The sequence below is a fragment of the Dermacentor andersoni genome, chromosome 1 (assembly GCF_023375885.2).
Source record: "Dermacentor andersoni chromosome 1, qqDerAnde1_hic_scaffold, whole genome shotgun sequence".
In the NCBI taxonomy this organism is placed as follows: Eukaryota; Metazoa; Arthropoda; class Arachnida; order Ixodida; family Ixodidae; genus Dermacentor; species Dermacentor andersoni.
In genome coordinates, this window is record NC_092814.1 from 138710446 (window position 1) to 138998803 (window position 288358).

Sequence of the window (288358 nt, forward strand, 5' to 3'; positions counted from 1 at the left end):
ATCTCATCCGCCCACCTAACTTTCTGCCGCCCTCTGCTACGCTTTCCTTCCCTTGGAATCCATTTCGTAACTCTTAATGACCATCGGTTATCTTCCCTCCTCATTACGTGTCCTGCCCTTGCCCATTTCTTTTTCTTGCTTTCAACTAAGATATCATTAACTCGCGTTTGTTCCCTCACCCAATCTGCTCTTTTCTTATCCCTTAACGTTACACCCATCATTCTTCTTTCCATAGCTCGTTGCGTCGTCCTCAATTTTAGTAGAACCCTTTTCGTAAGCCTCCAGGTTTCTGCCCCGTAGGTGAGTACTGGTACTGGTACCTTGCACTGGTACTGGTATGCAAAAGTACCTTCAGAGTAACACCATGATATTCTCTATAGAACCAGGGTCGATGAAGTTCGTGTAATGTGTCTGTGACGTTACTTTAACTTTCTGAACTTGCTTTGGCATACCAAACACCTGGTGTTATTGTTGTCAGATATGACAAGGAAACACTGATAAAATGTAAACTCACCTTCAATTTGCCCTGCTTCTGTCAAAGTCAAAGCTGAATACCTGTTCTGTAGCTTGATCTGTAATTCCTCTATTTTCCCTCTTACCGCTAACTCATTGATCGACTTCTTATGTACCAGTTGCTTCCGTTCCCTCCTCAGGTCTAGGTTAATTCGAGTTCTTCCCATCCTATGGTCACTGCAGCGCACCTTGCTGAGCACGTCCACATATTGTATGATGCCAGGGTTAGCGCAGAGTATGAAGTCTATTTCATTTCTAGTCTCGCCGTTCGGGCTCCTCCACGTCCACTTTCGGCTATCTCGCTTGCGGAAGAAGGTATTCATTATCCGCATATTATTCTGTTCCGCAAACTCTACTAATAACTCTCCCATGCTATTCCTAGTGCCTATGCCATATTCCCCCACTGCCATGTCTCCAGCCTGCTTCTTGCCTACCTTGGCATTGAAGTCGCCCATCAGTATACTGTATTTTGTTTTGACTTTACCCATCGCCGATTCCACGTCTTCATAGAAGCTTTCGACTTCCTGGTCATCATGACTGGATGTAGGGGCGTAGACCTGTATAACCTTCATTTTGTACCTCTTATTAAGTTTCACAACAAGACCTGCCACCCTCTCGTTAATGCTATAGAGTTCATGTATGTTACCAGCTATGTTCTTATTAAGAAGGAATCCGACTCCTAGTTCTCGTCTCTCAGCTAAGCCCCGGTAGCACAGGAAGTGCCCGCTTTTTAGCACTGTATATGCTTCCTTTGGCCTCCTAACTTCACTGAGCCCTATTATATCCCATTTACTGCCCTCTAATTCCTCCAATAGCACTGCTAGACTCGCCTCACTAGATAACGTTCTAGCGTTAACGTTGCCAGGTTCATATTCCAATGGCGGCCTCTCCGGAGCCAGGGATTCTTAGCACCCTCTGCAGCGTCGCAGGTCTGACCGCCGCCGTGGTCAGTTGCTTCGCAGCTGCTGGGGACTGAGGGCCGGGGTTTGATTCTTGTGTTCATATAGGAGGTTGTGGCCAAGTACTGCACCAGGGTGGCCAATCCTGCTCTGGTGAGGGAGTGCGTTACCGGTTCTGGCCACCGGCATCAGGCCGGTGGCCAGGTCTGTTTATGCAATGTTATCAACACGCGGATTTTCTTTTCTTCTTTTTAATCCGGTGGAAAATTGCGCGGCACCGGGATTCGAACCACGGACCTCTTGCACGCGAGGCGGGTGTTCTACCTCTACGCCACCGCTGCAGCTATATATATATATATATATATATATATATATATATATGTGTGTGTGTATCATGAGAAGCCAACAGATATGCCGCCAAGGACAGCATAGGGGGAATTATCTGCAATTCTTAATTGAACTACAGAAATGACAAATAAATGGAAATTGAAGTGGATGAAAAAGAAATGATATATATATATATATATATATATATATATTATAGTGCGATTTCACTAATTAACTTCTTAAATATATAACTTACGGCGCATGTTGCAATTTAAGAATTGTAGGCGGTGGGTCTGCAAGGCGTATCTACTTGGGAAGAATTACCAGAATGACACCAGTTTCGAGACATATGCGCCACGAAACTCCCCTTAAAAATGCAGTGTTCCATTTACTTTTTTAATAAAACAATATTTCACGTATTGAAGCACAAAAGTAACTGGAACGCCAATCTATTTCGTCCCACAAGTTGGGAAACAGTAGCTCGAAAGCCTGGAGTGCATACGGCAGGCATTACTAAATCCTGGCTGGAGGCTTACCACTGTCGTTGAAAAGAAAAATGTACAGTCATAGCAAACTACCGGCGTTATACATACGGGGCAGAAACTTGGGAGGTTAACAAAGAAGCTCAAGGACAAGTTAAGGACCGCGCAAAGAGCGATGGAACGAAAAAAATGTTAGCCGTAACGTTAAGAGACAGAAAGAGAGCGGCGTGGATCAGAGAGCAAGCAGGGGTAGCCGATATTCTAGTTGACATTAAGAGCAAAAGAATGGAGATGGGCAGGCCATGTAATGCGTAAGGTAGATTGCCGGTGGACAATTAGAGTTACAGTATGGGTGCCAAGGGAAGGGATGTACAGTTGAGGACGGCAGAAAATTGGGTGGCGTGATGAAATTAGGAAATTTGCAGGCGCAAGTTGGAATCAGCCAGCGCAAGACAGGGGCAATTGGAGATCCCAGGGAGAGGCCTTTGTCCTGCGGTGGACATAAAAATAGGCTGCTGCTGCTGATGATGATCTCTAAACTGGCGTTATCCTGGACATTCAATTCAAGTGGATATGTCTTCCAATCTCACCGGCTGCAATTCGTAAGTTGCAACATGTGCCGTAACGTAATTAATTAAAATGTTAATTAGTTGAATATGTGTTTCGATTTCTCGTGCTAGTAATGTCCGCCTCTTCGAATAATCCAGCTCAGGTACAAGAATGATCCTATCTGCCACAGGCAATTTTCAAAACTTTATGAAAACTTAAAAACGACCACCCCATATATATCAGATGAGTCTAATCTCGACCAACAAGGCTTCTTCCTCGGCCGCCCTTTCTTTGCGCATCTCATCGGCTTTAATGGCCGCCGTGTGTACGCTGCCTGAGTCATGAAAGTTCAGTATAGCGATACGCGTAGCGCGCCGACTGACGCGCCACTGGTGGCGGCCTTGCTAAGTGCATTCGGGAATGCAGGCAGGCGTCCACCGTAGTTTTCTGCATCGTTGCTCGCGCTTCTTTGTTTGATTCACGTTTTCGGAGCGAAATAAGCAACACCCGTTGTATGTGTGTAGTAACCAAAGCTTGAATTCCTGTCAAAGAACAATTGCTAGGCGGTGGGGTGCTCTGATACCTGCAAAAAACTTGCCGGCGGCACGAATCCAATCATCCTCGCGAGGCCCCATGAGCGGGAGCAACGGCAGCAATGGATCGTCGCCGTTCAGCGGAATATTTCTTGTTCTCCCGCTGTCTTTTGTCATCACTGTGTTTGTTGCACTCGATCGTGCTGACACAAGCGCTGAAGTTGATCACTGCCTACTCTTGCTTTAGTTGCATTCGTTCGCAGTGCAGCATGCAAGTTAAATTCATCTCGTTTAGGTTCTGAATGCCACTTGCCGCTGCTGCCATTTAGCGCTTCTTTTTCTTGTTGCTCTTACTAGGCTGCACGACTGTACGAGTTCATCGTGTTGTGTTAAAGCTGCAGACGCTTTCAAGGACTGATTTTGTTGGTTTTATGCGGCCCGTTAGATCGTCGCACCGGGTGACACGCAGTTTGTGTTTTTAGATGGCTTCGCTTGTGCATGGCTTCGCGCATGTTGAACTGTTGCTAATTGATTCATGTAGAACTGTGTTGATTTTTTAATGCGTAAGCATTCTTTGGCTAGTACCCCGAAGAAATTTTGTCTGTCCCGTAGCGCCTTGTAACTTGGAAATAAAGAGTTTGTCCCAAAAGTGATATCAGTGATTAAATTGTGAAGCGGCTATACGTCACAGCGCGCTAGTACCGTTTGGGATTCGTGGGAGGGGGAAGTTAGCTTACGCACACGGCGGTCGCTCAGCCGTCTGCTACCATCTGGAGAGTACCGACATTCTTTTCCGCGAAACTCGTTTTCATTTTCCGTGTAAGCTGTATAATGCAGCGCTCGTTGGAACAAAGGATTGCCATCAAGTTTTGTGTGAAACTCGGCAAGTCCGTAGTGGAAACTTTTTCTATGATAAAGGTGGCCTTTCGTAATAATTGTTTGTCGGAACGTCAAGTCTACTGGTGGAACAAGACCTTTTTAAAAGGTCGTGAAGAGGTCAGTGATGAAGCCCGCGCTGGACGGCCATCAGCGACCATCACCAATTAATATGTGACGGGCGTGCGAGATCTTTTGAACTGAGACCGTCATTTGAGTGTCCATTTTGTGACACAGAACTTAAACATTCCAAAAAGTACCATTCGTGGGATATTTACGAACATTTTGCAGATGCGATAAGTGTGCCGCAGGATTTTGCCCAGAGTCTTAATGGACGGCCAAAAATCGAGCCGAGTTGAAACATGCTAAGAACTTTGGGATTTGTGTGAAAGTGACCTCCACTTTTTTAGACAATGTCATCACAGGGGACTAGTTTTGGGGTGTTTGAATACGACCCCGAAACAGAAAGGCAAAGGGCCGAGTGGCACACCTCAGCGTCTCCTCGTCCCGAAAAGGTCAGAATCAGCAAGTCAAATCTCAAGACCATGCTCATTGTGTTCTTTGACATCAAGGAGCTCGTCCACCACTAGTTTGTACCACATGGTACAACCGTCAATGCCAAATTCTAATTGTAAGTGCTCGAGAGACTCAAGCGAAGGGTTCGTCGCATCCGACCTGACATCTCAGACGATTGGAAACTTCTCCATGCATGACAACGCTCGAACCCTAACCGCCTTCCTTGTCACCCGCTTCCTTGCCGATTCAAAGGTGCAAATGGTTCCCCAGCCGCCCTACAGTCCTTACGTAGCTCCCGGAAACTTTTTTTTTGTTTCCGCGCTTGAAAATTCTCATGAAAGGACATCATTTCGGAATAGTTGACAAAGTCAAAGAGGCTTGCACCAAGGCTCTAAAGGACATACCGGAGGAGCCCTTCCGTTACGCCTTCGATGCCTCGAAATATTGCTGGCAGCAACGTATCGACGCGGGAGGAGCCTATTGGAAACCTTGTGATGTGTAGTACTGATCTGATGAATAAATTTATTTTAATCTACTCATTGACATCAATTTTGGGGACATACTCTGTAAGTGCGTAATTGATCAAGTTAACACATTTATTCATTATAATAGGGCAACTGTATATGATTGGTAGCTTTCGAATCGATAAAAAGAACTGGTCATGCCACCGTAGCCTCGACATAGTCATTTGATGCAATAAATAAAGTATAAAATGTCAAGGAAAACTGATTGGTAGATGGAGCTTGGCAAAAACGCGTTTTGGTATAGCGGGTAGGCTCAGTTTATACGATCGTCTTGAAGGGGTCGGATGTGCCAAGAATAGTTCTTGCAATGGCACCAAAGGAACGTAAGCGTGGTGAAATGGTGAAGCGGCGTAAGAACGCTAAACGACAGCGGTAATATCGTAGTTGGCAGATGGAACAACGAGAAGAGTGGCACAAACTAGGAGATAATCAACAGGAAGGAAAGGAAAGGATAAGTTCAAAAGTGGACCGGAAACTACATTATAGGGCGACACTCGATAAAGAAATGCTCCACAAATCCTGAAAATTGTCTAATAATGCATAAGCATTCTTTGACTCCGGAAAACGCGGTGAGTAGCTATGCATAAGCTAGCAACATAAGTCAGCAAAAGCGAAGCAACAGCCGAGTCAAAGAATGCTTACGCATTAGTAGACAATTCTTAGAATTTCTGTAGCATTTTATTAAGTACGAGGGGCGGAATTCACTAAGTTGCGCTGTAATTACGCAATTTCCTAACCAAATGTTCTTACGCTTAGATAAGGATGCAACCGAAGTGGCACGACAAAAAATGAAAAAGTGCGGTCAACTGATGGCCTGATCGCACATCATGCATATGTAGTTGAGGCTATATTTTTACGGCAAATCACTGCACACCCCCTATTCGACAGCTTCCTTTTCCGGGCGTCTGCTTTAGCGCCCACAAGCGCAACCGCGCGCGCCCGTTCACTCACCGCCGTCAAAAGAATTGCAATGGAAGCGTTACGCATTCTTCTCACATTTCCGCGAGAAACAGGATTGATGAACACATGGTGGCACATTTGGCGGATGAAGAGCCGCTAAGTTGTAGCAGTTGTCGACCAGGTCTGCCAGGCTAACCCCGCATGTACACATCACACCACCACCGTATTCACGCCCCCCTTCCCGAAATTAGGCGCCAAACCCCCCCCCCCCCCCCCCTCTCCGTCCAGGCCACCACTCTTCGCACACATTCCTAAAGCGCCGCCAAATCAATATTGAGACTTGACAGCTATTCGGCGTCAGAAGAACTCCAGTTTGGCCTAGTTGGTGCTTACTGCACATCACATTACAGAGTTTAGAATAGGGGGCCCCTTAGGTTGGCGCCCCAAAGAGCTTTGCGGGTCTTACTGTTGGGGCACGCAGGAGTGAAGAGCTTTAGAGTAAGGCTTTGTGTTTGCGGATAGTGTCTTTCGCTGACAGAGCCACTACGGCGTCAAAGAAAATATATTAGAAACAATTAAATAAAATATACCATTTCATGATAAAAATAGTAATTTTGACTTTCGTGTTTTTCGCGTTTAATTACAATTTAGAGGTTATTCTATTAGCAGCAAACAATTAGTTGCACTTAGTTTTGAGCAAACAACTTTACGTGCCTTCACCTGACAAGCTAAGCCGTGTTAGGCCTACGAGCCGTGAAATCCACAATCGAATTCGGAATCAGCGGCGTCTAATGAATCAATCTTCACAACACATGCTAGTTGAGAGAAAGCAATAACCGCACTCATTTCTCCTAGATTGCGAACTTCACGCGTTACCACGAATCGAGCCCAGTTTGGTGCCCAGTTTGGTGCTAGGTTAGAGCCGTCGCTTCTGTGGGTGCCGCCATGTTTGTTTACGCAAATCTTTTGGGGCAGCTTTTGTGGCTCCCGCTAAATCACTGAAATAGCGTGCCCGACGCAAAACCCAAACGCAGTTTGCGTCTCGCGCATGCGCAGTGGCTTCGATGCTATTTCATTGGGGCCACAAACGTTTGGGGCCCCTATTTTAAAACCCTCTATCGGCCGCTGATAAATACGAGGACAGGGCAAGAGAACACAAAACCAAAATGTACACACACTTTCCGCTCCTCGGTGATAGCATACAAGGAACAGACGAGTGTTTGAGCTTGGATCGAAGCACTACCGCGGTCCTGTTACTGAGAAGCGTCACGCGCAGATGCGCACCGGTCGCCTCACGAAAGCGGATCGTGATAGGATATCGCCTATCACACCACGCGAAAGCGTTATATGATGATTGCAAGTGTCCGCGAAATGACTGCTGATATAACAACAGCTGATAGAACGCCGACCAGCTGTCGCAAAAGTGCGCGAAAGAGAACGTTCCGTGACAGCTGGCCTAACATTACAATAACTCAGCCCTATGCTTGAAGTCGCTCATAGATAGCATATACGAACAGGATGCGGAGGTGTTGTTTCCGTCCTCTGTGTTCGCTGTGAAGGACGCACCATCGACATTATCGACACTGACCTATTTAGTGTCGTGCTTTGCCATGCAATGTCAGTTAATAATGATCCAGATATAGGCAAGTTGTTTTTGTTCTAGCCCGGAAATAACAGTGGTTTCTGCAGTTAGTTGTGTCATCTGTTAGCTTAAGCTGAAATCCGAATAACACATAATAAATTAGAAAGTAAAGAGGTGTGGAGAAAGAAGGAAATCAAAAAGAAAGAGGACAGCTTTCTCAGGCTCCCCGTCACACAGAGCTCAATTGTAAAACATCTGTGTGCATGAACTGTGAAAGGCAGTAGCAGATAAGCTAACGACAACCATTTTATGTTTTAAACCAGTTGACTGCCTGCACAATTAGAGTGATATATGACTGTCGCATGAACACCGTACTGAACAATATGTGGAGGGCCCGTCGCGGTTTTCCGGGAACGCACACCGCAGGTAGAACAACACAGATGCATGCAGCTCAATGACATCCATGGATTTCTGACACTCTCAGGCTCAACGCGGCGACAGCGGCTGGAGAACGCTCCGTAAGCGAAGTAACTGCAGAGTTTTAGACAGGAACAACGTAATCTTACCGCGTCCTGCTTGCTATGATACCACCTCGAGATTTCTGAGTCGCAGATTTGAAGTAGGTTCCGCAGCCCCATGGCCCCCTTATGCAGATAGACACCTTCGCTACGCACACATCAGGTACGTACCGGTTCAATTAACAGAGGGAACTGATTTACACACTAGTAGTGCCCTATGAACCGGCGTTGAAAATACTTTAAGCCAAGCACTCTAACCACTGCTCCAAGATGCATGCTTGTGCAATGATCCGTCATATAAGTGTAAATCATCGTCGTCAGAGTAGACACCTTAACCGTTTGTGCGCGTGTGAAAACTTTTATTGAAATGAGGTCCGGAGGCTCGACATTTTAAGCCAAGGCGGGCCGCTCCCACGTTGGCACTGTCAGGCCAAGCCCTTCAGCGACATCATGGGCCCTCTGGACGGCCCTTAGTTGGTTTTGAAACAATGGGCTTTGAATCCTTTTTTCCCACTGTGTCCATTCTTCAACGAGGTTGGAGAGAGTCGCAGGACACCCCGCCGGCATATGTCTGATTCCAATGATGCCATTACAATCGTTGCAGTCCATCTTAATCTCCTTCTCGGGATATATTTTATATTTGTGCCCAGATATTCCTTCAGAATCAGAATCAGAATCAGTTTATTCATGGCAAAAAATGGGGATAATTACATGATAAGTACATACAGAAGGAGGTCCCATAGTTAGAAACTGAAATGGGATCTCCTTTGCATGATGACTAGAATTAATTATACAAACTGTATTGTAACTGAATAAATTGTAACTGAAACACTGAACTATGCTAATACATTACTGTCAGTGGCATGCATCTCTCTATGTATCTGCACATCTTTGTTAATCAGTAGAGCACACTTGCTCGCATAGTTATAATAGAAGTATATTAGAAGCAGTGGCGTAACCAGGGGGTGGCACACCGGACACATGCCCCCCCCCACTGAAATTTCTCGGTTAATATGCGGCCTTCCCAGCGCTCTTCCACCCTTCCTACCCCTCGCCGTCCCCAGTTATGTGACTGCACCCCCCCCCCCCCCCCCCCAGCAGAATTTCTGGCTATGCCACGGATTGCAAAAAAGTATATATGCCCACCAGATGTACCAAGCTTTGCAATATAACGTCTGAGCCATGCAGTGTAAATAGAGTATGAGCCCAATATAAACGGCATGTCACCTATTTTCTTGCACATCAGGTAAGCGATGCCGTGAAGAAATTGCTTGTTTCTCACGGCCACTAAAGAGAACAAACTCAGCATGGCATCGAATGCCCGAGCACAATAACCACCAGTCCCACATTACACCGCCTATCTACTGGTCATCACAAATAATGGGGACCACGGTGTAAGATCCACGTATACTCTTTAGGTGGAGACACTTCTCGGCTTGCTTGCAAGGCGTGATCGACCAGATAAAGTAGCAACGGCTCGTGTCCATCGGTCTGGTGACGGCAGCGGCTACCTATCGGTGGTACAACGCAACTTTAAGACAGAAAAGGATTTATCTCCCGTTGGTTTAGCAGCTGGCACTTCGCGAGAAATCCTACGTGATTGAGTGACGTGCGAAAGTAGGTCACCGCAGTGAGGGGAGATCGTGGGGGAGAGGGCATCGGCTCGACAACGGGGCACATGTGGCGACGCGGCGACCCCGCGCGCAGACGCCGTTCTCTGGTGGCTCGCGTCAGCCGCTCGTTCCTTGTCCGCGCAGAGCTCTCGCCTGCGTTCTACCTGAAGTTGCGTCGTCCCGCCGATAGGTATCCGCTGCCGTCACGGGACCGATGGACGCACGCCGTTGCTACTTTATCTGGTCGATAACGGATCGCGGGTGTCCTCACTTAAAGAGTATATATCGTGATGTGGCCAAAGATTTTTACCGCGAACAGCAGTTATACGCTTAGGTAATGGGGATGAACGCCTCCATTCCCGACTGAGCAGATTCCCGGCTACACAGAACGATGCGCAGTAGGAATGCCAGGGTTTTATCGCGGAGTGTGTCTGACAATAGAAGAGTATATAATAATAATAATAATAATAATAATAATAATAATAATAATAATAATAATAATAATAATAATAGTGCAGTCTACAGACAAGGACACTCAACAACGGGCCGTCCAGCAGGCCCGGGGTGCGCTCGAAAAGCACAAGCCTCATGACCCACCACGAACGGGCCGAACTGGGGTAGTGCAGAGTAGGGCATAACCCCGGGTCGACGCCTGGCCAACGTCACGACGTGTTAAACCGTCGGTTGCCGGCGTTTTAGTAAAGTTATTTATACCTACCTAATAATAATAATAACCAGCAGCGTTAGCAACTAGCGATGTCTGACTCTTATACAAGTAGCACCGTTTCGATTTTTTTATTCAGGAAGCCCTGCGCGATTTTCAGCCGCTACATATCATATGCAATGAACAGTTACCAGCGAGAGCAGAGCGTCGGTTTCGTCGTTCCGGACGGCTTGAAGATTATCAAGAAAGTCAAGCTGCACACAGAAAATCTAGCGGGGACCTGCAAAAACTGGGACAGCAACGGTGGCGTGATTTCTGTACATCACTTGCCCACCCTTCACTCCCTTGCCGAAAATTTGGAGATTAATAAACGCCCTTGGCCATCCGGTATCACCGTGTAGTCCCTTCAATAGCCTTGCTACAGCTCTTGGCGTATCTGAACGCGAAATTGCAAACACGTTCTGCGCAACACTAGTAAATTTCGCAAATCCTGTATCAATTCAAGATCAATCTACCTTTTCGGTGCAGCAACAGATTGAAAATTCTTGCAATTTACCTCATACCCAGTTCGATATTCTGTTCTCTCTAAAAGAACTGCAGTACGCTCTCTCGAAGACACGCCAAAGAACTGCGACTGGTCCTGCCAACATCTCTTATCGTACCTTGAAAAACCTTGACCCAACAGGCACGTCCACTCTCCTACACGTCTTCAACAAAATGTGGGACGAAGCACATGTTCCTATGAGTAGGAGGATCGCTGACGTAGTCCCATTGCTAAAACCTGGCAAAACGCCACTGTCTCTTGACTCCTTCCATCCTATTAGTTTAACGAGCTGTGTTTCAAATGTGATGGAAAAGATTATCTATATTAGACTGCAATTTTCGATAGAATCCAGAAGTTGTCTACAAGATCAAATGGCTGGCTTCAGAAAACGTAGATGTACAATGGACTGCATATTTCACTTGGTAACGTTTGTTGACCACGAGATTAGCTGTGGGAACATTGATGTTGCTGTGTTTATTGATATTAAGAAGGCCTTTGACTCGGTCAGTCGCCTTCACGTTCTGCTTGGACTCTCAACTCTCGGAGTGCATGGCCGAGTTCTCAAATGGATCGTTAACTTCTTGAAAGACAGAAAGATATATATAAATACAAATGACGGCCAAAGCGATGCATACACCATAAACAAAGGAGTTCCGCAAGGAAGTGTATTAAGTCCACTTCTCTTCAATGCAGCAATAGCAGTTTTACCAGCAGTACTTCCAGCAGACATAAACATATCTATGTATGCTGATGACATTTGCATATGGACATCGAACAAGTTTCTAGAAGTTGTCAAGCATCGGCTGCAGGAATCTTTGAACGCAATAGGTGATTATTTAGAGAACGGGGCATGAAGATATCTTATGCCAAATCAGCGGTTCTGCCTTTCACAAGAAAAAAGGTTAGAAATTTTGGTCTTTCAACAGACGGCCATGAGATAGAGCTGTTTCGGGAACATCGTTTTCTCGGCGTCACCACCAGCTTCGGTGGACCACCAGCTTCGGTGGACTCATCATTTGACCACCCTGGAGGACCAAATTAGTTGTGTTATAAATGTTCTTCGCAAAATCGCGGGCACGAAGTGGGGTGGAACAACTGCATCCCTGTTTCACGTCCACTCAGTACTTGTACGTCAGATAATTGCTTACTCCGCCCCTATATTACACAAATTATCTGCGACGTCCCTCCATCGGCTACAGTTATTGCAGGCTCGGAGTTTACGAGTGTGCCTAGGAGTCCCGCAAGCTACGTCCAGTCACCTCACTATTGCAGAAGCGCGGGAACCGCATTTCACGGTGATTCGCAGCCTGGAAACATGCCAACATCTCTTCAGAATTTCTACTCAGCATTCTGCACACCCCCTTCTCTCTCTGATAGAGAACTGCCCGCGTGCACAGATACGCGCCTTGTCTCAAGAGCATAGATCACGACTCCCACGATCACTTTTTTGGCACTGAGACCTCTGCTACCCATCATGGCTTCTGCAAGCGCCGAAAATAGAAACGTCAATCTAAGGGCTCAAAAATAAAAGCGACGTAAAAGCAAAACAATTAGCGTTACATCACTCAATTGACAAGTACCAGGAATCTATTCGCGTCTACACGGACGGTTCTGTAATCAAAGAAAGTGCGACTGCAGCTTATGTTATACCATCCTTAGAGGTAGAGTACGCTTGTCGACTAGGACACACGTCGTCACCAAGAATAGCGGAATTAGTGGCAATTCTCCAAGCCACTCATTTTATCAAAAGATATGACACCACCAAAGTGGGTAATTTGCACGGACTCTTTATCGGCTTTAGCATGTATTGAATATATTGATGACAGCCAACCACACGCATGAATAACATACGCAGTACTGAACAGTTTAATTTACGCTAATGAAAGGAAATATGAAGGGATATTGCAGTGGGTCCCGGGCCATGCTGGTATAATAGCAGGCAACGAACTAGCGGACTCATTGGCAAAATCGGCCAATAAAGATGCAGAAATTCAATTCATCTGTTTATCACCAATGGACACAAAACGGATATTGAGAGTACTAAAGAAAGACCTGTGTATGTCAACATGGTTTAATGAAAACACTAAGGAATCGCTTCTTTACGAAGTGGACGCTCAACTCAAATACCAGCTGAACGTACAACTTTCTAGAAGTACCGAGACACTAATTCATCGACTGCGCCTTGGGACAGCATACACCAAATATTTCCTATATCGCATCAAACGTGCTCCTTCCCCGGCTTGCTCCTGTGGCCTCGACGATGAGGATGTTCGCCATCTACTCCTAGAATGTCCCATATACGAGATGCAAAGATGGCAGCTATAACAAGAGCTACACTCCACTGATCCTCACCGGCCTTTCTCACTCGCAAAATTGCAGGGCCCATGGCCATCGAAAATAGCACAGCGAAAAGCATTGAACGCACTTGAACATTTTTATCAAGAAACAGGCATCCTTAACAAATACTAGGTATTGCACTGAATGATCACATGATGTTACTATGACGTTCTTCTTTTATTTGTAATTATTAGTGCTTGTATATTACGTGTTATAATTTTTTTGTTCGTGAAATATTTTAACACTGTGTAATTCCTCATCTGTTTATGCGCTCATCGAAGTCTACATCACGGCCGTTTGTGTGTGTGTTTGTGACTTTGTTTACGAACTCGTTGTGGTGCAACTTGCATTTGACTTTTATACTGTTATGTTCATGGGCGTACAGGACTGTGCTGTGGATTTCTGACCGTATGAAGTGATTTCTTTTCATTTTCCTACATATTTTTGTATTGTTGCTCCCGCTATGAGAAAAGGAGTAGCCGTCACCATTATAAGGTGACTATACGTCTCCTTTTATTTTCGTTTTTTTAAAAAGTTACCAGCTATGCCTAAATTTTCACCTTGCTGCTGGTTTACAACTGTCTTTTGCACCGCCGCACACCGCCGCGAAGGTCATATGCTGTACTGCACATCCTCTTTACCATCAGTACAGAAGCTATAAGATCGGAGCAAAGGTTTTGGGGGAACGAACCGAAACCGTACAGGATCGGCTCCGAGAGCGGCAGAAAGAGCTTTCAATGTAAAGATTAAAAAAAAAAAAGCGTGCGTTTTAGCCTCACAGTATTCATCCACAAGCACCAAATGTTTAATAGGTGTTCGGAAAAAAAAAATTTCTGCGAAACTCGCTGTATTAGTTGCATTGTAAGCAAAGTTAGAGAAATACACAACCTGTGTTTTTTTTTCGTATTAAACTGCTCATTTTTTATGACCTGTAGCAGATAATTCACTTGTGTGTAAATTGCGCAGCAGATCAGGATGCTCAATTAGCTAGTTCTCTAGTCATTTCGGTTACGTGATACGCCGTGCACTCGTTCATATGTCACGTTTTGTCTCGTGCACTTGGCCATGTCGGCACTTTAGTGCCGAAAAGAAGACTTTCAAGATGTGTAGAAATACGTGGTGTGACGAGAATTCTAAGAGCTCGGATTTGTATCATATTGATCCGTTTATTGAATTCAAATTTTCATTGTCTTTAGACAGAAATACGGAAACCCTTATTCATCGATTAAGGCCCGGTCTACACTGCCTACACAAAACATTTCTTACATAGAATTGGCCATGCGGAAACCCCCGAATGTGATTGTGGATTTGTAGATGAAGATGTACATCACCTCCTTCTAGATTGCCCACATCATGACACACCAAGACGCCGACTTAAATCAACCCTAATTACATTAGACCGCAGACCTTTCAGTTTAAAGAAACTTTTGGGTCCTTGGCCAACAATGGCCTTGCAGAAGAGCGCTTTAAAAGCATTAAACACTTTTCTCGAAGACAGCGGCATTGTTCGCCGTTATGAACGCTTTTAATGTTCCTTTCATTTCAATGTCGCTGTATATATGTATGTGTTTGTGGATTATTTTATGTTGACTATTTTGTTGTGACTATATGTGACAATGAATTTAAACGATATATGTCCCACCCGCTGACTAGAGACTGTATTATTAGGCGACAGTATCATTTGTATTTTTTAGACTTTCTTCTACAGAACTGTGGAGTCATGTAACTTATATATTGTATGTATACCATGTATTTCTTACGTCATAGTGTTACTGTGAAAACGTTGCTTGACAATGTTTGGTGCTTGTATGAAAAGGTTATCTGATACGTAATCTTGAACCCTGTATGTTGTAGGCTAGACTCATTCAAGAGCTAAGGAGTAGCCGGCGCCTTAAGTTGTGCGTCGACATCTCCTTATATCACATAAAGAAAAAAAAACTTCTTGATTCCTGACAACTTGACAAACGAGAGGTTTTCCAAACGCGTGTGTGCAAAAGATAATGTTCCCCGAATGGGTGAGGATAGTGCGTAAGAAGGCCTCACGCCTTTTACTCACATATCTACGTGATACTGAACTCAATGGCATGTGGTAGCAGACTCCTGAAGAGCGAGAAAGCTAGAATTGTCCGACCATACTGTCAGGCGAACCTTGCCTACAGCAAACAGCTTAACCAACCAACCAGCCGACCAATATCATGCTATTTGCAGAGTTCACGCCGTACACTGTACCAAACGAACACTGATTGAGTAGACTTTTTAAATATGAAGGTGTCTTTTTTGTTCTAACCATTAGCTAGTAGTTTGGTGGCTACTTACCGCGCGCGCTCCTCTATACAGCGACGGGTTTCGCAAAGAGCACCCGATTTTTTTAATTTTTCTTCAGTCCGTTACATCCAACGAACCATCCTGCTGAGGCTGCGCGTAATCCCCCTCAGGCAGCCATGTGCACATGATCAGTGACGCCGAGCCGCCCACTAGTATTGCCCTTTTGCAGAGCGACAATAGCGTAATGAACAACACACTGGGCTAGATGCCACATGTTTTGTTGACTAAGACCTTTCTATTTTTATTCATGCTTTATTTTGCAAACGCAAAGGCATTTTTCTTGGTGCATCTGCTCACATCTGCACGTTGCCTATCTGCTCACACAACAGAATTTCAGAAGACGATGCGGCTGTTCCCGGTCCCTTTCAGCCTGGCCCCAGTCGGAGGGCCCCTCTACTCCTTGCAGAAGGGCGGCTCTGGATTGGTCTCCAGGTAGTGGACTCCACGAGCCTTAGTCGACGGGCTAAAGTAGCCCATGCGGCCAAATTCGAGCCCCGTCGTTGGACCGCGGCCGCAGCGCTTGCCGCTAAAGAAACGGCATCCTTCGGTCCACGCAATGGACTTGAAGCGGCAGCGTGTCCACTGACTCAGCGACTCCACAAAGTAGAGGTAGGCACGCTTGTGCGAACATGCCAGGCCTGCGCAGGGACGCGCTGGTTAGTGAGCGCAATTTCTTTTGGAAGGTAGCTCCGTCCACCTCGAGCGACAGAGTCCATCACCACCTCCTCGCGCAGACTAGCTATATATAGATTCTCCCTTCCCAGTGAAGCTCGTTCTGCGCTCACTATCTTTTTTAATTATATTTATGATGTAAAAAAAAAGTTTGCGTCTGGGTAGATGCCACCTAGGTCTCAGTTTTAGAGAGATGAAATTATACGCACTACGTTAACACAATAAAAAACAAAATGAAAATATTTGGCAAACTGATAATAAGTAGCATAAGTTGGGCAGCATTAAACACGACTGTAAGGCACAGTTCAAACGCAAGCCTTGCACGACACAGCAGACGCACGTAAACGTCGCTTTGGGGATGTACACAATTCTGCATGTGTTAATGTAGAACTCGCGCATGTAAAGTTCGAACATGCAGATTCCTAACACATACACATCACATTTTCGCGTGAAATTCTCACGTGCGCATCACGCATACACCTGAATTCACGTGAAGTAACGTTAAAAAGTGGAGCGATACTAGTTTTGTGCTTGGCTATTGTACGTTCTTCATTGAATATGTTGAAATTCCTTTCATCAAGGAGGCGAAGCAAGCGTTGTACTTGAAAAATTAAATATGGTATCGAAAAAGATTCACCGATTTCTTATTTATGTTCTGTTTGTCCTATGAATGAAAGTAATTTTTACAGCGAAGCTGTATATGGCTAAGTTCTGAAAAAAATTGCGTGCGTCTATCGAGCCGTGTAGATCGAGAATTTTATCTCCATGCGTGGGCGATACCGAAGATAGCGCAATACTGGGCCGACCCGCGGCAGAGATGAAGCAGGCTTGAAGCACTCCGCCAACTTGCAAAAATAAGTTTAAGATCTTAGGTCCAAATACAACCCGTGTCAGATATTAAGCTCATAAGAACAGACACTACACTTTGACTCGCGCCAGCCATGTCTTTACCATGTCTACGTTCGCACCGCCCTCTCCTTGTCGGCGCTGCAAGCGCTTGCGTATCTCCTTTCCTTCCGCTCTCCCGTGGTGGCGGTCCCGTAAGCGTCCTGCCCGCCAGGATCGCGAGGCGGAAAGAAATGCGATGTAGACGTTAGACTCTGGAGTTTTGCAAGACGCGTAGCGCTACCTGCCGGTGCAAAGAGGCAGTAATTGAGTAGTGCCAGAGTCCTTCCACATAGGACTCTGGTAGTGCGAAGCCCGACTCCCTTGCTAAGTTGCCTATGCAGCTAGCGACTGTGAAACAACGATTTAAAGGGCCCCTGAAACGGTTCGGACAAATTTTGTAGACGCGTAGGGTACAGCTTAAGTAGAACATTCGCACCACAATTTAAGTGAAGCGTTACGTATTAATGGAGCTACAAGCGATTAGAAGTTACCCTCCTCTCCAGCCATGCTTTTCCTCCTCAACTCGTTCGCCGAGCGAGCGGGGCTAAGCTCCGCCTTCACTGGTCCTGCGTCACGATGCGACGTCACATCGTCCACTTCCGGTTGTTTTGAAGCCCGCCCCCGCCCGCGCGAAACCTCTCCGCTAGCCGCTTGGCTGTCGACCCCAAGCGAGAGCTATCGAAGCAGCGTGCGTTGCGAGCATTCTGTCGTAGCGCCGAACGTGTCTGGTATTCCGTTAGCCACAGGCAAGCTGGTCATATCGGCAAATGACTGGAGGCATAAACTCAAGCTGATGAAGGAACTTTGGCGCAGACGTACGTGAGCGGCCTGATCGGTCTGCACGGTCCAGACACTTGTTGGCGCAGCGCTTAACCAGCCAAACACAGCGCTAATATTGCTCTAACCAAGTGTAAAACATTTTAAACATTTATAAAAACAATGTGTTGATGATTACACTCCTGCGAAAAATACGCACCAGCAGCAAAAAAGAATACGCTTCGTTGCTGCTACTGTGTATGGTTGAGCTCTATGCCACCAGGTGGCTGCACCGTGCAGACCATTCACATTTGCCCTTCTGCTCATCTCGGCTCATCCCGTTACGGCACAGTCAAGCGGCCAGACCCTGTCCCCTTGCGCTATATACCTTGCGCTTACGTTTGCCCTAATATGGGACTCGCGAAACGCTAGTGCGTTAGTAATCTTCCGGTGTAAAGTGACGGCCACAAACGCGCAAATCCTGGCGCCGATCGGATAGCGGCAGTCCGATGCGCAGCAGCCAGTTCGCTCGTACGCTGCCCTGCAGAGGGACACGATGTCGCAGCTTGACATATTGCCAGTCACTACGTTTGCAGTCCACAAGGCAACAAAGTCGAATCATAGTGCTCTGACCGCGGAGCTCTCGTCAAAATGGAGTACGTTGTAACACAAGCAGACGACACTTGCTGTGTGCCGGAAGTGCTTAAGTGTACTGAAAAATTGTTCTTGTGCATTCTCTTTCTGCTACTTTCTCTTTATAAAAACAAATTAACTAACATTCCAACTATTACAAAGATCATTTGTTTACTATAAAGTTGGAGAAATTATCGATCACGCGCCCTGGTCAGCCAATCAGATAGCTCGCCCACGTGACGTCATATGGGTTATTTGCATCATATGGGTAGGGGCGGCTTAAAATTCCGCCGAGCAGTGCGCTGCGATCGACAGCGATGTGCATTTTTAAAACCTTATGATAAATTACACGCTTTACGCAGAGCACTTAGATGTGTCAATTAATGATCAGAAGGACCTACTCTAACGACTCAGTACGTTTGTAGAAAATCGCCAAAATCGTTTCAGGGTCCCTTTAACTAGATTTTGGTCCATGTTGCGAGTGTTTTGCGCATTTAGCACGCAGACAGAGAGCTATGAATTTCTCTGCTAGTCGGACGCGCTGCCGGACTGCCATAAAGCCATGCATAAAGCGCTTGCTGGCTCACATGGGCTCACTCGTCAGACTGATGGCGGAAACAACGGCAACCTCGATAGCTCCGCGCACTACGGAGAAACGCCGCAATCGATGCTACTGTTGTGTTGTAAATTGCCATGAATGTGAAGGACTGAATAACAACGTTCAGTTTTACCGATTTCCATCGCGATCGTATGAAGGGGAAAGGCGAGAGCGCTGGGATACGGGCCGTTCAACCTGTTGGGTAATCGAATTACTTGCATTCCCCACAACACAGCGGCTTGCTTGAGAAAGTGCGACAATTTTGTTCTGCTGTAATTGTGTTGCGTAGCCCTGACGGAGGACCGTGGTAACCAAGCGAAAACTCAAGAATATGCAGCCGCCACTTCGTTAATAACAAACAAAAAACAGCGTTGCGAACCATCCTGCGTATGTGCCATCGATATTTCCAACCTTTAACAGACGTCCGCCTCCGCTTGACTCAACAGGTGGAACGGAGAGATTTGGCAGGTCAGTTTAACCAAACATTTTCGTTCGTTTATGAATTAAAATCCTGTTCTAGAGCATCGTTGTATCGCGAGCTCATTTCTAGTTTCGGTATTTTGTATGTCCTGCGCCGATACAACAAGCACGTTTCGCAATGTGCTGAGCCTGCTCGACTGCGTGTTTCCAATGTTAGCAATAAGGTTGCTATAGGAGCACTGGATGAGTAATTGCGAAGTAACGCACGTGTGTAAAGGAAAAAATGTCGTGTTTTCTTTATTTATTTATTTGTGCGCATTTATTTGTGCAATTTATTTGTGCGCGCTTGTTGCTCGAAGCGTCTGCGAAAAGTTCAAAGGTACTGAGCGATGCTGTAGCTCCTGCGAAAGAGAAACATGCGGCGCGTAGGCACTGTAGGAAGCTTACTTTCGTCTTGTTCGCACGCTGTTTGCTGCCTTGGAAAACGTTTTCTGTTTGCTGCCCTGAAAAAGGCTATGGAAGGATTTACTCTCTGTAAATAATTGCGAGAAAAAACATTACGATAAAATGCACAAAAATATAGGAGCTACTTAAGTAATGTGTTCAGGACATTTTCAATATGAACCAATTTGAAATGCTTAGATTTTAATGCTGATATGCCTATAAACAAGCCTGATGCTCTCTGTACTTGCGAGTTGCAGCACGCCGAAATAACACCTGGGCCTTCTTTTATATTGTACACGTACTTCGCCCTGCTGAGCTTCCTCCCTTTCCGAAGCGTGGATGGGTGGAAGAAGCTTTCCAGGTCCTTGATTATTAGGAAACCGTGCCTCAACACAACCGAAAGCGGAGAGTCTATTGTGGCCTATGCACCTTCGCTTGCGGGCAGCTCCTTTTGCACTACTCAGTTCGCGCCAAGTCTGCGATGGGGGCGCTGGTGGCGGGTTTTTCCGCAGCGTCGCCGGGGCAGAGTCTGAGGTCTACGTCCACCGGAACAACGGCTGGGTTTCAGAAGGAGTTTGTGGCGAACCAATTTTGTGTGGCCTGTGTTGTGTGTGACCGCTTGAGGTTTTCTGGTGACCTCAAAACCTTAATGCACTGCGGAAAGTCTACCAACGCACGATTGCCTTGGCTACGGTGAAACATTGTGTGCCCTCGGAGTGCGGTAAGGTGCGTGTTTGTTCTACGTGCCGGGATTCGTTAGTAAAAGGTGTCGTGCCATATTTTGCAACAATACATGGGTGTGTATAGCCCCCGGTGCCTCATCATCTTCCGAGGCTCAACATCGTGGAGGAGCGAGTAGTCGCGCTTCGCCTTCCATTTACGTGCATACGGCGTTTGACGCACGGCAATGGACAGTTAGCCATTAAGGGGCCGACACATACAGCTTCGCTGGTCATCCACCTTCACAGAGTGGAATGGCAATGAATTTTTATTTTACAGGTTATACTATTCTCTTCATCACTGAAATAAACTATATATATATATATATATATATATATATATATATATATATATATATATATAGCCAGAATTACTTCCGTCCTCTCTATATGTGCTCGAATGTTGTCTCACACGACGGACAAAATGTCCAATTCAGTCCGCGGTCCAATCGTTGCTTGATTAATAAGCAGCACTGCATCGCGTCGTGAGTTACGCCACAGCTGGTACCGCCGTTCTACGCGTAAATTTTCGGTGCCGGTGGGCTACGTCATGATGCAGACGCGGTCTGGATTGGCTATTTGGTCCGTTGCCTAAGTCCCTCTTAAGAGCTCCTATCTAAATACATGGTAACGGATAAATAGCTTCTCTCGGCAACTACTGCATGCGCCAAATTTGATGAGGTTCGTCGCATTTAAGCGAAATGTTAAAATCTAGTAACTGTAGGAAGTGGATTTCCAATTTATTCTATAACCTTTTCTTTATTTCTTCAAATTTGCAAAATATTAGAAAACTAGTATGAAGTTCTGTACCTCAGCAATAAAAAACGATAACACGATTCTGTAAACTGCACATAGTAATACATCCAAAACGAGCAAAATTGATGTACTTAACGTGTACTGCTTTGAAATACAGCACTAATTTGTGAGTAGGACTTTTGCAAAACCCTAACAGATGCAGTTTGCCGAACTGTGAGATCTGTTTTTGGCGCAAAATATCGAATTTGTAAACTTCATGCTTTTTTTTTTTTTGTTATTGTTAACTTTCCAATTTCCAGCAACCCGCCGCGGTAGCTTAGCGGGGCTATGGGGTTGCGCTGCTACGGTCGAAATCGTGTGCCCCTTCCCCCCCCCCCTCCCTTCGAAATTTTGGCATAGCACAATACACGGCATAAAACGACATGCGACAACACCAGGCTAACCATGTTACCCGGCTTCCCAGAAAAGGCTTTTTTTACACCACGTATATCGCATATTGCGCACATAGTGAAAACAGAGCGGTGATCACTGACGTGTGGGTGTATATATACCATTCCCTTCGCAGCCCTTCTGCTGGATGCCCCCGTTGGGATAGAAGTCTACGTGGCCGAATGGTCTGCGCAGCCCTACGTGGCCCAGGAGCAAGTTTGTGCCGGCGCTCGTGTGCAGAGCGTCCAGGTACAGCACGTCCTGCTTGCGAGGATGCAGCCCGCGGAACTCGAACAACGGCGCAGCGCAGTCCAGGGCTGCGAGATGACGGTCAAACACACTGTAGCACCACCACGTTCTGAACAAAAAAAAAAAAAAAACAACTCTGCACACAGTGCAGGATAAATCGTATTACTGGTGGCAAGTATTAACGATGATGTTACGTATTACTGTCAGCAATAGTGACGTTACATCTGGACATCGGAACAGCGGCTCAGGTGACGACATTTTCTTATTTCAGTCCTCGTCAGACATTATTCAGCCGATATGCGTGAGGAATGTTTCCATGCTGCATGACCCCCTCGACGCAGAAAAAAAGTGAACATTTGACTTACGAAGGTGAAGTGGCAACCGAAATGTTTACGCCAGCAGATGCAGAGTGCAGTCTCACAGTACGATTAAAAACTGCGTAATCAGCTGTCGCTGGCAACTGTTTGAGTGTGGCTGTCTCGGAATCATGGAATACAGAGCTTACTTAGCTGTCACGCATTCACTGCACGTTTCGTCTGCCATGGGGCAAGTTGTACTGCACATATTGCATTTCTGTCCTTGGAAAAGATAGTATAGGAGGCTCGAGAACGCAAATGTAACCTTGTGATTGACTTCATTTGCAACTGCCATTTTTTTTTTCTTTGGCCCACCACTCAGTTTGGTTCACCAAGTGCCTCGTTGAAGCCTTCAAGCTTTCAGGTTATTTGGCCACGCTGTTCTGCACTAGCTACTGTTACGTTTCGCCTACAACGCGCGGTAATGCCGGCGCGGATGCAACGGACGCCGGGGCTTTGTTCAAAGCGGCGGACATTTTGGCCCGTTCAACGACGCCGCAACGCCTACCCGCCAAGCGTGTCCAGGCGTGTTTCAGTGCCACGTGTCTTCGTGTGTGCGTGTGTGTGTGTGTGCCCTCGCTTGTCAAAGCGCGGCAGCCGGGGAGCGGAGTTCCCCGAATGAGGGGCCTGGGGGTCTCTCGGCTCAACCGCTCGCGCCGTCGTGGGCCCCTGCTGCGCCGTCCCGTGACCTTCATCCCGTGACCTTCCCTCCTTCCCTTTTGGACCGCGACGCCGAGAGTATAAGAGCAGCTGCCCCCGGACGCCAGGGGAGAGGCTCCGATTTGTACTGTTGAGTTACGTGCTCTCCCGTCTCTCCACTCCGGTCGACCTGACCGGCCGCTCTTTTGCTATGTTAGAATAAACCAGTTGTTCTGTTACCAGTCTTCTCATGCTTTGCCGGGACCTTCGGATGCTTCCAGTGCCCCAGGCCGCCAGGCCAACGCTACCCTTGGGGCTTGCGACCCATTGGCAATAACGGGCGTCAGCACCGAGACCCCAACAACTCGGGCCAGCGGTGCGATTACAACATCTGGTTGCCAGCGGTGAGATCGCGACAACGGAGGCCAGCAGCGAAGAGATGCGGTTGACTGTATGCTGAGCAGCTCAACGACCATCCGGGAGCAGTGCAACGAGCCCTGTGTGACGACTGGTTGCCTGCAGCGGAACGACTGCGCTGAAGTCTTGGCTGCGAGGTTTGGTGAGTGCGGGACTTTCTTCTTCTGAGTTTTGCCAGGCTTTTGTTAGTGTTAGAAACAGAGCTGGTAATTGTGGTTGTCGTTGCTACCGGGTTAGTTTGCGGCAAGACAATAGTAGGCAGTAGAGAAAGCAGCATTCAGAGCAGCCATGGATTTGAAGTCGTTGCGCAAACCGATATTACTGGAGCTTGCAAAAGAGTTGGGTCTGGATGTCTCAGACAAACTCAGAAAACCAGAACTGCTAAGGGCTATTCTTGAGTTAGAAGCTGAAGATGACGAGCTGTCGGATTGCCTTGAGACCATTGAGGAGCGGGCAAAAAGACATGAGCGCGAACTTATAGAACAGAAAGAAAAAGAAGAGCGTGAACACGCTTTGGAAATGAAGCGTCTCGAGTTAGAGATGGAACGCGCTCGTAATGGAAGTCAGGCACACGGTGCAGGAGAACGAGTATATTTCAAAATGACTGACCTGATGCGGCCGTTTAAGCTTGGAGAGGACATTGGTTTGTTCCTGGTTAACTTTGAGCGAACGTGCGAGAAGCAGGGGTTCTCTCGGGAAACGTGGCCACAGCGCTTGCTCACTTTGCTACCCGGCGAGGCGGCCGACGTAGTCGCTCGCTTGGAGAGAGAGGAGGCAGAGGATTTCGACAAAGTGAAATCGAGTCTGCTAAAAAAGTACCGGCTGTCAGCGGAGGCGTTCCGTCGGAAGTTCCGGGAAAATGAGAAAGGCAGAAGTGAGTCATATACAGAGTTTGCGTACAGGCTTATGTCAAACATGCAGGAGTGGCTCAAAGAAGAGAAAGCGTTTGGTGACCACGAGAAAGTTCTGCAGTGTTTCGGGCTAGAACAGTTTTATAGTCGGTTACCTGAGAACGTGCGGTATTGGGTCTTGGATAGGCCAGACGTTAGTACGGTGGCTAGAGCCGCTGAGTTAGCCGAGGAGTTTGTGACGCGTCGGGCTCGTGGAGCTAAGGACGGTCAAAAGGGTGAATTTGGCTCCAAGTTTGAGAGGCCAAAGTTCACGCCCTTGAGAGCAAAGGGGGACACACGTAGTTCGGATGCGAGTGAAAGCAGTCCGACCGAACGTAAGGAGACGGCGGCAGCCGAAGCCGAACGCAGAAAGCGGTTCGAGGCGAGGCAAGCGCGCCTGTGTTATACGTGCCAGAAGCCGGGTCACTTTTCGGCGCAGTGCCCAGAAACAAAACCAAAAGTCGTGTTTTTTTCATTAGGCAGCACTGACGAGAACATCAAGCTTCTCGAGCCTTACATGCGAGACCTCCTCGTGAACGGGAAAGAGTGCCGAGTGCTTCGCGATACCGCAGCTACAATGGATGTAGTTCACCCCTCTTACGTAGAACCCGATATGTTCACGGGCGAGTGCGCATGGATCAAGCAAGCAGTGGAAGCTCATAGCGTGTGTCTGCCGGTAGCAAAAGTGCTTATTGAAGGACCTTTCGGAGCACTTGAGACGGAGGCCGCAGTGTCATCTATGCTGCCCCCCCAGTACCCGTACCTATTTTCGAACAGGTCCGATCACCTCCTGCGCGAGAAGGGGCTTTTGTTTGGTGAGGCTAGCGTTCAGGCCTTAACCAGATCGAAGGTTCGGGAGCTCGCTGCAAAGGCGGTAGTTGCGGGGCCGACGTTGTTGAACGATGAGAAAGGGTCAGAGGCGCAGCAAGCTGGTATTCAGAGCACGCCCGAACAGAATAAAATTGAGCCTGTAGCGTTAAAGGCAGCAGATACTGGAGAGGAAATTCCCGACACGGGAAAGTTAGAAGAGCTGTCTCCAGATTTGCTCATCGCGCCTACGTCAGACGGACTTAACAGGTTGCTAAAAGTCAGCCGCTCGGCTTTGATAGCCGAGCAAAAGAAGGATGGCAGCCTAGAAAACATACGCTGCATTATCAAGGAAGGTATCGCCAAGAAAAATGCTCGCTTTGTGGAAAGAGGTGGGGTCCTGTACCGGAAGTATCTAGACCGCAGAGGAGTGGAGTTCGATCAGCTGATCGTGCCTCAATGCTATCGTCAGGATCTGTTGCGCTTGTCGCATGGGGGTTCGTGGTCCGGACACCTAGGAGTTAAGAAAACTAAGGACCGTCTCTTGCAGGAGTACTATTGGCCAGGGTGTTTTCGGGACGCAGACCACTTTGTGAAGACATGCGACACCTGTCAGCGGGTGGGCAAGCCAGGGGACAAATCGAGGGCGCCGTTGAAGTTGGTACCTATCATTACGGAGCCTTTTAGACGGCTCGTTATTGATACAGTGGGACCTCTGCCGGTAACAGCCACGGGGTACCGACACATTTTGACTGTGATCTGCCCAGCGACAAAGTTCCCTGAAGCAGTGCCGCTTAAAGAACTCAGCTCAGTTGAGATAGTCAATGCACTACTGTCCATATTTGCGCGAGTTGGTTTTCCTGCAGAAATCCAGTCAGATCAGGGTACAGTGTTTACTAGCGCTTTGACGACAGCCTTTCTCGAAAGGTGCGGGGTAAGGCTGTTACACAGCTCAGTGCACCACCCCCAGTCGAATTCCGTTGAGAAGCTCCACTCCGTCATGAAGCGCGTGTTGAGAGCATTGTGTTTTGAACATCAAACTGACTGGGAGCTGTGTCTGCCTGGAGTGATGTTTGCATTAAGGACCGCGCCGCATGCGGCTACGGGGTTTTCGCCAGCTGAGCTGGTGTACGGTCGCTCGCTGCGATCTCCGCTTCGCATGCTTCGAGAGTCATGGGAAGGCAGGGGCGACGACCCAGTCGTGGTAGAGTACGTGCTTAAGCTCCTCGAACGCTTAAGAAGGGCACAGGAGTTGTCAGGTGAAGCAATGGCAGAGGCCCAGCAGAGGGCCAAGGTTTATTATGATCGGACAGCCAGGGCCCGTCGTTTTGAGGTGGGCGATGAGGTCATGATATTGCGCACATCGCTAAAGAACAAACTCGACGTGCAGTGGGAGGGCCCAGCACGGATTGTTCAAAAACTGTCGGACGTTAACTACGTGGTGAGTCTGCCAGGAAAGCGGAAAGCACAGCAAGTTTACCACTGTAATCTGCTCAAACCCTATAAGCAACGGGAAGCAGTGGTGTGCATGATGGTAAACGTGCCCGAAGAGCTTCCGGTCGAGCTTCCGGGACTAGGCTCAGTGACGAACAGGAAAGACACCGATCAAGTCATTAGTGACTTAATAAGGAAAGCATCGCTGTCGCCTGAGCAGAAAACAGAACTACACCAGCTCTTACAAGAGTTTCAAGGTCTGTTCTCTGAGAGGCCTGGTAGGACTTCTGTCCTTACTCATGACATAGAACTTACCTCCCCAGAGCCAGTACGATCCAAGGCGTACCGGGTGTCACCCCGCCAGAGCGATATTATGGAGGCTGAGGTAAAGAAAATGCTACAGCTCGGTGTTATTGAAGCGGGTGAGAGTGATTATACCTCCCCTTTGATTTTAGTTGAGGTACCGGGCAAGGAACCTCGTCCTTGCGTCGACTACCGCAGGCTTAATTCCATCACTAAGGATCAAATTTATCCGATCCCTAACATCGAGGAGCGCCTTGAGAGAGTGAGTAGCGCTCAGTTTATTTCCACCCTAGATCTTGTCAGGGGTTATTGGCAGGTTCCACTTACAGAAGAGGCTAGTAGGTATGCGGCGTTCATTTCACCAATGGGGACATTCCGTCCTAAAGTTTTGAGTTTTGGTTTGAAGAACGCGCCATACTGCTTTTCAAGCCTCATGGATAAAGTGTTGCGGGGACAGCAAGAATTCGCTTTACCGTATCTAGACGACGTAGCGATATTCTCCGCATCCTGGCCTGAACATATGGCGCACTTGCGGGCAGTGCTAACCCGCCTGCGCGATGCGGGCTTGACAGTCAAGGCTCCCAAGTGCCAGTTAGCACAGGCCGAGGTTGTCTACCTCGGACACGTGATTGGTCGGGGTCGTCGCCGCCCCTCTGAAATAAAGGTGGCCGCTGTGCGAGACTTCCCGCAACCGCGCACGAAGACCGATATTCGGTCGTTCTTAGGTGTCGCCGGCTACTATCAGAGGTACATCCCCAGGTACTCTGATATCGCGGCTCCCTTGACGGATGCTCTAAGAAAGACAGAGCCGCAAACAGTCGTCTGGGATGAGACGAAGGAAAGAGCTTTTAGCGCCCTAAAGAGCGCCCTAACAAGCCAGCCTGTGCTACGATCGCCCGACTACACAAAAGGGTTCGTTGTTCAGTGTGATGCTAGTGAGCGAGGCATGGGCGTTGTACTGTGCCAACGGGAAAATGGAGAAGTAGAACACCCCGTCCTGTATGCTAGTCGTAAGCTGACCAGTCGTGAGCAGGCGTATAGCGCCACCGAGAAAGAGTGTGCGTGTATCGTGTGGGCCGTTCAGAAATTGTCATGTTACCTAGCCGGCTCGAGGTTTATCATTGAAACGGATCACTGCCCTCTCCAATGGCTGCAGACCATCTCTCCCAAAAATGGCCGCCTCCTGCGCTGGAGCCTCGCTTTGCAACAATATTCCTTTGAGGTGCGTTACAAAAAGGGGAGTCTCAACGGTAACGCCGATGGCTTAAGTCGAAGCCCCTAACGTGAGAATCAGCCTCAAAATTGCTTGTTACTGATGTTTTTCTTCCTGAGGCAGGATTTTTAACTTATTGCTTTTGTATAGTGTTTCAAAGTGATGATGTGCTTTCTAGTGCAATTTTCCGATTTGTGGACGCGTTCTGAGTGCTGCTAAACTACTGTAAGGAACTAGGCAGCAGTATAAAAGGGGAAAGAGCCTGGCAGGGCTTAGTGAGGGTTGTGCCGTGCTTGCTGACTGAGCGGTTGACTTTCGGCGTAGTTCTAACGCTTGCCGGAAACGAGAACAAAATGTCAACTCTCCCGAAGTCACTTTGCAGTGTCCTGTGTGCACCTGAACGTGAGAACGAGGCCTTCTCTGTGCACTGCGCTCAAGAAACGCCAAAGGACGCCCGACTTCGGTTATGGGCATCATCGAGCGACATCCCTCCGGACAGCGGATGCAGTCCCCTGACCATCGGGATCTCCTTCCCCCGGCGGGGCGGTCTGTTACGTTTCGCCTACAACGCGCGGTAATGCCGGCGCGGATGCAACGGACGCCGGGGCTTTGTTCAAAGCGGCGGACATTTTGGCCCGTTCAACGACGCCGCAACGCCTACCCGCCAAGCGTGTCCAGGCGTGTTTCAGTGCCACGTGTCTTCGTGTGTGCGTGTGTGTGTGTGTGCCCTCGCTTGTCAAAGCGCGGCAGCCGGGGAGCGGAGTTCCCCGAATGAGGGGCCTGGGGGTCTCTCGGCTCAACCGCTCGCGCCGTCGTGGGCCCCTGCTGCGCCGTCCCGTGACCTTCATCCCGTGACCTTCCCTCCTTCCCTTTTGGACCGCGACGCCGAGAGTATAAGAGCAGCTGCCCCCGGACGCCAGGGGAGAGGCTCCGATTTGTACTGTTGAGTTACGTGCTCTCCCGTCTCTCCACTCCGGTCGACCTGACCGGCCGCTCTTTTGCTATGTTAGAATAAACCAGTTGTTCTGTTACCAGTCTTCTCATGCTTTGCCGGGACCTTCGGATGCTTCCAGTGCCCCAGGCCGCCAGGCCAACGCTACCCTTGGGGCTTGCGACCCATTGGCAATAACGGGCGTCAGCACCGAGACCCCAACAACTCGGGCCAGCGGTGCGATTACAACACTACAGCCGAGAACGCTTTCCAGCTCAAGGCAAAGAATGTCTTTTTGGGACTCCACGCAAGCAGAATCGAAAAGATGGCATCTAGTGTACCATAGAAAAGCCTCACACGGCTCCCAGGCCTCCCCCTCCCCTTTGTATCCTCCAATCCACGTACTTCTAAGACTACGGCCTTCTATCGCTTGGCGCACGTCGGTGCCGCGAGGGTAGTCGCATACCGGTGAGTCTGCCGGCCTTGAGTCCGTAGGTGCGCGCCATCCTCCTGGCAGCGAAACCCAGCAGCTGGGCCCCTAGGCTGAAGCCGATCAGGTGCACGTTCCAGGGCAGCACGAGGCCGTTGTGTGTCAGCGAGGAGACCAGAAAGGCAACCTCGCGACCCACGAGCTCCGCGTTGACGCACGCCTGGGCGTAGTCGCGCACAGAGGCGCCGCGCGCCCAGTCCACCACAACCACGTTGCCGTCTTCCTGCGCAAAACCCGGCACACGCGCACTCAAGCAAGCTATCGCTCGGAGGCCAGTAACAGGCCTTCACAAGTAATAGAAAAAAAATAACTTTTTTGTCAGCTACTTGGGTATTTAAAGTGTACAGACTCCCGTGATAGAATATCTTCACCCATAGTAGACAGGTGTTGCACAATTCCCATAAGAATTTACATCATGTTATTCTGCTGCTTTCAGCTGCATTTATGAATGCCTGTATTTCAGGTTTTAAAGCTCAACACTTAAAATAACTACAGCAAACACACCTAAGATGCTGAGACCTTACAGCCATTTGAACAAGGATCTAGAAGCTCATCATTCGAAACAGAAATACATGCCAATATTTTTGAAGACGTAAAAGAAACAACGAAGCAACAAAACACGAACTTAATATTCCAGGTATCAAGGAGTAACCTATATATTTCCGTATCTTGCTGTCACATAAGAAACATGTCAACCAAATATGAAGAAGACAAACTCAAGAAAAACTGGGAAATAACCCCAAGGAGGGGGAGAAAAGCTTAAGGAAGTATTGGAAAGTATGTTGGGTATTTTCGTGAGGACTGCTCAGAATTCTTACGCCCAGTGAATTGGAACTACGAAGTTGACTTCTTTGCGATCGGATTCGTAAATCAATTTAACGCCAAATAAATGGCTGTACGTACTAATTTGCAACCAATTTAATGAAAAGTGCTCATTTATATTGACACTTCTATAGGACAATCATTATTCACAATAAGTCTCTTATAGCTTTCTATACAAGTTGATTTTAGCGATTGAAACGCTTCAAAAGTTCTCGTCTAGTAGAGTACGTCACCGTAAAGAAAAAATTAATTTTTTTGCGCAGGAAACCAAAACGGGGTCTTGAGGAACACATGAAACCATGAGGAAATGAAGCGTAAGGAGTTATATGCTGTGGTGTTTTTCCGTCTGTGCTATACACAAGCATAAACGACTCCTTTATTTAGCCGTGATCCGCCCCACTTGCAGCGTGCGCTTTCGACGCTCCAAACATAGCTTATCACCAGCTTCTTCGGTGTCATGCGGGATGGTCCGGTTTTATAGCCCCGTTACTCGCGATGATCACAGGCTAGACAACAAAAGCCCACAGCTTTGACCTAAACCGGAAGCCTGCTTCTTTAGTCACGTTTTGATAGTCGAGCGCTGCTGTGCAGTCATTTATTTTAATTTGCTGGGTGCACGGCAAGTTCAGCCCAGCACATTAGCCTGAATGACGCTCTCCTTTTATGTACTAGCGGTACAGCGCCATCTCAAGCATAGCGAGCACATCGGCGCACTTTCAGGCAGGTAAAATTGCTGCTTTCACCCCTTCGCTTGGGTAGTGATCTAAATGATAGCCTTCTCATGAGTAAAATGATCGTACGGGCACGACGTCAGTTTTCGGTAGCCAAAAAGGAGGACATCGTCGTCGCCTACGTGAGTGCTCAAGGAGACGCAGACGTTGCTATGTACAAGGCTAAACATCTAGATCACCGTGTGCTTGCGTGTCCTGGTCGTATTCAACCGTTTCCGTTCCGCCGGGTCTGTCCTGGTACAGAAAAGAAAATGTTCTGCCAACAATGGTGAGGACTACTGACACCGCTATGCAAGCGTACGTCAGCAGTAATTCACAGTAAGCCTGCGCGAAATCGCAAGGACCACTGGAAACGCGCAACTTTCATTTGAAAAGCTCCTCTCCAGGCATATTATTATCCATGTCATATATAATGTCTTGAAGCATGCCATATATAATTTCTTGATGCACACCATATGTACGAGTACCATGCCTGCATCAAGAACTCATAGCCAATTACTTTCACTAAAGCCCAAATTTTTCTTGTAGGTGCCTAATTCAGTGTGACCAGGACTCAGTCTGAATAATATTCGTTGGACGGCGAAAGCGTAGTTCTTTATAGAAACTGCAATGTTACGTATCAAAATGCGCACTACTGGTACTAGCGCGATACCAATCCCCATTGGCTACACCAACAAATCGCTAAATGAGTATCGAGGGCTGCAGCATTTCTCAAGGTCGCAGTCCCGCTAATTTATTGCAGGAACAGCGAGAAATACAATCAGTGTGTTTTGAAGGGTATGTTGTCCGAGCTTGCGTTGACGCTCCCTTTGAGCACTTTAAATAGAATGTGGTTCCACATTTCCCCCCCTCAAGCTCAAGAGTCCTTCGATGAACTCATTTACACATTTACGAGAACACATATATAAGAACTTCAGTTGCAGAGCTCTTAAAAGGGGCTAATCTTTCTTCTAAAGAAATCGTTGTTCGCGATTTAAATTCTTATATCAACTAGTAAAGGAGAATTAAATGGTTGGCATAACGGAGGTCATTCATATTCTTCTCGTACGGATACGCTACTCGGCAAAGACACAATTTCACTATAACTCCCTTTTCCTCACGTAGCAACTCTTTCAAGTATTCATTCTTTCCGCGCACAATAGTGGTCTGGAGCCAGCTAAAAATAACGTCGTCTCTGCGCCAACAATAAATTCTTTCTTATCATGTTTACAGCGACATTATTTAGTTTTTATCATGTTTCCAGTGATAGTGTTTTAGTTCTTTGTTGTAACCTCGTGTGTGCCCAACGTGTATGCTTTGTATTTATTTATATAATAGTTTTTAAAATTATTATTAACCTGTGCACTTTTCTGTACATACCGTTGTATTAATTAGGTTTGTACGACCCTGCTAAAAACACTGCATGGTGATTGCAGTATTCATAAAATAAATAAAATAAAAAATAATACTTTCCGGACTACAAGATAGGAACAAGCGGATCCGATGCCTGGCCACTAATGCCGCCAGATCTGTCGCACCTTGATTTTTCTTTTTTCTTGGGGGGGGGGGGGGGGGGGGGGAGGCAGGGTTATGCAAAAAAAAGAAGTTTTTGCGTCAAAATCCACTTTTCTCGACGTTCTGAAGTAGTGTGTGCAGAACTTCTTCGAAAACGTTGCACGAGACATGCTTCTGCGTTCTGTCGACAAATAAAAAATTCCTTATTTATATTGCGATAAAGGGAAAACACCTTTAGCACATATGGGGGCATGAAGTGTTAATGCCCGAATTCTCATTGCTTTTGTCCTGTCGTAGCGGCGACGAATAAACGAATAGTATTCTGAAAGAAATTGTGTGCCAATCTGGCACATGGTTCAGTGTAGCACCTCGATACAGCTACCAAGCATCACTTATTTTGAAGTCCTCTCTAAGCTCTCCGGCGTCTAGTGACATCCCCATCTCCCGTGATTGCTGCATACATCTTCCTTTTACATTCGAAGAGCTTGAGGCACCTCTCGCTCATTTGCAGGCGTTCATCATCTCCGGGACCAAACGGAATATCATGCCGTGCTTTGTGCAACCTGGGTGAGTGGGCACGGAGACAACCGTTATAAATCCTGGCAAGATGGCCTGGAGAATGCAAGAGAAGCCGCTTGGTCCCGCTCCTGAAGCACGACAAGTCTCACTTGCCTTGTGCCGATCAATAGTGCTGACGAGCTGTGTGGGGAGAGTGATGATCCTCGGCTATTAGTACTGGTTTCTAGAACACCACAGCGTTTACCCAGACTCCCATGGCTATTTTCCTACTGGAACGTGCATCGAACAATAATGTTGTTCATATGTCGTTACGTACGTCCAGCATCAAAAATAATGTAACGACTATTTGCCGCTTTGTCCTTAGGCGTCACAAGAGTATATATATATATACGCAGGGAAGAGACGACGAACTTTTTGGAAGGCTTCTCTTACTTAACGTTTTCGGCTGGTGGACCAGCCTTCGTCAGAGTACAGTAACGCATGTACAACACATACACAGCTTTAAAGGCACCGTATCACGAGCAGAGGGCGCGCTATCTGCACTGACTAGACCATACACTGCGCATCATAAATCATTATCATTGCGCATTATAAATGATTATCATTGACACGCATTTTGGAATATACAAAAAAATTAAATGCAGATGTGTTCACGATACAATACATACAAACATGACTCTCAGGTAAGTGCCAGCGGTTACCATGATTATGTGTAGTGAAAGCAAAATGACTTATACATGCAGATACAAAGGCGTGATGTTTAGCACATGGCATCGTAAGTGCAACCTCGAATTATCTAAAAATTGAGATGTTAAGCGTACAACTTTGAACAACAGCGAAATATGTCAAAAAAGCCACATGTAAAGAAAGACAGAAAAAAAGCGCTGAGATCATGTGTGTACACTGTGTGGGAGGTGTATATTTGTGCTCAGTCTAAAGCGGCACCAGTTGCTAAAACATTGCCGGAGACAACCAACCCGGGCACTACCATAGTTAACCTTTCCCATGTTGTGCTTCTGCCTGCGGAAGAAAGGGTTCTTTCAAAAGGTCTCAATTTCTGTCCAGCCACCGGGGGCTTCGACGAATTCCAGTTAATGAAAGACATTGAAAACTTCTCCCGAAACTTAAGACTCAAAGAATATTTTCATGGCCGCGCTAGCAGCAAACAGGACCACCCAGCTATACCGTCCGCGACACACTAGACGCCTGCCTCGCAACGGGACAAATGCCTAGACCTATATATCAAAGCTGTTTCTCGCGACGTGCTCGACACCTACAAGACACGCGCCCCATTCCAGAGAAATCTTTCCACTAGCGAATCCGATGCTCTTAGAAGCCTAAGCACACGCGATGATATTGTTATTAAACCGGCGGACAAGGGTGGCTCGGTCGTGATAATGACAAAAGAAAATTACAAAACAGAAGTCGTAAGACAGTTATCTGACGGTACATTTTATAAAGAACTTCCCTGTGATCCTACCGACGAATTCCTTTCCATCATTAAGGAGAACATAAAAGCATTGGTGAAGAAGCAGAAGATCGACGATAAAACAGCACGCTCCTTGATCCCACTTAGTCCAATAGCCGGACGCTTTTACCTGCTGCCCAAGATACATAAACCAGGTAATCCAGGCCGTCCCATTGTATCCGGCATCAGAACAGTCACAGAATACATCTCTCGTTACGTCGACAGTCTAATCAAATTTATTCCAGCCACATTTTCTTCTTTCATTAAGGATACTAATGCTTTTCTTAATGACATAATAGATCTAACCGTTCCTGAAGGCTCGCTTCTGGTGACAATGGATGTCACTTCCCTTTACACGAATATTCCCCATAGGGATGGCATTCAGGCTGTCTTGAAATCCTATGAACACCTCCAGTGTAATAGCCCGATTGATAGCTCAACCCTTGAGGTTCTGCTTAAATTAGTTCTCGAGCTTAACAACTTCGAATTTAATAATTCTCATTATGTACAAATTAGTGGAACATCGATGGGAACTAAAATAGGCCCTAACTATGCAAACGTCTTCATGGGAGTGCTCGAAGACGCGTTCCTTAATAGTGTACGACTAAAACCTATCTACTTTAAACGCTACATCGACGATATATTTTGTATTTGGACGCATAGCGAAACAGAACTCTTAAACTTCATTGCGGCATTCAACCAGGCACACCCCGCTATCAAATTCACACATCATTACTCACCGTCATCTGTAGACTTCCTTGACGATGGACGCCTAATCACAAAACTCTACAAGAAGCCAACTGATAATCATCAATTTCTTCATTTTGAAAGCAGCCACGTGCGTCATTGCAAGACTGCGATTCCATATAGCCAGGCACAGCGCTTTAAACGCATATGTTCCGAAGAAGACGATTTTAATTCTTGTTGCCAGGAACTCAAAAAGAAACTTCTCAACCGTAAATATCCAGAGAAGATGATCGATGACGCGATACACCGAGCGGCAGGATATGACCGGATGGACTTTCTTAAAGGCAGAAACAAACCCAGTGGCTCCCTGTCGGCTAATTTGATACACATTCCGCATCTAACCCTAAGGTCTCAGGCATACTCCGCAAACACTATAACATTCTCACCCAAAGCGACAGGTTAAAAGCCATTTTTCCTGAGCCACCTCGTGTCGTGTATAGACGTTCGAAAAACATAGGTGACATACCAACGTCTTCAAAGATCGCCACTTCTAACCCGACCGGTTGCAGCCGCTGCAATAAACCACGTTGCAAAGTCTGCGCTCATATAACGCCTACATTGATTGCCACCAGCACAGCCAGCCAATTCATGTTCACTATTAAAGGCAGTTTCAACTGTGATTCATATAACGTAGCGTACTTGCTCGAGTGCGGCACTTGCCACATGCAATACATAGGCCAGACTGAAACATCTTTCAGGATCCGTTTTAACAACCACAAGTCGCATGCCAAATCCCAACCAAATCTACCACTCTCGAAACATGTAAACATGCCGGGCCACTCATTTAATAATCTCAAAGTAACAATACTCGAATCTGGATTCCGCACCAACCATGACCGCGAGCTTCGCGAATCTTACCTGATTCACAAATTTAACACTGTCTCGTCCGGAATAAATGAAAACAAAGGAAAACTAACCTGTCTAACTTTAGACTGAGCACAAATATACACCTCCCACACAGTGTACACACATGATCTCAGCGCTTTTTTTCTGTCTTTCTTTACATGTGGCTTTTTTGACATATTTCGCTGTTGTTCAAAGTTGTACGCTTAACATCTCAATTTTTAGATAATTCGAGGTTGCACTTACGATGCCATGTGCTAAACATCACGCCTTTGTATCTCCATGTATAAGTCATTTTGCTTTCACTACACATAATCATGGTAACCGTTGGCACTTACTTGAGAGTCATGTTTGTATGTATTGTACCGTGAACACATCTGCATTTCATTTTTTTGTATATTCCAAAATGCGTGTCAATGATAATCATTTATAATGCGCAATGATAATGATTTATGATGCGCAGTGTATGGTCTAGTCAGTGCAGATAGCGCGTCCTTTGCTCGTGATACGGTGCCTTTAAAGCTGTGTATGTGTTGTACATGCGTTACTGTACTCTGACGAAGGCTGGTCCACCAGCCGAAAACGTTAAGTAAGAGAAGTCTTCCAAAAAGTTCGTCGTCTCTTTCCTGCGTATGTTACGTCGGGTCCTGCGTGCTGAACTTTGAAGAAAACCCCTATATATATATATATATATATATATATATATATATATATATATATATATATATATATATATATATATATATATATATATATATTTAGGGTGGTTCCTTTTTTTTTAAGATGCACCAATTTTTTTTAGTTGACTGTGGCAGATAGCACTATTATAACCCTTGGGCTGAATGATTTCATTGGGCGACCCGTTGCTCCTACGAGAAATCAAAATGCATAATTGAATTATTAACATAATTACACTAATTAGCATTTGGATTCACGGCCCATGTTTCAATCTATGAATTGTAGCTAGTGAGTTTGCACGGCATATCGACTTGTAACGAATTCTGAGGATCGTACCGGTTCCTAGATATGAGGCGCTATAACGTAAAGCTATTCCAAACTTTTCCAATTCTGCTATCAACCCTCCGCGATTGGTCAAAAACTTTTTTGTGCCACCCCCACTTCGCCTGTCAGTCCCGCGACGTCATGCAAACCGCGATAGCTCCCCTCCTGATATGACGTGCACACTCTGATTATGCACGATTGGACTGAACAAAAGAAAAATGGTTATTTCTGATTCGACGCCTTTTCGCCATTAGCCCTCGGCTATTGGTAAAAAATTTTCGGGCTGCACCCACTTCACCTGCCTGTCACGCGACGTCACAAAACCGCGAAAACTCACAGCATCAAAGTGACATGTGCGCGATAAAGATGTATTAATATGCCGAACAAAACTGAATTTTTCTCTGAATAGCCGCAGGCTGCCCTGTTCCGAAAGGAATAAAAATGGCTGCTGCCGATTGCTCAGGCACTGGCTACTAGCACCTGCCGGAAAGGATGGGTTTATTTGCGCACAATAAAACTTTTTACGTGGTATGTAACGTTTTCGAGCACTTTCGGCACGCTTACGACCTCGCTCAGCCAACTTTTCTTTGCTGAGTATCCTCTTTAGCGGCATTCTTAACCTTCCGTTGCATGCCGCCGCGATTTTCGACCAGCCACCGAAAGCTAAGTAAGAGAAAACGGGCCAATCGCAGGCACCAGCACCACCCTCTTCATCCGGTTATGAATTTTCAGTGCACTGGATCGGCCCCATCGAATCCCTCTCCACTTGAGCGTGCTCCTCGCCTCTTATCAGCCAATTAGATAAGACAAGCCGCTCAGTATAGGCAATGTTATTCGTTTTTGAAGCAAACAAAAGTGACCTCTAATAACCGAGGAGTTCGTTTGATTGGTCTGTTTATATAGACAACCCTGCGGGTCACCGTCTGATGCTTGCGTCGGCGGTTGCGCAAATTTGACGTCAGGAGATTGGAATAAAACATATTGGAATAGTTTTACGATATAGGGCCCATGCTCCGTCAAACTTGCAGTAAAAATGCACTGTTGTTTCACTTACCTTTTTAGAAAAACCTCTTTTACGCATTGAAGAACAAAAGTAACTGGAACGTATGCCAATGCATTTCGTCGGACAATTTGAAAGTTTATCTCCTGAAATTTATCTCCTGAAATTTATCTCCTGAAAATATCTCCTGAGAATTCGTTCCAAGTGCATATGCCCTGAGAACTCACCGACTACGATTCGTAAATTGAAATATGTGCCGCAAATTAATTAAATAAAAGGTTAATTAGTGTAATTATGTTTATTATTCAATTAATCCTTTTAGTTTCTCGTAGAAGTGATGGTCACTTCATCGATTAATTTAGCTGAAGGGTTAGAATTGTGCTATGTGTCACAGGCAATTTTTTTTTAATTTGGTACAGCTACATAAAACACCCGGTATATGCTAACGTAACTCACAAGGCCATTCTCAGTGATCTTGGGACGACAGTCCTTGGAGGTAGGATCTTTCAAATGAAGTCTAGTTGCTTCCTTATTAGGTCGTTCTTTGTGTCATCGATCATGGCGCAACCAAACAACACTACAACCGTTCACTACACCAACGCACCCTGTTCGACTTCACGCCCATTGACCTTGTTGATCATCTACCAACTGCAACTACGGTATACCAACGTGTGCAGACGGCATATGTGACTGCACTTCGGTAGTGACACGCCCCCAGATATGTGCAACACTTCAAAAGTCTGCTACTCTAAAAACGGTGAACGTTCGCTGCCGAGGCCTCAAAATATCATCATACCGTACTCTGGTGGGTCACTTACTAACCAATGGCACCTTACGTCCTCTCTATCAACGGACGGATCATTTACTACACAAAGACTCATTGATTTCTTGATGTATTCATTAGTGGTGACCTCACATTAACCGTTTACATGACCTACGTGAAACAGTACCTGACAGAAATTTTCCAGCTGTTCAAATTTCTGTTTTTACTGCGAAAAAAGTTGGAGGATGTCAGTACAGGCAATGTTGAAACTGTACAGGGCACTCTACCTTAGTTTAGTGAGATACAACTTGCCCGTACCTACCAAATGCTTGCAGAAGAAGTCTTCGTGCAGTGCAGCTTATTCACGCTCGAGTTATCAGAGTTTGTCTTGGTTTGCCAAGATGCGTATCAACAGCGGCCACTATTTGAATTTTCCCGGACAATCTAATGCAAACACATTTTGGCGTGGTAAAAGTGATAGTGAACTTTAGAGGCCTTGCCCGAGTTCGTTCCCATCATCTTGCAGTACTGCCTTCAGAAATGCCGCAGACACCATTTCGTGCTACGACCTCTGATTATCGCACCAACCTTCCATCAGGCCTCACTCCCGCCACTAAACTATCGATTCCTCTTTGGTTGTCTGAGCTTCTAGCTCCTGCTTTTAAAACAACTATATCTGCTCCTTTGGCACGGGATGTAGTATACTGACCATGTCCATATTTATACTGATGGGTCAGCTACCCTCCAGGTTTCGGCCGGCGCCGTCACTTTTACTACCACCGTAACTTTTAATTCTGACCACCTGACGACATTGACGGCTGCGGAACTTGCAGCTCTTCGCGCTGAACTTCGTCTCGTCAGCCAAGGACAACCTCAGAGATGGTCCATACTAAGCGAGTCGATAGCAGCACTACAGTCTGCTATCAGCCCTCCGGCGCAATTTTAACTTTATTGCTCGTCTCACGAATTTTCGGCAGCCTCGGTGAAACCGCCTAGTTAAATTTATTCATATTGATGTACTTAGGAGCATTTGCAAAGTTTAATTATCATAACCAACGGAGGGAAGATATGAACGGACTAAATCAACAAAAAGGAAGGGTTCGGGGATTTAAATTTGCTGGTAGATGAATTAAGCCACTAGACATGTGGATAAAGAGCACACATTGACAGGACTGGCGCTCGTCCTGTCGGTGTGTGCTTTTTGTTCTCGTTTTTTCGAGCCTTAGTCTTCGTACCAGTATGTCTGACTTACTAGCTCAACCAAAAGCTCGCGCTACATGTTTAAATTTACGACTTATCTGTACAATGGTTTGGGTCCTGATACAACACTAGGATCGTGTGCGCCTTGGGGGAAGCTTTTCGTCCAGCCTAAATTCCATTTTTCACTGGCGTCACCCGAGGGCGAATTCACTGCATGATTAAACTGCTGTATTGGCCTATAGGTACTATAACTAACTAAGAAAACAAAACTGTTACTTTTCAAAAATACCTTTAATACCTTGATGGCATGAGTCAAAGTTCATTTTGCCTCTATGATTTTCTCTTAAGTTGAAAATGCATTGAAAATACAGCAAGCTTATTTAGCGTTTTAGAACAGCGATATACGTTCCTATAACCTTTAGAGTTGCCAAACTCAGTGTAAGGTAGCATCTCGAGTGAAAGGCTCACGTGTGTATCCCTGCCATGCAGTATGGCGAACCACTTCATGCTAAGATTAAACTAGGATCTCATTTGTTTGTGTCTCTCTTCTTCCGTCCTCGTGCCTAGCAGCAGTTCATTCTTCGATCATAAACCAACTGGTATGAGAGAAAATTGGCGCCACACGAAACAGAGCCCTTGGCGCATTGCATTTGCCTCACCAGTCTGAGAAAGGCGTCCTTCATCTGGTTCAGGTAGGTAAGGTTGCCACTGCCGCCCAGGCCGTGTGCCAGGATCTTAAGCGGGGCGCCCGGCCGGTAGGCCCTGGACAGGGTCATTCCGTCGGTGGCGTAGATGTCGAGCAGGTCGCTGCCGCTGCGCGAGTGCAGCCGAAACCTGGTGGCAAGCTCGGCAGGTGGCTTTGGCAGCAGTCGGATGTGCGCCAGCAGTCCTTTCTGGTCGAAACAGCCTACGACGTCGTAGCAGACCTGTGTGGGCAAGTTTCGCAACAAAGCAGCTTCAGGCGCGCTGGAACACATATAATACACGTCGGTGCCTTGAGGTGTCCTTCCGTTTATAAGGGAAAGCTAAGGGTTAGCTATCTACTGACGTCCATAACTGTCCCTAATTGTAATACCCCAGAAAGGGGATGGGAGAACTGCGCCGCAGTAGCTCAATTGGCAAGAGCATCGCATGCGTATTGCGAAAAGGTGAGATCGTGCCCCACCTGCGGCCAGTTGTGTTTTTCATCCATTTTCATTTCCATTATTTCATCATTTCATTAATTCGATTAGTAAGTACAAGTAATTCCCCTATGTTGTCCTTGGTGTCCTTGTTTGTTGGCTTCTCATGATACGATACATATATATAAAGTGAAGTCGCCCTTGTTGTAATTCCTGCAATCATCGCGGCTGAACTGCAGATTGCTACCAGCGATGTCACATCCTCCTGGGACCCGATGACAGCTCCGGGGTAGAGTTATTGGTTGATTAGGGAATTAGTTTAACGTCCCAATGTAACACAGGGGCTATGAGTGACGCCCTAGTGGAGGTGTCCGGATTAATTTTGACCAACTGAGTTTCTTTAGCGTGCACTTAAATGTAAGTACACGGGTGTTCTGGCATTTCGCCTCAAATTTAAATGCGGCGGCCGCGGCTGGGGATCAAGCCCTCGAACTCGTGATCCGGAGAAGAACGCCACAGCTGCTATACGCGTCACCGCGGCTGGTGGGTCAAAATCGCTCCTCCAGCCGGCTCTTATTCCGACTGATACATGCCACGAGCGTGAAAAGCCAATTTTGTGGGCTTTTCACACCGCCCTAAGGAGCGATAGAAGATTGTCATCAGGGAGCAAGCTGTGACCATGCTGTTGCAGAATTGCAGCTGCTGAAGGCCGCAAGAACGCTGCTTTTTGTGTAATCAACAGGGCTGGAAGACCGCATGTGACGTAGCACTGAACATTCGAGTTTTTAATGCGAAGAATTCTTGTCGAATTGAGATCGGTTTTTCCTGCCGTGTATCTGGCCGTTTTGGTGGGCCCGTCTGAAAGGCAGTGCAGTCTAACACAGCGTCTCCAACAGTGACCTAGGATTGAATTTGGAGCGCATAGTTTTTTTCAAACGCCCAGATAACGCTCAATGTGACCTTCAGGCCCGGTAGAACACCGGTAAAACAATATGCAAGCCCTTGTCGCTTGACACATCCGCTCTCGGATTCTAGGCATAGCGCACCTGGGTTCTTCCACAAGCGCACATTGGTGTCAGAAAGGACGCAAATTGGTGGATCGACCAATACACTAGTGATGTCACTGGTGAATACACGGTCAGAACCACAATCACTGAACCGATGGATATTCAGTAATTATTTAAATTGATGTACATACATGTGTAATTGTACACACATTAGCAGTGAAAAATTGTAAAAGTGTACGTAATCATAATCTCTAACAATGCAATGTGATATGAATATTTCATCTTCACAACCTCTGGTGTGCTCTTCGTTTTATAAAACTATTACGGTTCGTAAGTGCCCCTACACTACCAAACAACAATGTTTCCCATTACGTAGCGTTCAACTAGAGTTACGGCTGCCGATTTTGTTTTAAACTACACAGTGGAATAACCCCCATTGTCCTCTCTCTTCACGTTAATAATTTTCTCCCTTCCCCAGTGGGGAAATCCAACCGGGATCAGCTCCGATTAGCCTACTTGCATCTCCTTTATATCTTTATTTTCTTAACGACAACAACATAATTTGGGCAAGAACCGCCTACGATGATGGTCAATGTAAGCGAATAACCGAGCTCTTCTAGAAAGCTATTCGTTTTAATAAAAGGAGCAATGATACTATATTTTCGGATATTCATTTTTTCCGTTATATGAAGGACTGGGACGTCTAAACCGTAGAACAGATACTGGCAAGCCTCAGAGCGCCTTAAGTAATTTCATATAATAGCTTTCTACAGCCAATTTTGATTTCGTTTCTCAGGGGTTACTGCGTCGTGAAGTCATGGAGCAGAAGGTGGTCACGTGGCAGAGGTCATTGCGACGTTTTGACTCTCGCTCCGGCTCGCGTTTACTTATATGGCAAGGCAACGAGATTTTGTTTTATTCAAAGGTATAAATGTTTTCCTTCTGAATCAGTTATGCAAGGCAACAAAAAAAAAAAAGGAGAGACAGAAAGAGGATACAGCGAAAGAAAAGTATTTGTTGTTTTATTGCGTCATTCCTTGGAGAACAGAGCCGTTAACCAGCCCATCTGTAGCGGTATATAGGTGGCTATGCACACATGGTATGAGCCAGCCAGCCATGCGTGTGTTGTCTCCAGCGGCGTGATCGCCAGGACGGCTGCTGTCCTCTCCCCATCCAGCCACCGGAGTCTTCTCCCGCAGCCGCCATAGGGGGAGAAGGCGACGGGAAAACAGGAGGGCCGTTTTTACCGAGCACTTTGGCATAGCATCTAAACCTTAACACTCAGTTAACACTTCACACTTAACATGCAGCAACACTCAGTTGCTGACAGGTAGTCAGAGATGTCTCGTGGTCGCTCCCCTTGTCGCGGACACGTCCCAAAGCTCTCGTGCGACAGCACGTGCGTCTCAAAGAGCTACAATGTACAGTTGGCGTTCGGCAACGAACGTGCCCCGCTACTCAGTTGTGCGAAAGCACGTGCCTTTTGCACTGACGCCTTTGTATCGGCGGCGAAAATCCGACCATCGTCGACACTGCCACCGATCATCAAGAAAACGGGCGAAAGGGCGAAAGAAGGCTATATTCGCTTTAAAAAAACATAGGCAACATGTTGCTTAGCGCCGACCCTCCGTAGCGCGTACCGTCTGGCAAATTGCGCATAAAGAATCACGTGGTCTTCCTGGAACGCAGACTTCGACGCGACCTATCTGTGGAATTTGCGCCATTTTAACAGAAGTGCCTGTCTTCGGCTTATCGGGCTTGGTCGGATCAAGCTACCTCCGCACTTGCCATTCAATCAGTTATCGCAAAGGCCGTGAAGTCTGATGCAGCGCGTTTCCGTCGCTGGCATAATGAGAGAGAAATACCTGCTTCTTGGAAGCGACGTTGAACCGAGGCCGCCATCACGTAGTTAATTAAGACAGACAGACAGACAGAGAGAGAGAGAGAAAGAGAGAGAGAGAGAGATGCCAAGCGTAAGCAACTGAAGCATGCTGAGCCATATGTGGAAAGCGCAACCGGCGTAATTTTACCAGATACCGTGTGAAAAGACCTATAGTATAGGCCTACTTTTTTTTTTTTTGCCTGCTCCTACAGCCCAATGGCTTGGCGTTGTGCTGCTAAGCTCGAAATTGCGGGATCGAATCCTGGACACGGCGGCCGCATTTCGATGGGGTCGAAATTCAAAAACGCTCGTGGTGAAAATTAATCCGGAGTTCTAATCTACAGGCTGCTTAAGAATCACATCTTGGTCACGATGTGATTATGAGGCACGCCGCATATATAGTGGAGAACTACAGATCAGTTTTGACCACCTGCGATTCGTTAATGTGCACATTAATGTAAGTAAACAAGCGTTTTTAGTTTTGGCCCGTAAAACCCCAGAATTTTTTAAAGCCTTCCCCATCCCCCCTTCGTGTGCGTGTGTGTTTAATGCTATAGTGCAAAAGGACTATTTCCTATGCAAAAGTTGAGCGAATTGTCCAAAAACGACATGAGCGTTATAAGGTGTCCCACATAACTTGAGCCAAGAATTTAAAAGTGAAAGGCGCGTCGGAAGCGAATTTAACCGAACGCATACTATTCGCAATAGCCTATAGTAACTCAGACAATTTTTTGTTTTCCCCATAACGTACTAATTAATTAAGCTTAATTACCCAACGTTTTAATTATTGGCTGAGTACCCCAAGTATGATACGCAGCTTTGTAGAGCACCTTCAAAAACCACCGATCGAGTTGTTTCCTTTGCGATACGTCTCACGTAGTCCTTTTTTCCAGGTTGCAAAGAAAGCTCGCGAAATATGGGGGAAAAAAAAAACACGTGACGGAGCGTTTGCGCAGGGGTATCGTGCGGCTATCAAGCGTGCGTTCGGTGAACAAGGTCGGCTGCATCGTGACTGGCGACGAGGAAGCGGCGGGGCGTTCTTTACCTCATCGGCAGCGCTCGGCCAGAAGCATGCATTTTCGCCGTCATCCGACGGCAGCCGACCTTGTTCACCAAACGCACGCTTGAGAACAGCACGATACCACTGCGCAAGCGCTCCATCACGTAGCGTTTTTCATATTGCGCATGCTTTCTTTGCAACCCAGAAAAAAGGACTACGTAAGACGCATCGTAAAGGAAACAACTCGATCGATGGTTTCTGAAGGTGCTCTACAAAACTGCGTATCATACTTCGGGTCCTTAGCCAATAATTAAAAAGTTGGGTAATTATATTTATATATATAGAGAGAGATAATTTATTTGAAAGAAGGCAGAGAGGTCGGCCTGAGCTAACGCGCTCTAGCCTGCTATACTCTGCACAGGGGGACGGGGAATGGGGACATGAAGGCGTGATGAGGGATTATGATGACATAGAAAGAGGGATGCGCAACGGTGAAAGCAAATTCAACATTCTCATGGTAAACATTCAGCAATCTCATCCATGAAGCCACCATTAGCTTCCGTATCAAGTCTGTAGTCACCAATTCAAGTGAACTTAAAGATAAATGCGCTAGGATGAAGCTGGTGTGTGGGCCTCCCCAGCGTGATTAGCACAAGCGCCAAACAAAAGCTTTATAGCATGTAAAGAGCTGCGAAAAGCGGCTCCAGCACGGCGAGCACCTGCAGGGCATTTTTAGCGGCCGGATTCTCGAGACCACCGAGAATCGCGCGCATTGACTCTACCAGGTGCTTCAGCATTTTCTGTACGCTCTCCTTCTCATTGTGTCCATCTCCTAGCTTGCCCGTAGTGTCACCGCTTTCATTCGCCCCATAATTCTTGGCTTCATGGAGAACAGGACCACTAGGGCCCACTGGCATGGCCGTGGGCCTAGAGGGCAGCAAAGACCATTATCAGCCGGTGGAGACCTTTATCAGACCTTTATCAGCCGGTGGAGGTTAATGTTTGCCGCGTGCTGTCATCGACCTTGAATGAGCAGTAGGCGCCGTTACCGTCCTCGATGCACGCACAGGCAGAGGTGGTCGTGGCGCCTGTGCCCCGCTATGTACTTCTTCTGTAATGGCTTTGTGACGCTTCTTTCGCGAGCGTTGGTCACTTTGGCGAACAGATTGAGCAGCCTCTTTACGTGAAGATTGGTCTCTTGCCATTTTTCGAAGAACACGAACTCCTTGTTTCATCTTCGGGCATTCCTTCGAAGTCGCTTCGGGAGAGCCAGTACAGTTGGGTCATTTAAATGAAGACGCGTCACAGTGGGTGGTATTATAAGCTCTCCGCCGCAACGCGAGCAGGTGGCTTTACTTGTACAAACAGCGCTCACTTGTCCTATCTTCAGACAATTCCGGCACTGAACAGGCCTCGGAACGAATGGTCGTACACGGTGTATCACGTAGCCCACTTTGACAGACACTGGTATTGTCGAAGATGCAAATATTAACTTGATACATCGGGAGTGTGCCAAGCGGTGAATCTCAAGAATGCGTACCGATGACTTCAAAAGACTCTTGAGGTCCGTAAGCTTGATTTCAAGCTCCACGTCGGAAATCACATCAGTCGTTGTCTCCTTCCCGTAAGTAATAAAGAAGCGGACGGGGATTGCGCTTAACTGTGGAATGGTGTTTAACTTCTCCAGTATTGCGGAATTTTTCACATATATTGTCAGGATGTTCTTGCGAGCGTTGATCCTGATCTCGTTGATTTGCCCAGGGGGCACACTTTCAAAATATTCGGTTAGAAACTGCACGCTGAGGGAGTTCATGCTGTGTGACGGCGAGAGCGGCACGTAAGAAACCATGAAGGATTCCTGCTCACTCTGATTCGGTGGAGTCGTCTCAGTCGACATACGGCGCATCTTCTTCATACGGCGGCCCATGGCTACGGTGTACTCGCTGTCAAAGTCCATGGCTTCTGGTGTTGAGCTCTTCCAGGAATCGAGCTGGTCCGAGCTTCCAAAGGCACGTCGTCCAAAAATGAGCGATGAAGTAGACGACTCACCTTGTTCAGGTGGCCGTGGGAACATCTTGCTCATCCTTGATGAAATGACTCACGAAAATGGCAAAAAGGTAAGAAATTGCATAACAGTGAGATGCCTAGAGCACCAGTGAGCTCTGGGCACTTCTTACTTATTAATTAATTAATTAATTGGCTTAATTAACTAGTGGGTTATGGGGCAAATAAAAAATTGTCTGAGTTACTATAGGCTATTGCGAATAGTACGCGTTCGGTTAAATTCGCTTCCGACGCGCCTTTCATTTTTAAATTCTTGGCTCAAGTTATGTGTGACACCCTGTATATGCTTGAATCTGTTACATTCCGATACAGGTTGTAATGATAACTGGTATTATTGCAATCATTATAATGCGGTTCTGTATTTGAATACGCATGTTTGTGGTTGGTACATGTACAGGTGCGTTCAGTGTACACACATCACGCAATTAAAATTGCTTCCTGGGTTATTGGTACGTTCTTGTTTCCTCTTTTTTATTAAGCAGCGAATTCGCTATAATTTATTACCTAGCGTAAGTAAACTACGAAGAAGTACCCAATTTACGATAGAATACTACATCCAAAAAAACAATAAAACATATCTGTTCAATTTCCTTGAAGAACAACCACCAAGGAATTCACACGGGGAGCCGGACCGCTGATTCGGCCCGCCGACGGATGTGACGTGGCTTGTTTTTCCGAGCGTTAAAGATGCTCGCGAATAAACGCGAAATTGCCGCGCGACTGGCCGCTCGAGGCACTTTGCGTGTATTCGCGGGCTCCTTTCACGGGCGGAAAAACTTTTATGTGGCACGTATTGAGCAACGGAAAGTTGTATCGGGAGTTTTTTATGTCGCTCTACAATTTTCTCATTGACACTTTTCATCTAATTATAATACTTCAGAAATTGATTAATTAATTAAGAATAATTATCTCATTAAGCGGAATGAAAAAAAAAAATCGTTTGAGTATCTCCAAGCGACGGCAAACAACATTACCTTTGTTCTGTCCAGCTACGTGACATTTGCATATTTTTAAACTCTGGCTAACTTTAGCTGGGACACCCTGTATAGCCATGACGATGGCAGCTAAGATGAACCTTGAATATCGCTGCCCATGTGATGGGTGAAAATGTATATTCAAAGGCATTGTGCGAAGTGATGTGATGTGCGGCAACATTTTCTGGCAGTGTCGTAACACGGGCACCTCAACGCTAATACATGCAATGTAATCTTTTATCTGCTGTGTTTTCGCTCGTTTCGGGTTTTAGCCGGTTATTACGCTTTTTTTTTTCTTTCTATATCTTTTTTCCTTTAGAACAGAAAGCGTACGAATTAAGTCGAAACTATCCCATACGTTTACTGTAGGCGGAGTTTTGCTACATATGCAGTCGATAAATAGCAAAATTGTACTGCACAAATGCGCAAGCAACTACTAATTAAATCTGTGAATATTTAGGCATAATTAACTTATTAAGGAATACTCTGTCGGACCTGCCTTGATTTTTTCCCCACCTCTTACCTTGTCTTTATGAGGCATCTGCTGACTCATGACATATTCGATGTTTTCGTGAATCACTTCGAAGTCCATCACCGTTCCCTCCGCAACGCTGCTCTCTTCAGCAAGCGCTCCTTGTCTAAACCGCAGGCACATAGTTGAAGACAGAATAAGAACTACATTAACGTACGATTGCCTAAAGAGCTGCATTTTCTATTTCGAAATACGTGACACAAGCTTGCTTCACAACGAAGCGACTTCCCTACACAAGGTACTGGAAGTGACTGAGCGCGTTCTGCGTCTTGCAAGCCGAAGAAAACTCCGGGGGTTAGGATTTGTCGAAAGCATTCGATTCTTGAAACTGATTTCAGCTTTGGTCTTTCTCTCTCTCTCGTGTATGCGCGTTGCGGAGGTGCACAGAGCTCAGTTCTTTCAAAACATGTCTTGAAGCATAAAAGGAGAAAAGCAAATGAAGTTTGAGGTGGTCCCTTCCGTCTTGTTAGCGTTTCTCCCTTTTTCTACCGAGAAAGCCAACGGGTGGGCTAACCCGAGCTAACCATTAAGGCAGGAACGGTGGGGGCTGTGTTTAGATGGGCGATAACGGCTTTGTCGAATTCCAGGAATGCCTGCTGTACGGTACCTGCGGTCAACGAGAAAGAGCCACGGCTGCTGCTACCAGGCCATCAGGCTTCCATCCTCTGTGCTTTCAGGTCACGTATTGGCAGGGTAGAAGAAATCGCTAACTTTTCTAAGCATTTCCAGGCACCACTTCGTAAACACACGAAGAAAGACAATTAGCAAATGTTGCGATCTTGTTTATTGCTTTGGAAGTTTTGGTTTTCGTTTATAACAATCATTTTGACATCGAAACAAAGCTAGCCGAGCCAAATCAATCCACAACTGTCATGGCGGCTTCTACAGTGACTAGCTTTGTTGATACTGGTGAAAAAACTAATGTTGTGAAAGGTGACAGATCTACCAGCACCATTCCCGTAATCAGTACCGGTGGTCATGCGTCTGCTAGCGAAAGACATCCAATTTTTCTGTTGTCAGCGGATTACAGCCGCCGCGAAAAGTACTATCGACCAAGTAAGTCCGTCACCCATGTATCGGAACGGAACTTCGATTTCAGCCTGCGTTATTTGCGAAAATATTTGAGAGGGGAAAAGTTCTGTTTTTTAAACGAAAAGTTTCATTGCACTTGTTACCATGTGAGGATCACATATATACATAATGAATCGCGGCTAACATAGTGAGTCTATTAGCCACGGTTCTGACGAGCTGCAAACTTGTTGGTGGGTGTTTTCTCTGAAGTACTGTGCATGTGCATAGTTCCGTGCGAAGCGTGTTACGCTATCATCGCTTAACCCTTAACCGTTTGTTCATTTTCGTGATTCAAAACGGTTTTTCACTATCTTGTTCTCACGAAATGATGTTCGAACAATCAAGGGACGCATGATGTGCTATCTTGCGGTGTCTGAATACTTCTGTTTGCGTTGGCAGTGATGCATATGGCATTAACTCATATCTCATATACACATTCGTTTAAGTGAGAGAAAAAATGCCAAGTTGGTTTAGCTCGCTACTTAATGCCGCCGTCGTTTAGTGTTTCAGCGTAAAGGCTACAGGATAAACAAAACCATTGCGAAAGCGCATTATGCAACTGCTTGGACTATAAACCTCTGCCTTCCGCACTTAATGAACCGCGGACAATGTTTCTTCCTTCTACAAATGACGCTTTGACTCGTGCTGGGGTGTGAGTTCATTAACTGTTTTTGTCAAATTGCCTCTTGTTTCGAAATTTGTTCCCATAATATTTTGTAAACGGACATTGCATGTCACTATGTGTCCTGTGTTTTGCTCCTTCACGTTATCTTTATCATGCGTTCACTAAGTGGTTTGAAGTTACGTGGTATTGAATTTCAGATTTTTCAGCGGCCCTTTGTCATCTTTAATACTTTCTTGCCACGATATCTGTCCATCGTGATATCACAGAGCACTGACCGGTGCTCTGTGACATCACATATCTGAACTAATTGCTCATAATTTCTTGCCATAGTTTATTGATGTTTCCTGCTTTCCCTTAACTGTGTTTTAACGACCTAATTTGTGTACAAGCGTCACTTTTGATGTAGCATTTGTCGGATACTCTGGTTTCTCGCTGACCTTGCCAACATTTCAGCTGACCTACATGTTAACTGTATCGTTTCAGTGACCTATGTGCAAATGTTAGATTGGTCCTGCATGAGAACTATGTCGTCATTTCTTTTTCTCTCTCTTCATTTAACCAAAAGTGTTAATGCAGTGCCTGGTTAAAGCTGGTTTTGCTACTCATATTGTCTTCAAGACTGCGGTACAGAATTACTGTGCAGGCACCATTCGCGCTGTCATGAGTTCCTTTCCTCTCTGTTATCCAGAGAGCAGTGTGCTATGAAAAGTTTTGCTTGTTACCTGTAAATGGCTTGCACGCTGTGCTGTGTATGTGTATTCCAGTGCTGACTGTGGTGTTGGTATCATGTTGGCCTTGTCATCTATCAGGCCAGCGTTGCTTTGCTCTCGATATTTATTTATTATACATACTTTCAAGGCCCGAAGGCACTACACAAAGGTGTGGTACGTAACAAGGCCAAGTGATTGCAGACAATGGTATAAGGAAAAAAAAAACGGTAAGCGATAGCGTGGTAGACTGCTGTTTTGAATGAAGGTGTATCTGCGATCTGAATGATGGAAGCAGGAAGGTGGTTCCAGTCGACACTTCTGCGCGGTAAAAAAGAATCATGATACTTGTTCGTTCGGCAGGATGGGACAGCAACTTTATATCTGTGGTCAGAACGGGACGAAACGTAGAAAGGTGGGGTGATAAGTTGATTCTTGAGCGCGTGGTTAGAGTGATAAACCTTGTGGAATAGGCAAACGCGAGCACATTTGCTACATAATGATATGACACTTCCACGTGTGGCCTCGCTAGACGCAGCCGTGCTCGCGGTTCACTTGTTTACCGCAGTGACTGATCTGTCGACGTACTGAAGAAATACGAAAGAGAGACACATGCGGTCTCGTGGTCGTAATCGCTTTATTCTGATCGACACTCTGGCCGCTCAGCTGTTTGGCGCGCAGACTGGCCGCGCCTACGTAGCAGCGCGACCCGATCGATTCTTTCTCCCGCTTCTTCCCTTCCCTCCCGTTTCGACGGCCTTGTTTTCTTTTTCTCCGTCGGACGTTTCCATACTAGGGTGTCAGAAAGGAGGAGCCATGTTGGTAGTTCTGAGAACCGCCGCTCACCCGTACGCTCCTTGAACGAGGGCTGCGATTGTTGCGTATATGCCGACTTCGCAAAGCGCCGCTGACACTCGTAGCCCGCTCGGCGAAGACCATCCCGAGAGCGCCGAGCTATCGTATCCTTGTTTCCTAAGCGCTTGTCGGAAATTCAAAATGGCAGGTAGGGAAGTCGATCGCCCACAGTTGCGGCTTTTGTTGCGGTGCTGTATCTAATTTGCCGGCATCGTTCGTTTCACTTACCTGCATTAATCGTTGTATTTACCGCCAGTGATTGTTTCATTTACAAGCGTTAATTATGTCATGCGGCAACACCATCCGATGTGATCAGTCTTTGCGCGCGTGTGACGATTCGTGCAAGCAACTTGCGCTAGGGTGTTTCCCAACAACACACAGCTAAGGTTCTTGTTTATACAAAGTAAGTTGCGTTTTACTGAAGCCTGATGCTACATTCTCTGTATGATGTGAATGTTTTCGACTGGTGTAGCTGAATTATTTGTAATCCAATCCCCATTTGTAACGAGTTAAAAAAGAGCAACGAACTTAAAAAAAAAATCTTGACCTGGGAGTAGGAAAGTAAGTGACGTCACTTGTTCAGTCAGTTATTTTAACCTCAGATATCATTGTATTTGATCAGGCATGTTGTCATTAGTGAACATGACCACAATGTCTAGTACATTTCCATATGTTTGTATATGCTTCACAACTACTGCTTCACGAGTCATTATACATGAGATCAGCATGTTGTAAATGGGGAGGGGGTCTTCATCTGTGCGCTAAATGTGGCCTATCTACTAGAGCTGAGGTCACAGCCATTGTCTTTGGAAAATGTTCACATCAGTTGGCATTGACTTTTGTATCATTCTGCATAAGCAAAGGAAACCCATTTCGATAAACACATCGCTTCTCTCATGGCTCCACTGCATTGGTTACTTCTGGAAAAGTTTTGCACAAAGTGTAATTTAACTGCACAGAATAGTATTTTTCTATAATTTGTTTGCTTGCTAATCATGCTGATTACAGGTACAATCGCAAGGAAAACTCTGGAGATCATAAATGTAGAAAAAAAAATGCAGCCTAGATATAGAGCAGGGAATAAAATGGTACAGCCCTGGCTTCACGTTTGATCACTGCAGTGCACTGACAAAATTTTGAATTTTTTGTTGATGCTGCAGTCTCCAAACTTTTGTTCCTGAGGGTACATTTTGATGACTATGCATTACACACATGCTGTGCATATAAGCTACTATACTTTGTTGATTTTGTCCATATTTCATTAGAATGATAAACAGTTTGATGATGCAATCTGAAAGTTCATTAACAGCACTTAACAAAATCTTTTGGTATGGTTGATGTGATGTCTGATATATTTAAGCCCACTGGTTGACTCATTATTAGACATAAGACAATTTGTGTGAAGTATGCAGTGCTAAATTTATAAAATCCTACGTACAGAATAATTTTTAATCACTTCTTTTTTAACATGCACATTTGTGTCCTTGAGTATCATCATTATGCTAAGAAAAGCAGCTGATTGTGTAGACATGTACAAGTGGTGACTGATCTTTCTGCAGGTTTGTTGCTTGTTGTCATTCAGTTCTCCATGTAATTTCTTGCTCACTTGAGTTTATGTACCACATACCTGGCAAATTTGCTTGATCAATTAAAGGGTCACTAAAGAGAAAATTCAGTTGAGCTGTGGTGGTAAGTTACACTTCTATAATGCAATAAAAGTCACTCTAACCATGATAGGAGGCATGGTAAGTCAGAAGAATTTAAAAAAATATGAAAGACAGGTGGCGATGACGCCTTGAAGTTTCCGCAGCAGCATGGCGAGACATCATGGATTTTGATGGTGTCTACTTGGCTGCAGCTAATTTTTATTGGTGAAGATAAACTACATTGTTCTCTAAAGGACCCAAAAAGTCCACTTAGAAAGTTTTGCATACTTTTGCTTAACCACAATGACCCAAATATGTTAAAATACTCAGAAATCTGTGGCATCCCACGGACGTACTGGTGCTGGGACTTCGGTGCAAAATTCAAAAGGGGAATTTCGGCCTTCATTTTCTAGCTATTAACCTTTTATGAAGAAACTAACAAAAATGGAATTTTGAATGAATACATTATCAATCTAAACTGATGTAGTGTTTCTCTTTGGTGTCCCTTTAAAGCTGTGTGACTGAACTATTTCCACCTTGCACTTGAATTAAGTGGTGACCTCAGGAAACATGTTTCAGGCATATTTGTTGGAATGGGATCACCCAACATCTCTGTCTATTGAACACTCTATGGCACCTTTGCTGTTGTCGTAGTGAAAACATTTATGCTTTGGGTTATCCCTTTAATTGATGAGCACATAGAGAGTTTTTGGCTGTGATTGTGAAGCATACTCATAATATGGCTTATTATGCACCTCTGACACAAGACAATGTTCATGCCGAAAATACATTAAAAATACATTGCCAGTGGTTGCTTTAATGGCTGCCATGCCATCAGTGTTGCCACCTGCACTTTGTGATAGTCTTAATTTCTGCTAATTGCTTATATCCAATATATCATCTGTTTTAAAAATTTGGCTGAACTGTCTGGCTAGAAGCATCAATCTTGTAGGGTTGGCTTCCGGCTGCCATGTCCACGTCTGAATGTAGAAGTATGCAAAAGTCATCATCATCATCATCAGCCTGGTTACGCCCATTGCAGGCAAAGGCTTCTCCCATACTTCTCCAACAACCCCGGTCATGTACTAATTGTGGCCATGTCGTCCCTGCAAACTTCTTAATCTCATCCGCCCACCTAACTTTCTGCCGCCCCCTGCTACGCTTCCCTTCCTTTGGAATCCAGTCCGTAACCCTTAATGACCATCGGTTATCTTCCCTCCTCATTACATGTCCTGCCCATGCCCATTTCTTTTTCTTGATTTCAACTAAGATGTCATTAACTCGCGTTTGTTCCCTCACCCAATCTGCTCTTTTCTTATCCCTTAACGTTACACCCATCATTCTTCTTTCCATAGCTTGTTGCGTCGTCCTCAATTTAAGTAGAACCCTTTTCGTAAGCCTCCAGGTTTCTGCCCCGTAGGTGAGTACTGGTACCTTGCACTGGTACTGGTATGCAAAAGTACCTTCAGAGTAACACCATGATATTCTCTATAGAACCAGGGTCGATGAAGTTTGTGTAATGTGTCTGTGACGTTACTTTAACCTTCTGAACTTGCTTTGGCATACCAAACACCTGGTGTTATTGTTGTGTCAGATATGACAAGGAAACACTGATAAAATGTAAACTCACCTTCAATTTGCCCTGCTTGCCACGTCTTGTATTTCTGCAACATTTCTGCTTGCTCTGTGCATTTAAGATCCTTGACATGCTCCCTTAGCCGGCCAATGGCCAAGGACACGATCTACCTCTGCAACTTTCGAGTCTCAGTTGACGGGGAGTGGCTGTGCCTCAAGGAGCTTGCCGACGTCCAGTTTGACACCCAGAAACCCCTCGCAGTCACAACTCCTTATGCCTTCGAGGGTGTGTGCTTCATTTGGACCCTGCCTTTGTGCTGTACTCTTCTGTGGCACTGCAGCAATGTAGTTGCTGTTAGAGTGTCTTTATTTGATCGGAGTTATCCTGGGTCTGCTATTGCTGTTTTCATGATTAGCTTAATCCTGCTGTCTTACCACTTTCATGTGTGAGGTTTTAACAATACTGCATTCTGATAGTGAGAGTTCAGATAAAGGGAATACTTCTTTTACCTCATGTTGTGAATTGTATTTTTTATAGTATGCCTTTTCTATAACATTATTTTCTAGCTTATTTTTTCTACTAGTTGACTTATGTCTGTATATTAGGGGTGTGCGAATATTCAAAATTTTGAATATGAATCGAATAATTTCTTTTTGTTTGATTAATATTTTATTTGAGAATTCACTATTTGAAATTGGCAAATATTAGTTTCTGTTCAGATATTGAGTAATGTATACCAACCGTTGGTGCAGTACAATAACAAAGATCTACGTTAAATGAGACTCGCAGATGATTCTGCTGCAAGAGAACCATGGTTGTTGTGCAGATGCACCAGTTCCAGAACAAACGCATAATGTGAATTACTTCTGTACCATAGTATCCAGTCGATACATAAGCATGCTCGATTTAGGCAGCGTACGAATGTGTTGTCTCAATTCAGGCAACATACTTCATTATTTTGCCAATTTCACGATTTTTTGAGGGGAACACTAAGTGAGTTTAGACTAATAATATATTTTTAAAAAACTATTTTCATTAATTTCATGATAATAGGTTGGTTGTTAGAAAAGAAAATGAAGGCCAATGTGCTATTTTTTTATTTTACACCAAAGCCCTAGTGCCGATATGTCTGTGTGGGGTCATTAATTTCCAAGTATTTTTTCATATTTGGGCCATGTTGGCTCCATAGAAGTACCTGTAACTTTACTAGTTGTATTTTTACTTCCTTTAGAATACAGTGTACTCTACTTTTACAGATACAAAATTAACTAGGACCTAGCAGGTACCATCAAAATCCACAATATCACGGCAAAGTGGTGTGGGATCCTCAAAGTGGCGCCACCACCCATCTTTCGTTATTGCGTCTTTTCTGGTTAGCCCTTTCTGTTGGTAAGAATGCCTTTTTTTGGTATTGTAAAAAAGTAGTGAAATCATTTTTTTCTTTAGTGTCATTTAAAATTATATGCAGTACTGTAGTACTTATACTTATATCCTTCAAACACACCATGTGCACGTGGTGACGTGCTGTTTATTTGTTACATTGTCTGCCATGGTGCATCTGATACAACCACCTTTCAGTTGTTTCTTGCATACAAGCTTTTCTAGTGGTTTAACATCCAGTTAACAGCCATTACATGTAGTGAACACTAACATAAGTAAGCTTTTTTTTTTTTTTTTGTCGAACGGAGAGTCCATGTAACCTGTATGTTTCAGCTTGTTTAGAAATTTGAAATATTTTATATTCGGGTTGATATTCAGGTGTAGTTTTTCTCTTATATTCATATTTGTTCAAAAATTTCACTATTCGGACACCCCTACTGCATGTGCTCTCTTTTAATATCTGAGCTAATGGGCATATTTCTCTACACATCTTCATGTATCTTGTCATTTATGTAGGTACGTTCGGTGTTATGGTGCACCCACAGTAATAAAGACAGAACATGGAGACAGTGAATGCTTATCGGCTGACGAGGAAATGATTCCATTTTTTGTTGGAAGATATGTGTGTATAAAAATTTGAACTCTCTATGGTGTCTTTATGACTTACCTGATTACCTCACTCATTCAGTCATTAAGTTGGCCTATTACTGCTCATGTTATGCCTTCTTGGTCTGCATTTTTGTCATTTTGCCTTCATACCAACTTGTACTAGTTCTCATGCTGCTAATGTTTACTCGTTATGTGTGTTGCTTATTGGCTTCTGCTTTCTGCAGAGGTTCATCTCTCTTCTAATAATTTAATTCATGGGTATCAACTATGCAGACAGGCTTTTCTCTCATTCAAGTAATGTTATTCATTCAGTGTGTGGGATTTCCCTGAACATCGAAAGGTACAAAATCTTCTGAGTACTGTTGCGAGGTTATTGTAAAAACTCTCTCAAAGACTAGTAGCTAGTCTTTACTACCAAGCACAGCATTGCTGTGTTCAAAGTTTTGGAAGGAAATGGGAGGCTGCTAAATGAATGATGAACACAGTGTTGTGAAAAAAATTTGTTGCAACAATACCTTGGTTTGGGCGAGTTGATTAATCTTGACAAATCTTCATAAAAACGTGCTAAAGACAAAGATAAAAGGAACACATATGACATGTAGGCTGTGCGACAGTAGGCTGTGTTCCTTAGAAAATCATAATTTATAATGATTCTAAATGCACAGCAGTTCTTGTTAAACAACAACATTTGGCACCTATATATACCATAAGTGACAGCTTTAGTGCCTGTTATGGGCACCTAAGAAAGCATTTTTAATGCCTGGGTATCTGGGCTCTAGTTACAAGGTCTTAGGAAACCTAATTTTTATCCAACAAAAAGACAAATATGTAGGGACATTGCATTCATGTGTAGTGCTGCTCCAGCTTCCAACTGCATTTCCTTGTAACAAAGTGGCAAGAAAGCTTTTGTGTAAAGGTGTCCATTTTTCGGTCGCAGGTTGCGTAGATTGACATTCGGAGAAATAAATGCAACAAGAATGGCAACGATAGGGGGTACGCAGTCCAATGTTGTTCATCCAAGACTTTTGAAAATACAAGAAAGTAAATGCATGCCCTCAAATCAGATTTTTCACCGTCTCCTGTCCCCATTTCTCTCACCCACTGACGTAACCAATCCGTGAACATGTTCTATGTTCACGGATTTTGTTCTCTATCATTGATGGTGCATTTAACCATGGTAGCAATCTACCTTTGCACATTCTAGTATATCTCATGGCTCCCACTGGTTGAGCATCCTGGGACTGCGCAATGTCTTTTTTCTTTCATAGCCTGCGCAGGCAGTTCAGCACAGCACAGTGAACAAAAAAAGAAAAGGGTTGTGGCAACACCTTGCACCACGTGAACAAATCACGAGTGTATTGCACGTGCAAAATGAGGCAACGAGGCGACAAGGCTACTCTCGAGTGAAAAGAGAAAATTTTGTGTTAACTTCTCGTGCTCGCACTTGTCCCTAACATAGAGCGATACTTAGAGGCCAGAGGCTACCAGAGCCAAAGCCAGGACCCCTACCGTGTTTTGTAGATGGAATGCCTTTTTATTTTTATTTTTAATGATCGTGTCTATTTGTGGTAATATAAGAAGTACAGCGCAAAAGAAAAATAAAGCCAAATCGTAATATGTCATTTTTGACATCAGTGCAAAGGTTATCTGCAAACTTGTTTTTAATCAATCATGGACGAGCAAGTGGTGACGTCGATTATGCTGCTGGTGAGCGCCACTGGGCAGTGATGGGGTTGGCATTGATGTAATGATTTGTTTATGTGATTCAAACATTAGATATTTTGATACCTGTGCTTTGACCTTCACTAGAAGCATCTCCAACTAATAAAAAGACAGTTGCTTGAAACAAGTTTGAGAGCCCCTTGGAAAACTGAGCTGTTTGCATAACCTTATTTTGCAAATCATCATACATTGCCACTGTTTGTCAAATTCAGTTTTCGTTGAAAAGACATTTTAAAATTTGCAGTTATTTGGTCGTGTACATATTAAGAAAATGTGCTTTAATGAACATGGGTTAAAACCAATTTGTCAACTTGATTTTTTTAGCCTTTTTGTCACTTCAAACGAGCAGTTTGTCATGCTTCTTTCACATGGTTGATCTCTTCGCCCACTGTTGTTATTTGAGAGTTTGATACGACGCAAGTCTCCACCTGGTTAACCGTTGATTTTATTGCATTTAAGTGTACCTTCGAAGTGCAATATAGTCGTTATTTGATGATGTCTTCATGAGCTCTATGTAATGATAACAAGCAGAAAACTTACACAAATTAGGTAAAGTATATGAGGAGTGGTTTGCTCAAACCTTTTTTTGTTACCCCTTAACTGCCATGACAAATTTTGAATTTTTAAGAGTGTGGAATTTTTTTTAGGCCTGCATATCTTGTGCCAATTTCTTTAAAAAAATATGATACCAAGAATGCCTATTGAATTTGTACAGGTCTTGTTGAAAAAAAAAAGTGAAAGTCGTTATGTGCTATTTATTTGTCAGAATTACAAGAAGCTACACATATACACATGAGCAAAAATAATGGAAAGTCCACGACGAGCTATCTCATCATTGGCACCAGAGGAAACTTGGGATGATGAGTTGCTTCATCATTGGCAGTTAAGGGGTTAAGGAATATTTCTTGAATTGTTTTTTGTTGTCATGTGCTTTGTCATGTGTTCATGTGTTCTTGCATTCCAAGAAAGAGTGTTTATTTTGGTTTATGGGTTTGGTGACTGCATTTTATTTTTATGACTTGATGATATGGAGTTACTATTTCATGGTGGTTGTCAAGCATGGGAATTGAGAATTGCTGAATTTTCGAGAAACTTCAGGAAATACTGAAAATTTCAAAAGTTCAGGAAATTTCAAATAGCTTGATCATGAAAGCACCACTGTAAGATGCAGCCTAGTCACAGAAGCTGTAATGTTTGTTGGGCATTGGTGAGTGCTTTTATGTGTAATTTAGGTTTAACAGCACTTCTTTATTAGTGTAGTGAAAAGTGAACAGGGGATGATTGCTGCTGGGTAACATGTGACAGAGTAGTTCCTAGGAGCAGAACATACATAACTGAAATAGAGTCATAGTTAGTTCATATTGTGAACACTTCTGTCAGTGACCTTTGCATGGTGTCTGAGAGTGTTTTTTGACCTTATAGAAGGGGATGGTTGTTAGACAGTTTGGATGTGACCCGCTGCTTTGTTTTTCAGGTACCGACTATTCTTTCAGCATTTGGTGGTGGTGCTTAGTACATCACAGTTATATTTTGAACACTACCTTCATTGTTTCTTTTTCCATTTCAATGTTGCTGATCCCTGCTTGAACTCCAGATCGAGATCCTGTGGCTATAGAGCGCTCCAACCTGCTGAACTTGACAAAGTTGGTTGTGAAAGAGCTCATAGAATCATCGCTGAAGTTTGGGCGTATGCTCGACTCGGACCATCCTCCATTGCAGCATTTTTTTATTCTGCTTGAGCATGTCCTGAGACATGGCCTGAAGCGTAAGTGCAACTTTTAGCTTTAAATAATGTTAAAATTACTCACTAGTAAGTTTTCTCAGTTTGGTGATGCAGTCACACAGGCATTTTTGTCGTAACGAGGTACGGTACATTACTAATTTGACTCAATGAAGAGACTTTTCCCCCTGCACATGACATATATAGCTGCAGTTATACACCTCAATGCGTTAACGAGCTCTAAGTTGCAATCACATTATCCTACTGCAATATGACATACTAGTTTTCTGCTGCTAACTTAATTTCAGTGTATTTAGTCTGTACAGTATATTGATGTGTTCATCAACAGCATTGAACAACTGCCCTTTCTTGTTGTGTATAGCATAAAGTGCATAAAACACGAATGTAATTTGGTTTGTTGCACTTTGTGGTAAAGCGAGCTTTTATTCAGAGAACATTAAATTTAACATCGACACATGCACAGCTTATGTAATGATGCGAACATGGTGTAACATTATGTCATTGCAAGTCATTTGGAAGTTCTTTTCTGCTTGAACTTGCATTTCTTAAAGACATTCGATTTGTCATAGCTTCATTTGGAATATTAGCTGAATGCAAATATTTCCTTTTCTTGCCGTGTGCTTGTAGTTCAACAACTTTTCTACCCACGTGGTACACATAAATATGCTGTATACTGCAAAAATACTACTGCAGAAAGGAGATGTTGATTTGAAGGTTACTGCACAAACAGGATTTAGGAAATACTTTTTAATGACCAGCTGCATATTTCTGTTAGAATACGCTTGTGTTGAATGTAATTAACCATGGTTATACATGTGTACGTGAGGTAATAAAAATTGTGGCCACAAGGATTCTATGAAAAAGTTCATAAACCTGCGGTCGTTCCAAGTAGTTAGTATTTCTTATGTTCATTTTTTAAATATATGTTGCTCTGGCATGAATAATGTCAGTTTGACAAGTATGTGCACGCATACATTGTCTTGTGTTACTCAGGATATGTGCTTTTTTAATTATAGCTGATTACTTACTTAGCTAGCAGTGATCATATTCTTAAATATTGAATACTTTAGTTATGTTTATATGAGAAAAGTTTAGAGTGTAATCGCAAACATCAAATTCAGTTCTTTATACTGCACTTCCTTTTGTGTACTCTTTTATGTTTATTTTTCGTACATTGAATAGAAAGCGTTAGTAGCTGGACAGTGGCACTGCGATGGCCACCTTGTGCATAGAGATGACAATGCACTCGAATGATCTGTGAATGAATGAATTCAACTTTTTTCCTTGTGCAACATTTTTATCGAAACAATAGGGCACCAGTAACTTTTGATACTTGGTATCAAGAGTTACTGATACCAGTAAGTCTTGATACTTGGTAAACAGCATAGGCTGTTCCGACTCACAATGTCACGCTGGAAGAGTAACTGACAAGAATTTTCTGACTGGTCAACATCGAGGCCTCACATTGTTGGGGCCAACATATAAGACACAAAATGACCCAATGGGTAAGATGCATAATAAAGTTTGTCCATGGCAAAACCAAGCGCAGCATGGAATGCAAGAACACAGAAGAAGATATGCACACAGCACCAAGTTTCAACTGTGCGTGTGTCTTTCTTTCTGTATCATCGTCTCCCATGCTGTGCTGAGTTTTGCCATGAATTACGAACTCGCTCAAGCTTCCATTCTGGAAATATGTTTGTTCACTGAGTGCTTGAGAGCAGTGTGTTAGCTGTATGCAAGCCAGCTGGCACAGCGATACATTTGTGCTTATGACCACATTCATTTTAATGTAGAGAAAAAATATACAGAGAAAAGGGGCATGGCACAAACAATTTAATTTGAAGTTATAGATGGCAGTTCAAAACGTGTTTATTAATCATAGCTGAAAAGGTTTGTACTTATTAACATGACAATTTTTGGTAATAATTTAATAAAGTAAAAAATAGGGCTGAATTGTGCAGTGTGACTGCAAACATTATTTTATTAGTTTGTCCACATAGACCGAACTCATATTTTGACAATTCTGGCTAATGTTAGCACTGTTAGATGAGACACCCTCTGTGTATGCACGTGCGTGCACAATAAATATTTATAAAATTGCGTCTTGTAATAGGCACGCCTTTCCATTGTTTTCTTTGTATTAGTATATTTGGCCTCCGATTAATTCTTTCGTGAGTAAATAAGCCTCTCTGGTTACGGCAACTGGGCATCAGCAGGAAAAAGCAACTGATTTCCAAATGGTATTAATGCTCTTTTTTTATTGGGATGCAAAGTGTATGGGATGAGGATTTGCTTGCTAAAGTGTCTCTATCTTACTTCCAGCTAAAAAAGGCATTCTTGGACCAAAGAAAGAACTCTGGAATGTTCTTGAGGCAGTTGAAAAGTTTGTACCTGAAGCAGCTGACATTACAACAAGTGTGCGAGACCTCCCAACTGTCAAGTTAGTTGATGGAATTTGTTTTCATTTTGTTCATGCATGTCACAGGGCATGTCAAACTACATTGTGGCCATTATGGGTCTATATGGCCTTCTGTCTTTAAATTGCCCCCTGCAGAAATGAAAGGCTATTGATGAAGGCATTGATTGTATTGCGAGACATCAGAATTTCAACTCTGTCGCTTTTAAGGTCCTGTTAATAGGACAACCATTGCTAATCATGAAACATGATGTGGAAGTTTTTTAGCACATGCTTTATTCTTAAAGGGTCCTTGAAGCGGTTTGGACGAATTTTGTAGGCGCGTAGGGTAAACAGGGCATAGGGCAAACAAACATAGGACATACAGTAAAATATTCGCATGACAATTTAAGTGAAGCGCCTCATCTTAAGAGAGCTATGAATGATTACAAGTTACCCTCCTCCCTAGCCATGCTTTTTCTTCTCACCTCGTTCACCGAGTGATTGGGGATAAGCTCCGCCTTCACTGGCTCTAAGTTCTGATGTGACGTCGTGTTGTCTGCTTCTGGTTATTTTGGAGCCACCACGTAAACCTCTCCACTAGCCGCCTGGCTGTCAATCCCCCGTGAGAGCTATCCAAGCAGCATGCATTGTGAGCATTGTCGCAGTGCTGAGCGTGTCTGTCTGGTATTCCGATAAACCGCAGGCAAGCTGGACGTTTTGACAAATGGGCAGAGTCGTAAACTAAAACCCCTTCATACTACTTCTGCTGTGATGAAGGGGCTTTAGCTTAAACGTGAACGGCCTGCACGGTGCAGCCACATGGTGATGCAGAGCTTAACCAGCCAAACACAGAGCTGTAACACATTGCTGTAACCAAGTGTAGAACAGTTTAAGAACAGTTTAAACATTTAAAATGACAGCATGTTCACGATTATGCTCCTACAGAAAATTTACACCAGCAGCAAAGCAGAATAAGCTTGCTTACTGCTATATTAGCTGTGTGTTTGTCTAGTTGAGCTTTGTGCCACCAGGTGGCTGCACCATGCAGGCAGGCCGTTCATGTTTGCCTCAGCCTATCCAGTAAAATGCCCAGTCAGCTTGCGCTTGCGTGTACCTGAATACTGGACATGCTAAACCTCTTTATTGTTGTAGAAATCCTCCGGTGTGAAGTGACAGCGACAAATGCATAGATGTTGGTGCTGATCGGGTTCCGACAGCCTGATGCAATGCACTCACTCCGCTCGCATGTCACCTTGCAGAGGGACACTATGTAGGAGCTTGACATGTTGCCAATCGCTAGATTTGCAGCCCACAACATAACAAGGGTGATCTATGGTGCTCGTGAAAAGAAAACTCAAGACCAACACTGACTGCGCAGCTCACGTCAACACGGAGAACGTTGTGACACAAGCAGACAACACTTGTTGTGGGCCGGAAGTGCTTGAGTGTAATGATAAATTGTCATTGTGTATTCTCTTTCTGTTACTTATACAAAGAAATTAGCCCATATTCCAACTATTACGAACTATATTTGTTCACCATAAAGTTGGAAAAATGACCAATGATGCAACCTAGATAGTGTTACGGATTCGACGTCTAGACGCTGAGGGCTTCAATAAAACTTGGTGCTGGGCTAGTTGGTGATGCATTCTTTAAAACTGAACGTAGCGCTAAAAAGGACGAACACACGGTGAAAGCGTTTCTTCGTCGTTGTGTCGTCTTTTCACCGTGTGTTTGTCCTTTTAGCGCTACCTTCAGTTTTAAAGAACGCTGAGGGCGGCAGGACGATTGGCCCAAAGAACAGACAACCCACGCAGCACCAGGAAGACAATCATGTTTATTCCTTCAGCGACGCGCTTTTTGTGCGCTAAGTAGCTAATCAGGGGGTGGCAAAAAAAAATAAAAATACCGTGGCAAGCGGGGCAATCTTATCTGCAGGCCCCACATAGCACGAGACCAGCACCGCGAATGTTACAGCTTGGCCAAAGCTACCCATTTCGAAAGGCATTCAAGAGGATGACGCTTCATGAGCAACTAGAGGTGGGAACGGGTAGCCAATGATGGAAACAAGATTGTCCAAGCATAGCACTGACATGTTTTGCACAATCACATTGTCCTCGCGCTTGGAATGGGGGAAGACGCCGAGGTGCATGGTGGCACAGGCGGGCAGGTTGAGCTAGACATCGCAGAAAGGGTGAAGAAGGCACTGTGCATCTTCAGGCTCGAACAACAAGCCCATGGAGAGGGGGTGAGATGCCCAGGAGGTGGCGACGCTTATAATTAGCACTGCTCGCCGAGTGCTGAAAGGGTGCCGAGCACGTAGCGACAGGGAGCCAGCCGCAGATCTCTGGCACAGGGTTCATCCCATCAGCCGACACGACAGGATCTGAAGTGGCTTAGTGAATGAGCGGAAGAAACATAGTAACTACGTCAGAAGCAACCTTGCACGCAAGCTTAGGAAAGCCCGGCAGTCGAACTCACTGGGAGCAGAACACATGAAAACCTAACACGAGAATGAAAAGGCTTGCGTAAACTTGCATGCACACAAGCAAAAAAAAAAAAAGACTAGGGAATGTGGCTAAGGCAGTCAGCATTTGCATGGCGTTTGCCTTTCTTGTGCTGCACTAGGAAATCAAACTGTTGAAGTGCTAGACTCCACCTCATCAAGCGACCATTTTTGTTTGACATTTGGTTCAACCACACTAAGGGGGAGTGATCAGTTTCAAAAACAAAGGAAGAGCCTTTAAGATAACACGAGAGCTTTTCAAGAGCCCAAACCAAGCAAGCATGTTCTTTTACTGTTGTGCTGTAGGCTTGCTTGTGTGACTTTAGCTTTCGACTCGCATAGACAACAGGGTGCCCCTCGCCTTTTTCATTCACCTGACTTAAAGCAACGCCCATTCCACGGTCACTGGTGTCACACCGAACCAAGAAAGGCAGAGAGTAATCTGGTGCCACGAGAACCAGTTCGCCGACAAGAATCTTTTTAATCGCAGCAAATGTGTCCTTACGCACCGTATCCCAACGCACAATACGTAGTAGGCTTGGCCTTGCACAGAGCATCTGTAAGAGCACTAACGATATGTGCGAAGTTTGGAATGTAACTTCTGTAGTAGTCAGCTAAACCCAAAAAGGAACGCAAGTTAGTCTTTGTTTTTGGCAAAGGAAAGCTAGTGATTGCCTCAACTTTTAGTTAGAAAGGACGTCGCTTCCCTTGGCCAACAACATGCCCCAAGTAGTGGACTTCAATGCTTGCAAGACAACATTTGCCCAGTTTGAAAGTCAACCCTGCTTCACGGATTCGAAGGAATACCTGCTGCAGATGTTCCAAATGCTGTTGCCAAGTGCTCTAGAAAACAGCGATGTCATCGAAATAGCTCTGCAGGCCTGCGAGTACACTCATTAGGCATATCAGTGCTTGTACTGTGACAGGAGAGGGCGTGTGCACGCGTGTGTAATTAAGGAATACATACTGTGTCCCGTGACAATCGCATCTGGCCATGCTTTGTATGCTTCACCATACTATGCGTATGCTTCACCGTACTACACGTATGCTTCACCGCGTAAAACTGATGTATTGAGGCGAAGCTGACGGGGAACCGGCATTATGGAATGTGTCGTGCTTTCCGAGCTTCTAAGCCATTGGCGAGGATTACAAAGGCAAAGTCGGCGCCATTGTTAACAGCGGCGAATTGTTTTAAGGAAAAACATGGCACCGAACAGCAAGAAGCTTGGTAACGAATGTCAAAGTAGCTAGGCCTAGCATTGCCATGGTGGTGGCTACGGCTGCCAGCGGATCTGTGTGCGATAGTGCCTTGGCTATAGGTGGCAATAGAATGTGATAGGTGCGAGATAATCGAAATGACAGTGGTGATGGCTTCGATCAATGCCGTTTCGGACCTGCAGTCATGACAAAAGTCAGGAAAATTGGATGGCGAAGGGTTTTTTCATCTGAAATTTCAGACGGTCCTGTACACTGACTCTATGGGGTAACGTGGTGGTGCCTCGACGTAGTCCGAATTATCAGGCATGTCCGAAAAAGTCGGTGTCCAGGAAATCCGTCGTTGACTGTATTGCTTTCGAAAGTAACCAGTAAGCTTGCTTTGCTTCTTCAATGCCAACCCAGTAATTGCATTTCCAGACTGTTGAAAGCTCCTATGTGCTGATCACTGAGAGCTTTGGTGCAGTGGAGCTGTTTCAGCGATGCAATGTATGACACAATGTAAATCCACAGGCGAGTTGTCATTGCTTTCGAGCTCCACAGTTTTAGACTCTCCTGCTCCATACAAGAATCCAGCCTTTCGAAAACAGTTTTTGATGCAATGCATGCTAACCTCCATCCAAGTACCATCACCCATAGCAGGATGTTAGCAGCTGAGTGCTCAGTTTGAAACTGCATGGGTTTGATCACTTGTTGCCAGCTGAGAGGTACTGTTGCAGTCACACCCAGGTGTGCACAGCTGCGAGCCACACTAGAAAGCGGGAATGCAAGGAGAGTGACGCCTTCTAGGGAGACTGAGAGGTAGCTCCAACGTTCACATTAAAGGAACTTGGAGGCGCGACATGTTCGTTTTATCCAAGATTTGCTGCCATAAACTGCATGAAAATTGTTATCATCATGCTATGTTTGTTCGTCATAACTGAGCATTCATATTAAATGTGATCGTTATAAGTGGGCTCGACTGCAACACGAACCATTGAAAGCGAACACCTGAACTATAACAATTTCAAAACGTTAGCTTATGTGTTTGAGGCACCATAGAAGAAAGGTTGACCTGTCACAGTGAGTTCAAAAGCTCCTGCAATAGCCAAGGCACAGGTAGTTGAAGCAGTAAGAGTTCTTCAGTCACAAATATGCCTTCTCATCATTGCTCACCTTAACCCTAGTTAATACACCTAGACGTGGCCATTATGTGAATTGTACCTGTACTCGCATTGCGAGCTCCACTACTTTCTTGTAAACAGTGGCGCAGTGCTCCTTATATAACATCACAATATGTGTAATAAATTCGCTCTGAAACTTCCTGTGCCATCATAAGCATCACAGTACACAGACTAATGAGTGAAAGAAAGTAGGTTTCAGGACTACCATACTGCAGTTTCACAATGCTATCTTCAGCATTGACCTAGAGGCAGAAGTTTCTGGCTTCTCCTGCAAATGCAACCATGTATAATCAACATGGCTGTACAATGATGCTGTTGAACAGAGGGCATGCACTGCATGGCTCAAGCTGGCCATCAACTGGCTGTGGCTGTACACATCGAGCTATTCAGGTGATAATACAAACATGCATTTTTTTTTTTTTGCAGTTAAAATGCTGTCTCGTTTTCGTGGAAGTCTGAGCAGCCGGTATTGTCACTGTGACACTGAAACACTTGTAGCACTGCCTAGCTAGGGCTGGTTCCTCATACCGAAGTAACTGGCAACAAAAGAAATGGTGCCATCACCAAAGAGGAAGTGTAGTACTATAATTGGTTTGCATTTATGAGCCTCTGTACTGTGTTGAGCTGTAATGTTTGGCCAAGCTAGTCAGGATTATGCCCTGCATGCACTGTGTTTCATTATTCATAATGTCCAGATTTGTTAAGAGGTAATGTAAGGGGGTTTCAGCTTTTTAAAATAATAATTCCATTAAGGACAACAAAATAAAAGCATGAAATGCAATGCAAAATGGGGTGGAAAAGTGCAAGGTACAGAAGATGGTAATAAAAAAACCTATGGATGCCAGAAATCCTCTGTTATTCACGTGTAGTTATATAGATTTATAACCTTAGAGTTTCCATACAGAACTGTGTTGCCTTGATTATAAAAATTTTTTGTTTTCTGTTAATTAATGGATTATTTTCAATCATTGAGGAGCATATTTTTGCATCTTCTATGTCGTTTTTTGTGACCTAGTATTCATGCTGCTTTGTTGTGCATTAAACAGGAGTCAGTTGGGCCGAGCCCGAGCATGGTTGAGGCTTGCGTTGATGCAGAAGAAGCTTGCCGACTACTTTCGCCTGGTTGTTGACAAGAAAGATGAACTTCTTAGGTGAGTGATGGCTTACTTGCCAGCTTCATTTTTTCACCCGGTTACAGATATGCAGACAATCTTCAAATGCAGTCCTAACATGTGGCACCTAATGTTCTAGTGCTGAACGAAAATTTCCTTCAATGTTGAAGGAAAATGGTAGATCAGGATTTATTTTAATATAAATATACTTCTTTGAGCCACTTTCTGTCAGCAGTTCTGATTTATTCCTTTAATAACTCCACCCAACCACTGATTGACAGGTCTCTACCAAAATTGCTTATGGCAGTGACGAAAAGATTGAGAGTACACAGCTACTCACGACACGGTTGTTTTGAGGGCAGCATTATGCTTGCTGCTTGTCAGCAGGCACTGCTATATGCTACCAACGATAGCTGTGGAAAAGCAGCAAATGCTAGTTGCTTGTACTTTAGGGTAAATTGCACCATACCTGTTTAGCATTTCACAGGCTAACTGCAACAAAATTTTACTTAGGCTAAATTGCTTATACATGAGTAGTCTATTTGCAACTTTCACATACCCTGACTCCGCCGAGCGGTGGCTACCAGAATCTTGATAGAGATGATTGAAATGTTGGACCTGCTTGATAAAGCAGATGTGGTTGCTTGTTCGATCTTGTTTGCGGTCATTTAGCTGACATTGTGTGCTGTCTTCATATTTCTTTGACACTTTGAGTTGCTGAAGGTGAATTAAAAGTATAAAATCAATCTGATTTGTTGCGTGCCTCAGTGCACACACGCCGTGCAGTGAGAGGCGAAGGAAGCTTTTGAAGGAGCACCTTAAAAAGGCATGGGGGACCAAACTTCTGATGGGCAAACCAGTAGCCAAGCCCATGAAAGTATACTGCGGCCATTTTGTGCCTGGGGACTTTTTTTGCAATAGTGACTATTTCGCCCTTGTCACGGGTCATTCCTCCACTCAACACCATCGCCCTCCAGAACAGTATTCCTGTCGGGAGGGTCACAAATGGTCCACTTTCAAAACCTCTGTTACATTATTCCGAGTTTCAAGCACCTGGAAGGTACCTTTTTTATCATTCCTGACCTTCACATCTCCCACAGTTGACCATCTTTCTGTCTGGTTTGCTTTGCTGATGGAAATGTCTCTGTCGTCTCTGTATATTATCTTGTATTCCTTGCATTCCTCAAATGCAAAAATGTAGAATCGATAAGAGAGGTAATATTTCTTTCAAGAATGCGTACTTTGACCTTCCGTTGGTTTTGTTCACTGCTGGTCGACTTCTTGTCTGAGTCATCCGCTGTTTCTTGGTGAAGCGAATGCAATTAAAGCACATCGCTGGTACTAATCAGATGTGCCTCCAGAGTCACTCTTTGGTCGCCAAGTGCAAAATATGATTCTTTGACTTTGCTTGCTTACAGAAGCGTAAACTCCACTTCATCCCTTTTCAGCTTCACTCCGTAGCTCCTAATAGTACACTGCCGCAAAACATGCCGAACTTGACAGCCCTCGACCAACACTGAAAGGAACCAAACGAGTATACTAACCAGCAAGAACACGATAAAGCGTGTCTCAGAATTTGTCTCACTTTACTGAGTCGTATGCATGATCATTTCATCCTTTGTGACGAACTCTCATCAATGATTTCGTACTAATGACACAACAGGCTACTGTGTTTGCAGTATTTGCAGTTTTCTGCATTTATGTGCTTAATATGGCTGCATTCATGAGGCTGAGATTTCTTCAGTTATGGCAGGATCTTATTGTTTCCCCCATTCCTACAAAATAATAGAATTGGGAAGAGAACGCAGCACAAAGAACTCGGCTCTTCTCCAAATGTACACATTCCGGCACCATCACGATCATCTCAACGCCTGCTATGTTGGATGTACAGCTGCGCCCCCTATAGGTTGTAAAAGTTGGGAATACTATTGAAGCAATCTTGATAAAGCTGTATGTCTGGTTATTATATAATTTTCTTATTAACTACCTTTAAAACAGCATTAAAGCTGGCGAAGTGTGTACCTAGTGGTTAGTGGACATAACGTAAATCTAGCATATCGCCTCTGGGATTTTTAAGCACACTGTGGGCATTGCCTAGTCTTGGGTATCATGGCACAAAACCACATGTTCTCAGTCATGCATCATTTCCGGCGAGCAGTAATGGCGGTGTTTGTTTATTCAATATTGGTATCAAAAATGTAATTTTCCTAGCTTTTTGTAAGGCATCCACTTGTATTACAAATGTAAAGTTTCACATGGAGGCTGCTGTTTAACTGCTACCTGAAGCTAGGCTTTTTACAAGATAAGAAATTTTGTTGCAGCTGGCCAACAATCAATTTTTGCCGTACCAGTTTTTTGTTTTTAGTGCAACGAAAAACTTACCGGTCAGTGCTGTTCATTCCTATAGTGGTTAGGTGGAAAACATGGAAAATGTTTTGTCAGATTTTTAAATCTGTAGTCTCAATCGTATTTATGAAGTCATATGCTGGAAATATTCTAAAAACAGTGTTAGGCAAGTGCGATGATGATTCTATGCGAGCATTGGTAGGAACTGGTAGGATATGCTAGTGCCATTCATTTAGTGCTGGCACCAATTTATGGCACAATTAGTCGGTGGCATTGTGTATCCCACAGGTAGGCCACGTAACTCGGGGGGACTCACTCACAAACTCGTATGTGTACAAAAGCACTTGTGTGTGGCACCATGCAATGCACCATGCAAGCTCACCTTGGTTCTGCCGTTCCACTCGTTGCTGCAAAGGCAGTGCTACTTGTTAACATGAAATTGTTTTAGAGAATAACATGTATAAAGTAAAGGGCAAACTGCTGTATAACATAAATACTGCGATTTTAAAGAATACATATGGTACACCTAATTACAGTTGACTTACGTACAGTAATCTGTAGTTACGTGGTCAGCATCCAGCTCTAGTACCAAGGTTTCACCACAAAGTGACGCGGTGTACTGTTTTTCCAAACGTACCCATCCCTCCGAACATTTGCGGTCAGCTAGTTATCTCGCCCATACCTTGCAATATGCACCCTGAATGCAATCAAGAGTGCCGTGCAGACAGAGCTAAAGAAATTTGGAGGATGCTTAAGCTTTGCCTTTAAGAGTGGAACGCGATAGCATTCAAAGGTCTCTGTCTGCTTCTCATGCTTCCTGGCAGCTGCAGCATATGTAACTGTAATGTTTACCAAGAAATGCTTGTGGCGAACGCTATGCACAAAGGCGGGCTTTCTGGTTGAAACGTGGCCTCTTGCATGAGCCGCGATGCGGCAGAGGCGAGTGCCACCTGGAAGTGTTCCAACGAAGCGGGTGCACCGCTCCGTGGACTCTGAGATATTTACACGCTGGCATGCGCAAACGGCAGACGCTGTCTCCGGTCTGTGCATTGTAGAAATGCTTGAAAAGGGGTTTGTTTGAGTTTTCGCATAACAGAATTATGTTTTCTCTTATATTAAAATTACAATCTGAGAGCTATCAGGTTGTGTGTAAGTCGTAGTTTACGATTTTTCCACGTATTTTAGCTTGAGCAATTCAATTAGTTCAGTGAATTTTTTGCGTCACATGAATGGCCTGGGTATGTGCGGTACGAAAATCTTTTTGCCAAAATGACATCTGATGCCGGACGCTGGACATCAACGCTGGACGCTTTCGCCAACGCCAGATTTTCTGTGACACTGGCTCCTCAATGCTATCGCGTTAAAAACTACGAAAGCTCTACGACCAAGCTGCAGACATAGCCTACGTGGACACATCAGAATACCCCCACCAGAACGCCATGGCGGTCACCGTAGTCATGGGCTTGCAGTACCACCTCACCACGACCGTATCAATACTCACCACTCAACCCAAAGGAGAGGAAATAGCCACGGCTTTGGCCTACGCCTCTACCAATGCACACTGCATCATCAGCGATTCCAAAACGACCATGTGCAACTACACAAGAGGTCTGATAGCACTCCAAGCACAGAAGATACTCTCCAGCACTCCCAACTCAAGGCATCGCTGCATCCACATCATCTGGGCCTGTGGTCACTAGGGTATATGTTTGGAAATGAAGCCGCCCACGATGCCACCCGAGCTCTCGCACGCTAGGCGCATCATCCTTGTCCTGCGTCTTCCGATTCTGACGAGCCCTCTGTTCTGCATCACGGTCACGCGCGGGATCGAATGGTGATGTCCAGAGCAATCCTCCTCCACTACCACAGAGAGTGGTTATGCTAACCCCAAGCACACAGAACACTGAATAAATCTCAATCCATCACTTGGTGACTAGTTCAGATTCGAACTTTCCCAAACCCCATGCTATACTCTCTCCCACACAACTTTCTGTGTCAATTTAAACTTATAATTTCTACTTAAATTACGAACAACGTGCTCAATCATCTAGTCATTTTACATTGTTTTGTAGTTTGGTGATTTGTATTGATTTGATTTGTTAATTATGGTATTGTATTTGTATTGGTACATTATAGAACTCAATGTACAAGTGTATCTTTTCACAGAAATGTTTTTTTGCCACTCCCCTCTGTAATGCTTTGGCCCTCAGGGTACAATAAATAAATAAATAAATTCTATCACTTTAAATTGTGGTGTTATCATTTCCATGAAAATCTCATGACAGAGTCTTGGCAGTCGTGGGTTTCTTCAAAGCAAAGATGAGGCATGTATGTCTTTATCTTAAGTTGTACTGTGCAATGCTAAACATGCTATGCAGCAAGCCCAAATCTGTGCTCTCATGCATCATACCTGTGACACCCACAATCAACAGGTTGATGGTTTTCATTGCATTGCAAACAAGTTTCATTTAAATTGCTGAAGATGTATAGTAACAAGTGATGCCCAATGCAAATTCAAACTTAGTTCACGTGCCTAATTGTAATGTGCACCCCTTTTACAGTGAAATAGGCCAGAAAATTGCATGCACTTGAGAATTAGACATGGAATGGATTTTGTGCTAGTGACACTGGCAAAACCTCATCAAGAACATGGCTACAAAGCAGGGGTTTGAACAATAACCTCCGTGCATGGCTTAGCTCTACAAAATAAGAAAAGCAGAAATGGCTCTGATTGTTTTCAGTAAAAAAAGCTCCCTAAGAAGGCAGTCAGGCTAAAAGCTGACACGAAGTGCCATGAGAGTCACATAGTGTTTGGCATCCCAGAGCCCTATACCTACATCTACTGTAAACAGAAAATGAAAAATGTTGTTCAAATCGAACTAGCAAAGTAACAGATGCATTGGATGGCAAAGAGGCCATCGCGCTGTGGTCTAATGATGCTGTAAAGACTCTTTTGAAAGGTAGTGTGAGTGAAAATTGGTCGTGAAAAATAGTAGTGTGCCTGTCGTGCTGCCATAGTGGCTATGGCTCCGCACTACTAGGTAAGCCCAAGGGTGCGGGATCGAATCCAAGCCATGGTGGGTGCATTTCAATGGGAGTGAAATGCAGAAATGCCTGTGTACCGTGTATTGGGTGGTCAAAATTAACTCGAAGTCTCCTACTACAGCATGCCTCATAATCAAATCGTGGTTTGACTCGTAAAGCCTCAGAGTTCTTAAAGTTAGTGTTAACATTTCACTGATTGCAAAAATTGTGTGTATGCTAGGACTAATTATACAGTGGACTTCTGTTAATGTGACTTCATTTAATTTGATGTTCTTTTTAATTTGATCGCGACCAAAGGTCCCGGCTGCCGCCCATGCATTTCAATGGGCCCAAACTTTCGTTGTTTCGATCCTAAAAGTGGCCTCCGCCGAATAATTTGAACTTGACCAGTCAGCACGCACATGCCTGACCTCTATGGTGGCCTCAAGAGCCAGCCCTTTGTGGCAGCGTATGTTTTGGCAGAGCTTGGGGACAGTGAGTGTGTTGTACACATGTCACCTCCCATCGAGAATACTTATTTTCAGCCTGCGCTAGGAAGAATTTCAAGCTATAACCGCAGCTCATAATGTGTGATTCCTATATTTACCCTATTCTCACACATGCCTGAGGAAATTGGACCAAAGATTGCCTGCGTGCTGCAATCATATACGAAACCAAAACCGCCTTTGCATTGTTTGTATGCTGTACCGTATAACACGGATGTATTGCGGCGAAGCTGACTTTAGGAAACCAGGAGCCATGGTGCAACATATATTGAATCCTTAGATCCATTTTCCTTGCTAAAAAATCGGGCACGCGTTAAATTACTACTATAGGTTTCTACTTTGAACACCTAGAAAGTGAGCATGTTAGAAACGGGCAAATATTGCCAAATAAATCAGGCGGTGTGCTTTGGCTTTTTTTTTTCTGTGTCTTGTTTAGTTACAGAAATTCAGATACAGATAATTCGATCAATTTCGTTGGTCCTGTCAGGGTCGCATTAACCGAAGTCGACTGTAAAACTATATGGTAAGTCTTATAAGCAGGGTCTACAATGACCCAAAACATACACCTTATACAGGGACCATTTCATGCTTGTTAAAAAACCCCACCAGGTTATGGTGAAAGGGGTATTTATTTTGTGTGCGCATGCACGCTCCTTGCCCCATTTTACCACTCAGTACCATATTATAGTGTAGGTTAGTAACCAGCTGGCTAACATTTGTTTGGTGTTACTTAAACATGGGGAAACTGCTGCTGAAATTCTATGGAGTTTCTTAGCATGCCATAGACTTATGGGAATAGTCTCATGTATACTACTGCTGTCTTCGGTCTGAAATGAAAACTGGACCTTCAAATCAATCTATTGTTTCCCTATTAAAGGAACACTAAAGATAGTTTTCTCTGATTGCTTCAGAAAGTTTTTAATCTAAAGCCTCTACTCCACGAAACTTCTGCCGGGTTTCTTTCCACAGTCCAGTTCTCTTTCTCATTATCAATCTATACTAAATATATCATTGCCAGTTACTACGACACAAGTGGCCCCAAGATCTTATATTTATATACTCTTGGAAAAGTTCCTGTTGAAAAAAAGGTTGTTTGTGCTTTCTATTCTCCCATTGACAAGCATTACGTAGTAAGCGAGTACCAGTTGTGAACAAGGTACTGGTAATATTTATTAGAGTAGATGCCACAGGAGCCTTCTGCTTGGCTCAGCTATGTTGTTTAGCCTAGCTGACTAGCATCACCCAGGATAGAGGCGGATAAAGAGGTGCTTATGTGCCAATGAAGGCTCATATTTTCTTATTTGAGTCACATTGAATACAAATAGCTGAGAAGATTGATTGTCCTTGGTACGAATACTCTCCTGAGCTAATACAGGAAGCCAGCAACGAAGACTCCACTGCAAATAAGTACACTGCACGAGAGATGCCAGTGAAGGTGGCCCATGCCAAGTTTTGCATGTGCGAAGCTGCTGGTCAAAGGGTTACTTGAGAGAACTGGTGCCTCAACTTGCTTCTTTTCTAGCATTTTTTAAAACCGTCATGCATACAAATAGTATTGACATTTTTATCCTTTTGTCGACCTCTTCGCTCATGCTGTTGAAGCAGAACTCACACCTGCACAGCACACAGAAATTATCAAGCTCCTCCAGCGTTTTCGTGCCTCATTTGACATTGACCAACCATTTTTGGGCCAAGCATCCGCAGTCGTTCACCGTATCAACACTGGCCAACAAACACCATTGCGCCAGCGTCCGTATCATGTGCCGGCCGCTGAACGCTTGATCATCGACCAGCAGGTTGACGACATGCTGGAACGTGGCATCATCCAGCCCTCTAACAGTCCCTGGGGATCTCCGGTTGTTCTGGCTAAAAAAAAAAAAAAAATGGCTCTATATGGTTCTGCGTCGACTATCGCCGCCTTAACCGAATAACGTGCAAAGGCGTCTGTCCTCTGCCGCGCATCGACGATGCCTTGGACAGTCTACAGGGAGCGGAATTCTTTTCCTCGCTGGATCTGTGCTCCGGGTACTGGCAAGGGCCGATGGCAGAGGCGGATCGCTAAAAGACAGCCTTTGTAACGTCCGATGGGCTATATTAATTTACCGTCATGCCGTTCAGCCTCTGTAATGCACCTGCCACTTTCGAACAAATGATGGACACCATTCTTCGAGGGCTGAAGTGGAAAACATGCCTCTGTTATTTAGATGACATTGTGGTTTTTTCCACCGACTTTGTATCGCACCTCAGCCACCTCGAGCAAGTCCTTGCGTGCCTCTCCACTGCTGGACTGCAACTAAATTTGAAGAAATGACACTTCGGCGCTTGCATTCTTACTATTCTCGGCCATGTAGTTTCAAAAGACGGTATCCTCCCGGACCCCATGAAACTTAGCGCCATATCCGAGTTCCCTGAACCAACCACCATGAAAGAGCTTCGCAGCTTCATCGGCCTATGCTGATATTTGCAACGCTTTGTCCGTAACTTTGCCACTATCATCGCCCCCTTGACACAGCTTCTCACCGGCAGTTCTGACCTATCGGCCTGGCCCCCAGTGTGTGACGACACATTCCAAGAACTGCGACGCGTTCTCGCCTCGCCTCCAGTACTGCAACACTTCGATCCCTCTGCTCCAACTGAAATCTATATGGATGCTAGTGGTGTCGGGTTCGGTACTGTTCTTGCACAACGCAAGGATGGCTTCGAAGAGTACGTCGTCGTGTATGCCAGCCACATCCTTACCAAAGCCGAGGCAAACTACTAAATTACTGAGAAGGAATGTCTGGCCATCATTTGGCCTATCGGAAAATTTCTTTCTTTTGTGTATGGCCGTCCATTTGACATTGTGACCGACCATCATGCCCGATGCTGGTTATCTTCACTAAAAGATCCAACGGGTCAGCTCACCCGTTGGGCATTGCGCCTACAAGAGTACAACATCCACATTGTTTATCATGCAGGCTGAAAGCATTCCGACGCAGACGCTCCATCCCGGTCACCCCTGCCTTCTGGTCCTGTCCACTCATCTATTTCCAGCTGCGGTGCCTTCGCCCTCAACATTTCCAACATGCCATCAGAGCAGCGCAAAGACCCATGGATCTCTTCACTTATTGACTTGTTTACCAGATGCCAGCGCCGATCCCTCGGACGCTCCGTCACCAAGCTGCACACTTCATCATTCGGGATAACCTGCTGTACCGCCGCAATTACAATTCGAGTGGCTGCAAGTAGTTGCTTGTTATACCCCAACACCTCCACTTCGACATCTATGCCACGTTCCACAATGACCCACAGTGCAGCCACGCTGGTGTATTAAAGACATACTCTCGCCTCCAGCTTTCGTACTGCTGGTGCGGTATGTACCGTTTCGTTCGCCAGTATGTCCGGTCATGCCACATATGCCAACGATGCAAAATGCCCCCTCAATATGCCGTTGGCCCCTTGCAACCTTTACCATGACTTGTGCAAGCGTTCGACGGTGTCGGCATTGACCTATACGGTCCGCTTCCCAACACTCTTAAGTGGCAACTGCTGGGTTATTGTTGCTATCAGCCACCTCATGCAGTACGCTGAAACTTCAGCCCTAGCATCTGCCACAGCAAAAGACGTCGCCTGTTTTATCCTTCAAAACCTGATTTTACGACATGGAGCACCTCGAGAAATACTGAGCGACAGCGGTTGTGTTTTCTTGTCCGATGTCATTTCAGCATTGCTAAAGGAGTGTCGCATCATTCACCACGCACTGCCACAGCATATCATCCTCAAACTAATGGGATGACAGAGCGTTTTAACTGCACCCTTGGCGACGTGTTGGCCATGTATGTTTCATCTGACCACTCGAATTGGGATCGCATTCTGCCTTTTGTCACCTACGCCTACAATACTTCCATGCAAAGCACCACTGGGTTCTCCCCTTTTTTTCTCCTTTACGGACACAAACCTTCATGCACTATGGACATGACTCTGCCTTACCGGCCAGATGCTTAGGATTGGACGACTGTTTCTAGAGTGGCTGCATACACTGAAGAATGTTGGCAGCTCGCTCATTCATTGAGATCCCAGGACCAGTGGCGCCAAAAGCATCACCACGATTCATCCACTACGGCTACGTGCTTTGCTCCAGGCTCGCTGGTCTGCTTGTGGGTGCTCTATACTCCTACAGGCCTTTCCTCCAAGCTGCTCTCCAAGTACCATGGTCCTTATCGGGTACTGAAACAAACACCCGCGGTAAACTACCTCATTGAGCCAATGGAAGCATCTTCCGACCAGCATCGTCACGGCCAGGAAATCCACCTCTTTCACGTTCCTGTGCTGCCCTCTGACGCACGCAGCTGGAAACGTTTTGGAAGGGTGTCGGAGATTTCGCCTGTTGATTTGTGTACTTGCGCCCATCTTGAGTGTGCGTCGGTTGTGCGGTTTTTAAATCGCGATTAATTATTAATGGTTTCTCCGGGGCAGCATGTCGTTCACCCATCGAGTATAGTGGGTGAACATGCCCAAGTGCGCTGTTGTGGTAACAGCGCGGCCGATAAAGGCATGCTGAGTTCCATCTGCCGACACGGCTGCCTTTAGTTCGTTGTAGCTGATGTCTGCGATTTCACATCACTTTTTGTATTCCTTTTACCCATTCACTAAACATTTCGCATATTCAAGAAGCCTTCGAGCGCAGCCTTACACGTGGGATTTGCCAAAGCGGTGAATTTGTTTACATCTACAGCTTCACATCGCTGTTAGCTTCGGTTATTGTAGAAACGGCGCATCGCTGATGTGAAATAATCTCGAAGCGTAGCAACACATACAGATGAGTCAGTATGAGCGGCTGAGTCCCTTAAACAACTGCAACTTTGATGAATACGCATATATATTACATATATATTATTATTAATGTGTAGACGCTAACAAAGCCTACAACATTCTCATTTCTATCCTTACTGAAGCCTACAGAACCTGCTTTAGATTCAAAATGGTAAAGAAATCCAGGAAGATACGTAAGCCCTGGCTCACAGATGAATGTCTCAATATGATAAGATAAAAATATGCGTTGTATTCCGTATTTCTGCAAACAAAAAATCGTGCAGACTTTCTTGTTTATAAAAAACACAGAAACCTTGTGACAAAGTTTTTACGGAATGCTAAAAACAGCTATTTTGAAAACCTCTTGGGGAAACCGGGCACTCGTGGTAATGAAATCTGGCGCGAAATGAACAAACTATTACAAAGGGGAAGCCGCCAAAATGAAGGACTTGAAATAATAATTAATAATGAAGCATGTAAAGGGCAAAATTTGGCGAACAAGTTTAATGAATATTTCATAAATCTGGTTGATAGCGTCCATGATGACACTGCCACGAGCTTCCTGGACATGCAGATTACGAACAGTGCTTTTTTTGAGCCGGCATCTCCGGAGGAAATATTCTTAGTATTTTCATCACTAAAAAACAGTAAAGCGTGTGATATAGATGGACTTCAAATAGGACCTATTAAGTTTGTACTCGATCTCCTAGTACCAGTTTTCACGCATCTGTTTAATACTTGTTTGTCTACAGGTGTTTTTCCAGACAAAATGAAGCTCGCAAAGGTTTCGGTGATGTATAAGTCTGGAGACAGAAACGATTTATCCAATTACCGGCCAGTGGCAGTATTACCTGTTATTTCGAAAGGTCTGGAAAAAGTTATTTGTAATAGAGTGACCACGTTTTGTAATAGGTTTTCGATTATAACGTCTCAGCAATACGGTTTTCGAAAGCAGGTGTCAACCGAACTGGCTCTATTGTCGCAAAAAGAGTACATACTTAATGGATTTGAAGAAAGGAAGTTAACCCTTGGCATATTTGTAGATTTTTCGAAGGCGTTCGACAGGATTAATCATACCACTTTATTATGCAAATTAGCACATTATGGGTTTCGTGGAATACCTTTAGAATTACTAAAATCATATCTCGAACAAAGAAAACAGTGCATCGCTATTTCAGGCGAATATTCATCTTTGCTTCCTGTGAAGGCTGGGGTTCCGCAGGGCAGTATACTGGGACCGATCTTATTCAATCTTTATGTTAATGATTTAATAAGCATTAGTGATCAAGCATATGTTGTTATCTATGCAGATGATACCAGCATTTTCTTTCAGTCCAAGGATATTAAGAAACTCGCAAGGTTAGCAAATACTACCCTTGATAGATTGTTTCTATGGAGCACAGTAAATTCCTTAAAAATAAACGCAGCGAAAACCAAATGTATTTTGTTTGCGCAGGTGCAAAATCAAATAAATTGTTGCTTGGATATCTATTTTGACAATTCTAAAATCGAGCTTGCGAAACAGGTTAAAACACTAGGAGTCGTTTTTAACGAAAATTTAACTTGGGACGCTCATGTTGACCTTGTAGCTAAAAAGTTGGCGAGGGCATGTGGAATGATTTGCAGATTGCGATAGGTGATTCCACCGAAACTCAAGCTTCTTCTATATAATGCCTTATTCCTTCCGCATATAAACTACTGTAACCTTGTTTGGGGGACAACATCTCGAACAAACATTCACAAATTACTTGTAATACAGAAAAAAGTTATTCGCCATATCGCAAATGCCCCATACGATTCCCATATGCGGGATTTGTTTCAGTCACTTAATGTCCTTTCTGTCAGGCATGCATACATATTTAACCTGCTCTTAAAATACAAGAGCAGCTTAAAACACACAAATGAGCATTTTCTTCGAATGAGCTGCCTCAAAAAATCTTTGCAGCTGCCGTACAGCGTAAGGCAAAGAGAAATATGGGATTTGCCATTTTCCCGAACCAATAATGGTTTTAACAGGTTACAATATCGTGTACCATTCCTGCTAAATAGCCTTGAAAAGAGGCATATAGACCCGAGGACCATCACTAAAAAACAATGGAAAGAATTTTTAATGGCAAACGACGGTCTTCAACTTTAAAAAAGAAATGAAAAAAGAAAAAGAAAGGGGAAAAGGCGAAGGGAAAAAATGTAATGTAAATGTTTTCTATTATATTGCAGGTCACTTGTTTTCGTATTACCTTTGTATGATTCTTTTATTGTCTGTACGACCTGAGTGAAAATGGTCTAAATTGGACCAGAAATGCGTTTTTTTATTTCCTTCGTTTTCCTGTATATGTTTTCAGACATGTTGGCCTGTACGTGGGATGCTATTGTACGTGAATACATTTGTCATACATTCCTTTTCCTGTATATGTTTTCCAGACATGTTGGCCTGTACGTGGGATGCTATTGTACGCGAATACATTTGTCTTGCTTTTTTCTGTGAGATGCAACACATATACTGTATGTAAACAATATGTATTTACAATGAGTGTAAAACCTTCACGCTGCCAGTCAAACAGGGGCAAGGGCCTCGTCAAGCTGCTTGTAGCAGCTTTCTTGCTCTTGTCCCAGCATTCTTTTTTTTTTCATACGCGGAAGAATGCTGAATAAAGATTTTGATTTTGATTTTTGATTTTGGCTGTTACTAATAATTCTCGGTTTTGTTTAACTTCACCATACTTACAGTTTGCGCGTGCTATAAAGTATTATTAGAGACAACTGTGCTTGCCATAAGTCCCCACTTATATGCCGTGCAGTTCTCTCGCGAAAAGGCGGATGCCATCGCTGACACCGTTGGCAACTGAGCGAGTTTATGCTGCTGTATTGAATGCACTGTCTCTTCTTTCCTGTTTGACGCAGAGGTCTTTCCTGTTTGACGCAGAGGTAAACAATGCTTCTTTGGAATTAAGAAATGTCAGCATAACAACACACACAGACCCACCATTTACGGGAATGCAACCGGCAGCGTTCGGGAACGGTGACCAAAGTACAAGATGTTGGTACAACGCTGTGTCGCCGCTTGCCGCTTACTGTGTATGTGCCGTGCGAAATGAAGAGTAGATATCAAATCGCTATAAGGCCGCAACCTAACTATAAGGGCGGTTTCCTTACGAAAGGAACTGCTTATTTTTTAAGTCCAGCTCCATCGGTAGCGGGTGCACGAACTCGACGGGGTCAGGCCTAACCCAAACTTCGCTAAACAGGATCAACATTGACTCAAACTTCACGCGCATAGCTTGAGAGGACTGAAGCTTGTGCATTTCAATTTCGAAGGCATGTCGACGAATTTTGAGCGTGAATAATTATAGGTACAAGTGAATGAGCTGCAGCTATCGCGTTGTCGGTTCGACGGCTGATCACGTAGGGTTCAATCAAGCGCTATCACGGTCGGCACGCTGATTTTGTCGGTGCTTTCGACACGAAAGCCCGTCGCGCTATATGACGACTCGCACCCATCGGTTGCGTCGTTGTCGGCCTATTACGATAAAATGGTCTCAGTGACACAGTGCTGAATAGTCGGCCAATCGTCGGCATCAGCGTCTTGTCGATCTCGTATCGACCCAATGTTACCACGCCTTAAAACAGTACATGAAGTCAGGCACGCGCTGTCACCACCTGCAACAGTAGGCCGACGCTGCAAGAAGACTGCGTCAGCAATGTGTTTTTGAAGTGTCGCCCAACTGTAACGCAGTGGTTTATCGATAAATTTGACAGCTGTCAATGCAAGGCGGCAACTACGTGGTCCACGGTGCAGTTCGGACCAAGCCCTGGCCCTTTTCTGTTTCAAAGTGGAGTTGCAGTCTTACGCACGTTTTCGGCACCGCACCGATGTCGAGCTACCAGTAGAGTTTCAATGCTGTACATGGCACGAGCGTTTGCAACAGCGCGCCTCCAAGTGCTTTTTTTTTTTCCGAGGTACTTTCCCCCCCGATATCTGGCTGCGTGGCCGTGCGCGCGTCCCTTCCAAAACGTTTTGCGACTAATCCGCTAGGGCAGGGCGCATGCGCCGTCGCGCCGTGAAAGAGGCGGATTGTCCATGTCTCCCGGCCCAAGCAGTGCCATGACCCGCCTATGTTCTCCTGTCCTTAGGTCGCCAGGATGGATGCTCTTTCGGTGAGGAGTGATTGCACTGAAGGCACTGGGCAGTGGGCATGGCGCTGGGGAAAAGAAGATGATGACGAGAAGCGCTTGCTTGCCCATTTCGCTATAGCACCGACTTGTTTCAGCCTACCGCTATAAAACTAGAACTAGTGCTGCTAGGCGAACACCCCCGTTGTACTTTTTATAAAGATGCAGTGAATTATGATTGCAGTGAATTTGATGCAATGAATAAAAATGATAGGGCATCATTTATTACACACGCTCGTTATTCACTCATGGCAGACAGCACTTATTCATTGAGGCACCACGATCATCACATATTCTATTTATTTGTTTTATTAACAATTAATTTTGAGCTCAGGAGGAGGAGGAGATTTTAATCAAGAGAAAGGAGGAGAGGCCAGCCTGGAGAGTGTCTCTAGCCTGTTACTCCTCACTGGGATAATCCGAAGTGGGAGATACAGAGAAAAATAGGTGGCAGGTGATTATGATAAGGTACAATGAGCAACTATATATACATGTCCAATATGCAGAAGTGCACTTTTTTTTTAATGTGAACGTTTATTCAATAAAACATGAATTATGTACAAAACATTGTTTGGACCAATAGTTGCAAAGGCTAGTGGTCGGTCCAATACAAAAATTACAAGCAATTCAGCCGCAGAGCATGAAGGGCTGAAGAACAATTGAGATGTATACAACACTATAATGTACAACTGTAATAGAACATGTTTATGAAATACACACAACGAATCCAAGAGAAAAATATGACACAAAAAGAAAATTCGCATAACAAGAGTTTCAGACAGAGTTTCATTACACTTGTAATGCAGTTTAGTGGTCATTTTAAAATTTCTCGTTGCTTTAATCTCCATTGGTAGTTCATTCCATATTTTGACACCACTGAACTTGATCAGGCGTTCACCATATACATTGTTACATTTGGGCAGGTTAAAATTGCAATTGGATGCTTGCCTTGTACTACGAGAAGGTAAAACGAAGAGCCTTAACGGAAGGGGAGAATTAGTGTTTATGATAGTGTTGATAAAGAGCGAAATTTTATAGTTGTGCAAGGACCAAAACGATAGTACCTGATTACCATGAAAATTGTTGCTCCTGGAACGACCCGAATTAGTAGTTATCGCAGTCAATTCTCATTTTTGCACACTCACACACTACACGCAGGAGTAATCTGGTCCACACAAAATGTTTTCGCACAAGCGCATTTCACACTGTCTTTACGTCTAACAAGTCCTAGAGATGACTGTCTAAGCTGGTCTAACATAGAAAATTCAAGAGTAATATTATGGTGCATTTGGCATAGTCAACTCTTTTCCACGTGCCTAAAATCTTTTCTTCTGAAAAGGGGTGGGAGTTGAAGCAGTCAACACTAAACTGAAGTGTCCTTCGCTCAGCCGCATACTAAGGGCTCACGCAAAGTATGTGATCTATTGTGTCGGGAGTGTGACAGACGCTGCAGTCAGGGCCCTGTTCATGTCCAATCTTGTGACAGTATCGGCAAGTGTACGCCATACCAAGCCATAAATGATGGACAAGTGTTTCTTGGCCTCTCTGCAACTGAAGTGGACGCCAGAATCACAAACCAGCGTCAAGTCCATGGAGGCACTGTTGCTTATGTTTGGTGTTGTCCCATTGTTAAGCCATAGAGGTTATGGAGCAAGGCACGTATGTCATACTGGGAAAAGTGAAGTTCAGGAATGTGGCAAATGGTGGTGCACTGATCCATGTAATGTGCTCTCAGAATTAAAATTCAATTCAGTGTCCTTTTAAATTATCCTCTCCATGTCATTTGCCCAGTGGCATAAGTGGGCGAAAGAGCTAAGGGTGCGATTTCCACCATTGATGTCTGGATGGCTTCTGTACAGATACTCAGCCAGGTTTAGTTGCTGGCAAGTGACCCCCCACCACTTAGCTTCCGATGCCTCCGCACTTATCTTTTTTGTTGTTCTTCTTCTTCATCTGCATTATCTTTAAACGTTTGTTTTTTATTAGCTTTTGTTCAGGAAAACCCTCTGGAAACATGCAGAAATGGTAGGAGCATGTTTTGTGTACCACTGCTGCAGTGGAATCAAAACTTCTGCCATGTTTCCTGCCACAGCTTAGCCTTCTTTCGCATTCCCCATCTACTATGTTGCCATAGGTGTTTATTTTTATATATTTTACTGTATATTGTTCTGCATTGTCCGCTAAAAGAGTAAACTTTTTTCAGGGACTTCTATGAGGATGATGCCTTGATTCTGTCTGAAGAAGCTATTGTTATTGGTGGCCTTCTTGTTGGGCTAAATGTCATTGATTGCAACCTTTGTGTGAAAGAAGAAGACCTCGATTCACAGGTGTGTAGTTTGTTGATGCTATCTTTCATCTTGTTCATTTGGGTTTAGACTGAGCTTTCATTGTTGTCTACGTTCTGGCGTTGCATTCTGGTGGCAGCAGCATATGACGCAGCTGAAGCACGACTGTGCGGGCCCTATCTTGAAAGTGGTGTGCAGTGGGTACAGAGTCTAAACATGCTGAGGGCTGATAGCTTCATGTGCGCTGTGTTTTCGCAGCTTAGTTCTCATTGAAATGAGTGGCAGCACGAAAGACAAACTGCTCACTGCTGCTGCCACTCTTCCTCATGTAAATTTTTTGACAGTGAGTGTCTGCAGTGATCGAATGACATGTGTTCATGTTTGCCTATGGGCGTGTGACACCATGCTTGTTCATTTCTTGAACTTTCCGAGTCTCTTGGAAGACTTGCTTGTCGTCCTTGTGTGTATGCTAAATCTGTCAACCCTGTACACTTGTCATGTTAAAAATTCACATCCTTACACAATTTCTGTTGTTACCAGCATCATAGTAAAGTAGCCTATGATTGTCTGCTGAAAGTGCACTGCCACTTTACGTGCGGTGGCTGACCAAAAAGAAAAAAGACTAGTACATTTGCACATGCCATTTACAGCATGGAAATGTAATTTTCTTTCGAAAGATAACAAAGACTTATATGTATTTGCATTTTTTTTTTCCTGGTGTTCATCTAGTAAATTCATGTCCATCGATTTGACTCAGGATTGTCAATTCAGTTCATTGTTTAATTTGATCTTGTCAGGAGATTTTACTGGCAGGAATACATTTTTCCAAGATTAATAAGCAGCATCTCATTGTTTTGATCCTAAAAGTGGCAGGTGTAGAACACATCAGGTGACACACAACTGTGCACCCAAGCTACTGCTGGCAGCCAAAAGTTTGTGTCATAGCAGCTTATGTGCGTAGTTTTCCTAGTCGAGACAATGAGTATGACACTAGGGGGAAAAGATGCGCTTAATGTAAATTGATTTTGCACTTAGGCCTTGGTGATGAGCGAACATAAAAAAAGAAACAGAGAGGTGCTGGCTTTGTGCTGCTTTCTGAAAAGATAGATTAGAAGATTTGTTACTGTCAACAAGGGAGTATTTGGTCTGTAGCCCTTTGACAAGCAGTGCAATTGTGCACACATGAGCAGCAAGCACGATCAGCTGTGATGACAAAATCCACAGGATTATTTTGAAGATACGTGTGTGTTATGGGTGTCTTCAAGTTGTAGTGGAAGCTGGGCCTGATGTTGGTGCATAAAGCCAATGCTAGTTAAGAAACCCAAGGATGTCAAAATTAATCTCAAGCCCTCGATCATTGTTCCAGCACGTAGTAATAATTAGAACAATTCTTAGTGGCATTTAAATACCGTTTACTGTATGGCTGGTGACCATGGGTTACTTGGCAAATAAATATAGGAGTAGAAAGTTCAAACAGATTTTGCCCTCCTACTTGTCCACAAGATCATGATCCCATCAACAGGTTGCATTAATGAAAGTTGGCTGTACTTGCCGATCAATTTTGGGTTGCTGGTATGTTTAACTTACATGTCCATAAGTTGTATGGTTGAAGTGAATATAGTGCACATTAAAGAGGCCCTGAACCACTTATTGAATTCGAGAAATGCATATGAAGTTAAAATTGACTATTTCAGACATGCTCTCCTGCAGAAAGTACTTCAATGCAATCAGAAGAAGTGGAGTTATTGGCAGTCAAAGGTCGCGTATGGTTCCATTAGCTGTGCTCCCATTCCTTCTTCAATGCCTTGCCCTGCAAAGGCTGCGGCGGAGCAGGACATGCTTATGACGCTCCGCTTACTAAAGGTCACTGGGGCACACAGTTCAAATTTGATTTTGGATGTTCGTGTAGATGCCACTACTTCCAATTTTAGCCAAACATAGCCAAACACGGTTGTCCTGAGTGAGCCGCAGTGCGCTCAGCCAGCAGACTCGTCGCGGCACCCTGCGGTGGCCGCAGTATCTACGCTACGTAGCAGACCACAGCTACATCCAACTGTAGCATGTACGCACAGCATTTGTTTTGTGCACGACAGGACTTGAGTGCACACTCACACGCTGCAGTCTGGCTGTGCTGCATGGTACGAACCGGCTTTGTCCTGCACCAGCTTGACCGATGGATAGTAGCTGTATCCAACTTGCACATTTTGAAGCGCTATCACACTCAATACGAAGTGAAGTCTGCCAAAGTGTTTAACCAGGAGCGGCTAGGAGTGAGTGCATGCTGGAAAGCGTGCGTGCGGTCTGACTTTAAGAGGCCCTTCACCAGGCCACTCAGTAAACTTCTGTTATACCCTGGAAGTTGATACTGGGGAACGTTCTGCCACAAAAAGTTTTCAAATCGGCTCATCAATAGCCGAGATAGAAATATTTGAGTGCCGCAAACCCATGATTTCAGGAAGCGAGCTCCATTACCAAGCGAGACACTCCTGTTGCCCCGTCTAGCCTCCGCAAGCAAAATTCCTTCCCTGCGTTCTCCCATACCGGACCTCGACGATCGCGTGACGCATACGTCACGAGCCCTTCCTTCATTTTTTTTTCCTTGCTTTTTTGCGGCGCAGCACACTTCACTGACGGTGTTGCGCGTGAGCGGTTGCGACTGTCTCATTTAGCGCAACGCGCGATTTTGCACGCTGTGCACGAGGACACCTGACTAGCAGTATAAGTCTGTGCTACACGAATACTGAGGCAGACACAAGCGGATCACAGAGCATGATCCTGTGCTGAAACATGGTAGAAAATGACATAGTTTCAGTGTCTGTGCAGACGACTGCACGATGTGGGAACAAGCAGACGAAATGGAAGTACATCTCTCTTTCTGCGGTGCGAAGTAAAACAAAAACATGCAGACATTTGGTTGGTGTGTTTTATTATTTCTCCAAGCTTTAATTCGTCAATTCTAGCAACATATTACATAGATAACAGATGTTGCCTTGAATAATTCTCGAAGTCACCTGTAACCACGAGCAATGTCACAGCTTGAACACGTCTACGTAGGAGCACTAGCACGTGTACGTCATCATCCAGCTAGGAGCGCAGCGGCCACGAGGAGAAGGGAAAATGTCATTCGGTTTGAAATTCCAGATCTTTCCGCGGCCTGTAGCGATGTAATACTTTGCAGACACAATCGCTATCACGCATTGTATGCTGTGCACCGGTCAGCTCAAAATGGCCAAACCTAGTGAGGGGCCCTTTAAGTTTTGCTTGGTTTGAGGCTAGTTGAGTGTTCAAAATGACTCGAAACTAGCGAGACCTGATGGCTATGACACCAATAAGAAGGGTGGCCAAAGTTTAATTCCTACATGGGCAGCCGCAGCTGAGCATGAGCAGACGATAGTAGGCTTATTCTGGAAGTACGTAAGTAATTCTTGTCAAAATTAAAAAGCACATTTTTGCTTACTTCAGCCTGTTTGTCAAACTGCATCAATAAATACACTCAGTAACAGTAGGAAGAAGCACACTGATTCAGACACCCTTCTTGATTGATGTCAGCTATTGGCCAATAGTAGCTGCAAATTGTAATCTGCTATAGTACAAAATAAAGCGTCCAGAATAGAGTGAAGAGCAGGCTTCTCATGAGAAGAGAGCATCTGAGAAAAAGGTGACTTCACGCTCCTGTTGTGTGTGCTATGCCCCGTGCACGACTGCAAAATTTGGCTGGTATGTTCACAGCAGCGTATGCTACCCGCGGACTGTGTTTTTTCATCAAGCCCGAGGGGTGGTTCAGAACCCCTCTAAAGGAACACTAAAGACGATTTCTGACTTTGTCTAATTTCTTCTGAGAATTTTAATTTTGTATGTCTGCACCATGTTTCACCCTGAATTTTAATATATTAAAGCTGTATTTTTTGAAGGACCGTATTAATGGAAAATGAGGTTTTACGAGTCATAATTGGAGGTACTGATGTTTATTACAACCAAAGACATGCAGTGCCTTTGGTTAGCTATCATTGGCCAGCATATATAGATGGATTAGGAGGCACTTGCGCATGAATCCAACACTCAAATTTTCTCATCTGATTTGCACTGAACACAAGATAGTGTTACTCATTTGATACATGGGTCAGGCATTGTATGAATGCTTTCTAGAGTGAACACAAAAGTTCGACATTGAATGTTTGAGCATGTATGAATACAGATTACTGTGCACGTCCCTACGCGCTGCAGTTCCCAGGTTCTTGTTACAGAGTTCCCGATTCACTTCCTAGTAGGCAGATTTGTTGTTCCACCTCTGGCACAGATATTATAAACCATGGGAGAAAGTACTGAAAGAGGCCCAGGCTGAGTTTGGTGCGACATTGCTGACTGGAGCTGAACTTGAGAAAAACCTGTCCTTTGATGTGTTTACTTTTGCATATTTTAAAGCCACCTTACATGCAGGCCAGGATGTGTTCAATCAAGATGCAGTGAAATATGATTGCAGGGAATTTTTGCTTAGTAAAAATATTAGGATATGAACCAACCACATGTTATTCACTCACAATGTTCTTGTGTACTATAATGGGTACTGCGAGTTCAGGGCGCACACTTTGCCTAAGGTTACAAAATGTTAGTGATAAGGCAAAACTTCAAGGAATTCTTGCTTTTAAAAAGATCAGTTTTTTTTTCTTTCTCGTTTCTCGGGCACATCCTGCAATAGGCTGAGTGTTCTATTGCAGATTTTTAGTCAACTTCCAACGAAACTTCTTTTATAAAGAAAGAAAAAAAATTACATTTTTAGAAGAAATAAGTGAAAATTTTCCAAGCATACAACTTTAAGATATACTAGTTTACTTGCAAGCTAATCAACTGCAATATTTTTGTCACTGCATAAATTAAGCCTCCCTTCATAAAAAATAAATGAAATATGTATTCAGTTCTGACCCCACATTGCTGTGCCATTATTGTTTTTTTTTGGGGGGGGGGGGGGGGGGGAAGGGGAACCTTAATATTCTAAGCAAACCAATTCAAACAGTCTGAGCAAACTCACACGCTTGCAAAAAGACAGCATCAGCATACATTAGTTATCTACCACATGATTGAAAGAAAATGTCGCACTGTACCACCCTCACATGATTTCACAAAAAGGGAGGCCTCACAATTTGATGTGAAAACTTTAATGGCAAAGAGCAAGTGGGAAATCCACATTCATGCAGACGCTAACATTTAAAAATTAACTCATGGAGTTTAACATCCCGAGGCTGCACAGTGGGTTATGGGGCATTGGGCATTAGAAACCCCAGATTAGTTTTGGCCACCTGAGGTTCCTTAATTTGGACCTAAATCGAAGTACACAAGCATTTTTTTGTTGTGCCCTCATCAAAATGCAGCTGCCGCAGCCAGGATCGAACATGCATGCTCGAGCTCAGCAGCACTCAACAGCACCCATAGCCGCTCAGCTACTCCAGGGGTCATTTAAAAATTACTTGGCATGGGAACGACCCTATGAGAACTTATTGAAGGCTTTAGTTTAATTACTCGTATACATGAAATGCACTAATGAGATGCAGTTGTGTTGTTTTAAGGTGTTCCTAGCTTCAAGCTGTCAGTGAGTGATTTTTATATGGAGATGTGTATGTATTTGGTGTAGAACTCCTGGCTTACTTGGTGCACATTTACTCTGCTTTTTTGTTTCTCTCTCTCTCTCTCTTTCAACTATAGCAAGGGGTCATTGACTTTGGCCTTTACCTTCGAGAAAATTCTCACAGTGATGTATCCACAGAAGGGTAAGTTTAATTTCTCTACATCTTTATTCATCCTAACACTTAGGGTAAATGCGTATGCTTTCAACTGTGACTCAGCTTGCTGAAAGTATCTGTCCGAGACCCTTGTTATCTTTAGTATACACTTCATCATTGTTTTATCAACCAATTGTAGATTGTGGCAGTTAGTTGTAAATTGCAAAAAAATTCCAATATGTCTGCTTCTGCCATGCTGTTTGACAGCATTGTCTTCTACCATATGTTGACTCCACTTTTCTAATCACCACAGTGTTAGTGCAGTTGAGTTCCTGTAATTCGACCCTAACAGCACTGCAAAAATTGATCGGATTATCTGGTGGGTCGAATTAAAGAAGAAGCAGAAAAAAATGCCAAAGCACACTGCTGATTGATTTGGCAGTATGTATTTGCGCAATTCTAACATTCCCCCTAATCAAACGTGTGCCCATTTTCTATGTGTCCAAAGTAGGTCCAACTGCTTTTGATTATGCTGCATGACGACGTTGCAGAAGCGAGCGCAAGTGATTTTTTTTTCTGTTTTTGACTTAAAATTCACTGCTGCGTGCAGTGCAATAATATTTGGCTCACATGTCCACAAGAATCTCATTAACAGATCAGCAATGTTTTCCTACTATGTTCAACAAATTTTTCAGGTCCCCTTTAAGCTCCGCCAAGACAAATGCTGCCACTAAGGGGAGTCGCTATTGAGGTTATCGTAGGGGTCAGGTGCATGTGTGCTGACTGCTCAGGTTTGAATTATCTGGTGGAGCCCAAGTTTAGGAACAAAATAATGAAAGTTTGGGCCCATAGAAAGGCATGGGCACCAGCCGGGATGTTTGGTCAGGATTGAATTAACCAAAAAAATCGAATTAACCAGAGTTTAATTAACATGAGCTGTCTATATTCACTCTTTCCGAGTCTGCTTGCAAGTTCTGTGTGCATAAGGGCAGCCTTGTTGCGCATACAGTGTTTGTTGCCTGATTGCTTTTTGCGCACTAGGGTTGAACCTGCAAGCATGACTGCTGTGTTGGACCAAAAAAATTATATTGAGGAGCTGAACCGTCACCTGAAGTAAGTATTGTTCATTTTGTCATCAATTTTTGCCCTAGCTCACCTGAATGCAGCAAAATGAGCTGATTTTCAGACATATTGCTCTAGATATGTATTGTTTCTTTTGATAGCTTCTGCCTGTATGCATAGGGGGATATTTAAAAATGTAACTTATTCTATAGAATCGTTTATGGAATAAAATGAATGTGGAAGTAGCAGGTCAAGAAATTTTTGAACATTAGTTTGTATTCTTAACACATACTAACAAGAAAAGAAGCTACATGGAAGGACCTTTGCCTCTGCCAACGTTTTCTGAAATATTGAAAGCTTAATAATTCTGGGCTTTTATTGCCAATATCACGGTATGATCATGAGGCACGCCGCAATGGCGGACTCAGCATTAATTTCGACCTCCTAAGGTTCTTTAACATGCACCCAATGCACGGTACACAAACGCTTTTAAGCATGTTGTTCCCATCGAAATGCCATCTCTGCAACGAAGATTGAACCCACACCCTAAAGCTTAGTAGTGCAATGCCATAGCCACTAAGCTACTGCGGTGGGTAATGTTGAAAGCCGTGAAATATGTATTCAGCTGTGTAAGATGGGGCACATAGCATGCATTTTTTTGGCAGGTTATTAGTTTTGGAGCCACTACTATGCAGAAAACCAGTCACCACTCTGCCGAGGGGACCTGTGGCAATTGCAAGAGTACAACAGTTTCTTTCATTCTAAATTTTTAGGAGCTTGTGGATGAAGGAATGTAGAATTAAAAATGTTTCGAACAAGACACTGTGAGCTAATTCAGGACCCTTCATGTGGTCTTTCCAGCATGCATAATGAAAAATAAGTCTATGCCCACATGTGAAAGGAAGATAACATTAAGCCCACACACATTCTGTAATCCACATGTTGATGCATTAAGCTGATAGGAAGATATGCTTCTCACAAAAAAAATGCCCATGGCAGATATGTGCTGAATTCAGAATTGATTGAGACTTCATTAATGGGCTAGCATTGTTCCGCAAAATTAGGAAACTTCACTTAGGCTGAACCTTTGCATATGACTGAATAGGTTATGTTATGCACAAAAGGTTTCTAGTTTATTACATGCCATCACCTGGAAGGTCATGACATCATATGTGGACATTAAAATTTACGCTTGTGTTCGTGCAAAGGTATCAGTATGTAGCACCACATACTGGAAAACATGTAGAAGCAACAAGCAGGGGGAAAGGGTGGGGGGGAAGAAGCTCACTGTAGGGGTTATGGTGGTTGCATGGCCATGTAGCTATCCCATTGTGTACCAAGATGGCTCCGCTAAAGGGGAAAACATGTCATCCACTCAACAGTAGTCAAAGCTACAAAGGAAACAAACCCATACGGTGGTAATCCATGCCAGTGGTAATGGTGGGAGCATAATGAAAGGCAAGAGTCATGAAATCAAGATTGTGAAAGCTCTTTTCCCGGCCAGTTTCAGTCATATCAAGTCTGTTAAGTGAAATACAGTAGAATCTCGAAGGTACGATCAACCCTAACGCGAATTTCGGTATGGTAAGAATTTTTCAAAAATTCTGGCCCAAGTCCATTACCGTGCAATCCCCGACAGAGCCAGCGAGAAGATACCAATTGGCTCAAACTGGCTTGGCAAACCATGAGGTGCCGGCAAGCTGGTTTAGCCTGGTGCTGGCTGTTGTCAGGCTGATGTAGCTGTCGCACCGATGCATTAGTCGCATTCCTGTTGCCAGGGTGACCTACGTTACTCTGCCGTGACTTCGTCCCCGCGTGTCCCCTCAAAAAGTACAAATAGCTTTTGCTTTCTGCGTGTGTGCATGCATGGATGTGCGCACTCTCTCTCCCCATCTCCTCTCACACTCTGGCTGATCACCTGGCTTGTGGCGGTGCAGTGTTGAGTTTGCATGCGCTTGTGCGCATGCTATTGCTCATTGCAACTCATTGCTTCAGCTGCTTCGACACGTGTGGTGATATTATTGCAAGTTGTACTCGACAAAGGTGTCTTCTCGGGAGTGGAAAGCCCTTTCCTTCAAAGGGAAGCTCGAAATTCTGAGAAAGGTGGATCAAGACCCAAAGAGGAAGCACTTGCAACGAAAACATTGCAAAGAAAAACATGTCAAACATGAAAACATGCTACGCCTTGCTACACCGACACTGAGCACGATTGTCAGGCAACGCTACCAAATTCTGAAAAATGTGCAGTGCTTTAGTGTTAACACGAAGAAAGCAAAAACAGCACAGCATGTCCAGCTTGAAGACATTTCTCTGGCATGTTAAATAGAGGCGGTGAAGTTATGCATAAGACAGCTGACGAGATCATGCTTCTTATAAGCGTTGAAGGTGTTCAGGCCTCGGGTGGGTGACTCCACTGCTTTAAAGCAAGACACGGCTTGGCCTGGCGTAAGCATTGAGGCACAGCAGGCTGACCAATCCGTCATCAGTGATTGGACGACAAGTACGCTGCCTTTACCTATAGCTGTATACGAGCCTCGATATTTTTTTTTTACGTTGATGAGGTGGGTGTTCAACATGCAGCCTGAGAAGAACTGTTTTAAAGTGCATGCAAGCCAGTGTAGACAAAAAAAACAAGGAAAGGCTAGTAGTTCTATTCTGGTGCAGTGCTGACGGATTGAAAAAAACTTCAGCTACACTCATCGGGGAGTATGGGAAGCCCCCAGTGCTTTAAATGAGAACGCCGTTTGCCTTGTGTTTATAGGGCAAACAAAAAGGCATAGATGGCAGCAGTCCTGTTCCAGGAACTCCTTTCCCTCTTTGACAGAAGGATATCTGGTCAGAATAGGAAGATCATCCTGATTCCTGCCAGTGCGCCACCCACCAGAAGTAGGTGACTCAGCAGAATGTCAAGCACCATTTCCAACACCCTTCTGGTCCACCGTCTTCTCGCAAAAATTTGCTGCAGAGACGGCAACCTATGGATAAGTTTGTTGGCAATCATACACTTTGTAGCCATGGCTTGGGACTATGTCACATCGGTGACTGTAGCCAATTGTTTCCAGAAGTGTGGCTTTTTCAGTCCTGTGGTAGCCTCTCCAGCACCAGCCGAACCAACAATCGCGGAATGGGACCAGCTGAATTCCGAGTGCTGCTTGGAAGACTTCGTAACTGCTAATGACGACCTTGTCACTTGCGGTGTGCACATAGTTGAAGGCATCATGGTTGAAGTTGTGTCGGAGCTTGCAGTCTCCAGTGATGATGGAGACAACAATGAAAACATGTGCAACGACTAGCAATCACCACTAACAGCTAAGACACTATGTACTCGCGCTTGACATTCTAAGGCATGCTACGGGTGCGGACGAGGTCAGCGACAACACCCGCGACTATTTTTATGGTTTCGAAAGGTGCCTTCTGGAGGATCTTGCAAAGAAGAAAATGTAAAAAGACATTCGAGCTTTCTTTTGTCCCAAATAAAGAATTTTCAGGTGTGCTTGCATTTCGTTACTTTAAATTCCAAGTTTTTTGTCTTTGGGTGATTCAATTTTTTTTCACCATCCCCAGAGATTGATTCCTATCATCGAGATTCTACTGTAAGACCTCATTGCTCATATAGCTTTCTAGATAGTTCTGTTCCTTAAACTCTCATCGTATGCTTAAATAATGTCAGGGACAGGCTTGAATTTGTCAAACTCATTGCACCTCTAGAATCAGTAATTAAGACGTTTAATGAAGCAATTGCTTTACTATGTAGATAATTGCATAAGTCACCCTTTATTTCTACCTCACTGCAAAAACAATAAACGTCAGGTCACCATATTTTAATTGCCCTCTATTAGAAAGATCAGAAAGATTTGGAACCAGAAAGCCCGCGTTTGTGCATAGCATTCGCTGCGAGCATTTCCCGGTAAACTTTACATACGCTGCAGTTGCCGGGAAGTGTGAGAAGCAGTCAGAGATTTTTAAATGCTATCGCATTCCTCTGTTAAAGGGGAAGTTTAAGCCTCCCTCAAATTTCTCAGAGTGCTAGTTTTCGGACGCCAAGGGACATGCAGATGTGATGAGCAGATGATACACGACTCTGGGCCTCTCAGTAAGCGCTGAAAACTTGTATTTTTTTTTTTATTTTGCACACAAGTGTTAAGTGGTGTTCAAATTCAGCGAAAAGATATTGTGTACCTAGGCGCGCTCAAGACTGCGTGCACGTGTGAGATTTGAGAAACAAGAGGTTAGGGCCACCGAGAATTGACACTATATCGTGCAACACGAAATCTCTGTGTAAAGGGCTTCGCAAATACACTACTGACATACCTTTCACATGCTTTCTCGTGACAACACTAGAAAATATAATGTAGACAAATTCCGAACGTCTGCACCTGCCGCGATTCCCTCTTTATAAGCCTACAATACATAGAAGCTAGCTTATACAGATCCTGAAAACATATTCAGGGAACCTAATATGTGAATAAATGTTCGCACTACACACTCAATAACACCACAAATGTTCAAGAACTTATCTGCAGCAACTTACGAGGTGCGCTGCCAAAACGGGCTTTCTTTGAGGACGCGAAATTTCCGTACAAAAGGTACAGAGAAAAATGACGCGAAGGTTTTTGTTTACAGTATTCACACAAAGAATAAGGGAAAGCAAGTAGCAACAACACCTAGCTGTAAAGTTTACACACAGATTTTCAGCACTTCAGAACGATCGTATATGTGTCCATTCCTTTCGTCTACATCTGCAGTTATTCTTTCTTGCTTATTTTCGTTTGTATTCCCAAGAATTGTATTGCGACCGCGGCGGTAGCAGAGCCGTCAATTTCTTACAAGCGCGGAATGTTCGAACCATGTCTGACTGATCAAAGAAGGCACCAGTGTAGGTTAAATGAGGCATACAGTTCTCAACTCCCTAGTGCTGGGCCCGCAGCGTTACCAGAAAAACTACGGGGTCAGTCACCCCCCTCCTTATTTCCCCCTTCTCGTTCGCTCTAGTATAACCACTGTCCAAAGCTGTAGAAAGGCTGAAGACACCACTGGAAGCTGTCAAGGTCGCCTGCTTTATGCGAGGCTCAGAGCGGTATTGATATGGCGGTGCGACTGACCATTCTGAATAGCTACCCGGGCACGCTAGTTTTCGAATGCCAAGGGACAAGCAGACGCGACGAGCAGATGATACGCGACTCGGGGCCTCTCGGTAAGCGCTGAAAACTTCTCCCTTTTTTATTTTTACACACAAGTGTTAAGTGGTGTTCAAATTCAGCAAAAATATATTGTGTACTTAGGTGCACTAAAGATCTCGTGCACGCGTGAGATTCGGGAAGCAAGAGGTTAGGGCCATCGAGAATTGACACTGTACCGTGCAACCTATGATGATAAAACCCGCGAAGGGCAGACAAATCAGCAGATCTCTTTGGCATGTTGGGCCCTCTGGGCCGTACTTATCGGTGACAAAGTAGCCTTGCTGCCTGCGGGATTATCTTACTGAGCTATGCCGAATGCTCAGTTGCGGTAGTCGGTAGTTCAAATCCCCCCCCCCCCCCCCCCCCCTCCTTGGTTCTTACTTTTTTTTTTTAATTTGACATTCTCCAGTGTACTACATCTGCAGGCTTGGAGTGATGTCTCACACCGGCAAAAGATGGCGAGAGCGAGTGGGGCTATACTAATCCAGGTACAACCAAATTAGGAAGGCCCACTAAGCTTGAACAAAGCCACTCCCTCACCAGAACAGGAATTGGCCTCCCTGGTGCAGTATTTGGCCACAACCTCCCTGATGATATCTACAATTAACCAATGGCCCTCAGTCCCCAGCAGCTGTGGAGCACCTGACCAAGGTGGCGGTCAGACCTGTAATGCAGCAGAGGGTGCTAAGAATCTCTGGGTCCGGACAGGCCGCCAACGGAAACTGACCCTTGCAACGTTTAACACCCGAACCCTCTTGAGTGAGGCTAACTTAACAGGACTCTTTGAGGAATTATCAGACATTGTTTGGGATATTATCAGCCTTAGTGAGATTAGAAGAACTGGTGAGGCTTACACATTGCCAAAGAACAGCCTTGTCCTCTGCTATAGAGGTCTCCCTCATAAGAAGCAATACGTGGTAGGATTCCTAATCTGTAAGGACATAGCAGACAACATTGACGAATTCTACAGCATTAATGAGAGGGTAGCAGTAGTCATAATCAAACTTAATAAGAGGTGTAGATTAAAGGTAGTACAAGCCTACGCTCCAACATCCAGTCACGATGATGATAAAGTAGATCAGTTTTATGAAGATGCTGAATTAGCGATGAGAAAAGTGCAAACTCGGTATGCAGTAGTGAAGGGTGACTTGAATGCAAAAGTGGGGAAGAAGCAGGCGGGTGAACAGGCTTTGGCAGCTACGGTGTTGATTCTACAAACGCTAAAGGATAGATGCTGGTTGAATTCGCTGGAAAATAATGAACACCTTTTTCATGAAGCGTAGCATCACAAAGTGTACCTGGAAAAGCCCTAATGGTGAAACAAGAACCGAAATTGACTTCATACTTTCTGCTGATTCTAGCATAGTGCAGGATGTAGAAGTGATAGGTAGGGTAAAGTGTAGTGATCATTGGTTAGTGAGGGCTAGGATTCACCTCAATTTGAAAAGAGAAAGAGTAAAATTGGTCAAGAAGAAAAAGGTCAAGCTAGAGGCAGTAAGGGTAAAAGCATACAAATTTAGGCTGGTAGTTGTAAAGAAATATGCAGCCTTAGAACAAAGAGATGATGATGATGACTTAGAGGTAATGAATTAAACCGTAACGAGGCTGGCTTCCGAGGCAGCAATAGAAGATAGAAGTGGGAGGCAAGGCACCAAGGCAACCAGTAGACAAGCTCTCCCAAGTAACAAAGGACCTAATAAAGAAACAACAAAGAATGAAAGTGTCCAACTCAAGAGAGAAGATAGAATTTGCAGAACTGTAAAAACTGATCAACAAAGCGAAAATAAGTGATATAAGAAATTATAACATGAGAAAGACTGAAGAAGCCGTAAAAAATGGACGCAGCCTGAAATCAGTGAGAAGGAAACTTGTCATAGGACAAACCAAGATGTATGCTCTAAAAGATAAGCAGGGTAATATCATCAGCAGTCTCGAAGGTATAGCAAAAGCAGCGGAGTAATTCTATACTGACCTGTACAATACCCAGACGACTCAGGAGTGCTCTATTCAAAACAATAATGAACAGTGTACTGAAACTCCTCCTATAACTAGAGATGAGGTCAGAAGGGCCTTGCAAGACATGAAACAGGGAAAAGCGGTAGGAGAAGATGGAATAACATTCGATTTAATCAAAGATGGAGGAGACATAATGCTAGAAAAACTGGCGGCTCTCTATACGAAGTGTCTATCGACTGCAAGGGTCCCAGAAAACTGGAAGAAAGCAAACATTATACTAATCCACAAAAAGGGAGACACTAAAGAACTGAAAAATTATAGGCCCATTAGCTTACTTACTCCCAGTATTATATAAAATATTTACCAAAATAATCTCCAATAGAATAAGGGCAACACTGGACTTTAGTCAACCAAGGGAACCGGCTGGCTTCAGGAAAGTATACTCTACAAAGGATCACATCCATGGCATTAATCAGGTTATCGAGAAATCCGCAGAGTACAATAAGCCTCTCTATATGGCTTTCATAGATTACAAGAAAGAATTTTATTCAGTAAAGATACCAGCAGCCATAGAGGCATAGCGTAATCAAGGTGTACAGACCGCTTACGTAAATACCCTGGAGAATATCTACAGAGATTCCACACCCACCTTAATTCTATACTAGAAAAGTAGGAAGATACCTAAAGAAAGGGGTCAGACAAGGAGACACAATCTCTCCAATGCTATTCACTGCGTGCTTGGAAGAAGTATTCAAGCTGTTAAACTGGGAAGGTTTAGGAGTAAGGAAGGATGGTGAATACCTCAGCAACTTTCGGTTTGCCGATGACATTGTTCTATTCAGCAACACTGCGGACGAGTTACAACAAATGATTGAGAACCTTAACAGGGAGAGTGTAAGAGTGGGGTTGAAGATTAGTATGCAGAAGACAAAAATAATTATAAATAACCGAGCAAGGGAACAAGAGTTCAAGATTGCAAGTCAGCCTCTAGAGTCTGTGAAGGAATACGTTTACCTAGGTCAACTAAACACAGGGAACCCTGATCATGAGAAGGAAATTCACAGAAGAATAAAAATGGGTTGGATCGCATACGGCAGACATCGCGAGCTCCTGACTGGAAGCTTGCCGTTATCATTGAAAAGGAAAGTATACAATGAGTGTATTTTACCGGTGCTGACATATGGGGCAGAGACTTGGAGACTGACAAAGAAGCTTGAGAACAAGTGAAGGACCGCGCAAAGAGCAATGGAATGAAGAATGCTAGGCATAACTTTAAGAGACAGAAAGAGAGCGGTTTGGATCAGAGAGCAAACGGGTATAGACGATATTCTAATAGATATTAATAGAAAAAAATGGCGCTGGGCAGGTCATGTAATGCGCAAATTAGATAACCGTTGGACCATTAGGTTGACAGAATGGGTACCAAGAGGAGGGGAAGCGCAGTAGAGGATGGCAGAAGACTGGGTGGTGCGACAAAATTAGGAAATTTGCGGGTGCTAGTTGGAACCGGTTGGCGCAGGACAGAGGTAATTGGAGATCGCAGGGAGAGGCCTTCGTCCTGCACGGGACATAAATAGGCTCATGATGATGATGATGATGATGATGATGGTGATGATGAGAAAGATTTGTTGCTGTTGTTGAAAAACACTGTGTATGTGGGTGTGTACCAATGTACTTCAAATACCTTTTTGCAATTCCTACTCATGTTCAGTTTTTGGGAGCAAGGAGCCACAGTTGACATCGTACACACGTCAAAGTATGCTGCGTCCTCTCTGAGGGAAGACGTAAAACTGCAGCTGTTACAGTAGTGATGACAACAAGTAGCTTCAGGTTTTGCTTAGCTGCACATGCCATACACAGAAACCACTCTTTGTCATAAGGTTTTGCATCGGAGAGCACTGGAGTGCTGACGATTTTGACATGTTCAGCAGTTTGAGCAGCTCTGATTTGAGCACTTCATGATCAAAATACTTACATATCTGCTGGCCATTTCCAGTCAGACATACTTAGTGGAAGCAATCCCATTAAGCGATAACTAACTTTTCTGTAGCTTCTGCTGTGACAGAAGCTTAGTGTTCTGGTCCTTTATATTGCATTGTTCTAAAGACAACATCATCTCCCATATGTACAAGTGTGCTACTGAAAAAAACGGAATTTCACCAAAGCTTAGGCATGGTATTAAGAAGTGCAGTTGCATATTACAAAATGCACCTCTCTGAATTGCACGTTGCAAGCCTTAGCTGTGGGGAGGTTCTGCTTTCTCTCAGCTCCCATGTCCTATGGAACTCCTGTGGGCTGCTAAATCAGAAGCAATATAAATTTTACGAACATGCAGGATGATATACTTTCAACACACAATTGCACATCTTCTTTTATTTGTAGCTCGGTGCTCAAGAAGTGTGAATAGTTATTTTACTTGCACATGTTTTGCCACAGAAGTAAATTTTAGGTCAATGCTTATGTCGCTTAAAAAAGAAATGCAGAAATGAAATTTCAAATGCAAGCAGAACTTTTTTATGTAATGAATTTTGTGTTCACAGAGCGCATGCATTGCTGGTTTTGGATCATTGATGGATTTTGCTGCTGGTTATCTTTAGCAGTTTTGCTACAATTCTAGTGTTGCTTATGGTTTTGCTTGTCTGTGTCGTTTCAGTGCTACGGTAACAAACCTCCAGCAAAAAGTGGAGCAGCTACAGACAACCAATGCACTGATGAAAGAAGACTTGGCCATAAGCAAAAATCAAATACTCACTTTGGAGGAAGAGAATCGTGTCCTCAGAGAGCACCAGGACTCAATTGTCGAAGACCATCAGCGCAAGCTTCAGGTTGGTTGCATCTTTTCCATGCTTAGGGTCTTTCCCCCATCAGGAGAAGGTATAGATCCTAGTTCAGGGGTTGGGATATTATTAAAAAATTTTGAATACCAGCCGAATATAATGTACTAAATATTTGTATTCGATTGGAAAATAAGTATTCAGAATTTTTCAGATATTCAGTGATAAGCCAAATATATTGTTGGAAGTGTGGAAGCAGACAGGATTCTTTGCATTTGTTTCTGTCTAACCTGTGAATGTGTGTATTGCCATTGTATTGTGCTTTACATGCTCCGACCGTGGCAGAATTTAGTACAAAAGGTAGGCTCAGTTACTGGATGACCAAGGTATGCAAAAAAGGCAACCTCTCAGTGGCAAGGGGCACAGGTCTGCGATTAGCGAGGGTACAAATTAGCACAACGAGGCGGATTGAGGCTGATTATACAAAAAGAGTCCATGTGCAATAATAATGTTTTTCTAGGGAGCATAAGTCCACTGGGTGGATCCACTACAGCAATGCCCATACACACTATGCGAACATGCCAGCTGCCTGCTGGGTGCTCATATGGCATTTCAGTGCAGCAGTGTAGTCCCACAACTGCCACATTATAGGTAGTCCATGATGGTGGCAGCCACCCACTTCTCTTAAAACTGTCTACATTATTTCACAATTATTATTTCACAATAACCCCAGAGGTCCTCTAGAGAGGGTATTGCATAGGGTGAAGGTTACATCATTGAGGCAAAGAACAGGGCATAAATGTAAACACAACACAAAATCAAAATTGGGATAATATTAATTACAGTGCACAAACGTAAAAACACAGAAGAAACCAAATAAAATAGTTATCGGTACAGCAACTTTAAATAATTTGCACAAACTATGACAATGTCACGGAGACTTTGGTTATCGGCACTTGAAAAAGATTTGTTTACAAATCAGAGAGTGAAACGCTCTATATTAGGTGTGCATGTTAGTGTGCAGAGCATCTATGAATTTCGAGGCATTTGTTTCCGTGACAATGTGCGATGGCAGATTATTCCACTCTATCGTGGTGCAAGGTATAAATGACTGACCAAATGCGAGGGAACGACACATGATGCATTTGACTTTGCAAGAATGGTTGCGACACGGAAAAAGGGCTAAGGGTTCACACATGAACTCGTTATGAAGTGATAAGTGATAGTAAAGCTTATGGAAGAGTGTTAAACGAGATATATTACGATGAAGGGATAAGGCTTCAAGCTCGGCGCGATTTTTTAATGCTCTTACACTGGTTTGTTGTGAATAATCTGAAAAGATGAAGCCAACATAGCCTTCGTTCGTTCCTCTTATTTTTGAATCCAAGGCTTGGAAAAAACCTTTTTGTGGTTGCATTCCTTTTTTTTGAGGGTTATTTCAATATATTGTAACATTGTCTAATTCATACTTGTCCGTGGTTCCATCATCTTCCCATGACACACCTTCTAGCTTATTTTGCCCATCCATCTTCGGGTTTGTGACATAATGAGTGCCGTAGCAGTGTAAAACGCACAGTTTTTTTATGTGAAAGCGTCACATGGACCATTCAGTGAAAAAGCCGGCATCTGTAGTCTGTAGCTGCGAAAGGGCACCCAAAGTCCCATTGGCTGCGACACTACATCATGAGTGCGCCTTGATGAAGCAGAGGGGGCGAAAGAGAACAGCTGCTCCTGTGGTAGCGCGCCAGGTGTTGCATGAGGGGAGGGGGCACGGCACCCTCTCACTCTCGGAAGCCAGCATGCAGTGCGTATCTCTCCCTCACCCCCACTGGGCTTAGCTGCTCCACGTGCCTGACGGCCTTGGTGGGCACTGCTGCTTCCTCAGTTTCTCGTCTTGCAGGATGTCGGTGGCATGCAACGTTGGCATTGCAGGCTGCTGCTGCTTTCTGGCGCAGGCAGCACATGCTGCTACAGTACATTACTCACAGCGCAATACTCGGACTGCTCAGTGGCATTCAATTGGACATTAATGCTTTTGCATTCACAACTTGGAAGTGCTTAGGTGTCCGGATTTTTTCTTGTAGATCAGTATGCATTAGTTTAGCTTTAAAGCAAGCTGATATAAGTCGGGCCTTTAGGTAAAAAGTTTCTGAAAGACACATCCAACGTAACTAAAAACCTTTAATGAATGTTCTCATCACACACACGGTCAGCTTATATGTGGTTGAAAAATGTTGTATAATCTTATGTAATACCTGTCACACAGGCACCCGCAAGCTCCATTGACATGAGATTTACGGCAATGGAGCTGCGGCTGTGCTACACGGCACATTGCGAGCCTTCGACGAGGGCCGCATGGGGCAGAAACGGCGCTGCTGCGCTTATTTTCATGTACAACTGCTCACATATACAGTCGCCATTAAAGGTAGTTTTTTTTTTAGTGTAGTATGTAATCTAATAATATCACAGCGAGAGAGTATGCTCTGGGTTGTTGCAAGACTTGTTTTCCAAGCATAGTGAAGTTGAAAGCGATGTTGGCCACACTGCGCTCTTGCTTTTGTGCGTGGGCAGCGCGGCTCTAGTTGTTCAACCGGTGCGCTTCAAGTTGTGATTCTGTGCTGTGTAATCGTGCATGTGCTCATCTACTTCCAGATGAGTGACGAAGTGGATAAACAAATGAAATGGCGGAACAACATTTTTCCATGCGGCATGGCGAAGCATTGGTGTAGAGGGTACAGGCACTATTTCCTTAAAAACAAATTAAAAACTCCCATTACCTGGCGTGTAAACCAAGGCAGAAAATAATAATAATAATAATAATGCTAAAATTTGTAAATGAGCCACTTATGACGTTTTTATTAGCATGGTTTTCATCACAGCTGTAGCTATTTGGGTAATGAGAGTACTCCATCCAGCCGTAATGGTCATTGCCGAACTCCCTTTGCCAAAATCTCTGTTTAACTCCCTTGGCGTAAAGATGAAGGAGTTAAATGGAGTTTGCAGGTGCCCTTGGGACAGGGGTATAAGGGCCACACTTTTTTCGTTAAGCGTATTGGTGTTTGACCGGGTGATGGATCTTTCACCACCTACTCGCTTCCTTTTCTGTGATTATGCAGGGCACAATACTCACAATTTTCTTTCTAACATTTATCTTGAACTTTGAACTGTAATGATGTAAGATATGAAAGGCAGAAGTACAATGGCAATGAGTGTGCACATTGCCTGTTTAGTGAGGCTTATGTTACAGTGAACAAGTCACTGCAGTTCATGAGAACCACGAAGATTGATTGTCTATTTCATCTTTTACTCATATGTGAACAGAATGCAAAGGCTGACATGTGTGCTGAGAGGGAAACACTGCAGGCAAACCAAGCTGGTCTGGACTCACTGTACACAGAGGTCCGGAGGCAGTTGTCTGAGGAAGTGGACAGGAGACAGGTAAGTTCCTGGACTTGTTGATTTGTGGCATTGTAGTACAGTCGAAACCTGTGATAACGAAATCCCACGACAATGAAATTCTCGCAGCAATGAAATAATTTCATGTCCCTGGCGAACGGCCGTAGCATTCGATGCATTTCGTACTTCTCGACAACGAACTGTTGCTGTACTACAACCCCGCATCAACGAAATTTGCTGAAACGTAACCACCGCATATTACTTACTCGCGGAAGGTTAGCAGGCTCCAAAATGTGTTCAAATGCGATTTCTTTACACTAGAATTGCATAAAATAGCACCCCATTACACTTGCATGGGCACCGCCATTTTCGTTTACAAAAATAACCAAGCGGCGGAAGCAATCGCGTGCGATGTAAACACATCATTGCCACCACCTTGTTTGTTCATCGCCCGTTTGAAGTCACACACATGTTGCTACAGACATGTGACGACAGTTTTTTGCACACATAGTGCAGTGCATAATGTGCGCCTCGGTATGAAAAATGCAGCAAAAACAAGGAAGTCCACGTCCCACCGCCGCGGAATTATTTATGGTGCTTGAGATGGCAGTCGCAGCATGGAGTGCCATGCATTGAGCCGTGATTGAGCGATCATCCGTGAATACGCATCCCTTGCTTCAAAGATGCTGGTTATGGTGCCACCTGAGAGAGATTGCGTGCCGTTCAGCGCCTGACGTAGGTTTGCACAGAAAGGGCCGTAATCTTGATCGATTGTCTTCGGATATACGAGATATGATCACTTTCGTGCTCAAAAGCGGGCATGTCGGTGCCTGCGGGCAGCAGCGTGCACTGGAGAAATGCTCCTGCATATGTAGAGTGCTGCTGTTCTGCATCCATTGCTGAATTAGATAAAATCTCGCAAAAGTGATTGTCCTAGAATACTGCTCCACACTATCAATCAAGTGATAGAGAAATGTGCGGAATATAACCAACCCTTATATATAGCTTTCATTGATTACGAGAAAGCGTTTGATTCTGTCGAAACCTCAGCAGTCATGGAGGCATTACGGAATCAGGGTGTAGACGTGCCGTATGTAAAAATACTGTAAGATATCTATAGCGGCTCCACAGCCACCGTAGTCCTCCATAAAGAAAGCAACAAAATCCCAATAAAGAAGTGCGTCAGGCAGGGAGATACGATCTCTCCAATGCTATTCACAGCGTGTTTACAGGAGGTATTCAGACCTTAATTGGGAAGAATTGGGGATAAGAGTTGATGGAGAATACTTTAGTAACATGCGATTCGCTGATGATATTGCCTTGCTTAGTAACTCGGGACCAATTGCAATGCATGCTCACTGACCTGGAGAGGCAAAGCAGAAGGGTGGGTCTAAAAATTAATCTGCAGAAAACTAAAGTAATGTTTAACAGTCTCGGAAGAGAACAGCAATTTAAATTGGTAGCGAGGCACTGGAAGTGGTAAGGGAATACATCTAGTTAGGGCAGGTAGTGACGGCGGATCCGGATCATGAGACGGAAATAATCAGAAGAATAAGAATGGGCTGGGGTGCGTTTGGCAGGCATTCTCAGATGATGAACAGCAGGTTGCCATTATCCCTCAAGAGAAAAGTGTATAATAGCTGTGTCTTACCAGTACTCACCTACGGGGCAGAAACCTGGAGGCTTACGAAAAGAGTTCTACTTAAATTGAGGACGACGCAACAAGCTATGGAAAGAAGAATGATGGGTGTAACGTTAAGGGATAAGAAAAGAGCAGATTGGGTGAGGGAACAAACGCGAGTTAATGACATCTTAGTTGAAATAAAAAAAAAAAGAAATGGGCATGGGCAGGACATGTAATGAGGAGGGAAGATAACCGATGGTCATTAAGGGTTACGGACTGGATTCCAAGGGAAGGGAAGCGTAGCAAGGGGCAGCAGAAAGTTAGGTGGGCGGATGAGATTAAGAAGTTTGCAGGGACGACATGGCCACAATTAGTACATGACCGGGGTTGTTGGAGAAGTATGGGAAAGACCTTTGCCTGGCAGTGGGTGTAACCAGGCTGATGATGGTGATGATGATGATGACTGCTCCACGGCAGTGCTGCCACTGCTGATTGACGCATGTGGCGCACTTTGGACTGTCGGTAATGCAATTCTGTATCCTCGAGCAAGCTTCCCAAAGCAGTCCAACGGAATTTTGACAGTAAAGTTTCATTTTGTGATGCATTACCCATTTATGCTGTCTCATTTCGCAAAAAAATTCTCGCGAAAGTGAATTTTTTCCCATTCCCTGCCAATTTTGTTATTGCAAGGTTTACTTGTAATGCATTGCATCTGCATCCTTAGATATAGCTGCTGAAAGGTAGCTGGGAAATCTTTTCGAGTAACTATCATCAGCAAAAGCTTGTGAGCAGTATGAAAGCTATGGAGAAGAAAGAAATTTTTATTACCTGGTCATGCTATTTGTGAATTTGCGAAGTGCACTACAATGGTTACGTAAGCACCTATGCTAACTAGTTTCCGGATGCTTGACTTGCCTGCAAGGAAAAAAATATTTTTCACGTCTACTGTGGTCTACAAACATCTATAGACCATCCATGGGATCTTTGAAAGCTGCTTGATCATGAAGGACAGTTGCCAATACTCTTGCATCCATAATTTGTGATATCATTGTTTTCCCAGGCCTGTTACTAAAAATAGCACAGCCTTTAAAATGTTGGAATATTTTCCGCTGTCTGTCTGGAACAGGGCTGACATGCTTGACATTAAATCTCTGTAAAAAAAAAAAAAAGAAACCTTAAAGAAGACGAAAACATTTATTGGTGGCGATTATTTGTCCGCATTGCCACTTATAGGGGTCTTGAACCACCCCTCGAGCTTGGTGAAAAATGAGTTCGCGGATAGCATATGCAGCTGGGAACACCTCAGCCAAATTTTTCAATTGTGCATGGCACGTGGAGCTCACAAGCGGAGCGCAATGCCCGCCAAACACTGTCTTTTTAAACGAGGCCTCCTCTGCACCTACTTCGAAGCTGCCGGTGGCTTGCATATGCCATCATAAGCAAGATTCCCTAAATGGCTATTGTTGGCTGATAGCTGACATCAATCAAGAAGAGTGTTTGGATCAATTCGCTTCTTCCTACTGCTATTGTGTATATTTATTGATTCAGTTTAATAAACAGGCTGAAGCAAGCAAAAACCTGCGTTTCGAATTTCAATAAGAATTGCACACTTCAGCGACCAGCTGACAATTGTCTGCTCACGCTCGACCACTGCCACCTGCATAGAAGGGCTTGTATGCAGCAATCATCTCCGGCAACGACTCCATCCATTCATTCACCATCGAAACATCCACGGAAGCGCTTTCTCCACAGGAGCGGCTGTACACAATCCTGTTTCATTTTACAAAGCGATCCACCCGCCCGTTCGATGCCTGAAAGTCGTCAATGCCCAGACGCAATGCCACAAGGTCCGCCTTTTCTTTTAGAATGGCGCTGTCAACATTGATCGCAGAGCTCCGTGCTTGATGCAGCCACTTGATGAGAACTTTTTCTAACTTCTCATGCTGTCCTTCTTTTACCACTTCCCACTTGAGCCGGAACTTGTTGGCATTCTGCAATATCACCACTTTGTTTGCCAGGATCGTCTTAAGCGAAGATTCTGGTATCTTAAGGTCCCGGGCAATGCTGGCTTTCGTGGCTCTATGCCGCTTTCCTGCTTCCTCGATAATATTCAGCTTATCGCCGAGCGACAGAACTGTCCGCTTTTGGGACATCGTGCGTCCCGTTGCTCCACACAACTCAAAATCTCCGCTGAACGCTGGTCACTATGATTACGACGAAAAACACGTGCGATAAACCTAGGCCTCTCCGCGCTACCTTGTCGGCGGTCTGCTGCTGGGAAACTGGAAGGAGAGAAACGCTTCCCCAACGCGACGAGAGGTGACGCTGTGGAGAAGAGAGGGAGAAAGTGATTGTGGAGAAGGAAAGGCGCTATTTCAGCACAGTGGGTGTCATGGGCGGCTGCTGGTGGTGGGGGAGAGAAACTCTTCCCTAACGCGATGAGAGGCGACGCCACCGAGAAGAGAGAGAAAAAGTGATTGTGGAGAAGAAAAGGCGCTATTTCAGCACAGCGAGCGCCGCGGGTGGCTGATGGTGGGGGAGAGAGAAATGCGAGGGTCGTCAAATAATGCGGGTCAGGCGTAAAATTGCATCGGATAACTGGGGTTTTTAATGCATTGCTTCTATGGGGACTTCGCCGGGACTGCGCTAATCCGTCGTAAAACCCGGGCCATCGAAAACTGGGGGACGTATAACCAGGGTTCCACTGTAATCATAGAATGGCCTCACTGTTAAAGTGTGTCGTCCCACGAATCTCGTGCTGAAAAGAGTTTTCAAACCCTTTAACTAAAAGTGGGGTTATTGCACCGATACCCTGCTTTCTCTCTCTTTTCGTCTCTGCCAGTGCACTGGGAGCTGCAGCACAGAGAAGCCGAGGGGGCAAAGCCCTGGCCAATAGTTGAGTGTCGCGGCGGTGAAAGGGCTCGTCGCAGCACCTCGTGGCACACGCGGTAGACTACACTACGCAGCACGCCGCTGCCATCTCGGCGGCCTTGCGCATTGCAAAGACTAAATGATTTTTCTGTCTTTTTGAGGTCGCAGACATATACATTTCTTATTTATTTAACTCAAAATTAGCAATTATGTATTACTGAGAATGTTCTTGCGATTACAAAGTCAGCCAATAGCATTGGTGGACCAACTGCTTTCCATGACAACAATGCAGATGTGAGAGAATGTGACTGTTCACTGCTTTTGACAAAAGATTGTAAATTTTCTGCTGAATGCAGTTCAATAATACTTCGCTCGCTTGTTCACAGTAGCGTCGTTAACAGATTGGCAAAGTATGTTACTTCTTCAAATAGTTGAGCAAAACGTGAACAAGGTGAATGCAGGAGCCAACGTTGGCTCCTGCATTCACCTTGTTCACGTTTTGCTCATTGTCTTCAATTTCCATCTCCCGCCTTCCCCGTGTTTTCTTCAAATAGTGTTTCTCATAGGAGAAAGCTCAGAACAATAACGAAAGTGAAAGGATGGATGTTTCAGACTTGTAACTTGGTTTCCATCTTAACGAAAAAGTGCACGAAAAAGAGGTAGACAAGAAAGAAAGAAACGACAAACACGGGCGCTACTCGCAGCTAACAGTTTATTTCCAAGGAAAACAGAATAAGTAGAAAACTACACTGAAAGGAGAACAACCACCCTCTCAAGTGTGCATGAGAAAACGGAAGTAACATACACGTGGCAACAGCAAAGTTGGCTAATCAAGAATTGATTTGCACATGCTCCCGAAGGTGTGACACTTCTGCCTGTGACACAGCTATCGAAGGTTGACTGATGTATCTGTCACCCTCCAAAAATATGTAAAAGGCTTCCATTATTTCTCTTGTTTTTTGTGCTCTATGCCTGTACAAAATCTCAGTTTTATCGAAAACTGGTTTACACAATCTTAAGTGGCAGCGAACCGCCAAATACAAACCAGTGCCATTCTTTACATTGAGCACAGGTGCCTGGATCCTGATATTTAAACATCGATTTGTTTGCCCTTAGTAAACCTTTCCACAAAAGCACGGTAATTTATAAACAACTTGAATTTTGCAATCCATGTTTTAATAATTGACAGAACATCCTGCACGTTTGTCACTGACCACTCCATTCATTTTTTTATGGACAGCTGGAAAAACCTGACCAAGCTTGGGACCGACACTAAAGATAACATCAACCTTGTAACTGCTTGCTACGTTTTTTAACCCGTGTGCTAGCTTATGCACATATAGAAGTGAAACTGCACTCCTTCTTCTCTTAGGAACCTTGCCAACTGATGCTCTTTTCGGAATGCCTTTAACGGGTTTTGCCACCTTTTCACAAGCTCTTGCGTGTGATAACATCAGTAGGGTACCCTGGTTCTTTTAGTCTCTAGATACTTGCTTCTCGAAACTAAGTTGCACCCTGTGGCGGCATGATTTAAATAAAGAAGAGTGTATGCAAGAAACACAAATACCACTTTTTGCTACTTTTAAGTGATCAGAACAAAATACAAGTAAAGGCTTCTCTGCCCTAGGGCAATACTCCCAAGAAATGTGATCTAACTCAGAAAATAATATCCTGAAGTCCAATAACTGTAGCTCATTTTCAGCAGGCAGTTCGCACATGAAACTGATGCCTTCAGCACATTCCCTGAACACCTTTAACATATCAACGACTCTTCTTTGTACATCACTGGTTTTCACAATATAACAAGAAAATCGCCGACATATCGCACCACCTTAACAACCAAGTCACCAATGTTCTTTTGAATTCTTCTGTCCACATAAGCCAAAAAAATGTTGCTGAGAACAGGCGCCGCGCTAGAACCAATACATACCCCTGATTTCTGTAAAAAGAGTTTTTCCTTTTCACCTTACATATATGGAGTTTAAGTAAAATGAAAGAACTTCCACGAAACATTAAACAGAAACAAGACACTTATTAATAAACAATTGTTCGTCATTACCTTTGGTTATACATTGCTTGACACACTGCATCAACTTGTTATAAGGTTGTACAAGTCAGTACAATAAGTACAAGTCCTGTTCGGCCCAGAATCGGCCCAGGGTAACATAATGCGCAAAATGTAATTGTGGACTTTTCAAGCTGTGCCAATGTGCCACGCATGCAGAGCAAAGGAGGTGCCTATGGGGTGCCAATGTTCCAGTGGATACACATTACAATGGCGGCACACAGTTATCCTATACTTTACAGGGAATATTCAAAGATATACATACTCACTTCCCCCGTTCTATAGTTGCCAAGAATTCAAAATACTATCCATGTTTGGTACGAAGGGGCTTAATCGTAGGAGACAAGTTTACACGGACTAATTCGTTGGTTTAAATGCAAACCAAGCATGTGCTCCACGAGCGCCATATGCAGTATTTATTCAAATAACTCCTTGCATTGGTTGCGAATATAATTTAACATGATCATTGTTTTCTCCCACTTAGGATGTGTGCTTGTTTCTTCCAGGAAGCAGAGATGGCATTGAAATTGCTTGAAAAGGACATCCATGAAAAGCAGGACAGCATAGTGAGCCTACGCAGGCAACTGGAGGATATCAAAGCTATTAACCTCCAATTGTTCAACAAGCTTCAGGTAAACAAAGCTTCAGTTATTTTAGAGATGAAGGAGGACATTAGTACCAGTTGTCCAAACTACTGCTTCTAGTACTACTACAATAGTTGAACCTTGCATCTGTGTGCAATCAACAATTTTGCTTCTTATTCAGATTAAATGACATGTCACCAAATAATGAGTTAAATCGCAAATGCTTTTTTTCTTTAAATTTCTTTATCTAGGATTGTGAGTCCTCGCTAAAGGCAAAAACAGAGCAAGCTGCAAAGCTGGAGCAAAAGGTGGCACAATTGACTGCAAGCCTAAAAGACGCTGAGACGAAGTAAGTTGCAGCCTTTCTGTGAGAAATCAATGGGTGGCTGTGGGCTATTTTTTTTTTTTGCTTATTTGATGCTGCTAGCTGGCGGCATACCCTCGAATGACTTCTTGAGAACAGTATATTGACAAATTTGTGTCTTTGTTCTACCAAAAAGGTACTCAGGCTTGCATTTTACCAACCATGTGATTGCTACTTCTATACCCTGGCAGCTTTGAGTGCTGTGGGCAGTATGTGCCATATAAAGTGTATTCATGAACACATATAGCTAGCACTTTATTTGGTTTGGCATCACTGTTCATTGCTTTGGTGTTTGATCTTCACGCTATCAAAGTTGCTTACTTGTGATCCTGAAGTTCATGCTGCTATGGGTTGCCAGCAAATGTATTTTGTTAGCTATGGTGATATGGAGTCCCTCGTGCACTGTTCACTTGGTGATCCATATTGTGCCTGTTAAAAAGAAAAGAAAAAAAAACTACTACAAGGCACTAGCGCATGATATAGAAGATTTACTATGATGGTAGCAGCTTTATCACATGTCTTCTGTGCCTCAAGTGGTGGTGCGATCGCTGCAGTTGACAGCTGGATGATCCTTCAATGACAGTAGCTGCTTTGAATGTTCGTATTGTTTTGCTGGTTGGCACTTTGTTCACTGTGTAAAGGTTTGCCATGTTTTATCGTTTGTCCTTTCTGTGACAGTGGTCTTTTTGTCGCTTGCTTGCAATTCTATTCTTGTTTCCCTCATTCATGAAGGGTATCTTATAATGGAAATTTGTTGCTGTCATCATGCATGAGTGCTGTGCATACATTTCTATCTTGGATGCAGAAGTGAGTGTCAGTGCAATATAGTATATAGCAGTGCAAATCTATTGCTTTTGTTTCACATGTAAAAAAGTGCCATATTTTATTTCCTGCTGAATGTGGAAATGAAATTGACCAAGAAAAGTGTTATGTATGTGTGTAAGGGGTGCTAACAGCATCAGAACAAGAAATGTTTCAAAGTGTGTGCCTGCTAAAACTTTGTGTGTACAAGTTCTATGTTTTTCCTGGTTTCTAAAGTATTGATTTGCTGCAGTGGAGGTTTCTACTGTACATATGAAAAGCCAATAAACAAAGCTGCATTGCGCTTCTGTGTGCTTTGCTGTGAAAACTATCATGGCACCTGTCAGCAGCTTATATGTATGCACAAATTCTGAGGTGTTAATAAGGCATTATCCAGAATATCAAGAACATTTTGATCTCATAAGCTATGCTTACTATAAAATCCTATTAGTATTCATATTGGTTCCTAATTCTTTGGAGAGAGCCAGTGTTATCAATAATTAATTTTGCTTAAGATGACCGTGGAGCTTTTATTTTCCCCCCTTTGTTAGTATGGGCTATTAAAATAAAATTACATGGTCAATGCCCTTGACGGCTTGCACTGCTGTCAGAGCTGGTACTATATAGCATGATCATCTGCATGCAAGATGCGTAGATAAACACAAACTCACCATCCCGTAAGTAGTGGAATTTTCCTCCCTGGATGACTTGCTTCTATAGTGTTGCAAGTGATCATGCCAGGCCCGAGGTTCAATTTAGCTTGAGAGCTTATGCTACTTGTGAAAATCTCATATCAGTGCAATTAGTGTGAAAATACATAGATAGGCATGGCAGCGCAGATTGCCAGAAAAAAATGGCCACTTGATTGTGCAGCTTCCTTGACTGCTTCTAAGGCAGTACATTGCCCAGTCATGGAGCATTGTAATTGTACTGCAACAGTAATGTGGCTCTCCCACTAAATTACATGATTTTGTACTGAGCAGGAAGTACAGTTGCAAGTCACTGAGCATTGTGATATCTTTCTTAGTTCAAATGTACACTTCTACAACATGGGAGACAAAATAGTTGAGATTCCAGTTTGGTATTTCTCTGGTCATCTCTCGCAAGCACAATGTAGACATTTAATGCATATACATTCAAGACTATATATTGTCGCTGTGTCTAGGCAGGAAACAATTTGTCATTGTATGTGCTAGAACTTGATACAATAAATAGCCAGTATTAATTTTCTTCCAACCAACATATAGTGAAACCCATTTATAATAGAGAATAATTTTACAAACAGCAGTCGTTATAATCAGTAGTTCTTCATATCTGTGCCAACTGCTAAAAAGGCATGAAAAGCAAACAGAATGAAGCTCATTGTAGTAAGTCACTTCTTTATTGAAAGAACTGAGTGAAGGCTGCTTCCTTCCATGATGCAGTGCCTTGGTCTTGGCTGGATTGCTTAGAAGGTTCCGATACTACTCTATAAAATTAAAGGTGAACATGCGAGCTTATGCTACTGGGCATTCACATCTATCACCAACACCTCGTTTGACCCTCTACAGCAAAACAAGGCGTGGACTTGTTTAGATACCTGTGGTTTGTGAACTCGAATCCATGCCTTCTCATGTTACACTACAGTTTTTCAGCCCTTGTGTCGGCAAATGTGCTCGCAGGCATGCATTCACTTGACTGGTGGCCTGTGCTGTACTGAGTCGTGTTGCCATCACCGCACACTTGTGTGTCAACTGCTTGAATAGCTGCGAGATTGGTCCTAATATACACAGCATCAGCCCCTATCCTCTAATGCGGTAAAACGGAGTGCGAAACTGATGTGGCCTCGATATATCAAATGGTGAATAAATGCGTAGCTCCAGTGAGAGATGCCGCATCTCCATCCCCATTTTGCTGTGAGAAGATAATTGATGCAATAAGCGAATTTGACCATGTGAGCAATATGGCTCGCATGGGCAGGAGAGTGTTTTTTAGTAAAGATTGAAAGCAGGCTAATTCATATAACATAATGACATGACTTGAAGAACAAGGCAGGGACAGGAGGACAGGCACAGATTGCGTATTTCATTACCCCCCCCCCACACACACACACACACACGGGGAGAGAAACAGATGGACAGCGAGAAAGAGCAAGCAAGCAATGTAGCACTTCATTCACAACAAAGCACTACTGCACTGCACATGTAGCACCCTGCCCTAGAAAGAATAATTCTTTTTGAAGTTGATGCACCAACTGACATACTGATTGTGCCATACCTCATCTTACTTTCATATATTGTCACGCAATCAATTAACACTTGGATGGAATATCCTGTTTTCAGATTTAAAAATTTGTCGACACTGTGCTCGAACAAATTCTGTCGAAATGTAAGAGCAGTTCAAGGAGAAGCGTCACATTCTCAGTGTCCCCTGTGTTAAAGAGGGTGTGTACACGGTGTCCCAACTATCATGCACCAGGATTTAAAAATATGCAAATGTCACGTAGCTGGACAGAACCAAGGTAATGTTGTTTGCTGTCGCTTGGAGATACTTGGATTATACTTGCCTAATTTTAGAATACTTAGATACTTGCCTAATTACAGAATTAGTCTAAATAATTAATCAATCAACTTTGCAAATATTATAATTACATTAAAATTGTCATTGAGAAAATTGTAGAGCACCATGAAAAACTCCTGATACAGCTTTCTGTTGCTCAATATGTGCTACATAAAAGTGTTTTTCCAAGTGTGAAAGAAGCCCGCGAATACACGCAAAGTGCCTCGAGTGGCCAGTCCTGCAGCAATTTTGCATGTATTCGTGGGCTTCTTTCATGTGCTAATTAAATTATTCAATTGAGTAGTAATTAAGACTAATTATGTAATTAGGCAGAATACAAAAAATCATCTGAGTATCTGCAAGCGATGGCAAACAGCATTACCTTGGCTCTGTCCAGCTATGGGATGTTTGCATATTTTTGAGTCTTGGTGCATGATAGTTGGGACACCCTGTATATTCCCTTATCGTATGTCACATACATTGGACAGACGGGTCATTGCTTCAATATTCAGCTACATGAGCATGTGAACAATGTCTTGATGATCATTTGTGGTGGCCAGTGTCACAGGTGCAGCTGTAGGCAGGAGTTCAAGGGGGGATGCAGGGCTAAAATCAAAATTTTCGCCAGAAACATGCATTTTATAATTTTATTTATTTTGGATTCCTAGATGTATGGAGGAGCTCATTGCCAAGTTTGGTTGCAATATGCACCATAGAAAAGAAGAAAATGAATCCTCTTCTAGAGATGGTGGCGCGCACTCGCCATAGAGAGCGCCCACGATCGCTGCATTCAAGCTGCGGCCGCAAAGTGGGCAAGAAGCTAAAGACTGAGTAAATGCCCACATTAGAAAGTTTATTTTTGGCACTTTTTAATCATGGGAGACCTTTCATCGAGAGTACAGCAGACCTCAAAGTAAAAAATTAAAAAGAAAGGCATAATTCTCGCTGCGGCACCCTTGTCTACGAGCACAGACAAGGGCGCTGCACAGCTCTAAAGCTAAAGAAAAAGCGGAGACAACTTGAAGCAATTTCTGCAGAGCAGGTTCGAATTGAAGAGGAGGGTCAAGTTTATAAAGCAGGGCACTTTTATTAATCATTTTTAATCATTTTTGGTCTTAAGATAGTGTTTTTTGAAATCTTTGAGCTCATTTTTCTCACTTCGCACTTTTAATTTAAGCCAAACAGAACCGTTAGGAAAACTATCATTTCCAAACTGCTTCACCAAAAGGTGCTTACAAGGTGGCTTCTAGACTGAAATTTTGTCAGGAACAGGATGAGGTACTTTTTAAATCCCTATTCTCTAACAAAACATTTTCAGATGTCCGACGTATAATGACAACAAAAAAATGAACTTCGTTTTTAGAGTTGACATTTTTACAGAAATGACAAAGAATACATGAACGCAGCTGGCCTTGTCCTGCACTATGAATCATATAGAAGGTGTCTAATCACAAACGTTTAATATATCTTCATTATTTTTGAAATGTTAGTGATAAGCTGACACACCTGATTGTTTAATATTACAGCTATAAGAGTTTTTTCTTTTCGTGCTAGGGTGCTGAAGTTTAGAACATATTCTATCACAAGAAGATAAACCATCCCTGAAATTTTTATCAAAATTGGTGCAGCAGTTCAAAAGTTGACAATTCACAAATCTCAAAGTGCAAACAATCAGTGTGTCAGCATGTCGTCACTTCATCTGCTTCAAGAAGATATCTTTCCTAGGTCTGGGTGCAGTTCAGTAGTGCCTCGTTGTACAAGCCGTGATGGTTGCTATGTTGCATGTTTCGTTTTTTTTTTCTTTGTTTTTTCTGTTCTCTGTATTTTGTCAAAACAGGTCGAGCAATTTTAAATTACTTCAAGGCATCGTATCAATGTTTACAAACTTTTGGCTTATCATTACAAGTAGATCGATTGTCTCCTTCCTGAAGCCTGCACTAAGTGAGAAAGTTTTTAGATGAGCCTTTTCCTAGTCTTATCCTACTGAAGGCCATCTAGTCTGAAGGTAGGGCTGAAAGTTGTGAACCATGTTCCTTAAATTTATAAGGCATACACTTTCCTAGTCAAAAATACAGTAAAGCCTACATATAACAGAGTCACTTGCAGTTGAAAACTTTGTTCAATAAATTTTTCGTAAAAGGGAGCTTTTTATGTTGCAGCAGTAAAAAAAAAGGCTGCAAGATATATTCAAACACTTATGGTGATTAAAAGCTTGTCTGTAAGCATTTAGGAACAAAATGTTCTAAAGGTACAGGCAATGATTGCACAATCAAACCTGCCAGTTGCAATTTTGTATGTTGCTGGTTATATACATGGCACTGGGCCATTATTGTCACTGCTGGTGCCCGTGCGAACTGTGCAATCAGTTGGCCAGCCCTACCTACTAGCATACGAGTTCTATATATCCAGATATCTGTTAACCAGATATATCCTCTGGTTAACCGCCCTGTCTTTCCTTTGTATTTATCTCTCTCTCTCTCTCTCTCCATCCAGGGCTTAAAGTCTCTCTTCAGTGGAAGGGGGCTTTCATAGGACGGCAACCAGTATAGCATGCACACGCTCACACACGCTTATGTATGTATGTATGTATGTATGTATGTATGTATGTATGTATGTATGTATGTATGTATATATATATATATATATATATATATATATATATATATATATATATATATATATATATATATATATATATATATATATATATATATATATATATATATACACACACACACATGCACACACGGTGTTCCAACTATCATGCACCAAGATTTAAACATATGCAAATGCCAGTAGCTGGACAGAACCAAGGCAATGTTATTTGCCATTGCTTGGAGATACTCAGATTATTTTTTGCATTCTGCTTAATCACATAATTAGTCTTAATTAACTTATCAAATAATATAATTAGATGAGAAGTGTTACTTAGAATATTGTAGAGCAACATAAAGAATTCCCGATACAATTTTCTGTTGCTCAATATGTACTACTTAAAAGCGTTTTTCCAAGCATAAAAGAAGCCCGTGAATACATGCAAAATTGCTGCGTGACTGGCCACTTGAAGCACTTTGTGTGTATTCGCAGGCTTCTTTTTTAAGATCATGCTGCATGATAGTTGGGACACCCCGTATAAGTGAAGCGTTTAATCACAGGATCAGACAGTGAAACGAGTCAAAGAATAGGAGCACGTAATTAATGATTTAGTGACAATTAAATCACTAATTGAAAGATTGGAGAGTTAGAAATGCCCTTCACAAGGCACTATTGGTAATAAAATAACCTCCAGCGCTTGTCAAGTGGGTGCCGCAGTGCTACAGTTGACCTGCTGAGGGGGTGGGGCACGAGCCCCTTGTTAAAAAATGGAGGGGGGGGGGGGCGGGCCCCCGTGACTTTATGCACTGTCTCTCTCACTATTGAATGTTTCACAAACAGTTAGCTGCTCCATCTTGTCAAGCTGTATGTAAGCAAAATTCAGCATTGTTGGCTTTTGTTCATGCCTGCAATGTAAAGTACCTACCGTCAAAAAAAAAAAAAATCTGCTGCACCTTTTTTGCTGATCGTCATGCTACTATGGTGGAAGTCAATATAAGTCACTAGATACAATCGCAGTAGCCGGGGTGAAAACTGCCCGCGATTGCGTCCTAACGCTAAGACTTTAGGCGTAGCGTTAGGACTAGCAATCACTGCATGGTTGTTTTCGAGTAATGCACGAACTTGTTGCAACATTGTTGTGCACAAACTAAATTATACAGCCGTACATGGCAAGCATGGTTGGAACGACAGAAAGTTGAGCTAGTTGGATGGGATTCATGTTAGAAAAATATTCACCGACGATTACGATACTCCCTAATGCAAAATTTCGTGATATATTAGCTGGCGCGGACAATCTGTCTTGTGCCGCGCGTTGCAAACGGAGCGAAGTGTGGCGCGACTGCCTCGCTAAGCTGGAGATCGCCATAGCCAGCGCGTTGGTGACGCGTGGGCGCGATTCACAACAGCCGCCGACGGCAGTCCTCCCAGACGACGCGCGCTACTCTGGTGCCATCTAGTAGCCATCATCGCCGCACTATGCTCTTCTTTAAGGTGGTTTTATCTTGTGCTTTCGCCATACCCTCCTCCGGTTGCCGCCTCGTGGTTCCGCTGCACCCTCCTCTCCGCTTTCCTCATTGCCTCTTTCATCCCCCGTTGCGCTGCGCGTTCGCTTTCATCCTTCGCTGCGCTCGTTCGTTTGTTTACGCCGAGGCATAACGCCGACGCTCGCCGCAGGTACGGGTGCCTAGGAGCTGCGCTTTAAAAATGTCGCAGTTTTGCCCGAAAGGCGAAGCATCGATTGCGATAGCCAATTAGTGCATAGCTATACGAAGTAAGGATAGTAGCTTTATCGGCCGTATAAGCTTGTAAACATTCGTTTACTGACTAAATTAGCAAGCATGGTGTCACGTGCGTGCATGCAAACATGAACACATATTACTCGATGACCGCGGACGCTCGCTGTCAAAACGCTGGCGCGAGGAAGAGCGGCAGCAGCAGTGAGCGAATTGCCCTTCGTGCTTCCTCTCGTTTCAATGTGAACTAAGCTGCGAGAACACAGCGCACGCGAAGCTATCATACCTCAGCGTGCCTCGACTCTGTACTCGCCGCAGATGGCTTTCTAGATGGCGCAGGCGCGGCCGCGCTCAGCCGCGCCATACGCAGACGCCGCCGGAGTAAAACACCCGTGCTGCCTTGCGCGCGATTGAAGACGGCGCGCTTCTTCTGCGCCTTCCGCGCTTGTGCGTGCGAGATCGAGCCACCATCGTTCTCGGCTCACACTCGCACACTTTCACTCGAATCCAGAGCATACAGCGCGCGTCCACGATGTTACCGCACTTGGACTTTGTACAGACCATCACGGCGGCGGCGGCGGCGGAAATGCGCTTGGAGTGTCATATAGTTGCTATCGCAATGATGATGATGACAAGATGTACTTATTGAGGGATGGCTTGAAGGCCTATAATGGGGAATCGGAAGAGGAAGGGGTATCGCAAAAAAAAAAAAAGGCGTATCAGTAGGCGTATGTCGTTAACCGGAGAAACCGTCTAACCGTTCATTGCACTGTCGCATTGTAAATGCCCTCAAAAATTTGATGACAGAACAGTTTTATGCAGGCATAGGAACGAATAAGCGCGTCTTATGATCGATGCTTGGCATATTAATAATAGTGGAAGTGCGTGTGTTAGTCAGCCTTCCATATAAAGATGAAGTACCGGATCTGAACCGTTATCTTTCGCGTAGGCCCACGCAAGTCCCATTGGCGATTATCGCTGCCTCTCCTGAGCTTACGCAGATAAGTCTGACGGGTGGCGTCGCCATTCCTGAGTATGCGCAGATAAGTTTTGTGTCCGTCTTTGCCGTCACTGCGCGACTTTTCATTTGATAGTCAGCGCAAGGTCGACCTTCGTGTTGTCCGTTTTCCTCTTGTTTCCGTGTCTGTTCGCTTAACTTTTTTCTTCACGGCGGCCGCATTTCGATGGGGGCGAAATGCGAAAACACCCGTGTGCTTAGATTAAGGTGCACGTGAAAGAACCCCAGGTGGTCGAAATTTCCGGAGTCCTCCATTACGGCGTGCCTCATAATCAGAAAGTGGTTTTGGCACGTAAAACCCCATAATTTAATTAATTAACTTTTTTCTTACATTAAGCATAGTTGCGTGCTTGCCCTGCTGTGTTTGTATATGGAGTTCGTTTAAGTAGAACGATAACAAGCGCTGTTGCCGCGTGTTGGCACACGCTGCATTGTGGCGTGACGCGTTTTCTTTTCTTTTTTTTTTTTTGCGCTAAAGCCTACTGTGTGGTCTGACATGTTTATGAATTGCTTCATTCAATTGTAACGACCACCACGATTAAGTACATCTTGTCGTGCCACAAATGCCGGAGGTCTCCTTCTCGCTCTACGGCAACGCTGCTTTCGTTATGACTCTCTGCTCTGGCAAAACATCGAAACCTTGGACTACAAAACTTTACATCCAACAAAGTTTTTAGCTTTGCTGTTAACTTAAAATGAGTTTTGACTTCAGACTACATAATAAAGTCTCAAAAGGATCACGCATTGAAGGCAGAACTTCACGCTTATACCGTGCAAACACGTGTAATGTCCTTTTCGAATCGTTTTCTGAAATAGAAGCATACGAAATGCAAGAACATGGGAACAAAAAAAAAAAAAGCTAAATGATCACTCTATTGTATTTATTTTTACTTATCCTTATTAACTTTGTCGCGCCCATCGCCATTCATCGAGGCACCGCTATAACTGATCAGCACGGCAACTTCCAACCCGCGCTGTGTATACGACTTGCGACAACGCCGTTTGCCACTCAGCCAGCTATACACTGTTGTAACCTGTCAACCCAGCACTGAGTCGATGAGAATGTGCGATGACGCCAACCTACAGGTTAGGATGCAAAGCCAAGTCGTTTTGTTCAACGACCAGCAATTGTGCTTGCCACGATCGCCCCCGCCGAGTTCTCATTTTGTTTTACAGGCACAGGTTCGTCAACTAAATAGTTTGTTCCGTTGTGTTAATCGTGAATTTTCTGCTTGTATGTCTGACGCCACTTCCACGTGACAGGAAAGTGAGTTTTGAGCTACATGGCTGCTTTAAAAAAAAATTGCGAACACGTCCCAAAGCAACAGCAGGCATCTGGCAGACGTAGGGCCGGGCTCCGAGATCATTTTGACCACCTGAAGGTATTTAATGTCCACTGATATCGTTATAATATTTTAACGTATATGAGCATTTTAGGATTCATCCCACCTTGGAACACGACCAAATCACGACCGGGAAACGTATTCGCGGCCTTGTGATGAGAAGCAAACGCCTTTTTACCCGCATGCAGCCACTGTTGCCGGTTAAAGGTTGTAGCATAAGGTGTAGGGCAAATTACACAAAGCAAGTATAAACTTCACAGAGTTGTAATTAAACTGTTAATTAGGATATCGATTTGGGCGAGTTGATCGAAGTTCATGTGAATGCAGCTCAAAGCGCCGAAGTGCGGGAAGACATCTGTGTGGTTAACAGAAAGAACTATAAACACAGGCGCTGGCTATACCAACCTTTTATTGCTCAAAGAACCTATACGGGAGGTGATCATTTATAAGTTTTCCGGAATTTTTAAAAATCGCCTGTGACTGACCATAATTCTTGTCCTTGACTTGAAAAAAAAAGTTATAGGGTTTTACGTGCAAAAACCACTTTCTGATTATGAAGCACTCCCCGTAGTGGGGGACTCCGGAAATTTGGACCACTTGGGGTTCTTTAACGTGCACCTAAATCTAAGCACACAGGTGTTTTTCGCATTTCGCCGCCATCGAAATGCGGCCGCCGTGGCCGCGGGATTCGATCCCGCGACCTCGTGCTTAGCAGCCCAACACCATAGCCACTAAGCAACCACTACGGGTACTTGGTTTATTCGAAGAGACGGACGAGAAAACGATTCACATATTCAACTAATTAACAAATGTTCACTAATTAAACAGTTAATTACCTAACGGCGCATATTGCAATTTATAAATTGGGCTGGTGAGTTTCCAGAGCGTGTCCACTAGAAATTATTCTCCAGGATGGCACCACTTTCGAGATATTTCCCAAAGTGTGGGACGAAATACATAGGTGTTCTAATTACTTTTATGCTGCAATGCATAAAAAAAGTTTTGTTAAAAAAAATATAAGTGGAACATAAGCGCATTTTTACAGCGACTTTGATGGCGCATATCTCTAAACTGGTCTCGTTCTGGAAACTCATTCCAAGTGGATACACCTTGCTAACTCACCGGCTACAATTCGTAAATTGCCGTATGTGCATTAAGTAACTAAGTAAGAAGTTAATTAATGAATCTTTGTGAATTAGTTTATTGTTTTGTTGTTTTTTTTTTTTGCAAATGTCAGCCTCTCTGTAGCTCAAGCACTAGAATTGCGTTATCTACAATAGGGGATTTTTTTTAAAATTCCGTAAAACTTAAAAATTATCACCCCTGTATAAGAACCTCGAAAGTGGGAGGGCTATCAGAAGAACCTAAAAAGTGAGAAGGTGATCAAACACGATTTTGCAGACACGTGGCAATATCGGCAGGTCCAAGAAAACAGTAACAGCATTTTGAAAGGAAGAGCGGATTCTTTTTCATGTAAAGTCACCGATGGTGGACTTCCGCAACTGTCACCATATTTTTATACAGAAAGGGTCAGAGATTTCGCGCATGTCACGATCCTGATGCCGATCTAGTACAGCTAGTACATCTAGTACAGCTTGTGGCCGTTAGTGCGCTGTAGAGACTTTGTTGCAATTTTAAGTGGTGTGTTCATATATATATATATATAGTGTGTGTGTGATAAACGCGCCGATTACCTCAGGAGAAAAGACATGCTCGCCGTATCGCGATGCACCAGAGCTGTTAACGCGTATTACCATATTGACTAAAAGAAAGCACCGATTCACTCGCACACCGGTCAAATCTAGGATCACGACGCGGTTGTGTTGCTTGCTGCCAAATATATACGTAATTATGCGAATGCGGTCGGCAGTGCAAGATAGATGGCAGGTAGATCGCACCGCGTTGAATACAAGTTCTTCGTTGGCGGTTTCACACGGGTTTGGCGTGCGTGGGATCTGGTATCTATCTGGCCTCTCTGGCCTCTTGGTCAAAAACGGCCCTTTAGCGCCTACAGAGTAAAACTGCTGTGGAGGACGCTCTTTTCTGTGCCTGTAACCAGGGGCCCTATAACGTAAAACTATTCCAATATGTTTCTATTCCAATCTCCTGACGTCAAATTTGCGTAACCACCGACGCAAGCACCGGGCGGTCACCCGCAGGGTTGTCTAAACAGACCAATCAAACGCTCTCCTCGTTCATAGGAGGTCACTTTTGTTTGCTGGAAAAACGAATAACATTGCCTACACTGAGCGGCTTGTCGTATCTAATTGGCTGACAAGAGGCGAGGAGAACGCTCAAGTGGACAGGGATTCACTGGGGCAGAGCCAGTGCACTGAAAATCGATAACCGGATGAAGAGGGTGGTGCCGGCGTCTGCGATTGGTCGGCTTTCCCTTACTTAGCTTGTGGTGGCTGGTCGAAAATCACGGCGGCATGCAACGGAAGCTTAAGAATGACGCTAAAACTGACCCTCAGCAAAGAAGAATCGGCAGAATGAGGTGGTAAACGTGCCGAAAGGGCTCGAAAACGTTACACGGCCACGCAAGAAGTTTTATACGCAAATACACCCATGCTCTCCGGCAGGTGCGAGTAGCCAGCGTCTCAGCGATCGGCGGCAGCCATCTTTTATTCCTTTCGGAACGGGGCAGCCTGCGGCTATTCCGAAGAAAATTCAGTTTTGTTCGGCATATTAATGCATCTTTATCGCGTACACGTCACTTTGACGCGGTGAGTTTGTGCGGTTTTGTGACGTCGCGTGACAGGCAGGTGAAGTGGGTGCAGCCCAAAAGCTTTTTACCAATAGCCGAGGGCTAATGGCGAAAAGGGGTCGAATCAGAAATAACTGTTTTTCTTTTTTCTGTCAAATCATGCATAATCAGTGCGTACACATCATATCAGGTGGGGAGGTATCGCGGTTTTCGTGACGTCGCATGACAGACAGGTGAAGTGGGCGTGGCCGAAAAAAGTTTTTGACCGATCGTGGAGGGCTGATAGCAGAATTCGAATAGAAAATTTTGGAATAGTTTTACGTTATAGCGCCCCAGGCGCAGACGCCGTCAGAATTGATGACGTCACGGCCAGTTGGTGCAAGGATTTCAAGGCGGCGTCGCCACGCGTCTTTCGTTCTTGCGTTGGCTTACTTTTCATTTCATTTATTCAACCTTAAGGGCCCGAAGGCATTACATAAGGGGGGGCGTGCATCAAAGTCGAACAGCTTCATAAGAAAGTTACACAATAAAGTGCACAATGGTTGTAATAGGTACAAAAAAGAAAATATCAAAAAAGAACAAAACGGAATATATACACAGTACCAACAAGGCGATAAATAAATAGATGTGGTGTTCATGTGGTTATGCTGGCATTATCAAAATCGTTTAGTTTTTCGCGAAATGTTTTGCGGTCGCTGCACGAGACAATGTCATCCGGGAGTGCGTTCCAAAGTGTTATGGCATGGGGGAAGAATGAGCTGCTCATCGCCGTCGTCCGGCACTTTATCGCCGCCAGGGGGTGAGTGTGAGATAAACGGGATGATGTTCTGAACGGGCGTTTTAAGAGGGCGTGTCCTGAATGGGTGAAGTAAAAGAAAGTGTGAAGAAGGCAAAGACGAGAAGTTACGCGCCGTGAAGCAAGCAGTGGAAGAGACAAAGTTTGTTTTAAGGTGGTTACGCTGATATGTCTTGAATATCGTGACGTAATGAAGCGAGCAGCGCGGTTTTGTATGGCTTCTAAGCCATCGGCGAGATAAGCTTGTGAGGGATGCCAGATGGATGATGCGTACTCAAGTTTGGGTCGCACATACGTTAAATATGCTAGTTTTCTTATTTCAGACGATGCGGATTTTAAGTTACGTCGTAAATACCCTAGTGTGCGTGAAGCTTCGCAGCGAATTGTTTGAATATGTTTCACCCATGAAAGTGATGGCGTCATATGAACATCTAGATATCTGTAAGTACACGTGTGGTCAATAGGAACAGAGTTAATGCGATAAGTGTGGTGTACGCTGGTGTGTTTGCGCGTGAAGGATATTACCTTGCATTTAGTGAGGTTAAGAGGCATGTGCCATTTTTCGCACCAAGAAGCGATAGTGTCAAGGTCGTGTTGTAGGGCGATTGTGTCGTTAGATGTATGAAGGGGGTTATAAAGAACGCAATCGTCTGCAAAAAGCCGCAGCTTCGTTGATATGTTAGTGGGAAGGTCATTTATGTAAATCAAAAACAATAGAGGAGATAAACCTGCGCCTTGGGGAACCCCGGAAGTTACACTGGTAAGGGTTGACTGAAAATTGTTAGCATACGTAAACTGAACGCGTCTCGTTAAAAAATTTTCAATCCATTTGATAATCTCGGGGCGGATACCGAGGGAGGATAATTTTGCAAGGAGATGGTTATGAGACACGCGGTCAAAGGCCTTAGAAAAATCTAGAAAAATTGCATCTATTTGGAGGTGATCGTCCATGTGTAGTAGTAGGTCGTGGGTAAATTCGGCAAGTTGAGTTTCGCAAGACAAACATTTACGAAAACCGTGTTGTAAGGGGTAAAAAAAATGATTGATTCTAGGTAATCCATTAGGTTAGATGCTCAAGGTGCTCAACTATAATGTGCTTACGAATCGCTTCCTAAAGGTGAGAGTGGTTTTTGATCAACTATATGGACACTCCAGGCGCATTTTTGCCATTGCCGTCGTTGTGATGATGTTGAAGGGGGCGCAGCGTAGTGCTCCGGCAGGAACTGCGCATTTCGCGACCGAGCGCAAGGGGCACTGTCGATTGCGGCTCGATCTCACCTGTCTTGTGTGCGTTTCCTTTCTTGAAAACGCTGCGCTCGCTACTTTCCTGTCGAGAATGCTCTGTCATGCTGATAACGCGTATGCTATTCGTTACTTGGAAGTACCGGGCTCGCAGCGTTAACGGAAATGCGGGCAACGTTGTGAGGCAAATATACATCCCAAAGGGTGCAAACTTTTTACAGCGAAAGCTGCATATGACTAACTTTCCGTAGTTTTTTCGGCGTCCGATAACAGAACCGTACTTGGCGATTTCTAACAAGCCCATACGGGTGCAGTGCGGCGGCGCAAATGTCAAAATGCGGAACAGATTAGTACGCTCGCCGTGAACAGTAGCGTGAGGTCAAGGTTATCCAAGTATATAAGTAGGAGAGGTATCGGCGCTAAAAACAGCTGCGTTATCGATGGGGCGGACACGTGTAGTTCGTACATCCGAAGAACAACATGCGTACGACGTGCGCCGGAGGCAACACCAACGAGAATGTAAATGGCGCCGGCTCGAAACCACGACAGACGAAGAACGTTCCCGCGATGCTGAACGAAAACGACAATCGCGAGCCCGGGTACCTCCGAACGAGCAACGACGCCAGACTCGCAACGCAAAAAATGTCAACCATTCCACTCTGTGAAGATAGAATGGCAGCAAAAGTACTTTACTTTTCGTTTGAGAGCTTTGGCTGTCGTCAACTTTCGCTGCCATTCCATCTTCAGAGAGTGGAGTGGTTATCATTTTTAGAGTGTAAGAGTGCTCGCCTGGCGACAAACTGATTTACACCTTTGACGGTGTTAAAATGTTTATTGTGTACTGACTTACTCCGATACTAGTAATCGCCATTACCGCAACGTCGCTCTTAGCACAGGAAATCGTGCAGATCGCACGCACTGTGGAAATCGGTGCGAACGAAGCCTCGGTAAGCCGGCTCGACAAATTGGCGCGCCACAACACGATACGAGACGCGCTGTGTGGATTTCGGCGACGAACGCGTCCCGCAGCCGTCCTCGGCCATGGCGGCGGACACAGAAACACGACACAGCGACGCCACCGAACACTCACAGTGTCTAAACTTTCGGACGCCACAAAGAAAGCTTCGCTCATCACGACCTTCGCTCATCACGAGATTTATCCCACTGAAACTGTACAATTGTGGTTCAGCAAGTACTGTTGCAAATAAACGGCGGCGCGGCGGCATTGGCTTCTTTTTAGTTGTTACTTGTGTCTTCAGTGTCAGCTATCACGGTGTGCTCTTTCATGTTTAGTAAACTGTTGCTATGAGACGCGACCCATGCTACAAGCATCCAAAGCGCTAGGTTGCATGAGGAAAGCTGGTAAGGGTGTCCGTCTGTCTTTCCTTGCGTGCGTCTGTGGCCTAATTTGACAATGTACATCCTTTAGTTGGGCAATTATTTGACTGAAATGAGTTGCTAAGGAAATTATAGGTTGAGTGCTTGGTAGAACGTTTTACACAGGCTATGCATTCCTATAAGTAAAAAAATATCAAATGATATGTTGTCACAACTAATTGACACGGGATATCGCACGGAAAAGGGATCTAAGTCAGACTCTGTTTGAAGAGTTTGTTGAAGAGCATCCCAAAATATGGTGACATCTTTGTAGCTTGTAAAACAATGTTCAGTAGTTTCGCGTACATCGCACAGACGACAATTAATGGATCATACGAATATGCCTATTGAACGTAGCCATGCAAGTTCTGACGGGCAAGGTTTCAGAATGCAACATTTAAAACAATGACTGTTGATGGAGACGGTCATTTTACGCGATCAAATTGGCCACACTGAACAAATTTTCTATGGTGGTTTTCTATATTGGTGCGATTATCCTTACCATCGTTTTAGCGTTTCCTTCAAAGCTTTGAGATTTGGTTGAGCAGCATGTTCCAAGGATGAACTCGCTTGTAGCGTTGTCGCTGTCGCGTGAAAGATCACTTGTAAGGGGTCTATACTTGTACATACTACACGTACGTACATACTTGTACATACTACATGTACGAGCCGATCGCGAAGAGCCGGCCTCTCCAAGAAGCAAAAAATGCTGGTGCAAGCACTGCTTTCCACGCGAACGAAGGCGAAGTGTTAGCATCTCCTTGTGTTGGAAATGTTCTTTGGCGAGTATGTTTTTTGCTAAGCAGCATTCAGCGTTCCAGTAAGTACGTTTCCCGGCAAACAACTGTAGTGTTATGTTCCTGCATGCCTCCTCGTAGAACGTAAGCGGTGATGCGATCTTCAGCATTTGTGCGCTACCCCAAAGCTGTCGGCAATCTACACAGACGGTTTAAACGCGGGAAAAGTTTACCGGCTGTTGTAGCACGTGTAGTATAGAACCTTCATCAGCGCGCCATCCGCACGCTACTCTCGAATTCCGTCGGCTGCGTGGGATGGTCGGTTTCTTATGTGTGCGAGAGAAGGGGGAGTGCAGCGTCTTGGCGTGAGCAGGCTTTCCAACACATGCAGACTTTACGCTTGCACTGCGTTATGGTAGCTGCATGCAGGCTGTTTCACAACACACGTGCGAATAGAAAATTCGCGGCGCTTGGCGATGAAACCTGCGTCAAGGGTGGGCGATAAACATGCACCTTCCGTTCAGCATGCTATTTTTTTTAGGAGAACCCAAAGCACGCATTATTGATAAACTCCAGTAGTAATCGTTACGGAAGTGGTTAGCACAACACTTGTTCTTGAGCGCTTGAAGTTGTTTCGCTTCACAGCAGCCTCCCACTTAGCTGAAAGCTTCTTGTCTTGCAGGAACTAATGGAACATCGGAACATCGTCGCGGCCGCTGGTGTTCGTGCAAGCGTAGGCTGCACAGAACGCCGGCATGATCGGCCTACAAGTTCAATTGATGCTGCGCACGTCAACTACCACTCCTATATACACACAAATAAAGGAATGTAGGGTCGAGCGAAGCAGATTAGGACGGCACGCACGCAGAAATAAGCCCGGTCAGGCACGGTCGTGGAGGCTGCGAAGGAGCGGAACACCAGTGTTGACGTCACTACGCCGCTGTTTCCGGTCTCCTCTCGCATCGTCAGCGTCAGCAGCAGCGCGCGGCGCTCGACGGGGGGCGGAGCTACAGCGCAATTTTAACCGACGATTGCGTCGCTCCTAAGTGAAAAATCCCCCCCAAAATTTTACCTTCTTGGTTTATAAGGTTCCCGCATCCGTATATGAGCGTCTTATTGAATTCGACAGACTCTCCAGCTTCCCTTTAACGAAAAAGCGTTTAGAGTATGGGCACCGAGACTGAAAATTCATGTCTGTTCCGGCAAGCAGAATGTGCATATAGTTGGACCTTCCATGAAAAAAGGGTCATGACCAGTAGTTTCAGAAGCACTGACCTAAACTATTAATGTCTACTTAACGCATGTACACACGAGTTCATTCTGCGGGCCCAAGTCACGCCTTGTCATGCAGGCGCGGGCCCGGGCCAGTCCTGCTCATTCAGGCGCGAGTCCGGGCCTGGGCTTGGAGCCATGGACCCGGGCCGGGCTCGGGCTTTGAACGCTGTCCCTGGCCTGGGCCATTGCAGTGCTCTAGTCCGTAAGCACTGTTTGATTGGGGGGGGGGGGAGGGGGGAGGTGAATCCGCAACCCGAAAGCTTGGCATCATTTTTAAATATTCACAATTTAGAAAAAAAAAGAAAATGGTAGTATCGCTTCAAGGGCGAAACATTGACAGTGACAGCAAGGTTTAGCGTTGCGCTTGGACTCCTCGGATGGTGTGTTCCAACTATACGTGGTTGCGACCTGTTGGCGCGACCCAGCATGCAACTCCTGCTGTGTGGAAGAAACAGCGCCCTGGCAACTGTGCCAGGCGTCTCGCAACGCTGCCGTGATGATGAGCATCGCCATTGGTGCTGCGCAGGTATCGCACCTTGATGGTGCGCGAGATGAGACCTTCGGGAAACCGTCAGAGTTAGTCAGTGCTCAGCGAAACATCAGACAACGTTAGTTTGGTATTTACTGCCGTTTCCTCTCATAGCAGTGCATGCACAATGCAGCCGAGCAGGAACGCTTTAGTGTGCTTATGTAGCGTGCACACAAGGCTCATGCCAGCAGCGGAAGGCGGAACAATGCCTTGGCTCCTCCGCCGCCGAGGCGATTGAGTGTAGCGTTGACCTGTGCACGGACTTCGCGTCGTCGTTACTGAAGCCAAACTTAACGCGCATCTCTGTAGGCTTAACACTCCGCGCGCGAGCCGCACATGCGCCGACAATTGTGCATCCCCGGCAGCGTTGTTGCGCCTCGAGCGTTCGCATAATTGCTTTCGCAATAATGAATTTGCCTTGGCTAACGATCGGCTTCAGCACTGTTTAGACCCTTTAGCTGCTTACAAACATAGGCCCTGGAGGGCTTTCGGTTTTGCTCACTGACGTAGCCCGCTAAATGTAGCGAGCAAGAATAATATTGGCGGCTATATCGAGTAGCAGGAGCGCGTTAAAATCTAAGCCCGCAGATTTTCAGCACTTTTCCTCAGCACATAACGACAATCTTACAAGTCAAGGTTGTCGTAAGTTATGCGAGAAATTTTACGCATTAATCTTAAGGTGTAATGTGTATGTCTCTTATCTCAGAACTTAAAAATATACTTTCCGCACAGTGGAAGAACTTAAAAATACGCTTTGCGTTCCGGCGCAGCAGATTGATAAGGCCCGTGACCGGAAGTTTCTTGGGGCCGCTCTCTCGCTGCTGCTATCGCGCGAGTAAAACCGTCTATAGCGCAGTTTTGCTCACTACTGTTTTCATGAAAACTTTACGGGATTTAATAATTATGCCTCTGTAAAGGTAGGAGCTGTGAATTGTCTCTGCCAGGTTAAATAACACAGCGGCGCTAATGCCGGTTCTGCACTTTCTGTAGCGTTCTTTTATTAGTTTTTTTTTATTTACAACAAATTTGACGTCTTAGCTTTGAACGCCGTGTTATTATCTGAAGGAGCTACACCCGTGCATAAGGAATCTTTTGCAGTGACCGGCCTCTCTTGTAGCCTGGACACGAATGTGTGGGTATCTACTATTCTTATTTCGCTCTGCTTTTATTCCGATTGTGATTCACCCTTTTGTTGAATGTCAATGCACATCTACTTGAAACAGTTTTCTTTTTCTTTTTTTAATGAAACGAACGGTACAAGATGTGAAATACGGTCTTTTCTTTTCTAACATGGCTTTTGAAGTGCGTGTCGACAGTGCCACGTATTCTTGTGTCCAGACTTAGTCCAGCATCAGTGGTTGTTTTTTGCTGGCGCCTGTAGGATCAGTATTGCTGCAACAGCGCCATATGGTTGCTGTAGGCCAAGGTGCCGCATCAGTGGATAGGCCGCGATGTTGGGTAATGTATTATAAACACTGAAATGCCTTTTGTGCATAGAACATTCTCAGTGGCGTTCCTTCACGTTTCTTTATACGTTACGTAACCGTTTGACTAATGATTGGTTTCAGAGCGCAGTCGATAGAGAAACAAAAGCAGGCTTTCGAAGAAACAACGAGAAGCCTAGGACAGCAGCTCATTGACAAAGATCAAAAAAGGTAACTAATGCATCTTTGCCTGGTGCTGCTTGTGATGTACCACGATGGCTTTTCACTTACAGGTATGAACCACTTATACATCGGGTTCACGCAGAAGTGTGTACGCCTTTTCTTGCTGTATGTTACCTACACAGATATGGCTCTACTTTTTGTTAAGATAGTAAGAGAAAAGGACAAGGGCCGTTAATGCATTCAATATTGGACAAGGGATGCAGTTGATTTAGGAGTGGGTTTGAAGTGTGGTCGTCTCATTGTCGTTTGTATCAGTGTATCGTTCTTCGGTTGTCTACCAGTGACGCAGCAGTAGATTTGGATCGACGGTTGTTAGAGCGTTAACAGCAGCAAACGTTCTTTGTCCCCCCCCCCCCCTAAATTCTTTAAACCTACCACATAATTCGCAAATCCAGTTTGTGCCTGTGAATGATGCGGCCGACATTCTCTGCTAAAGAGTCGCTGTCCGTCGTTCGTATGCTGATATTGTTCTCACTGGCCAATGTGGCACAGAGCATGATACATTTACGCGATAAGCCCACCAATGTCATGCTTTTGGTGACCTGATCACCTACGCTGGAGCTGGAGCACGAAATGTTGAAAGATTGTCTCTTGGTCACATTATTACATTCTAAAAATAAAACGTCGTTTTATGCATTAAAGCACAAAAATAACTGGAACGCCAATGCATTTCCCCGCAAAGTTCGAGAATTAATATCGCGAAAGTGGTGGCATCCTGAGAATTCGTTCCAAGTGGATCCGCCTTGCGAACTCCACGGCTGGAATTTGTAAATTGCTATATGGGCCATAAAGTAACTAGTTAAAAACTTAATTATAGTATTTTTATGAATTAGTCGATTCTGCGTTTCAGTTTTGTGTGCAGCTAGTGTCCGCCACTTCGAGTTGACCAGCTCATGAACAAGAATTGTGCTATCTGCCACAAGCAATATATAAATATATATATATATATATATATATATATATATATATATATATATATATGTGTGTGTGTGTGTGTGTGTGTGTGTGTGTGTGTGTGTGTGTGTGTGTGTGTGTGTGTGTGTGTGTGTGTGTGTGTGTGTGTGTGTGTGTGTGTGTGTGTGTGTGTGTGTGTCTTGCCTGCTAATCTCGAAGAATGCTGAATAATTATTTTTTTCTTCGCTGCCATAGCTACAAGCGCGTCAGAACGCGCCCAACAGTTTGCTTGTCAAGTGTTTCGACTTTTGCCGAAAACGTGCGTAGACGCATTACTCTCGTTCGCATCCAGGTCGCTGTTGGAATCCGACCTGAAGATTGAGCGCGAATGGCGGGTGTCGCTCCAAGCCACGGTGGCCGATCAGCAGGAGGAAGCCGCCAAGCTGCAGCGCGGCATTGATGCCTACCAGCAGATGGCACAGGTCTGTCTCCCCCTCCCGTGTCTCTCTGACCTGGGGCCCTGTATAGTAAAACGATACTCATTGTTACGGCGATAATTGGCCCAATTTAGTCTGTAATTTCAACCATTAGACTACTTTCAGAACATTAGGTACAAACTATTTGTTTAGAATATCAGCAATTATTAACCACGGTGTGTTTCATGGCTCCAATGTCTCCTACGTTTATCTGCACGCACGCCAGAACTGTTGAAGCATATTTATGCGCTGGAATGCGTGATCGTATCAATTGGTTGAAAACGTAAAACTCGCCGCTGGTAACATTGCGATGCCAGAGTGCAGAACAACACGACTACGAAGAGCAATAAAATGAGATGAATATGCGTTCTTAACGAATCTGTGCCAAATCATGGACAAATCTGCGTATAACTCGCACGGGGAAGAACTAAAAACCGTAGGCCAACAACACAAAGACAGGAACACGGTTCACGAGACGACCGGTGTGTACGAATTTTCTGTGTGTATTCCAACTAGGTCAAAAAAAAAATATATGCTAGGCCAGATTTCCACGGTGTGAGCAGCTGCAACGCCAGATTTCCCTCTAGTAATGTTAAGAAACATTACGATGTGAGGTATAGTTTATTTTACAGCCGGCATGTGTTGCGGCATGCAATAAATGTGCTTAAGGCACAGGCAAGACTAGACGGATAGTAGAGACAGCCCATCAGCGCCAGCGCGAGCAGGCAACCAGATGGCGTAACGCAAGGGATAGTGTGGATAGAAGATCGAAATAATAAAGGGGTCTAATGTTTCGGGATCGCGAGTTTCCAGCGCTGCCAGAAGTTTGTGTTGCGCCCTTCCACCGTCAGATAACGAGAGCAGGACAAACAGCTATTAATAGAAGGGAAATCTGGCAGCCCCTGTAGTCATTCAACCAACCGCGGGAGTATTAATTTTTTCCGCCACTTGGCGTGTCTTCATTAGAAGCGCACTGCGGCTTCTTTTATTGTACGTTTTTTGTCATTCAGTTGTGTTGCAGGTCATCCGTAGATTTCTTTAGAGCAGTTGAGTGTTTTACGTTCAGAAATTAATTCGTTTTGTTTCGCAATTTCTAGTGCATAAATAAGTCACGACACTTTCTCGAGTACGCGTTTCGCTCGATCTGGGTAACCTTAGATGGGGATAGCACGCCAGAGTTGAAGGCTAACTGCAACGAAATTTCGGACAGCTTAAAAATTATATATATATATATATATATATATATATATATATATATATATATATATATATATATATATATATATATATATATATATATATATATATAAAGCAGACTCCGCGCTAAGCTTTTCGTTTGGAACACGAGTGGATGCGCCTCAAAAAGCTTGCAAAAAGATCACGTTCTTGCTGGCGAAATTAAATAATAATAATAATAATGATAATAATAAACGACGCCGACATTACCGCTCGCATTAAGAGGAAGCTTTAGCTTGGGTGCTCCTATTTAAATACATGTAGGAGAATTCGTTTTTCTCGGCAACCATTGCACCAAACTTAACGAGATTCGTTGCATTAAAAACAACAACTTAAATTCTACTGACTGTTGGTTTGGAATTTCTCATTTAGGTCGTAAAATTTTTATTAAAAATTTACAAATATCGCAAATATTCAGAAAATGAAACTATCAAGTTTACAACTCTATAACTCAGCAATCAAAGATGATATCACAATTGTGTGAATTGCACCTAATAGTACATGTAACGCGGACAAAATTGATATGTTACACATGAATCTCAAAAAACTTAGTAATATGGAAATACAGCTTTTGCATAACCGATGTGCACAACGTAACGAATTCACGTAAGATATAAATTGGCATATCGAATTTGTCCACTTTGAATGTTCTAAAGATGCCGTTGTTACGTTTCGCCTACAACGCGCGGTAATGCCGGCGCGGATGCAACGGACGCCGGGGCTTTGTTCAAAGCGGCGGACATTTTGGCCCGTCCGACGCTGCCGCGACGCCTACCCGCCAAGCGTGTCCAGGCGTGTTTCAGTGCCACGTGTCTTCGTGTGTGCGTGTGTGTGTGTGTGCCCTCGCTTGTCAAAGCGCGGCAGCCGGGGAGCGGAGTTCCCCGAATGAGGAGTCAGCAGGTCTCTCGGCCCGACAGTTCGCGCCGTCGTGGGCTCCTGCTGCGCCGTCCCGTGACCTTCATCCCGTGACCTTCCCTCCTTCCCTTTTGGACCGCGACGCCGGGAGTATAAGAGCAGCTGCCCCCGGACGCCAGAGGAGAGGCTCCGATTTGTACTGTTGAGTTACGTGCTCTCCCGTCTCTCCACTTCGGTCGACCTGACCGGCCGCTCTTTTGCTATGTTAGAATAAACAAGTTGTTCTGTTACCAGTCTTCTCATGCTTTGCCGGGACCTTCGGATGCTTCCAGTGGCCCAGGCCGCCAGGCCAACGCTACCCTTGGGGCTTGCGACCCATTGGCAATAACGGGCGTCAGCACCGAGACCCCAACAACTCGTGCCAGCGGTACGATTCCAACATCTGGTTGCCAGCGGTGAGATCGCGACAACGGAGGCCAGCAGCGAAGAGATGCGGTTGACTGTATGCTGAGCAGCTCAACGACCATCCGGGAGCAGCGCAACGAGCCCTGTGTGATGACTGGTTGCCTGCAGCGGAACGACTGCGCTGAAGTCTTGGCTGCGAGGTTTGGTGAGTGCGGGACTTTCTTCTTCTGAGTTTTGCCAGGCTTTTGTTAGAGTTAGAAACAGAGCTGGTAATTGTGGTTGTCGTTGCTACCGGGTTAGTTTGCGGCAAGACAATAGTAGGCAGTAGAGAAAGCAGCATTCAGAGCAGCCATGGATTTGAAGTCGTTGCGCAAACCGAAATTGTTGGAGCTTGCGAGAGAGTTGGGTCTGGATGTCTCAGACAAACTCAGAAAACCAGAACTGCTAAGGGCTATTCTTGAGTTAGAAGCTGAGGATGACGAGCTGTCGGAATGCCTTGAGACCATTGAGGAGAGGGAGCTTGAACTTAAAGAACAGAAAGAGAAAGATGAGCGTGAACGAAAAGAACAGAAAGAAAAAGAAGAGCGCGAACACGCTTTGGAAATGAAGCGTCTCGAGGTAGAGATGGAACGCGCTCGTAATGGAAGTCAGGCACACGGTGCAGGAGAACGAGTATTGTTCAAAATGACTGACCTGATGCGGCCGTTTAAGCTTGGAGAGGACATTGGTTTGTTCCTGGTTAACTTTGAGCGAACGTGCGAGAAGCAGGGGTTCTCTCGGGAAACGTGGCCACAGCGCTTGCTCACTTTGCTACCCGGCGAGGCGGCCGACGTAGTCGCTCGCTTAGAGAGAGAGGAGGCAGAGGATTTCGACAAAGTGAAATCGAGTCTGCTAAAAAAGTACCGGCTGTCAGCGGAGGCGTTCCGTCGGAAGTTTCGGGAAAATGAGAAAGGCAAAAGTGAGTCATATACAGAGTTTGCGTACAGGCTTATGTCAAACATGCAGGAGTGGCTCAAAGAAGAGAAAGCGTTTGGTGACCATGAGAAAGTTCTGCAGTGTTTCGGGCTAGAACAGTTTTATAGTCGGTTACCTGAGAACGTGCGGTACTGGGTCTTGGATAGGCCAGACGTTAGTACGGTGGCTAGAGCCGCTGAGCTAGCCGAGGAGTTTGTGACGCGTCGGGCTCGTGGAGCTAAGGACGGTCAAAAGGGTGAATTTGGCTCCAAGTTTGAGAAGCCAAAGTTCACGCCCATGAGAGCAAAGGGGGACACACGTAGTGCGGATGCGAGTGAAAGCAGTCCGACCGAACGTAAGGAGACGGCGGCAACCGAAGCCGAACGCAGAAAGCGGTTCGAGATGAGGCAAGCGCGCCTGTGTTATACGTGCCAGAAGCCGGGTCACTTTTCGGCGCAGTGCCCAGAAACAAAACCAAAAGTCGTGTTTTTTTCATTAGGCAGCACTGACGAGAACATCAAGCTTCTCGAGCCTTACATGCGAGACCTCCTCGTGAACGGGAAAGAGTGCCGAGTGCTTCGCGATACCGCAGCCACGATGGATGTAGTTCATCCCTCTTACATAGAACCCGTTATGTTCACGGGCGAGTGCGCATGGATCAAGCAAGCAGTGGAAGCTCATAGCGTGTGTCTGCCGGTAGCAAAAGTGCTTATTGAAGGACCTTTCGGAGCACTTGAGATGGAGGCCGCAGTGTCATCTATGCTGCCCCCCCAGTACCCGTACCTATTTTCGAACAGGTCCGATCACCTCCTGCGCGAGAAGGGGCTTTTGTTTGGTGAGGCTAGCGTTCAGGCCTTAACCAGATCGAAGGTTCGGGAGCTCGCTGCAAAGGCGGTAGTTGCGGGGCCGACGTTGTTGAACGATGAGAAAGGGTCAGAGGCGCAGCAAGCTAGTATTCAGAGCACGCCCGAACGGGATAAAATTGAGCCTGTAGCGTTAAAGGCACCAGATACTGGAGAGGAAATTCCCGATGCGGGAAAGTTAGAAGAGCTTCCGGTCGAGCTTCCGGGACTAGGCTCAGTGACGAACAGGAAAGACACCGATCAAGTCATTAGTGACTTAATAAGTAAAGCATCGCTGTCGCCTGAGCAGAAAACCGAACTACACCAGCTCTTACAAGAGTTTCAAGGTCTGTTCTCTGAGAGGCCTGGTAGGACTTCTGTCCTTACTCATGACATAGAACTTACCTCCCCAGAGCCGCAAACAGTCGTCTGGGATGAGACGAAGGAAAGAGCTTTTAGCGCCCTAAAGAGCGCCCTAACAAGCCAGCCTGTGCTACGATCGCCCGACTACACAAAAGGGTTCGTTGTTCAGTGTGATGCTAGTGAGCGAGGCATGGGCGTTGTACTGTGCCAACGGGAAAATGGAGAAGTAGAACACCCCGTCCTGTATGCTAGTCGTAAGCTGACGAGTCGTGAGCAGGCGTATAGCGCCACCGAGAAAGAGTGTGCGTGTATCGTATGGGCCGTTCAGAAATTGTCATGTTACCTAGCTGGCTCGAGGTTTATCATTGAAACGGATCACTGCCCTCTCCAATGGCTGCAGACCATCTCTCCCAAAAATGGCCGCCTCCTGCGCTGGAGCCTCGCTTTGCAACAATATTCCTTTGAGGTGCGTTACAAAAAGGGGAGTCTCAACGGTAACGCCGATGGCTTAAGTCGAAGCCCCTAACGTGGGAATCAGCCTCAAAATTGCTTGTTACTGATGTTTTTCTTCCTGAGGCAGGATTTTTTTTAACTTATTGCTTTTGTGTAGTGTTTCAAAGTGGTGATGTGCTTTTTAGTGCAATTTTTCCGATTTGTGGACGCGTTCTGAGTGCTGCTAAACTACTGTAAGGAACTAGGCAGCAGTATAAAAGGGGAAAGAGCCTGGCAGGGCTTAGTGAGGGTTGTGCCGTGCTTGCTGACTGAGCGGTTGACTTTTGGCGTGGTTCTAACGCTTGCCGGAAACGAGAACAAAAATGTCAACTCTCCCGAAGTCACTTTGCAGTGTCCTGTGTGCACCTGAACGTGAGAACGAGGCCTTCTCTGTGCGCTGCGCTCAAGAAACGCCCAAGGACGCCCAACTTCGGTTATGAGCATCATCGAGCGACATCCCTCCGGACAGCGGATGCAGTCCCCTGACCTTCGGGATCTCCTTCCCCCGGCGGGGCGGTCTGTTACGTTTCGCCTACAACGCGCGGTAATGCCGGCGCGGATGCAACGGACGCCAGGGCTTTGTTCAAAGCGGCGGACATTTTGGCCCGTCCGACGCTGCCGCGACGCCTACCCGCCAAGCGTGTCCAGGCGTGTTTCAGTGCCACGTGTCTTCGTGTGTGCGTGTGTGTGTGTGTGCCCTCGCTTGTCAAAGCGCGGCAGCCGGGGAGCGGAGTTCCCCGAATGAGGAGTCAGCAGGTCTATCGGCCCGACAGTTCGCGCCGTCGTGGGCTCCTGCTGCGCCGTCCCGTGACCTTCATCCCGTGACCTTCCCTCCTTCCCTTTTGGACCGCGACGCCGGGAGTATAAGAGCAGCTGCCCCCGGACGCCAGAGGAGAGGCTCCGATTTGTACTGTTGAGTTACGTGCTCTCCCGTCTCTCCACTTCGGTCGACCTGACCGGCCGCTCTTTTGCTATGTTAGAATAAACAAGTTGTTCTGTTACCAGTCTTCTCATGCTTTGCCGGGACCTTCGGATGCTTCCAGTGCCCCAGGCCGCCAGGCCAACGCTACCCTTGGGGCTTGCGACCCATTGGCAATAACGGGCGTCAGCACCGAGACCCCAACAACTCGGGCCAGCGGTGCGATTGCAACACCGTTAACAGAATCATGATATCTGTTCTTGATGCAGAGCTATGAATTCTTAAACTTCGTGCTTTCATTTTTTCGAACTTTCGAATTTTTGAAAATATTTTAAACAAAATTCAGGCCTTAAATCGAAATTCTGCTTCCAGCAGTCACTACAATTTAACTTTCTTTCTCAAATGCAAGTAATTTCATTAAAATCAGTCCAGGGGTTGTCTCAGAAAAGCGTTTCTGCGTTTTACATGTATTTGAATGGGTCGCGTAGGAGTTGGGACCGAGCTAAAGCTTCCTCTTAAGAGAAAGGACGTTCCGGCTACCCCATGGGAGCCTTGTTTACAATGGCAGCAAATGGCGAAGTACATTCATTCAAGTAAGTGTTATCACATGCTGCGTGCATCGCGCATGTACTGGGGGAAGACTGCCGGTATACTCCTGTTAAGCGTGTGCGCAGTCGCTCGAATAATCAAGAGATTTTGAGTGCAAACGTGGAATGGATTTCCTCCCAGTGGCGATGACGTAGGCGTCGTCCCAGTTGATCACCTGCACGACATGCACTGCCAGGACATTAGACGCCACTCGTTCTTTACGTCATTAGAGGGTTCCCGGAGCCTTGTTTTGAAGTTTTCGGTTTCTCCCACGTGTATATACGTGTTCGCAGTGTGGGCACGGAGTTTTATGCCTTGCCCACGCAAAGTTCTTTCTGTCCAACTTGTATTTGACATTCGCAAGGCAGCTTCTGAGCTTCTGTGCAGGCGCGTGTGCCACCTGTATGTCGTAGGTGCGCAGTGCCCGAGCGAGCGTTATGCATGTACAAGAAAGTATAAATGAAATACCAAGCAGAAACAATACTTTTTGTATTAAATATAGGTTTTATTTAATAGTTATGGCAAGGTATTTGATAGTTTCTGTCGGCCATATTCTGTACGAAATTTCGGGAAATACCAGTTAGTGGCAGTCCATGTGTCTTGGGTTTGTTGTTGTCGTAGATTTGACAAAGTTAGAAGACATGCATTATGCATGCATTAATGCACCGTAAACTTTATCCCGTCTTCAATGAAAGTATCTTGGTTTGCAAACCAAGGTAAAGCCATCCCGTCGCAAGATACAAAAATAATCGCCCACGTACTAGAGAAACATTTGCGGCGCGATGCCAAAACCACTATCGGATTATGAGGCACGCCGTAGTGGGGGACTCCGGAAATTTGGACCACCCGGGGTTCTTTAACGTGCACCTAAATCTAAGTACACGGGTGTTTTCGCATTTTGCCCCCATCGAGATGCGGCCGCCGGGGCCGGAATTCGATCCCGCGACCTCGTGCCTAGCATTATAGCCACTAAACAACCACGGCGGGTATGGACATGCGAATAAAGCATTCAATTACCAACCGGCGTTGTTTGTGCGTATATGTTCTCCCTTCGTTCTGTTTTAATGCGCTGCAACTTGTCGGTTGTTTTCAGTGCTGTTTTTGTGCTCACATAGGGCGCATGATGCGTGTCGTATTTCAACCCTAAGTCGTGTAGGCCTCTCAAAAGCCACAGCTCCCACAACTGTAAACCTGTTAAGAATTGCATTGTCATATCGATTTAATATCCGTTCTTGCCCTTCTAGGTTGTGTACACGTTTTACGTGATAGTTTTGCGGGTTTGAGTCTCAGTCGCGGCTGGCACATTTTGAAGGAGGCGAAATGCAAAAGCACTCGTGTATTACTCCGATTTAAGTGCACGAAAAGAACCTCGGGGGATCAAAATTAATCTGAAGGCCTCCACTACGGCTTCCCTCATAACCTACTGTTCTGTTTCGAGACGTAAAATCCACAAATTAATTTATGTGATAGTGTTTACCTCATCGTTGACGTCGTCTACGTTGTCGTGTTCGTAAGTGACAAGTTCTTTTTCTTTTTTAACGTAATTGAATGGTTTCCTCGCCGTATGTGCTGTCGGCGTCAAGTCAAATGCGATTAGCCGCGCGCGAGGCACAATGTATTTGCAGCAACAGTATTGCAGCATTGCACGCACCCTTGTTTCCTTCATCTCTCGGCTGTCTTATGTGGATGACGGCTCAAAGTGCACCTTGGGTCACGCGCACCGAGGCTCGCGTTTCAGTAACACAGTTGCTCAGGTTACATATTCGCTGGAGCCAAGGACTTTCGTATTAAAACAAAGCGGTTTATTCGCTTTATTTCACCTGATTGGTCGTGTGCTATGCTACGCGCTGTTTAATAATGTCGCATGCGTAGTTCACGTAAGTTCGATATTATACTCAGTATTCTATTAGTAACCGAGTGTAGTGTTATGTATGATTGACGTGTGTTATATGTCTGCATCTGAGTTTGTGTGTTAGTGTGCCGCCAAGAGGTAATCGACGTATGTATGAACTTTGCCGTCGGCTCGTTGTGGATACGGCATTTGATGTGCACAAAGAGAATGTTGACATGGTTGGACCAGTGCGTACTTGCCTATGTTTGCATCTCATATCAAAAAGTTCACACTGGACTGCACTCATAGGCTGAACGCGCTTCTTTTTCAGGATCACGAAAGACTGAAAGTGGAATTCTCCGAACTGGAAAGAAAGTGCGCTGAACACGAGCTCACATTAGAAGAGCTAGGCTGCCAGCTGAGCGAGTAAGACCCTGTTTCGCTATGTGTGCCTTGCTTCGCCAACGCGAGATAAAGAGCCGTCACAGTGTCTGTGTACTTCAATTGCAGTTATAGGATAGCGTTTACCTTTCAAGACACGTGAAATAGGGTCGACCCTCTAAGTAGCTTCTCGGAACGATTTAATAATTGCAGTAGTCGCAGAACAATAGTGGCCGCCTCAAATTTCCTGTTTTCTTTTCTAGCTTTTTTTTTTCTTTCTTGCAGCCATTAGCGTTGTTACGAAAAAAAGACAATTATATCGACCAATCACCTAAAGGGCATAGCATGTGCATGTTCTTCGCTGTTTCTTTTTTATTTATTTTTTAAGCGAAGCTTTCTTTGCTATGCCTACTCGCTTTCTGGCGTGTCATCGTTGTTTTCGGCTGTGTCGTCGAGCAGAAGCTGTCGCTGTCACGGTTATTTCGTGAGGTTTCGCCTGAATCGGCACCTACACACTCTTAAAACAGTTGCATATTTTGGAGTGTATATTTGTCTCACAATGATAATCGTCATCTGCCTTGCTTGCGTTTCCTTTCTTGAAAACGATGCGCTCGCTAATTTCCTGTCGAGAGTGCTATGTCACGCTGATGACGCGCATGACATCCGTGACTTGGAAGTACCGGGCTCGCAGCGTTAAAGAAAGGAAATCAGGGCAAGACAGGTGACGATTATCGTTGCGTATCTTTGCTCTGCACGGTATTCGCCTCCGTTGGTGATGACGATTACGGGACGCGTTCTTCGCCGAAATCCGCTGCCCGTTTATCGTGATAGGCCGTTTTGTCTTGCGGCTTATCACAGCTTTGCTTACGCCGATCCCCACAGTGCGTGGGACCCGCATGATTTCTTTTTTCCAAAAGGGATATGGGGAGACTATGTCATCATCCTATGAGCACGTAAACGTAAGTTGCGTAATCGCAAACGATGCTTTTGGAAAATAGTTTAGCCGAGGCCGGCGCACTTAGCAAAGCAGTGTTTCAGCTGCATCAATAACTGTGTTTCATTTCATGTTCAGTGCTCGATCATGCAGGAGGTGCAGAAAGTAAACGAGCTGCACTTATTTGCAACATTGACACTATAAGGAGCCATGGTGGGCTCATACGAATCATGCCAATGCGTGCGAGTCTACCGCGTCCTGAGTAATTGCTAAAAGTAGGTCATGCGTAAATGCATATAGACAGCGCCACTGTGATGTGTGCTATGTTTTATTTTCTGTGCCGCATGGTGAACTCGTCATAAGCTTAATCCTCGACATAGAAGCATGTATTACCCAAAATTTACAGCAGAGCGAAGTTAGCAGCGTCTAATTGGTGCCGGCCGCAGTATAAGGCTGGCGGCTGTGGCGCGAGTTTTATTACCGGCAGCGGCGGCCGCATTCCTACGGGGGCAGAATGCAAAAGTGGCTGTGTGCTCAGATCTAGGTGAACGTGAACGAACCCCAGGGGGTCAGAATCACTCCGAAACTTAGTACCCTCTAAACCGGTTTACAACCTTAAGGGTCCTGAGGGCGCAAACCGGTTATTACGCACAACCTTACACCCGCAAAAGTGTAAGGGTGTGAGTTGTACACTCTCAGACAAAGGTACACCCTTTGGGTTGTACGTCTGCCACACAACAATAATCGTCGTCTGCCTTGCTTGCGTTTCATTTCTTGAAAACGCCACGCCCGCTACTTTCCTGTCGGGAATGCTATGTCATGCTGATAAAGGCCGATCCACACGACGGACCAAGTCTGCGGGCCGATCGGTCACGTGATTCGACGTCACGGCCCGCCGCAGTGCGGTCCGGCGCAGAGCACATCCACACGGTGGACCGCCGTAGCAGACGGCAGAGCAGACCAACCAGCTGCACTAACGCTTTTTCGCTTTATCATTGTAATCATTCCGGCCATAGTCCCACAAAGCCGCGAACTGCTCAACGAGGGATACAAAATAGAAAACCTCCTCGTCACTCCTAGAGGACATGGTGTTTAAAAAATATATCTGCTGCACGCACGTGTACGCGGAACGGCGGACATGAAACGACTGGCTTTTGCTGAGCCGAAAACTAGATTGTATTTGGCTGAAGACACTACTCTGTTGCCGGACAGCATTCGTTGGCTACGCTAAAATCGCTGCGGTTTGCATGCGGTCCGCCGCCAGAACTAAAGCGGGAAAATCTCGGCGATTTGTTGGACCGCGAGGGCCGCGGTCTTGCGCGGGCCAACGGCGGTCCGCACGAATTGGTGACGTCCTATCACGTGATGCGCGGACCGCGGTCCAAAAGAGCAATTTGGTCCGTCGTGTGGATCGGCCTTAACGCGCATGCCGTTCGTAAAGGCCCATCCACACGACGGACCAAATTGCTCTTTTGGACCGCGGTCCGCGCATCACGTGATAGGACGTCACCAGTTCGTGCGTACCGTCGTTGGCCCGCGCAAGACCGCGGCCCTCGCGGTCCAACAAATCACCCAGGCTTTTCCCGCTTCAGTTTTGGCGGCGGACCGCATGCAAACCGCAGCGATTTTGGCGAAGCCAACGAATGTTGTCCGGCAACAGAGTGTCTTCAGCCAAATCCAATCTAGTTTTCAGCTCAGCAAAAGCCAGTCGTTTCATGTCCGCCGTTCCGCCTACACGTGCGTGCAGCAGATATATTCTTTAAACACCGTGTCCTTTTGGAGTGACGAGGAGGATTTTTATTTTGTATCCCTCGTTGAGCAGTTCCCGGCTGTGTGGGACTCGAGCCGGCATGATAACAATGATAACACTCTGGCAGAGAGTGTAGCTGGTTGGTCTGCTCTGCCGTCTGCTATGGCGGTCCGCCGTGTGGATGTGCTCTGCGCCGGACCGGACCGCGGCGGGCCGTGACGTCGCATCACGTGACCGAGAGGCCCGCGGACTTGGTCGGTCGTGTGGATCGGCCTTAAAGGCCGATCCACACGACGGACCAAATTGCTCTTTTGGACCGCGGTCCGCGCATCACGTGATAGGACGTCACCAGTTCGTGCGTATCGCCGTTGGCCCGCGCAAGACCGCGGCCCTCGCGGTCCAACAAATCGCCGAGGCTTTTCCCGCTTCACTTGTGGCGGCGGACCGCATGCAAACCGCAGCGATTTTGACGTAGCCAACGAATGTTGTCCAACAACAGAGTGTCTTCAGCCAAATCCAATCTAGTTTTCGGCTCACCAAAAGTCAGTCAAGCCAGTTGTTTCATGTCCGCCGTTCCGCCTACACGTGCGCGCAGCAGATATATTTTTTGAACACCGTGTTAGCCACCCTAACCGTGTGCTCTTGGAGTGACGAGGAGGTTTTTTTATTTTGTATCCCTCGTTGAGCAGTTGCCGGCTTTGTGGGACTCGAGCCGGAATGATAACAATGATAACACTCTGGCCGAGAATGTAGCTGGTTGGTCTGCTCTGCCGTCTGCTATTGGTGGTCCGCCGTGTGGATGTGCTCTGCGCCGGACCGGACCGCAGCGGGCCGTGACGTCGCATCACGTGACCGATCGGCCCGCAGACTTCGTCCGTCGTGTGGATCGGCTCGCGCCGTTAAAGAAAGGAAATGCAGACAAGACAGATGACGTTTATTGTTGTGTGGCAAGATACGACCCAAAGGGTGTAATTTTGTTTTACACTCTTAAAAGTGGTTACACCCTTTGGGGTGTATATTTGACCCACAACGATAATCGTCATCTGCCTTGCACACGTTTCCTTTCCTGAAAACTCGGCGCTCGCTACTTTCCTGTCGAGAATGCTGCATCACACTGATAACGCGCATGCCGTTCGTGACTGGGAAATACCGGGCTCGCAGCGTTAAAGAAAGGAAACGCGGGCAAGACAGATGCCGATTATTGTTGTGGGACAAGATAAGCCCCAAAGGGTGTAAATTTTTCTAGGAGTATAGAGTGTAGACAGTAAACATCCTTTAGGGTGTAAACCGGTTTACAGTACACTCTTAAAACAGTTGCACCCTTTGGGGTGCATATTTGTCGCACAACAATAATCGTCATATGTCTCGCCCGCATTTCCTTTTAATGCTGCGAGCCCGGTACTTCCAAGTCACGAACGGCATGCGTGTTATCAGCGTGACAGCATTCTCGACAGGAAAGTAGCGAGCGCACCGTTTTCAGGAAAGGAAAGGCAAGCAAGGCAGATGACGATTATCGTTGTGCGACAAATATGCACCCACCTGCTTTTCTGGAGTGTATACATTACGGTGCCCCTTATGGCCCGCTGTGAAATCTTTGGGACATTGAATGCAATCAGCGAGGGCCTTAAAAGGCCAACTGCAACGGAAAACAGAATTTCACTTTGGCTAATTTGGTTATAAATGAGTATTGTGTAGGGCTACAGAAGCAGTCTACAGAAGCAGTTGTCCAACTTCCTTATTGGCAGCCTTTATAAATAGCACTTAAGCAGAAGTCGCGTTCACCTGGTGGTTAGCGAATGTGACAGAAATCACAGCGCGTCGCTCCCGGGATTTTTCAGCGACACCCGCCGTGGTTGCTCAGTGGCTATGGTGTTAGGCTGCTGAGCACGAGGTTGCAGGATCGAATCCCGGCCACGGCGGCCGCATTTCGATGGAGGCGAAATGCGAAAACACCCGTGTACTTAGATTTAGGTGCACGTTAGAGAACCCCAGGTGGTCGAAATTTCCGGAGTCCCCCACTACGGCGTGCCTCATAATCAGGAAGTGGTTTTGGCACGTAAAACCCCATAATTTAATTTTTTTAATTTTTCAGCGCGCTGCGGGTATCCGCGGGCTGCGCCTAATCTCGGAGGTCGTTCTCAAGCGCCGCGCTATCTGAGTCACGCGTCACTTCTGGCATGCTGTAATGCCGGATTTTCTGAGTTTCGGTATCAAAAACATCTACTTTTACGAGCTTTTCATGACGCATCCGCTCATACTTTAAACATAAAATTTTGCGCGGTGGCTGCTATGGTAGGATACAACTTAAAAAACAGCAGTTGGCAACAAAGGCACACGGACCGCGTGGGCTTGCGCTACTCCGCTTGCTAATCACAGAAGCAAACAACATCGTCGTCATGCGACCTTTTCAAAATGGCTTCATGCTTGATACCCCCGGAGCGTCTGCTGTTATTGAAGAGTCTTTTCATCGGCGGAAGCGGTGAGGTGTGCAGCAGACACGGACAAAGTGTATGGAGTCTGAGAATTTCAGTCTTCAAAAGTCTGCGGTACAGTTCATTTCACTGCTGACCCCGTTTTACTAATGAAACTCAGTCAACTGAAGTGAAACTTGGCAGTAAATAGTTGCAGAGAAGCAAGCGTTTTATTTCAGTTCAATAAAGAATTATTTCACTGTTCCGTTATAATAGACGAGTGAAAACGCACAAAATTACGGCTTATGATTTTATTTTTGTGGTTACCGCCTTATTTAGGTAACAGGGAAAGTTTGAAGTACGAACTATTTGCAGCCTCACGGAGGAACAGTGGCTGGCAGTTATTAGGACGTAGGCGGGGCTCCACTGCAGACTTGAGTTCTACCCGACTATATATGTCTGCGGTACCTGAAACCAGGCTCCTAATGCTATCCCCTTCGGTCACGAATTACGTTCGACTGTCGATAAATGTGTGAAATTGACATAATTTTATGCCAAGGTGCTGGAGACTCCATAGAAAGCAAGTCAAGGTGGGATGAGAGTACCTCTGCATTTTATAGACAGCCACCTTAATTACATAGCGATTAATTATTCATTTATTGTACAGTCAGTCATGGTACGTTTCTTCATTAAAAATAATGAATCACCCGCTCGAATTACAAGCACAGGTCAATTATTGGGTGGAAGCATTGCAACGAGGGAAAAAAATATTTCGCAATTACTACCAAAACGCCCCACTTCAAATATCCCGTCAAACACGCTAGTGCCTTCACCAAAGCGGTCGTCTGAAGCAACAAAATTCACTCAGAAGTGAAGTGGGTGTACTTGAGGGAAGCAGAATGTTCAATTTACTCAAAGCTTAATGTTCATTGTCTATTCCTTGCAACCACTGCAAAGTAAGGGCAAAAGTAAGTAGCGTCCACAAACGTGTACGCCGTGACTGACGGGGCTATGTTCAGACTACGTTCGTAAGGCGCCGATTTTTCGTAACATGCGGATAGCGGAAGCGCAACAAGCGTATGCGTCTAGTTCAGACTGCGAACGTAAATGTACCAACGTGCGCAATTCACGCGAAAATCGTGGGTGAGAGTGTTAAAGGGTCTGGAACATTTACGACTGTGATATTACGACCGCTGCGACACAGCCAATGACCGATAAGCTTTCGGTTTTCAACAACCGGTGACGACACTAGGGTGGCTAGAAGGGGAGGTGTGAATACCGGCGGCGCTTTCCTTCGGGCGCGCGTGACCCCCTTGCGCACCGATGCCACCAGGGGGAACGTGGCGCTGCTGCTCGCGGCGTGGTATTACGGCGTGGTACTCCCCCGCTGGCCTGCGCCCTCCGCTGTCAGTTGGTCTCGTCGCCTGTTTTGGAGTGTTCCTCCCGCCATTCCGTCATTCGAGGGCGAGATGCTGTGGACCACCAAAGTTATGTTGAGCACCGCAGCGACGCACGGCTAGTTTATTACATTGCAAGTTATGTGGCGATCGAGAAGGCGTGTTTTGCCCACACATTGTGAAGACTACGAAGCACCATAAAGGCAATATCCCCAGAGAGCTTCCACCAGAGGCATCCAAAGAGTGGGACCTTGAGGGCCTTTTATATCCCTCAGAATCGTTCTATAAGCTGGACAATGCCCTTGAAAACAAACTCACTCGTTTATTCAGTGTAACACTCGCCGTGGTTGCTCAGTGGCTATGGTGTTGGGCTGCTGAGCACGAGGTCGTGGGATCGAATCCCGGCCACGGCGGCCGCATTTCGATGGGGGCGAAATGTGAAAACGCCCGTGTACTTATATCTAGGTGCACGTTAAAGAACCCCAGGTGGTCAAAATTTCCGGAGCCCTCCACTACGGCGTGCCTCATAATCAGAAAGGGGTTTTGGCACGTAGAACCCCATAATTTTTAATTCAGTGTAACACGCTAGCATGCCAAAGCTGTGGCCGAGATTTTGTAGTCAAGTGGTTAAATGTCAAAGATTGGTTGCCTAGACCATTCTGCTACCCTGACAGCCTCAGTTATACGTTTTTATTGCCTCACAAGGATTCACTTTTTGCTTAAAAGTTTCAATCAGCAGAGCAGTGAGAAGAAACTGAAACCTTGTGTGTTGTAAATATTTTTGCTCACTTGTAAATAAACGATTTCATGACCAGATCTGTTGCTTCACTGTCTGCAATCATAGTAAATCCCTTATATGAGCGTCAAAATGACATGCTACAGGTCTGCAAGCGCAGACAAAAAGTGGTTTGTAAATACGTCCAGACATTATCAGGTAATGTCTGCAGTTTACAGGTCCTACGGCACGCATAGGGTGATTGACTGCTGATCTCGAGGACGGCGGTCGCATTTTCAGGGAGGCGATATGCAAGGCGCCCGTGTGCCGTATGATGTCAGTGCGCGTTAAAGAACCCGAAGTGGTCGAAATTATTTCGAAGCCCCCACTAGCTCCTAACACCCAAAGCCAGCTCACGAAATGCGCACAGACAAAACGCGTTTGAATCTCGATACAGTGCGAACTGGGCCCGTAAAATCTCACAGGAGTAATGATTTGGCCTGACATACCATTGTTTTCATGATAAAGATTCATTCTTTGACGCTCGCAGAAAGCGCGGGATGCCCGAAACGGGCTCATTTTCACTTCGGTGGTAGAGATGCAGCCGACGCGAGGCTGGCGAGGCGCTCATTTCGGCTGCTCCCGCAGGGAGCAAAGTTGCGCATAACTTTTCCGGCGCCGCTCGCACCGCTATTGGCCGAGCGCGAAAAATGACGTCAAATGATTCGCGCCGCTGCGAAGCCAACTTTACGGGCGCATCGCCGACTCATGCGAACTCGTCGTTTCCGTCGGTACCATCGCCATTGCAATCAGTGGACCGTCGATCGTGCGTTCAGAGGAGCAGCTAGAAGCTCTTGCATCTTGAATCTTTGTCTACTTGCAGATTTGCTGATACTAAATAGTAAGCACTACTAAATAGTAAGTACTACTAAATAGTAATAGTAAATAAAAGTAAGCTTTGCTTAAAATGTGCGCGTGTCAACATTAGAAATGCGCTTAAATCTGTGTCTGCACCGCATGTATCGAAAACGTGCAGCTGTTGTGGACGATGGTTAGCGATAAATGGCGCTCTGTTAACGGTCACTGACATAACTGCAGGCACGATAGCTCTCTTGGCGACGGTCATTAATCGGCTGGTTTCGGCAGCCAAAATGCGCTAAGTGTCCACCTTACGTGTGTGAAGTTTTAAACACTCTTTAAAACATTTCTTGATTTCTGACCATGATAAGAAAACTTCATATGCATGCTGAAAATCATTGCATCGCTTTTTGTGGCAACGTACTGCGCGTTTGCGAGCGAACTTTGGAGCTGTTCGAGCCACGGGAGTACTTTATTTTGGGGAATCGAAGGTGGTCCTACCCCCTATTTGTACGTTCGTGTGTGTGTTTGTATATGCGTGTTTACATAGGTACATACAAAGTTTCGGTTGGTTGGAAGTCCACCCCCTCCGGCTGCACGAATGACTCGTTCGAGCGTAGCCTGTATTAAGAAGTGCCCTTTGCTAAGCGCCTGCGAACAATTGGCGCTTGTAGCTCGCGACCACTAGAGAAAAAGGCGGAACACCGCGCGGCATTTGGCTCCTGCGCGCGCGAGGAGTGGCTTCGCTGCAGAGCTGGATCACGGCGGCTGACCTATGCGCAACTCTGCTCCCTGCGGGAGCATATACAGGAACACTAACCCCGTCTTGGTCAACAGCGCCGCCCCGCGGCATCGGTGCGCTGTGGGGTCACGTTTGCGCCGCCGGTATTCACACCTCCCCTTCTAGCCACCCTAACGACACTTCCGTCCTCCCGTCTGCAGACAGCTCCGGGCGTGGGAAGTGCCATTCCGCCATTCCGTGCGCACGATTAGGTTGGCTGTGTTCGTGAAAATTTGTGCAGTGCGCCTTGCGAGACTGTTTTCAGTTCATGTGGTTTATCCGCCGAGGAAATCGATGGCCGCAGATGCGTGCTCCGAACTTCGATGAGTGGTCTCACTAGGTTTTCAAGGAAGCGGAACTGCTGGGGCGACGTGCGCATGAAGTTATGGAACATCGCACCGTCACCAACTCGGAGCTTGGCGAAAAGGTTGTGAAAATAGCCGTCCACGGCCTTGTCGAGAAGTACTTGCCGCACCCAAACCCTTCTGCGTCGCCTTCGTCGTCTTTGGGCGATTGAATACATGACTATAAGTTGTACATTCGATAGCGCATACGATAACCAGCAAATACACGGGAACATTACGATCCATTTGAAAATAGCCCACGCATTTCACCCAGAGATCAGATTGCCTCAATCGCCGGCCGTGCTCTTAGATTTCCTTAGTCTTGAGTCCAGTTTTTTTTTTGAGCGTAATTTCTTCGACCTCGGCCAGCGCTCGCATGTTGATAGGAGCCATATTGGACCGCTGGTGACGTCGATTCTGCAGCTCTAAATTTGATTGGCTTGTTGTAAAAGCCGTAATTTACGCAGCAGTAAATGTGAACAAAGGTGCCGACTTAACTGCCGTAACGTTTTTTACAGCCGTTACGTTCGATACGCTGAAAGAGCTGTTATGCCGCGTTCAGACTACAGTCGCATCCGCTATAAGTGGCGTATTTATTGCAATTTACGCAACTGCTGGAACGACTGTTTACGCAGCTAGCAACCGCCTATGTTCACATTGAGCCTTTCGATAAGATACTTTTTTTACGACTGGCCAATCACCGTTCTGGGACAGCCGCGTTTCGCATTTGTCAACATGGCGCGATCAGCAAGCGGCTGTTAGCGCAGATCGAGGCTCTTCAAACCCAAAGTTTTCAGGCGCTGGTCATAGAGTATCGGCCTCTGTCGCACTTCTTCAATTAGTAATTCATCGCTGCACAGCGAAGAAGCTTCCGCACTTAGCATCATCACTAGGCACGGGCAATGTACACAACACAATGAGACCAGAAAACCGCACTGCACTCAGGGACACCGCGCGCGTTCGGCGCGAACCCGGGAAAACGCGGATGGCGTCGGCAGCAAGCAGCAAGGAACAGCGTTGCAACGCCGGATGGCTGGGAAGGCGGCCACCGGATGAAAACGCGGAATATGGGGAGGCCGGAAGCTCCGTGACCGGAAGATGCAAACCGAAACTGCTTCGTGCATTGGCGGCGTCGTAACAGTCGTATCTGTGCCTGTCGTAAAAGTAGCGGGTACTCCAACATTTACGCCCAGGCTGGTTGCGATTGTTGCGTACTTTCCGCTAAATGCAGCAGTAGTGTGAACAAAGTAGTTGCGCTTTTTGCGTTTACGCTTACGTTCCGTGCGAACGATCCGTACGTAGCGCACGTAGTCTGAACATAGCATTACGCGCGTTACGACCTTAGTGTGAACATAGCTTTACGCAGCCCAAAATTTCGTTGCGGTTGGCCTCTAACAATCACATGGTTTTTGTGTAACACATTCCCACACCTTGGCTTCCTATGGCATACCGTATTTTACGCTATATGGGTGGTGAGTGTGCAACGTGTTTCATAGTTGTTTATGGGCTTGGCGTTCTATTAAAAAAAAAAAAAAAACAGGTCCAAGCTGCAAGTGGCTGACTTGAAGGAAAACAACTTGTCCTTAAAGGAAGCTGTCTGGACAAGTGATAAGGACGCTTCCTGCTGTCGTCAGTGCAGCAAGCCATTCTCTGTTGCCAGGCGAAAAGTGAGCATATTTTGGTAACAGACTTCAGACTGTGTAGTGCCTGCAATGTTTCTTTCTTTCTTTTGTTTTTACGTGTTCGCGAGCGCGATTCATTTTGCCCACCTACGCTCTACACTCTTAAACAAATGTACACCCTTTGGGGTGTATATTTGCCACACAACAATAATCGTAATAATCGTCATCTGCCTTGCTTGCGTTTCCTACCTTGAAAACGCTGCGGTCGCTGCTTTCCTGTCGGGAATGCTCTGTCATGCTGATAACGGGCATGCCGTTCGTGACTTGGAAGTACCGGGCTCGCCGCGTTAAAGAAAGGAAATGCGGACAAGGCAGATGACGGTTATCGTTGTGTGGCAAAAGGGTGTAATTTTGCTTAAGAGTGTAAAAACAGTTGCACCCTTTGGGGTGTATATTTGCCACACAACAATAATCGTCATCTGTCCTGCTTGTGTTTCCTTTCTTGAAAACGCTGCGCTCGTTAGTTTCCTGTCGAGAATGCTCTGTCATGTTGATAACGGTCATGCCGTTCGTGGCTTGGAAGTATACCGGGCTCGCAGCGTTAAAGAAAGGAAACGCAGGCAAGACAGATGACGATTATTGTGTGGCAAATATGCATCGCAAAGGGTGCAACTGTTTTTAGAGCGTAGTTGAACATTGAAACTATGTCAGCCCTTGATGTAGACAAACCGGCTACGCAGGTCCCAGTGATGATGTCCTGGTGCAGGGGCCCTGTAACGTTCCAATTCCTGTAATTCCGATCTCCTGACATCAAATTTACGTAACCGCCGACAGGCCTATGAAACGCTCTCGTCGTTTATAGGAAGTCACTTCAAAGTTTTCAAAGCGAAGAGCATTGCCTACCTTGACATGTTTTATTGCGAAAGCAATACTGCTCGCACTTTCGGCCCATCGGTGGTCGTGGCGCCTCCTTACGCAGCTGCGCGTCACGTGACCGTGTGACGTCACGCCAGACCGAGAGATGGGGCCCCAGCTCGCGGCATCGATGGTGAAGGCGAAGCCTTGCGCGCCGCTGCTGCGGCGCTACCGAGAGAGGGCGCCCGCTGGTGTGACGTCACGCTAGGAGGATAAATGGGGCTACAGCTCGGCTCCTCGCAGTGGTCGGCGCGCTGCCTTGCGCCATGTCGGATGATGTATAGCCATAAGTTTAACAAAGGGCAACCATGTCCACACCATCAGTCGAACCAAGGCGCAGCCAAGGGTATTGCTTTCGCAATCTTCCAGGCTTAACCAAGCTAAGCCTTCAGCCAATTTTTTTCTTATCTAATTGACTTACAAGAGGCCAGGAGCACACGAATGGATAGGGCTTCGGTTGGGCCGAATTAGCGCAGTGAAAGCAGATGACCTGATGAGGAGGGTGGTGCGGGCGTCTGTGATTGGTCCGTTTCCCCTTGCTTAGTTTGTGCTGGCTGGGTGGAATCGCGGCGGCGTGCAACTGTAGGTTAAAAATGTCGCTAAAACGGATCCTCAGCGAAGAGTTGCCAGAGCGATGTCGTATACGTACCGAAAGAGCTCGATAACGTTACGCTACCACGCAAACATATTTATTATACGCAAATAGATCCATTCTCCCGGGCAGCTCCGAGTAGCCAGTGTCAAAGCGATCGGTGGGCAGCCATCCTCTATTCATTGCGGAATGGGGCAGCTCCGGCTATTAAGAAAAAAAAATTCACTTTTGTTCAGCATATTAATGCAGCTTTAATGCGTACGCGTCACTTCGACTCGGTGAGTTTTCGCGGTTTTGTGACATTGTGTGACAGACAGGTGAAGTGGTCGCAGCCCGAAAGCTTTTGACCAATTTGGGAGGGCTGGTGGTGAAAAAGCCGTAGAATCGGAACTAATTATTTTTCATTTGTTCAGTCTAATCAGGCATCATCAGTGCGTACACGTCATATCAGATGAGTTTTCGCGGTTTTCCTGACGTTGCGTGCCAGACAAGTGGGGGTGGAGGAGGAGGAGGAGCAGGAATAAACTTTATTTGTGCACAGCAGATTTGAGACCCAGGCCTCTCTAGCTAGATGGCTCTGGCGGCATCTTCGGCCTGCTGGATTGCCTTGAGTTGGTCTTCCGGTGCACAGCGGAGCTACGCGGTCTCCCACTGCTCTGTGTCCCGAAAAAATTTTGTCCAATGGTCGAGGGCTGATTGTAAAAATGGAATAGAAAAGTTTGGAATTATTTTGCGTTATAGCGCCCCAGGATACTGCTTAGTTGTGCGTGTATTGTCATATTTTAACCCTTTGAGGGTCGATTTCTTTCGCCATATGCGACCGCCCAGGGTCGATTTCTTTTATTGCAGATTCCAATTATTCTTAGGGACTTATGTTGAAGAAAATTTACCGTAATTTTTCTAGGGTGACCGTAAAGTGAGAAAAAAATATTTTGCGTTGGTATATGTGTACTTTTCATTCATGAATAACAATAAAAAAGGAAATAAACTTATAAGAATAAAAAATTTGATACATTGTTATACACATAGTTAAAGGCTTTGAAAATGCGCACGCGAGAATATTTCGCAAGACTTGTTCCTGCTCTTACACTAATATGTACACCCATAGCGTAATCGAACTGCGTAGGTGCACTCATTCAAGAAAACTGTAGTTGTGTGCCCGTCAAAAAAGCAAAATGTGTGACAAACTTCCGCTACTCATTTTATCGCCAAACAGAGGCAATTAGTATGCGCGAGTCAAAAAAAAAACAAAACAAGAAAGCAACGGAAAGCATGCACAGTGGCATCCTTCCTATGCGCACCCCTGTGAGCACTAAACGAGCGAGAAACAAGCGGTCGCCCTTTGAGCGATTAGTAACGCGATAGCCATCAGTTTTGCAAGCGCAAGAAGCCGAAACCGCTCGCGGAACAAAACCCAAACCGCCGCCCGCCCGCGCGCGCGCCAATGCGCGAGCGGTAGTATATAGACGCGCTGGAGCAAACTAGCTCTAAAACAAACACGCAACGAAAACTGAGAGAGGGAGGAGCGCGATAAAAATTCGCTGTATTCCCACATAGTGGTATCACATGACAGAAAAGAGAAAGTTAGGAATTGGCGCGCTTTTTAAACGTACAGACGGCGCCGTAAATATACGGCATCGACCATTTTGAACTTGTTCGCGGCGCCGTATATTTACGTCATTGATCCTGAAAGGGTTTTAAAGAGCTGCTTGCCGTTCGTTTCTGTCGATGCTGCCATCATATTAGCAGAAGAAAGAAAAAAAGCAGTCAAGTTCTAGAGTCAGCCGTTGATAGCCCAGCACTATGCCACAGCGAATGCTTTTCCATATTTAGGCGACGGAATGTATTACATTTGTTGGTGCCTGTCGCGGTCTTTTTGTGACAGTGTGGCGTTCTGCTGCTGAACATGAGGTCGTGCTTTCGCTTCTCTGCCACGAAGGCCGCTTTCAGATGCAGTCGGAACGCTGTAACGCTCGTATGTATACCGCCCTTGTAATGCACGCTTAAGAACCACAAAGGTAAGCGGTCAAAATAGAACCGTTGGCCTCATCTATGGCCTATCTAATGCCGCTGAGTTATTTTGGGACTTCAGAAGCATTCAGTCTAAGTCTTATGTAAAGCTGATTTCGAGCTTTTTTAGAGTTTGTACGTACGCACCTTGCGCAAACAAAAGTGTGGGCATTAGTAATACGATTGTATGTTGTGCTCGCTAAAGGTGATTACGTACACCCTTGAGCAAAAGTGTGCGAACCACAGAGTCACCGAAAAACTTAATTTCTTCGTCATTAACATGCATACACTGAAATTGACGAGTGTACTGGAAATTTCGCACTGCCAAGTTTGAACTGCAGTCTTTAATTCCAAGCTGCACTCACAGGCAAAGAAGGAAATCAGTTTTATCGCGCAATACCTGATCCGTATACTTTTGCTCAGAGGTGTACGTATATAACCTTTAGCGAGCACACCATACAGTCGTATTACTGAGAGATAGTTTAAGTTTAGCGTACGCTATATCATTGCGTACGCTATAATATAGCGGGTTGTTACTGCGCATGCGCAGAACGCTAAACGACCTATAAGGTTTAGCGTACGCACGCTATTTCTCAAATTTAGCGTTATCGCGTCTTTGCGTGGTTTGCGTAGTCTGCGAGAAACATGGCAGCAGTCCCGGCTGCCCACTTCGAATTGAATTTGGCGTTGCTTTTGTAAAATTCGGAGAGGAGAAGCTTGACACGCAGATTAGGAAGATCACGAAGAAAGTGTTGGGAGTGCCACTGTGCACCAGCACCGACCGACCTCTTCAGCTGGGAATTCATAATACCTTGGATGAGATAGCTGAGGCCCAGGAGAGGACGCAGATGGTGCGTCTCTCTACGACTAGCACGGGTCGGCAGATTCTGAGAGAGTTGGGTGTTCCTCAGGAGAAGATTTCGCAGCTTCATGTCGGTATTCCCTTGAAGGTCCGTAATCGGTATCACGTCAAGCCTGTTCCCACGAACATGCATCCGGAGCGAAATGTTGGTAGAAGAAAGGCCAGGGGAGCTTGCCTGCGGAGACTCATTCGTGATGGGAATCTGAAGGTTGGCTTCGTCGATGCTTCTTTTAACGAGGAGAGAAAGGTGTTTACCATAGTTGACGTGGACAATGAGGGCAGTGTCGTTAACGCTGCTACCGTTCGGACTGATAGGCCAGAGGTCGCGGAGCAAGCGGCTATTGCGCTCGCCCTGGTTGACAGGCGCAGGGCTTTTGTATATAGCGATTCAAAGTCGGCTGTTAGGGCCTTTGAGAAGGGTTCGGTGGCTAAGGTTGCTTTTAAAATTATGCAGACATGTGAGATCTCTCAACACTACTTATGTTGGTTCCCTGCTCACCTTGGGATGATCGAGGGAGCCGCTCCTAATCTCAATGAGTCCGCTCATGAGGCAGCGCGAGATCTTACCCTCCGCTCTGCCCCGCGCAACAACGTGGCGGTACTCCCCGAGAACAGACTCCCCTTCCACATACAATGAAATCACGAAGTATTACCTTCTTAATCGCAGGGTTTACAGTTTGCCGCATCCTAAACTAAACAGGGCTCAGGCACTTACATTACGCTTACTACAGACTGGTACTTATCCTTGCCCACGGAGACTGAACATGTTTTATCCGGAGACGTATACAAAGCCTTATTGCCAAGATTGTGGTGCTTTAGCCCCGCTCGAACACATGCTCTGGTCTTGCGAAAGAATTGAAGACTCGGCGATCAAGGATGCGTCCAGGTGGGAGGCTGCACTTCGCAGCCCGAACCTGGATGAACAATTCTGGGCTGTCCAGCAGGCTCACGACGTGGCCGTGAGGCTTGGCCTTCCGGTCCCGACGAGGGAGCGGCCCGCTTAGTGGTTAATTATCACTACTTGCAGGACCAAATAAAGTTTTCCTTCCTTCCTTCCTTGTAAAATTCACTTCGTTCGTAGCAAATGTCTGTGGAAACGGCTTTCGCTTAGTCTCAGGCCGCTTCGACGACGGAGTATTGTGGATAACCTTGTGGACGGCTTTCGCTTAGTCACAGGCCGCTTCGACGACGGAGTTCTATGGATAACCTTGTGGAGTTTTCGAGATCGCTTCTCGTTTCGAACGAGTCCAATCCTAACGAAAGAAACAGTTGAGATGTCAGCTCCATCTATCGTTGCAGTCGGGAGATAGCCTCAACGACGGTATATGGCCTCTGAGATCCGAAATTCTCGCAGCGCAACTAAATCTGTAATAAACGTGCGCTGCTTGGCGTACGCTATATACTAGACAGTTTTAGTGTAGCGTAAGTCGCACCACGCTTAACGCTAAAATATAGCGGGGCCACACTGCGCACGCGCAGAACGCTTTAGCAGCTTTGCGCATAGCGTGCCTCCGCTATTTTCGGAATTTAGCGGGAGGCGCTAACGCTCGCAAAGCACGTACGCTAAGAAATAGCGTGTCAAACATGGCGGCATCAATGGCTCCCGCTTCACCGTGAATTCTCGGGATGGCTACGCACTCACACTCTTTGATCGCCAGTAACTATTGAAGTGAGCTTTAACTTCCTCTAAACTCACCTGAAACGTTAGTGATGAGCGCATAGCGCATCTATTTTATGAGATCGTTCGGCGATTCTGGCGTCCGTAGGCCTGACGAGACGCGTCCGCATAAAAAACATGGTTCCTAATGGATTGTCTTGGCTTGGGTTCGTTTGTCACGATGCACCAGACGGCGCCCTGTCTTTCAAAGTAACCTACCGCATAGATGCTTGCGTTTTTAACGTACGTAAGGCGACAAACGCTATTCTAAAACTCTACTATAAAAAATGCTGCTTTGACTATTCTTAACCAGATGGCAAACCAGTCAACTTAAGAGCTTTGACTACTCGCACCTAGATGGCGCGGTGAAGTTTTGCGCTTTGCGGCGCTTCGTTGTTTTACGGTATTGGGGGCGAGGACTTACAGAGTCGCCATCTGTCGGAAGCGCCTCCCTTGCGTAGTATGAGGAATCACGCGGCGCGCTCCTCATAGGTTTCGCTTACGGCGCTCGATAAAAACACCACGCGCTAGCTCTCCTGGACATTTATATAAGTACTCTCAAAACGAGGGAAGTTTTTGACTGTCGATATAATAATCTTGGACAAACTGAAAGCACAGAATCGTTTACAGACGCTATCTCATCACCGAATACGTACAGTGAACGCCAATGCGTGCGGTCGCTACGATGGAGTCTCCCGAACCGGCTTCTTGCGTGAAAGGTAGGCAAACGCTGAGAGCAAACTATGTGAAATATGCTCTTATAGTGGGCTGTCTGTATAAGCAAATGGAGGATAACAGAATGAAGCCTCAATGCGCCAATAGCACGAGTTCGCAGCGAATGACTGCGCGTCTGTATGCAATGCATGTCCGCGCACAATGTTCTGCTTTCGCTGTGAGCGCGTTTTCGCACCGTGCCGTGAGCTTTAGGCCGCAGCATATGAGCATTTGACAGTACACTAGCAACCATTGTTGCGTGGACGCTATCAGAAGTGTTCAAAAATAATTTATAGAAACTTCGACGCCCACGGCGACTGTGATGTGCCGTCGCGACGATTCATTCTTTTTTTTTTTTTTGTCTTCAAAATTTTTGGACATTTCAATATTAATTCTCAAGTTGCATCGCACTTTATGTTTATCGGTCTTCTCAGCGTGCGATTTCCCATTGCTTCTTTTTCGTAATACAGCGCATGAGTTCATAACACAAACATAACCATAGGCCATGCCTTTTTTAATGTGCGTCGCGGTAAGATCTTACCGCTCCCTTTCCGTTCCAGTGAACTTGCAGTATCTAGCATCAACAAGTTCATAGACCAAACCGTCATGACATTAGCCGGGCAGCGGGCGCGGGCGAGCGTCTCAGTGCGCGTTTTCTGCTACTCACCGAACATCGCAGTCCCGGCGCCGTAGCAGAAATCTTCCCGCGGCTGTGCTTGCTGTATACCCGAGTTGTAGCCGATGGCTGTCTGCCGGTTCTAAGTTTCATGAGCCAAGCTTCATGCAGCTTCTTGTCCTGCGGGTATACGTGTCAATAAGGCTGGCACCAAGCTCCGTTGCGTACGTGCGGCACTGCTGAACCGCGCAGTATCCTACCATGCCGCACGCCTCCAAAGGCAGCCACTACCTATTGTTGTACTTTCAGCTGTTGTCAAGCCGACACCCAAGGCGGTAAAGCCTCGCCACTTAATCAGAAACGCGGCGCAGGTGGGACTTTAAACTTTCGTTTTCAGCTCGCTTCGGTGCTTCCGAAGCAGCCGACGCAGCCGCTGTGTCCACGTGATCCCTCATGCCACGTCACGCCGACGGTGGCGCCAGCTTTTCCAGTGGTGGAGCTCGCCCCCAATACTAAAGCTCTATCGAATTACGTCCCGCAAAGGTTTAGCGTGCGGAAAGCGCTAACGCTAACGCAAGCATTTCACGCTATACTAAAGCTCTCTATTATAGCGTGTAGCGTACGCTATAGTTGCCTACGCTGTACTATAACTGTGTAATGACCACACATAAAAGTCATAAAATTCAATTCGAAGCGGGCAGCCGGGACCGCCGCCATGTTTCACGCAAACTCCGCAAACCACGCAAAAACGCTAACGCTAACTCGTTTGCGTTGCGTACGCCCGCTATACCCGCTATTTCGTTTAGCGCTCAGCGCATGCGAAGTGACGACCCGCTATTTTTTAGCGTACGCAATGGTATAGCGTACGCTATACTAAAACTGTGTATTTGTTTGCGTACGTATATCACCATTAGCGAATGCAACATACAGTCGTATTACTGATGCCCACAAATTTGCGCAAGGTGCGCACGTGTAATAGCGTTTAGGTCTGAACTTTCGTACGTTACCTGCGCCTATACAACCCGCGATATTGTATCCAGTGCGCTCACGCGGTGGGTACGGCGACCTCGCGTTGTACTCGTGTGCCATTGGCCGGTCGTGCTGCCTGGGTTCAAAGTGTTTTCGGCCCAACGGGGTGCCGAAATAGGAATCGAGTTCTACTGAGACTTTACTCTGTTTCTAACGTTTTCAGCTCCTTCTGTTAATCAGTGTCTTCATTGAGAAGTGTTATGATGTCTCGCACGCAGCACCATTGCCGTAGTTGCGGGGAGATCTTTTGCCACGCCTGCTCGGACAACACGATGCCACTTCCGTCATCGGCGAAGCCTGTGCGCGTGTGCGACACCTGTCAGACTGTGCTGCTGCAGCGGTATTCAGCCACCTCCTGAAGCTCTGCGTTCAGGCCTCACTACGGGGCCATGTGCTGCGCCCGTGGCTGTCCTTTTGGGGCAAGTTCCCCCCCTCGCCTCTCTGGGAATTCATTCCATCTCCGCCTTCTCGTCTTTCGCTGTCCCCTCGGAGTGCGTGCATGTGACAGTTCTGGCCCTCGAGTATTACGCCACAGGTACAAACTGGGCCACTGTGGGGAGGCCCACCCGCATATACGTGTATTACGGCGCCGCCAGCAAATGAAAACGACGCTTTGTGTCATAGCCCTTGGTGTGCGCCGCCGCGCCCATTTAGAGTTTTTAAACGCTGTTGCCACTCCTGAAACGCAAGCGCTACTGCGGCGAAATGGGAGTTCCCGCTCATAATACACACTGCACAAGGCGCCTCGTACTAAATAGTATCGGGAGAGAATGGTGGTGTCGGGTACAGGTTTTAGGACGACATACAGATGTGTGGGTATTTCTATATTTCATATATAACGCCGCTACTAATTTCGAGAATACATTGCGGTGTGTGAGCTTAGGAACTGCGTGAAAAATTATTCATGACAGCATATATTTGAAGTGTAAAGTTGTGAAAGCTATACAGACGTGCTATTATTTTGCCCGTATGGTTTGTCTGTGGGACCGGCTTTTTGGAGGACAATATAATCAGGCCTTGCCGTTGCCTTTGCCGACCTGTTAGTTTATAAGAAGTTTCGAATGAACTGTTATAATGAATAAAGACCTTTCATTTGCGAGTGTTTGTTTTTCTTCGCCTGTTCTCAGTGCAGTCGTCCTTCTCGCCACTTGCGGTGGTCGACGATGGCGAGCCAAAGCGAACGGATCGCGTGGATCAGATAGCAGTAGGATGAGGAACAAGAAGAATAGGAAGACAATCTACTATAGCAGATGCAGAGAGTTTGTAGACTTATGCCTCAGGAGCGAAGGAGAAAGACAGCTGAGCCGAATCGACGCCGGAAAACAACCGTGAGCCGTGGCTTCGCGTGCCACGACCACGTGCCGTCTTTATTTTCTTCTCATGCGGGCGCGCGCTATCCGGGTACTAGGCGCCGCCCGAGGGAGGGCGCTACAGCCCCCCCCCCCCCCCTCCCGCCTAGACTGGAAGTCGAAACCGGACTGAGGGCCTGCTATGACACTCTAGCACGAGGTCAGGCGGCGATGCGAGGCTTTCCATGGCGGTCTCCACGTAAGCCGGCTTAAGGCAGTCTAGCCTGACTGGGTCTTCACGGTCGTTCTATAGTAGGGTGGCGGTTTTCGGGGTGCGGTGGAGGACGCTGAATGTTCCTTCGTAGACTGGAGTTAGTGGTGGTCGGACAGCGTCGCGGCTCACGAAAACGTGTATTGAAGTGGCCATGTCGGGGTGCACGAAGATTGTATTGTGGCGGGAAGGTCGGGTCGGAGTGGGCCGAAGGTTTTTAACACAGTCCCAGAGGCGTTGTAAGAATGCTTGTGGCTGGGAAGGTAGCTGCGTTGATGTAATGAAGTCTCCGGGGAGGCGCTGAGAACTACCATACACCAGCTCTGCTGCTGAGCACTGTAGGTTTGCCTGGAGGGCGGCCCGTAAACCAAGGAACACAAGGGGCAAGGCGTCGAGCCAGGTGGCGCAAATGAGGCGGTTTGCCGGGGCGGCCTTCAGTTGTCGGTGAAGGCTTTCCACCATGCCGTTGGCAGATGGGTGACACGTAGTGGTACGGCAATGTCTGGCACCGAGAAAGCGATTAAGGCAAGGAAACAGGGAGGGCTCAAACTGGCGTCCACGGTCTGTTGTCACGCTGCCAGGACAATCAAAGCGAGATACCCACGCAGAAATGAAAGCGCAGGAAACAGTCTCAGCCGGGATGTCATGAATGGGAACATCCTCCGGCCAGCGTGTGAAACGGTCGACCATGGTGAGTATGTAACGATAACCTTGAGACATGGGTAGAGGGCCCACGATATCGAGATGAACATAGTCGAAACGACGGCCTGATGGAAGGAAGGCTGGGGGAGGCGTCTTGGTATGACTGGAGACCTTTGCCGTCTGGCAGGGCACAAACGTGCGCGTCTAAGCGCGAGGAGGAGGAGGAATGAACGTTTATTGTTAGAAACAGCGATAAAGTGTTCTTTCTTCGCCCTAGGTGGGCGGCTCTCTTAGTCCAGAAAGCCGTTAGCTAATGCCGCAGCCCGGGCCCGGTCCACCAGACTTCGCTGATCTTCCAGGTTCGGTGCCTTTAACATTGCCTCCCACGTTTCTTCGATCGCTTGTAGTGGTTCTGAGGCATCATCTTGATTGTTGTTCTCGCGGTGTGGGCACACTAAGACCATGTGTTGGAGGGTGTCTGGTACCTCACAATATCGACATAGGTATGAGAATTTGGTGGGGTGCATCCGGTGCATGACAATTCCATGGACATACGTATTCGTTTGTAGTCTGCGGAGGGCGGTGGCTTCTTCCTTGCTTAATTTTGGATGTGGTAGAGGATATTCTCTTCTTTCCAGTCGGTAATGTTGCAATATTGCGGCGTAGTTGATGGGAACGTCTTCCACCCTCGTCGCTTTCCGGAGACCGTGCGGCAGGAAATCCCGGCTGGTATGCTCTCGGGCGACAGCATGTGCTGCTTTGTTTCCTGCCAGGTGTTCGTGGCCTGGGGTCCATGCAACGTAGGTTTCGGGTAGTTCTTGGCGCCTTGTTATTTCTTTTAGAATCTTCACTGCTGCAGCAGAAATTCATCCTTTTCGTAGGTTTCTACGTGCCGTTTGCGAGTCACTCAAGATGATTGCTGTGTCTTTGCATGTGGCGATGCCGAGGACGATGGCCACTTCCTCTGCCGTTTCTGGATTTCTGGCCGGTATGGTGGCAGCGACTAGCTCATTCCCTTTGTTGTTGGTCACGGTAATTGCGTATGCTACGACCACGAAAGCCAAACCTGGGCCGTCCAGCAGGTCTCGGCGGCTCTTGAAAGACAAAGGCCGAGCGAAACCGACGGAGCGAAACCGACGCGTCTGAGTCTGTTATGAAGTTTTCGCTGTATCCGAGTTTGCGAAGTACTGCTCTGCCTGTTTGAGTCAGCTTAAGGCGTTCCAGCCATTAATTCCGGGACAGACATTGCGCTGGGTGAGAAGGCGCCGAGTAGCCCGAATACCTAGGGGACATATGTTGTGTAGAGAGTGGAAAATGGTGCGACGTAATGAAGCCGTAAAAGGGCGAGGAAGGTCTGCTGGGACATCGCACCACAAGGGCTCAGGCGAGCATGGATTGGGCACAAGCCGTAGTCTGAGAGAACGGGGGTTCTCCCGAAAAGCGGCGAGCTCTCATTCTGCTGTGCGGAAGAGAGAGCGGCCCAGTCGACGATTGGAGATGGAAAGTCAACTGCCACTATACGAGAAAGGGTATCAGCAGCGGTGTTTTCGACACCTTTTACGTGATGGATGTCGGTTGTAAATCCAGAAATATAAGCTAGGTGGCGGCGTTCGCGTGACAATTACTTCAATGATTTGGCGCGGAAAACGTACGCCAGTCGGTTATGATCGGTCAGCACGTAAAACTGGCATGATGGTGATGAAAATAGTGTTTTGTGGCGCAAGAGCCAAGTATGACCAAAGAGCGCCTGGTCGATGGTAATGAGTTCAGTGTGAAGCGATAAATTACGAGCAATGGATGTGAGAGGGCTGTAAAGGGGCCTAAAAGGCGGTCGCTGTAAAGTGCGTAAGAGCTACATGTAATAAAGCTATGGCAATGACTATGAAGCGTGCCAAGGACACGAACGATACATTGTGAATTAATTACAATGTACTAAAATTGGCCACAGGCTAAAAATTGCAAAAAGTACTACTCCCGTAACAGAGCCCTTGAAATGCAAGGACCTGTAGGAGTATACTATACAAGGACTACTATCGCAGCAGCATCCTCTGGAGAGAGGATGCGTTACGAAACTATTGGGCTAATTACATGCAAAACCACATCGTTCAAGAAACCTGGGACAGCTTTGGTGGTAAAAATGGGTTCTTTACCAAGAAACAGCAGGATGGAAAGGGAGACAATAGCGGTATGTTAGAGGAGAATGTTTCCTTCTTTCTCATTCGGCTCCCCGACACTCCACGAGCACGTGGAGGACGGTTAGCCTCTCACCACATCTACCACAGGTTGGAGGCTCAATGCCGGTCAATAGAAAATTGTGAGTACCATATCTATATCCTATTCGGAGTCGACAGAATAGGACATCAGTTCTTCGTGTTTATGTTACGGAGGGCCAGAAACCTAACTTTGGCTTAATCAAGTGGAGCTTATTTGTTTCAATGTCCTACAAGCGTTGCCAGTAGCTTCGCACTTTCGTTTGCAAAAAAGGCTTGAGATCTGTGGTAGGAATAGCAGCGGTAGGATTGGTAGCTTGCCATGTAATTGATGTGGCCATTTGGTCTGCCATCACATTACCCTCGATGCATCTTGGCCAGGAACCTAGCATATTGTCACATGTCTACGAGATGAATAAATATTGCACAAGTAAGAGTAAAGCTCAATGTAAACAGCATTCTTGTGTTTCCTTAAGGACATTAGCGATTTTACAACACTTAACGAGTCCATGAATATTATTGCGTTCTTTAATTTTAATTTCTTGATATGTTTAACCGCAGACTACTGCATAGGGCTCCGCAGTAAAGATACTTGTATGCAGGTTCAATACACCTGATTCAGAGATAGATGGACCATGCAACAGCCGCGTAAGACGCGCCAGCGTGCGACTTAGATGCATTGGTGTAAAATTCAGAACAAGGGTACTTCGATTGGAGTTCATGGAAATGCATTCGAATTTTGAGCTCTGGTGCGTATTTTGTAACTTTTACGAAATATATATCACAGTCTATCACCTGCCACTCCCAAGGCGGTAGCTGCTTGGCTGGAGGCATTAAGATATGTTCGAGAAGTGGGATGCTCATTTCTTCGCTCAGCTCCCTCACACACAGTGAGAAAGGCTGTCTCGCAGAGGGTCGATTGTGAAAAAGTAGCGTACGAGATATCATTAACTGTAGTATAACAACAGCGTTCGCGATTGCAGTAAACATTTAGAAAGTATGTGAAGCTAATGTATGCTCTTTGCAGATTAGGTGACCACTCATTTAATTCTGCGTATATAGACTTTAAGTAGGACTTGTTCAAAAGGCGCCACTGGCCAGGCGGTTATCTAGATGGTGGACGGGATCTAGCATCATTAACGCACTTGGCGTGGCAGAGTGATATGCCACGGCACCGTAGTCCAGTCGTGATCAGATGAGGCTCCTGTAGTGATTCATTAAACACTTTCGGTCACTGCCCCATGTTGTGTGTGATAAAATTTTCAATAGGTTCATTGTTTTCAGGCATTTTGCTTTGAGCTATTTTATGTGTGGTATGAAAGTCAGTTTCGCATCGAGTATTATGCCTAAAAACTTGTGTTCTTTGTGCACAGGTATTTCTTCTCCATACATTTCTAAACTTGGATCTGGAACCATGTCTCTTTTTTTGTGTGTGAAAAGAGCACATGTACTTTTGTAGAGGTCAACTTTAAGCCCATTTTCGTCTGCCCACTTAGATATCTTGTTCAATCCCTGCTGTACTTGTCTCTTGCGCACTGCAAGGTTACAGGGTTGGAAACCTATTTATGTGTCGTCTACGTAGACGGAACAAAATTTAGCTGGTGGTAATGAAGCGCGGAGTGTGTTCATCTTAACGATATAGAGTGTGCAGCTGAGCACACCTCCCTGAGGTACACCAGTTTCTTGTATATATTGACGCGACAATACGTTGCCAATTTTCGCGTGGAAGGTACAATTGGACTAATAGCTTTCTATTATGTTTAGCATATTTCCACGGATGCCCATTCCGACAAGTCTCGCAAGATTCCGTAACGCCACGTTGTGTCATACGCCTTCTCCATATCGAGGAATACCGATAAGAAAAACTGTTTATGAACAAACGCATCCCGGATATTTCCCTCAATGCGCAAGAGATGATCACTTGTGGTCCGATCCTCTCTGAAGCCACAGTGATAGGGATAAAGCATTTTGTTCATTTCAAGGAAATGTATCGGTCGCCGGTTAATCATTTTCTCAAGGAGCTTACAAAGGCAACTCGTGAGAGCTATCGGGCGGTAGCTTGCCACCGACGAAGGATCTTTACCTTGCTTCAGAACGGGGACCACAATCGCTTCTTTCCATGCGGGTGGATGATATCCGCCAGCCCAAATAGTGTTGGAAAGTGCAAGTAGTGTCAGTTGTATATCAGTGTGTATGTTCTTAATCATGCGTACATTATTCTATCAGGTCCCGGTGCAGAGCTCTTGCATGCAATCAAGGCAGCTCTCAGCTCGGCAATACTGAAATACGGTTATATGGTGGGTTTTGTGGGGATTTACGCTCAAATGCCTTACATTATTCTGTGTCTCTGTACTTCATGAAGGATTGTGAAAAGTGGATTGAGCTTGACACACGCTCAAAGTGCTCCCCTAGCGAGTCTGTCTACTACGAGAGGCAACGAGTTTAATTTGCTGCCCTTTTAGCTTTATTAGGCCATTCCAAACTTCCGCCTCCTGTGTCTATAAACTTATACCTGAAAGGAACCTCGCCCAGCTTTCTCTCTTCGCCTGGCGTCGTATCCTCCTTTCCTGCGATTTTATGTGTTTAAACTCAATGAGATTTTCTGTATTCGGCGATCTACGCAATATGCCCCATGTTTTATTCTGCCTCTTTCGCGCATCTCTAGTCTTCATTCCACTTCTAAGTGAACCACTATTCGTTTGCGGGATAAACTTTTCAGCAGCATGAATAATAAAAGCGGTAAAATATGCGACAGCATCATCTATACTAAAATTGCTTATAAAATCGGGTGATAGATGAGCTGATTCTTTAAAATGCTCCCAGTCAGATGATGCTACTTTTTATCGAGGAATATTGGAGGGTTGTCATGCCGCGTTCTTAAGTTTAAAGTTACAGGAAAGTGGTCACTTCCAAAAGGATTGTTGACGACATTCCATTCCAGGTCAGGCAGAAGAGAAGCAGTACCAATTGCTAAGTCTATCGACGAATATGAGTTGTGTTGTACATTGTAATAGGGTCGGCTCCTTCTTATTAAATAGGCATGCACCAGATGTTAGAAGAAAATCAGCCGACCTCGCGTATCACAACGGGAATCTCCCCACAGGGTGTTGTGGGCATTAAGATCACCCACGAGTATCTAGGGTTCCGGAAGCTGATCTATGAGGTTAAAGAAATCTGTTTTTTGGAGATGATAGTTTGGGGTTATGTATATGGAGCAAACAGTAACGAACTTATTAAAAAGAACTCCCCGCACTGACACTTCCTCAAGGGGTGTCTGTAAAGCTACATGATGACAAGCTACAGACTTGTCTGCAACGATTGCTACAACACCGCACGACGCGTTAGCCTCGTCGCTGCTGTAAAGTTTGTTTGTGTGCATTTCAGATAAGTCTCTTGAACACACAGCAACTTTGGATTATGTTTATGTAGGAGTTCTTTAACGTCATCGAGATTGGGAAGACCCGGCCCTGACATTCCAATATAGTATTTGTGGATCTATAGTGAAAGTGTTTTGTGATGTGTGTTCAAGAGAGGAAAGCTACGTTAGCCCATAGGACCCTTTCCGAGACCGAGAGGCAATAAGCCAGACCTACCATTTCATTCCGCTCATTCAAAACTTGTAAAACGCGCAGTAGTGACATCGTGTTTCAACAATTCTCTGACGAAGTCGTGTGACCACAAAATGGAAGACAGTTTCAAAGAGCAGGCCAAGCGCCTGGCAGATTCTGGTTACCCGATGCCTATGCTAACTTCTGTCGCGTCGAATACAAGCAGTACCAATGCTAGAGCAAAGAAAGTTGCTGTGGTACCATACATTCATTGTATTTCACATAATCTCAGAAGAATAGCGGCGAAATCGGGAGGAGACGTGGTTTTCTCTGCCCCTGAGCGTCTACAGAAGCTATGCAAACAGGTTAACACAGAGAATAACAAAAGGCACTCATGTTCTACCCAACATCACAAACAATTTGTAACCTGTGCTCATAACGTTGTCTATGCCATCCCACTTTCATGCGGAAGAACGTATATTGGTCAAACTGGCAGATGCATCAACGAGAGATTAAAAGAGCATCAATATAACGTCACTAAGGTAATCTCGGGTCATTTGGGTATTCACTGCCGAGATTGTTCCTGCAAGCCCATGTTTGAAAGCACTTCCATTCTGTATAAAGCTCATAGCAGGATGACGAGGGAGATTGTAGAGGCCTACGAGATAGCAAAATTAGAGCAAGTGTGCGTAAGCAAGCCTTCGGTGTCACTATCGGAAAAGGAGATACGATTCCTTGGTTTATCTTTGTGACCATTGTAGTACATGTTTTTTTCCCTTGCCTTGCACACGTGTTCGATTCAACGAAATGCACCACTCGATGTTCTTGTTTGCTGTTACGTTTGTTTCCGCTCGCACGGTATATATTTATCGATGCGTGCGAAAATAAAATCTATAGTTGAAAGTGAAGCGCTGTGTCTGTGTCTCTGTTTCTTTCTTCGTCCTCGTCCAGTCGCGCTTATACACACTACCCTTCCCGGGCCCCGTGATGCGGGGTTTGTCTCTTTTGGCGCGCTCCTGAGAGCCGCGCCTATCCTTCGGCGTCTGAGACGCCGATACACTTGATGTACCATCGCCTCCGCCGAGGCGCTAGATGCTCGCTCGCAGGTGCTTCGGGCTTCTCTGTGCGAATAGACGCCCTAGAGGTCCTAGAGTCTGCAGGTTCGGTGGACTGCTGGCTCTTCTTGCTGGGTGGCGGAACAGCACAAGCTGATCCCGCAGTGGGGGCGAATGGTGCTACCACAGGTCCACTTTGCGTGGTCCTTACGGCCGCCGAGAACCGTTGTGGCACTGCCCCCTGCCGTGCCACGTCGGAGAAAGAAGGCCCCACAAATGAGAGGTGTTTTCGTGCTTCTTTGAAGGGAATGTTTTATTTTACTTTCAGCATGATTTCTTTTTCTTTCTTCCATGAGGGACTAGGAGCGAGAGTATGCCGGGTGTTCACCGTCACAGTTTGCACAATGGGATGGATCGTTGCAGTTATCAGCAGGGTGCTCATGCGATGCGCACTTTGCACCGGTGGTACGGCTCCTGCAGCTCTGAGAGCCGTGGCCGAATCTTTGGCACTTAAAACAGCGTCGAGGGTTCGGAATGTACGGTCTTACATTTATTTTGATGTAACCTGTTTGGATGTGTTCGGGGAGCGTGCTCGTACAAGATGTAAGTATGAGGTGTTTTGTCGGAATTTCCTTGTCGTCTCGTCGGATCTTAATTCGCTGCTCATTGGGGACATGTTGCTCTTTCCAGCCTTCTAGGAGCTCTGTCTCAGTCAGTTCCAGCAGGTCCTTATCTGATACTACTCCTCGTGTGCTATTCATTGAACGATGAGGGCTTACAGAAATCTGGGTGTCACCAAATGAGACGAGTTTTAGCAGATTTTCATACTGAGCCTTATCACGGACTTCAAGGAGAATGTCACCACTGGCCATTTTCGTGACGTTGTGCCCAGAACCTAGAGTGTCGCTCAGGCATTTCGCGACAACAAAAGGTGATACTGTTCTTACGGTCTTGTCGGGGGATTCGCAGTGAATCACGTGGAAACGTGGGAAAATTTCAGTGGGCTTAGTAAAGAAGTCGAAGGATTCATCAGTGCACCCTCTTTGTGAGAGGGCAATCAGGGAGTCTGGGGAAAGAGGAAGCCATACAACTTGGAATGATTTCGGTGGTAGTGCGAGCCGCCCACCACGCAGCCCGACAAGGGGATATGACGTGCCTTGTAAATAAACAAGGCCTGCCAACGCCAGCTGTACACAACCACTATAATCAAGTATGATATACCGAAGGTTGGTTATTTCACGTAAGGTTAACCCTAGCTGCCTGGAGGATCAGAAATTCAGAAGTGAGAAGAATACAGAAAAGATGGAAAGTGAGAGAATGACGAAGGTTGAAGGGAAAGAGAAACGGGTAAAGGCAACTACCGATTTCCCCCGGGTTGGTCATTCCGGGGGTGCCGTCTACGTGAAGCAGAGGCCAAAGAGGTGTGTTGCCTTGCCCGGGGGGCCTTAACGGTCCGAACACCCGACATCGGCTCAACCCCCAGCATCCCCTTTTCCCCGGACACGCGGCTAAGCCGCGCATGGTTAGACGCGGGAGGGTCCAACCCTTATGTGCTCGGGTACGTGGTGTCCCAATACACCAAACGCCTGCTGACGCAGACGTCCCTGCGGGGGTAAAACTGGCATATTAAAAAAAAAATGTCGAAAGTGCTGTATTACAATGTAGATTGCTAGTAGCTCTCGGCCGAAGACGCTGTAGCGGATCTCAGCAGGAAGTAGTTTCCAAGATTAAAGAGACAAAGGTCTCCACACTTAATGCACTGCTGTGAGAGGGATCGACGGCCATACTGGAGACATCCACCATCAGACGAGTTGGGGTGTTGCTGCGCGGATGGATAAGAAGCACAGCGTTCGCGACTGCTTGCGTGGCAGCAGTAAAGGCGGCCTGGACTTCTGATGACCAAGAAATGGCAGAGAACGGGTCGGCGGTTGACCGAAGGAGGTCGGTGAGCGGGCGAAGCAGCTCTGCACAGTGCGGTGTAAAGCGCCTGGAAAAATTCGCAAACCCCAGGAATTGGCGTAACTGGCGCAGTGTTGTAGGCTGGGGGTAATCCTGGATGGTCTTGACGCGGTAAGGGAGAGGGCGTATACCCTCGGATTATAAGTGAAGCCCCGAAAACTCGAACTCAGATGCGCCGAAAACACTTGGAGGCGTTCACAACCAGGCCATACTGCTGTAGACGTTAAGACAAAGCCCGTAGATGGTGCTCATGATCTTCAGAGGTACGGCTGTCGACGAGGACATCGTCAAGGTAGGCGAACACAGTAGGAAGGCGCCGCTTGACCTCAGCGATGAGACCGCTGGAAGGTTTGAGCCGAATTGCGGAGTCCAAGAGGCATCCGCACGTACTCAAACAAACCAAAGGGCGTCGTGATGGCGGTCTTGGGTATGTCGACGGGTTCGATGGGAATTGTCGTACGCCTTAACCAGGTCCACTTTGCTAAAAATGGCACAACCGTTGAGGCGCAATGTAATATCTTGGATGTGGGGCAGCGGATAGCTGTCATGGACAGTTTTGGGGTTCAACGCTCGATAGTCTCCATAGGGACGCCAGTCACCAGGATCACGCTTGGACACTAAATGCAGCGGAGAAGCTCACGCACTGGACGACGGGCGTATAATGCCGAGCTGCAGCATGTGGTCCAACTCCCGTTTGGCGATAGCTATGCGGTCCCCAAACAAGCGGCGTGGTCGAGCGGCTGCTGGTGGACCACGGGTGACGATGTGGTATGTCACCGTATGTCTAGGCGGCTAAGTGAGGTTGGTTGGCTTTGTTAACTCCGGAAAATCAGCTAAGATTTTTCGAACAGAGAGGAAGGTATCAGCGTGCGGATGCCCATGGGAGCAAGGTCGGACAGGACTCCATAGACGGAAAGACGAGTCAGACTGTTTGTGAGGCGACGACGCCGCACCCTGACGTTCAAGTCGAAGTATGAGAGGAAGTCCGAGCCGATGATCGGGTGAGCCACGTCTGCGATGACGAAGACCCATCGAAAAACGCGACGAGGGCCGAACTCGACGGTGAGAAATCGGAGTCCGTACGTCGCTATAGACGAGGCGTTGACAGCACGAAGCAAATGCCCTGATGACCTGGAAGGATCAGCCTTAGTTGGGGGAATCACGCTGATTTCTGCGCCCTTGTCTACAAGGAACCGGGCGCCGGAGGACTTGTCGGTTACCATAAAAAGGCGGCTGGGACGACAAGCGAGACCACACGCCGCTGTCAGTGCTCTCGGCGGGCGTTTCTCGGCCACGAACAGGGAGGTGTGCACATCGTGGCTAGATGTCGGAAACGCCGGTGGTACCAGCAGGGAGGCGGAGGGCTGGGACTGAAGTGTGCGCGGAAGAGCGCGATGACTGAGACGAGGCGAACGGTTCCCCTATGGGGGCTCTGTAGTGCGGCGATTGAGACGGCGAGTTCATCATGCGGGGCCTCAAAGCGCGAAATCGCCGGGTGTGTAAGCGGTACGACAGCAGTGACGGACGGGAGGGTCGCCTCGTGAACCTGGTCAGCGAGCTCCGCCAGGCGGTTGAGGGGACGTGGCCGGCCGTAGCGAGAACGAGGCAGATGGGTTGGAAAAGGCGTTGGAAGAAAAGCTCTCGAAGCAACGCTGAGTGGGTAGAGATATCCCGCTCCCCGAGAAGCTGTCGCAACCGGCGCAGCAGTTGGGAGGGGCGCCGGTCGCCAACGTATTCGGTAAGGAGCTGCTGGAGGTGGGTGCGTTCCGACGGCATGAATCTCTCCAGCACCTTGGTCTTGAGGTGCTGATATGGTGTAGCGCCCGTTGGGGCGTAGAGAACGTCCGAGAGCTCGCTGGGAACATCAGAAGGAAGGACTGAGGCGACGTGTTAGTAGCGCGTCGTTTCCAAGGTGATGCGGTAGAGGCAGAATTGCGCCTCGATCTGGTGAAACCGAGCTTGCGGGTTCTGGGGTCAGAAGGGTGGGAGGCGAAACTGCAGCGACGAGACGTCCTGCGGACGTGACTACTGCTCCGTGGAGGGTTCGGGTGGATCAGCCATTGTGTTCGTCCTAGGTCACCACTTGTAGGCTTAATAAAGAGAAAATCAGACATCCACCCGTTCGTAGCAACGGGTGGATGTCTGATTTTCTCTTTATTAATTACTTCTCTCCACCTTGCGGGTCTCCGCAGAACTACTACGTCAAACTTGTAGGCTTATGCCTCAGGAGCGAAGGAGAAATACAAGTGAGCCGAATCGACGCCGGAAAAGAACCGCGAGCCGTGGCTTAGCTTGCCACGACCAGGTGCCGTCTTTGCTTTCTTCTCATGCCGGCGCGCGCTATACGAGTTCTAGGTGCCGCCCGGGGGAGGGCGCTACAAGTTAATGTAGAACAAGTGCGCGTGTTCAGGACAGTGCAGGCAAACCAAGTGAAATCGAATCAATTGGTAAACTATAGTGAGAGAAAATGAGTCAAATAAGATCTGTAGTGCAGTCAATTCAACGTGACGCCTCGCGGCGGAGCCGGCTGAGCTGCTGTCGGGGCACGGCACACCTAGAGTCGGTAGAACAAGTTGTTTTGAAAAACTTCGTTTTTTTAGTGACTAGACACACCTAGTCATGGAGGAAAGAAAAAAAGCTGAGGAGAGGCCCTACCCCCTCTGCGCGCTAGGAGAAAAGTGTGGAGGAAGTGACGTAATACTTTCTGCTGCTCTTGATTTACTTTTTATTCTTTCTTTAGCTGTAGCGACCATGTTCTCGGGACACAATGACGGCTTTGTTGTGGTTGTGTGCACTCACACGTGTTGCTCCGTGGGTTTAGTACCGTGGCAAAGGCGTCGTGTCTGCTGGATTGCGTTAGTCTCGGTGTTTTGTACCGCTGTGTTATCTAGATTGTGCCGTCCCAACTGTTGTTGTGGCCAGGTGGGACTGGAATAAGTAAAAGGCGTGAAACGAGCGCGCATGTAACGCCGTACACCACGCCACGCACGATGGACGACGTGGGGATATTTTTCCCGTCTTTGGTGGATTCATGCCAACGTGTCAACACAGACTGAATGCGCTGTGCTTCCGATTATGTGCGATAAACATCTTGCACGTCAGTGACAGCTGTGCAGTGTTCTTGCTTTTGACAATCGACGATGCACTTGTGGCACGTAAAACAGCCATGTCGAAGGATGGGAATGTAGCGGCTGCTGTGAGTAATAAAGGGATGAACTCCCTTTACAGCAGTAATCATATGTGTGTTCGAGGGGCTCAGGGAAGTGAAGGTTGGCGAATGCGGTGCAAGAGTGAACTAGGCTAGGCCGAAGAACGTACGCTTGCACGTACGTGAGCCCGGTCAACACGCAAGCCGCACGCATACGCGCTTACACTGCTCGACACCGCAGAACTTCTTTTCCGTGAAGCTTCACTTACCGACAGAACAATGTATCTGAGGCCGCAGTCGGTGTATTTAGTGCGTAACGACGCTCTCCTCTGCCAGACTGTTCGTCGGTGCGCTGTGGCTCGCGACACCTCCGCTACGAATGGCCGCCCGAAACTTGTTCAATAAAGCAAAGCGATTCCGAGGAAGCCGCGACCAACATACGTGTTAGTTCTGATAAACTGCAAGTAGGCTTGCCGTAGGTTGTATACAACGCGATTGGACCGTTGATCAGATTGCTACGGCGCGCAGCCCGGCGGTGTTTTTACAATTGCTAGTAGGTACAGCAGGGCGTGGCGCTTTTGACGGCGCTCGAAGTTTCTGCGCAGGCGCGAGTAAGAGCAGGTGCGAGAGAGAAAATCTGGGGGGCCTTTGCTCCTTGAATATGTGAGTCTGCCTAGGCACAACGGAGGAGGTTTCTTAACGCGTGTTGTATGCGTTTGTCCCTTAGGCGTGTCTGCATTGCGGTGGCGCGGTCCACTTTGTTTACGCTCCGCCGCTGGCTGCCCGCGAGGTGAGGCAGTGGGCACGGACGCCCTATTTGGTGATCGCTGCGTCTGAAGGGGCAAGGTTCTGACTGGTGTTGTATAAGTCGTGGGTCGCGTTTTTAGTCGCGACGATAGATTGCATTTTTTACAAGCACTGCTCCAGGAGGGCACATGTAACCGGCAAACGAAGGCCTCAAGAGAGCACCTGAGGTTATATTAAAGCAGGCGGCGCAGGATCTCCGGGGCACCCAAGCGGTAGCTGGGGGATCAAAGCTGGAAGCAGGGCGGCCCGTGGGTTGGGGCCGTGAAGGCCGAAGCGCGCCAGGGGGTGTTCGCATAAAAAATTGGCTGACCGCGATAGCGGACAGCCAATCTTATACTCCCCTGGCACGCGCAAGCCTGTGCGAGCCGCAACTCACGGACCACTCCGGGTTCTAGCTTTGATGTCCCCGTTGCCGCTTTGGTGTCCTGGAGGCGCCGCCAATAATGCGAAATAATGACACGTTGTTTTCATTCGTAAAAAACAAGATTGAATAAATATAATTGCGTCGAGCCACCGACTTGTGATGCTAAGTTCAGCACTACCGCGCCCCGCGGCTTCTGCCGACACGCCTAAGGACAAGCGCATACAACACGCGCTAAGAAACTACTCCGTAGTGCCTAGGCAGAGTCGTACATTGAAGGAGCAAAAGTCCCCACATTTCCTCTCTCGCACCCGCTCTTACTCGCGCATGCGCGCAAACGTCCGTCGTCTCCGCAAGTGCCACGCTCCGCTGTACCTACTAGCAATTGGAAATACGGACCGCGGCATAGTTGCGTCTGTGGTGGGGCGCCGAAGGCGAGAAATGTAAACAAAAGATGAAATCTGGCCCGATGCGATGGTGTAGTAACGCCGATTTCCGGCGTCACTTGGCTTCACAAAAACTGGCGTCAGGGCCCCTCCCACCTCGTAATCTGACACGTTTGAACACGTGTCATAGGGCATACATCTCACAACCTCGGCCAGACGGTGTTGCTGCGGCTATTGAGCAGGGGCTTAAAATCTTTTGATAATTTGAAAGTAGAGACACTCTCCTCCCCGCGGCGTTTTCCTCCTCGGTTCTCCTCGCGCGCCAGCTGCGCGCACTGCGCACGGCACGCTCTTTCTCCTTGGCTCCCGCGGACGGGCTGCCGTATTCAATGGAGGCGCATGCTTTTGCTAAAGCCCCTTGATAATTTGAAAGTAGCGACACTCTCCTCCTCACGGCGCTTTCCTCCTCAATTCTCCTCGCCCGCCGGCTGCGCACGGCGCGCTTTTCCTCCTGGGCTCCCGCGGACGGGCCGCAGGATTCTATGGAGGCATGTTATTTTGGGCCAGTTGCACGCCCCAGTGGGGTTGAAAATTTTGAGAAATGCTAATAACAGTATCGATAATGCTGGAGGCAACGTTTATGAGGAGGTTGGTTTTTTTCTTAAAGCTGTATGAACGGGGTATACCGATGTAAAGGGAGTTTTGAGGCGAGTTCTATACTCCAGACAATTTTTCTGCCACATGATCACATGCTTTACTTCGTGCGTCTGATCTAGTATTGCTTGTGACACATCCCTTTGTGTGTGGCTTATTAAGGGATGGCCTTAGACCTCTGTTTCAAGGTCCCGTTGTGAGCTACAGACAATATCACGTGACCGAAGGAAGGCGCGAGGCGAACCAAAGCATGTGCAGCCGCGTATAAGAGATGATTAATGATTAGCAAAGTAATGATTGATTAGTGATTGGATTAAGATGAATTCGGGTGTATTAAGGAGGATTAGGGTGGATTAACGTCGATGAAGGTGCATTAGGGTGAATGAAGGTGGATTAAGGTGCATAAAAGAGGGTTGGATTAAGGTGGATTAGGGTGGATGAAGGTGCGTTAAGCTGCATTAAGGACGATTATAGTGGATTAGGGTGGAACAAAGTGCATGAAAGATAAGGGTGGATTCAGAAGGATTAAGGTGCATTAAGGAGGATTATGGTGGGCCAGGGTGAACTAAAGTGAATGAAGGAGGATTAGCGTGGACTAAGGTAGATGAATGTGGATTAGGGTGAATTAAGGACGATTATAGTGGATTAGGGTGGATTAAAGGGAATGAGGAAGCATTAGGGTTGATTAAGGAGGATTAAAGTGCATTAAGGAGGGTTAGAGTAGATTATGGTGGATGAAGGTGGGTTAGGGTGCTTTAAGGACTTTCGTGGATTATGGTTGATTGAAGTGAATGAAGGAGGATTATGTCGATGAATGTGGATTTGGTGGATTAATGTGCACTAGGAAGATCATGGTAGACTAATCGGTCTTAATACTCAATGTACCCTAATTCACCTTAGTCCACCCTAATACTTAATAAGCTTAATACTCCCAATCCACCTTAATACAACATAATAAACCTACATCGCCCCTAATGCACCTTAGCCTACCCTATACGGTCTTAATCCTCCTTTATCAACACTAATCCATCATAATCCGCCTTAATCCTTACTCATGCACCTTAATCCAACTTAATCATGCTTAATAGTCCCAATCTACCTTAATACATCCTAATCCACCTCTATCAAACCTAATCCAGCTACTTGGTCCCCAATCCACCTTAATCTACGCTAATCCATTCTAGTCGGTCTTAATCCTCCTTTATCAGCCCTAATACACCTTAATCCACATTAATCGACATTAATCTTTCTTTATCCACCTTAATCCTCCCCAATCCTTGTTCATGCACCTTAATCGGTCTTAATACCTTTTTATCAACCCTTCACCTTAATCCGCCTTAATCCTCCTCCACCCACCTTAATCTTTATTCATGCATCTTAATCCTTCTTAATTAACTCTCATCAACCTTAATCCTCCCTAATCCACCTTATGTCAATCACTAGTGATTCATTAATTAACTTGGGTAATCATTCTCTTATACAGGGGTGGACATGCTTTGGGTCACCTCTGGCTTTCCTTGGATCACGTGATAGTTCCAGTTTACAACGCGACCTTGAAACATAGAGATCTAAAGGCTTTCGAATTAAAACTTAAACCTAATGTTGACTAGCTAACGCTCATTACCTGCAATACCATGGGTATACTTGCCACTAATTTTTTCAGGGTGCAAAGCAGAATCTATAATGCTTCACTTCCGACTGAATAACAACAGTTAGTGACGTGCGAGTTGATGAAGCCGCCCCAGAATATTAAACATACTCAGGACAACCGCAACAAAAACGCTGCTGAGCAGGCCGGAAGAATGAAAAAAAAAATGCAGCATTACGGGATGCTTTGCTACGAGCTATAAGAAAGACGCCTCAACTCGCAAACAACGACACTTTGTCGGAACAAAGTTCTTTCGGCCAATGTCATGCAGCCACTGCTTCCTGCGCAAGCCGTCACGCTTGCCTTGTGGTACACTCTTTGAAAAATTTACACCCTTTGGGGCTAATCTTGTCCCACAACAATAATCGTCATCCGCGTTGCCCGCGTCTTTAACGCTGCGAGCCCGGTACATCCCAGTAACGATACGCATGCGCGTAATCAGTTTGACGTAGCATTCTCGACAGGAAAGTAGCGAGCGCCGAGTTTTTAGGAAAGGAAACACAAGCAAGGCAGATGACGATTATTGTTGTGGGACAAATATACACCCCAAAGGGTGCAACCGTTTTAAGAGTGATATATCATAAAAACGGCATAACCATCTTCAGGCTTCTTGCTGCAGTTATATGCGCAACAGCCCGGCATAGCGCTAGCACACAGAGCAGGAAACACAGCGTACAACGTTCGCTACACCGAGCTTAAGCGCCGAGCCAGCCGTGCTTATCAGGAAAATGGCGCGAACGAAAAAGAAAAAACACAAGCAAAACTCAAGATCCGCGCGTTTCCATGGGCAACGGCAGGGAGACCAATCGTCGTGCAGAAAAACGGGGGCAAAACTGGTTGCCAAGGGGGAACGCGCAAGGGGCGAGGAGGAGGCGAGGAGGTCGCGCGGCGGCGGCAGAGTTCAAAGAGTGTCGCTACTTTCAAATTATCAAGGGACTTTAGATTTTGCGCCACTTGCACGCCCCAGTGGTATAGAAAAAGTGGTGTAGAATGCTGAAGGTAACGTTTATGAGGAGGTTGGTTTCTTCTTAAAGCCGTATGAATCGGGCATACTGGTGTAAAAGGAGCTTTGAGGCGAGTTGTATACTATAGACATTTTTTTTTCTGCCACACAATAAGATGCTTTACTTTGTGGATCTGATCTAGTATTGCTTGTGGCAGATCGCTCTGTGTTTGGCTTATTTTTTCTTGCCTGTGCGCGCACGTGCACCGCAGGTATTATATTCAGCATGCTTTCTTATAATGATTTAATCGGGAGTGCATCGTCTGTCCGTATGTTTTTCTTATCAATGTGAAAGTAGCTTTTGCGCTGTGGTCTCTAAACTAAATAGGACGACACTGAAGCAGCGCACTTAAATCTCGCACGTACACGCACGCGTAAAAAGGACGTATACACAGGCACTGGACCAAGCGTATGCGTGTACGTGTCAGATGTAAGTGCACTGCTTCAATATCATGGCTTACCAACTAGCCCATCAGGATATGCCCTGAGGCATTAACCCTCGCATTAAAAAAAATATTTTCTAGTTACTCTGGCTCTCTACCTCCCCGTACTATTGAGGCCCCATACCGCATCGTCGCCCTGATTGCAGCAGCTACGTGCAAGGCCCGAGCTTTAGGCTTCTCAATTTGGAAGAAAGTGCTGCCTATCCAGGTGGTGGCGTTGGTTGGTCCAGCGCCTGTGTGTGTCCTTTTTATGTGTGCGTGTACGTGTCAGATGTAAGTGCGCTGCTTCAATATCATGGCTCGCCAACTAGCCCATCAGTATCCATTCAATAAATAGGTTGGTTGCGCAATTCCAGTGCGAGAAAGCGTGCGCGATCATGTGAACACCCCCTGCACATTGACTGTCCGTGAGAAAACCAAATAAATATCGTCAGCCACTCATGCGTGCGTGGCAGCCCAATTCAAACCAAATTAAAGAACTAAAAAATAATGCAGAAACTCTACTGGAGATGTCTAAGTATACGTAAGCATACCCCCGAATGTCAGTTATCCCATCCCTAAATTTAGGTTGGACCACATCCAAATTTCAAGTTCGCCCACCTCCATATTTCAACTTGGCTTATCCCTAAATTTAAGGTGGCCCACCTCGAAATTTCAAGTTGGCCCATCCTCAAATTTCAATTCGCCCGCTTCCAAATTTTAAGTTGACCAACCCCCAAATTTATGTTGGCCCACCCCCAAATATAAATTGGCCCACCACCAGATTTCAGCTTCGCTTATCCCCAAGTTTATGTTGGCTCACCCCCAAATATCAAGTGGCCCACCCCAAATTTTAATTTCGCCGACGCCCAAGTTTAAGTTGGACCACGTCCAAATTTCATGCTGACCCACCAACAAATTTCAGTTGACCCACTCCTACTATAAGCTTCCCCATGCATTTCCTAAGGATTCCTATGCATTTCTATGTGTATCTCTTCTTATCTATTTTTTTAGGGTTTTTTAAATTGTTTATTATCGTTTATGAAGCTGCCAATCTACATTTACACTATCATAACGATTAAATGTGTTAACTAAATGCGCAAATTGCGCATTTTTGTGCAAATACAAGGCATCACTTTTCGCGTGACGGGGCTGGGGTACTCGCCAAAGAATGCTTACGCATTAGAAACGCAATGTAGACTAGCTGGTGCTCATCACCTGCGATGCCACGGGTATACTTGGCATTAACTTTTACGGGACCTGCATTCATTGTGCCTAAGTGACTGATGCTAACATAGAATTAAGCTGGAAAGAAAGCTCCTCTACAAGCCGCTATTTCGATTTTCAGTAAAACAGGCAACGGATCCTAATAATCAAGAAAAGTGCGATCTTGAGGCTGTATCTTCGCACATGTCTCTTCACAGTGGAAAGCAGAATCTATAGTGATGCATTTGCGGCTGAATACCAGTTGACGACGTGCGAAGGGATGGGTCTCAGCTGAAAATTCAGCATAGTGAGGACACCCCCAATTTTCTGCAACGTACAAATTGTCGCAGCAAAAACGCTGATGAGCAGGCCGGAACAATTAAAAGAAGCATTAGGGGATGCTTTGATACGAGCAATAAGAAAGGCGCCTCACCTCGTAAACAACACTGTTCTTTGTCGGAACAAAGTTCTTTTGGCCAATGTTGTGCAGCCACTGCTGCTTGCGCAAGCCGTCACGCTTTTCTTGTGGTATCCTAAAAATTGCGTAACCATCTTCAAGTTGCTTGCTGCAATTTTGTGCGCTACAGCACGGCATAGCGCTAGCAAAACACCGCAAGAAACACAGCGTGCCACGTTTGCTCCGCTGAGCTAAGGAGAAAAATGGCACCAATGAAAAAATAAAACACAAGCAAAACGCAAGATTCGCGCGTTTCCAAGGGCAACGGCAAGGAGACCAATCGTCGTGCAGAAAAACGGTGGCAAAACTGGTTCCTGCGGGGGGGGGGGGGGGGGGGGAGGTGACACGCAAGGGGTGAGGAGGAGGCGAGGGGGTCGCGCGGCGGTCGCAGAGCTCAAAGATTGGCGGTACTTTCAAATTCTCAAGGGACTCTACAAGGGCTTTGTGTCGAGCGCCACCATTTGCTTTTCTTTTTTCTCGTCGCGCCACTGTGTTGTTTCTACGGCAGCGCGCGTGCTGCTCTCTGCGCCTGCTCTCTCTGGTGGCTTGCGCGGCGTCTGCCACTCAGCAAGGCACTGCTGACTAATGGCGTAGAATAAGTGACTAGAACGAAAGAAATATGCGGATCCCACGCACTGTGGGAATCAATTTAAGTGAAGCTTTGTATACTGTTTGCTTTAACTGACGATAATTAGCGGTGATGTTGGCGGCGAATTGGTAATTTCTTCAGCGTTTAGTCCGATACGAGAGTGGTGAGTTGATGTTAAATGTTACCTTGCGTGCACCACTGCTGTTTGTCTGCGTAGTCCACAGAACACACAGGGAGACGTGTTTGCTTCAGGGGCTGTTGTGCGTCATTGTTCATAATCCCTGAGAGGGTTGAGCATTATCATTGCCTCACATGGCACATTGCATCGTGGCAGAAATGTTAAACTTTAATTGAATTATGGGGCTGTGTGCCATGCAATTAATTATAATTCTATCTATACATTGTATACATACATTCGCGGCCTGCACAACGTTTCACTGCGTAGCGAAGACGCTCCTGTTCCGTGCGACACTTCTTACGGGCCTGGGTGTCCTCGAGGCCGAGCGCACGCTTCGGCTCGAGCCATTTTGCTGCCGCGTGTTTACGTGCTCCTTCTGCATACGCGACCAGTACGCTGTTGATACGCCAGCTCCAAGCGCTCTCTTTAGGACAGGGGCGTAGCCAGGGGGGGGGGGGGGGGGGGGCTTATGGGGCTTGACCCCCCCACCCCCGAAATTTTTTCATTCTGTCCATGCACCGCCGACCAAAGCAACCCCTGACGCCGGAAATCACTCTCGATTTTGTCTAGAATGTCTTTTTCACGCTCGAAAACACATTTCACCGCGAACATTGCGAGCTTGGGCTGGATTTCGCGGCAACGCCCATGCACCGGGAGTCACATAACGCAAGCAAGCCCCATCCGAGCACAACATTTCTAGGGCGTGTTGATGGCGAACGGGCTCGCCTCGGCATCTCGCGGAGGCCGCGGAATTTACGGAGTGCATGGATATCAATTCCGAAACTTAATGGGTATAAAGTTCTCATAAACTTTTGATGTGAAAGGTGCATTGGCATTTCCAAAGTTATGCTTTAGATCTGCAATTGCGGAACTTTGTGAGTTTAATGTAGTTATAAAGATATTATGCCAAAGGTGCATTGACTTTTCTAACGTCGTACATCGAAACATACAACGAGACAAGCCAAATTAACACACTGTCAGACAAGTTGACAAAACATGTGCACGCAGCGAGGTCCGATGAGACGAAGCGTTGTGGTGGTTCATTTGGGCCGTCATGTCAGAAAAAAATATCAACATTTTTTTTTTCACTTACGCCAAAGAATTTATGTCAAGACAGTAAAGCCAGCAAAGGTAACTACGTTCTTATTTATTGTTTCTATTTTGACTTTTATTCGCGAGGACACATTGAGCCTCTTCAATTTTTTTGTTCTCGCTACCGCACCCGCGGGCTGCCAGAGCCAGCCAGAGCGCATGCGTCTTTCTGGTGTTGCCCCGACCACCGCGCAGCGCACTTCGGTGCGCGTTCGGTTTTCTCCGGCCGAGTGGATTTTCGCCTGGCAGAGTTTTGGACGCTTTCTATCTAGCAGACCAGAAAAAGAAACGATGATCACTCGCCGCCATCGGTGTGGGTACTCGACGGATCGCACCGCGTTCGCTTGAGCGCAACCTCTCTGGAAAATCTTGTCTCGCCGGTGTGGGATACAGAGCAGTATGCGTATGGTTCTCGGTGGACCAAGCGTCTCGCGTTTTTTTTTTTCGATATTCCTTCGGTAGCCACACTAGGTGCCCAAAGTAGGCATTCGATTGTGGCCAACAGGCTTTCCATTTGAATTTGCATGCGCGCGAGTGCGTGTATGCGTGTGTGAGCATTCACACCATGTGTGCATGCGTGCATTTGCGTGTGCGCGCGCGTGTACGCGCGTGTTAGTGTATGTGTTCATGTGTACACGCGTGTTAGTGCATTTGGGCGTGCTCGTATACATTTGTGTGCGTGCGTGTGCCAGTTGCGGGTGCGCTGCGTGCTTGTGGTGCATGTGTGGGTGCCTGTGAATGTGTACGTGTGCGAACGAGTGTGCTCATGTTTCAGCATGCATGCGTGCACACTGTGCGTGTTTGCGTGCGCATACATATATGTGCGCGCATATTGTGTGTGTGTGATAAAGAGAGAGAGAGAGAGTTGTGTGTGTGTGTGTGTGTGTGTGCGTATCTGTGCGTGTGTATCATGTTTGTGAGGGTGTGTTTGTACCTATTCTCGAAGACAATTTGTATACAGAGTTTATTGAAACCCATATTTAAATCCACGAGACAACAACAAATGACACTGCATTGATAGCATTATCTCTTTCTGAAAGCGAAACCGACGAAAAAAAAAAAGAACAATCGCCTGAGGCGTCAAGATCGCCGCACAATATTTCGTCACGATGGCACTATCACCATCGGTACGGCTCTGTCAGGAGCTGTCTAGCTATTCACCTTCGTTATTTTCCTTCCCTCGACGCTGCGCATTGTCATGATGCCAGCGACGCGCTAAATCTGCCCATCATTACATCATGCATCGCTTCTGCGGCCCAGCTTTGTTTTTGTGTATTTACTTTATCTCTCCGCTATTCTTTCCGTCTTTCGTTAAGCCTTACCCTTCCCTTAGTCCAGGGTAGCAAACCGGAATTTCTTCCGGTTAACCTCCTTGCCTTTCCAACCCCGTCTCTCTCTCTCTCTACTCATAGCGCGACCCTATGTAGCAGCATCACAAACAGAGGCGGCATACTACAGCACCTCTAGTAAGAAATCTCGTCACATCATATGCAGTTGTACTGATTCATGGTCTTTTCTGTGCTGCACTGCGGTGTCGCGAGAACCGTGTTGAAGCTCACCGGCCAGTGTATCTTCTGAGGTCTGAAGTGCTTTAGGAACCAAGGAACGACAAGACACAGTTGTACAAAGAAACAAAAGGGCATTTATTGTGCCTTTTATACACCAATACCAGATAGCCGAATTACAACGAATGTCGCATGCCTATGGAACATGCTGAGGAATCTAGGAAACTCGTCACCACGCGAGGATATCGAGTCAGAAATGCTCGTCCCTGCCAAACACTCATATTCGTCCGCGGGTGCAGTCTCGCGAGCTGAGGCGCGTTTGAGCAATCACGTTGAGCCATCCGATGTCGCGCTCCGAAGCCGTTCGCAGGACGGTCCCTCGAAGCATGCCGGCGAGCGCGCGATCCGTTTGCGCCGCAACGCGGGCACCAAGCTCAAGAGAGGAAGCTAGTTCTTGCGCACTAATAGCCACCCCGTAAGGTGGTGCTAGCATTGGTGCATTCGTGCCATCCCTCCTACTACTGCGCAACTACGACTTCAGATGCAGTACTTGTTGGTCTAGTTTGGGTATTTCGAACAATAATGAATTTAGCGCCGAAAGCACAATCAGAGACAGGGGATCCTGTTTTTTATGTTCCCCACTCTCTGTGATCCAGTTTCTGCGCTAAATTCATTACACCGACTTCCACCGCCGAACGTTCCATTCGGGCAAGCAGGATTACAGGAGACGGGAGAGCTGTGCAGGGAAAACGACATCGAAAGAGTCGAGCGTCCCCACAATCTGCTGATGCCCTTTTGCAGTTATCGCGTCTCAGATGATGCAGATGTAATTGTGTGCACAACTAGCTGTCACAGCTCTATACAATTAAAACATAATGGGTCGAGCACGCGAGAGAGATAAAGAAAGGCAGGGAGACGAAACAGACGCCCGTCCGGTTTGATATCCCACGCCTAGATAGGCGATGTAGCAACGAGTCATATAGCCGTTTCCAGGGGGTGCTCGCTCTGCGGAGCCATATTACTAGTAGGCGCGCGCTCAAAAGCACGAGAGGAGTAACAGCGTGATCGTCATCATTGCAACTATGCAACGAACAAGGGCTTCGGCTGTTCATAGCAAATAATGGAAATTTGAGTGTTCTCTATGATATACTACTGCCTTTGTCGGAGGATGACTCCATTGACTCGAGCGCTTCAGAATTTCGCCCGAATTGAGGCTACCGCGCCCACTTTTCCAACCGCAGCGTCCTGTGCCAATATATACGAGAGAGAAGCAAAATGAGATAAAACCATTACGGTAAAAGTTGCTTAAATTTCACGGTAGGCAAAAAAAGCAAGGAGTTGAATTTGTGGTCGCTGCAGTCAGGTGCGCAGCGCTGCGACGCGGGTAGAGTGCAATTTAAAGGAATTACTGTGCAGTTACGGCAGAACTCTTGGTATAGCTGGCCCTGCTTTAGTTCTGTCGCCGTTTTAATGAAAGTATCGAGGATCGCGATATCGAGAGATAATAACCCTTCCCGTATAAAAATCGCTGCACGTAAGTTCCACGGAGTACAATGGTCAAACGGAAAGCCAGAGCGAAAGGACGATAATGAGCCAGATAAGAATACACGCATGGAAACAACACGAAACCAATCGGACTGCGCCGGCGTGCTGGCCGTCGGACGCTGGCACTTGTTAAATGGTCTCGTGAGTGAGCGCGACGGGCGTTGAAGAGCCTGGACGTATTGGTGTGGCTATCGTTCACGGTAAGCGTATGTGAAGTTTGTATAGATATATTCTACTGCTGCTGTCTAGAATTTTCCTTTTGTAGGCATGCCATCAACGAGAATTCCTTTTTATCGGAAATGGTCATACATTTGCATTACCGTGAAATGGCCTAAGACTATGCTGTGTTGGTGCCACAATGCTGTTTTAATTAAGGCGTTGTTAACTGGATGTGCTGCTAAAAAAATCGCAAAAAATAAATTTTTCTTTTTCGTGACACCAAGCGCCATTACCCGCGTATTGGACAAACATGATCTTTGACAAGATAATCTAGTCTAAAATGAATGCTGGGAGCCTTGATGAACTCTTTAGTACATACGAATAAGGCTAACAAAAGACATGACCACGCCGCTTCACGAACAACTTCGATCGATGATCTGATCAGATTCACAGTCCGAATACACGAGACGTAGCTTTTGGACAGGAAACGCAGACTATCATGACGATGATTATGAAAGAAAAAAAGAAAGAGGGGAAGTTGGAGTAGCGGGGTGATGGACGCTTATTGGTGGTACGCTTAAGTGGCAGTTACTGCGTTATCACAACGACCGTTTTTCGCAGAACTGTTGCAGTCCGTGTATTTGCTGATATTTCTGTAAACCCTAAAAAAGTTGAAATGATCGGGGCTTTGGAATCCGTGATTACGAAGTCCTTTATAAGGGTTTTTGTCGCTATATGTGACGCAATATCAATCAATGCATCATCACGTCATCATTACCGCAGTGCTAACTGGCATTTCAGGATTGTGGACGCCGCAGACATCATTCTAGAGTTTGGACATCCTGAGCTGCTGTCGTCATGAGCGAAAATGGTGAACAGCCCTTCTTGAGCTGTCAAGAGTGCATTGACTTCCTGCGATCATATGGCCGAGTGATGTTCATTACTCGTGGCCTACCAGGATCAGGGAAGGCTGGCATCGCAGAAACTGTCAAAGGGACTTACCCAGGCTGCAAGGTCATTTACGCTGACCAGATGTTTCTCGGTATTGGAGCCGTAGACAAAAATAATGAAACTACGACGGAGGCTCACCTTCTGTGCCAGAAGAGGTAAGTCAACCGGAAATCGAAACAAACGTCGTTGAATGAACCGAAATGTGGCCATTTTTTTTCTTCCTTTATATATGTGGTTAAGGGAGAGTACGATCTACACGTTGAAAAGACTAGTAACTGGCTAAATGTATACGTAAAATTTATCCCAGGCATAATGAGCAGGTTGTGTGAGGCATCATAGGAAAGAGCACAACCTCTCACGACTGCTCGCTCCATATTTGGCAGAATGCGACACAACTACAGGTTGTTGTAGACCGTGTTTGCATGGGCGCCGCCATATTGCTCAGGCAGTGGCGCCATTTATGGGCTGTCTGCTTTCTCCGCCATGCTGGCTTAGGTGAAGGTTCTCTGGTGTATGCCAGACACACGCTCGGCAGCAGTTGCTGGTAGTAGTAGTAGTTTTCGGGCTCGCACGGTCTACATAATCTGATGGGGCGTCTTCTAAATGGGAAATGGTTCTGTGAGAAGTATTGAAGGGATTTAGGTCGGCATAGACCGTATTGCAATACTATTCCTGTAGTTCGAAGCTGTGGTTTAACAGCAATCAGTATACATATATATAGTTCTGAAAATACACGATGATAGTAACAGCGTAAGTGACGTGCTGCTATTGAATAAGTACTGCTGTTCGCTTTGACAAGCGTTCAGATTGTTATCTCTAGATATATTTCACGACTACCTCGTTCGTTGGACGCGCTTTTCTCTTACGAATAAAATAGTTTTGGAATTAGTAACAAAAGCATACCGTACAGTGCGAATTACACTTGTCCAGAGTGGTCGAGCAGCCGGCTGCAGATAGTGCGAGCGTCCGAATACTTAGCGATAGTTGCTATGGTGTAGCTGTGTTTGTTCTACAGATACATAACGCATGAACCAAGCATGCGGCCATGGCCATGCGTGGCCTAGCTTATTCCAAACGTTCACCGTTTTTCTTTTTTATTATTTTTCTTCCGTAGATGGCGACAAAATCGGCCAATTAGACACCCTAGACAAGCGTAATTCACACTGCACAAGCTGCAAGGAGATGAAAAAAATATATGTTATTCTGGGGTTTTGCGTGCCAAAACCATGAACTGATTATGAGGCACATCGCAGTGAGGGACTCCGAATTAACTTTGACCACCTGGTTTTTTTTAACCTGCACCTAAACTTAAGTACACGAGGTGATGAAAACCTATTTTTTTGTTGGGTCTTGTTCGGCCCGTCCTCTACGACGCCCTCACCCGTATTGCGGAAACTGTGTGCGCACAAATAGCCCATCGCATTCTTTTTATGCGGTTCCCGTTGGATATTGTTACGCGAACTAAGGAATAAGAACTGGAGACTATTTACAAAGTGTATTTGCAAAGGATGATGCAGCGCTAGCCAGTATACAGCCGACAGCTCGAGAGCCAGAGAGCGTTCGTCGTCTTCGTCAGGGGCGCCCGCGTGGATCGGCCGCAAGAAACAGGCAATATGCATGTATCAATATTACTGCTTTACAGGGCAAAGAGGCAGTGCCGAAGTACAAAGATAATTTATCATGTTGGTTCACCAACCGCAGCGATCGCTATGTTGAGCCCCGCAATGGGCCTCATACGCGAGGGTGACGTAGGCATAGCATATATAGTAGACTTGAAATGCGTGAAAACAATGCAGGTGACTGACGAAAGTATTCTAACACTTGGCGCTTAGATGTTTCGGGTTTTCATGGGGCAGGTTGTACACGAGCACACTTATATCTAAGTTCCCACACTAAGCGATCAGATAGAATTCACGTTGCCAATCCACAGACGCTGCTGCTTTTCGTTGAGTGGAAAACGATGCAGCCAAAGTAGTTCACAGCACACACACCGCGACTGGTGATGCATGTCGCACGTTTGCGCAGTCAGGATAAATTTCCGCATACTGTATAGTTACTGCTGCACTCTGAGGCTACACAGTGGTTACTCGCCGACCTTGTGTGAGCGGACATAACGTAATTTTTTCGGAGAAGGATCTACAACATCTCCAAATCATTCCACAGCACGCGACGGGAACACATTCAAGCAGCGCTGCGCCGCGAGCGCCGGCTCGCGCAAGCGAGAAAGGAGGAAAGGCTCGTACGCGCGCAGGTTGCCGGAACTTTACTCCACGCCCGATGAGAAGGTTTATAGTTGTTCTATAATTCAAAGTATTTACATTCTGGTAAAGTGGACATCTTAGTGATGCTACTTCTTGCGGTGAAGTATATAGAGAACTAGCTTTGTCATGGTGTGTGGGGCATTACACGTAACTGCGCGTTTTTACTTCATTAATTTGACATTCACTCACAAAAGCAGTAATGAACAATGACCAGAAAGAACTACTGTATGAGTCTTCTGCTTTCCTGTTTTTTTACTTTTCTATTATTATTATTATTATTATTATTATTATTATTATTATTATTAGTAGTAGTAGTAGTAGTAGTATTGTTGTTGTTGTTGTCCTTGTTGTTATTGTTATTGGCGAGGAGGCACCGCACTACAAAATTGGGCAATACTTCATGTCAAACTAACCGTTCGTAACCCCTGTGTTCTGAAAACTGCCAGTATGGTACCCTGTAAAGAGGGCGGAGAAAAGCGTACGGATGGGAGCACATACGTTTAGAGAAAAGTGTTGTGAGAGGGCAATAAACACCACCACATGCGCTTTTCTCGTGACAGAACGGAAGAAGCCTTACAAGGAAACACGTCCGTCGTAATGAATCGCAACAACAATGCTACAGTTCGTGAGACGGCCCGGTACATCGAGCTCGCAGCCAAGTATGGCTACTTGGTGATTGTCATCGACACATTACAAAAGGAGGACATGACTGTGGAGGTCTGAATCGCTTTTTTCAGTTGTGTCCCGCTAGCTCTCCGCATTGCTAGCTCTTGATTCTCTGCTCTTAGGTAATGTCTTCCATTTAATGCTAGCCGAATAACCTCATAATTTCGCACGTAGGACACTGGCTAGCGCACATTGGTGCACATTCATGTACACTGTTTCTTTGTGTTTGTCTCGAGTAGCAGGGTGCAGTTCCAAAGTAGCATACCTCTACAAGGAGCGCAAGCATAGGCGAAGAGTTTTCATTCTGCCGGGGGGGGGGGGGGGGACTACCAGCTTTCCGAACCCCATATATATATATATATATATATATGTGTGTTTGTGTGTGTGTGTGTGTGTGTGTGTGTGTGTGTGTGTGTGTGTGTGTGTGTGTGCGTGTGCGTGTGTGTGTGGGTCTTGCACTTGAAGGAACTTCGTCTGACCTCGAGGAATTGAGCGTTGGAAGTGACGGCGTTATGTGACTATATACAAGACCTCCTACTAGGAGACAGTACAATTTCACAGCCCGAGTCCTATCGGTGGTGTAATCTTCCTTCGCCTAATTGTCGCATACTTGGTGATCACTAGTACTGCTTTGAATTTCCGGCGAAACTGCAGCCCCCCTTCTCCCCTCTTTCTCTCTTCTTTTTCTGTGAGTCCGAGTATAAGCGCCGCTGCGCATGAGTGCTGTGGATTCTGATTAGTGAATCCGGCTTGGCCTCATTACGGTTACTGAGTGAATTATACAGTGATCCCCAAATATCATGCACCAAGACTTAAAAATAAAGCAGTAGAGCTACTCGAAGGAAACCTAGTGCAAATTGTTTCCACTACAGTGGAGTAGCCACCAGTAATTATTTTGTTACTGTGATTCAATTCGGTAATTGTAATTAATTATCTAACTCGAGAAGTACTGTCCTGATTTTCAAAGTGTCAATGACTCGTTTGTAGGCACCCAAAATTACATGTCACTGAGGTGTTTTCAGCTACGTACTAATTGCTTGCAATTTTTTTAGTCTGGCAAGGAAACCTCACGAAATATGGAAAATACCACATGAGTGCGCTCACACCCGCATCATAAAGCAGAGCCCTCAAATAAGCTGAATGAAAGCAACTGCATTGCCTGTCTCGAACCCGAAGAGGGAGCGCATCACCTTGATAATGGTACGGAAGGAGCCCCAACAGCAGGTTTCGTGGCTTCGCAGCTATTCCTTCCTCACATTTCTACGTCACACTTATTATCCGTTTCTCGAGGCCGACTGATCACATTGATAACAAAAGCCCCTTGATAACGCAGCCGAAGCGCCGCTCAAAAGCAATGTAATATAGGCATAGAATGTTTCAAAATCCCGGCTTTGCTCGCACCACGCGAAGCTATATTTTGCGCCAGACGCGCTCTATATTTTGCGCTAGAAACTTGCTTCGCACCAAAGTCTGATTAAAGTGACCGTTTTATTTTTCATGAAAATGTATACGTGCTGCAAAAACAAGTTCGTGTCAAAAAACAAAAGCGAAATAAACAGACCGGGAAGCGGCCAACGTGTAGAGAATAGGCAAAACCGATGCGTTCAAGTAAGTAAATATACCGCTTCTAAATGAGCCGAATTGGCAATCAAGATGTCTGCACACAAAAAAATAAGATCTCAGTGTGCCCTTATTATCTATGAATACGCAAGCTCGTGAACACAGCTGCTGTCTAGAGGACGTGTTCTTAAAGGTCTCCTTTTGCAGCTACGCCAGTACTGTGTCCGTTTTGTCACATCTTCAGTGGCTTTCTTGATGACCGACACCGTAATTCTACGGCTAACATCCGGTATACATGCCTTGAGCTAATCTGACGTCCGTCTCAATCATGTAAGCAGGATCTTTCACATAACCCCAAAGAAATAAATCGAGTGAAGAGAGGTCACGTAACCTAGCCGGCCAATTTGCAGGCCCATGCCTTCCAATCTATTGCGCATGAAAAGTCGCATCCAGCCAGTTTTGTGCTCGGCTGCTGCTGTGTGCTGCGCTCCATCTTGTCGATACCACAGAAGTGGAAGACGTGAAAACGGAACTTTGCTGAGAAACTCATCCACTACTCCTTGAATGATTTCGTTCACGTAACGCTCTCCAGTCAGTGCGTGATCGAAGAAGATGGGAGCGATAATAGCACCGTCGTAAGTTCCGAACCACACATTGAACGACTGCTGGTACTTGTGCTGATTGCGCTTTACCCTGTGTGGATTGTAGTCACTACTATAGTGTGCATTATGCAAATTTATCTGGGCGTTTCTGTGAAAATTGGTTTCATCTGTGCACATGCTGTTGCTCAATAAGTCCAGTGACTCATCAGCTTTTGTGAGGACCCAATTCGAGAAATCTAGACTATTATACAGGTCTCGAGAATCGGTGCTAGTTAAGGTGGTACGGGTGAAAGGCCATCGTTTAATATCCTCCAAACTGTTGACTTGGAAATTGGTATCTGGGCGGCCACGTCCCGCACGCTAGCATGAGGTTTTGAGGTCATAAATGCTAGAACATCCGTGCATAGCATAGGACTCAAAGATGGAGTCCTACGCCGCTGTTTCTTGAAGCTGCCGGTTTGTCTCAGGTTTTCATAATTTCTGATGATAGTCGACGCGTTTGGTCTACCGCCACACTTCCATGACTGGTATATATTCGCGGTCTTCCTCTTGTTGTCATGCTCAGCTCCCAAGGCAAGGATCATTTTTACCTTCTGCTCATTAGAGAAAGACATGGCGACTGGGACGAAGCGAAACGCACCTTTAAACCTTTGCACTGACGGTGTCAATTCGCTTTCGTGGTGATAGGTTTTGTGAAAAAAAAAACAACAAAAAAACATACGAGTACGTCGCTGAAAATACCGCAGTTAGATGACCATTGGCTGGGCCTACAAATGCCTCATTGACAGTTTGATAATTAAGATAGTACGTCTCGAGCGAGATAATTAATTATAACTACCTAATTAAATCTCAGTAATGACAAATTACTGGCAGCTACTCCATTGTACTGCAAACAATATGCACTTGGTTTTGTTCAAGTAACGCATTGCTCTTTTTTTAAATATTGGTGCAAGATTGTTAATCGGGACACCCTGTATATATTTATGACTTTGCATGCAAGTGACGATGTTTCCATCCCTAATAAATGTTGTAAATTATTAGAAATGTTTTTTTTTTTTCATGACTCGTTAGCATTGCTTACTAGAAAGAGAAGCAATACTGAGACACACAACATTCACGTGCATTTCACACGCCATTGATAAAGGACTCTGCCGAAGGGGTCACTGAAGTCTAGATTTTCTTTTTTCAAGGTCAAAAATGCACGCATAGCGATTTGAAGCGCGGTGAACATACATGCAACATATTCATTCTCTAGGCATAGTCTATCCATATCTTTAAAAATAATTTTAATTGGCCAGCTCCACCTCTTTCAAAAATATAATTAACTTTGTCCGGTGTGTATATTTAAATATATTGTGTATTGTATATTGCGCTTACAGTGGAAGTTTAAAACAATGTTCGAGTGAGAAAATACGGATGAGGTAGCCGCCGCTAGTGCTTCTAATGCGCGTGTCCTCCTATTGTCAGGACTTGCAGAAAAAAAGAGACTGGGTGAATTAAAAGCCGTGCGCGTCCGCGCCAACAATGATGCATTAAGCTATTAGCCTAGTAAAAGTGCAAGTGAAAAGGTCGAGGAAAGGCAATAGAAACCTCAAATGATGAGGGTGAAAAACCTCTGGCAATGACACTTTAGGTGTGTGTGCGTGTTCGGGGGGGGGGGGGGGGGGGGGAGGGCTTCGCAGCCCTGGGTGGCTCAGCCGCCCCCCCCCCTCCTGAAAACTCCGGAGGGGGCTCGGGACCCGGAGCCCCCCTCCCCCTTCCGTAGTCGGCTCCTATAAGCGCAAGTGCTCTAAAAATGCTAACACAGAAGTCGCAAATAAAGAGATCGAGAAACAAAATTTCTCTTCGCTCAAGCACGTAGTTTAAATTTGATATCTGCATGCAGTGCGTTGTTCGAACACACTATGGTGCACGGCGCGTCTACCATACAGTATAGATTTACGTGAGTAGTAGCCGCATTATTTTTGCGTTTGCGTTTGTGTGCTTGTGCATGTTGGTGTGTGTGATATCACAGCGAAATTTCGAATGCCAACTGGACAAAGAAAACCTAGATTTTTTTTCTCTAACATATTAAATCGAACTTATTGTCTTTATAAAAGCCAAGTACATTGGAGGTGTGCACGGGCTCAGTGGTCTATGTCAGCACGTGCCAAATGAACCGGAGTACGAATACGCGTGCCTTTATGCCAGCATTGCGGTGTAAGAGATTCGACAGACTACAACAAATGTGTTATCCGTGCGCCTGCGTGAGGTACACAGAACTCCCGAGAAGTGTGTTCGACGTCGAAGAAAGTCGCAGCTGCGCCCGAAAGACGAAGCATCGATTGCGATAGCAAGTTAGTGGACAGTTATACGAAGTAAAGATAGTAGTTTTACTGGCCATATAAACTTGTAAACACAGGCATCATATCTAAATTAACAAGCATGGTGCCGCGCACGTGCAATCAAACATGAAGGCATCTCACTCGATGACCACGGAAACTCAATATCGAAACGCTGGAGTGAGGAAGCGCGGCAGCGGCAGCGGACGAATTGACATTCGTGCTGCCTCTCGCATCAACGCGAACTAAGCGACGAAAACGCAGCGCAAGGCGGACTCTGTCCGCTTCGCAGATGGCTTTCAAGATACAGTGGCCCGGGGTAGAACGCCCCTCCTCTCCCTACCCTTCCCCGGAGCGTTGCGCTCGACGCTTTCGTACCTTGCGTGCGCTTCCACCTTCGCACGCTTTCACTCGCATATACAGCATACGGCGCGCGAAGACGATTTTATTGCCTTTGAACTTTATACGGAACCTCACGGTGACGCCGACTGCGACGGCAGGAATGCGCCTGGAGTGTCCATATAATTACTATCGCAATAAAAAGCGCGCCGAACCTTTTAGCACGGCCTGCGAATCGGAGGCTGCGTAGTTGTTTGAGAAGGCGTAACGAACTTTGAGCTCACTTCTCCAGAGGCGACGCTTGCTACAACTGCAAAACGGCTTGCTGTCCGGCAGCACTATAACGCGCTGTGCGCGGAAAGACCTGAGTATGCCAGGTATGCCGATGATACATACATACATACATACATACATACATACATACATACATACATACATACATACATAAGTACATACATACATACGTAAGTACATACATACATACATACATACATACATACATACATACATACATACATACATACATACATACATACATACATACATCGACATCGATGAGACTATGTTGTTGAGATAGCATGAAGGTATAGCGGGCACTGAGGTAGCTGGTAGACTTGCTCGACGGCCATAGAACTCAGGCCTACGAAGTATGTTCCTAGGTCGCATCAGCGTCTTCTAAAACAAGCCGTCACCAGTCACTTTCAGTCTTTATGTGTGCCGCCTCAATAGTTCTGTATGACAAAGGGACTGAGCAGGCCACGCCTCCCTGCTGCACCACCTCCGCATGGGGTCAGCGTGGACTGCGGCGTGGCTATACAAGATCGCACTCGCCGCGTTGCCGCCGTGTGACCGATAAGATTCATGGTGGTATTGAACACTATCGGTTGTAGCGTCATTGACTCGCTACAGCGCACCAATCTTTGGCAGAAGCCCTCGCGCGCCAAGGCGCTTCGCACGCTAGTGTGTACGACACAGTAAATCAGCTAGTACACATGGGCATTCAGGTAGGAAGTGTCTTTGTGTGGAGACGTCAGGAGGGAAACGTCCTGAAGTTCCTAAGTCATGTGAGCTTATTCTGTGATTGGTAGCGTTTAGCAGCTTACTTCAGGGCTTTGTGACAGGGGGACGAGAAGGGGGTGGCATCGTGGAACACCAGCTGCAGGCATGCGTCCTGTTCAGCCTTGGTGTGCGTGTCTTGTTCAACCGCCTCGCGCTGCGCTTCTGAATTATCACGCACTGAACGACATAGCTTGCGCGTTTTTAACTTTTGATATAGGACGCTCTTGCTATGGAATTGCGATATAGCACGCCAGTGCTCTCCGACGCTGGCACAACTGGCATCTATCTATGTACTACAGAGCATTCAAGGCCGAGCCCTTCGCGCATGGCTGGGCCTACCTCGGTGTGATTCAATCGATTTCCATCGGCAGTGATCACCCACTAATAACATATATAGCTGTCGATACAATCTGGACACACATTCGACATATATCCAGATTTCCTGACCACCATCTCGATCGCTAGGCAGAGTTTTCCAGAGTAGTTGCGGCCATAGGTCGGCAAAATAAGCGGAACTCACTCAGACTCACAAAATATATATTTTTGCTTATGCAGCATTCGGACTCAGACTCATCAAAGTTCTACTGAGCCGGGCTCACTCGGACTCATACTCACCAATATTCAACTCAGCCGGGCTCACTCGGACTCCGGCTTACTAAAATTCTGCTTAGCCGAGCTAACTCGAACTCAGACTCACCAAAGACTCACGAACTTATACACACTTGGGCTCTTTCGGATTCATGCAATTACGGACACATTCATACTAACAGAATCACGGGATCAGACTCCATTAAATTTCATGGAATCGCCCACTTACTCATTTGACTTGAACTCGCAGGCGACTCGCATTAACTGACATGGTAACTCATGTGAATTACCAGCTCACTATAATGATCGCTGATACAGAGCAATATCAGAGCTCGTTTCAAAGTCACGTTCACACGTCTACAAACCACCACTGCCACACACTCCCTTGCATACTCTTCTGCTCACACTTGATAATCAGACCAGGGTCTAAAACCGAAGAAAATAAACTTTATTAAAAGAATGGTCCGGTAGTTTTTGTTGTGGTGGCTTCAGGTGGCGGCTCGAAGTCCTTGGACTCGGGCGGCATCTTCAGCTTGGCGGACGGCCCAGAGCTGGTCTTCCAGCTCCGAACTTTTGAGAGCCACCTCCCAGCGGCGGCGACGCCGACGGAGAAGGTCCCCGGCGGCCTCCGCAGCCGGGGCGGCGTCGGGAAGGAGCGAGCTCGAGGCTTCCTGTACGCTGGTGACGGCCGCCGTCATGGACGCGTCGCGAACGGCGGCGGTTTCAGTAGCGTTGCTGCCGGCAGATTCCCAGGGCATGTGTCGCAGCGTCGCTCTGCGTCGGCACGCTTTACACGCATCAGTCGGGTATAATCCTGAGTAACAGTGGTGTAACACGGCCGGGATAGGGTAGGTGTGTGTTTGCAATAAGTGTAAGGTACTCGAGAAAAAAAAAATACCGGTTCGGTTCCATTCTGGTTCAATGCTCTCCGATTTCTTCCCAGTTTACTTCCGGATCCTACAAAACATATAGAACTGTTCGCGTACCGGTTTGGCGTAACCCACTTTCTCTAGCCTCGTGGTTACACGTTGTCCAGCGCTATCGACTTGTCCGTATGGCGCACGCGCAAGTTATGTCAGGAGGAGGCAGAAATGGATTATACCTGGTATGTGGAAGAAGACAATTGGCATTTTTATATGAATGTCAATTAATTAAATTTAATGTTATGTTGCCACAACAGGCTTACGAGTAAGGGCAACCGTGCTATAGCAGGCAGAGGCGCGTCGCTAGATCTAGAGCCTACGGCACGTGGTGCGGCGCCTCGACGCGTCCGTCTCTGCGCTCCTTCTTTCCCGTGTTTGCTTTTATCGTCATCCGTACTGAGTACGCGCAAACTGTACAAAATAGCCTTCTTTCACTTAAAGGGCGCTGATTTAGTATTTGTAAAGGGAGAAATCTCGACGGTCACCGCCGATTAATAAGTTTTTTTTCTTCATGAATGGCACATTGTAATTTAGTGACAAAATGTTGCAAACATACAAAAAGGTTGGGAATGCGTATGCACTACTACGTTCCACAATTGTCTCGTCACAAAAGACGACGACGACACGCTGGGCGTGTCGTTATCAAAAATACGTTAGTCTGATATAGAGCACATGGACAGTTATGAAAAGCGACAGATCTCGGAAGTAAAAATAACGTAGTATTTAATATACAACGAATCACCTTATTTTATGTGCATCATAACTTACAGAAATCAATTATAAAGAAGTGAGCGTATAATGAGCATGCAGAGTGATCATCCAAGGCACAGCTGAAAGTACGTAGCGGAAAATAAAATTTAACTGAAAGCGGCCAAAAAGTAACGATAGTAACGCCATTAGAGTACTAGCTGTTCAATCGATTAACTTTTTTTCCTTGCGCCATGAGGCGTACTCGCCAAGATTGCATCGTAAGAGGAATTGTTACACGCCACGAATTCAGTATAAAAAGCATAAAGTAGCATGATTGGTAACCTAACAATGATACACGAACTCTGCTGGAAGTCCGGCTAAACTCAGTGTTCTCGAAGACAGCACTGGACACTGAACATTTCGAAAGTCCGCGATTGCTTCACAGATGCAACAGGGGTGATACAATCATGACACAAATTGCACACAAGCGTAGATGTACACGCAGCACGGCCAATGTGCAGCCGTGATATTGGCATTTGCCTTCAGTCGCGCTGAACGCCAGCGCCGCATCCGCACAAGGCAGCGGGACGGACGCTCAGTTTAAGAGAAGGTCGAGCGAACGCTGAAACCGACCAAACTCGGCACTCGGCATCGATCGCTTCTCGCATCGCCGTCAGCGTCGCAGAGTCTGGCTATATCAGGCCTATTCGTGACACTTCTCACAAAGGTGAAGGCGAATGCAAAAGCTACGTTCGAATAGCCCCCAATGCTTCGTGCTCGACTGCGAGGTACCCCGTGTTTGCTTTCCAAGATCCCTCTATCGTGCTGCGGAGGCGCGAAGAATAGACACAGTTTTAGGAGGAAAACGAGAAGCACCGGGTGAGGGAGGGGGGTGGAATCAGACGCCATATTGGCCTCGAGCTCCAACACTGGAAAAGCTGGCGCCACCGTCGGCGTGACGTGCTATTAGGGATCACGTGGACACAGCGGCTGCGTCAGCTGCTTCGGAAGCGCCGAAGCGAGCTGAAAACGAAAGTTTAAAGTCCCACTTGCGCCGCGGTTCTGATTAAGTGGCGAGGCTTTACCGCCTTGGGTGTCGGCTTGACAACAGTTGAAAGTACAATAATAGGTAGTGGCTGCCTTTGAAGGCGCGCAACATGGTAGGCTACTGCTCGGTGCCGCAGTGCCGGACGTATGCAACGGAACCCGGTATCAGCCTTATTCACATGTAGCCGCAGGACAAGAAGCTGCGTGAAGCTTGGCTCGCGAAACATAAAACCGGCATACAGTCATCGGCTACAACTCGGGTATGCAGCAAGCACAGACGCGAGGAAGATTTCTGCTATGGCGCCGGGTCTGCGATGTTCGGAGAACGCGCGCTGAGACGCTCGCCCGAGTCCGCTGCCCGACTAATGTCACGACGGTTTGGACTTGTCTATACTATAGATACTGGCAAGTTCACTGGAATGGAAAGGGAGCGGTAAGATGCACATTAAAAAAGGCATGGCATATGGTCATGTTTGTGTTATGAATTAATGCACTGGATTACAAAAAAGAAGCAGCGGGAGTCGCACGCTGAGAACACCGATAAGCATACAGTGCGACGCAAGTCGAGAAATAATATGGAAACGTCCAAGAATTTAGAAGAAAAAAAAAAGATTGAATCGTCGCGACGGCACATCACAGTCCCCGTATACGTCGAAGTCTCTACAATGAAATTATTTTGAACAGCTCTGATAGTGCCCACGCAACAATGGTTGCTTGTATACTGTCAAATGCTCATATTCTGCGGCCTAAAGCTCATGGCACGGTGCCAAAACGCGCTCACAGCGAAAGCAAAACATTGTGCGCGGACATGCATGCAGACGCGCAGTCGGTCACTGCGAACCCGTGCGATCGCTGCATTGAGGCTTCATTCTGTTATGCCCCATTTGGTTATACAGACAGCCCACTCTAACATATTTCACATAGTTTACTCTCAGCGCTTGGCTACCTTTCACGCAAGAACCCGGTTCGGGAGACTCCATCGCGGCGACCGCGCGCACTGGCGTTCACTGTACGTATTCGGTAAAGAGACATAGCGTCTGTAAATGATTCTGTGCTTTCAGTTTGCCCAAGATTATTATTTAGACAGTAAAAAAACTACTCTCGTTTCGAAAGTACTTACAGAAATGTCCGGGAGAGCTCGCGCGTGGTGTTTTCAGTGAGCGCTGACAGCAAAACCTATGAGGAGCGCGCCGCGTGATACCTCATACTACGCCAGTGAGGCGCTTCCGCTAGATGGCGACTCCGTAACTCCTCGCCGCCAATACGTCTAGATTGAGCGTCAACGGGGTTCCACACTGGCGCTACAGACGCGTGTGTAAAGCTCGTATTTGTGTGTGCGTGTGCGTGTGCGCGTGCGTGCGTGCGTGTGTGTGTGTGCGTGTGTGCCGACAGACGTGTACGTAACGAATTACGTGTAATCAATTACTTGTAATCAATCACGTTCTTTTAGTAAATTCCTTATTGAACGATTAATTTGTTTACTAAGTAATGCTCACTGTAATTCAATTACATTTTTCAGTAAATAATTGCACGTGACCAGTTACATTTTTGACGAAACACTTAAGTTATAACAGGCGGCGCAACTTTGAGTACTTAAATTTGGCGGCAGCTACAGTGTCCGAAGAGACGAAAATGGCTACCTCCTTCCCACAATCGGCGTGCTGCAGCTACGCCTCAATCACCTGGACATGGCAGGCTTGCAGATTTGCACACGTCTATATCGTGGAAGTCCCACCTCTCAGCCGTTGTTTAAATTTATCTGTCTCTCTCTTTTCTGGAAGCGCTTTAAGGCGGCCTTTACAGGCGCTAAGAGCTGGTGATTAATTCTTCTTCGCTTAAAATGCAGTATGACTTCTCTGATATAGGCAGAAACTGTTGACCGTTAAACGCACATTTTTCTGGGCTTTTTTTTTCCATCTTTTTGGCATCTTTTACCTGACTCATAACACCTATCTTTGCGATTGTAGCATTCGAGCTATTTATTAGAGCTATATAAAGCATATGCAGGTTTATATGTATTGAATTACATTACAGGTTTGGCTACCTTTTCAAGGAACGTTAACGTTTCATGTTGTCCGTTAAAATTAGTCGTTCGAGTCTAAATGGTCAACGAGTAAAGTCTGCCGGGTGGAGGTCTACCAGATATTGGCCAACAAATTGAAACGGCGCATCTATGGCTCGATAGCGAAGGCCACTTCGGACGCTCATTCCAGGGAATCACCTATGGATGATTTTCGCTTTTCAATTGTCTTATCGGGAGCGCCTTCCCCTAACCCCAGCACCAATTAATCGTTGCGCTTTATAGTGGACCCAGACCCGAGCACGGCGGCATTGAGTAACCATCTTGTGAGCAAATTGTTCGTACGTTACAACACAGACCTTCTTTCCAGCGTGCACATTGAGCGAGTTTACAATGTCGCTGCTGTTGTCTTCACAAGAAAGTGAGGGAATATTAGGGAAGAAAATTTCGAAGAGCAATTTTTAGTCATTATAAACAACGTGTGAAGGGCTGAAGAGGACGCATTGAAAGAGCCAGAGCAGCTTGTTCTATTTACAGTATTTCCGCCATGTTAATAAACGCATGTAGGAAAGTAACGTTAAAGTAATCAGTTACTCCTTGGTAATTGCGCAGATACATGTGTAAGGTAGGGATTAGTAATTAATGAATTACTTTCTCCGAAGAAGTAATTGTAATTGTATTTTTTTTCTTTTTTCTGTAACGTGTGCAAGTCTGGCTGCCGATAACGCGTCAGCCGCGCGGCATGGTTCCGTGCTTGGTCTTTTTTTTTTCTTTCTTCTCTTGGTGGCATTCGTTCGAAGTATACGGTGCGCGCCGCTTGGATAAACTTTTAACGTTTCAGCCGTGGCCACGATTTCAGTGGCGGCCTTTTTCTCTTAATTGACCATATAGGTCGGCAGGATAATTAGAACTCAGACGCACTCACAAAATTTATTTTTGCTTAAGGCTCACCCTGACTCAGGCTCACCAAAATTGTGCTCAGCCGGATTCACTGAGACCCAGACTCACGGGTCAGTTTGAGTATGAGAGTGTCTGAGTGAGTCGACTCCTGAGTGAGTTCGCCGACCTATGGTTGCGGCACTCTGTGTCATTGAGATTCTCGCCCGCAACAGGTATACACCACCTTTGTGGTGCCTAAAAAAGCGTCCTATGTGCATTGCAGTTCCAGGAATTGCGAATAAAGCTAGCCTGTCCTCCGCGGCTCTCAAGGAAATCACATCGGAGCTTTTACATGTTTCGTAGGCTAATCGAATCCATGTTTACAAGATCGGTTCGGTCTCTGGATGTTGGACGGGCGCCTTTGTTATTCCATCTCGACCGGTCGTCAAGTTTAAGACTTCACATGTCAAATCTACGAGTTTCCAACCTGTCTCTTCGCGCCGCTGGGAAATATATTGAAAAAGAGCCACCTTCTTGCAAGTGGGTAATATTCTGCGACTCAAGGCAGCCCTTCAAAATTTCGAAGTTTACGACGCGGAAATTACGACCAAGTGCTGTCCAAAACCAACAGAATTGGCTATTGCGTTGCTGATAGAGGACATAGTATAATCATTCAGTGCACGGCTGCCGGGACATCGTGGCGTCGTTGATATTGGTAACAACCTCGCCGACGACGTTCCCCGATGTGCTCACGCTGGAGCGCCGGCACTTCCTTATACCATTATCAAGAGCAGACGTTGCAAGAGATTTTCGCCATCTCGCTTGTAACATCACGTTGAGTGATTGGAAAACAACGCGGAACTCCAACTGTCGCTTATACAGCCTCGATCAATCATTGCAACTGCAGTTACCAACAAATCTTTCACGGCGTGACGCGACACTGCGGTGTCGGCTGTCGGGCGGAGTATCCTTCACTAACTCATACAGCTATCACATTGGAATGGCTGACTTATCCATGTGGACTAAGTGCAGATGTGAAGAGACCGTCGATCATCTCCTGTGCCACTGTTCCCGCCTCGACAAACAACCGCAGGCTCTTCAGTGTGCCTTGAGTCGACTGTACGATCAGCCTTTTACCGAAGCAAAGTTATCGGGAGCCTGGCCTCACAGCTCATCTGCCCGGAAAGCCACACGAGCTCCTTTACAGTACATGGAAGCGACAGACTTGAGTGCCCGACTGTATATACGTACGCTGCGTCTTGCTTAGTGCGTGTGAATCACCTAGACTCATGTCTTCTCTTTCTGTCTCCCCCTTTCACTCCCCCTCCCGACATGCAAACAGGACAAAGTCTAGTTAACCTCCCTGTTTTTCTTTCCTTCCTTCTCTCTCTCTTGAAAGGCGGCGCGCGGGCGGAGCAATCGCCGGCAAGTCTCGCAAGGTTAGATACACTTGCAGTCAGCCTCCTTAGGAAGTAGCGCCTAATTGCAGACATCATGTAAAACGTAGTGTTCTGGTTCACGGGCGCAGAGGCGCGTGGTGACGGCGACTCAAAATTCTAACATCCTTAGATAGAACTCGACTTCTTCGCTGGTGGTTAAGAGCAACAAAATTACGATATATAGCTCGAGCAGAGCAAACACCGTGAACCTTTCCAAGGTACCTGAATTTACAGGAAAAAAAACAGTAAAAAAGACAAAGGACAAGAGAAGGGAATGCACACCAGAACGACTGGACTGAGAACTGTGCTTTATTGAAAACAACACATTCCCATCAAGCGTAACCAAGCATGCGCAGCACAACCAACCCTAATCACATGGCAGTGACGAAGAAGAGACACCAAACACCAAATCTATCGCGACCAATCTAAAAATGAAAATTCATTTTCGAGCAAGTGCACCGAAGTTGTGCTAATGCAATCATCACCATGCAAACCTATGCAGTAAGCTTTTAGAATTTCACACTCTTCCTTGCCCCTACCTCTGTCAAGAATAATAATAGTACTGAACAGCTGTTAGGAACCGCATTCATGGCAATGGCGAAGCAGGTTTGTTCCGTCATCAGAACCCAAGGATGTGAGGTGTTCACGCAGCCGGCCATTGATACACCGGCCTGTTTGGCGTTTGTGAACTTTTTCGCATGTGATAGGATACTTATATATCACACGTGTGGCACATGCCGTGAAAAAAGTTCTCATACTGCGTAGTGGAACCCGGATTCCTTTGCTGCCTCGTGAGATACCCGATCACAGACTCGAGAGCTTAAAATGAGCATAAAACACAAGATGTATGCCTTGCTTGACCGCTGCCTTCTTAATGTTGCGGGCCACCCTTCTCCTGCCCGTCGTCTCTTTGACCAATTTTTCATGTAAATGATGTAGCAACTGGCCTGCATTTCGACTCTCCTGCAAAGGTATAACCGCCTGTATATTACCAAGTACATCTTGAAAACCCCAGTACTCGTAGGACTTTTCGTATGGCTGTAGAATAATTGTAATATTGCTTGGCCACAATGACGAGTGATTGAATGTGAATCGCTACAACCTGAGGAGAACTGAACAGTGACTGGTTTAGTGGCCGATGCCTGTGTATGTGTTATGTGCTACAAGTCATACCACCCTATCACTAATCCTGCCGCAATGACTGATATATGAGGAGCTGAAATGAGAGTTTTGAATTATTGTTGTTTCTGTGCTCATTCCTCCATTTTTGGCCTGCACATATAGTATACCGAATGACTAACTTTCAATGCGTGCGCTTAAATATTCAAAAATACAAAAAGAATAGGCAACGCGGGGTTTTATGGCGGAAAAAAAAATGCATTTCTCGCATGCATTTCTTGAGTTGTTGTTTTTTACACCACTCCCCCCCGTCCCCTTTGCCCCCATCTGCGTCTACATTTGTCGGATTTCCCTTGCCTGTATATCGCTTCGCGCTGCATGTCTGAAACACAAATACCTATTTGCAAGTGCAGCTTTTGGTCTTCCTTGCAGTATTTAGCTGCCTGCAACACCAAATTACTAGGCACGACGTATATTAGCCGCGCATTGGACAAATGGGAAGACGTGTATCCACTGTGTACAGGCTGGTTTCTGAAACCCAGCGACAAGTTGTACCTTCTACGTCGCCTGGCCCTGCTCCAGAACTCATGCATGGAGAATGGTAAGAGTATACATATAATAGTCGCTTCACGCTTACCTGCTCACGAGGGAACAGCCACATTTCTTATGAGGAGTGTTGTTTTGCGTCACTCCAGATGAGGCGAGATGAGATGCAGCAGTAGTCGTTGCGTCGTCTGTGTGCGGTCGTGACTGTCTGGCTGTCCTTAGTGATGGCGCCCACGCAGGCTGCTTTGCAATACTAGAGCGTCGGCTTTCAGCAACACTGCTGCGTTCGAGCGAGGTCGTGTCTGGCCGTTCTCAATGACGGCTCCCACGCATACTGTGTTGCTGCATCACGGCGTCAGCTTGCACTACCGCAGCCATACAAACATCTATAGCTGACCTCCAACGCGGAGTCGGTAAAATGCAACGTTGGAAACAAAAATGAGAGATTACTGGTTAAAAAACACGCATAAAGTGTTTTTGTGAATGTGAATGGGAGATATAAACAAGGCAACATTTATTTTATATTAATTTATGGTTACGTTTCAATACAAATTCGAGGGTCCGACACACGTTGTGTTGCATTTACGTTTGACATCGGCCATGGCATCGCACGCCGGCCCGTCAGCATTCGCCGCCGCATGAAAATCGTTGCGAAATTCCCCTCAACAGCTTCGCTGTAATGTGCCAAATTATATTGGAACCGTCGATATTTGGAGGCGTTCTTGATCAGTGAAAAACGATTTGGAACTACAGTGTCAATGGAAATATTCCAGGGGTTTTACGAAGCTTAAATACTGCACCCTGCGCTTGTCGTAGCAGCGCCTCTCGAAACGACCAAAATGTTCCAAAATTGTTATAATCGTAACAGTCGGAAAATTGCAACGCAAAATTATAGATACAAGCCTGCTTGCTGGTGAGCCGGCGTGTTCGCCGCAGTTTGGCCAGTTTTACCGTGGCCGAGCGCTTTCGACGAGCGGACATCAAATCCGCTGATAAGATTTTTGCAAAGGGGAGCGTAGAAGCGTTGCGAAGAAAGGAGGCGCTCACTAACTACTAAGTATGTTTTCAGAGACAAACCACCAGGAACGTTACTCGTGCAGTCTCGTGCAGACTTCGAGGATGGGAGTACCGGGGGAGGACTTTGCAATGTCTGTGGACATAGAAGAGTTATTTTATTCGGTACCACGTGATGAACTCTTTGTAACTGTCCGGAAAGCAATTGATGCATACGGTGTTGTTGCCTTTCAGAACGACTGCCTTATCCTGGCAGAGGGTTTTCGTGAGCTTTTAGACTGCTACCTTACCTCTACCATTGTTAACTTTGACAGTAAGATTCACATGCAGAAAAAGGTTATATGTATTGGATCGTGCGGGACACCCATTTCGTGTGAAATTTTCTTAGCCAAATTTGACTGCTTCAGCATGAATTGAACCAGGACAGTGTTATTAAAGTTCATAGATTTGTGGACGATTTTCTCGTCACTTTATCTGTTCCAGATAATGACATTAGCGCTGCAGTATCTGGCGAGTGTTGTTTTGTTTCAAACAATGCTCGCTCTCGTTATCTTTCACAATGGAACTTCCTGAAAATGGCCCAGTCCGGTTTTTAGATTTAGCGCTCTATTTTAACTGTGACAAACACCTTTGCTGGCAACATTTGCCGCGTTCTAAGAAGGCCATTCTACCTTTTGACTCGCATCAAACTAATAAAGCGGGGTATAGCTTCGTCGTGCCTCAAGTCGTCCCTGACCAAGTCTTGTGCACACGGAGTTGGCCATAGTTTTGACTTACAAGTGTCTCGTCTGAAAGCCTCGGGATTCCCTTTGAGTGTGCTAGTCGCAGTGGGTTCAACTCTTCTAAAGAAGCTCCAGGCTCCACCCAATGCTATGCCACGTCAGAGGCCAACTAAGTTTGTCGTGATGTCATATGTCCACACGATTTCACACAACCTAAAAAAGATCGGGCAAAACACGGCGATGACCTCGTCTCCACAGCTCCTCTCAAACTTTCTTGGTTGTGCGCCCTTGCAAACCGCCCTAGGAAGAACAAGAGCTGTGAAAAGTAGCACACGAAACCCTTAGCTCACCTCCTGCGCCGCCGAAGTGGTATATAATATACCACTCGCTGCGGGAAAGTTTATATTGTGCAGACGGGGCGTTGTCTAAATGACAGGCTAAGATAACATTCTTCATCTTTAAAGGCCCTAAGCAACTCCGCGCACCTTCCTGTGCACAGCACGGATTGTGGCTTTAAACCCCCTTTTCGATAAAGCCGAGGTTATAAGCAGATCTAAAGGCAGACTCGAAAGGGAAATCTACGAGGCTGGTCAGATTCACCCTCACGCTAACCTTTGTATTAGTGCCCCGTCAGTGCATCTGATGGATAAGGCATTACCGTTCCTCGCCCTTGGCTGAAATTTCTACGCCCACCTCCTCTGTCTCCGTCCCCCCGAAGGTTTTTTTTTTTTTTTTGGAGAATCAGTGAGTAAAGACCCCGCAGGGGCGTCTGCGTCAGCAGGCGTTTGGTGTGTTGCGACACCACGTACCCGAGCACACGAGGGTTGGACCCTCCTGCGTTTAACCGTGCGCGGCTTAGCCGTGTCTGGGGAAAGGGGGATCCTGGGGGTTGAGCTGATGCTTGGTGTTTGGACCTTTAAGGCCCCCCGGCGGAGGCAACACACCCCTTTGGCCTCTGCTTCACATAGACGGCACCCCCGGACTGACCCACCCGGGGGAAACCGGTAGTTGCCTTTTCCTGCTTCTCTTACTCCCTCCAATCTTCGTCTTTCTCTTACTTTTCATCTTTCCTGTCTTCTCCTAGCTTCCGTTTACTTCCAATTTTTCCAGGCAGCAAGGGTTAGCCTTGTGTGAATAACCAACCTAGGTTATCTCATATTTGGTTATAGTGATAACGTACAGCTGGCGTTTGCAAGACCTGTTTTTACAGTCCCTGTAACGTCCCCTTGTAGGACTCCACGGTGGGTGGTTGGCGTTATTGCCGAAAATTACATTATTCTATGGCTAGTTCATTCCCTCCCCTCCCAGATCGCCCTCAGAAAAGAGGGCGCACCGAAGATGTATCTCAGTTTTTTGGACGACAAAGACCCAACTTCCCACGATTTCACGTCATTCATTCCGAAAAGTCAGATAAACAAGTACGCACAATCTCCCCATTTCTAGTCTCGAAGTCTTTAACTGAGGCTCTTGGTCCAGGTTACAAGGCATCAAGGATGGCAAGTGGAGATCTCCTTTTGGAGCTCCGTGACCTGAAACAATACGAAAAGCTACCCAATCTAGTGTCTTTTGGAGACTTTCAAGTGACAGTGACTCCGAACCGCACTATGAACACTACACGCGGCGTTGTCTCAGATGATGACCTGCTTCAGCTGACAGAGGCAGAGCTCCTAGAGGGCTTCAATGAGCAAAATGTTGTTAATGTGAAAACAATAAAGATGAGGCGCGATGGTAAAGAAACTGCGACCAAACACCTAATTCTCACCTTCAATTCAAGTGTCCTGCCCGAATCAATCGAGGCCGGGTACATAAAGCTCCGTGTCAGGCCTTACGTGCCCAATCCACTCCGATGTTTCAAATGCCAGCGCTTCGGCCACAGCTCGCAGAGCTGCCGCGGCCGCCAAACTTGTGCTAAATGCAGTGCCAAAGAACACACCACTGAAACTTGTGAGAACGCTCTCCACTGTGTAAACTGTGATGGGGAGCACGCCGCGTACTCGCGGTCGTGCCCATCCTGGAAGAAAGAAAAAGAAATCGTAACGACCAAAGTGAAAGAAAGCCACCACACAAAGACCTCACAAAGGAGGAAGCGACCAGCTGGCGCAGACTACAAACAAACTCCTTCCCCAACTTACACGTGCTCAATAAGATGTTTCCGACACAATACAGGGCCACCTGCCCTTGGTGCGGTGCCAAACCTACACTCTACCACATCACCTGGGAGTGCGAACGCAACAAAGCATTCCACAAACACGAACACCCGAGTGCGGAGCAATGGGAGAGTCGGCTCACCAGCAGCGAGCTCACGGCCCGAAGGGCCCTAGTGCAGCACGCGAGCGATGCAGCACGACTCAGTGGAGCCTTGGAATAGGGGCCCACCCTTGCTGAAGAGAAGTCTCAAGTCGCCAGCGCCAAGAAGATGAAGACGACGGAGACCTCGTAACCGCGAAACTTTTGAAAGACTCAAAAGTTTTCACTCACTCACTCATTCAAGGAGGCACGCAGGCAGGTAGCATACCTGCCAAAGAAAAGCTTTGCCGAAGTGGTGCGTCAGGGGGCAGCGTCACAACGGCCTCCGGCGGCTGTCCGACCCACAAGCAGTGAGTCGGCAGCTACGCCATCTGCCCCCGCCGCGGTTGCAGCTAGCGCTGCTCCGTCAACCCAGAATGAGGGATCATCGACCCCGAAGGTTGGCGCAGCCGAGGCTGCCCCGGCCTCCCCGGTCCCTTCCTGCGCTGGCAACAGCCGGCGCAGCCAAATCCCTCAGGGAGCCCCATCGACCTCCGGGCTGGTGGGCGCAGGGGTCTTGCCCTCCAAGGCGGGACTCTCTCGAGTAACTTCTCGCTCGCAAGAGCACGTGTCCGGCGCCTCACAAGAGGTAATGGACACAACACCTATCCTCAAGGCGCACCAAGCGCCTAAGGAGCGGCGAGGCTCCCTCGAACGCTCCAGGAAGGGCAAAACTCCCGTTACAGGGCCTCGAAAGGGCTCTGTAATTTAATCTCTGTAATTTCCATAATCACTACTTCTGTTTCTGTACACACAGCACCTATTGACTTCCAATATGGATACACAAATAATTCAATGGAACGTCAGTCAATGGAACCTTGATGATGTGCAAGAGCTTATCGAAAAACACAATCCAAAAGTGCTGTGTCTACAGGAAACACACCTAAAACCACAACATACAAACTTTCTCCGACCGTATGTCAAGTTTCGCAAAGATCGCGATGATGCTGTCGTATCATCAGGCGGTGTTGCCATTTTTATTCATAAAAGTATTTCCTGTCAGCGTTTACAGCTACAAACGCCCCTTGAAGCAGTGGCGGTTCGAGCTGTTCTTCTAAATAAACTCGTCACCATTTGATCGCTTTACGTACCCCCACACTACAAATTAAACAAACATGAATTTCAGTCATTTATAGATGAATTGCCAGAACCTTATGTTGTTCTTGGCGATTTCAATGCACACAGCTGCCTGTGGGGCGACTCTCGTATAGACGCGCGAGGTCGTCTTGTTGAACAGTTCCTTGTTTCTTCTGGTGCGTGCTTGCTGAATAAGAAGGAACCCACATATTACTCTTTAGCAAACAGAACCTTTTCTTCAATAGATCTCAGTATAGTTTCCCCGTCTATACTGCTCGAACTTGAATGGGAAGTTACGAACAATCCTTACGGGAGCGACCACTTCCCCATACTGATAAGAACATCCAAAGAAAACGAATATCCTCCACAAGCTCCTAGGTGGAAGATAGACACAGCCGACTGGGAGAAATTTCGAACTCTCACTAGCATCTCATGGGCTGACATGTCTTCTTTAGAAATTGATGCTGCTGTGGAGTATCTTACAGCATTCATAATAGATGCCGCATCAAAATGCGTATCTGAAGTGAGTGGTTTGGCATGCAAACGACGTGTACCGTGGTGGAACAGCGAATGTAGGATTGCCCGTAAGAATCAGAACAAGGCGTGGGGGTTGCTACGCGCTTCTCCCACTGCTGAGAATCTTGTCAACTTTAAAAAAATAAAGTTCCAAGGCAGGCGAACCCGCCGACAGGCCAGAAGAGAAAGTTGGCACAAATTTTTATCGAGTATTAACTCGTTTAGAGACGAGACCAAAGCCTGGAACAGGGTCAATAGGATTAGAGGGCGGCAAACACACTCACTCCCTCTGGTAAACACACAGGGCGATACACTGCAAGACCAGGCAGACTCACTTGGGGTTGGGGAGTATATTGAGAGCGTGTCAAGTCCAACAAATTATTCACAATCCTTTCTCAAATACAAAGAAATAGAAGAACGTAAGCCATTAACAAGAAAAAGTCGAGAGAATGAGCCTTACAACCGTCCTTTTAGTATTGCCGAATCGAGAGCTGCCTTGAGCGCATGCAAGAGCTCCGCACCAGGATCTGATAGAATCATGTATGAAATGCTCAAAAACTTACACAATGATACGCAAGTTACACTACTCACACTTTTCAACACCATCTGGGATGCAGGGTACCTTCCAATCGCATGGAAGGAAGCCATCGTGGTCCCTGTTTTGAAACAAGGCAAAGACCCTTCGTCAGTGGCAAGTTACCGCCCGATAGCCCTCACAAGTTGCATTTGTAAGGTGTTCGAAAAAATGATAAATCGGCGACTCATTCATGTCCATGAACAGAGCAAAATGCTTGATCCTTATCAGTGCGGCTTCCAAGAAGGGCGCTCCACAACCGATCATCTCGTACGTGTTAAAGGAAATATCCGGGACGCATTTATACATAAACAGTTTTTCTTATCCATATTCCTCGATATGGAGAAGGCGCACGATACGACGTGGCGTTACGGAATCTTAAGAGATTTGTCAGAAATGGGCATCCATGGTAATATGCTAAACCTAATAGAAAGCTATCTGTCCAGTCGTACCTTCCGGGTAAAAGTCGGTAATGTACTTTTGCGTCCTTTTACGCAAGAAACGGGTGTACCTCAAGGAGGCGTGCTCAGCTGCACACTCTTCATCGGGAAGATGAACACGCTTCGCGCTTCATTACCACCGGCAATCTTTTATTCTGTCTATGTGGACGACATACAGATAGCTTTCAAATCCTGTAACCTCGCAGTTTGCGAGAGACAGGTACAGCATGGCCTGAACAAAGTCTCAATGTGGGCAGACATGAATGGATTTAAGATCAATCCTAACAAAAGCTCTTGTGTTCTTTTTACAAGAAACAGAGGACTCATCCCAGATCCAATTGCATAGAACTGCGTGGACAACAGATACCTGTAAAAAAAGAGCACAAATTTCTAGGTGTTATACTTGATTACAGACTCACTTTCATCCCCCACATTAAGCATCCTAAAGAAAAATGTCTAAAAACAATGAACATAATGAAACTTCTATCCCAGACTACATGGGGTAGTGACAGGAAGTGTTTAATGAATCTCTATAAAAGCCTCATTCGATCACGACTAGACTATGGTGCCGTGATTTATCACTCTGCCGCCCCGAGCGCACTAAAGATGCTAGACCCAGTCCACCATCTAGGAATCCGACTGGCCACTGGCGCTTTCAGAACGAGTCCCATACAAAGTTTATATGCAGAATCGAATGAGTGGTCACTTCATCTGCAGAGAACATACATCAGCCAAACATATTTTCTGAAAGTCCACTCTAATCCTCAACATCCGTGTTTTAATGCCGTTAACCACATGACATCTGCTACACTCTTTCGCAATCGTCCCTCCGTAAGACAGCCTTTCTCGCTGCGTGTGATTGAGCTTAGTGAAGAAATGCATGTTCCACTCCTCGAGCTTCGCCTAATGCATCCAGCCAAGCTGCTACCTCCTTGGGAGTGGCAGCTGATACAATGCGACACATCTTTCACTCAAGTTACAAAGCACGCTCCAGAGATTGAAATCAAAATGCATTTCCGGGAACTCCAGTATAAACACTCCTGCACGGAATTCTACACAGACGCATCGAAGTCACACGACGGGGTGTCCTATGCCGCCGTCGGTCCATCCTTCTCGGAAACCGACGTGCTGCATTCGGAAACTAGTATCTTTACGGCTGAGGCCTACGCAATATTGTCGACCGTGAAGCATATAAGGAAATCAAAACTAAAAAAATCAGTTATATATACGGACTCCCTAAGTGTTCTGAAGTCTTTAATATCGTTCTGTAAGCACAAAAATCCTGTTATAATTGAACTCTATTCCGTCTTATGTAAAGCATATGTATCTAACCAGCATGTGATTATATGCTGGGTGCCTGGTCATAGGGGCATCCAGGGTAACGTTTTAGTGGACCAGATGGCCACATCAATTTCATTGCATGCAGTTAGTCCTACTGCTTCGGTCCCTGTCACAGACCTGAAGCTTTTCTTAAGAAACTGCGAAACCACTGGCAACGTATATGGGACGCAGAAGTAAATAACAAACTGCACGTGATAAAGCCACAGTTAGGTTCTTGGCCCTCCGTAACAAAATCACGGCGAACAGATGTCCTATTCTGTCGCCTCAGAATAGGACACACATTTGGCACGCATAACTGTTTACTCACTGAAAATGATCCTCCAACCTGCGGTAGATGAGGGGAGAGGCTGACCATCCTCCACGTCCTCCTGGAGTGTCGGGCAGCCGAATCTGAGAGAAGGAAACATTTTTCTCTAGCATACCGGCAGCACATCCCCCTACATCCCGTAATGCTACTCGGCCCAGAACCTTTATTTGACACCAACACAGTCCTAAGTTTTCTGAAAGATGTTGTCTTGCATGCTGTTAGCCCCACATGTTCGTAGCAGGCCCTCTCTTCAGAGGATACCGCTGTGATAGCTCTTTCGTACAGCACATGCCTCTAGGCCCTTGTGTCTCAAGGGCTCTGGCGAGGCAGCAGTGCTCCAAGTAATTTTACCATCTTATATATTTTCTATTTTGCATCATTCTTGTACGATAGATTTTATTGTTCATAGTACTCGTCATTAGTCATCGCCATAATTTTATAGTACTTAGGTTTTACGCACTTTACAGCGACTATTTTTAGGCCACCTTACAGCCAAGTCACATCCTCTTCACAGAAGTCATCATTCCACCGCGAAATCACTAACACTGTCTTGGCGCTCTTTGGCCATATCTGGCCCTTGCGCCACTAAACCACACACATTCATTCATGAGTAAAGACTTTATTGGAAGACAAGGTATTGACGGGTGGTTAGGCAGCCACGAGCCCCTAAGCCCGGGCGGCTTCTTCAGCTCTCGATGACCTTGGCCTGCAGGTCAGGGCCGGAGCTGAGCAACACGGCCTCCCCCTGCTCAGTAGTACTTATTTCGTGATTTCTGTGATTTTCCGCTGGGCATGACCACATAATGTGGAACAGATCCGCTTTTTTCTTTCAATGGTTACATGTATTAGAGTATTGGTAGGGGGTAGTAGTAGTCATAGGCTACGGGGTTGGGGTATTCGTCTGAAGGTGTTCGTCTGAAGTCGCCTCCAAGCTACTTCTTGTTGCTTGTTAAGCGATTTGTGTGCTGGCGGATACGCTGCCCTGGCTAACCTGTAGTGCTGAGTTCTTTCCTGGTAACTGACCATGCGATCCCTCTCTGATCCTAGCACGAGCAGTGCCGGTGCTCCGTTGGCTTTGGAATGATTTCTGTCAGGCCACTTGCACGTGCCGTTGTTGCTATCACCTACACTAGCTGTCATTATTGATGTAGTGATGCATGCCCCGTTATTAGGCGATTTTATATATAAAAATTTGTAAACATTGTTCACAGTTGTCGATGGCAGCGCATGCGCAGTGACGTTGCTGGTGGTTTGTCTCTGAATATATACTTAGTTGCAAGTGAGCGTCTTTCCTGTCCATGTCTCCTTCTTTCGCAACGCTTCCGCGCTCCCCTTTGAAAAAATCATGTCAAACCAACTAGCCCAACAGCTTACTATTCTAACGCTGATAAGATGAACTAAGATGATAAGATAAGAAGAGTTCGCTGTTAGATTCCGACGCCCAGGGGCGCGATCGAGAAACGCGTTTTGCTGACGAAAGTGCAAGTCTGACCAGCCACACGAAAGCAAGCGAACGATTACGAAAGCGAACCGTTATAAGATCACGCCCCAGTTTATGTTTTCTTTGGTGTGAACTCGGCTCAGGTTAGTGTTGGCTGCATGATGGGGTCTACATCACTGACTGCGTTGTAGCGGGCATTTCGAATATTAAAGCTCATGGAACGTTGCGAAGTGCAAGGGCGGCCAAACTACACTCAAATGTCCCCAAATGATGTTTATTTCGCTGTGAAATCTTCAGAGCCATTAATGCTTGGAGTGTGCTACGCTTCAAACATCTTGGAGCGTAACTCGTATAATATAGCCTATAGGTCTTCAGTGACGCATTTCTTAGGAACTATTTGAACGCGTGAAATAGCATATATGTATTACATTGCAATTGGATTACGCCCTGTTGCCTCTACGAAAAAGACCCGCTAGCACTAAATATGCTTCAGGTCTGCGAACGAGCGAGGTGTATGCGATGTCTGGACCATCCTTCTGTCTTGCAAGGTTCTGTTGGTTTGGCATGGAAGAGTCTAACCGAGTTTATTTTGACAAGGTGAGCCGTTCCGACCGATGCATGCGATTTTCTCAGAGTTTTATACTGTTAAGCATACAATCAAAGTTGCTTTTTGCGTGTTTTCTCTCTCTCTCTCTCTCTCTCTTTTTTTTTTTTGCTACGAATATTTCGCTCCAATTCTTTTTTGCTCTGGTGGGACAGAAAGAAAGCCTTGACGTTGGATTATGCTACGCTCAGACTGCGTTTGTAACTGAAACAAGTTTTGGTGACGTTATCGAGTGTTTACACCGAACAAGTGCGCATTGGTGCTTGGTATACAGTACTTCAGTAAACAATGTGCCATTTATACGAGCTTACCATGAGCACCATGGGCATAACCGCTTCATTTCAATTTCTTGTGGTCTTTTACATTTATTTAGAATATGGGTATGTTGAAGCACATGCTCGGTTGCGAAAATTCTGCTAAGTTTAGTTGTCTGTGGATTCGCCTCCAGTGCATTTTAGTGACTATGTGATACATTGGGGTCACATATTCTTAAATTATACAAGCTGAAATAGTGGCGTCAGTTACGGCATCCACTGACTTTTTGCCCATGTCTCCTTTCCCTTCTCTCTTATTCTCTTTTTTTGCGTGCAGGTGAAAAACTTAATAGGAACGACACACTTATTGCGAGTATACGGATATGCAATTGTAAACGCAATCATCTACGGCCTGGTGGAGTTGGACGAGATTCTTAAAGACGAGCTTGCGAGTGGCGATGCTGTCCAATTCCTGGGCACCGCTTTGTGGAAGCCGACTTCATGTATTGTTCCTCCCGATGCAGTTCTTCCACAGACTGGCGAAGCGGAGTCTTCCAATTTTATACCATCCACTCACTCGCCGATGGCTTCCAAGCACCCAAGCTTCATCGTTCTGGGAAATACGAACGGTATAAGCACGACACCCAACGCACCTACGCCTAAGATAGCCGAGATTTGGGAAAACGTATTACAGAAGACTGCAGGTCTTCCGTCGGTAAGAATCGGAGACGCCACAGTTCAAGATGGCAATGACGTTCGTCTTATGCTGCTTGACGATGTCATCTGTTTTAAGACAATATTTGCTGGCTTCTACCAACCGTACGTGCCGAGGTAAGGATTTCGTAATTTGTACAATGTAAATGCAGGAAACTTAAAGCATAATGTATGGTGCCTGCACAGGCAGTATGAATGAATTGTGGAGCTTTACGTGCCACAACCATAACTTGATTATGAGGCACGCCGTAGTGGGGGACTCCGGATTAATTTTGACCACCAGGGGATCTTTAACTATGATTCGAAGCCTTTTTCGCCATTAGTCCTCTGCTGTTGGTCAAGAATTTTCGGGCTGCATCCACTTCGGGCTGTATGTCACGCGACGTCACAAAACCGCGAAAACTCAACGCGTCAAACCGACGTGTACGCGTTAAAGACGCATTGATATGCTGAACAGTACTGATTTTTTTTTTCTGAATAGCCAGAGACTGCCCCGTTCTAAATGGAATCGAAGATGGCTGCCCGCCGATAGCTCTGGCACTGGCTACTCGAAACCCGCCGTGGTTGCTCAGTGGCTATGGTGTTGGGCTGCTGAGCACGATGTCGCGGGATCGAATCCTGGCCACGGCGGCCGCATTTCGATAGGGGCGAAATGCGAAAACACCCGTGTACTTAGATTTAGGTGCACGTTAAAGAACCCCAGGTGGTCGAAATTTCCGGAGTCCTCCACTACGGCGTGCCTCATAATCAGAAAGTGCTTTTGGCACGTAAAACCCCATGATTCAATTCTGGCTACTCGAAGTTGCTGGGGAGGGTGGATTTATTTGCGTATAATAAAAATTTTTGCGTGGTAGTATAACGTTATCGAGCCCTTTCGGCACGTATGCCACTTCAATCTCCCAATCCTTCTTTGCCGAGGATCCGTTTTATCGGCATTTTTAACCTTCCATTGCACGCTGCCGCGATTTTCGACCATCCACCGCAAGCTAAGTAAAGGGAAGCGGAATCGCAGACGTCAGCATCACCCTCTTCATCCGGTTATCTACTTTCACTGTGCTGGCTCGGCCCAACGAAGCCCTTTCCTCTTCAGTGGGCTTCTCGCCTTTTGTGTGCCAATTAGATAAGAAAAAAACTACTTAATGTAGGCAGTGCTATTCGCTTTTAAAGAAAACAAAATAAGTGACTCCCATAAACCAGGAGTGCGTTTGATTGGGCTTTTAAAACAACGCTGCGGGTTACCGCCCCATGCTTCAGTCGGTGGTTACGTAAATCAGAGGTCAGGAGGCTGGAATAAATACATACTGGAATAGTTTTACGTTATAGGGCCCATGCTTTATAACGCACAGTAAAGAGTCTTTTTTTCCTCTTTTTTTTAAAGTCTTTTGCCCTGCTGAGCTCGAGGCCGCGGGATCGATCTCGTCTGCGGCGGCCGCATTACGGTGAAGGCGAAATGCAAAAACGCTCGTTTACTTAAATTTCGTTTAGAAGCGTGGATTTCTGGGCTAGTTGGTTCATGTTTTAAGCCAAAAAGGAACCAGCGGAAACCAAGACGCAGGACAAGAAGGAGGCGACTGTGTGTGTATGGCTCCTTCTGGTCCTGTGTCGTGGTTTTCGCTGGTTCCTTTTTTGGCTTAACACTTAAATTTAGGTGCACGGTAAAGAACCCCAGAAGGTCAAAATTAATCCGGAATCCCCAACTACAGCGTGCCTCATAATCGGGTTGTAGGTTGCGAACTTAAAAAAAACGGAATTTAATTTTCAAAATTTTTGTCCAGTACGAGACCCACTTGGCGGCCCTTTCAGGGAGAATATATTTTGCGCCGGATCTTGGAAATGCTGACTTCCACTGCATGAAGAAAAATATTATAAGCAGAAAAGTCTGCGAAGCGGCGCGTGGTGCTTGCATGTGTGTTCTTTTATTAACAACTTTATTCGCGCCCGCCGTTGTGGCTAAGTGGCTATGGCGTTCTTCTGATAAGCATTAGGTTGCGGGTTGGATTTCTGGTTTTATTGACCGCATTGTTCTAAGGGCAGAGTGATAAAGCGCCCGTGTATATTTAGATTTAGACGTTGATAAATGCGCGTTGTCAAAATTGATCTGGAACCTTCAATTATGGCGACTCTCATAACCTAACTGTTTCATAAGGACATTAAATCACATTAATCAGTGGTAACGAGAGAAGAAGGGAAACTCGCAACTCGATTTTGTTAATAGTGACCAAATAAAGTCAACAGACAATGAAACTAACGAAAGCTTAAGTTTAAGTTGGAATGTAGAAGATAATGAAGAAAAGAGAAATGAAAGTGGACGAAAAGATAATTTGTCGCCGGTAGAAGCCGAACCCTCATCCTGCGCATTACGTGAGCGTTGCACTACCAATTGCGCTACGGCGGCGGCCATCAATTCGTCCACTAACTTGGATATTTATGTTTACTAAATATAGCCCTAGGAGTGTTAGCCAGCGCCACTCAGAACCATGGTGGGCGGGTGTGGAATATCCCTTTTTTTGCCAGATGGTGTCACTTAACACGTGATCTTAGGAGAACAGGCACGTGGCTAATAAACCCTGGCATGCTAATTAATGACATCAAGGCTGCCAGATTCGAGACCATCGCTATGAAAAAAACGAGAGAAGTCTGTTGCGTTTATTTGGTCATTAATCAGTGTTGTGATGCTCTTTGTGTCTCCAATGCTTGTGGCGGCATGACGGAGTTCCCAACAACAGCGTGAATGCGCATAGGAATGTATATCAATTATGACGTCTTTTGCGTGCATTGAGGTCATGGTGTCCTAATCTCTCGAGCCGTGATACTGCGGTGTACTCGAGCAGGAAAAAACAGAATCTTCCGCTGACTTTTCTGTTTTACCGCGTGCTGCCGTGGCTTCGCAGTGTTATGCGAAACTTGTTTGCCTCTTCTTCAGCATCAGGTTTTTGACACGCACTTCGAGGAGTGGTATATTATAGCCGCAAATTCCGCATTAAAAAAAAAAAAAAACGCTCGGTGAAGTTCCTGGAAATTGAAAGAGCTGTCAAAGTCACTCAACCTTGTGAACAACAGTTTATAAGCTATTTACGATTTATTATTATGCGATAACAATCATATAGACAATAATATATAGTCGATAATCGATAACAATCATATATAGACTTCCGCCGTCGGCATTGGCCTCGCCGTCGCCGTGAGGTTCCGTGTAAAGTCCAAGGGCGATAAAATCGTCGCCAAGCGCCGTATGCTGTATGTGCGAGTCAAATCTTGCGAGGGTGAGCCGGCGATCGGGGCTAAACCTCGCGCACGCAACGGTGGGAAGCGGGGAAGAAGCGTGCCGCCTTCTGTCGCGCGCAACGCTTCGCGGGGAGTGTAGGGAAAGGGGACGCGGTCTACTTCGGGTGGCCCGGGCCGCTATATCTTGAAAGCCACCTGCGACGGGTACAGAGACCGCGCTGCGCTGTGTTTTTGCGACTTAGTTCGCGTTGATGCAAGCGGCAGCCCGAAGGTCAATTCGCTCGCTGCAGGTGCCGCGTTTCCTTACTGCAGCGTTTTGTCAGCGAGCTTCCGCGGTCATCAAGTGAGATGTTTGTTTGTGCACGTGACACCATGATTATTAATTTAGTTATTATGCCTATGTTTACAAGTTCATGTGGCCGATAAAACTACTATCCTTACTTTGTATAGCTGTCCACTAATTTGCTATCGCAATGGTTGCTTCGCCTTCCGGGCGAAACTGTGACCTTTTGTCAAACTAGTTAATGCTGCCCACGTCTGCCCGTCCAGACTTCGAGGTTCTCGAATGCATTTCAGTTGGAAAGAATAAGCAAGCGCATAAGCACTGCTCAAATATAACCGAATGGCTAAAATGCTCTCAGATGAAGAAATTTGCCGGAAATGACAACCATTCCACTCTGTGAATACGGAACGGCAGCGAAAGCTGACGACAGTCAGAGCTCTCAAACGAAAAGCAAAGTGCTTTCGCTGCCAATTCACCTTTACAGAGTGGAATGATTGTCATTTTCTATGTTGCGAGTCTGGCGTCGTTGCTCGTTCGGAGGTGCCCGGGCGCGCATTTACATTCGCTCGCCTGTGCAGCCGGTCGACTGCAGCGCCGCCCCCGCGGCACCAACGGGAACTATATATCTAGGTAACTTTTTGCCCTAGGGGAGCGTAGGTCCCTAGGTGTCGTGTAAAAAACGCACCTAGCTCCTGAAACGCCCTAGTCCCCATGCGCGCGCGCGGGGGGCCCATAGAAATGTACCATAGCGCAGATAGTGCGCGGTAGTATTATGGTAGTAATGTTTGTGCCAACTCGCCGGAGTAGCAGGGTAGGCAGTTCATTGTGCGTGCACGCAAGCAGCACGACCACGAACGAAGCGATACAAGGTGGAACAGCGCGTTTTACGGCAATTGAAGTTGTGTTTGTGTGATGCGCTTGGTGTGTGCAAAGAGCAATTTAGATGCGCGTGTGACGAATGTGTATGCACAAATAGCACGACCACGAACGAAGGTGGAACATCGCGTTTTGGCGTGCCCAAGCAGCACGACCACGAACGAAGCGATGCAAGGTGGAACAGCGCGTTTTGCGCAATCTAGTTGTGTGTGTGTGCGTGGCGCGTTTGTGGTGTGCAAAGAGCACGACGACGATCGTCTTCTAACTGCGCCAGAGCAAACCGATTGTTGGATTCTGCATAGGTATTGAACGGGCGTTCAACCTAGAGAAACACGGGATTGCGACGCGACTATAGCCGCGATGTATAGCACTGTACGTACGTAAGTTTACAGCACCGACTTTTAATTCGGAGTGAATAAGGGACACGCCACGAGTGATTTGTATGTGGAGGTTAACTCATACGTGCATTAATTAGCGGCGGTATAGAAAAAAAAAAAGGGGGGGGGGGCGGAGGGCGGCGGGGATTGCTGAGACAGGTGCTCGAAAGCGTTTCCACGCATGTTTTGTCGGTGTACTCGATGAACTAAATGCCGCTTTGAAGAAATTGTGACGAAATGTTGGCATGTGCGTAGTGGCACAGTTAATGTGTCGCAGAGTAAATCCGAAAAGAACCGAAGCGTACCATGTGTAAGAAATGTGGGAAAACTACAGCTGCAAGCTTATGTTATGCAGCATTGACCGATGTCGAGATATTGTTCTCATGAATGTAGCATCCATCGCCTTTGTACGCATGTGCTGGTTTCGGCGCACTATCATCGAGGCATTGATCAAGGCTATTAAAATTGTACCCGCAACGAGCGCGTCGCCCTGGTTTCGATTTCGGTTCTCGCTGCTATTCGTGATAATAAACAGTTTGTAAATTGTTCTTTTTGTTGGCGATTCTCTGGACAAGGGACGAAAACAAAAACTGGCAATGAAAGTAAGCATCACGTAGAATATTTTAAACGAAAAACTGTTTCAACATTCTTTAATGCAACTCTAATTCTAAGGCTGTAAGCGCCACCTATTTCCGGTAGTCAAAATGTGCCATGGCGGCTTCCTGTCAATTGGATGTGTGCGTAGCATGGGAGCTTCAATGGTACATCTCAGCTTTTTTTGGTTATCCCCAGCTGTTCCTTATATTTCCGCGTAATAACTCTTTCTTGTACCCAATACAATACCGAATAGGGATCGTATAGAAGCTCAGAGGCTGCACCTGTCATTCACATAGACAGGTAAGGTAGCTGTTCGCGACCACTTTCAACTCATCTGGGACGTACATAATTTTTTTGTGTAATTTATGCATGCTTAGGCATCATTTTTCACGCCGCCTGAAGTTCTCGCTGAAAGTACGCTTTAAATGCACTGCACGCTTTAAATTGACACCCATCTGTAACGTGTTTCAGCCGTTATTTATAGCCCATATTTTGCGGACTACGATTTTAAACTCATGCGCACTACCGCCCGTTTGTTCTGTTGCGCTCGCGATATCAATGTTTTTAGATCCAGAAGGCTGCTTCCGCATGAAAAAAGAGACTCGCCGTGTTAGATTGTACACATGGAAAGCGAACGCTGCGACACGTTCTTTAAATTGGCCGACTGTTGCAAGCGGTGGCATCATTGCCGTCGTCGAAGTGTATATACAGGCACACTATAATAGAGACATACGTATTTACAGTGCCAAATGAACAATTTGGTGTTTCGTCCCTTGGCGCTCTCCTGCTCGGCCTGACAGGCAGGTGTCACGCAGTGCGTAGCACTGAAAGCGCTTGAGCATACCGCGAAATCTACGCGAGCGTTTTTATAGACAAATGCTCGAAGATTTCTATCACCAGCTGCCACTTGAAAGTGCGTTTAGCTAGCAAGCCAGCAGTAGTGTCTGCGCTTTCAAGCATACACTTGATAATACGAAGATAATGAGACAAAGTGTAAACACATGAATGACAGATTCAATATTTCTTGACACTCGTAAATCTTCAAACCTGCCAGTTGTTCGTTAGTGCGTGAAAAAGTGGAATTTTGTGATGTTTGAAAGCAGACATTGGGTCATCCAAACGTGGCATTGCCTAGGCCGTCGCATTGTATGAATGAATTATCAAATGCATGGGCATTGGAGCAATGAGGTGATGTAGCTGAAAAATGCACCTTTGGTCTCTTTTCACTTTGCCTCATGGTATTCTGTCTCAAGTTTAGCTATTGTCAAAGCAGCAATTTCGACTGACACAGCAACGCTCATCTGAATGGCATCTGTCAATGTCGTAAGTTGTCATTGCTCCTTTCAGCACATATGTTACATGGTCTTTTACATCTTCAGTACGACCTAAATGTGTTTCACAGCTGTGATTGCCTCAGTGCATATAGAAGCAACGAAGTGATCCCAAATACTTTTGCAGAATAACTGAAATGTGGGCAAGTTCATTCGGATTCATGATTATGGCAGATTTGAACCCAACACTGTGTAACACTACTACACAGACTGGCGTTTCGGGTAGTGGAGACAAGATTCCTATTAAAACCTCGTTGAGATTTGACAAACTGTTAGCTAGGTGGGATAAAGTAATTGTGATTCAGAATGGTAGCCTCAACATTGAGCACAAGGCAAGAGGTGAGTTTTTTATTGTGATCATTTTCTACAAGCATGCACATTAGCGTTACAGTAGTACGAGCATCTTTGTAGCACATCCTTCCCTGTATAGAAAGGGTCATGTTGCTTAATGTTTAGCTGATGTTATGCATTGTCCACTTCTATGGTGTTGATGTCCAGGATCTCTACAAAACGGAACCTCTTTGCTACAGTCGTGTGGCTGCTTGTGTTCTTCTCCCCTAGCCAGAGGCATGAAGGGGGGTTCACGGTCACTGACCAAGTCTCATGTATAACCCGACGTTTCGGAACTACACACGGGTTCCTCGTTCACTGAGTTGGACAGGAAATCGTCGTCACCTATGTAGCCAGCATGTGACGTAATGAACATGCGTAAATGGCAGGCATAGTCCCTGGTGTCTGGTTCATCGTAGCTGACGTCAATTGAACGATTAGCGATTCTAGCAGCCGCCGGGATGACATGTTCTTTTCTTTGGCAACAACAGTGGCATTGTCTCAGTCAATCTTGTGACTATGTTCCTGCGCATGCTCGGCAAATAATAGTCGTGTGACTATTATTTCTTAGATCATGTTTTTTTTTTTTTTTTTCGTTTCCATGCCTGACCAGCCGAACTTTCATCGAATCCTAGATTATGCAGCCAGAGGCAGTGGCACTCGTTGTGTCCTGTTTGAGATGACTGGTCTTTTTGTCCGTGTCTATCCACTATCACCTGGGCTTATCTCCTGGCTGCTGAAGTGTGCCTGCATTTTCCAGGTCAACTACTCGGACATTAATGTCTGGATACAAATTGGGTAGATCTTGTATGCCATGCCCAACATCAGAGTAAGTTTTCTGTTTCTGCCAGCACTTTTGCTCATGCACTTACATTTCCCTCCGGTCCGGGAGTTGTGGAAAGAAGCTGTCTGCAGTAGCTGGAAGTGTAGTCCTAAGCCTTTGGCTCGTAAGCATTTGCACTAGCGAGGAGCTATTTTTCAGAAGGCTCAGTCTATAATCGTGTGTCTTGTAGGCATCTTCTGATGCCTCAAGGGAGTTCTTGGATAAGTTTACGGTGGCTTCTGTGAGACCATTGCGCTGTTGGTAGCGTGGACTGCACGCCATTTGTTGGAATTCTTATGAATTGTGCAAACAGCGAGCTGCGCCCTTTTGCAAGCTACAGTTTGTTGCGGTTCACGACCACTACACTATTGCACGCCTTGTGAAAACAAAGAGGCATTAAGTCGCAACCACAGGTCCTGTCAAACTAGCCAGTACTAGCTCAGGATACCCTTACTAGTATTTTGTGACGATGAGCCACCACACCCCTCCAATAGAAAATATATCCATAGTGAACTTCTGTAACAGCTTTTCTCAGAATCCTAATTGCAGGAGTGTCACCCTTCTCTTAGCCCTGTGGTGCTAGCATGTACGACATGACTTGAAGACATTTGCTGTTTGTATGTATTTATGATGCAGTACTTTGACGTCTTGCTAGGCATTTATTGATTCCAAAGTGGCCTTCAAGTGAGAAGTGCTGGGTGGGTAAGCTCCTGTAGCTTCTTGGGCGCGATGGTTTTATTGCCAAAATATCAACATGTCTTGGACTACATTGTCCTTGTAAAGCCAGAATTCTTTCAGAGTTTGCAACACCTTGTCCAGCTCTTTCGAGTGAAAATGCAAAGTTGGCAGCAGCATTAATCTAGCACTTGTTCTTTCTTCAGTTCTTGTAAAGAAGGTGGGGAGAGGCAGCATGCATAGCCTTCAATCTTGGTAGGCCCTTGTGGTGCCTGTTATTCTCCTTCACATGAGAACTTCACAGTGTATCAGCTGCGGGAAAGTCTTTGCCTAAGATGTACATTATGCCTCATAATGTATCAATCATGTGCACACTTTATAAATTGGGAAACAGATTGTTGCCCCATTTATAGAATTTATCTCGAGCTTGCAAGAAAGAAAGCACTTCTTTCTATATCTGGGCATAGCCAGGCATTCTGTCTCTGCTAAATATCTTGAGGCGTATCTAGTAACCATGGTAGAGTGTATAAGCACGACTGGACGAGGACGAAGAAAGAAACAGATACACAGACACAGCGCTTCACTTTCAACTATAGATTTTATTTTCGCACGCGTCGATAAATATATACCGTGCAAGCGGAAACAAACGTGACAGCAAAAAAAAGAACATTGAGTGGTACATTTCGTTGAACCGGACACGTGTGCAAGACAATGGAAAAAAAGAAAAAACATGTACTACAATCGTCACAAAGACAGACCAAGGAATCGTATCTCCTTTTCCGATAGTGACACCGAAGGCTTGCTTACGCACTTTTGCTCTAATTTTGCTATCTCTTAGGCCTCTACAATCTCCCTCGTCATCCTGCTATGAGCCTTATACAGAACGGAAGTGCTTTCAAACATGGGCTTGCAGGAACAATCTCGGCAGTGAATACCCAAATGGCCCGAGATTACCTTAGTGACGTTGTATTGATGCTCCTTTAATCTCTCGTTGATGCATCTGCCGGTTTGACCAATGTACGTACTTCCGCATGAAAGTGGGATGGCATAGACAACGTTATGAGTACAGGTTACAAATTGTTTGCGATGTTGGGTAGAACATGAGTGCCTTTTGTTATTTTCTGTGTTAACCTGTTTGCACAGCTTCTGTAGACGCTCAGGGGCAGAGAAAACCACGTCCACTCCCGATTTCGCCGCTATTCTTCTGAGATTATGTGAAATGTACCACTCAACGAAATGTACCACTCAATGTTCTATTTTTGCTGTTACGTTTGTTTCCGCTCGCACGGTATACATTTATCGATGCGTGCGAAAATAAAATCTATAGTTGAAAGTGAAGTGCTGTGTCTGTGTATCTGTTTCTTTCTTCGTCCTCGTCCAGTCGCGCTTATACACTCTACCATGGATTCTAACCAACTAGCCCGCCAACGTGTTTGACACGTCACTTGCGGAAGGCCGAGTCCCTGATGACTGGCTTACGGCAAAGGTTATACCTGTGCACAAATCTGGAGATAAACAGATCATTGAAAATTATCGTCCGATATCGTTGACCTGCGTTTGCTGCAAGCTCCTAGAACATGTTGTAGCGAAGTCAATTTACACGTACATCGTAAATGCGAACTCATTTTTTCCCAAACAACACGGATTCCGACAGCGCCTTTCCACAACAACACAGCTTCTTGAAACAATCCATGACTTTGCCAGCACATTAAACAATAAGAAACAGATAGATGCCATCTGTCTTGATCTGTCGAAAGCATTCGACAGAGTGGCACATGCAGAATTGATTGTGAAATTGACTTATATGGGAATAAACGCGAAAATAGTAAAATGGATAAGCGCGTACCTCCGGGGCAGAACCCAATACGTAGAAGTGGAACACATTAAATCAAAGCCGTTGAACGTAACGTCTGGTGTCCCACAAGGGTCTGTGTTAGGTCCTGTACTATTTTTAGTTTATATTAATGACATTTCCTCTGCAATTGACGAAGGTATCACGGTGCGACTTTTTGCCAATGATTGCTTACTATACAAAGAAATTAATAGCACAGAAGATCAGACATTACTCAGTGACGCTCTTAGGGCTATAGAAGAATGGTGTGACAAATGGAAAATGAAAATAAATGAGAGTAAAACTGTTGTATTGCGCATGACGAATAAAATACATCATATTTTTGATTTTAATTACACAGTGAATTCTTCGGCGCTTTCCTCAGTTGACGTGCTCAAATACTCAGGCATACATATATCCGCAAACTTAAGCTGGTCGAACCATGTTACAAAAATATGCCAAACTGCGGAAAAGAAGCTTTGGTTCTTGCGACGAAAATTGCAGTTAGCCTCACAGTCAGTAAAACTAACAGCTTATTTAACGTACGTTCGACCCACGTTAGAATAGGCCAGCATAATCTGGGACCCTTATCAGTCGGGGTTAATTGAGAGACTGGAAAGAGTTCGACGAGCAGCAAGGTTTATTCTATCGCGTTATGCTCGCACAGATTCAGTCTCCGAAATGCTCGGTTTGCTGAACTTGCCTACGCTCGCGGAACGCAGGCGCATAGCTAGGTTAAAATTCTTTTTTCTTCTCACTAAAAACGCATTCAACATCAACAGCGAACAATATTTGATAGCACGACAAGGTAGAACACTACGGAAAAGCAAATATAATACTTTTCAAATACCTCAGATGCACATTAACACTTACGCATTTTCCTTCTTTCCAAGAACCATTAAAGAATGAAATGAATTACCGGTGTCCACGCGAGAAAGCATCAATGCGAAAGAATTTGAGAAAAACTTAAAGCAACATTCAAAGATTCACGCACATATACGTGCTTTTTCTCTTTTTTTTTGGAGGGAGGGGGTGTATGACCTTGTTTATTAACACTGCATTTATAATCATATCAATAGGAGTATCTGTAGAATATTTCGCTTATCTATATTCTTTGTTCACTTATGTTCACCTATTAAAACACTATTCATGTACTGCCTTCATGTACTGTACTAATTGCCGAAATACTGCTATTTACTTGTTTTATTTTTGTGCTATATGTATTATTTCAATACCATGTATTGTACTAATTGTTGAAGTGCTGCTTTGACCCACCCGGTAACGGCCGACAGGCCAACAGTATGAGTAAATAAAAAAAACAAAACACGTATCTAGTAACATGTTGCCCATCGTCTTGCTTTTGGCTGAGCACTGCAACTAGACCACAGCACAAAGCATCAGCTGTGATTAGCAGCTGGTCTCTCATTTTGAGGAGCACCAGCCAAGCACTGGATCTGAAGAAAGTATTTCTTTCCATTTTGAGAATTCTGGAACCTGTGTGGGTTCCAGACAAACCATGCTTTGAAAACAGCATGCTGGACAATGGCTGTAGTGTTTGTCATGTTAGGAGCAAATGAACCTAGATAGGTGGTCATGCCCATTAGCAGCAGTAGTTCTGGAGGATGGTCTTGGCATGTCTGTGACGGCTTTGAGCTTGTTTTCGTTCATGTGCCCCAAGTAAGATATTATTGCGATGCCAAACTTACATTTCTCTTTGTGGATGGCAGCTCTTGCACAGTGGGTGCCCTCAAATGTACTGCAGAGTTCGTTGTGTTGCTGTTTAGTTGAGCACCAACTGATAACCTCGACCATATGGCAAGCAACACATATAAGTTCTGGATGAATATCATTCATATACCATTGTGTTTGATCTGGGGCACACCAGATACCAAATCGCATGAGCAGTTATAGCGAAACCAACGGAACGGTGCTGTATAGGTGGTCAAGAACTTCCTGTAATTTCTCAGGGATTTGCCAAAACCCTGAATTTGGGCATCAATTTTTCATACACCAAGCTGTGACTCGTAGTATCTGAAGGGTATGCTCTACTGCAGGAATTGGATATGATGCTCATAAGGCTTGCTTGTTCAGTTTTTGTGTAATCCATAAAAGTGTGGAGTGCTCCTGATGGCTTCGTCACCACTACCATAAACGTGCACCAAGGAGTTGGCTCTGTCATAGCTGTCGTAAAACCAGTCTTAAACCTGGAGAAGTTTGGCTTTCGTCTTCTATAAAGGTAGCCATACAAAACAGTGAAATATTAGTGCACAGGACACAGGCTCCAGTTTCAGCATTGTCATGCAAGCTGCGCAAAGTATTTGAGGATGCGGCTTTGAATCTGCACAACCATTAACATTCTCAATCTGTCTAAGCACTCGACTTCAGCTTCACCATCACCTCTGTGACCTATTTAGCAAATTTATTTGGAAATAGCAGCATTCTGCCTGATGCACGAGATGGAACTTTATGTTGTGCTAGTCGCCTTACACACTGACCACTGTAACTTGGAGGTCACCACCTTCTCGAAATATCACGAACCACATTGTTTTCAGGGTGAGACGAGAAATCGTGTCTAATTATCATGTGACAAAAAGAAATAACTGATGCCTGTGGCAAGGTGCCATTCAAGTGGTTGAGTTCCTCCAGGAGGTAGGGGGTGATACGAGTGAGAACCCTCAAAAGCCAATTATGGCCTTAGCCAAGCAGCCCCAGGTGACATAGTAAAGCTTTTTGGGCACAATGTCATTAGGCACCACCCTATATAATTTATTTGCTTCCACAACATCTTCATGGCTCACGAGTGTCCGGTGGTAAATTTCTGAAGCCACATCAACCTCGATGTAGCATCCCTAATTCCAAATACTTCAATCTGCATGCCACTATGTATGATGGGGGTTACTGGGAAGGAGAATAACGAACAGCTACACATAGATAAAAACTCCCTAAAGGCTGTTATTGTGGAAGCACTGCCCAACATCAACACACGCTATATGATACAATGTTGCTGCTATCAAAGATGAATTCAGTCAGTAATTGAGGATGAAGATGGTTTTACTCAATAGCCTTATAAAAAATGGTAAAAGAAAGCTAATAAATTTGGAACTCATGTTTCGAATCTTGTCTGAAAAAAAAAATCATTAGTATGTCTTCAAATATCTCACGCAGCCGGTAATACTGTTCTACTTCTTCATGACCTTCAGGTATGCTAGAGAACTCTTTCTCATCATTGGGCTAAAAAATGTAGTTGAGCAAAAGGAGTAGACCTAGGTGGCTGACAGGATGGCTCTTCTTTAAGTGCTTTGCGTAGAAGAAAAAAGCATGCAAACATGGGCACTAACATGGGCATGCACTGTAATGGGCACTAACTGTTAGGGATGAAACATGAAAAACCTTAAGGAAAACATTTAGGTTTGGTGGATATGTAGAAAATACACAGAGACTAAAGACAGTGAAGGACAACGAAAAATGCTGGTGTAAGCTTCTTCACCAATGCGTTTGTTGCCTGTAGACAACACCAGGCAGAACTCGGAAAGCGACCTTCACCCCAAGTCGACGTCAATTCTGCGTGCAATTTGTGCATATTGACACAAAGGTGTGGGGCTCCTGCATTGTAGAACAGCGCGCGCAAAGGTCGGCGCCACGAAAGATGATGAAGTGCGTAAGTTGCACGCTCTTGTTCTGCCCCGCTATTAAAGAGAAGCATACATTTTGCAAGACTCCGTCTCCAATCTACGTTAAATTTTTCTGGTGAAGGTGTGGGGTACGTTCTACCACTCCCAGATCGAACACCGTCTACAAGCCCAGTACAAAGTCCGGTCGAGCTGACTCTTGTGCAGGTACGGAAAGCTGCCGACTTCAAGGACTGCCGCCTGAGCACGAGCCTCTACGCAGTCAAGTCGGATGGATGAATACGTTGGTTCCACCTTCTTTCTCGACCGCCCCGACCGAGGTCGTCCTGAACCAGCCGCGAATCCCCACGTCCTTCCATGGGGACACCTTTGAGGATGTAGAGGACTGGCTCGATCACTTTGAGCGTGTCGCAGAATTCAACGGCTGGACTACAGAGCGCAAGCTACGCAACGCCTACTTTGCCCTCAAGGACTATGCACGGACCTAGTTTGAGAACCGTGAGGCAGGGCCCTATCGACATGGGACGAATTCCGACGGCAGCTAATCGGCACATACGCCAGCCTCGATCGCAAGGAGCGAGCTGAATCTGCAATTCAGGCGAGAGTACAGAGGCCGAACGAAAGCATCGCAATGTTTCTCAAAGATATGTGCCGACTTTTCCGACGCACGGATCCGTCCATGCCGGAAGAAAAGAAGCAAAGGAATTTGATGCGCAGTGTCGAGCAAGAGTTATTCGGTGCCCTAATACGCAACCCACCAAATATTGTTGCAGAGTTTCTCGCGGAAGCCGTATCGATGGAAAAGGCACTGCAGCGGCGAACAAGGCAGAACCGCGACGTGTCGACCCTATCGCGTGACTCTCGCTATATCCCTGGACAATATCAATGCCTTGTGGGAGCTCATTAGGCTTATCGTTCGGGAAGAGCTTCAAAAGCTTCAGGTTTCTCCAGCATCAGTACAGCGACCTGCTCTGGCTGAGGTCGTCCGGGAGGAAATCAGGCAGGCAGTCCAAGTCCCAGAGCGAAGTGAGACACCACAGCACAAGGTACGGAAGCCACAACCTCGCATGTCGTATACGGAAGCTGCACAAAGTTCGTTGTCCCTGATTTTTCGCGAGGTGAGCGACGTCCTGAACCTTCTTGGTGTGCGCGCTGTTGAACAAGCCACTCGCCTCGTTGCACGCCATTCATGGCTGAAACACACCCACCTTGCAAGAGCGACGTGTGGCGCTCCGCAGACCGGAGGCCCTTGTGTTTTCATTGCGGTGAAGCCGATCACCTCTACAGAGCGTGTCCCTACCAACGAGCTGGGCTCCGTCAATTTTCACTGAATGCGCCCTGTAGATTGAAGCATACCTCGCGGATGCCTGGACCTCGTTTGCCCCATGATTCCGTGAACCCCGGTCACCGTCATCCGCCCGAAACAGGTCTTCCAGCCCCTATTCAAGCTGAGAGCAACAAGACGTCACTCACTCAGCCCAGCCTCCCGGGAAAACTGAGTCCAGCGACCTGCGGAGGTGAGGTCGCTGATGTTGCGAACGCTGAAGATCCTCCACTGCAACGACCGCTATACGACGTAATTTAGACGCAGAGAAGGCAGTGTAGTTCCGTGTCAGTATCCTGCGACGTACCAGTTACCACAGATGACCGCGAGGTCATGGCGTTAATCGACACGGGTGCGGACACGTCTGTTATGAGCCAGAATCTCGCGCGTATACTGAACGAAGTTTCAACGCAATGGACCGAAACTCAGATTCGTACTGTAGGAGGGCATCTCATAACTCCAATGGTCCGGTGCACGGCACGAGTCAACATTCGGGGCTTCACATACATCAGCGACTTCGTCAATCTTCCTGAATGTTCAAAGGACCTTATACTTGGCATGGATTTCCTTCAGGCAGACTGTGCCATTATCGACCTGCAAGAGTCTAAGAGTCAGCTTCACTACTGCGCAAGCCATAGTGAACAGTAATGACAACGACCGTGACATCACGCTTCGCGTAACTGACGATCACATCATGTTGCCACCCAAGAGCAGCGTGCTTACCCTTGTCCAATGCGACATGGAGGATGCCGCCGAAGGAATTGCTGAGGCAAACATGCCCCTGCTTCTTGAGCACCACATTTGTATAGCCAGAGGGTTTCTTCAGGTGCAAAACAAATGTTCAGTTGTTTTGCTAACAAACTTTAGCAACGAGTATCGGCATGTACCGCGAGGAACGACATGGCTGAACTGAGCTCATTTCTTCACGAAATCACTAATGTTACTGACATTGCCACATTGGAAACCGCATCGTCTCAGCAATCTGGGTTCCCCAGCCTAAAAGAACGGATTCACGTTAACGCCGCTCTGCCAGACCATCAGAAAGACCGTCTACTGAGTCTCGCGAATGAATTTGTGGACTGTTTTTCAACGTCATCCAAAGTGCGGCGCAAGTCCATCACAAAGCACCGCATTATTACCGACGAGTCTGCACGTCCTGTCCGTCAGCATCCTTACAGAGGGTCTCCAGTGGAAAGGGAAGCGATCAAGCATCAGGTGAAAGAGATGCTCCAAGACGACGTGATCCAGCCATCCACCAGCCCGTGGGCCTCCCCTGTAGTGTTAGAAAGAAAGACAACACACTATGCTTCTGTGGAGATTACAGAAAGTTGAACCGTGTCACCAAGCGTGATGTTTATTCATTGCCACGCATTGACGATGCATTGGATAGTCTACAACATGCCAAGTTTTTTTCTTCGTTGGATCTTAAATCAGGATATTGGCAAATCGAAGTTGATGAACAGGGTCGTGAAAAAACAGCAGTTGTGGCACCTGATGGGCTTTATGAGTTCAAAGTTCTCCCTGTCGGTCTCTGTTCCGCACCTGCCACCTTTCAGCGGACGATGGATACCGTGCTTGCTGAACTGAAATGGCTAACCTGCCTCGTATACTTGGACGATGTCATTGTGTTCTCGAGCACGTTTGACGAACATTTCGCATTACTCGAGGGTGTCCTCACTGCGATCCATACTGCCGGCCTCACCATCAAGCCTGAAAAATGCTACTTCGGGTTCCAAGAGCTCAAATTTTTTGGCCATGTCGTTGGTCCTCAAGGCGTCCGACCAGACCCCGACAAGTTAGCTGCCGTCGCTGAGTTTTCACCACCCACAGACAAGAAGGCTGTCCAACGCTTCCTTAGTTTGTGCGCATATTATGGGCGCTTCGTCAAGGGCTTCTCAAGAATTGCTGAGCCTCTGACAGGGCTTACGTGCGATGATGCGCCTTTCATTTGGGCGGACGAGCAGCAGCAGTCGTTCAATGAATTGCGCAAGCGTTTGCAAGAGGCCCCGATACTTGCTCATTTCAACGAAGACGCTGACACTGAAATCCATACTGATGCCAGCAATGCGAGTCTCGGCGCTTGTGCAGTGGCAAGCTGGTGCGGAACGCCCCGTTGCTTATGCAAGCCGCAGTCTCACCAAGGCTGAGAAAAACTACTCAACCACATGAAAAAGAATGCTTAGCGGTTGTGTGGGCAATTGGTAAATTCCGACCCTACTTGTACGGTAGACCCTTTAACGCTGTCAGCGATCAACCACGCCCTGTGCTGGCTTGCCAACCTCAAGGATCCTTCAGGCAAACTAGCCCATTGGAGCCTTCGCTTACAAGAGTATGATATTACAGTTGTCTACCGATATGGCAGGAAGCACAGTGACGCTGACTGTTTGTCCTGTGCACCACTTTCTACGACCTCATTGGACCCTGACCATGACTTGCCATTTGTCGCCGCATTAGTTATCGACGCCATAAAGATGGCTGAGCACCAGCGCACTGACGCTGAGCTGCTGCCGCGGATCGAACACCTCCAAGGAGTTGAAGGTGTTTTACCCTGCTTGCTCATGCGCGGCTTATCATCATACTACTTGCACAACAACGTCCTTTACAGGAAAAATGGCGGAAGCAGCCCCAATACGTACTTCCTTGTTGTGCCATCGGCGCAACGCCACGACATCTTGCGAGCCTGCCATCATGAGCCATGCGCGGGACACCTGGGATTCGCCAAGACTTTAGGCAAGGATACGACAGAAGTATTACTGGCCCCGGCTTTATTCTTCTGTGCAACGGTACATGAAGACCTGCCATGATTGTCAGCGCCGCAAGAAAGCACCTGTTAAACCGACTGGCTTTCTCCATACTGTGGACCTTCCTCAAGCACCGTTCCAACAAATAGGAATGGATCTACTTGGGCCATTCCCAGTGACCTCTTCGCGCAACACATGGATAGTCGTCGCTACCGATTACTTAACCTGGTACGCCGAAACCGAAGCTATTTCGCAAGTAATTTTATATGAAGTGGCCAAGTTCTTTGCACGCCACATCGTCCTACGACATGGTGCACCGTCTGTTTTCATCACTGACCGCAGTACAGCATTTACAGTGGAACTTATGCAGGATGTTCTCCAGCTGATGCATAGCTCTCACCGCAAGAACACTGCATATCACCCTCAAACCAATGGATTAATGGAACGTCTGAACAGAACACTGGCTGATATGCTCTCCACGTATGTCGACGAGAGCACAAGACGTGGGACGCGATCTTACCCTATGTGAATTTCGGGTATAACGCTGCTGTACAGGAGACTACACAGTTTACGCTGTTCCAACTTGTATATGGGCGCCACGTCAGGTCAACACTTGACGCCATGCTACCTATGGCTGATAATAGCCCGACCAGCGAACACGTAGAAGAGTTCGTACAAAGAGCCGAAGAGGCACGCCAGCTTGCTTGGCATCGTATCCGGAGCCAACAGCATACCGCCGCCCTTCGATACAACCAGGGTCGACGCGACATCAATTACAATACCGGCGGCTGCGTGTGGGTCTGATCGCCCGTCCGCCACTGTGGACTCTCAGAAAAGTTGATCCGCCGGTATTTTGGTCCCTACAAGGTTACATGCCGCCTCAGTGACGTGACCTACGAAGTGGTCCCCTGCAGTTCTGACCTCAGTTCACTCCGTCGTCGTCTTCCCGCTGAAGCTGTTCGTGTAGTGCGCATGAAACCATACTATGCGCATACCTGAATGCTGAGATGCACCTGAGGAGCTCCATTTCTTATGTAGCTGAAAGAACTTTTTGACGCAACCGAGACGGTCGCTCTTCTCATGGGAGGCAATTGACACAAAGATGTGGGGCTCCCGCACCGCAGGACGGCGCGCGCAAAGGTCGGTGCCACTAAAAACGGATGAAGTGCGTAAGCTGCACGCTCTTGTTCTGGCCCGCCATTAAAGAGAAGCGTATATTTTACAAGACTCTGTCTCCAATCTACGTTACAATGTAGTCGTTGTCGGGTGTACAATTAAGCTTTATATTGCGTGTTTTACACATTACTCATCTGATGCCTTAGCAGCGAAGGTTTTTCCTCTGCCTTTATTGTAAAAAAATGTTTGGGAAGTGCCCACGTGCATCTGCTTTTTTTTTTTTTTGTGCGTGGCACATGTGCTGTTGGCCTGGAACTGATTCACAATAGTATTACCAGCCATAGCGTTCAGGGCCCCGTGTTGCTGAAAATCCAGCAGTGGTGTTGGCGACCTTTTCCATATGAGAAAATTAATCCCGAACCATGCATCCCGATTGATACAGGCCCTCCACGGGGCATATAGGCGTTACTGAACTAATTAAAATTCTTAAAGTAGGATGTGTCAAAAATTCATAAAGTGTGACTTGCACACAACTTTGAGACATGATAGCGTTGGATTGTAATTTGAATATGCGAGAAAACATAATTCTGTTGCGCGGAAACTCAAACACAAACCCCTTTCCCAGCTGCCATTTCAGGTCTGTCTTAGGAGTGGCACGCCCCAGAAAGCTCGCCTTCGTGCATAGCGTTTGCCACCAGCATTTCCAGGGAAACATTACAGAAGCATAAGCTGCAGCTGCCGGGAAGCGTGAGAAGCAGCCAGGGCTCTTTTAATGCTATCGTGTTCCACTCTTAAAGGCGCAGCTTAAGTGTCCTCCAACCTTTTTTTTTTTTCGCTGTTTGGGGACTGCCTTCTTGAAGGTGTTGCTTCGTTTCCTTTCTACTGTAGGGCGAATGCAATATCTGCTTTGAACAACAGCAAAGCCACGTTTTGATTGCACTTGATGCACTGGCGCGGCATCTCTCCTGAACACTATCCAACAGTTCACTATGATGTTATCACTGAAATAGAATACACAGGACACCTTCGTGTACCACTTCATCTACCTCGAAGTAATATGCCATAGCTCTATGATCATATCCTTAACATCCACTACTTTCTTGGATTCATTTCAGATAGCTGGAATGTACAGACTAAAAAAGCTCGGAAGCGCTTGCACTCTTTGGAGAATTTTGTATGGGCATTTTCAGGCTGTTCTGGTGACACTAAAAAATACTGGCTCTCCTGTAATCGAGAGTAGATGTAAGCATGAAATGGCTGCCGACAAAGCAGATTGATTGTAGGTGGTACTAGCCACAATCTTAAAATGGGTGTAGCGCACATTCGCAATGGCACACCCCACCCCACTGCATCACGCAACTGTACACTGGTCCATATGGAAGCAAGTTTCCTGTCAAAGACAGAACCCCATTGCAAGTCTCGTCTCGGTCCACCATATGTGCCGTGGACCTCGCGGACTGCTGGCATTGAAAAGAGCACAAGCAACTGTGTCTCAGTGCCAAAAAATGACAATCAAGTGTACAGTGCCTTGTATCTGCCTCTGAACGTCGCTATTAGAAGTGATAAATAAAACTTCAGCGTACCAAAAGTTACAGCTTGAGTGATATTGTGAGCAAATATTTAGAACTCAGAAGCAATATTTTTTGTAACATGTTTGGGAAGTAACTAGCATATGTATTGCAGTCTTGACTGTTTGCCCGGATGAGCTGGTTTGAGTGCCAGGATAATGGCTCTGGCTTTTGGTTCATTGAAGGTGGCTGACAACAGGAGCTAAAAGCATTTCATGCTTAAAATGTCTGCAGCAGCGGCACTGTTCGGTTAGTCAAGGACCTCATTTCATGGCCCTCATTCTGACACCTTCGAACACTGTTTCTGCCTTTGTAACGCTTCCTAGAATTTATCCTTCAAATTCTTATGTGAAAGAACCATGCATCAATTTTGGCGTATTTCTCAAACTGTACGAGCAGAATTGCTGCTGATTTCATAAATACAACCTGTAAATCAATACAGCAGAATTGTTAGTCGAAATATGTAATCCAAATCAAGGAGCCATTCTCAAGACGATGTTCCCGCTGGCACTGATGCGTGGCATTCCTGGCTTTGGTGAAATCTTTATTCTACATTATAAAGCATGAAACATTCACAGGTGCTCTTCTTTCCTTCTTTTTTGAGCTTTGCTGTTTCAAGGAGCTTTGCCCTTTGAGTGGCAGCAGCCTGGTTGACATAACTTCTGACTCACGTATTTAACATTTTTGCACAGATTGGTCAAGGAGTAGCCAGATTTTGAGAAGTACATCTTTAGCAGAGTCTATAGGTGCTGGCTTTTGGTGTGGAGAGACAAGCAGCTTCATAGCTTCCCTCCTGTCTCTTTTCATTGCGTCAGCAAACTGAAATGAAAACTCTCGAAACAGTATATTTGTTAATGAGGAATCTTTGCAAGGCACATGGTGAAGCACATGCCGATGAATTGCTTCAACCTTTTACATTAAACAAATTATGCCATGTGCTGTCGAGAGGCAAATAAAGCTGTTCGCTTTAAAAATTAACAATAATCTCCACAGTTTGTGAAGTGATTGAGATATTGTTACCCAGTACCTTCAACAAAGATGTTATGGGAAACAGTGCAAGGAACTAGCATACTTACACTAATTGCAGGTATTTGGCAGAGTTGTATGGGAGACAAGATAGCCAACCAATTTTCCTTTAATGCATGTGAGCTTTGTCATCTTCATGGTGTAATGTAATCTTTTCAGGTAGCGGATAAAGAATGTGTGGCAACATGAAATGGCCGTTGACGACACAGGCGAGTAGTGGATGCCACACTTCAGTTCTAATTAAAGTTACATCAGCACAGAGCATGTATGCTACGACCAAGTTGGGTCCATACTTTGGATTACCATGTACAGTGTCACTCTCTTCTGCATTCCAGAAGATGGAAGCCAGTGTTTCTTTGCTGTTGCCATTTCAATTTAGTATATTTTCATGTTTTCATGCTCTGCAAAATACAGCCAGAGGTTGCACGGTCTTGAAATGAAGACTACTTTTTGTGTTTTCAAGATAAAATTTTAGCTATAATAAATGGAATTTCCAAAAAACAAATTTTATGTTTGGCCTGCCTTCTTTTGGGTGATCAGACATGGGAGCCATTGAGGCATCATGGCTCATACGTGCTGCCTTTATGCTTGAGAGGTGTGTGCACAATGCTCCTTGCATGTTGAAAAAAAAAAAATGGAGACCATCCATAATTGGTCTTGGTTTGCTTTCTTAGCCACAAGTGTTATCTGAAAATATAGCTGCTTTTTGTTACTCTTTCTGGCGGTGCGTTTTAGATACATAAAAATTATGATGGACGTGCATGTTCAGTGTGATTGCAGGAACGAAAAACTTTACTGGAAGATCCTTTGCAAGAGATGCAAGTGCTTGCCCATTTCATGAAAAAAAAAGGCTTTGTTTTCATTGTATACAGTAATCTAAGGGTCAGGCAGACTTGATCACAAAAGCAAAGAGAGAAATTGGTTGACAGAGAAATCCAAAGCCTGCTGACCACATCGTAACTGTCTAGCGCATAGATGACACCTGCACGTTGGCCAACAGCATGGGAAAGGAGAAGGGATGGAAAGATGAAAGAGATTGCCATGAAGCACATGTGGTGAAAAGGAGAATGAAGCAAAAATTCGTAGCATTCAGAAAAAGCTAGATATTCTTGATGCGAAAACTGAAACATTGGACAAATAATTAATAGCGACCTTTATCAAGTCTTACCGCCGTATTCAGCAATACATATTGAAGCTCATGCTTGACTTGATATAAATGACGCATGGTGTGAACGCGCCCAAGATGCTCATTGCGTTACTTTTGGTGTGTTCACGACAGGCGTCATTTAAATCGAGTCAAGCATGGGCTTCAAGTTAAGATGCATTTATGAATACGGGGGTTCGTGTTACGGCATGGTGAGGCTCTCTGGAATGAAGACTTCATGAACCAGAGAATAGATGGGCCCGTGAGAACCTACTTTTACGTCTTATCGCAGACATCTGAATCACAGGAGCAGTCTGAAGCATGTGGTAGGTTTGTGAAGACTTTCCGAGAAACCTGCATGGGTTTTCTCTGTAGCAGTTTGCTACAGTCGGGTGTATGACTCATTTTACATTTCCTGATCACCTTGCATATTTCCGCACAATGCTTTCGTCATTACTGTTCAGTGGCCAGTATTGCCTTTTCAGTGGCACTGAAAAGGCAATACAGGCATGAATGTCAAAAGAGGCACTTGTAGGCAGGATAAATGCAAGATTACCTTGTTTACATGTCCATAGTTAGTGCTTACAAAGAAGCCAGGAAAAAATAAGCATTTCGTCTGAGGTTCCTCTCATTATGAAGCTGTTTACAATGATGAGAGCTAAATACAAAAAGTGTAGTCCTAATGAATGGACACGTTCTCCCAGTTGCAACTCATAGTTTAAGATATTGAGGGACTTCAATCGCACCTCAAATAGAAGTCCATGATCAATAAACAGTGCAGGAAGCCAGTATCACAGTTTTCATTGACAGTGAGTTGGCCCTAGGATATGATCCAGTTTGCATCTTCAATAAAATGGCTATTGATTGGCTACTATTGATCTGTAGCACGCATACAGAACAGCACGCAGTCCCATTTATGCCTTGGGCCTCACTTATACCATGTTAAAATTGTGGAAATACAACAGATTCATAAAACCAGCTCTCTTTATCACCTTATCTTAGGGAGGGACTTGTCAATGTTACAGTGCAGAGCACGAACATTTCCTTAGGAGAAGCCTTCCAGTTATTTATGAATTATATGGTAGAGATTCATTACCTCTTGAAAACTGTTCTGCATAACACTCGTGCTTCTTCACACATCTATCATAATCCGTCAAATACGGGATAAGTTGGGTGCTGCAGATAAATGGTTCTTGCAGAGCCTAAAGCTACAGCATCAACAGGTAGCTAAATTTTCATTCTTGATGTTTGGTCCAGTTCTCTGAAACATACACATAGAACTGAAACTGTTCAATCTGAGTACCAATATTAAATGTGTTATTTTGGGGCTTCAATGATTTGCTGAACTTGATGGAAAGTGAAGGACTGTATAGAAAAAATGGCTGTAAGGTCAACTATCATCATCTGCGCATAACCTTTCAGATACTGCACTAAATATAATCTAAAACACATGAAAAGTTTTTATAGAACAAAGTACAGCCACACTGGATCACACTAGCATCATTATCATATGTCACTGGTATGGCACTTCAACACAATGTGGGAACTACCATGGCTCGTACAATGCTCCGAAGGATACATTGCAATAGCGCAACTATGCTCAATGGCATTTGAACTGTTTCTTGCAATTTACATCTTCTAGCCATGCACTTATTCATTTATGACTTGGATGGTTGTGAAGCCTAAGTGCTTTTCTACCTAGCAATACTGCAAGCTTGTCTGCTGACACTAGCTGCACAAAAGAGCAACAGTAGCTTGTGCTCTAGCAGAACTTGAGGGCGGATTACAAGTTCTTGCCACACTATAGTTGAGAAATATGAACATACTCCCAAGCTTCAATATCTTAGCCGGTGTAAAGCTGCAATACAGGTACTGCACTTCCTTAATTGCACTGCTTACAGCTGTCAAACTATACCTCTGGTGCTATGCACATTTTGGGGATGGCAAGAAGTTCCACTAGACAAGGTATCAACCACACAGGCATTTAAAACATTGAGTTAAGGGTGTTTAAGACTGGCTAAACACAATTTGCCCCGTGGCTTGGATCTCGATTCCTTTCCCCTCTAGTGTCATTGACTGAAGAGCCACAACAGGAGTAGAGTAGCAATGCTTTGTTGTCTTGCCTGTTTACTAATAGCAAGAAACTACGCTCTAGCACTGTAGCATAATCAAAGAACAAAAGGTCAAGTTTATTGAGCAAGCTTGATCAACCAGCTCTCCAGTAGTCTGGGCCCCACGTCAGAGGGTATCGTCGTATGGTGTCATGATTACAATAGTGCATGAAGACTACTAGAGGCTGCAATTTCAGTAGAAGGTAGGGGATAACCTTTAATTAAGGGTAAGCCTTTGCTTTTAACAATGATCGCCAAATTTAATCACGATTTCCCACTTCTCCGCCGGTGCAGAAATGCCATCGTCCTTTTAAGATTGACCACATTACAAAAAAGTACGTACGTACGTACATGTCCTATACACTGCGGCTGGTCGCGTCGCAATCCCGTGTTACTCTAGTTTTAACGCCCGCGCAATACGTATGTAGCACACAACAATCGGTTTGCTCTGGCGCAGTTTTAGAAGACGATCGTCGTCGTGCTGTTTGCGCATCACAAACGCGTCACACACAACTCGATTGTGCAACACGCGCTGTTCCACCTTGCATCGCTTCGTTCGTGGTCGTGCTGTTTGCGCGAACAAACACGTCACACACGCAACTCGATTGCTCTGCGCACACCAAATGCCAAAACGCGATGTTCCACCTTCGTTCGTGGTCGTGCTATTTTGCGCATACACATTCGTCACACACGCAACTTAATTGCTCTTTGCACACACCAAGCGCGTCACACACACACACACACACACAGCTTCGATTGCCGTAAAACTCGCTGTTCCTACGCTCCCCTAGGGCGAAAAGTTACCTAGATATATAGTTCCCGTTGGCGCCGCGGGGGCGGCGCTGCAGTCGACCGGCTGCACAGGCGAGCGAATGTAAATGCGCTGCCCGGGCTCGCGATTGTCGTTTTCGTTCAGCATCGCGGGAACGTTCTTCGTCGGTGGTCGTTTCGCGCCGGCTCTGTTTACATTCTCGTTGCTGTTCCCGAAGAACGCATGTTGTTCTTCGGGTGTACGAACTATACGTGTCCGGCCCATCGATAACGCAGCTGTTTTTAGCGCCGATACCTTTTCTGCATATACACTGCGATAACTTTGACGTCACGCTATTCAAGGCGAGCGTTCTAATTTGTTCCCCATTTTGACATTTGCGCCGCCGCACTGCACCCGTATGGGTTTGTTAGAATTGCTAAGTCCGTTTCTGTTGCCGGATGCCGAAAAAACTACGGAAGGTTAGTCATATACAGCTTTCGCTGTAATATATGGAGTTCAACAACCATCGTTGTAACTTGCGCATTTAGACACAAAATTGTTTCGTTTCAAGCTTTTCGAGCATTGTATGTGCAGATAAAGCGTTGGAAACGTTCTGATATGATTCTGCGCTGGCTATTGAGCTTGAAATCCTTTATCGCTTTCTATCATTTCTACCAGGTACAGATCCTGCAAGTACTTCAAGACAGAAGCTGGATGCAAACGAGGAACCACGTGCATGTTCGACCACTGCAGATAAGAAGATGCAACGCCGTATTCCATTCAAGTCATTGAAATTTTCTGTCTCCATGCCACCGTCTGAACAATAAAAGAAAAATACGTGACAACAATGTCGCTTCACAGCTGAAAAACTGGGATATCTCAGTGCTCTTCAGTTCATTGTCCGTAGATCAGGTCATAGACCGTGGAAATATGTGGACAGATGTAAAATCATCGAGGGAATTTCTGACCACCAGGCCGTTCTTGTCTCAATAAATTTCCCGATTACTAAACAGAATTTTGTATTCTCTACATTTCCTGATTTCAGTCGCGCTGATTATGTTTCAATAATGGACACAATCAGGTGGCGTTGACGAATTTCTTGCGCTAAGTTCTACTTGTGATGTTACTGCATTAGTTAGTTATTTCGAATGCTTGGTTAAAAAATGTATTCAGTGTTTAATTCCATTAAAAACAAAGAAAAATATGAAAATTCCCTGGATGACGCGAGATATATTACATGCAACACGGCGTGTGATTAGGCTAAGGTGTAAGAGGCGCTCCGACAATTATACTCGTACAGCCATGCTAAGTTTCATTAAAACCAAAGAGGAGCTTAGACTGAAAATTAACTCGGCTAAGGATTTCTTCTGTGTGCAGCTGCAGGACCTACTAAAAACTAACCCACGTAAATTCTGGTCGTCTGTTTTACCGCGTGATACGATAGCTACTTCTATGGTCATTAACGATGTTTCTACTAATGATCCATTTCATATATCAAATGCATTTAAGGAGTATTTCCAGTTCGTTTTCACTCGTGACAACAACGTCGTCCAACCAGACACCATTGCTCGTAGTAACATGTCAATTAATGAAATTAACGTTACCGAAGAAAATGTCGAATTTAATTTTGAAACTTTATATTTAAAAATCTGCTAGCCCAGACAGCCTTCCGAACTTGTTCTTGGTACGGTACTCATTATGGACCTGTCGTTACCGTACTGTCATATTTCGCAAGCCTCCATTTCGAGACCTTCTAGAGAAGGGGAACGAGCAGCTGTGCATAGGGACGACTTTGGGATTCGTGATACAATAGGGCGGACTTCGAATGATAGATGCCTGCTACATTGTGACCATGTGCTGCTCATTCACATTCGCTTGGTAGCCTACATTAAACGGACTCTGTCGTTTCGTTGCAAAGCTACAAAACTGTAAGGTCCGTGACATTTTTTTCACGATTGAGTGCTTTCCGATCATTGTTTTCACCTTCTCGAGTCGACGGCGCGTAACTAAAAAATCCGGCTTTTGTGTAAAGCTGCTGTCTAGCAAAGCCACGTGATTGATTTGTAAACAGCGCAGGCAAGAACCATCTTCAGGCAGATCTTTAATCTCTGTTTGATTTCATTTTTTTAAAGTTCCTCCTCTCGTTTTAGCCAGAAGGTAACCGTGCAATGATTCACTGAAGTGTCTTGCACTCTCCATGGCTCAGTCAAGAATTTTACCGACGTTCATGCGCGCGACGTGGCAAGTGGGCTGACGCGGATGCGCGCTGAGCTGTCGACGATCGCAGTAGAGAAAGGGCGTCAAGGACGCAAGCGTTTCAGGGAATCGCGTCGGGGATACATTGGCAACTGCGTGCACAGAGGAATATTATCTCTCTGATTTAGTGCTCTGGTACGCCTAGCCGTTCCCGCACTGTATTGCTCGCAGAGAGTCCACCGAGACGACCTGGCCCGTACGAACAAAAGAAAATGGGCCTGATACTTCTGTTGCACGGCGTTCTTCTTTTGTACATCTGAGTGCAGCATGTACTTTCCTCTATCCTATTTGCATTTTTTTCACGTGCACAGCCATGTAAAACAAGTACGTAAGAAATCGTAAATGGTTCTCGAGGTATAGATCCTCTTGCACATGTTGTCGCAGTCTGGACACGTGCGCGGCGCTCTGGGACCACGGCGCGTCCGGCTGGCCGCTATACGGCCTGGCGGCATAGGTGTACTCGCACACGGATCACAGAACTAGATCGTTTGGCGGTTTCCTCTGCGCTGTACTAGCTTTTGAGGACGTTCCGAAAATATTCACGACTGAGCTTTTGAGTTACTCGGTTACTGCAACAGCACCAATCATTGTTAAGCAGAAAAGAAAACCATCTACCACTGGTGAGTCTCAATCAATCGGCATTGCAACGAAGGAAATGCGTGGGGAAATTCACATGAGTGCGCAGTTAATTGTGTTTCTATTCACATCAGATATGAAAGCAGCCTGAAAGCAAGAGGAAGAAGACAACATGAGGTGGCAGCTCAAGCTACATCCTCATCCTCGCATGTTGTTTCCGTCACTCCGCTTTTGTAATAATTTATGTGAATGTATAGTGTTAAACCTAGCTAAGGGTCAGTTGGATCAGCAGTTGTCCCAACTTTGAAGGTGTTAGCTAACGGTTCTCCCCAATGATGGCGCGCGGTTGTGGAACTTGCCCTGAAGCCTCACAGAAACAGCTGCGTGATCATGTTAGGATGGGATCATAAGTACAGTATACATGTGCGACAGAAATAAAGAATAAATAAGAAATTAATTTTTTTTTTGCCTTTGGCACAGCCTTTAGTGGGCGCACGCATACGAAATATATTTTTATTAAGATATGCTTCAGATTACGAAGAGTGCTCTGTTTGATGAGTCTGTTGCCTCGATTACTGCTTCAGGTGGAGAAAGGGGCAAAATTTGAAGTATGCACTGCCTGTGAATCAGTGCTGGGAAAGAAACTAACATTGCACCTTGAATATTCACTTCCTTTGGCGCTAATCTAAGGCTTCAAGGTCCGTATTCGCAAGAAAGTTTCTTACGTGGGAAAAGCCTCGTACCAATAGTTTCAACCGAGTTGTGAAGTTGGACCTGCTGTGTCCTTATGTGTTATAAAGCCTGCGACGTATTATCTCTCGTGAAGAATGACTCTGCATCAGAGGACGTGCCCACTGGTCCGGCTTGTATGTGAATATATGGTGCTTGATCATTTGGGGGACTGGGACGTGACGAGTAGAGGCATCTACCGCCAACTGACTTGGCCACAATAATTCTAGGACGATGGCTATGCCTGCTGACGGTATTTGATAATGCAGAGATAGCTGGTTCTACCTTTCTTAACCCCATGCCTTCTCCACCGCACTGTATATGAGCGAGTACAAGTGAAATAAACGACTTACCAACAACCCCGTGTTTCAGTCTACCGAGATGTTTTTTTTTTATGTGTTCTAGTCGTGCTGCTGATGTACTTAGCTTACATTATCCGGTTCAAATGGTAATTAGCAAATGTCTCGCAAATCTGTAGTGTAACTACTCAATTTTCAGATCTTTAAGTGACCAGCAAGGCGGCTGAATTTATTCTGAAGGAAGCACTCGATTATTCCGCCTGTCATTAGGTATTTTCGTGCATCTAAACTGAAATACGCTGCATGTATTTATGACAGTGGTCGGCGTTTGGCCACTAAGGAAACAAACGATGTCAAAGGTTACTGCCGGTTTCGGTGGTTTGGTTGCTTCAAATGCTTATTGTAATGTCTCTGCCAGTGAGTGATCAGGCAAGGGTTCCAACGGGAAATTGTGTTTATTGCCCGAAGCTTGCGGGCTCATGGTTACATCAGGAATCAGCGGTTAGCGCACATAGCATGACATTATAAGCCCTTGTGCGCACATGCGCACTAACAGCAGTCTGCTTATCAGGCGCGCTATCGCCGACACAACACTTATGATCGGTTTAGAAAATACGGCATTCTGAAGCTCGCACATATTTCTGAAGCTCGCGCATAGTTTTCGCGCAGCTTTTCTTCACGTCTAAAACAAAGCTCGCGATATTTAAAAGTGACCCGTATAACGGTCCATCTGGCCACGATAAACTAATTTAGGCCTTCGTCCCGCCCAGCGGCCGCATATGTATCACAGGATGGTAATGCTGAAGGTGCACAGTATATGCGTATCGGTGACCGCTGTCACGTGAATCGAAAAATTGAAAAGCAATGTTTACCTATCCAGGGGAGCCAGTCGCTTTCGCAGACTGTCTAGTGCAATCAGTCCACAACGTCAGGCGGGAGAATTGAGCGGCCTCGCCATTACACGCCACATGTGGTGACCTGTATGCGAGCATAATTCAGGCGTGGAAAGCGCGTGGAAGGCAAGCACTGAAGTAAACAAAAACACATATATTTTTCGTAAAAAAACGCACTGCACAATTTTAGCAGAATGGCTGGTTTGAAATGTATTATAGTATTTCGTCTAGCTCTATTCTGGGGCCACTGTATATGTGCGACTGCGTATTTGCCAATCCTCCAGAATGGGTATGTGCCATTGTGACATAGCGTGTATAGATAATTTAAATGTACGTACTTGCATATGTGTGCTGTTATAGGACGGGTATAATACACATGTGTAGTTATTCAGGCGAAAGCCTTAAGTGGCTCATTGCAATGGTTCATACCTAAAAAAATTGGAGGACGCTTAAGCTTCGCCTTCAAGAGTGGAACGCGATAGCGTTATCGCACCCCGTTCGCACCGCCTACTCAAACGCGCTACGCCAGCCAAAAGTCGCGATCGGCAGAGATAGCCGGGCCCCGACGCGCCATAAAGGCGGACGCGGTAATGGGGCGAGTGGCGCGCCACGTGTCGGGGCAGCGCCGTACATTGCGAGGAGGGGGTCTTCTGTGTTTGCCGCAAGATGGCTCTGCGTATGCGCAGAGCGCAGAAGAAATTTCGCGGAAACGTACTTCGCTACTCATGAAACTGCGACTTCTGTAAGTTACATGGTCATAATTACCGATATACACCGCAGTATAACTTTCTACGGCACGTTTCTAAGGCAACACCGCATTCACTAGAGGCGATTTTGTCCCGTTGTGAAGGAACGAACTCATGGCTGAGTGGTAGCGCCTCCGTCTCACACTTCGGAGACCCTGGTTCGATTCCCACCGGCCCATCTTGCAAGATGTTTTTTATTTATGAAGTGCCTGCTGGGATTTATCGCTCACAGCCAACGCCGCTGACGCCGACACCGACGCCGACGACACCGGCTTTTCTGCGACACGAGCTCCTTAACGCTGTCGCGTTAAAACACGGCGTCTAGTCGAGTGGTACAAAAAATATCATCATCAGCAATGGCTCATACCTCCGTAAGCTAGCACAGATACAATGGCTCATACCCCCTTAAGGTAGAGGCTACAAGCGCTCAGCAAAGTGAAGCGAACAGTGCATACATTCGTTGAAATCACCCATACAACACACATAACAGCATACGTTTTAATAAAGAACAAGCTCAAAACAAGTATCCGAACCATCAATAAAGCACTGAATACCTCCTCGGTAGTACGCTACGGCGGAGTATGATCGCCAAGCGAGAAACGAGGAGCAAGGCGTTCGACCGCGAATGCTGCTTTCCCCTGCTGAGAGGATGCAACGGAAAATCGAAGAGAAACGCTGTTGGCGCGAGTCTGACCCCGCCATACGAGCGCGCCAAGCCGCAGATAAGCGTTGGAAACGAGCCGAAGGAGCGGAACTGCTAAAGCAGCAACGCGACGATGCGAGACGGCAACGTAGAGAAGAGGCCGAATCTCGCAGACAACGGCTTGTCACACGTTTACTGAGGCTCGTTATGCCTTGCAAGATGTCTGAGCCCTCCGATCGCACAACCTAATGCACTACCAAGTGTGCAGCAGGCTTTCGCTTTCACGTGATGCAGGAGTGTAACATGCTGCCGAACTTTTTTTCTCTATGCATGCACGTTTCCACACCATTCTTCCTGCGAGAAGGATAAGATAATGCCGAAGTCCCACAGTATGCATACAGCTGAACTGGTGGTTCAATTTTGGCATACCTTGTGAACAGTGGAGTGCATAAACATAGGCATTACATCATATTTAAAGGGACACAACCGATTTTCACAGCACCTACTTTTTTTAATGCAATGAAAAGCTTACCGGTCAGAGTGTCTAATCAAGAAGTGGTAACGCGAAAAACGCCGTGGAACAGTTCTCATCACAATTTTTCGATCTGCAGTGGGGATGTAGTCGTTCACTGAAAACATGCTGAAAACGGTGATAGGCGTGATAGGTGAGCGCGATAGCGATTTTACGCCGACATTAGTGGGAGGCAGGCGACAAGTGCGGCCGTAACCGAGAAAGTATTATTTTGTTTATCAAGCCGATGTTCCTGCGATTCATGTTTTCTGAATTGTTAAATAATTTCTGCGATAAATGCTACGCGTTTTCGTGCTATCCTGTCGTACTGCTTTGGTATTCCGCCAGTCAAAACGAAACCAATCGGATCGAAAACGAAACTACTCTTTTACACGCGACACGCGGTTCAGCGTGTTGCCGTAGCCGTGCATGCGCTTTCGACTTCCTAAGCATAGAATAAAGCGCAAATGTTTAATAATAAAGCAAATTGCAATCTTAAGCAATAATTATGTTGCACTTAATAACAGCCGACTTACGTACAGTAATCTTACAGACTGCATCCGAAGTACCAAGATTTCACCACCAGGCCTAGCCACTTACTGTATTTTTAGACTTCTTTTGCCAACTTAAAATTATAATTCCTACTTAAATCGCAAACAGCGTCCTGGATTCTATCACTTTAAATCATAGTCATTTCATTTCTATTAACGCCTCACAACACATTCTGGTCAGTTGTAAGTTCCTTTAAGTGGTGACTTGTGCGGTGCATAAACACCGCATGAGATTACAAGTTTCATAAAATGAAAATAAAGGCAGTTGTACGCATTGCATTCAGTTGCCTATATCATTTAATTAACCACTTCACGATAGCTTCGCTTCACATAGTTTCCAACATGTGGGTTGGATCTTTATAATGTTTTTCCAAAATACTGTAGTAGCCCTAGCAAAGCACCCCTTATAGAGTAATGTTGTTAATGTTAAGAGTAATATTACTCATGAACAACATTGGTCAACTGCGTGCATCCAAAGGGTAACACGTCCTGAAGTTCAGCAAGGCTGCAGATGCGCAGCCTTGCTGAACTTCCGTCCGATTATTCAAAGATCAAGTCCGCCGAACATGTAATTTATCATTAGAGATGCTGAAGAAATTGTTCCCTCTCAGATACATACATACATACATACATACATACATACATACATACATACATACATACATACATACATACATACATACATACATACATACATACATACATGCATGCATACATACATACATACATACATACATACATACATACATACATACATACATACATACATACATACATACATACATACATACATGCATACATACATACATACATATAGAGAGAGAGACAGAAGAAAGGGAAAGGCATAGAGGTTAGCCAGAAAGGAAAATCGGATCGGGTTCGCTAACCTACGCTGGGGAGGGCGTGTATGGGAAGGTAAGCGATAAGAATATACATAGAGAGAAAGAAAGGGAGCGCAGACATGCAATCACAGCCACCTCATAACATCACAGTACAGTAGCACTTGCAGCACTGTATACATCTGTTCAGCCTACAGCCGCTTGTGCAAGTATGTTGTCCTTAAAAACATTAATAGTTTCCTCGTCGCGCTCCACTGCGATGGCTTGTGATGTCAGCATTCTAAAATGATTTTCTCGGTTAATGGCCTTTGATCAAAGCGCGCTATCGCGGATTGGAGCGATCGTCTCTGTAAATTGCAGCGAGGACAGTCACAGAGAACGTGTTGAAGAGTCCGCTAGCTACTACAGTCATCACACGAGGAGTCGACGGCCCATCCGATTCGGAAAGCAAAATACTTCGTAAAATCCACTCCTATCTATATTCGACAAACACCTGAAGTTTGCAAGGCAACCGGCTGCACTGCCTCGGGGGCTATTTTTTAAGTGTCCACCTAGTGCACGTCTATTTCGTCTGCTGCTGAAGTGCTGATTGGCTGAAGGCGCCTGTCTCCTTCTGACGCATTGACCAGTGCTGATAATTAGAACTTCAACAGTAGACGAAATGGGCATGTCCACTACGTGGACACTTGCAGAATGCCCTCACTGAACTCCTCTCTCCGCCATCGCATCCCAGCTGGACACTCGGCCTACGCGAGGTCGTCCCCTCTCATACATACATACATACATACATACGGTGCTTCTCGATTCTCTGTATGACATGGTGTACCTTGCAAAGTTGTTATTGCTTGCCGGAGATGTCGAGACAAATCCCGGGCCTGACCTTTCGGGCCTTGCCAAACAGTTAACTCAAATCGCCGCTGATATAAAGACAATAAAGGAAGAACGACTGACTTCGATAGATAAAAAACTAGAACGACTATCATGCCTTGAAGACAATGTTTCAGCTTGCACTAAACAAATCGCTAGCCTTCAAAAAACTGTATCGTCCTTGGAATTAAGGCTATTTTATTTATTTTTTTTTTATTTTATTTACATATACTGCCATCTTGCATAGCAAGATATTGCAGGAGTGAGTGCATACGTATGTCAATCAATTGAAGAATACATTTGAGTGGCAAAAAGAAAACAAACAATAGAAAGAACAATATCAGGAATAGCTAGTTGATTAATGAACATGATTAGGTAATAGGTTGGCAAATACATCACTTGGTAACTCGCGCAAGGACCCCTCAAGGCCATTCCAAATCACAATTGTATGCGGAAAAAAGGAAAACTTAAAACAATCAATCATTGCATTTAAAGGAACAATGTTAAGATGATGACTTCGTCTGGTGGGCCGAGAAGAAGGGTTAGTGAAAACAATAGGTGCATTGACATAAGTTTTCCCATGAGCAATTTTATGTAACAGAATAACACGGTCACAAGTACGTCTATGGGCCAGTGGCTTTAGTAGTAGCTTGCTCGCGTGCGATGTCGGTGAGAAATGGCGGTCATAACGATTATATATAAACCGTATGGCCTTTTTTTGAATAGACTCAAGCATGTCTATGTCTTTGGAAAGATGTGGGGACCACACTACCGACGCGTATTCAAGTAGTGGCCTTATTAGTGATCTGTATGCTGTTAATTTACATTCTTTAGTTGCATCTCGTAAGTTTCTTTTAAGAAAACCCAGTTTTCTCAACGCCTTGTTGGTTATACAGTTAATGTGAGCATGCCATTTTAGATCAGGGGAAAAAGTAACACCAAGGTATTTAAACGTGTGGACGCTTGCAAGCTTGTGCGCTTCATTAAAATATGTAAATTGTAATGGTTGTTTTTTATTCGAAAAAGTCATTGAAACGGTTTTCTTAAAATTAAGTGACATTTGCCATGTTCTGCTCCATTCGCAAAAACGGGTGAAGACTTCATTCAGCTCTAACTGATCATGATTACTACTTATAGTAGAATAAAGGACGCAGTCATCAGCATATGGTCTTATTTTGACAGAAGTGCCCGCGGTTACTTCAACGACATCATTTACATAGACTACAAACAGCAAAGGACCCAAGACAGACCCCTGTGGTACACCGGATGTTACATTGACACGAGATGAGTGAACATTGTTAAATGCAACAAACTGGGTTCTTGTACTTAGGTAGTCCTGTATCCAACCTAGTAATTTATAATCATGAATTATTGCCTTGAGTTTAATGAGAAGCTTTTGATGGCACACTGTGTCAAAAGCTTTACTGTAATCAATAAAAATGGCATCAAGTTGTCCTCTAAGGTTAAGTGTGGATGCAATATCATGGGAGAATTCTAGAAGTTGTGTTACCGTGGAGAATCCGGAACGGAAGCCATGTTGAGCATGCGAAAGAACATTATGTTCAGATAAGTACTCAATGATATATTTATGAATAATGTGTTCCAATAATTTACAAGATGTTGATATTAAAGAAATAGGTCTGTAGTTAGATATTTCCTGCTTATTACCGTCTTTGTGAATTGGAACAACCTTAGCACATTTCCAGAGTATTGGAACAGTGGATGATTCTACAGATTTCGAAAAAATTAGGGATAAGTACCGAGAGCTCCATTCAGAATATCGCCGTAAAAACATATCTGGTATATTATCTGGCCCAGTACTTTTCATAGTATCGATCTTGAGTATAAGATTATGTACACCAGCTGAAGTGATTGCCATACTAGGAAAAGGTGATGACGAAAGAGTAGTGCAGAACGTGGGGGTGCGTCCATCATCACAGGTGAACACTGATTTAAAGTAATTATTAAAAGCTTCAGTAATGTTAAGATTATCTGAGCATGGTTGACTAGCAATTATGAATGAAGGAGAGGTCTGACTTGGTGGACTGATGGTTCGCCAGAACTTTGATGGCTTGTTTTTAATGAAGTATGACAAGGTGCTATTAAAATAGAAACTTTTCGCACTTGACATAGCAGATTTTAAGTTGTTTTTAAGTGTGGTCAATAATGAAGCTTTCATTGGATTGTTTGCATAGGGTTGTTTGCGCAGACGCCTGATGCGACGAATTAGGTGTATAATTTCACGTGTGTACCAAGGGTGCTTGGGATTGCGCTTTATACACTTGGTTGGAATGTAATCAGTTATACATTGATTGACAATTGAGTAAAAACGGTTCACTAACACGTTAACAGAGGAATGGTTTACGCAACTCGAAAACTCATCAAAAGAGCATGCGAGCAACTCAGTTATGGAGTTGTCGTCAGCACGTTCAAAGTTCAATACTGTCTGATGTGAGGGGCGCTTAGGCATAGTTGCTAAATTCAAATAAACAATGACCCCCTTGTGGTCCGAGAGGCCTTCAACGATAGTACTATCGTAACCATTTTGTCTAAGTTGCTCATTTATGAAGACAAGATCTAAAATTGAGCTTTCTCGGGTTGCGGAATTCACAATTTGCGTTAGATCGAAAGAAATAGACATGTTAATCAAGTAATCACAAATGGCTTTGTAACGGCCACCAGCAGATAGCGTTGGCCAATCTATGCCAGGGGTGTTGAAATCACCAGCAAGTAACATTTTACAACAGTTAAGTTTATGTTTGGTTATATAATCGGTAAGATCGGAAACGACACTGAGATCCGTGTCAGGGGGTCGATAAACAGCTCCTACAGCCAAAGTGAATCCACAAAGCCTTATTTTGCACCATACTGATTCGCAGTTAGGAACGTCAGGCAATGCTGTAAACTCAATGTTTTGGTTTACGAAGAGTGCCACACCGCCACCGCGCCGGTCACTTCTATCTTTCCTGAGGACGCTGTAACCTGGTGGTAAAATTTCAGAATCTAAGATGTGTTCACCAAGCCACGTTTCAGTCACGCAAATCACAGAAGGATGATAAAATGCCACGAGGTGGTGAAAGTCTTGAATTTTGTTAAGAAGACTGCGGGCATTAACGTTTACCAGCGAGAAATTAGCATCGGAATGCAGTCAAGTTTCATGTGCTGCAGAGGTTTGCTTTTTGGTTTTAATCATTGAATCACCTGATTCATTCAGTACATAGCGTACATTGTCTATCAGCAAGGAATCATAGTGCAGACGAACGGTAGATGCATTTTTCCTTTGATTTACAGAAAGTCTCCAAAGAGCTTTGCGTATCTTTCGAACCCGTTCAGAGAAGTCCTCATTTATATATATATCTGTACCTTTTAGCTTTCGGGCATTCTTTAATATTGCAATCTTTGACCTGTAGTCTAAAAATTTGAAAATAGCAGGACGTGGCTTATCACCTCTACGCACCCCAAGCCTGTGCCAACGTTCAATGTCTGTACACTGAACACCAAGTTTATCAGATATCAAGATATCAAGACGATCTAGAGAATAGATCCAGAAGGTCGAACCTTATTGTGTATGGTATGCAGGAAGATACAGAAGAAAATACCGAATCTCTGGAACGCGCGGTGAATGAAAAGGTCATTAGGCATACCTTGAAGTTAGAAGCAGTGGCAATAGAACGCATACACAGACTAGGCAAACCAATGGCAAACAAAACAAGACCAATAATCTTTAAGCTCCTAGACTTCCGAGACAAAACAAAAATTTTGCGTAACTGTAAAAAACTCAGGGATACTGATTACGCCATCAGCGAAGACTTTTCACCGCGAGTTCGAGATATTAGGAAGAAGCTATGGCAATATGGAAAAGCAAGGAAGGAATCCGGTGATAAAGTGGCCCTGGTCTACGACAAACTAAAGATTAATAGTTGCCTTTATTCTTGGGACGAGGAAAATGATGAGGTGACCCCCATTACGTCCACTTCAAGCGATACAAAAAACCAGGACGTCGGTACGCGAACCTTGCGTCCCCGCCGCCCCTAACATCCAAAATAACGTTCGGTAATGTTAACGCTCGAAGTGTTAGTAGTAAGCTCGGACCCCTCGAATCAATGTTAATAGCTTTCAAACCGGAATTTATAGGCATAACAGAGACTTGGCTAACCAAAGACGTCAAAGACTTCGAAATTACTCCCCCAAACTACGTCATTATTCGCAAAGATCGGCCAACACGAGGCGGTGGCGTTGCTATTTTGATAAAAAAGGAAATTCCGTACGTTAAGTTGCCTGACGTTGAGGGTGTTGAAGCTGTATTTTGCAAACTTTGCTTTGCCACAACCACCTTCATTGTTGGATGCATTTACCGTAGTCCTTCTACTGATTTGAATGTGTTGCAATCATTGCACGTGTATATGCAGCAGCATGTGAAGGGCACCAAGCTCATATTACTAGGCGACTTTAATCTCCCTGATATCAACTGGCACACACTGCATCACCGTTCACCTTGCGCAGATATTCTTTTCGACATTATGCTCTCTTTTAACCTAACCCAGATAATAACTGAACCTACGCGTGTACAAGGATCCAGTTCTAACATTTTAGACCTAGTATTTTTAAGCAATCATTTCCCCACCCATAACGCTAAATTCGAAGTCTCAACGGGCTTGTCAGATCACAAACTAGTATTGTGTGAGGTGCCGTATCAAGATTCGCTACCCTCTTCACAACCAACAAAAACGTACAAAGACTACAACAGAGCTGATGATACAAGCATCATTGATACACTGTCATTTCAACTATCGTCATTCAAACAACTCGCACATGATGGAAACACAGACATAGCATTTTTATGGCACGAATTTAAGTCCGTTGTGTCATATTGCATCAGTAACTACGTCCCCTTGAAAACTAAGAAAACTCATAAACATAATCCCTGGATAACTCGAACCGTTATTCATGCAAAAAGGAAAGTTCGCCGAATCAGAATAAATAAAAAATCCCATCCCTCACAACGAACTGCTCAACAATTAACTTACGCCGTGGACGATTTGAAAACAAAAATTAAGAAGGCCAAATCACACTACTTTACAAACACACTTCCTAACTTGATAAAGAATGCTCCCGAAAAATTCTGGCGTTATTTAAACCCTAAAAAACGAGACGAAAGAATGACATCTCCTGCGGATAACAAAAACGCTGCGACTTCTTTGAATAATTATTTCTGCTCTATTTTTACATCTGATAACGGAGAACTACCAGGAATAACCTCCGGCACTAGTGTGAAGATGGAACCATTAACTATAACAGAAACAGGAGTACTAAATCTTTTACTAAATCTCGACACAAAAAAAGGCCCAGGGCCTGATAACATCCCTAACATATTCCTTCAGCGATATGCCAAGTGGATGGCAAAATTCCTAATCCTCCTTTTTAACAAATCATTATCCACCTGCACCCTTCCTACGGAATGGAAAACTGCCAAAATAACACCAATACACAAATCAGGAAATAAATCTGATCCTTCAAACTACAGACCCATATCATTAACCAGTACAGTATGCAAGTTATTAGAACATATTATTTTAAAACACGTAAATGCTTATCTAGAAGTAAATGATATCCTAACCCCTTGTCAGCATGGCTTTCGTAAAGGCCTTTCTACTATTACGCAATTAATTGAATTAACACATGACATATCCAAGAGCATTGATAACCAGAAACAAATAGACCTCATATTTTTAGACTTTTCGAAGGCATTTGACCGCGTGTCACACACTAAACTTCTTGCAAAACTAGAACTAACTTTGGGAAGCAGCCCTATCCTTGATCTATCTTAGTAATCGCACACAATTTGTTGAAATTAACAACGAGAGGTCCGCGACAACTAACGTTACATCAGGAGTACCCCAAGGAAGTGTCTTAGCCCCAGTATTATTCTTAATCTTTATTAATGACTTACCCGCATGTGCTTCACAGAATATCAAACGTTTTGCAGATGACTGCGTTCTTTTCCAGGAAATTAACTGCCTTGATGACCATAGAACTTTAAATAACGCCATAACAGCAGTTTCCCAGTGGTGCAAGGACTGGCAGATGGATATCAATCTAAAAAAGTCCGTTCTATTATCTATAACCAGAAAAAAACATACATCAGCCTTCCAGTACACCCTTAACAACATTCCTCTTGCATCTGTTCATGAGCATAAGTACCTTGGTGTGACACTAACATCTGACTTCAGGTGGGATTCTCACGTTAACAATATCACATCAACCGCAATAAGACAGCTATTCTTCATTAACACACGCCTTAAACTAGCACCATCTGAAACAAAGTTACTCGCATATAAAACACTCATAAGACCAGTTCTAGAGTACGCCAACACCGTTTGGTTCCCGTTTACTAACAAACTGACTAAAAAACTTGAAGGGGCACAGCGAAAAGCGCTGAGATACATATATAATAAACACTCCATCACAGACTCACCAACAGCATTACTGAAACGGGCAGAACTTCTAACCATGCATAACAGAGCCAAGCTTGCTAGACTAAAAATCATGTATCAGTTAATACACAATCAACTTAAACTGCCTATTATGAAATACATATCAACGTCATCGAATAGAATAACTCGTCGTAAACACACATACAAATTAAGCGAATTTCCATTCCGCACTGATATTTTCAAATACTCTTTTTTTCCAAGGGCGACACGCGAATGGAATAATCTTAGCACAAGTATCACTGACAGCTCATCCTCAGATACGTTTGGTACCCTGATTGCGGATCAACTATACGCATTGCAGCAATAATTCTTCACATTATTTACGTAGTTCCTTGTTGCCTTGTTAATTTAACGGTGTTTGTGCTTGAATATAATTACGGCAATGATGCAATATATTTCTTTTCTTGTTGGCATTATTGTAACCTTGATTGTTGAGTGACTGCTATTACCTCAATACTGACCCTGTAACTGGTTTCTGCAACTGTAATTATTGTTGTCATATCCTCTTCGTTCTAGTTATTCTCTTGTATAATCACGTAATCAAATTGTTATATGCCCAAGTTTTTTATTGTATAAGATTTAGTAAGTAACACCTTATACCATGTTCCTATGTATAACATACAGCGCCCTTCCTGTTACAATCCCTGATGGGATTCACAGTATCAATAAATGAAATGAAATGAAATGAAATACATACATACATACATACATACATACATACATACATACATACATACATACATACATACATACATACATACATACATACATACATACATACATACATACATACATACATACATGTCATTATGTCGATGGTCATTAAGAGTTACGGAATGAATTCCAAGGGAAACGAAACGTAGCAGAGGGCGGCAGAAAGTTAGGTGGGCGGATGAGATAAGAAGTTCGTAGGGACAACGGCCACAATTAGTACATGACCGGGGTAGTTGGAGAAGTATGGGAGAGACCTTTGCGCTGCAGCGGGCGTAACCAGGCTGATGACATATATATGTGTGTATATATATATTTATATATATATATAAACGAGAAAAAAGGGGGTTAACCGAGGGGCCCGATTTTTATTAGTCTTATCCTAAGAAGTCAATAAACACTGACACCAAGGACGACATAGGGGAAATTACTTGTGCTTAATAAATGAAATAAAGAAACTATAAATTGCGAAATGCGAAGAAACGAAATGCGAAGGCTGTGGGATCGTTCCCCACCTGCGGCAAGTTGTTTCTTAATCAACTTTCATTTCCATTAATTTATCGTTTATTTCATTTATTAAGCACAAGTAATGTCCCCTGTGTTGTCAGGGTTTCTTGGTTTCTTATGATATGACTATATATATAGTGAACAAAAAGAGAGTACGACGTACGTTGGATTTGCACAGTATAGTTCACGGACGTTTCGGCTGGTGAACCAGCCGTAACATCAGTGAAATATGCTGTGCAACTGCAACGTACGTCGTACTCTCGTTTTCTTCATGTTACTAAGGGGCCCAGCGTGTTTTCCACAGCCACAATTATATATATATATATATATATATATATGTATATATATGCCTATTGCGTGCATTCCCGGGCTTCTTTCACGCTCGGGAAAACACTTTTATGTAGCACGTGTTATGTAGTCGGAGCTTCTGCTTTACAGAAAAGAGAAGGGAGGCAGACCCAAAGATTGGAAGCCAGTCTCCGAAAGCAGCATCAGTCTTCGCACTTGTGACGGGGGGGTGATACCCAGGGTTGACGTTATTCGGGTCCTGGGCATGTTTGTCGAATTCAACGGCGGGAACGGAACGGCTCTCCGCAAGATCATCGCAAAGACGGACAACGCTTTCCGCCTCGTTCGCAGAATAGCAAACCGGCACCGAGGAATGAAGGAAAACAATCTCCTCAGGCTTATCAATGCATTCGTACTATGTCACTTTACGTACACAATTTCTATGCATAACTGGCTCAGAGCGGAGCGAGACAAACTCAACGCTCTCATCCGCAAAGTGGTCAAGAGGGCTCTCGGGCTACCCATCAGGACCCATACCGAGGATCTCCTTAGGCTGGGGGTGCATAACACTGCCGAGGAGATTGCCGAAGCCCAAGAACGCGCGCAACTCACTCGCTTGAGCACCACAGCGGCAGGTAGACACATCCTCGAAGAGCTGGGTTACCAACCTGCGGGATTCCCGATGGTCAGTACCCCGATCCCCAGGTGCATTCGAGACAAGTTCGAAGTGGCCCCTGTGCCCCGAAACGTCCATCCCGTCCATAACGAGGGCAGACGCAAGGCCAGAGCAGCAGCCATCCTCAAACAGATCAAGCAACGAGACATTAGAGCAGGCTTCGTCGACGCCGCGGAGTACAGCGATGGGAAGACCTTTGCCATCGTTGTGGTCGACTCCAGCGGCAAGATTTCCAACTGCGCCTCCATTCGCACTTCAGACCCCGGTGTCGCCGAGCAAGCCGCCATCGCCCTCGCCCTGCTAGACGGTCGTGGATCCGAGGTATATAGCGATTCCAAAACAGCAGTTAGGGCTTTTCAGAAGGGTTGCATTGCCAAGCAAGCTGCTCGTCTTCTTAGCAGCTCGAGTCGAGATGCTCTCACGCATCATTCAATCCACTGGTTTCCAGCTCACGTAGGGTCGGTCGAGGGTGCTCCCTCGAACCTCAATGAGTCTGCTCACGAGGCTGCGCGTGACCTCACCGACCGCGCTTCCTCTACAAGAAGCACCGACTCCCCTCCTCCCTACGGCCACAGGGACGCTACCGCTACTCACAACGAGATTATTAAATTCTTCTACATGTCTAGAAGGGTCTTTCCACCCCCTCACCCCAAGTTAAATAGGGCGCAAGCCGTTTCACTTAGGCTTCTGCAGACCAGTACGTATCCGTGTCTGTCCGTTCTCCACGAGGCTTACCCGGACGTGTATCGCGACGACGCCTGCCCCTCCTGCGGGCAGGCCTCCACTCTAGCGCACATGCTGTGGGAGTGTGGGTCGACATACCCCAAGTTCATCAAGGAGGAGTGGGACTCGCTTTTGCGTAGCCCCGCTCTAGAAAAGCAAATCCTGGCCGTCCAGCGTGCCCGCGACCGGGCCGGTGGGCTAGACCTGCCGGTCCCGACGTGGGACTAGCCGGGTGCGCGACGAGTTCGCGTCCTCGCCGGACCTACAATAAAGTTTATTCACTCACTCACTCACTCACTCATGTAGCACGTGTTGAGCAACAGGAAGCTGTATCGGAAGTTTCTAATGTTGCTCTACAATTTTCTCTTTGTGACTGGTCATCTAATTACAATAATTGAGAAGTTGATTAATTAAGTGATTATCTGGTCAGGGGGAATGGAAAAAATAATCTGAGTATCTCCAAGCGACGGCAAACAACATTACCTTGGTTCTCTCCAGCTACGTAGCATTTGCATATTTTAATGTTTGGCTCAAATGAGGTGAAACGCCCTGTATACTTTTGAATTAGAATTATTCTCCACGGTTTCTTATATCACCGCCGATGAAGGCCGTAAGTGGGACGTCACCAAAGGTCATGTTAACTTGAGCGAACCGCCCGTATACCGATTGTGGTAAGCTGTGAGATGAACTAGAAAACAGCCGATACTGTAATAGTCTTATTGCTTCAGGTTTACATGGCGTCTATAGATTGACTATATGTAAGAGTCGTTAATCTAGGCCCAACCCGTGAACGCTATAACGAAGCGCAGGTACCGGTGGATAATACGGAGCTACGTTAGATATAAGCCACTGAAGTTGTATACTACGGAGATTGCTTTAGAGCCTATTTGTAGAGTTTAGCATACAGATAGTGTATATATACCACCTCGCGCAAAAGTGGAAGCTGGCTCTCGTTAGCAAAGGGGCCACCCAGCAGCTGACGCAACCGGTGCAGGAGTTGTGACGGTCGTTGGTCGCCGAGTTCCCCGGAGAGGAGTTGTTGAAGCCACCTGTTTTACTGTGGAATAAAACCAGTCTACTCTTCGTTCTCAACCTGTCAAAAAATGTATCATTTGCCTCCCCTAAACCGAGCTCCCAACAATATGATCTACGTAGTCAGACTCGGTAATCCCAAGACAGGCTCCACACTTGCATGATTTTACGGCAGTAGAATAAATCAAAGAAAACGCCGATCCAATCTTGATAATAGCTGTTATGAACGCCAACTTTAGCTACAAGCGGATTCCAAACAGGCATCAAGCTAACAGCACAGAGACTCGTAATGTTTGAAGCTGACAATGCAGACTTTGTGATTGTGCAATGAAACAATGTCGCGCATTTGGTGTGCGCGTTGTGTGTCATCCGATTATCAGATACTTTTCACATTGTCCTCATATCTCGACTGCATCACTAACGTCGGGTGGTTTTTCGTTGACTGATATCCTGCAAGATATCAACTCATCAAAGTTTCTAATTAACTTAATATATGTGCCAACTCCTCTGCGCCCATCCAGTCCTTCGCAGGCGGTATGCCTGTGCGGCCGAGCATGTGCGTACGTAATTACTGTATTGATTGATTTGACCTATCATGGGAAAAGAAAATTTCCACTAATATGTGCGCGAGTATACCATTTGGCGGCACGCTGGAAGATATACCAGAAATGCACTGTATTATTCATCGTCGTTGGCGATAGTGCAAGTGCCTGGTGGGCCTTGTAACGGCTCTTGCAGCGCATTCATCCAAGTGTGCGTTCCAGTTCCCCACGATAGCGCACAGCGTTTGTAATACAACGCGCCAGCGTATTTCCTTCATCCATGAAAAAAAACTGAAAAATGGAAAAGAAAAGCAACATGTCGCGCGCGCATGGCGCGCAGAGAGAGAGAGAGGGGGGGAGAGGGAGAGAGACAAAACAATGAAACGGGAAAAGGCGCTCGGACTTCTCGGAGCGCGCACACCTTCGTCACCCCGAGCGCCCGCGCACGCTCAATGGCAGCAACGGCTGCGCGCCTATCTGTCCGCGTCGATTTGAATTCTCAACGACTGCGCCAGGCACGTAAACGCTTGTCGCAGTGGTGTGCGGTGCCTGCCTGTACCTTGGTGTCTGTGTATTCGTGTCTTCTTTTGTGGCATCACACGTCAACTACACTGAACGGTAAGTTTTCGTAAAGATCTTTTCCGTCAATAGCCCCTGATTAGGTCAGCGCATTTGGTAGCGCGAACCGGCTGCCTGTAGTGTCGGCCACTCGGGCACAGTGTCGATTTGTCGTTTACATGATTTGAAAGCGCGCTCGTGTTCTCGCTTCTTCTGTATGGTTTCGCACTGATTCGCACTTTGCCAATCGTGCATGGTATGAATCCCTTGTCATGCGTAATAAGTGTTCCGGTTTTCATTACTGTTGCATTTAGTGCCGTCGTCTCAGACAGACTGTATACTACATGCGTTGTACAAAAGAAAAAAAGAGCCAGCTTATCCATTTGGTGGTCCTTTCTTAATAGGTAACGCAGAGAATATTAAAATAATTTAGTGGACATTGTACTTGTTCTATCTTTATCAACACACCTAGGAGATCGTAACATGTTTTAGCTGATAAGTAACCTTATCAATACACCCCATTCATGTGCATTCTACTGAAAGTGTGGCAAATAATATATTCATCTTGGAGTATGAGAAAAGAGACATTGCAGACTGTTCTGAGCGGAAATAAATTGCAATTTTTGGCGTGATTGTTCAAAACTGCAATCACCATTCTGAGCATGTTCGTTCGGCACGGGCATATGGCATTAACACCCGAAAGATTTGCACAGTCCAGCCGGGTACATTTGTTTCAACAATTATTATTATAGGAATCGTTTGGGATTCTCGCGTTTGTTTTCATTTTGATAAATAGGCTATGTGTCATATGAACCCGCTTGAAACGAAACGTACCGTTACTGGCTCCAGCGACCATTCCTAGGAGGTGCATGTCTGTCGTGCCATGACAGAGAAAGTGCTCGCGTGGTATTTCTGGTGCTCTTGTGGTATACCTAACTTGCAACCCTGTCAGCGCGCCCAAGAGACCTTATTATCTATGAGAAACTAATAAGTGACCATATCAATACAATCAATTCATCTGCATTCTGTTGAAGCTATGGCCAATGATGCATTCATTTAAGAGTATGAGAAAGACATTTAAATGTGTATTAACAGGGTGTCTACCAATGGGGAAAACCTAGGATTTTGAATAGTCTGGAAATACTCAGGGAAAACTAAGGGATATCGTGCTTCTATCGGGGAAAATTAGTTGTAATTTTATTGAAAGCGAACGAAAGTAGCGGTAATGCTGGCTCGAGTATCGTCTTTTGACGCCGTGTCGTCGGCTGGAGGAGTTTCCAGTGTACAATCAACGACCGCCTTTCCGCACGCCCGATTTCGGACGGCTTCGCGGAACCACCAGGAACCCATAAAGTCAATCTATAAAACGTATGAAATTTCGTGCGCAAGAACCCTTCGCCGTCCGACTTTGCGGACTTTTTGCCGTGACCGCAGGTCCGAAACGGCATCGATCAAAGCCACCAATGCCGCCGTTTTGATTACCTCGCCGGTTTCGCACGCAGATCCGCTTGCAGCCGTAGCCACTACCGCGGCAAACGCTAGGTCTAGGTGCTTCGACGTTCGCTATTAACCTTCTTGCCGTTCGGCGCTATGCTTTTCATTGAAGGAACTCGGCGCTGTCAGCAATGGCAGCGACTCCGCCTTTGTGGACCTCGCGATTGGCTTCGAAGCTCGGAAAGCAAAACGCGTTGCATAATGCCGGCTCCCGAAAGTCAGCGTCGCCTCAATGCAGAATTCTTGCGCGGTGAAGCATGCGCCAAAGTCTTGCGGTGAAGCATAACAAGCATACGAAGGGGCAATTGTCACGGGACACAGTATGTATTCCTTAATTATACACGCGTCTACCCGCCATCTCATGACACAGTACGAGCACCGATATGCCCAATAAGTGTACTTGCAGGCCTATTAGGATGTGCCTTTGACCTTTTGAGCCCTTAAGGGCAGTAAAAAACACGCATTCATCTTTTCGAACTCTCCCGATTTTTCGAACGTTTTCGCGGCCCCTAGGGAGTTCCGAAAAATCGGACGTTGGCTGTAAAACTGACCGAGAGGATCCTTTAAATGGTTCGTGGGACGAACGTGCGGTGGAAGGAGGTCGAGAACAGAAAGGACCTATGCATTGAGGAATGAAGGGGAAAGGAAGCCTGCCGCCGCTTTTTCAAGGAGCTTGAGTTAAATAAAAATGTTGGCTGACGCCGAGATGCAGATGTCCCTCATCCAAACCAAAATAAACTCGTTAAAGCAGTGAAATGCAAGGAGTTGTGCGCGGGCTGAATGTATGTCAGGAGAGTTGAGGTTGACCCACCACCTGTTGAGAGAGAATCTCACTTGTGCCAAAGTTAGGGCCTCATATCAATGAGCTTGCTATCAGTTGATAGAAATAGCCCACATCCTCTTCAGTCATGCCGTCCACATTTGTGGACGTCGCCTATTTTTGCCATTTTTGTGCAGTGGTAGCAATGAACAGAGCACAAACATTAAGCTTAGGGTAAACTGAACATTCCGATAACCTAAATTGGTTCCATTTTACTCTGAGTGATATGTATCGTTACAGAGTACTGCTTTGGTGAAGGCACTACCGTGTTTTGCGTGACGTTTGGCGTGGAGCATGTCGGTAGCTACCTCGAAATATATATATTTTTATTTCTTGAAATTCTTGAGGCCAATGAATAACTTGTGCATGTAATTCGAACATGGGATTTAATCCTTTTTATGAAGAAACGTAGCATGACTGACTTTACGATATACAAATATTTAGTTATTCTGTAGCATCATACAATGCTCAAAGAGTCATTCTTTTGCTTTCAGTGGAGTCAAGTCACATCTATGTTTCACACATGTATTTGCAGTCAATCATAATTTGTGACTGAATAGGATATTCGAAAATATTTATTTCTGCATGCATCTCCTTTTTATTCGCATTTGATAATGTTCAATTCGATTTTCAATTAGTTTTACTATTTCTTCAAATATATTATATTCACTGTGCATTTTACTAACCCCTCCCTTCTGATTTCTTTTTGAATAAAATAAATGCTTTTGCTTGCTATTCAAGATGGATTAAGTCGTCTTTGTTGAATTTTTTTAGCATGCTTACTAAAGAGCGACAGCATCGGGCAGCATGGTGTCAGCCTGTCTTGACATAAAACAAGGTTCTGTGTCACTCAGGGAATATTGCATAGGCGCTCAGGGAAAACCTAGAAAAATCAGGGAATTTGGAAATTTCAACTTGGTAGACACCCTGATTAAGTAAAATACATTACAATCTTTGGAATGATACTGTCAATACTCCAGTCACCCTTCTGAGCATATCACTCAGCGCGGGCATATTTAATCATCAGCCAAAAAATGTGCAGAAAGTCCAACTGGGTAACCTTGTTTCAGCAATTGATATAGATATCATTTGGGATAATTACAATAATGTGTCATATATGAACTTGTCATAAAAGCAGCATACTGTTGCTGGAGCACCAGCAGCAGTTGTGACTGCGTAACTGTTCATCATGCCATAAAATGAAACATTGCATAATAGTACTGATTTGTATTCACAAGCAGCAATTACTCATACTTAAACCGCATTGAGTATTGACTTAAATGGTTTGAGTAAATATATGGAGCTGCTTAATGAACATACAAAGAACACACAATTGTTATTTTTGCCTCACATTGTTGAATCCACTTATTTGCAGCATACACTTGCAGCATCTTTGGAACATATGACACCAAGTTCAAGGCCCGCCTGGCGGCCTCGCTTGCCAAGGGGAAGTAGTCTGTAAATCCGTAAATAATCTCGATCATAGCGTAAGACCTGCATTTTAATAAAATTATATATCGCGCAATAAAAAGAGGTAATTCAATATCGGTGCACTTGTTTTCTTTTTTGCACTGTATGATTCAGCACTAGTGAAATTGCTTCAATGTTTTTTTTTTTGTTTATGCAACATATGAGACTACAGCTGGTTCAGGAGCATTATTAAGCTATCGTCATTAATGCATGAGTGCAGATGAGAAGCAAGACGGGAACATACATAATAATTCAAAAATTTTTTGCCGTCAGGTGTAAACAGAAATGTAAACTAACTTGTAGATAGCAGATAGCTAGCAGATTTCGTTCAACCGGATGCATTGCATGCAAATGTAATATTTCTTAACTGTGCATGTGCACAAATGATCATGCAATCTTACATAAAGATTCATGGCTACCTGCTTGAAAAATGGCTACATGCTTGAAATGCTTGAAGGGCTCACCGACCAAGATGTCACAGACGTTCACCGGATCAAAATCCGGAAGGACAACAAAGAAATCGACACGAAACACCTGATCCTCACGTTCAACAGCAACACACTCCCTGAACAAATAGAAGTCGGCTACTTGAAAATAGATGTAAGGCCCTACATGCCCAACCCTCGCAGATGTTTCAATTGTCAGATGTTCGGCCATGGCTCACAGAGTTGCTGGGGCCGCAAAACTTGCGCAAAATGTGCTTCGAAAGAAATGCTTCCGAAAACTGTGACGGTGCAGCGCATTGCGTAAACTGTGAAGGAGAACATGCCGCGTACTCCAGGGCGTGTCCGCAAAGATCGCGATGATGCTGTCGCATCATCGGGCGTTGTTGTCATTGTTATCCATAAAAGCATTGCGTGTCAACATTTACAGCTACAAACGCCTCTTGAAGCTGTGGCGGTTCGAGCTGTTCTCCTAAAACTCATCACCATTAGCTCTCTTTACATACGGCCACATAACAAATTAAAGAAACATGAATTTCAGTCCTTTATAGATGAATTGCCAGAACCGTATGTTGTTCTGGGTGATTTCAATGCGCACAGCTGCCTGTAGGGCGACTCTCGTATAGATGCGCGAGGTCGTCTTGTTGAACAGTTTCTTTTTTCTTCTGGTGCGTGCCTTCTGAATAAGAAGGAACCCACATATTACTGTCTTGCAAACAGAACCTTTTTTTCAATTGATCTCAGCATAGTTTCCCCGTCTATACTGCCTGAACTCGAATGGGAAGTTATGAACAATCCTTACGGGAGCGACCACTTCCCCGTACTGCTAAGAACATACAAAGAAAACGAATATCTACCACAGGCTCCTAAGTAGAAGATCGATACAGCCAACTGGGAAAAATTCCGACCTCTCACTAGTATCTCATGGAGTGACATGCCTTCTTTAGGAACTGATGCTGCTGTGCAGTATTTTACAGCCTTCATTATAGATGCTGTATCTAAATGCATATCTGAAGTAAGTGGCTTGGCATGCAAACGGCGTGTCCCGTGGTGGAACGACGAATGTAGGATCGCTCGTAAGAAACAGCACAAAGCGTGGGGGCTGCTACGCGCTTCCCCCACTGCAGAGAATCTTATCAACATTAAGAAAGTAAAGTCCCAAGGCAGGAGAACCCGCCGACAGGTCATAAGAGAAAGTTGGCAGAAGTTTTTATCGAGTATTAACTGGTTTACAGATGAGGCCAAAGCCTGGAACAGGGTTAATAGGATTAGAGGGCGGCAAACATATTCACTCCCTTTGGTAAATAAATACACAGGGCAATACACTGCAAGATCAGGCAGACTCACTTGGGGAGCACATTGAGAGCGTGTCAAGTTCAAACCATTATTCACAATCGCTTCTGAAATATAAACAAATAGAAGAATGTAAGCCACTCATCAGAAAATGTCGACAAAATGAACCGTACAACTGTCCTTTTAGTATGGCCGAGTTGAGAGCTGCCTTGAGTGCATGCAAGAACTCTGCACCGGGACCTGACAGAATCATGTATGAAATGATCAAAAACTTACACAATGACACCCAAGTTACACTACTCACAATTTTCAACACCATTTGGGCTGCAGGATACATTCCAACTGCATGGAAAGAAGCCATTGTGGTCCCTGTTTTAAAACAAGGCAAAGATCCTTCGTCAGTGGCAAGTTACCGCCCGATAGCCCTCACAAGTTGCCTTCGTAAGGTATTTGAAAAAATGATTTTTCGGCGACTCATTTATTTCCTTGAACAGAGCAAAATGCTTGATCCCTATCAGTGTAGCTTCAGAGAAGGGCGCTCCACAACTGATGATCTTGTACGTATTGAAGGAAATATCCGGGACGCATTTATACATAAACAGTTTTTCTTATCGATATTTCTCGATATGGAAAAGGCGTATGACACAACGTGGCGATACGGGATCTTGCGAGACTTATCGGAAATGGGCATTCGTAGAAATATGTTAAATACACTAGAAAGCTATTTGTTCAAACGTACCTTCCGCGTTAAAATCGGCAATGCGGCCTTTTATACAAGAAACTGCTGTACCTCAAGGAGGTGTGCTTAGCTGCACGCTCTTTATCGTGAAAATGAACACCCTTCGTGCTTCATTACCGCCAGCCATTTTTTATTGTTTACGTAGACGACATACAGATAGGTTTCAAATCCTGCAACCTTACAGTATGTGAGAGGCAAGTACAACAGGGCTTGAACAAAGTGTCCAAATGGGCAGACAAAAACGGATTTAAAGTGAACCCCAGCAAGAGTTCTTGCATGCTTTTCACGAGAAACAAAGGTTTCATTGCAGATCCCAGTATCGAAATGTATGGTCAGCGAATACCTGTGAACAAAGAACACAAGTTCTTAGGTATCATACTTGATTCTAAATTAACTTTTATTCCACACATAAAGTATCTCAAGGTCAAATGCTTAAAAGCAATGAACTTACTGAAAGTTTTATCCCACACAACGTGGGGCAGCGACAGGAAATGTTTAATGAATCTTTACAAGAGCCTCATTCGATCACGGTTGGACTACGGTGCCGTGATCTATCATTCTGCCGCCCCGAGCGCGCTAAAGATGCTAGATCAGGTCTACCATCTAGGAATCCGACTGGCCACAGGCGCTTTCAGAACAAGTCCCACTGAAAGTTTATATGTAGAATCAAATGAGTGGTCACTTCATCTGCAGAGAACATACATCAGCCAAACATATTTTCTGAAAGTCCACTCTAATCCTCAACATCCGTGTTTTAATACCGTTAACGATATGACACATGCTATACTCTTTCGCAATCGTCCCTCAGTAAGACAGCCTTTCTCGCTGCGTGTGAGGGAGCTTAGTGATGAAATGCATGTCCCACTCCTCGAGCTTCGCCTAATGCATCCAGCCAAGCTGCTACCTCCTTGGGAGTGGCAGCTGATACAATGCGATATATCTTTCATGCAAGTTACAAAGCACGCTCCAGAGATTGAAATCCAAATGCATTTTCGGGAACTTGAGTACAAACACTCCTGCACGGAGTTCTACACAGACGCATCGAAGTCACACGACGGGGTGTCCTAGGTAGCCGTCGGTCCATCCTTCTCGGAATCCGATGTACTGCATCCGGAAACTAGTATCTTTACGGCTGAGGCCTACGCACTATTATCGGCTGTAAAGCATATAAAGAAATCAAAACTCCAGAAATGAGTTATATAAACCGAATCCTTTAGTGTTGTGAAGGCCTTGATGTTATTCTGTAACCACAAAAATCCGGTAATTAATGAACTTTATTCCGTCCTGTGTAAAGCATATATATCTAACCAACATGTGATTATATGCTGGGTGCCTGGACATAGGGGCATCGAGGGTAACGTTCTAGCGGACCAGATGGCCACATCAATTTCATTGCATGCAGTTAATCCTACTGCTTCAGTCCCTGTCACAGACGTGAAGCCTTTCTTAAGAAGGAAACTACGAAACCACTGGCAACGCATGTGGGACGAAGAAATAAATAACAAACTGCATGTGATAAAGCCACAATTAGGTTCTTGGCCCTCCGCAACAAAATCACGGCGAACAGATGTCCTATTCTGTCGTCTCAGAATAGGACACACATTTGGCACGCATAACTTTTTACTCACTGAAAATGATCCTCCAACCTGTGGTAGATGCGGGGAGACGCTGACCGTCCTCCACGTCCTCCTGGAGTGTCGCGCAGCCGAATCTGAGAGAAAGAAACATTTTCCCCTAGCATACCGGCAGCACATCCCCCTTCATCCTGTAATGTTACTCGGCCCAGAACCGCTCTTCGACACCAACGCAGTCCTAGGTTTTCTGAAAGATGGTGTGTTGCATGTTATTAGCCCCACACGTTCGTAGCGTCTCCTCTCTTCAGAGGATGCCGCTGTGATAGCTGTTTCGCATAGCACATGCCTCTAGGCCCTAGTGTTTCAAGGGCTCTGGCGAGGCAGTAGTGCTCCAGGTAATTTTACCACTTCACATATTTTCTATTTTGCATCATTCTTTCACTATGGATTTTAATGCTCATAGAAAGCGTCATTTGCCACCGACATAATCTTATTACAGATAGATTTTACACTCTAGAGCGACTGTTTTTAAGGCCCCTTTACAGCCACGTCACATCAACCTCATATAACTCATCACTACATTGCGAACGCATCACCACGGACCTGGGGCTCTTTGGCCATACCTGGCCCTTGCGCCAATAAACACCATACATTCATTCATTCATTCCAGGGCGTGTCCGTCCTGAAAAAAGAAAGAAATCATCACGTTGAAAACCAAAGAAAACATTTCATTCAAAGAAGCAAGAAGGCGTATCGCGCTAACAAACACATTCTCCTTCAATGGAAGAAGCAACTTCGCCGATGTGGTGCGACGAGGCGTAGCGCCGCAACAACCTTCGGCGCCTGCTGAGGCCACGGTTACCGGGCCTCCGACAGAGCCACCCACGACCCAGGCAGAGACAGCACAAGCTGCCCTGCCACCTACTCAAGTCGGCCGCCCACAAGGTTCGTCCCCAACGGGAGAGGCCTGAAACACACACACCCGCGGTGTCGCGGAGCTCCAGCGCCTCAAGAGAGGCCATGCAGACCACTGCCAGTTCGCCCCCGCAACCGCGCAGGCACAACTCACTCGAAAAAAAGAAAAAAGAAAAAAAAACAATAACGGGTCCTCAAAAACGAGGAACCTAATTGTTTTGAGCCACATCCCTTCAAGTAATTAAACATAGCGTTCCTGATACATTGGAATTGTGGTGGACTTATGAAAAACTACAGCGACATAAAAGATATCTTAAACTCATTTTCTCCTCTGGCTTTATGTTTACAAGAGACTAACTTAGGACCACATCATAAGAACGTTTTTTAAAAAAATACGAAGTATTTCATTGTGACAGAGAGCAAGCGAATAGGCTATCTGGAGGTGTCGCGATTATAGTACAAAATGGTGCTGCTACTCATGAAATGAGTCTTCAAATGAAATATGAAGCTGCAGCAGTGACCGTCCTTGATTTTAAAACAATTACAATATGTAGTGCGTATATGGAACCAGATCTAAATGTTGCACTTCATGATTTAGAAGCACTTTCTAAACAGCTACCAGAGCCATATTTAGTAGTAGGGGATTTTAATGCACACTCATCTTTTTGGGGGAGTGACCAAACGGACACTAAAGGCGGTATCCTAGAAGATATTATTTTATCAGGTAATGTTTGCCTGCTCAATACAGGAAAGCACACATATTGCTCTCCGAGCTCAGGGAAAATGAGCTGCTTAGATTTATCTTTTAGTTCTCCATTACTTTTTACAGATTCTAAATGGGATGTTGCTGACAACCTCTACGGAAGTGATCACCTTCCTGTAAAAATTAACTTATCCTCCCCACCACAAATCATCCCAAGCAAACCACGTCGTTGGAAGCTACACTTAGCAAACTGGGCACTGTTTCAAGAACAGGCCAGCCTGGATAAAGTTTTTTCAAGTAATCTAAATGTCGACGTTCAAAACAAATCGTTCACAACCTGTATTATTAATGCCGCGCGGCTAGCTATTCCTCAGTTCTCAGGAGTGGTTCGACATAATCACAAAATCTGGTACACGCAAGAATGTAGGGAAGCAAAAAAGAAATAAAGCAAACCCTGGGGCATCTTCCGTAGATGCCAAACCCATGATAATCTTGTAAATGTTAAAAAGGCGAAAGCCAACGCACACCGCATCCATTGCGATGCTGAGAAAGCTTCCTGGAAGAACTACATATCTATCAACAGTTCAACCACATCCAAAAAAATTTGGGAACAAATCCATAAATTAAATGCCAGCTTCTCCCCTTTCACAATTCTGTTTTTAACAGCTCCTGGCACACAAAACAAGTATAGAGGAACAGGCAGACGTAGTAGGGGAACATTTTTCTAATGTTACAAGTTCCTCACACTGCACTCAATCGTTCCTGAAGTACAAACATACAACTGAAAAGCAAAAACGTCCTACAAGTGGCTGTACAAATGAGTCCTATAATACATTAATTACACTTCACGAAATCCGAAAAGTATTGTCCGCAGGTAAACAGACGGCACCCGACCCTGATTAAATACATTATGAAATGCTGGCTCACCTCTCGGACGCTGCTGGGACCGTAATTTTACAATTCTTCAGCAAAATGTGGATACCGGAAAAAATACTGGTGGCTTGGAAAAAAGCCGTAATTGTACCGTTTCTGAAGCCTGCAAAGCCACCAACCACCCCTGGCAGTTATAGGCCTATAGCTCTCACAGGTTGTCTCGCAAGATCATTTGAAAGTATCCTAAACATAAAGCTGACGTTCACTCTGGAATCACGTGAACTCCTTGAGATTCACCAGTGTGGATTCAAAAATAGCGTGTTCAACAACTGATCATCTTGTCCGCCTAGAAAATACAGTCCGAGAAGCATTCGTACACAAGCAACAGTGTTTAGCAGTCTTTTTCGATATCAATGAGGCTTACGATACCACCTGGAGATTTGGTATTCTCCGCGACCTAGCAGAACTTGGTATTCGTGGTAGGATGCTGAACTGCCTGAAAGATTTCATGTCCGACCGTCCATTTCATGTACGCCTGGGTGCAGCCCTTTCGAAGAAATTCGTCCAGGAGAATGGAGTGCCGTAGGGTTGCATTTTAAGTACGACACTTTTCATAGTAAAAATGAACTCCATAGCAAACATCATTCCTAGGTGCATTATGTATTATGTATATGTCGAAAAAGGATCTTCCTTATGTAAGCTGTCTTACAGACAGCTGACATAAGGAAGTATAATACGGATAGAATTGAACATGCTCTCGGGAACGGAGGAAGCCTAAATGCAGTGAAGAAGAAACTAGGAATAGGCAAGAATCAGATGTATGCGCTGAAAGACAAAGCCGGCAATATCATTACTAATATGGATGAGATAGTTCAAGTGGCTGAGGAGTTCTATAGAGGTTTAAACAGTACCTGTGGAACCCACGACAATAATGGGAGGGAATAGTCTAGAGGAAGTTGACATCCAACAAATAACGCCGGAAGAAGTAAAGAAAGATATTAGGAGCTATGCAAAGAGGGAAGGCAGCTGGGGAGGATCAGGTAACAGCAGATTTGTTGAAGGATGGTGGGCCGATTGTTCTAGAAAAACTGGCCACCCTGTATACGCAATGCCTCATGACCTCGAGCGTACCGGAATCTTGGAACAACGCCGACATAATCTTAATCCATAAGAAAGGGGACGCCAAAGACTTGAAAAATTATAGACCCATGAGCTTACAAAGTATTTACTAAAGGAATCGCAAATAGAATCAGGAACACCTTCGACTTCTGTCAACCAAAGGACCAGGCAGGATTTCATAAAGGCTACTCAACAATAGGCCATATTCGCACTGTCAGTCAGGTGATAGAGAAATGTGCGGAATATAGCCAACCCTTATATATAGCTTTCATTGATTACGAGAAAGCGTTTGATTCAGTCGAAGCCTGAGCAGTCATGCAGACATTACGGAATCAGGGTGTATACGAGCCGTATGTAAAAATACTGAACTATACCAATAGCGGCTCCACAGTCACCGTAGTCCTCCATAAAAAAAAGCAGCAAAATCCCAATAAAGAAGTGCGTCAGGCAGGGAGATACGATCTCTCCAATGCTATTCACAGCGTGTTTACAGGAGGTATTCAGACCTTAATTGGGAAGAATTGGGGATAAGAGTTGATGGAGAATACTTTAGTAACATGCGATTCGCTGATGATATTGTCTTACTTAGTAACTCAGGGGACCAATTGCAATGCATGCTCACTGACCTGGATATGCAAAGCAGAAGGATGGGCCTCAAAATTAATCTGCAGAAAACTAAAGTAATGTTTAACAGTCTCGGAAGAGAACAGCAGTTTACGATAGGTAGTGAGGCGCTGGAAGTGGTAAGGGAATACATCTACTTAGGACAGGTAGTGACCGCGGATCCGGATCATGAGACTGAAATAACCAGAAGAATAAGAATGGGCTGGGGTGCGTTTAGCAGGCATTCTCAGATAATGAACAGCAGGTTGCCATTATCCCTCAAAAGAAAAGTGTATAACAGCTGTGTCTTTCCAGTACTCACCTATGGGGCAGAAACCTGGAGGCTTAAGAAAAAGGTTCTACTTAAATTGAGGACGACGCAACGAGTTATGGAAAGAAGAATGATGGGTGTAACGTTAATGGATAAGAAAAGAGCAGATTGGGTGAGGGAACAAACGCGAGTTAATGACATATTAAGTTGAAATCAAGAAAAAGAAATGGGCATGGGCGGGACATGTAATGAGGAGGGAAGATAACCGATGGTCATTAAGGGTTATGGACTGGATTCCAAGAGAAGGGAAGCGTAGAAGGGGGCGGCAGAAAGTTAGGTGGGTGGATGAGATCAAGAAGTTTGCAGGGACAACATGACCGCAATTAGCACATGACCGGGGTAGTTGGAGAAGTGGGGGAGAGGCCTTTGCCCTGCAGTGGGCGTAGTCAGGGTGATGATGATGAAAATATGTCGATGACCTTCAAATAGCATGCGCATCCTCCAGCTTACCAGCATGCGAGAGACACATACAACTCACATTGAAGAAACTCGCGATTTGGGCAGACAAAAATGGGTTTAAGTTTTCATCCCCCAAAACTGTTGCTGTCCTCTTCTCACTCAAAAGGCTTACAGGTTGACCCCACTCTACACCTAAATGAAACCGTACTTCCAGTAAAGAATGAACAAAAATTTTTAGGTATAACTTTTAACAAGCTCACATTCCTACCACACATAACCACCCTCAAAAAGAAAGCTCCCCATTCACTACATATACTCAAAGTACTGTCATATAAACATTGGGGGTCTGATAGAACATGCCTTCTACACATTTATCGTTATTTAGTACGGTCCTCCTTAGATTATGGCTGAATAGTGTATGGTTCAGCAAGACCGGCATACTTAAAAAATTAGAGCCAGTACATAACCCAGGCTTGCGTATTTCATGCGGTGCATACCGAACGTCTCCTATAGCCAGCCTTTACGTAGAAACAAACGAACCCCCACTAGAAACAAGAAGAGCCGCTCTTTCCTGTGCATATATTTTAAGGTACAATCTCCACCAAAACATATTTGCAACACAACACAACAAACACAACAAATCACCAACTACAAGACCACTGCTCCTGCGGTTTGAAGAGATGTGTCAGAATGTTGGCATAGTGGACACATTACCTGGCATTACCCCCAGACAAAATCCACTACCCCCATGGTCCATCTTTCCGACAGCTTGCGATCTCACTTTAACACAGTTCCGTAAAGCACAAACCCCGCCACAACACATTATTCAGGAATTTCTCGCACTAGAAGAAAAATACAGCAGTTTCACAGACTTTTATACTGATGGTTCGAAAACGAATGACCATGTTGGAAGTGCAGTTGTCCAAGGTAACTAGGCAGAAACAGTAAGACTTCCGCAGTGCACATACATTTTCACTGCTTAATGTTACGTCATTTCTATAGCCATAGAGAAAATAGTAAAGGAGAACCTCGCAAATAGTATTATATACACCGACTCCCTAAGTGCATTCACAGCTCTTCATATCAGAAATGCAGTCACACCATTATTAGGAGACATTATACACAATTTAATAAAAGCCACCATACAAGGACTGAACATTAAATTATGCTGGGTTCCGAGCCACGTCGGAATTAGTGGCAATAAAAGAGCAGATGTATGCGCGGCACAAGCCCGGCACAAACAAATCACGAAAATAAACATAGCTTCTAACGACTGTGCGAAGTTAATACAAAATAAATTAAGGAAAAAATGGCAGTCTGCTTGGAACAATGAAGTAAACAACAAATTACACTTGTTAACGCCCGTGTTAGGCGAATGTAAATCTTGCACACACCAGGAACGTTTCAAAGAAGTGATTCTATGCCGTCTTCGCATAGGGCACACACACCTAACACACAACTTCATTCTAACAAAGCAAGACAAACCCCAATGTGAATCATGTGGAGATGAACTAATAGTAAACCACATGTTATTTTCATGCAGAAAACTTGAACCACTGACGAAGAAGTTTTTTACCATATTTTACAATGAACACATTCCTTTTCACCCAGCTTTGATTTTAGGCGAAGATGCGCTTGTTGATATAACGTGTGTTTTTAGCTTTTAAAAGAAGCAGGTGTTCTCATAAAACTTTAAAACCTCGCAGAGTGCTTCACTACATATTACAGAAAACCTCATCCACCTTCTCATCTCTGAGAAGAAATCAGAGGTCTTTAGTTAATTTCTTGGGACCCTCCGGGCTCTTGTCCAGACAAGGACTCATTGAGGTGTCTCAACTTTTTAAAGAATCTATACCTAGTGTTTGGCGCATGATAGCCTTAGCTGCTTATGTGCCATTAAACTCAACTCAACTCAACTCATGGCTACATGCATTTGAAATTTTTCGACTGCTTCCATCCGCATGCATGATTTTTTATGTACAGTTCCCTAGGTATTTTCCCATATGCATGCTGAATGCAATACATCTTTATAGGCATTTACAATAGACTGCTTATTAACAAGCCCAGCAGCGAGTGTTTATATATAATCGAAACATAGTTGAAAACTCTGGTTTATATAGCTAGTATATGGGGTGTCGATCCCGGCTGTATTAGCCATGTTGGTCAATGAATATAAAAGATTAAAAGAAAACACGATGCAAGATATACTATTATAAAGAGACCTACAGGTCAGATCTCTGACCGCTGAACATCATAGGTCTTAAATTCGGATCTTACTGCACCGTCTTTTTGTACATTATTCTTCGTTGAACAGCTTCACTAAATTTATGTTAGCTGGGACACCCTGTATCGACAATAGTCGACAAATAGTGTAAGGCTAAAGTCTATAGATTAGCTATAGACTGGTCTACAGGAATTGTTCATAGACTTTCTATGGACTTATAGCCTTGCACTTTCTGTAGACTATTCTATAAAGTGTCTGAGTCTATAGACACTCCATAGATTGTCTATAGATTAATGAAAATTCACGTTTGTAGATAAACGTCTGCAGAGTGTCTATAGACAAAAGTGTATAAGGTTATACAGTTCGTTTTTTGTAGATTTAAGTCTATGGAATGTCTATAGACAACTGCCTATAGAAAGTCAATAGACATTTTATAAACTTCAGTCTGCAAAATTAGAACTGTGTGCAGTTCTACTTTTGTAGACTGAAGTCTATAAAATGAAGTCTATAGACATTTCATAGACTTCAGTCTACAAAAATAGAACTGTGTAAGCCTATACAATTATGTATATGGACATTCTGCAGACAGTTGTCTACAAACGTGAATTTTCATTAATCTATAGGCAGTCTGTAGACTGCGACATTTTATAGACTAGTCTATAAAAAGCATGCCCATAGGTTTATTGGCTAGTCTAAAGAAATATCTATAGTTAGTCTAAAGACTTCATATACACATGTCTGTATAGTGTAGATAGATTTTCTACGAAAATTTTTGTATGTTTAGCCAGAGCAATGAGTGGGCAGCCATCTTCTATCTTTCCAGAATGGTGCAGTCTCTAGCTATTACAGAAAATTTTTCGTTTTGTTCGCCAGAACAATGCATCTTTAGTCCGTACTCGTTACTTTAACGGGGTCAATTTTCGTGGTTTTGTGACGTCGCGTGACAGACAGGCGAAGTGGGCACGGCCGCGGAGAATGGATTCATTTACATATAAGAAAAAATTTGCGCCAGTATAACGTTACCGAGGCCTTCCGGTACGTTACGACATCGATCTGCCCACTCTTCTTCGCTGAGGATCCGTTTTAGCGGAATTTTTAGCGTTTTGTTGCTCGCCGCCGTAATTTTCAGCCAGCTACCGCAAGCTAAGCAAGGGGAGACGAACCAATCGCAGACGCCAGCATCGCCCTCCTAATCCGGTTAGGTACTTTCATTGCGCTAGCTCGGCCCCACCAAAGCTCTCTCCACTTCTGCGTGCTCCTCGCCTCTTGTCAGTTAATTAGACAAGTATGTCGAGATAGGCAATGCTATCGGCTTTGAAATCAAACGAAGGTGACCTCCCATAAACGTGGAGTGCGTTTGACTGGGCTTTTCGGACAACGCTGCCACTCACCGCCTGATGCTTGCATCAGCGGATATCCTAAATTTCGCGTGAGGAGTTTGTAATAAAAACAGATTGGAATAGTTTTACGTTATAGGGTCCCATAAGAACAACGTCTGGGGACTTATAACGTATCACTATTCCAATCTGTACGCACACGAGCGGGGAGCTGCAGTCTACAACAATATTGTATAAACATAATTCATCTTCTTACGTACAGTGTGCCCTAAATACTTAATATAAATAGAAACACCTTACAACGTATAATCTCTACATATCCGTTCGCTGCAGGACAGTCACACTGCGAATAGAACCATTCTCTACACATCGAGAATGATTCGTATTATGTAGATATCGACTACAGTTGTGTCTGCCACTAATCGTTCGTGCACTGCCGCCAGCGCGCGTGTGTGTATGTGCTCGTGTGTGTGTGCTTAATTATAATTGTGAACCGTTTTTGCAAAAGAGTAACCCTAGCTAGCTTTGAGAATAGGGTCGAACGTAATTATTATTGTATATGTGATGGCAGGGTAATGGCGACGACGTCCAGAGAGAATAGCGAAGCACCGGGAAGGCGCAGAAAAAAAAGATACAAGAGCAAACAATGCAGAAAAAGCCAACATCTCTTAAACAGACTAATTACTGACATAAAATGCGCATTCAGATATTGAAAGCGTGGTGATTCGGTAGCTAGCAGACACATGGCTGCAATTCAAACTCGATATGCCCCAAGAAGCGGTCGCTGATTCCAACGGCCAGGCCCCAATTGCTGCCGCAGGCTATGCGCGGGAGAACGCGCGGTGTCCGAGTACGTGTGGCGAATTTGAATGAGCAGGTGCTGGCCAACGGTTCTCTTTCCGAGCAAAGTTACAATTCACAAAAGATGATCCTACTGACGCACGCACGGACGTTAAGCTGGCAGAATGATACAAAATTACGTGCGCAACAAAGAAGCATACCGGTACACAGTCGTGCCTAGTTAATGTGGATGTTCTGGTTCTCGACCAACACTGTCCATAAAGCGGGTGTTCTATAGTAACAAATCTTGGTGAAAAAGAAACATTTCTTGAGAAAAAGCGCGTAATTAAAGTTTGTTTCTGCTCACTGAATTGGGTACTGGGGCTAAAGCTGCATAAAGTTTTAGTAACTTAAGTGCCTCATTTTTCGTTGCTACCTTCAAAAACTCGCAGTGCAGTTGGAAGCGCATAGTCGGCCATGAGCTTTGTGACGGCAGGCTTCGCAATGACAATATTCCCAATATGTGAGCTTTATCTCAAAGAAACTGAATTCAACAGACTAGCGCAGTAAAGAGAGCTTCAGCTTGTTGACGAAGTTAACCTGTCAGAAGAATAGCTGTTCTTTCTCCACCGACTTCTGTGCACGAGATACCAGAGGAATAGAAAGACGTGTAAGGCTCATTCTTCATCTCAGAAAGTGAGTACACTTTATAGAGTACGTGAGTACCGAAGCATTCAAGTACGTGAGTACCGCGCCAATAGTGACTGGCCTTTGCGGTCGTGCTGTTTCACCAGCAGTATGTGCAGAACTTTCGGCTCCTTCGATTTAGGCTAGGTCCTGTCCATCCAACGTTTTCCATAATATTACTATAACATTTATATCGATACTCCGGGCGAATTTTTGCCATCGACATCGCCGTGAGGTTCAGATGAAGTCCAAGTGCGATAAGATCCTCGTCCCGGGTGCCGTATGCTGAAGAAGGACTTGTTGGGCTAGCTGGTGTTTGCTTACCGACATAATGTAGCGCGAAGACAGAATTACACCGAAGAGACGCAAAACACGTCACAGGTGCTACTAACAACTTTGTTTGAAAGACATCGAGAAGAGTACATATAATGTTCCCCAACACGCAGGCGCACCCACCGCTACCGAGGGCGATTATCAGGGCTGGCAAGATCACTTGGCAGATCTAAAGAAAGTAAGCTCCGCGTTGTACAAAACAATAGAAGTCTGGCTCACGTAAGCGCAACTTTTTTCTATTATGTAAAGCGCTTCTAATAGATCACGCGCCATTTTATCTTTACTTCTGCCCATGATCTTCACATCATGAAACACCGGCTTACAAGGGCAGGCTTCACAGTGCGCTGTAGGATGCGCGGTGAATTCCTTATTCAGGTTATTAATTAGCAAGTGCCCTCATTCGGTCATTGACGCAGCGGCGTGTTTGTCCTATATAGGACTTTTTACATGACAGGGGGATTTCATAAACTACCCTGGTGGCACAACGCGCGTTGGGTTTGACGTGTTTTACTTGGCAGCCTAACATCGAGCTGCCCATTATGCGGGGACACAGTTGGGCCAGTCTATTTGGAGCGGAGAACACGACAGGCACTCCGTACCTGTTCGCCACTTTTTTGAAATTGTGGCTCATCTTATGCACATACGGCCCAACTTCCGGCCTTAGGCCACTCCACTTACCGGTTGTTGCCTCGTTCGCTGGAGGGCCCGCCTTTAGCTTCTGTTGCAGGGATTCGGCCACGGATGTCAGGACCGAACGAGGGTAGCCGGCTTTTGAAAGCCTAATGAACTGCTTGTCAAAACTGTCCTTAATCTTGGGTTCACAAGACCTCTTGAGTGCTGACCCCTAGAAAGAGTGAAGATATAACTTTTTTTTACAACCTTAGAATACGCCGACTCGTAAGGAAGAAGTTCTTTTTTTTTTTTTTTGCTCGCGGTGAATAGTACTAGCCTATATGATCATTGGAGAACGTGAGGCTTAAATCCAAGAACTGGAGGGTATGGTCTACGGGGAGTTCAAAGGTGAATTACATGCCTTTACCGTGAAGTTCGAAATCATCTAAAATTGTTTTAACATGAAAAGAGTTAAAGGTGCTACCTAGGTCAATCACGACTAAAAATCGTCAACGTATGTAAAAACTTTAAAAACATGCGAACATTGAAGGCTTTGTCTATTTCGGACAGGAACATGTCACACAGTAAAGGTGCTACGCACGATCCCATGCAAATGCCCTTCTTTTGCAAAAACAGCCAGTTGTCAAACGAGATAAAAGCACTTTTCAGGTAGGTAGGTCTTAAGTAAAACTAAGAAGTTGTCCACACACAAACCAATAGAATTTTGAAAAGAAACTTCCCCGTTGACGTCAACACACTTACGAACCGTAGTAAACAGCGTGTCGTGAGGCACAGAATAGAACGGGGGGTGGGGGGGGGGCATTCTGCAAGAGTCCAGCTAGCGGACTGTCCATTTCGGCCGCTGCTGATTGGATGCAGCGACAGGAGCGAGGAGGAGACGAGCGGCCCTAGCCAATCAGCAACGGCCGAAATGGACAGTCCAACAGGCGGACTCTTACAGAATCCTCCCCCTCCCCCCAGGTCTTCAATGTCAACAGAGAATGCGTAACCTATGTTCTTGTTTTGCTGGAAGAAATCGCTGATGTCATCGATCGAGTTTACTACGAGAAAAGTATCATGAATGTCAAGTTGTTTCAGGCACTTTAAGAAAAACCTACTAACTTGAAGTTGCCATGTGCCGCGCTCGCTTACAATTGCTCTCAAAGGAATGTCTTGCTTGTGGGTTTTTGCGCTCAAATACACACTCAGTGAACCATACGCGCTTTTATCAACGCCCTTAGCGAGTTGCTGCAGCTCATCCTCTTCACACAGTCTCAAAAATCCTTCTTAGCTTTCAGCAAACTAGTTTTTATGGGAGCAAACTTCTTGTTAATGGCCTTTTGCACTTTTTCACTAAAGGTGCCTTTTGCCATTACGACCTCTTCGTGAGGTGTGTCGAGCCCAGAAAATTCGGACTTCGAAGATGGCGACTTAGAAATTGGATGCTTAGGGGAGCTGCAGGTAGCTGCAACTTCGCCATCTCAGTAACGTGGGAGCGAAATTTAATTGTGGCCTTATTTCGCAATTATTACTTTCGCCACCAGGTTCGGCCATCTATTCCAAGACCAATCCAATGCTTCAACTGTCAGATGATTGGCCATGTGAAGGGTGTTTGCAGAAATTCCGCAGTGTGCCCTCGATCCGCCGAACCCCACTCAAAAGACAACTGCAGCACAACCACTTTGGCAACCACGTTGAAGTGTCCCAACTGTCAAGGTGATCACTGCGCCTCTTCTAAAGACTGTCCCCAGATCAAAGGGATCTTCATTCTCAAACAGATGGTGAGAGACAGCTCTACCCACAAAGAGGCCACTGAGAAAGTCCAGCGAAGACGACGTCACCATCGAATGTCCTCACCACGGAAAATATGAACTTTTCAAGAAAAGTCTACTCGTCAAGCAGCACCGTCAGCGGAAGTTTCAACACCCCAAACACCGATGTTGGAAGGGAGAAAACTGCTAGATTTCTTTCTACATAGGAATGGCCATCACTTACGTGTACAGGACCGGCAGAACAGCCACAGCGGAAGTCGCCCCCAGTACAGCAAGGCGCTGCATCTGAGGAGTCACGGAAAACAGATGAGCAAGTGATAGCTCTTCTTAGGTTTTTAATGCCATTCGCGTGTTGCTAAACAACATTCATACACCGTCTACCAGAAGCGCGCTTCAAGTACTGGACACTCTGAGTCCGGTGCTGGCAACCCTTGAGTGGGTCATGGCTCCCCAGCGACTGTCTTTCAGGAATGAGTTCCGAAAAGCAGCCATTTTTCAGTGGAATGCCCGCAGGCTCAGAGCCCGCATTTCGGATTTCCGTCGCTTCGTGTATGCCAATATGTTTCCCATTATCGTCATTTGCGTGCCGAACTTATCGAACACGATCAGGCTTTCTGGATACTGATCGTTATGTCAACTGTTGGCGAAAACATTAAGGTTTTGGTGTTTATTCACCGTGACCTTACTTACATTCACCAGCCTGTGCCACCTAATGACGATAATCAATATATATATATACGCCTAACAGTAAAGAAAAAGAATTTTACCTCTACTGTTGTGGGCGCCTACTTATCTCCGTCAAGTCGATTTGGTCACAAAAGACTACGAGACATCCTTCCCTTAACTCCCGATCCGTGGGTCATTATTGAGACTTGCCCAACGCCCATCATACACTCTGGGGAAGTTCGAAGATCAACGCGAGAGGCAGAGCTCTGGTATCTTTCGCCTCAAGAAATGAACGTTGGCTCTTGAATGATGGAAGTCCTACGTTTCTACGTGGCTTCACATACAGCAGCTGTCTTGACTTAGCTTTTGTCTCACGAAGCCGTGTTAGACGTGCTGGGTGGTTTACGGACATAGAGACGCACGGAAGCGACCATATCCCCACGTACGTCAAGATCACAGGATTGTCTCCTTCCAAAATACGGGATATGATCGAAAGAGCGGACTGGACTAAATTTCAGTCTGTCATGGAAGAACACTGCTAAGTCAATTCATCCTTCGACTTGGAAGGGGCAATCAACAGCGCGGCGCAAGACACTATGCGTACTCTCACATGCTCTTCGAAACTGACAGATTTTGATGTGGAACTAGAACGACTTCGAGCAATCCGACGACATGCTGAACATACGTACCGACGCCCGAAGGCAATGGACGATTTACGTAGCGCCAGACGCACGCAAAAGAAGATCCAGCTCCGTTTAGACAAGCTCGAATCGCAACGTTT

The 288358-nt window shown here is 45.6% G+C and overlaps 3 protein-coding genes, 1 long non-coding RNA gene and 1 pseudogene across 7 annotated transcripts; 3 read left to right on the top strand and 2 right to left on the bottom strand.

Moving 5' to 3' along the window:
• Positions 1-15934: 15934 nt before the first annotated feature.
• On the bottom strand, positions 15935-49592 carry LOC126544354 (pancreatic lipase-related protein 2-like). Of its 2 annotated transcripts, none has more exons than XM_050191646.2 (5): positions 49523-49592; positions 40995-41261; positions 29723-29969; positions 22140-22334; positions 15935-16340 (listed from the first exon to the last, which is right to left on the bottom strand). In XM_050191646.2, exons 2-5 carry the CDS (start codon positions 41109-41111, stop codon positions 16096-16098), a joined length of 804 nt encoding a protein of 267 aa, XP_050047603.1. In that variant the 5' UTR covers positions 41112-41261; positions 49523-49592; the 3' UTR covers positions 15935-16095. The 2 variants fall into 2 exon arrangements, with proteins under 2 accessions (XP_050047603.1, XP_050047602.1); XM_050191645.3 differs by lacking the exon at positions 49523-49592 and adding an exon at positions 48907-49163.
• On the bottom strand, positions 17139-17317 carry LOC126546375 (U2 spliceosomal RNA; annotated as a pseudogene).
• Positions 49593-49786: 194 nt separating the features above from the next.
• Positions 49787-164856, top strand: LOC126544342 (RUN and FYVE domain-containing protein 2-like). 3 transcript variants are annotated; one of them, XM_055062089.2, is made up of 18 exons: positions 52090-52277; positions 55538-55680; positions 60701-60871; positions 63173-63290; positions 69179-69283; positions 86285-86408; positions 92064-92128; positions 93122-93193; positions 102932-103103; positions 106374-106490; positions 113515-113640; positions 113844-113941; positions 132195-132320; positions 134216-134302; positions 135561-135690; positions 144501-144595; positions 155281-155407; positions 163976-164856. In XM_055062089.2, exons 1-18 carry the CDS (start codon positions 52204-52206, stop codon positions 164114-164116), a joined length of 2091 nt encoding a protein of 696 aa, XP_054918064.1. In that variant the 5' UTR covers positions 52090-52203; the 3' UTR covers positions 164117-164856. The 3 variants fall into 3 exon arrangements, with proteins under 3 accessions (XP_054918065.1, XP_054918064.1, XP_050047584.1); XM_055062090.1 differs by lacking the exons at positions 52090-52277; positions 55538-55680 and adding an exon at positions 49787-49971; XM_050191627.3 differs by lacking the exon at positions 132195-132320 and having other exon boundaries at positions 52091-52277.
• Positions 164857-189785: 24929 nt separating this feature from the next.
• On the top strand, positions 189786-246964 carry LOC126544350 (uncharacterized). Its single transcript, XM_050191638.3, has 7 exons — positions 189786-189932; positions 190693-190997; positions 193664-193820; positions 208788-208956; positions 219113-219216; positions 219815-220308; positions 246628-246964. Exons 2-7 carry the CDS (start codon positions 190750-190752, stop codon positions 246704-246706), a joined length of 1251 nt encoding a protein of 416 aa, XP_050047595.1. The 5' UTR covers positions 189786-189932; positions 190693-190749; the 3' UTR covers positions 246707-246964.
• On the top strand, positions 227226-242152 carry LOC126523321 (uncharacterized). The gene is made up of 2 exons (XR_008610578.2): positions 227226-228039; positions 242103-242152. It is a non-coding gene; the product is annotated as an uncharacterized lncRNA (long non-coding RNA).
• Positions 246965-288358: the final 41394 nt, after the last annotated feature.

Coding starts and splice junctions, on each gene's coding strand:
- LOC126544354 (XM_050191645.3), bottom strand. CDS start 49,092: ATGCAGCTCTTTAGGCAATCGTACGTTAATGTAGTTCTTATTCTGTCT. Junction 22,335..29,722: donor CAAGGCCGGCAGACTCACCG/GTATGCGACTAC, acceptor GTCATCTCGCAG/CCCTGGACTGCGCTGCGCCG. Junction 16,341..22,139: donor GAAGGGCTGCGAAGGGAATG/GTATATATACAC, acceptor GTCCCTGCGCAG/GCCTGGCATGTTCGCACAAG.
- LOC126544342 (XM_055062089.2), top strand. CDS start 52,204: ATGCCGACTTCGCAAAGCGCCGCTGACACTCGTAGCCCGCTCGGCGAA. Junction 106,491..113,514: donor AGGAAGTGGACAGGAGACAG/GTAAGTTCCTGG, acceptor TGTTTCTTCCAG/GAAGCAGAGATGGCATTGAA. Junction 134,303..135,560: donor ATTGACAAAGATCAAAAAAG/GTAACTAATGCA, acceptor GTTCGCATCCAG/GTCGCTGTTGGAATCCGACC.
- LOC126544350 (XM_050191638.3), top strand. CDS start 190,750: ATGAGCGAAAATGGTGAACAGCCCTTCTTGAGCTGTCAAGAGTGCATT. Junction 190,998..193,663: donor CACCTTCTGTGCCAGAAGAG/GTAAGTCAACCG, acceptor TTCTCGTGACAG/AACGGAAGAAGCCTTACAAG. Junction 208,957..219,112: donor GAACTCATGCATGGAGAATG/GTAAGAGTATAC, acceptor AATATGCTTCAG/GTCTGCGAACGAGCGAGGTG.